The sequence below is a fragment of the Aethalodelphis obliquidens genome, unplaced genomic scaffold, assembly GCF_003676395.1.
Source record: "Aethalodelphis obliquidens isolate GAN/ISIS:26980383/991018 unplaced genomic scaffold, ASM367639v1 scaffold2, whole genome shotgun sequence".
Taxonomy (NCBI): domain Eukaryota; kingdom Metazoa; phylum Chordata; class Mammalia; order Artiodactyla; family Delphinidae; genus Aethalodelphis; species Aethalodelphis obliquidens.
Genome location: NW_020837946.1, coordinates 8,148,967 through 8,435,902, shown reverse-complemented (window position 1 = coordinate 8,435,902; position 286,936 = coordinate 8,148,967). Strand labels below are relative to the sequence as shown.

Here is a 286,936-nt window from a genome sequence, read left to right as displayed (position 1 = left end):
GAAGGGGAGAAAATACGTATTACTAGAATCCAGATACTTGTTTTTACTTATTTCATCCTTCGAAGAAAGCATGTTTCTGCAACAAATATTTTCCAAATTTATCACTTTATGTTTATCACTTTATGCCAAATTTGAACCAGTTCTTTTTTGGTTTTAAGTAGTAATTTTTTTCTTAACCTTCCCAGTTTCCGAGGGAAGGAGGGGAAGCTGAGAGGAAGATTAAATCATTTATTCATAAAATCTACAAATCCCACGTTAAAAATCTCCCCTTTAACATTTGTAAATTTTTCATTTTGGTTTTTTTAACCACTGAATAGAAATAAAAGATTATGGTAGCAGAGTTTGTGAAGAAAGTAAAAAAGAAAACTCTTTAGATCAACTCTATATTTATTTGTTAAATACTTACCTCTTGCTTGCTCTTTACTCTCCCAAGCATGTCATCTTATCTGCTCAGTAGACCAGATGCTGCTGTGACTGAAGTCCTCCTCGCATTGACTTATTCTGAGCCTCCAGCACTGGTGCTTGAAAGCAATGAAACAAATGTGTTGTATAGCTGTAAGCGTGCCAAGGAGGTTATTTCATCTTTGATACATTCATTTTTAGAGAGTAGCAGCATTCATTATAACTCATAAAATCACTAGTTAAGTATGTTAAACCAGTTCGTGACCCTTATTCAAGTTATATTCTTAAGAGCTCTCTTTAATATTGGGGGGACTGTAATAAACTCTGTCATTTTAGCTTAACGTAGTTCTGTTTTAGATTAACCCTAGGCTGTTTTTCCCATTTGAGAAAGAATAAGATACAATCTAGAGATACTAGAGCATTAATTCCGTGAAGGTTCTGCCCAGTGAACCTTAGAGTGATTTCCAGAGCTCTAATTTCTACCAGTGAAACAAGATTCTTATCCAGCTTTTATGCCTTTGTTGTGGAACACAATTAATTTGCTCTGGTTACAACCTTATATAGAAGAACACAGAAAGGTTTGAATTCTACATGCTTACATAAGTTTTAGAAGAGACTTTTTCATTGCTTGCTTTTAAAAAGATGGCCTCTGGATTTGGGAGTTGGTTCATTGGCAGTTTTTTTTTTTCACAGATACATTGGGGAAAGTATGTGATACATAATGAAAATACATTTCTGCCTTATTTCAGAAAATTAGTGTAAAAGTCTTATCAGCTATTCTATCTGAGTTTTCCTTAAACTGTAAGACTAGCTTAGTACTAGAACTTCAGCATTCTCAAGGTTTCCTTTTAAAAGGTCATCATAGGGGACTTCCCTGGCGGTCCAGTGGTTAAGACTCTGTGCTTCCATTGCAGGGGGGCACGTGTTCGATCCCTAGTCAGGGAACTAGAGCCCGCATGCCATGTGGCAAAAAATAAATAAAGATCATCATAGATTGCTCATAGTTTAAAATTATTTAATTACTTCTACATTGGCAACAGCATTTATGCCCTGTTTCAAATTTATATTCCTTCCCTTGTGTGAAAGTTATTGGAAAATATTTTGTTCATTTCAGTTCTACTGAGCACTTCAGATTTTATTCAATATTTGTTTTATTTTAACTCAAAATTCAATATTTTACAAAAAATATTTACTAAGAATTTTGGGTGAAAACGAATAAAATAATCCTCAAGAACAATCAGATGGATTTTAATGTGCCAGAATTTCTCTTCAGGACTATGAAAATATCTTAAAATAACTGCTTTATTCTGAACCACAATTTGACCCCTGTGCTCATGCAGGCAGATAGGTATCTGCAAAACAAGTAATGTCAGATTGAAAATAGCATCATTATATTTAATGAAAAGACTTGTATGAAAGAAACCTTCATTGATTTGTGTTTACAGATAAATTTATTAAAATATTCATTGAGTATATTATAAAAATACCAAACATTATTATTTTATAATACTGTGCCAATGCCGACCCTTCTCACCCACATTCACTCACTTTCTTTTTTTTTTAATATTTATTTATTTATTTTATTTTTGGCTGAATAGGGTCTTAGTTGCAGCACGCAGGATCTTGGTTGCAGCATGTGGGTTCTTTTCGTTGTGGCACGCAGGCTCCAGAGCACGCGGGCTCTCTAGTTGTGGCTCGCATGCTCAGTAGTTGAGGCTCATGGGCTTAGTTTCCCCACGGCATATGGGATCTTAGTTCCCCTGCCAGGGGTCAAACCTGTGTCCCCTGCATTGGAAGGTAGATTCTTAACCACTGGACCACAGGGAAGTCCCTCACTTTTTTTTTTTAAACCTTAACTAAAAGTAGTTAAAATTGGTTCTTGGAATGTTTTTATTTTATTTTTGTATTTTTGATTAGTTTAATGGCTAAAGGACATAACTAGCTAGAACAACTACTTATTTGGCAACCTTGAGTTATTAGAAGCATAGCTGATAATCGGAGAGAAAGCAAAATAATAATAATAAAAGGGTAGATGAATCTCTCAGTTGGCAAATAACTAAACCTGTGTTCTAAAACCTCATGCACATTAGGCAGAAGGCTGTCTATAAGTCCCCACTCCAAATCTTTTTGCTCTAAACACACTCACAAAAACTTCTGTCCCCCATCTTTAATGAAAACAAACATTTGCACATGGTGGTAAATCTAAATAGTACAAAAGAATATCCATTGATAAATTCACTCTTCAGACGGTTTTTTTTGTTGTTATTGTTTTAATATTTGAGACAGTTTTAACAAACACGTTTCCCTCCCTTCTCCAGAGTAGAGTAACAGATTAAGACGTGGACAAGCACTTTGGTAATAGCAAAGGGGGCCAATTAAAAAACAGGAATTAACAAGTGTAGGCGTGTAGGTCTACTCACAATAGAGACTTGTAGCTCTCATAACTCAGCCCTCCACAACTCTGTGGTGTAATTGATACCATAGTGTTGACTACCATATATTTAATAAAGGTTAAATCATCTTTATTCAGCTCTGTTTTGGATGACAGGAATACGTGAAATGCATTTTTTTTAATTTTCATCCAAAATGACAAAAAAAATATAAAAGTATGATTCTAAATGGTAGAATGAGATTTCAAATATCTGGAAACTTTATTTGTGTAGAATATCTCATTTACCAAGAACTCCAGATAAATTAATTCTTACTAAAGTAGCTTAAAGGTCAAACTCAAACTCTAATCTGACCATAACCAAAACACCTAATTGGTACTTTTTTTTCTAAAATACTTATTTTTATCCCTGATGCCTTTTAATTTATTGAACAGATTCTGTCTTCTACTTAAAGGGACAGTCTAATATCTTGACAACTTAAATATCAGTCAAAGATATTTTTTATCTCTCAGTCATAGTATCTTTCAAACACTAACACACTAAGGAATTTTTGACAATATGTGGATTGTGTCCACTACATATTCATTCATTTGCGAAGTATTCATTGAGTTCCGTTAGCTTGTGGAGATACAGTGATGAACAAGATAAACATTTTCTGCCTTTATATCAATATAATTTATAATTTCATGAGGGGTGCAAACGCATATACTGATAATTATAGATATGGTACAGCTAAGACTAACTCACTTCAACAGGGCCCTCAGTGCAGCTCAAATATTTCTTGGCTTTTTTTTTTTTTAAATTCCTTTCTTGTTCACTCTCTTTGACGAGATCAGTGAAAGAGCTAAAACTTCGCTCATTCTTCCCTGGTGACTGAATTTACCTCTTATTATTATTTTTTAATTAATTTATTTACTTTTGGCTGTGTTGGGTCTTGGTTGCTGCGCACGGGCTTTTTCTAGTTGCAGCGAGTGGGGTCTACTCTTCCTTGTGGTGCCCAGACTTCTCATTATGGTGGCTTCTCTTGTTGCAGAGCACGGTCTTTAGGTGCTCAGACTTCAGTACTTATGGCACTCAGGCTTCAATAGTTATGGCACGTGGGCTTAGTTGCTCCACGGCATGTGGGATCTTCCCAGACCAGGGCTTGAACCCATGTCCCCTGCATTGGCAGGCAGATTCTTAACCACTGCACCACCAGGGAAGTCTCTTACATCTTATTTTAATGAAAGACTTAGACCCATCTGAAAGCTCTGTCACCTTTCAACTTCTTAAAATGTCTTTCTTTTCATCCATCCTATCGTTTGGGATCATGTTGTCATTCCTCTTTACCATAACTAACTTCTACTTAAATCCTTAGTCCCAACTCTTTATGGTAATTCTTTGCAATCTTGCTGAATAAAGTATCTTCTTTTTCCCACATAGAATCTATGCCTTGAATATTCATTTCCTCAGCTTTAAGTTCTTTCTTGCAGACATGCTCAGGTTTACAGTTAATGAAAAATAAAAACCTTTCCTTATCCCTTAAGTCTCTTTCCTTCATCATTTGACTTCTTTAGAGAATTGCCTATCCTTTTTCCTTCTTACTACCCACTCAATCTATAACCCTTGTAATCAGATTTTTATCCCCAACATTCTATTAAAATAACTCTTAGAAAGTCACTAATTAACACCAATTGTTGATTTTGTGCAGTATTCATCACTATTGACTGAGCATTTCTCTTTAAAACTTGTATCTTTTTTTTACTTCAAAGACACCTTATCTGAGGGGCGGGGCCGTCAGCGCGAGGGCCGCTGGTCGGGGCTGGGTTTGGGTCGCGTTCTGGCACTTTGGACCGTGGGATTCCGGGACCTCGAGACCCCGGAACCTCTGCACCCCGGAACCATGGCACCCGGCACCCCAGTGCAGCTCCGGGCTCTGGGTGCCCGGGAGCCGTTAGAAACGACCTGTCACCGCTGGGCCTCAGCCCATCGCCCCAGTTCTAGGTTCTGTTCCATCAACACAGTCCGCTCCGCCGCCTGCAGGTCCCGTGTTCAGTGCGGCCTGAATATACTACACAAGACTGCGGTCGTGGGCTGGATCCGTGTCCTGCAGTTTGCAAGGAACAGCTGCAGCTGTCAGAAGTTCTTTTTTAAAGCTCCCATTTCATTTTGCACCCAACGTAGGCAGTACCTGCTGCTTTAAAAAATCTTATTCAATCCCCACCATAATCACAGACTATCAGTATCTTGTTTTACAGATAAGGCAGCATGCTCAGAGAGGGAAGGTCAATTTCTAGTAATTCTGAGAGGTGTGTTTGCCACAGTATTTCCACCCTGCAGACTGCGTGGGGAACAGGGCGGTCCTCTGCGCAGTGTGATAAATGCTGTTACAGCCTAAAACAGGAGGAATACTTCGGGAGGGACAGGTGCCTAAAGATGAGCCCAGAGGGTGTCAGACCAAGGGGTGGGAGGGGATGGCCTAGGCGAAGGTCCTGAAGGCAGCACGAAGGCCTGCTTCCTGTGGCTTCCATGCACCTCAGGGGAAACCTGCTGTTGGGCAACAGAGTAGAGAATGGACTGGGGGGCCGTGGGGTGGGTGGGTGGAGAGAAGGGGCTGGTCCAGGAGAGGGAGGGAGGTTCCTACACACACACACACAAAAACCAAAGACACCTTATCCTGCCTGCGTTCTTTGTCTTTCTTACAGAATCTTTTCTAAGTCTTATTCTACCCTCTTAATATGTAGATTTTCAGAGGTTCCTATCCTGTTGACTTTTCTCCTTCTTCATTTTCTCCTTCCATTCAGTCTTACGGTTTTCCATTAACTTGTTGAAAAAAACTCCTAAAACTCTATTTCCAGCCCAATGACTGTGATCTTGTGGTCATGAGATGAGACAAGCAGCATACTTAAGGGTTAGGAGCTCAGACAAACCAATTTCTCTGAGCTTTAATGTCTACATTTGTAAAAAGGAGGTGATGTAACCTGCTCTGCCTACTTCACAGCAGCATTTGACCCAGTTGATCATTTCCCCTTCCCCTTCCCCTTCCTTAAAATAGTTTCTTTGCTTAGCTTCCACTAGACCACACTGTTGGATTTTCTCCTACCTCATTACTACTCCTGTGTAGTCTCCTTTACTTGTTCTCTTTCATCTCAACCTGTTTAATATTGGGGCTCCTCTGGGACTCATTTCTGGATCTCCTCTCCCTTCACACTTGGTGATCTCAGACACAGTTAAGGCTTTGAATACTACCTATATACTAAAACTCCCAAATTTGTATCTCTAGCCTAGGCCTTTCCTTCAAACTCCAGACTGTTACATTCAATTACCTACTCAGTATTTCCCTTAGATGTCTAAAAACATCTCAAACTCAAAATGTCCAAAATTGAACTTTTGCCCTTTCCCTCCAAATCTGTTCTATCTATTGGTTTCTTTGTCTCAGTTAAAGGCCGTTGCATTCTTCCAGTCTCTTTTTTTTCACGTCTTACCATCAGGAAATCTTGTTTATTCTACTTCAATATATGTACCAAATTTCAAACTTTTTCCCCCATGTTCATGACTACCACCGAGTCACAGTTATATCTTAACCAGATTTGTGAGATAGCCTCTTAACTCATCTTCTTTCTTCTACCTTTGCCCTCTGGTCTCAGTAGAGCAGCCAAAATTACCATTTTTAAACAAGTCAGATCATATCATTCCTTTGCGTAGAATCCTGACTGCCCTTCACTTCACTCATAGTAAAAACCAAGTTTCCTATAGTCTGGCCCTGTGTTCAACTACTCTTCCCCTCTTCACTACACTCGAACTATTGGCCTCTTTGCCACTCCTCAAACATGCTGGGCGTCATTCCCCCACAGGGCCCTTGCTTGAGCTGTTTCCTCTACCTAATATACTCCTTCTCTGGATAGCCACTTGGCTCACTTCTTCACTGCCTTCTTTTCTTTGCTTAAATATCACCTATCATTGAAGCATGCCTTGACTACTCTAATGAATACTGCAAAATGCCCCCTTCTCTTGGCTCTTCCAATACGCCTTACCTTGATTTACTTTTTTGATTCTCCTTAGAACTTCACCTTTTTACTTACTTTATCATTTATTGTTTATTGTCTTTCTCCTACTAGAATGTAGTCTTTGTCTTTTTTGTTCACTGTTCTCTTTGAGTTTATCCTGCTTGGAGTTTGTTAAGTTTCTAGTCTCTCATCAAAATTTGGGAAGTTTTTGGCTATTATTTCTTCAAGAGTTCTTTCAGCCTTCTCTTTCTCTTCTCCCATTGGGACTCCCATTATGCGTATGTTGGTGTGTTTTGTGTCACCCACAGGTCTCTTAGGCTCTGTTCATTTTGCTTCATTCTTTTTCTGCTCCTCAGATTGGATAATCTCAACTAACCTAACTTCAATTCTCAATTAACCTAACTTAATATTATCAGTTAACCTTATTTGATTCTTTTTTCTGCCTGCTCAATTCTGCTGTTGAACCCCCTCTAGAGAATTTTTCATTTCTTAGTTTGATGATTTGAAGGGCAGGGGGAAACATGCTGATAATTCTGTAACTTTTCGAATGTTACACATTTCTCTAGGTTCAGGAATGCAATCTGAGATTTTTAAGAGCCATGTTTCTTATGGTGAAGTAGCAATTTCTTTATATAAATCTTTTCAGTCTACTTTCTTCTCACCTATTTGAGATATTTTCACTCCATTTTGGCAGCACCTGAAGGAAATTAATCTGTTTGGAAACTTACCAAAAGCTTGTCTAAAACTATAATTATTTTTAGTTTTCTGAAGTCCAATAAGATGTTAAAAAAGAAACATTAAAGATTGCACTAAATTTGTAAGGTTTGGGGCAAGATCTGTGTGGTTTTGTTTTCCTTGTGGTACTTTACATGTAGTAGATAGATAATTCAGTAAATACTAAATTGATGGTAAAAAAAAAACTCATAAAAACGGTAGTAAAAAACTACAAATAGCAGTAGCTTAGGATACAGAGTTTCATAGGACAGAAGTGTTTTTGGGAAATGAAACTGTTTTCTTCTTTTTCAGTTATTTTTGTGATAATATTTTATGTATGTTTTATGTTGTGATGAAAACAAAATTCAAAATGTTAAATATCTCCCCTCTTTTAATGGTATTCACTTTTTAAATTTTTATAAACTAGCCAAGAAATAAAGAGAGCAAGAAATGTTGCTAGAATTCCCACAACATGTAGCTCCATTGTTGAGAACAAATGCAGCTAGCAAATTTGTAATTGTCTGAGTAAATATACTTTTAAATTTAATATATCAAAATGTAAATATGAGGAAAAGCTAAGTCATAGGTAACACATTTTGTGCTAATCAAAGTGTTGAATTCCTTGCTCTCTAACTATCCCCAGCCAATATAACAAAATCCACTATTTTTCCTGTGACTTGAACATTTCTAGACATTTATTTTTCTAAATATGTTCACAGAGACATAGAGATGAACTTGTATTGCTGATCAGGGATTAGTCATTTAAATACTTAGTTTTAAATGTTGATCCAAAGCCATTAAAACAAACTACAGGAATTATTTTGTGACATTATCTTAAAGAGATAAATGTTTACATAGAAAAGCTAACATTCAAGGAGAGTCAGAATTATCTAAAATAACTGAAAAAAAGCCTTATGAATTGTTATTAAAGAGTTAGTGTATTTTCTATTAATTTGTGGGTTCTTTCTCCTTCCCTTGCCTTGCCCCCCTCTTTCTCAGTTGCATCCCTGTGTGTAATATAATGTTTTTTGGTCTTCTATATTTCCTGTAAATTGATAGTTAGATCTAGAGGCTTGGTCACATTCTGGTTCAATTTTTCACTCTTTCTCTTCTCCTTCTCCTCCTTCCTCCCTCTCCTCCTCCTCCTTTTTTATTAAGAAGGGGCTGGCAGTGCACATAAGGTGTAAGGTCTAGTTGTTTCTCTTTTCATGATGTTAGCGTCTTTGATAATGATGCTGTTGCCCATTAATTCATTACCAGTTTCAAGATGGTGATGATATAATTTTATCATTTATTAGCTTAGTTTTAAAAATTAGACATATATACCAACATGTATTATGTATTTGGATAAAGATTAATGTAAGTTTTGCTTTCAGTGAATGTTTGCATTGCGATCATTGCTTAGAAAAATTCTTTTGTCCTTTTAGAGCTGCCTGTTGAAAAATTAAAATAAACCTAGAATATTATGATTTTATTGTACTCTTGAAGAGGTTGAATGTCTAAGCTAATTGAAGAATTTGTCGTTCCTTGTCTTAACAAATTTTCTGAAGAAGGTGTCAGAGTTGGAACTATTATTAGACTGAGAAACATAAAAGAATTTTTTATGTGCTTTTGAGTTTATAGCCCTCACAACCTATATCAGTCTTTTATGGTAATCAACTAGGTAAAGCTCTTTGCGTTAGGCTCCCAGGCAAAGCTCTGTATTTATGTTCGCAGGCAAAATTTTTTTCTAAACCTCATGAAATTGTTAATGCCCTATTCTAAGTATAATACTTTTAACAAGTGGGAGATCATAAAATAAATGAAGTTTTAAGATACGTTTAGGATAAGCTCTTTGTGAGTCACTTTTCCCTGGAATGTCCTGTCCTTGCTGCAGCTGAGGGGCAAGGTAGGTAAAGTGTTCTCTGTGCCATTAGCTCCCTAAAAAGTTGGTGAGGAAATCTGGAGGTCAGAACCCTGTATATAACCAGTTTTCTAGGTTTAATATCCAACTTGTTTTACATTGTTTTGAATGAACTTTTGGGTATGAGTTGCCTTACCTTTCTTAAAAAATAAGAGCCCAAACTACAGCATACTAGTAACCAAATTCCTGGTTCTGGCCCAAAGGCAATTTCTGGTTATGCATTAAGATTTTAGTAATTATAGTATAGTATTCTACTCTACCACACCACTAACTCCCCAGCATAAATAAGGTGGAGCAGATATCATTTTATGCATGAAGCAGTTAAGTCTCAGAGAGACTTAATGATTGCCATTCTATTAATAAATGGCTGCACTAGAATTGGAATCCAGGTTTTTCAAATTCCAAGCCCACGTTCTCTCTACCACAGCATGTTGAAAACGAAAGGGAGAGGAGGAAGAGAGAGATCGTTTAAGGAATCACTGTATTATTTCAAGTGAGAGATGATCAGGGTCTAAAACAAGCAGTGCAAACAGAAACAAGATTTAAAGGTTTCACTTGATTGGGCAGATTAGATGTGGGGAATGAGAGAATAGAATGATTGAAAATGTGAGTTTTCTTGGTGTATAGATGAATAGTCATGACGGAAAGAGAAGCAGTTTAGGGGAGGGGTGCCCTTTATTCCTCTTTCTGTACAGAATTCTGTGTATTGACTGAGGTATTTGTGGACTATTTAGTTAAAGACGTTCAACGGGCACTTCAAAATTCAGGATGCTGCTCAGATTATTTGGAGTCTGTTGGTAGGGAGTACAAGGGACTTAAACAGAGGGAATACTCTTAATTCCTGTGTCATTATGGTAATCCTGTGGCACCTACCTAATGAAAATATAAATTCATAACTCTGCCAAGGGACTACCGTGAGGTTTATGTCCTCACCAAATTCCCGCTGCGATGGACCAAACCCACGTGCTTAGAACAGTGTTTCTGCCTGTATACGTATAGTGCTATATTTTTTCCTTTTCTAGGGAAGATAGATTAGAAAAGACACATATTCTTGAAAGCATTTTGATTAATACAATTTAATATTGAGGTTGTACAAAATATTCAATAAACAGTAGTTAATAGCCAGTATGTTTTTAAAAAAAGGAATTCATATGTGCACTTTATGGTTGGATAATATGGTAGTGACTTGTGCATATGCCCTTGCACAATTCCTGCTCTCTGGAAGGTTGTACAAATAGTAAGTTGGTAAGATGACTGTTAGCTACAAGCCAAGAAATTTTATTGAAACAACAAATCAGAACTTAGTTACCTGTTTCAGTGTTTTACTTTTTAAAGTAGGCCTTCCCTAGCCCTTTATGTGGTCTCCCTACTGGGAACTTCAAAGCACATAAAATTAAAAGACACACAATTAGCCCTTATGAAGTAACTCAGAGGTACTTGTTAACTCTCTCATTTTTGATTATCTAGCTGAGTTAAAAACTTAAGTGAGGAGGGGAACAAGGAAGGGCCTGATATTTTTCCCAGTGATTAACCCTTAGGATTTGAACCTAGTAGGAAATACTTGTTGGTCAAGTCTCTAAATATATATTTAGTTTGGCTCCCTTTGTCTTTTATTAAGTAATAAAAATTATTTTATCTTTAGTACCTAGCACTGTGCCACTAATTTATGGGAAAAAGTACAGAAGACACAGTCTCCATCCTTGCCCCTTGAGACATGTGCAGTCTTGAGTGGTTTTATTTATAATTTGTTATGTGATAAGATGTTTGAGTTTGTCAGAGGATTTGAGTATCAAAGTATGGACAGAACTGGGCTTCCCTGGTGGCCCAGTGGTTATGAATCCACCTGCCAATGCAGGGGACACGTGTTCGAGCCCTGGTCCGGGAAGATCCCACACGCCTCGGCGCAACTAAGCCCATGCACCACAACTACTGAGCCTACGCTCTAGAGCCCGCGAGCCGCAGCTACTGAAGCCTGCACACCAAGAGCCCGTGCTCCGCAACAAGAGAAGCCACCACAATGAGAAGCCCGCGCACCGCAACAAAGAGGTAGCCCCTGCTCGCCGCAACTAGAGAAAGCCCGTGCGCCGTAACTAGAGAAAGCCCGCGTGCAGCAACAAAGACCCAACACAGCCAAAAATAAAATAAATAATAAAAATAAATACATTTAAAAAAAAATTATGGACAGAACTTTTAAGTTCTTAGCCCAATGCAAGTGAAAAATAAAAGTTAAATAATGATGGGACTTAACCTTATGGTGCAGTGGTTAAGAATCTGCCTGCCAATGCAGGGGACACAGGTTTGAGCTCTGGTCCAGGAAGATCCCACATGCTGCGGAGCAACTAAGCCCGTGCACCACAACTGCTGAGCCTGCGCACCTAGAGCCCGTGAGCCACAGCTACTAAGCCTGCACGCCTAGAGCCCATGCTCCATGACAAGAGAAGCCACCGCATTGAGAAGCCCGTGCACTGCAATAAAGAGTAGCCCCCGCTCACCACAACTAGAGAAAGCCCGCACACAGCAACGAAGACCTAATGCAGCCAAAAGTTAATTAATTATTTATTTTTAAAAAGTTAAACAATGATGCTGTCAACTACAGTAATTCTCCAGCAACCTCTTTGGTATGATATCACCTTTAAAATTTCATTTTTATTTCATAGGAATATTTCTCATTGATGAAATGTCCTGTAATAATGAACACTGATTTAAAACCTTTGATGATTGATTCATTTTTAAAAGCCATAGACTTGTAAAGTGGAACAGACCTTATGGAACTTTTAGTCCAATTCGTTCTTTTTCCGATGTGAAAAGGGACCCCAAAGTGTATGGTTAATTGAACCTTGTCTAAAATTATCCCAGCTATTTAGAGGCAAAACAGGAACTAGAACATGGGTTTTTTACTTCTTATATAACTTACTGTTATTTACCTCAGTACTCATTAACTGAAAGCATATGTGTATTTGTTCATTTGTTTTTATATTATTCCTGCATGATAGTCAAGAAATATTATCTCTAGTTACAGAAAAGAAAATTTAAGTGATTTGCCTGATGTCATGTACTGAGAAACTAACAAAACTAAGACTAGAACCCAGATCTTCTGTTTCCTAGTACATTGCTTTCTTTATACTATTCTTCTGTATTGTTGCCACTAGATTGTTTACAGATTTTTCGTACTAGGAGCTAGCTTCATCAAACTGAGAAAGAACATTTTCAAGAAAGAGTGATAGCAGAGTTCTACCTTTTTTTCTTTTTTGAGGTATGGTTGATGTATAATATATGTTTCAGATGTACAACAGTGATTCACAATTTTAAAAGATTATGTTCCATATATAGTTACCATAAAATATTGGCTGTATTTCCTGTGTTGTACAATATACCCTTGTAACTTATTTATATTATACATAATAGTTTGTACTCTTAATCGCCTACCCCTATCTTGCCTCTCCCCCAAAATTCCACCTTTATAGACAGTTTGCATAAACTTGGCTCTACTCCATTTGAAATTTGAATTTACCATTCACTGGAGTTTGAGGCTAGAGGACAATTTCAACATAGAATTATAGATTTAAATTGGTCTGTAGGTAATAACTGCTTTTATTCACAACAGGATACTTTTTTTAAAAAACGTTCTATTGGGCTTCCCTGGTGGCGCAGTGGTTGAGAGTCCGCCTGCTGATGCAGGGGACACAGGTTCGTGCCCCGGTCCGGGAAGATCCCACATGCCGCGGAGCGGCTGGGCCCGTGAGCCATGGCCGCTGAGCCTGCACGTCCGGAGCCTGTGCTCCGCAACGGGAGAGGCCACGGCAGTGAGAGGCCCGCATACCGCAAAAAAAAAGAAAAAGAAAAAAGAAAAAGCGTTCTAATGAAACGTAATATATTAATAGTCTCTTTTTAAGTTTTTATTGAAGTGTAGTATACATCTAAAAATATGAACATAATTAGCCTACAGCTTGATGAATTTTCGTAACTGAACACACCTGTGTAACCAGCACCTAGTTCAACATCAGTACCAGCCTTCCAGAAACTCCCCTTACAGTCTCTTCTAGTTACTACACCCAACCTGCTGCCCCCTCAGGAGTGACCACTATAACAGGATAGTCCTTCAAAGATGAGATCAGATACTTCATTTGTCAAGGTTGTCCTCTCTTCTGTATTTGCTGCAAATATGAAGAAGATGAGAAAAGAACAATTTCTCTATTCTTATCAACACAAAAATAATTGCTGAAGACAAAAAAAATCAGAATTTTTTCATACCAAGTCTTATTTAACAATTTAATATTCAATCAGAGTAATACTGGGAGTTTTAAATCTTTTGTGCAGCTTTGGAAACATCTTGGAGTCTCTGTAAGTGACTTTTGTCTTCTGAAACAAGACACAGAGTAAGCAGGAGTTATAAGAATGGACGTAGGGTAGTGTTCCCCGTCCCCATTACCCCACCCCCCCACCCCCCGTAGGGCTGTTCCCCACCCTGGAGAAGACAGAAGGGAATGAGTAATGCTGTGATGCAGAGCTGTGGTTGAGGGATCACTGATATGTTCCTCTTTCTTTTCATATATTCTCTGAATGTTGAAGATAGCTTTCTAATATCAATAATTAGAATTCTGTTGGAGATTTTTAATTCTGTAACTTCTGTGTTAAATATAACTCTGTTGTTTCCCATAACTTTCAAAAAATTGATTAAAATTCTTCCATCTTGATTTAAAATATGTTATCTATAACACTGTCTTCACTTTCTCTGTTTCTTATCAGGACCCCTGAACAGTGCCCCAGTGTCGTTTCATTGTTGTCAGAGAGTTACAATCCTCATGTGCGTTATGGAGCTGCAATGGCCCTGGGCATCTGCTGTGCTGGTACAGGAAACAAGGTAAAGGCCAAAGCCAATGCGGTCAGTTCTTTTCTGGCGCCAGACTGTTTTCTGCAGCCGAAAAGTTTATGTAACAGTTGTAAAAATACAAGTGTGGTGTGATCTGTAAGACTTAACTTGCCTCACAAGTTAAGCTTCCCAGAACTTCCTCACTTAACTATTCTGGATTGCTCAAAGCCGTTTAAGAACAAACCACCACATTACATGGATGGCTCTAATGAAAACAATGCTGTTGAATTTTTTATGAAAGCATTGATTTCTTTAAAAAGAAGAAATAGTATTTTTTTCTTTGAAGAGCTACTCTGGCTTTACATTGTTATTTTACATGTTTAATTTGCATAATAAGTATTGTGGAAATCAAAGTTCTTATTTGAGGCCACCACAGTCAACTCAGTTTGATTTTTTTGTGTGTTTGTTTTAAGTTTATATTTAACTGCTGTTTGCCTGTTTTCTCAAGAACATAATAGATAACCTGGTATTTGTTAAGCCCACAAAAGTGACAAAATAAAGACTTGGGTTAGGTACATTGATGATTCGAAAACAGTTTGTCATGAGAGTCATAAAGAAATGCACCAATGCTTTAGTAACAAGTATTCTTGATTCACAGCAATAACATAAATCACCACATTTTGCCTTTCATAGAGCACATGAACACACCTTGGCCAGTTCCCCAAAAGGTGCACTTTTCTTTTAATAGCACACAGGCGTGTGTGTGTGTGTGTGTGTGTGTGTGTGTGTGTGTGTGAGAGAGAGAGAGAGAGAGAGAGAGAGGGAAGAAGAACATGATTATATTCCCAGTGTCTTTACATCAGAAGGGAGCCACTTTTTAAAAATCATCTCTTGTCCGAACTAAAGTAAAGCATAATTATTAGTTTATTGATTGATTCCAGGAATTACATTTTAATTTGCTTGACTTTTTCTCTAATAAAGAGTATTAGTATTGGATACAAATAATTTTTTTCTAGTCACATAAAACATTATTAAAGCTAGGAATTAAAATAGGCATTTTCACTATATGTGGCGAGAATTGTATAAAAATTTATAGAGACATGCCCTTCCAATATTCTTATTCTGTCTCCTTACCCTGCTTTATTTTTCTTCATCACCACCTGACATTGTTTTTCTTTTTTTTTTTTTTTTTTGCGGTACGCGGGCCTCTCACTGCCGTGGCCTCTCCCGTTGCGGAGCACAGGCTCCGGACGTGCAGGCCCAGTGGCCACGGCTCACGGGCCCAGCCGCCCTGCGGCATGTGGGATCCTCCCGGACTGGGGCACGAACCCACGTCCCCTGCATCGGCAGGTGGACTCTCAGCCACTGCGCCACCAGGGAAGCCCCACCTGACATATTTTTACACCTATTTATTTATTGTCTGTCTTCTCTCCACTGAAATGTAAGGTCCCTGAGAACAGAATGTTCACTGCTAAAACCTAAAGTCAGACCTGGCACATAGTAGAGTTTCAGTAAATATTTGTCGAATGATGAAGGGAAGATCATTTTAAGGATATGATGATGAACAAGTTGGACGTGGTCTCTGTCCTCACAGTTTTGTTTTTTAAATGTTTTCATTTCTTTTGGAGGAGAATTTCTTACATGAGAATGTATCTTCAGTGTTATTAGAAAAGTCATTGTGTGTATAAAATACAGTTTATAGAAATAGGCCTTCATTTTTTTCTAGGACACATCTGTTCTATAAACAAAGGAAAAATATAGTTGGATGTTTTACTAAGTATTTTCTCCCTCCGGTATTTAGTAGACATTTATGTCAGACCTCATAAGTTAAATGTAAATTAGATTTTTTTCTTTCCAGATTATTCTAAACTTAATATGCTATCTAGGAGCAAATGTTCTTTGAGACACAGTATCTGACAATTTAATTCAATGAATATTCTTCATTACTCATACTAAACAAGTCTGCTTTATTTCTAGATAGTTTGTATGATCTACGTATCAATACCTATCTGTCTGAAACTTGGCACGTTAATTTTGTTTCTTAAAAGCCTATTTAGTCTAAAATGTATCTTTGAGGTCATATCACATACCTCAAAGGCCAAGTTAGTGTCTTTTAACTTATAAGTTGGAAATTTTCTTATATTTTTATCATGAATACTTCATAAACAATATTGACAATATGAGTAACATTTGCAAAACTTTCTCTTCTAAACAACGGCACTACATTTTTCAGGGAAGTGAGGAAAAGGAATACATTTATATGGTATTTGTATTATTTATTAATCGCTCTGATTTTTCTCTTTTGAATTTTATTTTATTTTTTTATACAGCAGGTTCTTATTAGTTATCTATTTTATACATATTGGTGTATATATGTCAATCCCAATCTCCCAATTCATCACACCACCACCATCCCTCCGCCACTTTCCCCCCTTAGTGTCCATACGTTTCTTCTCTACTTCTATGTCTCTATTTCTGCCCTACAAACCGGTTCATCTGTACCGTTTTTCTAGGTTCCACATATATGTGTTAATATACGATATTTGTTTTTCTTTCTGACTTCACTCTCTATGACAGTCTCTAGGTCCATCCACAAATGACCCAAGTTTTTTCCTTTTTATGGCTGAGTAATATTCCATTGTATATATGTACCACATCTTCTTTATCCATTCGTCTGTTGATGGGCATTTAGGTGGCTTCCATTACCTGGCTATTGTAAATAGTGCTGCAGTGAACATTGGGGTGCATGTGTCTTTTTGAATTATAGTTTTCTCTGGGTAAATGCCCAGTAGTGGGATTGCTGGGTCATATGGTAATTCTATTTTTAGTTTTTTAAGGAACCTCCATACTGTTCTCCATAGTGGCTGTATCAGTTTACATTCCCACCAACAGTGCAAGAGGGTTCCCTTTTCTCCACACCCTCTCCAGCATTTGTCGTTTCTAGATTTTCTGATGATTCCATTCTAACTGGTGTGAGGTGATACCTCATTGTAGTTTTGATTTGCATTTGCCTAATAATTAGTGATGTTGAGCAGCTTTTCATGTGCTTCTTGGCCATCTGTATGTCTTCTTTGGAGAAATGTCTGTTTAGGTCTTCTGCCCATTTTTGGATTGGGTTGTTTGTGTTTTTAATATTGAGCTGCATGAGCTGTTTATATATTTTGGAGATTAATCCTTTGTCCATTGATTCATTTGCAAATATTTTCTCCCATTCTGAGGGTTGTCTTTTCGTCGTGTTTGTAGTTTCCTTTGCTTTGCAAAAGCTTTTAAATTTCATTAGGTCCCATTTGTTTATTTTTGTTTTTATTTCCATTACTCTAAGAGGTAGATCAAAATATCTCTTGCTGTGATTTATGTCAAAGAGTGTTCTTCTATGTTTTCCTCTAAGAATTTTATGGTGTCTTTCCTTAGATTTAGGTCTCTAATCCATTTTGAGTTTATTTTTGTGTATGGAGTTAGGGAGTGTTCTAATTTCATTCTTTTACATGTAACTGTCCAGTTTCCCCAGCACCACTTACTGAAGAGACTATCTTTTCTCCATTGTGTATCCTTGCCTCCTTTGTCATAGATTAGTTGACCCTAGGTGTGTGGGTTTATCTCTGGGCTTTCTATCCTGTTCCATTGATCTATATTTCTGGTTTTCTATCAGTACCATATTGTCTTGGTTACTGTAGCTCTGTAGTATAGTCTGAAGTCACAGAGTCTGATTCCTCCAGCTCCATTTTTTTCCCTCAAGACTGCTTTGGCTATTTGGGGTCTTCTCTGTCTCCATACAGATTTTTAGACTTTTTTGTTCTAGTTCTGTAAAAAACGCCATTGGTAATTTGATAGGGATTGCATTGAATCTGTAGATTGCTTTAGGTAGTATAGTCATTTTCACAATATTGATTCCTCTGATCCAAGAACATGGTATATCTCTCCATCTGTTTGTATCATCTTTAATTTCTTTCATCAGTGTCTTAATAGTTTTCTGTATACAGGTCTTTTGTCTCCCTAGGTAGGTTTACTCCTAGGTATTTTATTCTTTTTTTACAGTGGTAAATGGGAGTGTTTCCTAATTTCTCTTTCAGATTTTTCATCATTAGTGTATAGGAATGCAAGAGATTACTGTGCGTTAATTTTGTATCCTTCAGCTTTACCATATTCATTGATTAGCTCTAGTAGTTTTCTGGTAGCATCTTTAGGATCCTCTATATATAGTATCATGTTATCTGCAAACAGTGACAGTTATACTTCTTCTTTTCCAATTTGTATTCCTTTTATTTCTTTTTCTTCTCTGATTGCTGTGGCTAGGACTTCCAAAACTATGTCGAATAATAGTGGCGAGAGTGGACATCCTTGTCTTGTTCCCGATCTTAGAGGAAATGCTTTCAGTTTTTCACCATTAAGAATGATGTTTGCTGTAGGTTTGTCATATATGGTCTTTATTATGTTGAGGTAGGTTCTCTCTATGCCCACTTTCTGGAGAGTTTTTACCATAAATGGGTGTTGAATTTTGTCATAAGCTTTTTCTGCATCTATTGAGATGATCATATGGTTTTTCTTCTTCAGTTTGTTAATATGGTGTATCACATTGATTCATTTGTGTATATTGAAGAATCTTTGCATCTCCGGAATAAACCCCACTTGATCATGGTGTATGATCCTTTTAATGTGTTGTTGGATTCTGTTTGCTAGTATTTTGTTGAGGATTTTTGCATCTATATTCATCAGTGATATTGGTCTGTAATTTTCTTTTTTTGTTGTATCTTTGTCTGGTTTTGGTATCAGGGTGATGGTGGCCTCATAGAATGAGCTTGGGAGTGTTCTTTGCAATTTTCTGGAAGAGTTTGAGAAGGATGGGTGTTAGCTCTTCTCTACATGTTTGATAGAATTCACCTGTGAAGCGATCTGGTCCTGGACTTTTGTTTGTTGGAAGATTTTTACTCACAGTTTCAATTTCATTACTTGTGATTTGTCTGTTCATATTTTCTGTTTCTTCCTGGTTCAGTCTTGGAAGGTTATACCTTTCTACAAATTTTTCCATTTCTTTCAGGTTGTCCATTTTGTTGGCATAGAGTTGCTTGTAGTAGTCTCTCAGGATGCTTTGTATTTCTGCGGTGTCTTTTGTAACTTCTTCTTTTTCATTTCTAATTTTATTGATTTGAGTCCTCTCCCTCCTTTTCTTGATGAGTCTGGCTAATGGTTTATCAATTTTGTTTATCTTCTCAAAGAACCAGCTTTTAGTTTTATTGATCTTTTCTGTTGTTTTCTTTGTTTCTATTTCATTTATTTCTGCTCTGATCTTTATGATTTCTTTCCTTCTGCTAACTTTGCATTTCGTTTGTTCTTCTTTCTCTAGTTCCTTCAGGTGTAAGGTTAGACTGTTTATTTGAGACTTTTCCTGTTTCTTGAGGTAGGCTTGTATAGCTATAAACTTCCCTCTTAGAACTGCTTTTGCTGCATCCCATAGGTTTTGGATTGTCATATTTGTCTCTAGGTATGTTTTGATTTCCTCTTTGATTTCTTCAGTGATCTCTTGGTAATTTAGTAACGTATTGTTTAGCCTCCATGTGTTTGTGTTTTTTAGGTTTTTTTCCCTGTAATTGATTTCTAATCTCATAGTGTTGAGGTCAGAAAAGTTGCTTGATATGATTTCAGTTTTCTTAAATTTACTGAGGCTTGTTTTGTGACCCAAGATGTGATCTATCCTGGAGAATGTTCTGTGTGCACTTGAGAAGAAAGTGTAATCTGCTGTTTTTGGATGGAATATCATATAAATATCAATTAAATCTATCTGGTCTATTGTGTCATTTAAAGCTTATGTTTCCTTATTAATTTTCTGTCTGGATGATCTGTCCATTGGTGTAAGTGAGGTGTTAAATTCCCCCACTATTATTGTGTTACTGTTGATTTCCTCTTTTATAGCTGTTAGCAGTTGCCTTATGTATTGAGGTGCTCCTGTGTTGGGTGCATATATATTTATAATGGTTATATCTTCTTCTTGGATTGATCCCTTGATAATTATGTAGTGTCCTTCCTTGTCTCTTGTAACACTGTTTATTTTAGAGTCTATTTTCTCTGATATGAATATTGCTACTCCAGCTTTCTTTTGATTTCCATTTGCATGGAATATCTTTTTCCATCCCCTCACTTTCAGTCTGTATGTGTCCCTAGGTCTGAAGTGGGTCTCTTGTAGACAGCATATATATGGGTCTTGTTTTTGTATCCATTCAGAGAGCCTGTATCTTTTGGTTGGAGCTTTTAATCTATTCATGTTTAAGGTAATTATCGATATGTATGTTCCTATTACCATTTTCTCAATTGTTTTGGGTTTGTTTTTGTAGGTCCTTTTCTTCTCTTGTGTTTCTCACTTAAAGAAGTTCCTTTAGCGTTTGTTGTAGAGCTGGTTTGGTGCTGCTGTATTCTTTTAGCTTCTGCTTGTCTTTAAACTGTTGATTTCTCCATTGAATCTGAATGAGATCCTTGCTGGGTAAAGTAATCTTGGTTGTAGGTTCTTCCCTTTCATCACTTGAAATATATCATGCCACTCCCTTCTGGCCTGTAGAGTTTCTGCTGAGAAATCAGCTGTTAGCCTTATGGGAGTTCCCTTGTATGTTATTTGTCATTTTTTCCCTTGTTGCTTTCAGTAATTTTTCTGTCTTTAATTTTTGCCAATTTGATTACTATGTGTCTTGCCATGTTTCTCCTTGGGTTTATTGTGCCTGGGACTCTCTGTGCTTCCTGGGCTTGGGTGGCTATTTCCTTTCCCATGTCAGGGAAGTTTTTGACTATAATCTCTTCGAATATTTTCTCGGGTCCTTTCTCTCTCTCTTCTCCTTCTGGGACCCCTATAATGTGAATGTTGTTGCGTTTAATGTTGTCCCAGAGGTCTCTTAGGCTGTCTTCATTTCGTTTCATTCTTTTTTCTTTATTCTGTTCCACAGCAGTGAATTCCACCATTCTGTCTTCCAAGTCACTTATCCGTTCTTCTGCCTCAGTTATTCTGCTATTGATTCCTTCTAGTGTAGTTTTCATTTCAGTTATTGTATTGTTCATCTCTGTTTGTTCTTTAGTTCTTCTAGGTCTTTGTTAAACATTTCTTGCATCTTCTCGATCTTTGCCTTCATTGTTTTTCTGAGGTCCTGGATCATCTTCACTATCATTATTCTGAGTTCTTTTTCTGGAAGGTTTCCTATCTCCACTTCATTTAGTTGTTTTTCTGGGGTTTTATCTTGTTTTTTTATCTAGTACATAGCCCTCTGCCTTTTCATCTTGTCTCTCTTTCCGTGAATGTGTTTTTTGTTCCACAGGCTTCAGGATTGTAGTTCTTGCTTCTGCTGTCTGCCCTCTGGTGGATGAGGCTGTGTAAGAGGCTTGTGCAAGTTTCCTGAGGGGAGGGACTGGTGGTGGGCAGAGCTCAGTAAAACTTTAATCAGCTTGTCTGCTGATGGAGGGGTTGGGTTCCCTCCCTGTTGGTTGTTTGGCCTGAGGCGACCCAACACTGGATCCTACCTGACTCTTTGGTGGGGCTAATGGCAGACTGGGAGGGCTCACGCCAAGGAGTACTTCCCAGAACTTCTGCTGCCAGTGTCCTTGTCCTTAGGGCGAGACACAGCCACCCCCTGCCTCTGCAGGAGACCCTCCAACACAAGCAGTAGGTCTGGTTCAGTCTCCTATGGGGTCACTGCTCCTTCCCCTGGGTCCCAGTGCGCACACTACTTTTTGTGTGCCCTCCAAGAGTGGAGTCTCTGTTTCCCCCAGTACTGTTGAAGTCCTGCAACCAAATCCCACTAGCCTTCAAAGTCTGATTCTCTAGGAATTCCTCCTCCCGTTGCCAGACCCCCAGGTTGGGAAGCCTGACGTGGGGCTCAGAACCTTCACTCCAGTGGGTGGACTTCTGTGGTATAAGTGTTCTCCAGTTTGTGAGTCACCCACCCAGCAGTTATGGGATTTGATTTTACTGTGATTGCCCCCCTCCTGCCATCTCATTGTGGTTTCTCCTTTGTCTTTGGATGTGGGGTACCTTTTTTGGTGAGTTCCAGTGTCTTCCTGTCAGTGATCGTTCAGCAGTTAGTTGTGATTCCAGTGCTCTCTCAAGAGGAAGTGAGCGCACATCCTTCTACTCCGCTATCTTGAACCAGTCTCTTGCTCTGATATTTCTTAAGTAAATAAATCAACGTGAAAGGAAATCTGAAGTCATTCCCCCACGCCCCCCAAAAAAGGATTCAATTTATTCTTCCTTTACTTGGCTTTGGAACAAAGGACATTTGAGAAATGACATACTGTATTAAATTAAGTTTGATAATCATATAAAATAATTGCTTTGTTCCTCCAAATTTATACCTACCTAAGGATCTTATAAGGGGCACTGAACAAAGGTCCTGCAGGGTGTGTAATAGAAATTATATGGAGCAAAAGAGTTCTTGGTCAAATACAATGAACAGATGCTGGGCTATGCAAAGGTCTAGTAGTTTCTTTAATAAGGTTTCTTGAACCTTTTGTTATGACATGTACACTCCTGGAGCCCTTGGTGTGCTAGATACGTTTTTGAATCGCAAGAGGGGGTGATATACAGTATGCAGGAGCTCCCAAACTTATTTAATCAAGGAATCCTGTTTTCATAGAACTGGTATTCTGAAGAATATGATATTGGGGATATCCTGGTAAACATTTTGGAAAATCCCACCATGTGTGGGAAGTGTAACCATGGAATCATTTCTAGTCCTATTTGACTTAATTTGTGTTGCCATTCTCCTAGCAGGTAAAATCTTTTTTGTTTTGGGAGTTTTGTTTCTCTTTGTTTTTTGTTTGTTTCAATTTACATTCGATTTATTTAATTTTTTAAATTAGATTTTGTAAAATCATCTTAAGATATTATCTTACTCTAGTATTTGAAGGAAGTTGGATACTTAGAGTCAGACTGGCCTGAGTTTGCTACACTTATGTGATTTTTGGCAATTTACTTTACCTAACTCTGTTTCTTTGTTTTTAAAGATTGTTTTGTATTGCTGTTATTGTTGTTTTAGGATGAAGAGGATTAAATGGATAATATATATAAAATACCTCCCACTGCACCTGGAAAATAATAGGTGTTTATCAAACATTAATCTCATTTTTTCTACTTTCTTTTTTATCTCTTTTACCCCAAGACAGGAGCACTTGTGTTGTAAGCTTCCTTTTCACTTACCATCAATTATATTGAAACTTAAAGCATACTCAGTTTTGACTGTTGCATCCAAGTTGTCTTAAATTAACTTGTGATTACAATGTTAGATGAAAATATTGACTTAGAAAGACAGTAACTAATCTGAAAATTTAGCTATATAAACTTTATTAAAAGTTTTTTTTGTTTATGCTTTCAGGAAGCAATTAATTTGCTAGAACCAATGACAAATGACCCTGTGAACTATGTGAGGCAAGGAGCTCTCATAGCTTCGGCTCTCATCATGATCCAGCAGACTGAAATCACTTGTCCCAAGGTGAGCAAACAAAAAAATTCTCTAGAAGAGACCTGGTTCAGGCTTTTCTTTGGTAGCTTATCTTCTTTTGAGGACACTTCTACCTCAAATATGGTGTACACTGAACTCACAGAAAGTAAAGAGGTAGGAGAATAGGAGAACTTTAAGTATATAATACTCTTTGATTGCATTTTTTATAAATTTATGGTCACTTTGTTAATTTAGTTATATAGCCATACTTGAAAAATTAGAACTCATGGGTTGACAAAATCATAAAAATCAACTTGAATTTTTGCCTCCTGCTGTGCTTTTAAAATTTATTCAGTAGGATAACTTGTTCCTGTGATACAAGATGCAAACTAAGTGGTCTGTGATTTTTTTTGATCCATCCTTCTGAGGTAATAAAAACTTTATATAATATATACAATCTCAGTTTAGAAATGAGTACATCCAGATTCTCTGTTAGAATGTCATTGCCCTCATTGGAGATCCCTTGGGCAGGGTTTCAAATGGCTCCAGGAAGGCTTGCTTTCTTCTTTGACCCACATCTGTCCACAGAAACACTATTGCATTTTTTGCCCTTCTTGTAGGTAGGAGTATAATAGGCTCTCAGTGCAGCTTTGCCTGCCTCTCCCTCTCTCTCCCCCTCTCTCATTGCTTGTGCCTCAGTCAGTAGCTAATGCCTCATAACTCATGTGTCAGATGTCAGTGCACAATGACCACTGATCATACTAGGCTCACCACATGCTCACCACATGGTCTCTCTGAAGCCCATCTCTAGGCTTAGTGTTAGTGGGAAAGACTTAAAGCCCAGTTTTCCCCGTAGAGAAATCCTTTTCACATATCCTTCTATTGATACAATCAAGTCCTCATACATACCGTGTGGATGACCCCCTAACAGATTTTGAGGCATCTGTTTTAAAATTTCCTCATGTTAGTCTCTCAGACCTCATTTCAGACTTCGGTAACTAATGTATCTTGGCACCTCACCCAGAACTTCTCATTTTGTTGAGAAACAGAAAGTGCATAAATCTTATTACATATACTAAAAATTACCATGTGTGACATGTTTAATAGATGTATATAGCTTATGCAGTAATTTCAGATCTTTAATTCTTAATTTAAAGTTAGGGCATTTAACAACCTTGTATAATTCTGCTCCTATATAAGAAACAGTCAAAGAAATTGACAACAGAAAAAGCCACTGGTATACTGTCTTCTGCCTCATTAAGCAGATTCATTTTTAGCAAAGTATCAATAGATAGACTGGGGAGGAGGAGAAAAAAAATTTCAGAACTCATTGATTATTCTGTGGAGCTTTAATAGATTTCCTTTTCTGAGCAGTTGCTATCATTTTTGTTGTTGTCCTTTTTTTTTTTTTTTTTTTCCTCCATTCCTCCCTTCTCCTAAAATCACTTTTAAGACTTATAAAAATTGGATTATTGCAAAAATAGAATCAAACTTCTCATCCTCTTTTAATAATACATTATTTAATATATTGTATCTTCTAGAATATAAACATCTTTTCAAGCAGACCACATTTCTTTTTGGTTTTTGTTTTTAAATAGAGCAGTTATGAGTAGCTTTTGCATCTTTTATTTCTACTTTTGATCTTCTGTTGAGCTTTATCAGCTGGAGGTTATCCAACTGAGTAATGTCATTAAAGAGGGAAGTTTGACCATGGAATGCACGTCCCCTAACAGTAATATATAGATATTTATTCACTTTGACCTCGCATGTTGCTTTCTGTTATATGTATTGTGAACATGACCCATCCTCTGCTATAGGATTTCATTGATTTTATAACCATAAGCTCTGTACCAACAATGGCAGAGTACTTTGTAATGGGGGTGGGGTTAGGTTAGGGTAGGCTGTATAGTTTCAAAAACCTTTCAACTATTTATTCTAATAAATAAAACTTTTTCATATTTAGAAAATGTAAAAAATACAGCAGTTTAAATAATTAGTATTTTGTAATCATTCCATAAATTTTGTTGAATGAAGTCTTAGCTGATGTGAATATGTGGTGTACACTTGCGTCTTCACATTGTATCAGAATCTTGGGTATTGATAAGAATGTTAAAATGCAGTTATAGCTGGTAGGCTGTGCCATTAATATAAACTCAATGGGGAAAGTTAAATGTGTACCCCAGTGACTACAAAAGCAAAAGTGTATACAACAGATGTTCTTTCTGGAAACACTATCCCTTAGAGTAAAATTGTTACTCACTTCATGAATCCTTAAACCTTAAGTTCTGTTTCATCGTTTTCTGCTCTTAAGCATGTGATCAAGAGCTTTGTAGGCTATATATAGTTTATATCTCTCTCTTACCTGATAATTGCGAAGAAGGCAACATTGATATTCTGGGAATTCCCTGGCGGTCCAGTGGTTGGGACTTCGTACTTCCACTGCAGGGGGCATGGGTTCAGTCCCTGCTCCGGGAACTAAGATCCTGCAAGCCACGTGGCGTGGCCAAAATTGAAAAAATTGATATTCTTTTGGGGTGGTACGTGATATTGCTGAAAAGAAAAAGCTGTCAACAAGCTTGAAGAGAAGTAAGTTCTCAAGGCTACAGAGTCCTAGTCACAAGGTTACAAACCAGTCCATGAAAATGCCTTGAAATCAAAGATCAAGTGTTAATTTCATCAAGACTATAACCCCCTCCTCAAAGGAATACAGAAGGGACATTTCTCAGATATTTTGTGAGATTTTTAATGGAAATTTCCAAAGGAAATGTTTTTTATGCAGTCATGATCTACCTCACATCCTTTTACAGAATGCTGTCTAAACACTAAGCTCATTGTGGTCTTAGCTTAACTAACTCCAGTACATCTTTGCTTTTCTTCTGCCAGTTTCTTGCTCACTCACTCTCACAAACATAGACCCCAGAACATACGTACACCCTTGGGTGATTACAAACCCAATTTAGAAGGCTCTTAGACCAGAGGTTCAGAACCATTTAACTAGAATACTGTTCTTTTATAGGTCCTTGGAGTTATTTTGTCTCCAGAACCCAACTCTTTATGAAGGATCTATCTTCTGTTTTTCTTATTAAGTGAACTCCACTGTTAGCAGTTATTTGAACATGTATATAACAAGTATCATATATAGAATCAGATAAAAATATTAAAGTGTAAGAATGGGATCCTGTGCTCCTCCTTGCCTAATATCATCTAGCCTGAGGCCTATTACAAGGAAGCTTCTCCCACCACTGGCATGTACCCTTTTTGGAAGTAGGATCATATTTGGCCAAGTTTGATCAGCTTTTGCAGTTTTAAAATAAATCAGCATGAACGTTTATATTATAAGGTTTTATTTTATAGCATAACACATTTTTAAATAGTAATTTGTATTACCATACTGTTGCCTTAAGTAAGACAGGGATTTGGACCCTAAAAGCGTTGGTGATAATATAAAGAAAAGGCACAACCAACTACCATGAACAAAATAATACTAATAAGATTGAGGAGGGAGCTGAAAACATCACTTGGGATATTGATAGTGGGAAAATCATGATAGCATTGCCAGGAATCTTGAAAAAGAATAAAGATAATTTTCACATTAGGCATGTTAAGTTTGAGATTATAGCAAGTCAGTTGGATTTAAGATGAGAGCATAGGAAAAAAAACTGAACTAAAGAAAGAGATGGGAGCTAGCCCAGATAAATTATATAAGTTCATGGCCTTTATCTGCAATTCTAATTTACAGAAAGGTCTGAAAACTACGAGTTTTGTCTGTCTTTAAGGACTCGTTTGGCTGTAAAATCTGAGCCAGTATGAACTCATTTATAGCCTTTATCCCATTTAGTAAACATTCATTTTGCTGCTTCAGACATATTAATTTGGTTGATTACGGGATATTACCCCCACGCTCCACTGAGCATATTGCATAACTTATGGTGTGTTCACCATGTCACCTTTCTAAATTCTGAATTCCAAAATTCTTCGGGCCTCAGTGAGTTCATGGAAGGAATTATATACCTAGTTGAAGTCATAAGAGCTAATGTAATGTCATAGAAAGAGAAGAGGGGAAAAAAACCTCTAAAACTGATCCCTGATGTACAGCTTCATTTCTATATCCAGGAAAACAGGAAAAAAAAAAAAACAGGAAGAGACACACCTAGGTGATAAGTAACCACAGAAAAGACGTTTATGGAACTTTATGCCCTTCTCCCATCCTTTATTTTTCTCGCTGACATAGAAGTATGGGTTTTGTTTTTTTCCAACAGTATAAGGTGTACAGAGTTAAAAACATGATGAGTGTTTTAAATGCAGGATTTGGAGAAGGTAGATTTTAGATAATCAGGCACAGCAGAAGGCATGGGTCACGGCATTGTCTGAAATTTAATTGTCTTTTCTGTGAGATTATCATAATATAAAATGGGAAATTAATATGATTTTCTCCTACAAATTCTAATTTGTTTTATGTGGGGGCCATACTATTCATAGCGATGAAATTGAGTCAGAAAATCATGATCCTTAGCCATGACTGCAATTAATTGTTTGTAATCACAAGCAAGCCAGTCATTTTACCTATCTTGGTTCCATTTTTCACATCTGTAAATTAGGCAGAGTAGACCAGATGGGCTCAAAGTCGCCTTCCAAATAAGATACTATCCTAACCTAATATAATAATTCTTTATGAAGAATCGTAATAATGAAAATTAAGTTACTGCTGCATAAGTAATAAAATGTGAGGAAAAATTTTTAAGTGATGAACAAAAACTAGCTTTTTTAAAGTACTAGTCTACTTAATATTGATTGGATAAACTCGTTATGTATTTGCATTGATTTTTTTTATTCCATCTTTTAGTTTCACCAAATGTCCTGTTGTTTGGGATGTGGTTTTATATTTAAGTTCTTCCTTATAATGTACATACAGTGCTTTGTCCAACGTTTCTTTTTGTAAGTTCATGTAAACTTAGCACATAAAATTTCCATCCTATATAAGGTAATATAAGTGTTCATGTAAAATAAGTTAAGAATCAAAGGAATTTGACTTGTTGAACCAGAGTAAAATCATCAAACCTTAGGATTTTTAAAACTAGAAGGGAATTTTGTGATGATCTCATCGTGCAGGGTTTTATAGTTAGAGAAAGTAAGATGTAAAGAAGTGAGTGGATTGCTAATGGTCATATGCTGGGTAGTGGCAGAGTTAGTTCATTGTTTTCGCTATCACATTCTGTCGTTGCCTATGAATAAATAAGTGAGAACCATTTTAAGGAATATCATTTTGATAGCAGTATTTAGGTTGCAGAGAGGATAGTCATGGAGGACTGGTAGGACTCTGCTCTGATATGGTAAGACAGCCATGCTTACTGAATCATAAAATGCCTTTTGCACATTACTTTTACACATTACTTTACATATGTATTACTTCATATAGTCCTTACAGCAGCCGAAGAAACTGAGACTCAGAAAAGCCAAGTAACTTACCCAAACAGCTTATTAGAGCAGAGGTGTTTATAAGCCAGTGTTGTCTGACCCTATGTTACTCTGCGCTGTATCACAGTGTGGCCTCCCCGACCAAGATAAATGAAAAGGGTAAGAGATTCTGAAAGAATATGTAATGCAGATAAAATCATTATATTGGGAAACTCAAATTCAATATTTTCTGCCTTTGGCAGATTTGGGGAGCTCTGGTGATCATGTGCTTCTTGAACAAGCCGACTCCTTTCTGGGTGCTTACCATTTGAAAAGCACTTGGTGGGAAAATAGAGAAGTGTAAGACATGGAGGAAGCATAAAATATTTCCCTTATTGTCACCCAAAAATCAGATATTTTGATGAGAACATATATTTTATAAATATTATTTTCTAATTATAAAAGTAATATATGTTAATTTTAGAAAATACAGAAAATAATAAAGAAGCGAACAAAAATTACCAGTAATCCCTCCCTGAATGAGTCAGCATATATTCCATTTTGCTGTGTTCTTTTTTTTTAAGATTTTTTTTTCCCTTTTTGTTTTTAATTAATTTTATTTTTGGCTGCATTGGGTCTTCATTGCTGCGCGCGGGCTTTCTCTAGTTGCAGCGAGTGGGGGCTACTCTTCCTTGGCGTGCACAGGCTTCTCACTGCGGTGGCTTCTCGTTGCGGAGCACGGGCTCTAGAGTGCTGGCTCAGTAGTTGTGGCTCGCAAGCTCTAGAGCACAGGCTCAGTAGTTGAGACACACAGGCTTAGTTGCTCCACGGCATGTGGGATCTTCGTGGACCAGGGATCCAACCCGTGTCCCCTGCATTGGCAGGCGGATTCTTAACCACTGCGCCACCAGGGAAGTCCCTTGATGTATTCTTTTGGTAAGAGTAATTATTGTGATGTGTCCTCTGAAAATTGATGTGTAAGCATAATGAAAATCTTTATTGTATATGTGAATATAAATCCAAAATATGCCTCACACAGCTGCAGTGAAAGGTAGTTTGTTGTAAGGTAGAATTGAAGGACTGTGCCGATTAGGAAATCTGTAGGTTGATGGTGAGCAGAAGAGGTGTAATTCAGAGTTCACTGAAAGCCTTAGTGTTCACTTGAACTGTTTAAGCCTGCTGACTAACAGTGGTACAATATGAAATCACACTCAGCATTCCCCTGAGTCTGAATCATCCACTGTGGAATGAGGATTGAAAACAGAGCTGGTGCTCCCATACCAGAAAAGTCATGACATCCATGATTTCAACCATGGGACTGTTCTGCCTTCAAATCCGGTCCAGAACCCTCTCTTTTTTTTTTTTTTAAATAAATTTATTTATTTATTTTTGGTTGTGTTGGGTCTTCGTTTCTGTGCGAGGGCTTTCTCTAGTTGCGCAAGCGGGGGCCACTCATCATCGCGGTGTGCGGGCCTCTCACTATTGCAGCCTCTCCTGTTGTGGAGCACAGGCTCTAGGTGCGCAGGCCCAGTAGTTGTGGCTCACGTGCTTAGTTGCTCCGTGGCATGTGGGATCTTCCCAGACCAGGGCTCGAACCCGTGTCCCCTGCATTGGCAGGCAGATTCTCAAACACTGCGCCATCAGGGAAGCCCAGAACGCTCTCTTTTTGAATGTTGTGAATCAGAACTCAGGTTTCATTGCCATTTGAGCAGTCTATTCCCCGCTCGAAAATGACACAGCAAGTGAATAGAACTAGACTATAATTGTTTTTCTTGTTCCTTCAGGTGAATCAGTTCAGACAGCTGTATTCGAAAGTCATCAATGATAAACACGATGATGTCATGGCCAAGTTTGGCGCTATTCTGGCCCAGGGCATACTGGATGCAGGTAAATGTTTTTAAATCTTCCATATTAATTTGTCTGTTTAAACTAAATCTAATGAAATATATGTTCTAACTATATGACAATGTAGAAATGGAGTCTGGGACAAATTACTCCTGGAGAAAATTTGGAGCCTGTAGTTCATAGAAATAATTTAGTAGAGTTAAGACTGCAGACTATTACGGTTTGAATCCCAGTCCCTTTACAGTACTAGCTATATTTCCCCTCTTTATGTCTGTTTTCTTGTTTTGTAAGGTCTACCTCATAGTGTTGGTGGATTAAAAATACATGTAAAGCAACTAAAACAGTCCCAGTCACTTAGTAAAGTGCTCAGTGAGTGTTGGCTGATTTCTTTTCCTTTAATTTTCTTAATATATATCAGTTTTAAACAGTTTGACATTGGAATTTTTTTGAGGAAAAAATTAGGTTTTAGACAAACTCTAGCAGCTAAATCATCCTAAAATAAGATACATGGAATATTTGCCTAGTAAATGCATAGCACACTGTACCAACTGGCTCCTGACTTCACATTCTTCACCACTACACTATGGTTTATTTAGAAAGAGATGGGCTACCCTTTCAAGATAGAATGGTGGGGCTTCCCTGGTGGCGGAGTGGTTGAGAGTCCGCCTGCCGATGCAGGGGACACGGGTTCGTGCCCCGGTCCGGGAAGATCCCACATGCCGCGGAGCGGCTGGGCCCGTGAGCCATGGCCGCTGAGCCTGTGCTCCGCAATGGGAGAGGCCACAACAGTGAGAGGCCCGCGTAACGCAAAAAGAAAAAAAAAAAGATAGAATGGTGTGCTTTAGTACCTTGGACTTGGGGTTCATTCAGCCTATTCTTTAACTGTTATTACTGGTGATATCTCACTCAGTAGGGTAGAAGGGAGGAAGCATAACTATTTCATTCAAGTGTGAGATTCTTTTTCTAACTGTACCCTAGGCATGTAGAATATAATCTTTTTCATTAATCTTTGCTAATTTGGAAGGTAAAAAGATAGTATCTCAAGGTTTTCATAGTAATTCTATTACTAGATGAGCTTTTCTAAAACTTGTTGGTTATCTTAATTTCTTCTAATAAAAACACTGTTAGCCATATTTATTGCAAATATTCTTTTATTGGTCAACTAGAAATGTGTTTATATTTCTAGTGAAGGAAATCAGAGAAAGAAGCTGAAGTTTTTGATATTGTAAGTTTTTTTTGTTAACCTTGTCAGGTTTTGTACTTAGAGTATTTTTAGTCATATTAAGATTTTCAGCATCCTTATTTTTTAATTTTAGGTAATCTCCCTTATATATAAGGCTTTTTAAAAAAATCTGTCTCCTTTCTAATTTGATTATATTATCTTTTTCTTAATTAGATTTGCTAGAGATTTCTCTTTTTGTTTATATGCTATTGCTAATCTTTTTTTCCCCTAAATTCTTTATTTTTGCTTGACTCTTATTTGCTTTTTCGTTCTTAGAATGTTGGTGCTGTTTTCTAAATTTTTTTTAATTAATTAATTTATTTATTTTGGCTGAGCTGGGTCTTAGTTGCAGCACGCAGGATCTTCGTTGCAGCATGTGGGATCTTTAGTTGTGGCATGCGAACTCTTAGTTGTGGCATGCGAACTCTTAGTTGTGGCATGCATGTGGGATCTAGTTCCCTGACCAGGGATCAAACCCGGGCCCCCTGCATTGGGAGCGTGGAGTCTTAGCCACTGGACCACCAGGGAAGTCCTTGTTTTCTAAATTTTTGAGGCAAATACCCTTCTCTTTTAATCCATTTGTCTAGTAAAGTTTGTTCTGTTTTAATTTTCCAAGAAGTTGAGAGTTTTCTGCTTAAATTTTTAGTGTTTAACGTGCAATTTATATTTTTCTCTCTTTTTAATTTAAAGATAGTTCGTTGCAGCTGTATATAAATAAGGACAGTATTCTATAGATACTTTAGATGAAGTAAACCATTTCAGTTCTTGATGGTATTCTCTCCCATGTATAAATGATATAGACATTGACATGCCATAGTTTCTCCTTTCTCATTCTTTGCCACCTTCCAAAATTTTTATGTTTACATTGTCATAGCTCGTAACATTTACATACTCTTGTGAAATCATAATTCTCACAGTTTAGTCTTAGTTTCTTATTTAAAGGGATTCAGTGCTCACCACCATTTCTTTTATTGCTGTTTCTTTTTCCAAGGTATCTATACTAAGACTTAACCCTTAACTGACTGGATTTTGTCAGTCTCTAGTTTACATTCGGGTTCACTCTCTATGGGTTTTGATAGATGCGTAATGATATGTATCCACCTTTACAGTATCATACAGAATACTTTCACTGCCTTAAAAATCCTCTGTGCTCTACATTTGCATCCCTCCCTCCCTCCCCACCCCCGCACCCCCAGTCCCCGGGCAACCACTGATCTTTCTGCTGTCTCTATAGCTTTAGTTTTTCCTTTTCCAGAATGTTATATAGTTGGAATCATACAGTATGTAACCTTTTCAGATTGGCTACTTTTGGTAACTGGTTTTTAAATAGGATTTAGAAGTAACATTTTACTACTCCATAATCTTTTATGTTTTCTTTTAGCTGCTAGTTTTTGAAGTTTGTGGTTTTAGGCTTCAACCCTTTACTCATTCTTTAGTACTACTAAATTAGAGTCATTTGTTACGAAATTGGGGAGAGAATAATTCTTTGTTTTAGCTTTATTCTGCCATCTTTACTAGAAGTCCTCTCTCTGGTTTCCCCTCCTTCCTCTTTGAGCCCTTCGCTCCTTCCATCTTTTTTTGGGGGAGTGTCTGTTTGATCTGTGGTGAACCAATCAAGTTTTGATGCTTCTTTCCATTTCTCTTTTTAGTGTCATTAAGTACATGAATGTCGTGTACTGCCATATTTGCTATTAGGAGCATAAGATTATTTTCTTACCCTTTTTCACTTTGCTAATATCCTTTCTTCCTGGAAAACATTTCTGCAACTGCATTAGAAAAAATTTTAGTCCTGTAATTTCTCTCTCAGAAGTGAATGGTAGTAGAGAAAATCTGGAGAGGGCAACTTCAAAGGAGTGAGTAAAGTTTATGAGAACTCACTCAATGATTTGGTTTCTTCAAGGAGAAAAGCTGAAGATTAAGAAAGTTTATGGTGAAGTTTGTAAAACTGTGCAAACACTATCAACAGAATAAACTTGCCCTTGTTTCATATTAAATCTCAAACTATTAGAACTAAAGGCTAGTTTAGTTTCTAAGTCTGAAGAAGATAGGTTTCATTGAAATAAAAGAAAATTCAGCTTCAAAACTTAGATCAAATATCACATTCTCTAGGAAGCCTTTCCCCCCTCTTCTACTGTATTCAGCCTCCACCATGTAGGTGGGCCTAGTACCCAGTTATACCTAACATAATACTTTTGTGCCTTATTTTAATTATCTAATTATCTGTCTTCACTAGATTGGAGGCTCCTTGGAATCTTTTTCAGTATTTCAAAATTTTTAATATATTGTAAGCATTCTGTGAATGTAGGGTTTAGAATAGGGAAGAATATAAGTAGACAGTAAAAGTATAACTCATTCCTGTTGGAAAAACACAATTAAAGTATACCTGATTTATTTCTAGGTAAAATCTTAAATGAAATATCTGTAGAGGGAGTATTAAGAAAATCTAGGTTATTTGGTTGAACAGTAGAACGCTGATTCTTATAAAAAATGCTTTTTGGCTTAGTAAAGTTAGTACTCACTTCCTAACTCCAAGCAAAACATGAAGGCAGGACTTCCCTGGTGGCGCAGTGGTTAAGAATCGGCCCGCCAATGCAGGGGACACGGGTTCAAGCCCTGGTCCGGGGAAATCCCACATGCCACAGAGCAACTAAACCCGTGAGCCACAACTACTGAGCCCACGTGTGACAACTGCTGAAGCCCATGCACCTAGAGCCCGTGCTCCGCAACACGAGAAGCCACCGCAATGAGAAGCCTGCACACCACAACAAAGAGTAGCCCCCACTCACCGCAACTAGAGAAAGCCTTTGCATAGCAACAAAGACCCAACACAGCCATAAATAAATACATAAAAAACATGAAGGTGTCTGTGTGATACTGAGATGAAGAGAAGTGAAATGTGAGCAATGGAAATCCAGAATTGGAATTCATATTAGGATGGTGACTAGGCACAAACAAGCCTTATTTTTATGGGCTATATTATATAAACTAAAAGATTCGTGTCTCAAAGTTCTGGGGTCCAACACTAACACTGTTACCATAGGCCAGAGGCTGCAACACAACAGCCCATGGGCCATACCTGCCTTAAATACGTTTTTGCCTGCCTAGCAAAATTTGCAAAATTTTGTCCGAAATCCAGATTCAAGTGTACTCTTAAAAACAAAATTACATAGTGACCCTGGATCTAACACCCCTAGTAACATGTCCTCTTTAAATATGACACGAACTTTTTTTTTTTTTTTTTTTTGGCAACACACGGGCCTCTCACCGTTGTGGCCTCTTCCGTTGCAGAGCACAGGCTCCCGACGTGCAGGCTCAGCAGCCATGGCTCACGGGCCCAGCCGCTCCACGGCATGTGGGATCTTCCCAGACCGGGGCACAAACCAGTGTCCCCTGCATCGGCAGGCGGACTCTCAACCACTGCGCCACCAGGGAAGCCCGACATGAACTTTTCAGTTTGCTTCAATTCACACTGCTTTCAGTCCAACTTTTCTCATTTGTTTACCTGACCAGTTCCTAAAGACATTCAAGTTTGCAACCCCTAAAGCCTCCTAGAATCTCAGCCTTATGAGGTCCCAGTAGAGATCTTAGCTAACTGATACTTGGATCTTAGTTCTTGTTCACTAGCTTTCAAACTATGTTTCTCTGCACTCCCTCAAGGGAAAGTCTAGGGGACGTGGAAAGAGGTAGATTTACAGGTCAGATTCAAGCCCCAAATCTCTTCTGATTTAACAGAATTAGCTCTGATTTCATTGTTTTACATATTGTGCTTCCTCAAAAAATTTTTTCAGTTGAATCAAGGATTGGATATTAAAATTTTTCTTTTGTTAGTGGTAGTGCTCTAGTTCAAATGCTCAAGTTCAAACTCTCATTTTGCCAATGGGAAAAAAAACTTTTAGAGGTAAAGTGATTTGTCCAAGATCACAAGGCTAGTTAATCTTGGAGCTGCCTGCATTCAGACATGACTAAAGCAGAAAGAATAAAAATAAGCAAACAGTATTTACCTCTTGTCTCTTTGCCACTGTTTACAAATATGATATGTACTAAAATTTTACTTTTTGTTTGCACATTAAAAGCCAATGTACAATATAGATTAATATTTAATTAAGCATACACGTTCTGATATCCTTCAGGTTTAGTTTTTGAAAAATGCCTATCTATATAGAAAGAAGTTCTAAATTACCCTTAGTCCAGTATTTCCAATTTTGGACACCCTAGATAGCTCATTGGCTAACTAATTCCAGTGACTTCATATTAGATTTTAGAACTATACTCTCAAAATAATCACCAAATTTTTCCCTAGTGTAGTACTTAGAAATCTTTATTATTGCTCAACTAGATTCATGTTTATGATTTCTCTCCTTTTCTACAGGTGGACATAATGTCACAATCTCCTTGCAGTCCAGAACTGGGCACACCCATATGCCTTCTGTGGTTGGCGTCCTTGTCTTTACCCAGTTCTGGTTCTGGTTTCCTCTTTCACACTTCCTGTCATTGGCTTATACCCCTACCTGTGTCATTGGCCTTAACAAGGACTTAAAGGTATATTTGTGAGACCTCAGTTTTATATTGTATCTTCACCATATCCTATTTGCCACCCACTCACGAGGATTTTCATAAAATCTTAAAGATTAGTTGGCATCTTATTAATAAAGTATTTTCCCTTCAGACTGAATCATCACCTTATTGAGAGGAGTGTGTTGGTGGAAGTTTTGAAAATGAAGTCTTTTTACTAACTGCGTAACCTTGGGTAAATCAATTGAGAGGGATTGGTAAGAGGGGGGCAAAATATAAAAATATGCAAAGGATTTATAATCACTGATGAATTTTATTTAATATTGAAGGTCTGTGAGAGCTGTTGTAGGATTTCATGCAGATAAATGAGATTTGCATTTTAGAAACATTCTGATATCAGTGGAAATTTGTTACAATGCTATTGCAATAATCTGGGCAAGGAAGACGTAAACTAAATCTTATTAAGGAAGGAAGGTTTGAGACAGGGATATGTTTCAGTGTTATGTGATGCTAGAGCATTTGATGGAAGAGAGGATTGTTGCTAAAGGGAAAACAAGATAGGAGGATGTCCGTTTGGTAGTGGCAGAAAGCAAGACCAGCAGTGAGGAGCCAGGGACACTGACAGAAAACTAGTCACTTAAGTCAAAGACTTAAGGTGATACATTCCCTGTCATCACACTATCCTTTTTTTTTTTTTTTAAATGAGATTTTTGCTTATGTCTTTTTTCTCAGTCCTATGGCCTGATGAATCACTTTCTTGGTCTTGCATCCTCTCAGAGGCTTTTTGATCTTTAAATAACTCTTACATTTGGTCATCGCCATTGTTAAAACATTCTGTTAAGTTTTCAGAGTGGAAAAATTTTAGGCCAAAAAATGGCTGGTAAAGATTGAGTATTTCATTGAATTGATTTTTTTCAGTATAACTGTATAGCCAATTAATTATCCTCTAAGTGTTTCAGTATTAAACTACTCCCATTTGTAAATATTGAGCAGTTTTATCTCTCAGAGCAAGAATCTTTTGTTTTCCCAATCCCTAACATTTAACATTGTGGTTAAACATACTGTATAATCTTTAGGGACTTCTTCCTCTGGCACACAATTTTATGATCTCTGTTTCCATTCCTTACAGTGAAAGTGGGATGGAAAAGACAAGATTGCTTGTCCTAGTAAATGTGATGCTCATTACCATTCTCTTGGGTAAATAGAGAAAAATTCAGACTAGAGAACTTTAAACCTGGTCAATAAGTAATGCAAAGCCGACTTTTCCATTAGGCTCATGCTAGACTCTTGTAAGTTGTGATTATATGGTGTAGAAACTGTATATGGACGTGTATAGGTTGTTACTGTGGTACAAGGAAGGGACGTGGAAGTTAGGAATGCAGGTTAGATAATCAGATGACACTTTACAAAGAAGGTAACAGTTGATCTGACGCTCACACTGTGAGTGGGACTTAACGCTCTGAAGCAGGATGTGTGGTCAGTAAAAATGAAAGGGATGCCTGTTTAAAGGCACAGAGCTTGAAGAAAGTATAGGGAACCACAGTAGTTCTGTAAAGCACCTCAAAACTAATTCAGTGAAACAAGAGAGATGCCTTTAAGGGAGGAGTGGTAACATAATTGAATAACTGTGTAATTTAGCCAGGATTGAAACTTCTGGCACCCCTTGGCATCTGTATGCTTGTTAAGAGCATAGAATACTTAAATCTTGATTTTGATTATTTTAATAGAGGGGGGGAATTCTCTTATTTCTTCAGATGCCGAAAGTTCAATATAAATCAAACTGTAAACCATCAACATTTGCATATCCTGCCCCTCTGGAAGTACCAAAAGAAAAAGAAAAGGAAAAGGTAGGTTTTTTGCTACTTTGGGCACCATTTGTACCTATATAGGAGCTGCTTAGTGTTTTACTTGGGTTTGTTTTAAATATTGTTATGTTTTAAAGTAGGTATTTTTAAAGTAATACTTCTCATAGTAAAATCGAACGTTACACAGGAATAGAAAGTGAAAGCCCTTTTCTCTCCTGGTCATCCAAGTCCCATGTTGCAGGAATCACAATTTGTGAATCCCTCCAAATGTTTTTTCTGCACATAGCTATACTTTTTATACCACAAATCGAATTATTCTGTGTGCTGTTCTGCATCTTACTGTTTTCACTTTAACAGTTTTTTAAAAAAACTTTCAATGTGTATTGATCTCTTTTTCCAAAGCTGCAGAGCAATCCCTTTATGTATATATCATTGTCTTACCAGTTCTTTATCTGATAGACATTTAAGGTTATTTCTGATTTGTCACTGTTACAAATGGGACTGGAATAGAGTTTTTATACGTGTATATTTGTGCACTTGTACAAGTATATCTATAGGTTAGGATCTTAGATATGGAATTGCTTGATCAAAAGTAATGCACATTATTTATTTTTATAAGTGTCAACTAAATTTCTTTTCAAAATGGATATAACCAATTTATACTCCTCCCCACAAGCATGAAGACACTCACTGATACGTGTTAAGTTAAAGTATGGTGAAATTGAGAGCTGTGCTTGCCCCTGTAGTTTTCTCAGTAAAATTACCCTTTATGACACTTGAGGTTTAGGGAAATGATTTTTTCCCTCAAGAAAATGTTCCATATTAGCCAGTTGACTATTTGCTGTAAATGTTATAGTTAAGTAGGGATAATTATATAACTGACCAAATTTGCGGGTGGTAGGTGATGGTATCCTTTGACAACAGTATCTTGTTCATCAGCTGTGTTTCAGGGCCCCCTCCCTTTTGAGTCTAAAACAAAGGCAGCTTTACACCATTACTGCCCAGCCTTTCGAAGTACCTGTTTCACCTTTGATTTCAATGAGACCCATCAAGGAGGATAATTCTAGGTTAACGACTCACCCACTGTGGATTACCATTGTAGGGCATCTAGTCCAGTGAGAGATATTTACGACCAGGTTTGGAGAAAATTTTTGTTTTCCAGTGCTTTCCCTATGAAGTAAAAAAGGATGTGGCACCCAAATCTCTATCTTAGAAACTTATCATAGCAAATTCACATCCAAGGTATACTACAGATCAGAAAAAATTAGAGTTATATTGGACACAGGCCTCTAGGAACTAAAGATTTACCTGATGACTGTAACAGTAAGTTATCTTTATATTCCCAGATTATTTTGTTCTTTATGATACTTACTACCAGGAAACAGAATAGTACTGTAGAACTGAATTCTCATTGGGCTTGTACATTTGCGTGTAAGTAAGGGATTAAAATGATTTACCCTGTTCACTCCTCTAGGTTTCCACTGCTGTGTTATCTATAACTGCCAAGGCTAAAAAGAAGGAAAAAGAAAAGGAAAAAAAGGAAGAGGAGAAAATGGAAGTGGTAGGTATAACTTGGTGGTCATATGGGTTGATGTAGCTTTCTCTGTCATGGTCCAGATTCTTCCTTAGTTGAACATTGTTATACCTTGCTCTTGGCTTCCTTTAAATAATTATCCTGTTCCAAGCATGGAGACTCAAAATTTTAATTGGAAGAGACTTTAGAAATTATACCCATTCATGGGAAGAATAGAAGGGTACAAATCAAAAATGAGTTCTTGGAGGAAATGACAACTAAAATGAGTTTTGAAGGGCAGAGTAGGATTTTCATTAGACAGTGAGATGATGGTGGTAGAGAGAAAAGCCCTTTCAGGCAAAGGGAACATCATTTATTTTTGAATATCTGATGATAGAAAAACCTTCTCACTCTTTACAACTAAGTTAAGTATCATTCTCACCCCCAAGCAGAGTTACCATCTCTCTTGTCTGAGTCTGGTATCACTTTACTTCTACTTCCATTATGTCTAATCCTAACTACCTTTTGCACCCAATAGTTGCTCAGTAAATTTATTAAACATTATTCAGTGATGTAGAACAGAAGTGAACCTTTATGGGGCTATTTTTCCCCCGTAGGATGAGGCAGAGAAAAAGGAAGAAAAAGAGAAGAAAAAAGAACCTGAGCCAAACTTCCAGTTATTGGATAACCCAGCCCGAGTTATGCCTGCCCAGCTTAAGGTCCTAAGCATGCCAGAGACCTGCAGATACCAGCCTTTCAAACCAGTAAGTCACCAATGGCCCTTAACTATATACCAGTAGGATGTTAATCTGTAGGGCAATGGAATCTTTATAGAGAAGGATAAATCTCCAGAGTACTGGGAAAAGCTCTGTAGTGCTAATAAATCTCTTAGCAAAAGAGGACATTCCCTTGCATTCCATATAGATTTGGGGAGACTTTTCTTTGTGTGACCCTGCAAACATCCTTCATCTACCAAAGGCTTACATCATGGAAGTTTCTAATACAGCATAGTGATTTGGACTACAGACTCTGGAGCCAGACATCCTGAGTTTGAATCCTGATTCTACCACTCTCAGCCTATGAGACCTTAAGCCAAGTACTAATCCTCTCTTCCTCAGTTTTCACTACTATAAAATAAGAATTATCATCCTTAACTCATAGGAATGTGATTGAACAAGGTAATACATTTAATACATAAGCACTTAGAGTGTTCTATTTTACAATTAGAAAAGGATCTTCACGCCATTTAATTTATTCTAGGGCAGAATGTTTCATGTTAGAAACGAATGCTGATCAGAAATTTGAGCCATGATAATGTCTTTATTTTCTAGGTTCTTGTATCTCGAAAACTAGAGAACCATTAGTAGACATATTTAATACATTCAAATCCTGGACCTGTCTCAAATGTCATAGACAAGATTTCTAGATCCTTATAGAAAAGTAAACCCATTCTCATCAGCTTGAAGGTGGTCCCTGATGGTGGTGACAACTCTTAACCACAATTGTGAGTCAAGCTCTTACCTGACTAGATTATCAGCTAGAGGAGACAAGCGCAGAGGATGGAAGATATTTAGTGGAAGAGCTAGAATTGGGCGGAACTGAGTTTATATTGCAGATCTGCTGTTTCTTAGCTGTGTAACTGAGACAAGTCATTTGATTGCTTCGTCTTTCAGTTTCCTCATCTAATAATTGGGATGGTGATACTACCTACCGCCTAGGAATATTGTAAAGATTAAATAGGTTGTTATATGTGAAACACTTAAAACAACATGTGGAACATGGTAAATCCTCAGTCAGTGAATATTACTTGGTGGTGGTGACAAATCATCAGCCATCTGTGGGCAGCAGGCAGTCAGGCCGGGAAAGACGGAATAGCTTGCAGGTCTTCTCCCATCTCCTATTAATTTTGCATTACTAGGACCTAATACTGCTTGGTCTGTAGTGTCGAATGAATGAATTAATAGAACCACTAATGGACACATTAAATGTAGTCGCTATCTAATCTGCAACCCAGCTCGCTAAAGTGACATGTTTCTGGAGAATATATTCTAACAGCATCCTTTCAAAACTGCTCATGCTGGAACAGGTATATTAGTACACAACTAGTGAGTACTTTAAGCACACAAAACACCTAGTGATTTTGACAATTATGAAGAACTAAAGAGAGCAAAGTATATGCTCAGTGTCATGAGGCCATATGAGGAGACTGGTTTTCCTCAGCTGGAACTTAAATGATTGTTAAGCCTTTGCTCAAAATAAATCCGAGGAAGCTGTAACAGTTGTTCATTTACAAGCGAAAAGATTTCTTCTGTCTGTGCCTGGCTGACTATTGAAGGTGTGCCCCAATCACACACATAGCCCCTCAGCAAAGACTCGGAGACTTATTGTTCCACGTGTTTAAGGAAATCCCTGGCTAGTCATTAGCTGTCCAATCAGGTAACTGAGAGAAGACTTCAGTGATCACACACAACAGAAAACACTTTATAGAAAAGTCACAAAACAGACAACAACAGCAAACCCTGGGGAGAGGTGAGAATCTGATCTCCAGAGTTGCCACATTGTATTATTTAAGTGTCCAGTTTTCAACAGAAAATTATAAGATATACAAAGCAATAAAACATGACTCATACACAGGAAAAAAGCAATAAATAAAACTCTCTCTGAGGAAGCCTAGGTGTTGTACATAATAGGCAGACTAAATCAACTAAAATATGTTCAAAGAACTAAAGGAACTATGTCTATGGAACTAAAGGAAAGTATAAGAATGTTATCTTAACAAATCATGAATATCAGTAAAGAGATAGAAATTGTAAAAAATAATCAAATAGACATTCTGGATTTGAAAAATACAATAACTGAAATGAAAAATTTGCTAGAGGAGCTCAACAGCTGATTCAGGAAGACTTGAGCAAACTTGAAAATAGGTCATTTGAGGAACAACAAAAAAAGGGTGAAGAAAAAATGAACAGACCTGTTAAAAGCCAAGCATACCAACATACACAGAAATGGGCTAATGGGAGTCCCAAAAAGAGAGAGAAAATTATAGAAGAATATTTGAAGAAATAATGACTGAAAACTTCCATAATTTTATGAATAACATTGATCTACATATCCAGGATGCTCAGTGAATCCAAGTAAGATAAAGAGATCCACACCTAGACACATCATAATCACACTGTTGAAAGACAAAGAAGGATTCTTTTCTTCTTTTTTTTAACTGAGGTAACATTGGTTTATAACAAATGTAAGTTTTGTGTATACCACATTATAATTCACCTTCTGTATACACAGCAGTATGCTCACCACCAAAACTCTAGTTTCCATCCATCACCATACAATTGACCCCTCTTTCTCCATTTCACCCTCCCGCACCCCCCAAGAAGTTACTGTTTTCTCTATGGTTTTTTTTTTTGCTTTGTTTTGTTTTGCTTGTTCATTAATATTTTTGTTTTAGTCCATATATGAGTGAAATCGTGGTATTTGTCTTTCTCCATCTAACTTATTTCACTTAGCATAATACCCTCAAGGTGTATCCATGTTATTGCAGATGGCAAGATTTCATCCTTTTTTTATGGCTGAGTAGTAAGTATTCCATTGTGTGTGTGTGTGTGTGTGTGTGTGTGTGTGTGTGTGTGTGTGTGTGTCACATCTTTTTTATCCATTCTTCTATCGATGGGCACTTAGGTTGTGTCCATATCTTGGCTGTTATAAATAATGCTGCTATGAACAGAGGGGTACATATATCTTTTCAAATTAGTGTTTTCATATTCCCAGAAGTGGAATAGCTGGATCATTCTTTGAGGAATCTGCATACTGTTTTCCACAATGGCTACATCCATTTACATTTCGACCAACAGTGTACCAGGGTTTCCTTTTCTCCACATCCTCTCCAACCCTTGTTATTTTTTGCCTTTTTGATAATAGCTGTTCTAATGGGTATGAGGTAATATCTTGTGGTTTTGATTGATTTGCATTTACTTAATAATTAGCAATGTTGAACATCTTTTCATGTGCCTGTTGGCCACCTGTATCTTCTTTGGAAAAATATCTATTCAACTCCTTTGCGTTTTTTAAATTTAGTCATTTGTTTTTTTATTGGTCAGTTGTAAATTTCTTTATATATTTTGGATATGAACCTCTTGTATGATGGATATATGATTTGCAAATATCTTCTCCCATTTGGTAGGTTTTCTTTTCATTGATGGTTTCCTTTGCTGTGGAGAAACTTTTGGTTTGAAGTAGTCCCATTTGTTCATTTTCACTTTTGTTTCCCTTGTCTGAGGAAACATATCCAGACAGATACTGCTAAAAGCAATGTCAGAAAGCATACTGCCTGTGTTTTCTTCTAGGAGTCTTACGGTTTCAGGTCTTACATTCAAGTCTTTAATACATTTTGAGTTAATTTTTGTGTATGCTGTAAGAAAGTGGTCTGGTTTCATTCTTTTGCATTTGGCTGTCCAGTTTTCACAACACGGTTTATTGAAGAGACTTTACTTTCTCTACTGTATGCTCTTGGCTCCTTTGTCGTAAATTAGTTGTCTGTATATGTGGGTTTATTTCTGAATGTTCAGTTCTGTTCCATTGATCTGTGTGTCTGTTGTGTCTATTTTTCTGCCGATACCATGCTGCTTTGATTACTACAGGTTTGTAGTATAATTTGAAATCAGGGAGTGTGACACCTCCAGCTTGGTTCTTTTTTCTCAGGATTTCTTTGGCTATTCCAGGTCTTCTGTATTTACATTTTAAAATTTAGGATTTTTTTGGTTCTATTTCCGTAAAAACAAATGTCATTGAGATTGTGATAGGGATTGCATTGAACCTATAGATTGCTTTAGGTATATGGACATTTTAATATTGTTAATTTTTCTAATTTATGAACATGAAATGTCTTTCCATTTCTTTGTATTTTCAGTTTTGTTCAACAATGTCTTATTCAGTTATCAGTATATAGGTTTTTCTCCTCCTTGATTAAACTTACTCCTAGATATTTTATTCTTTTTGTTGCAATTGTAAACGGGATTGTTTTCTTAGTTTCTCTTTCTGCTAGTTCGTTGACTTATTTCACTGAGCATAATACCCTCCAATTCCATCCATGTTGTTGCAAATGGCACAATTTCATTCTTTTTTATGGCTGAGTAGTATTCCATTTATTCTTTTTTATTCATTCACCTGTTTATGGACGCTTACATTGCTTCCATATCTTGGCTATTGTAAACAATGTTGCTGTGAATATTTCAGTGCATATATCTTTTCAAATTAATGTTCATTTTCTTCAGATACATACCCAGGAGTAGAATTGCTAGATCATCTGGTAGTTCTAGTTTTAGTTTTTTCAGGAACCTCCATACTGTTGTCCATAGTGGCTGAACCAGTTTACATTCCCACCAACAGTGCACAAGGGTTCCCTTTTCTCCACATCCTTGCCAATATTTGTTATTTGTGGTCTTCAGTAATTCTTAAGATTATGAAGGGATCCAGAAAAATTCTTTATCAGATGAGTTGGAGTTCAGAAAATGTGGTCACAGAACTCTAGACCAGAGGGACCCCACCCTGTGGCCCGAGTCTGCTCTCACCCTGTCCCCAGGGTGGCCAGCTCACCACCCACTCCCTGGTCTTTTTTCCTCTTATCTGATTTAAAAGACAACTGTACAGTGCAATCATAAATTGGTGTTGATGTGTACACACTGTATAAAAATGTAATTTGCATTAAAATATGTCTTAGTCTGTTCTGGCTGCTATAGCAAATTGCCACCTACTGTTTAAGACTGGGTGGCTTAAACAACAAATCTTTCTTTCTCACAGTTCTGAGACTAGAAGTCCAAGAACAGGGTGCCAGCATGAGCAAGTTCTTGGTAAAGGCCATCATCCCAGCTTATAGACAGCCCTCTTCTCATTGTATCCTCACATAGCAGAGAAAGACAAAGCAAACTCTCTTCATGTTTCTTCTTATAAGGGCATGAATTTCATTCCTGAGGGCTTTGCCTTCATGACCTAATTGCATCCTAAAGACCCAACTTCTCATACCATTACACTTTGTGGGGGTGGGGTAGGATTTCAACATATGAATTGGGGGAGGGGACACAACATATAGGTATGTTTGGCACATACGTGAGCCATACAGAACCATGTCTGGCACACAGTATGTGTATACTAAAGTTGGATATTGTTATGATTCTTACTATATAGTGCAAATAAATTTCTATCTGTTTAATCAAAAAAGGGGGAAAGACTCAAATTACTAAAATCAGGAAACAAAGAGGAGACATTACTACCAGCCTTACACATTACTACCAACCTTACAGAAATAAAAGGATTATGAGAGTATACTGTGAATAACTATATGTCAACAAATTAGGTAATTTAGATGAAATTGACAAAGTCCTAGAAAGACACAAACTACTACAACTGACTCAAGAAGAAATAGTAAATCTGAATAGATATATAACAAGTAAAGAGATTGAATTAATAATCAGGAAGCTATAAAGAAAAGCCCAGGGCCAGATGGCTTCACTGGTTAATTCCATCAAATGTTTAAAGAAAAAATAGCACCAATCCTTTACAAACTGCTCTTAAAAAATACAAGAGGAGGAAACACTGCCAAACTTATTCTGTGTGGCCAATATTACTCTGTAGTAAAACCAGGCAAAGACATTACAAGGAAAAAAACTACAGAGCCAATAATTAATGTTCACAAATTGGAAAATTTAGTATTACTCAAGATGGCAGTACTCCCCAATTTGATCTATAGATTCAACACAGTCCTTATCAAAATCCCAGGTAACTTTATTTTGCAGAAATATACAAACTGATCCTAAAATTCATATGGAAATACAGGGGACCCAGAATAGCCAAAACAATCTTGAGAAAGAAGAGCAGAGTTGGAAGAATCACACTTCCCAATTTCAAAACTTACTTACAAAGCTACAGTAATCAAAACTGGTATTGGCATAAGGATAGACATCCAGATAAATGACTTTAAATTGAGAGTCCAAAAATTTATGGTCAATATGACTTTTTTTTTAATTGAAGTATAGTTGATTTACAATGTTGTATTAGTTTCAGGTATACATACAGCAAAGTGATTCAGTTATACATTTATGTATATATCTACTCTTTTTCAGATTCTTTTCCATTATAGGTTATTATAAGATGTTGGATGTAGTTCCCTGTGCTATACAGTAGGTCCTTGTTGTTTATCTCTTTTATATATAGTAGTGTGTATCTGTTAATCCCAAACTCCTAATTTATCCCCCCCAACACCCTTTCCCCTTAATTTATCCCCCCACACACACCTTTCCCCTTTGGTAACCGTAAGTTTACTTTCTACAGTATTATCTGAGTATACTTCTGTTTTGTAAATAAATTTGTACCATTTTTTTAGATTCCACAGATAAGTGATATGATATTATATTTGTCTTTGTCTATCTGACTTTCTTCACTGAGTATACGATAATCTCTTGGTCCATCCATGTTGCTGCAGATGGCATTATTTCATTCTTTTTTATGGCTGAGTAATATTCCTCTGTGTGTGTGTGTGTGTGTGTGTGTGTGTGTGTGTGTGTGTGTGTGTACACATATATATACCACATCTTTATCCATTCATCTGTCAGTGGGCATTTAGGTTGCTTCCATGTCTTGGCTATTGTAAATAGTGCTGCTATGAGCATTGGGGTGCATATATCTTTCTGAATTAGTTTTTGTCTTTTCCAGATACATGCCCAGGAGTGGGATTACAGGATTATATAGTAACTCTGTTTTTAGTTTTTTAAGGAGCCTCCATAGTGTTCTCCATAGTGGCTGCACCAATTTATATTCCCACCAACAGTGTAGGAGGGTTCCCTTTTCTCCACACTCTCTCCAGCATGTATTATTTGTAGTTTTTTTTGATGATGGCCATTCTCACCTGTGTGAGGTGATAGCTCATTGTAGTTTTGATTTACATTTCTCTAATAGTTAGTGATGCTGAGCATCTTTTCATGTGCCTGTTGGGCCATCTGTATGTCTTCTTTGGAGAAATGTCTATTTAGGTCTTCTGCCCATTTTTTGAGTGGATTGTTTGTTTTTTTGATATTGAGCTGTATAAGCTGTTTATTTTAGAAATTAATCCCTTGTCAGTCACATCATTTGCAAATATTTTCTCTTATTTTGTATGCTATCTTTTTGTTTTATAGTTTCCTTTGCTGTGCAAAAGCTTTTAAGTTTAATTAGGTCCCATTTGTGTATTTTTGCTTTTGTTTCCATTACTCTAGGAAATGGATCTAAAAAAAAATTTGCTGCGATTTCTGTCAAAGAGTGTTCTGCCTGTGTTTTCCTCTAGAAGTTTTATAGTATCCGGTCTTACGTTTAGGTCTTTAATCCATTTTATGGTCGATTGGTTTTCTTCAATGGGGAAAGAATAGTATTTTCAAGACATGGTGCTTAAGACAACTGGCTATCCATATGCAAAAGAATTAAATTGGATCCCTACCTTACAGCATATATAAAAATTAATTGAAAATGGATCAAAGACTTAAATATAAGAGCTAACACTATATAAACCCTATCTGTAAATCTTTATGATCTTGGATTAGGCAGTGTTTTCTCATATGTGACATCTAAAGCAGAAGCAACCGCAAAAAAAAGATAAATTGGACGTAATCAAGTTAAAAACTTTTGTGTTACGAAAGACACTGTCAAGAAAGTGGAAAAAAACCCCAGAGAATAGAAAATATTTTCAAATCACATACCTGATAAGAGACTTATACCCAAATCACATACCTGATAAGAGACTTATACATTTTTTAAAACTCTTAAAACTCAATGATTTTTTAAAAAACGTATATTTTAAATGGGCAAAGGATTTGAATAGACATTTCTCCAAAGAAGATTTACAAATGGCCAAAAGCACATGAAAAGATGCTCAACATCATTCATCATTAGGGAAATGGAAATCAGAACCACAAGGAGATACTTCATAATACCCTAGGATGGCTATAATCAAAAAGACAATAGGGGCTTCCCTGGTGGCACAGTGGTTGAGAGTCTGCCTGCCGATGCGGGGGATGCGGGTTCGTGCCCCGGTCCGGGAGGATCCCGCATGCCGCGGAGCCTGTGCGTCCGGAGCCTGTGCTCCACAACAAGGAGAGGCCACAGCAGTGAGAGGCCCGCGTACCGCAAAAAAAAAAAAAAAAAAAAAAAAGACAATAGGTTTGTAGGTTAAAGTTAGCAAGGATATGGAGAAATTGGAAGCCGCATATAGTACTGGTAGGAATGTAAAGTGTTGCAGCCTGTATGGAAACCAGTTTGGCAGTTCCTCGAAAAGTTAAATATAGACTTACATGACCCAGCAATTCCACTCCTTAGTATATGCCCAAGTGAATGTCCACACAAACACTTGTACACTAATGTTTATATCAGCTTTATACATAATAGCCAAAAGGTAGAAACAACTTAAATGTCCATCAAGTGGTGGATGGATAAACAAAATGTGATATGCACAATGCAATATTATTCAGCTGAAAGAAATGACATACTGATATATACTCCACCGTGTTTGAAACTTAAAAACCTTATCCTAAGTGAAAAAAGCCAGACGCAGAAGGCCACATAATGTATGGTTCTGTTTATTTGAGATGTCCAGAATAGACAAATCCATACAGACAGAAGTTGCTTTAGCGGTTGTAGGAGCTGGGAGTGGGGGATGGAGAATGACGGCTGGCAGATGCAGAGTTTCTTTTACGTTGATGAATGTGTTCTTGAATTAGATAGTGGAGGTGGCTGCACAATTTTGTGAGTATCCTAAAAAAAAAATCACTGAATTGTATACTTTAAAAGAGATCATTTATGTTATGTGAATTATATCTCAATTTTTTAAAAAAGGAAGGAAAGACTGCCTCTGTGTGTATACAGTGAAGAAAGAGGTGCCCCCTGACTCATTCCCTCCAGAACCCTCAATGGCAGGGTCATCAGATCCTTCCTCAGACATTGCATTTGAAAGAGGCAGCTTTAGGGTTGTTGTTTTTTTTTTTTTAATATTTATTTATTTCATTTTTTATTTTTTGGCTACGTTGTGTCTTGGTTGTGGCATATGGGATCTTCTTTGTGGCACGCGGGATCTTTTGTTGTGGCTTACGGGCTGTTCTCTAGTTGTGGTGCGCGGGCTCCAGAGCACACAGGCTCTTCATTGTAGTGTGTGGGCTTCTCTCTAGTTGCGGCGCGTGGGCTCTGTAGTTGTGGCATGTGGGCTCCAGAGTGCATGGGTTCTGTAGTTTGTAGCACGTGGACTCAATAGGTGCGGTGCATGGGCTTAGTTGCCCCACAGCACGTGGGATCTTAGTTCCCCGACCAGGGATCAGACCCGCGTCCCCTGCGTTGGAAGGCAGATTCTTAACCACTGGACCACCAGGGAAGTCCCAGCAGCTTTAGTTTTGAAAATGGGTGGCATTCCTACTCTGTTTCCTGTCCATCTTAAAAGATGTCTTATAGAGAGTGTGGAACATTTGGCAGCCGAAGTGCCCCATTGCCTCTGTCTTCCATTGTCACTAGCCTTCTCAGAAAACAGAATGTCATATATCTTATTCTCTGCTTAGAGAGTGTGAACTTTCTCTCTAACATATAAGGCATTAATAAATCTAAACCATGTAGCTATAAAAAGCTCTTCCCATATGTTGATTATATTGCAGGATTTGGGCTGGAGCATTCCAGTTAAGCATGAAATAGTTCCATTGTAATCTGGAGCCATGTATTTCCAAAATGCAGGAAGTCCTTTGGTGAACATGGGTATTTTCTGTTGAGTAAAAGATTGATCTCCATTTGGTCCTTTAGAAGGTTCAAATAAACTTTTAGACCATGGAGTATTAGGATAGTGGCCATGTTACTCTGTTCTTGGATGAATATTGGTATTAAAGGAAGGGTCCATTCATAAAATGGCTTTTCTTCAAGGAAAGCAAGCTTTTTAAGTGAAAGGATTATAGATTAATGTGTATGAATATGTATGTATTGAGAGAAGGGAAATAGTTTAGAAATTCATGAAGGCACACCAGTTTTATAGCGTGGCAGAGCAGAGGTCTGATGAGTAAAAATTAGATTAGGTTGAACTGCAGAGATGCTTATACATATATGAATCATTTTCCTAACATGCTTGGGCTTTTTTTCCTTCCCAGTAATGTGCTTTGGTAGAAATATGTTTTTGCCAGATGTTCCCTTCACTGTTGACTGATTTAATTACAGAGAGCAGCTTTCCATTTCCTTTGACACAGGCAAGCAAATAGAATAAGATTAGCACACCAGAGAAGGGCAGACAGTTTGATTTTTGAATTTACCTTTTGCTAATATGTTTGGGAGAGGGCTTAATAGAATTGCTTCTATACTCTACTTCCCTTTTGTTTCTAGTCTAGTTTTTCACTGTCTCGCATCACAAGGATTTGTAGATTATAGTGAAAAACACTCAGATATTTGTGATACTTATATTGCTCTATCATTCTGAAATTGCTGGAGAAAAATTGGCTTTTCATTTCTAGGTTGTCTCTTGTGTCCAAAATGATGGTTTTCTCACAAATGATAAAGTATCTGTTAGACTAGTGTGCGTCTCAAACTTTAACATGCATATAAATCACCTGAGGATCTTCTTAAAATACAAATTCAGAGATCTAAAGCGGGACTAAGTTTTCTGCATTTCTAACAAGCTCTGAGGTAATGAGGATGCTACTGGTACAGGACCACACACTGAGTAACAAGGCATTAGAATACCGTCTTTGGATAGTAAACATTCTCCCTGCAGTCCGACTGAGGCTGGTGCAGTACTGAGAAATACTTCTTAAATTGGGATGCATCATCCAAACAGCAACACCACATGTTCTACCATCCAGAGCCACTGGGTTAAGTTTGCAGGTACTCCTATAGATTACAGTTATCTTTATCCTTTCTTATGCACATTGGCAATGATGTCCTCATTCAGCCCTCAGACTAACCTGAAGGAATAGATCAGGAAGATTTTATTAGCCCCTTCTTACGTTTGAACAGTTTAGTTAAGTCACTAGTGTAGCATCACACAGGCACAAATGCCCAGGTTTCCTGACTGTCATCAAGGAAAGGTAGTTCCATCCCAGTTCTTTATTTCCAAATCATTCTAGTAGCCTTGAGGTACCATTTAACAAATATGCACTCAAGATTCTGGAGCATTCTGGAAATATGAGTGGAGCTTGTGCTTCTTCATTCCTTGCTCTGTTTAATAGCTGTCCATTGGAGGCATCATCATTCTGAAGGATACCAGTGAAGACATTGAAGAGCTGGTGGAACCTGTGGCAGCCCATGGCCCGAAAATTGAGGAAGAGGAGCAAGAGCCAGAACCCCCAGAACCATTTGAGTATATTGATGACTAAGGACCAGAGGTGTGTGTGGAACAAAATTGTGTATCAAGGGAAATCTCTTAGTCAGTTCTTCACAAATGTTTTATACAGAGACATGGTCTCACTTTTTCCCTTTTGTACTTAATCCCTGTTTACCTAAACAGTATTAAAATTTACCCTTCTTTGACCTCTTCATGAATATGGAATATACCAATTCCTTTTTCCTTCTTTGACTCTCTACCCTCTAGTGTTCTACCAGTGCTATTCAAAGTGGCTGGACTGCAAACTGATTTCATAGGTCCATGACGAAGTAGGGAGCTTGCTCCAGAATGTAACTCAATGCTTCTCTCATCAAAAAAGCCTTGCTACCCACTAACCCCAAAAAAGTCAGCTGAACTGACGGCTCAGTGACGGAGGTGATTTCCATTTTGATATAAGCTCCTTGTTGTGGATCAGTTATAGTTTGTGGACGGGCACTGGTCCATAGATCACACTTTGAGTAGCACAGGTCTAAATTCCTCACTGATTCTTCTCTCTCTCCCTTTCCTTTGGCAATACTTTTGGCACTAAAAGCCTTACCATTCATTTATTTGAGAAGCTATTGAACATCTAATATGTATAAGCCATAGTGCTTATAGGTACTTTGGGGTCAGTTAGACTGTAACACAAAGCTTTGTCCAGTTGAAAAAGATTATTATTATGCTAATGTCCTAACAATGTTGAAGGGGGTTTTTAGATGCAAAAAGATTGCAATTTCACGAAATTGTCATTCTGTTTCCTCCAATTTTTTTTGAATGGTCATCACGTATCTGAAGATACATATAAACTGTATAATCAAGGTTCTCTAATTCCACCCTACTACAAGTACGTTGTCAAACAAATATGAATTTATTCTACTCTTTAAAGAAAGTAAGATCAGTACCATTTATTACATTAGGACAAAAGAAAAATACATTTGAAATGTCAAGTTGCAAATCTAACGCTGTGAGTGTTACACACTAAGTAAGCAATTAATGAAAGCTTTTATAGAAATCTCAGATAAATGTTAAGGCAGAAACCCTGCTATTAGTAGAAAAATATATTCAAGCCTCCAAGACACAGTTTGGAGATTTATAACTTGCCTTCCTGCCTTTGAAAATTGTCTTCCAGCTCTTGATGGTTTCCTAAGCTTTACCCAACCAGCACATGACAATATTAATACCCTGAGCTCTCAGTCTGGGTGCAGAACTGAACTCACATTAGCCCTCTTCAGCCTTTCACAATACCTTACTGAAAACCCCCTGATTAAGTCTTTCAAGACAGCTAACTACAAAATAGCTTAGAAGTTTTCAGTTGGAAATTAGATTCTCGTTAGGTTTTTTTTCATATTTATTTATTTATCTATTTACTTTTGTATTTAGTTATTTAGTCTGCGCCAGGTCTTAGTTGCGGCACACGGGATTTTAGTTGCAGCACGCAGATTTTAGTTGCAGCATGCAGGATCTTTTAGTTGCAGCATGCGGACTTCTTAGTTGCAGCATGCGGACTCTTAGTTGCAGTATGCATGCAGGATCTAGTCCCCGACCAGGGATCGAACCCTGGCCCCCTGCATTGGGAGCGTGGAGTCTTACCCACTGGACCACCAGGGAAGTTCCCCTTGTTAGTTTTTAAAAGGGTAAAATATCCAGTCAAATGAGAATTTGGAAACTATAGTCTGTCTTAGCACGAACTGTCGTATTAGGACTGCATCAGCAGAGTTAGGGGCTATTTTGGTTTTGTTTGTTTGTTTGTTTGTTGTTTTGGTTTTTTATTTTGCGTGTTTTTTTGTTTTTTCTTTTTTTGCCACACTGTGCAACATGTGGGATTCTAGTTCTCCAACCAGGGATTGAACCCATTACCCCTGCAGTGGAAGCGTGGAGTCTTAACCACTGGACCACCAGGGAAGTCTATAGGCTAGTTTTAGACTTCAACATCTAGTAGTTTGTTTTGGGTTTTTTCAATGTTTTTAAAATAAAGAATAACCCTAGCTTCTCTCTCTCCCCGCTTCCCCAGGATTTTATTACTCACCTGAAGAAGATTGTCCAAGCTCATATTGGAAACGCCTGTGAGGAAGTTCATGCTGAGACCTGCTATTCACTGCATGTATCATTGCCTCTGTGCGGACCTTGTGTCCAAGTCTTTGGTTGAAGAGATGGTATATGACTATTTAGTGTTCTCTTTCACACAACTTGGTTTTCAAATAAATATATTAAGATCTTCAGATGGACAAGGACTTCTTGTTTGTTTTTCAGCCTGGATTTTAAATAAATGGATCTAGTACTCTTTCCTCCCACCATGAAACGCCTAAACCCAAAGAGCTAAATCTTTGATTGCTGGGATAAGTATGCATGACTTTAATATTGGTGAAAGAGTTAAACTATTTTATAGATTATTTGCAAAATAATGGAAAAAATAAGAGAGAAAAACAACCACCCTTGTTTATTACTCCAAGAATTCTCTGCATTTTTATTAATGGGATTCAAGGTGTAGGGTGGCGTCACTTATTGAGGTGGAAGTCCCTTTAATGGTCCAAGGGAAATGTAGTCTGTTTAGGCAGCTCAGAAGCTTTTTTTTTTTTTAAATAAGCTTTGCTTATTGTTTCCTGCTTTTGATCCTGTTAAGGACAATAGGTATAAATTATTTCAGTTTATTTAGCCACAAGATTTAATAATGTACCCTTTTTTTCTCCTTTTCTGACATTTTTTTCATGTTTTTTTTTATTGAGGTATAATTTAAAGGTAATAAAAAATGCAGACATTTGGTTATGTAGGGCCTTTTGTGCCTTGGCCTTCAACTATTAAAGTAAAAGTAGGTAGTTTCCAACATTTATACACGAATAACTCTTTATTCCAACCTTGATTCTTTCACTTCTTAATTTAAGATATAGCCTTCTGAGTCTGGAAAAGAAAAAAAAAACCTGTTTTTAGAGGAAACAAACTCCTGGGTAGATCAGCTCTATCCGTTCATCTACCACAGCTTTGTTGTTAGGTCCAGGTCTAAAGGTTACTGATCCCAAAGGATGGCTCCACTCGTTGATTAATTTCATTGTATCCCCTCCTTTGTAAATTCCTTGTTTCCTCAATATCAGATGATTCTCTAAAAGAGATTATCTCATTTCCTAGCCTCTCATTAGCTATGTCCTTCCTGTTCAACCTCTTAACATTGCTTGCATTTCAGACACAGTTATCTCTAACATTTCCCTTAATATATGAAATGTTTAAAAAACAGAAGTCTGTAGATGATGTCACTGTCCAAAATTGAGTAGTCTGGGAGAAGTGGTACATTCATGGGTCTCTGGCCAAAGTTAATAAATTCTTTCTAAAAAAGTGGATTGAACTTCAGGGAGCAGTCAGCACTAGTTCCCAGTAAGAAGTGCAATTTAGAATTTGTATCTTGGTCTTAAATCTTAAGGTTATAGCTTTTAAAAATGCAAGCTATGGGGCTTCCCTGGTGGCGCAGTGGTTGAGAGTCCACCTGCCGATGCAGGGGACACAGATTCGTGCCCCGGGCCGGGAAGATCCCACATGCCGCCGAGCTCCGCAACGGGAGAGGCCACAACAGTGAGAGGCCCGCGTAACGAAAAAAAAAAAAAATGCAAGCTATTAAAGTAAAATGGCCTCTTGGGTCAGATTATGATGAGATCGTATCTCTTTTCCTGATTTTTTTTTTCCTAGAAGATTTCCTAAGATACGCACAGCACCGAGATAACTAAGGTGCAAAGAAATCTAAAGTGATATATGAAATAAAGTCACGTATGAAAACAGGACAGGAGCTAGAATTGACACATTCTATAGAAGAAACGGGAAAATGGCAGCAATTACTGCCAGTGTTGTCATTGGGGCACACTGTTTCAGAGTTGAAGGCAAGGGGGGTGCACATCCAACCACTCCCTGGGCATCCCTATTTGGGCTGCCTCACAGGCACTTAAAACCATATAAGCAAAGCACGTCCAGCCTCTTCTGCTCCCGCTTGAGGCTAATTACAACCCCTCGATCTGGTGATCCAACCAGAAATCTAGAAAGGCTTCACCCTTGATTCAGTTTAGCCTCTCAAGTATCTCTCCAGTTCGTCCACCCTCCTTCCCCACTGTTCACTATCCCTAGTTTAAGTACTTAACTGTTTGTCTGCCTCTAGACTTGGCCCACTCTACTCCATTCTCCAAACTGATCTTTCTAAATTGCAAACCATATTAGTCTCCTGCTTAAAATCTCTCAGTGGTTCTTTGTTGAATAATGTGCAAATCCTTTTCTATGTGTACAAAGTTATGCAAGGTGTTAGCTGCTACTCACCTCTCCAACCTCCCATCTCTTCACTCTTCTCCCACCTCACACTTAGAACCACTTTCACTTCCTTCAAAGATCCATTGAAGGGATTTGTTGTGGAAAGCCGAAGTGTTGTCTCATTTATGATGAGGATAATAAGGAGGCTGGGGAGAGGACTGAGACAAAGCCACCAAAGCTTCTTTGCCCAAGCTCAGCTTCTCATCATCTCATGCCAGTTAGAGATAACTGGCTTTTGCACGTACTATTCCTTCTGCCTGAAATACCCTTCTCTCTTTATTCCCGCCTCTCCCTCAAGGTCTGGTGAATCTACTAGTTGCTTCTTTTTTTTTTTTCTTTTTTTATTGGAACATAATTGCTTTACAGTGTTGTGTTAGTTTCTGCTGTACAGTGAAGTGAATTCGCTATATGTATACATTCTACTAGTTAGTTCTTTAGGTCTCAATTTAAAAAGACTTTTTCTAAGAAACCCTCCCCAATTCCCCCCACCAGAGCTGGACGAGGTCCTCTCTGCTTCCCCAGCACCCAGTATTGCCCCCGTGGTCCTTATCACACCATATTATTATTCATTGCCCAGTTGACTTGCCTATATCTTCCCCCACTTTTGTCTTGCTCACCATTATAACCCTAGCGCGCAATGTATGATCATATATTCTTGGACTCTGTACTGTTGAGAATGGTGAGAGCCACAACTGAGCACTAACAGAACAACTGGGACAGAATCCATGAGGACATATGAGGGGATTAATTCAAATGTCTTCTTATTTATCTCCTGCCGTGATTAAACAATCCTTCTAAGGACTGTTTTTCAGTGGGTTTTACTCTTGGAGAACCTTGGCTTTTCTTTGTGTATGTATATGTGCAAGATGGTGTGTCTGAAATCTCTCACTGGCATGAGATGATGAGAAGCAGCTGAGCTTGGGCAAAGAAGCTGTGGTGGCTTTGTCTCAGTCCTCTCCCCAGCCTCCTTATTTTCTTTGTCATAAATGAGACAACACTTCGGCTTTGCACGGCAAATCCCTTAGAAGTTGCTTAGCTTGATTGTTTCTAGAGCTCAAGTTCCTTTTCTACCCTTTCATTTTTTACAATTAAGAACTGGAAGGGAGGGCCCTTCCAAACCGAACTGCATAATGGGAAGGTCGTAGACTCTGGCTTCAGACTTTGGTTCAGATCCTGATCTTGTCCCTTAGTGGTTTCCTCATTTGTACAGAGGAAATAATGTTTATCTCAAGGTTGGGGGATTAAATGATAATGGCTAATTATTACATGCTTACTACATGCTAGATACTAAGAATCACATGTATTATTCCTCACGACAACCCTGTGAACTAGACGCTGTTATCTTGAGATAATCTATCTAGGTTAAAGAACCTAGCACTAACGTATTCCCTAAATTTTAATTGAATCAGAACGGTATGGTCTAACCCCTCATTTTACACATGAAGGCACTTATAATAGTGAAGTGACTGGTTGACATTAAGCACCACTTTTACAGTTGTGTTTCCAGTTCGTCTTTCCACAGAGCTGGTCCCTGGCCTATTAGTTTTCTGGGCATGTTTGATCCAAAGGGCAACAGACCTCCAAATAGCCATTTTTCTGGCTATTCTACTTCCATACTCTGCTCCAAGTTTGTGTCTTCTTCCTCCATACTCTTAAGCCAGTACGCCTTTTCAAAAAGGGATTGTCAATAAAAGCATTATTTCCAAACACCCGTTGCCTCTACAACACAGCCCATTGCTGATGGGCATTTCCCATCTGTTCGCTGGGATCTGGGCAGTTCCTTTGGTGCATGCACTCAGTGATTGCCAAATCAGTGAGTTATTTATTTATAATAAAATTGCATCCGGCAGACAATTACCTTCAGAGATCTTGGGCATTACACAGAGCTGGGACTTGGCAAATAGTTGGACAGATAAAGAGTTTCCCATCAAGTTGTATTCCCACGACCTGGTGTGAGCAGCCTCTGACTCGTGCCATGATCTTTTCTCAGAAGCCCTGATTCATGTTCTAATGATTTAAGAGGTTTATAAGCATACAAGGCTTTCTGCTTATGCTGGGTATGAACTAGCCTCTCCAAAATAAGGAGTAAGCATATCCCTTCCTTTGTTCCTGGATTAGAAGCCTGGTGGGGGTATTCAATCAATCTTTCCTCTGAGCAGCTCCCAGGCGTGTATGATACATGGTTGGCAGGTGATTCGTTGTTCTCCAGTGATTTCCTGTGTGTATGGGATTTTTATCGCCCAGCCAGCTCCTTAAGAGCAAGTCCCAACATATCCCCCAAAGTCCCTGTCACAGTGTTTGAGACATAATGCCTGTTGGCTCCAGGTTAAATAACTGGGGAGTCTGGTGATACACTTGATCCTGATTTATTTCTCTCCATGGCACTTAGAACCACCTTGCCTATCATATGTTTCTTTATTGTCTGTATCCCCCGCTTAGTGTGTAAACTTCCTGGGGACAAGGAGTTTGTTTTTGATGACTGATGTATTCCTAGTGCCTGGAGCAGTTCCTGGCTCATCGTAGGCTCCCAGTAAGTATTAGATGGACAGATGGACAGGTAGATGGACAGACAGACGGTCAGACAGATGGCTGGACCGATGATGGTGCCAAAGGTGTATTCAGCTTCTGTGAGCTAGGCACTGTTCAGCACTTCATTCACATTTTACCATTTTCAATCCTCGCAATTCTGTCGTGAGCTAAATATTACTAGCCCATGTTACGCAAAATGGGACTTAGAGAGGATGAGGGCGCACGGTAAGTTATGAGACAAATTCAAGCCCAGGTCTGACTACAAAACCCGATTCGTTTGCTTCTGCTTATTTAGCCACCATGGCAGTGACTTGACAGAGCTGGAGTCCAACTCAGAAATCAGCCAGTTTAGCTGGCACTCAGGTGATCCTGATGGAGATGATCCTGAGACCACACTGAGAAACACGGTCCTACACAAAGCTGCCTCCAGACTTGGGTCCCCTTGGCGTTTAGACGGGGTGTGGATACGGGGGCAGTGAGGACCCCAGAACCCCTCCAACAGCACAGCCATCAGCAAAAGCCCTCTGTAGAAGACAGATGTCTCCAGCAGCAATGCAGGACATACCTGGAGGCAGAATTATTCCCCAAAGGAAGGGTCCCCAGAAACCAGGTCAGTGGACCAAGTGGCAGGAAGTGAGAATGCTGTCCTGCTGGGGCCCCTTGGGCAGGTCTCGCCTGTGGTACATGTGATACATGGCATCAGGCCCGCTGGCTTCCCTAACTCCAGGCTCGCCTGCACTCACTGTGGCTCTTGCTGCTCACCAGCAAAAAGGACTTCGGGTTTGTCGAACTCTGGTAACAGCCCGTTTAATGAGATGCTTCGCTCTCTTCCCCAGAGCCCTGCGGTGGGCATACTGAGGAGCAGGGGCGGCCACGACGCACTGCTTCCCCTGGGAAGTGCCCCACCGGAGCCCCCAGCCTGAGACCTTCTGCGGCTTGCAGTGACCAGGGAGATGCAAGCACATCGCCTTGCCCGAGCAGACAGTGCCTGTGAGCGGATGCCAAACAGTCAGTCCTCGCCCTGGAAACTCCAGGCCCCAAGCCAGCCCCACAGAGGCCTAGACACAGGTGCCTCAGCCTTTCTTCTCGTCAGGGTTCTCAGGGGGGCTGTGTTCACGCAGTCCGGTACCTCCTCAGCCGGCAGCAGGCTCAGGCGGGGCTGGCAGGGCTAAATTGCCCATCAGCGGGCAGAAGTGCATGCTGGAGCCAGCAGGGTAGAAGCCCAGGAAAAAATAATTTCATTTTTCTTAAAATAATTTGATCAACATATATTTGCAATTAAAATAGTCTTTATGGGGAAAATGAATACGCTGTTAGACCTCCTTACATTTATTCTGTGGCTTAGAAATATTTTTATTTTTAATGGGGCCAACGGGGCGTGGGGGAGGCACCATAATCTTTTCAGTGCTTAGAGTCTTTAAAGGTCCTAATCCATCCTGAACAGGGACATGTAATCTATGCTTAGTCCCTCAACATTCTCAAGCCACTGACTGGTCCAAGACAAAGTCACACTCTGGCAGTGGAGCTGATACTAATAAGGAATATGGAAAAGCATCCCATCTGAGGGGAAAGCCAGTGCGACCAAACCAAACTGTGGGAATTAAATCCATAGACGACTGGCCTTAGCTCGCATTTCTGTACCACGTTAGAGAAGGTCTAGGGAGCTCATGCACTCGTGTATTCACCCATTCTCCAGTGAGCTTCTATAACGTTTGCAAACCAGCCGCCATTTGCATCCCTTCTGGGAACGGATGTCTGTGCCTTCCCTGAGGGAACCGCTGACCTCCTAGCTCAGCCCAGCTGCCGGTCAGCACACTCCACCCGCAGGCCTCGGTGACAGGTTCAGGGAAGAGCACACAGCCCATCAGGCCAATCTGAGAAAACAAGACCAATTCTGGGACCTCTGTTCCAACTACTGGGAACCACTCTCTCTTCTACTTTTGACACACCCTAAAGCTGAGCCTTGCTCTGCAAAGAGCCTGAACATGATGCCAACCCAGAGGAACCCGAGCTCAGAGGCGGATCCAAAGAGCATCACACAAGCTCCGGATCCAGCTGTGTCTCTACCTCCAGACTATGAAGTTCCATGAGTGACAAGCTCTCCTCTTTTTTAAAGCAAAACACAAGGCACTTAGAGTTGAATTTCTGGCATTTGATACCAAAAGACTACTTCAAGAAGAACCATTAAAGAGGGGTGCGATGGGCTAAACTGTGTCCCCTCAAAGTTCGTATAGTGAAGTCCTAACCTCCAGTACCTCAGAATATGACTGTATATGGAGATAGGGCCTGTCAAGAGGTAGTTAAGATGAAATCATATGGGTGGGCCCTAATCCTATGACTAGTGTCCTTACAAGACAGACAACACACAGACCAAGGGGCAACCATGGAAGGAGAGAGCAAGAGGGAGGCCATCTGCAAGCTGCAGAGAGAGGCCTCAGAAGAAACCAAACCTGCCAACACTTGATCTTGGGTTTCCAGCCTCCAGAACTGTAATAAAGTAAAATTCTGCTGTTTAAGCCACCCGGTGTCTAGTATTTTGTATGGCAGCCCTAGCAAATCAACACAGAGGGTGTACTAGGGGACAGATGAGGTGATTGAATTGGTGGCGGGGGGTGGGGGGAGTCAGAGGAAACCACTGCAGTCTTCCACCAGGGAGATGAGGCTTGAGCGAAGCAGGAGGCAGAAGCAATAAAGAGAAGAACATGAATCTGAGAGAAATTTTAGGCCAAATTGAACAACTTGGTCACTGACGATGACGAAGTGAGGGTAGGGATATCAAGCTTTTTGCTGGAGCCTGATGGTGCCATGTCCTCCAGGAGAGGGAGCGAAGTCAGAGACACCAAGTGGTGACCGTGAATTATACCTGTGTTTGTCCTCACTGTGTCCCTTACCTCTCCCCACACGGGGTTATTAGCTCCTGGGTCTGGGCTTGGTGGATTCACGTTCATCTCCCCTCCACCCTCACAGCCTGAAGCTGCAGTTCTCAGGAGTGAGGCATAACTGCCCCTGGAAGGGAGGCATTTCCCACATCGGTAGGGTGGAGGCATTTTTAGTTCCCACAATGACTGGGGAACCCAACGGGTGTTCCTGGTGGGAGCCCACCATGCTGGACATCTTGCCGCGCGTGGCTCGGTCTGGTCCAGAACTTTACTAAGAGCTGCTCATCCTTTTGAACTACCCAGTCGCCACCATCACACCCCTGCGCCAGTCTGCAGGGGCAACTGCCTGAGGCCACGTGCATCAGACTGCTTTCTTCTTCCCGTGTAGTCGGCCCAAGCGCTCACATATGGAAAAATACATTGTTTTTTAATAAATTGCATTATCATGATTATTTTAAAATCAGGTGGGTGAGGGGGTTATATTAGCTGGGAATTTCATTTTAGGATAGGAAAGAGGATATTACAAAGCATGTGATGGAAGGGGGAGCCTGAGAAGGTGGAGACTCAACACCCAGGGCGACGGCGCAGCCTCCATGGAGAGCGACCCTGAGGCCCCCCGCCTGCTCTTCCCAGCGGGCCAGGCCTCTGCGCAGCCTCTACCCTATAAGGCCATGTGAGGGCTGAGCAGGCAGAGGAAATAAATGGGCTCTCCTCTGGCAGGGGCCTGTAGCTCTCACAGCTTCCTGGAGGGGAGGGGGCTCCCAGAGCCCCCCACCACCCCCCGAGAGGTCTTGGGCTGCCCCATGCCCCCTGCCCCCGAGACCTCCGATCAGAGGATCTGGACTGAGCCAGACTTTCAAGGGCAAGTAAAGAATGTTACCTGTCTACAGCCCCTGTTACTTCCTCCAGACAGGTACACACACATTTCCATAGGACAGATGGTTCTAGAAAATGGGAGGCAGGCATACCAGGGTCCTGAGGGCTCTTGGGTGCAGGATGATAGAAAACTGTCCCTTGTCTTGGCTCCTTGCCTACACCTGTGTTCTGGGTTCGGCACTGCTGGGGGGAACAGCAAAAGGCCTGCCTGCACGATTGTGTGGCCACAGCTGGCCTGGCCCGAGACCTGGCTTTCCAAAGGCCTGGATAGGTTAGACGCAAGGGTTTTGGGGTTCAAAGCAAGGCCTGGACGCTGGGGAACAGGGCCACCATGGTGCACCACCATCAAGGGTGACCCCTGGAGGCAGCGGTGGGTTAGCCAGCACCCCGGGGCTAGCACCCAGCCCCCTTGGAAGGCAGAGCACTGAGACCTTGGGTTCTCATCTGCTCCTCACCCACCCTTACCCCAAAGGACTTATCCAAATATTTCTTCCAAACAAATCCAGTGCTCAGCCTACGAGAAAATCTGGAGAAAGAAATTTCCTTCATCTGCATACAAACGGCACCCATCACCCTCCCAGCCTGGCCTTGATTTTTGGGCTTCACCACTCACAGCCCAGCTAGGAAACCTTCAGAGCGTCTCCTCCTCTGTCCCCACTGGCCAACAGGCCCAGGGCAAAGGTGCTGCTACCTCTAAGTGGCTCTGGCTTCCCAGCCCGGGAGCTCAAAGGGGTGGATGGAGGCTCACCTTACAGCGGAGGTCCCCCTCCCATGGACTTCTCTCACTCTCCAGTTTTCTCATGTGATCCCTATGGTCCTATATGGCCTATGGTCACTGCAGTCCCAAAGATCTGTGACTCTGAGATGGGATGCTGCTGCTAAGAGCTGGCCAGCTGGCCAAGCCTCAGATTGTTGCAGAGTTTGATGATACTGCCCCTCCCGTTCCTTCCTGGATGTGCTCAGCTCCTGCAGGCTGACCTCTAACCCTGCAGGTTGACCTCCATCAGGACTATCACAGGTTCTCAGCTGGACCATATTTGCCTGAACCCTAGGGATGGACAGAGTTCATATCATTTTTCCTGGACAGCTTCTCAGCCCCTCCTCAAAGCAAATACTCAGGGCGGGGGGCGGGGGTTGCCTTAGCTCCATTTACCAGAAACTTCTGAGCCTGGACAAGATGCCGCCACACTGTAGCTGCTCCAACATCTCTGCCCACTTTAGCACCTCCCCCAGGGATCTTGGCAGGCCCTCCTGGGACCCATACAGAGGAGGATGAGGCCACTCCCCTGTCCCAGCGGGAGGGAGGAGGAGGTCACCGAGCTGGCCGCTGAGGCAGTGTCTGTGTCCCCTCTTCCCTCCTCCATGCTAGGGAGCTCCGCCCCACGCCCACCGGCAGGGAGGCTGGGAGGCAGCCAGCCCTGCCCAGGGAGCCTGTGGGAGTCCAGACTCTTCCTTGTGGGTCATCAACTCGAACATGCTCAGCACAGAAGCAGCCTTCATCTTATACACACAAAGCCATTTTAAAGAGTCAAGGACAGGGTGCAGCCAGGCCTCAGGAGAGAGGGGAACCAGACACCAGGGAGAGCGCTCCCACAGGGCTTCGCTCGTCCTCCCTGCCTCTCTGCCCAGGCCGCCGCTCGCTGCTCCCGGGCCCAGGTCACAGGTCCCGCCACGGGGAGAGCTGGCTTCCGGTCCCCGCCCCACACAGAGCCCCTGGCAGAGCCCAGAGGAGAGAGACAGAAGCCGAGAACTGAAAGCACTGCTGGGATCCTCCTTCCCGCTCTGCCTGAGGGAGGCGGGCTGCGCCTGACTTCCCTGTGATGGGAGCCAGGAAAAGTCGCTTTTGGCTGAAGCTGTTTCAAGACAGGTTACTGTCACTGGACGTGAAGGAGTCCTCTGCGTCCCTGGCGCGACTCTGTAAGGAGTTGAGGCCGGGAGGAAAAGGGACAGGGCCAGAGAGCTTGTAATGAGGGAAGGCGGGGTTGGCCTGCGCTGCTGTGCCCCAGGCCGCTCCAGTGTCTTTGCCCCGACTTCCCTCCCAGGGTCAGGGCTGGGGGCCGGTCGCGGGAGGAAAACAGTGATGCCCGGGCCGCTCGGGTGGGGACTGTCTCCGCTCCAGAGCGCCTGTGATTTCTGGGAACCGCTCTGCACTCTGACCGCCGGGCTGGCACAGCCCGAGTCCAGGTTCCTGGAAATGACCGCGGGAGGAGGCGCGGGTGCGCCTGGGGCCCGGCAGGAGCCGAACTTCCACCTGGGCGGAGCCCAGGTCAGGTCCGACGGCTGCTGTCTTAAGTTCTACCCAGGCCCCGCGCTGACCCCATCCTTCCCAGGCCCGAGGTCACTGCAGTGACGCCCCCACCCCCACCCCCACTGGGTGAAAACTCCGTGGGCGTCTTGCTTGCTTCCTCTCGGGGCGGAGCGGCTGCGTTGGTGATCGCGGCTCCACCTGGTCCCCGCGCCAGCCAGCCAGACGCGCGGGCGGGCGGCGTCTGTGCGGCTTCCAGGGCAGGGCGGGCGGTGGGCGCAGATCCGGCCTCGCAGAGCCCAGCTCCCCGCGCCGCGCCGGCGCCCGGGGGATGCTCGCTTCCGCTCCCGCCCAGAGCCCGCGCAACCCGAGACCTTCAAGTCCAGCGGCTCCCACACTTGGGGCGCCCATCAGTCCCAATCGCCTAGACTGCTGGGCCCCACCCAGAGTTTCTGATTCGGCAGGTCTGGGTGGGGCCTGAGAATGTGCATTTCTAACAAGCTCCCAGATGCTGCTGCGGCAGCTGATCTGGGGACCACACATGGGAAAGCCAGTGGGTCATCCTCCCAAATTCTCTCCTCACCGGCCATAGTTTCACTTTTGGCTTCAGATGTCTATTAGCAGTAAAAGGCTTCATCCAGGGGCAGCAAGGAGTTCTATGTCTTACCCTTGACCTCAGGTTCAACTGAGCTCATGGGACATTAAATATAGGTGGGGAGAAGGGTGAAAAGGGAGATTCAGCGTTACTATGTGCATCTTCTATCATCAGGAATTATTCTTTTCACTGTCATGATTAACCAACTATTTAGTAGCCCAGTTGTCCCTGTCTCACCCACACCCTCTCAAGTCCATATGTAGGTCTCACCGTGAAAGCAGTAGTCATAATGTAAAGTTGGTTTGGGGCAAGTGGATCGGTGCTTAGGCTGAGACAACAATGAGGCCAGGAAATGCTTAGTGACAGGGTTGGCGGTACAGCTAAAGAGGTTCCTTGTGAGCCATGCCTTGCTGGTCCTCAAGATGTGTCAATCTGCGAGAAAAACACCAAATTCGGTCACTGTAGCATCTACTCTTCAGTTCAAACCAACATACTGCCCTCTGTGCTTGCCCTTTGGGAAGGCCATTTGAAGGTCTGGATCTTTTTGCCAACCTCACCCAGGCCACAGAACTACTGGGTGCTGTGATGTGACTCACATCCCTGGAAATAAACTTAAATTGTTTAACAAGAAACAAATTTTTAAGCCATTTTCAGTTGATATAACATATAGAAATTACATCTGTAATAGTCAGACTTCTTTTGGTTGCAATTTGAACCAGTTTAAATGAAAATGATGGTTGATTGGAAGAATGCTGGGGTTGGGGGGGAGCAGTGCTTATGCAATGGATGGAGTGAGGGCTGCTCCAGGGAACTCAGGAGTCTGGGACCAAGGATCTGATGTCCCCAACATGCTCTGTTTGCATCTCTCTAGGTAACAGCTTCATTTTCTCAGGCCTTCCCATGAGATGAAGAACACGGCAGTAGGCTGCTCTGGAGTCTCATTTTACAATGAACTGACCACATTTCAACAGAAAAATCCCAGGGAAGGACTTCCATTAGATCAGCTTGGGTCACATGCCTATCCTGAACCAATCACTTGTCAGAAGGATGGGGCAATATTGGTCCAGATTGGGCTGTAATGCCCATCCCTGTGGTCATGGGATGGGATGCTGGGCAAATCCTGCTCATCAGGCAAATGCACTTGTAAGAGAAAGTAAAGCAGGAGTGTTTTTTTTGTTTGTTTTTGTCTTTTTCTTTGGCAGTGTTGCGCAGCATGCGGGATCTTAGTTCCCTGACCAGGGATTGAAACCCGTGTCCCCTGCAGTGGAAGGGCAGATTCCTAACCACTAGACCACCAGGGAATTCCCTGGAGTGGTTTTTATTGTAGTTAAGAGCCTAGGGTTCAAAGGCACAAGGTCTTGTGTTCAGTTCTGGTTCTACCACTCCCTAGCTATGTGAATTTGGAGGAATTTCTTAACCTCTTTATGTTATTCATCTTGTCAAAGACAAAACCTGGACAAGCAGGTTGATTTTATTCAGGCTATTTCAATAGGTAGAGCGAACCAGGTCAGACATCAGAGTGCCTCCACAGGGTGGTTCTACCTTGGACTCGTAGAGGGAGGGCTAGACAGGTTACAAGTAGGATGATTTACAGTTGGGTTGATTTTGCCATCAGGGGAAATCTCAGTCAATTAGCTGAACAGGACATGCTTATCTCTGTATCTAACTAGTTTCAGGGGGGGCACAAAAGATTAGTTCTTATCTCAGCTAATCAACCACGAGACAAAGAACAGGAATTTGGAAGGTCCGTGTCTGGCCTGGTGAGCAGGTTCAAGCAAAAGGGGAAAGGTCTATGTTTGGCCTTGTCACAGGTAAACAAGAGCATCGTCCATGAACCTTACAGGAGTCACGAAGAAGAGTGGATGATGAGCCTTATCTAAGTCACGAGAGGAAAGGGAGTTCTTTTTGGTAAGCCCCTTCCCAGAACACAAAAGGGTGGGGGGATTTCTTAACCATCACTGTTTCCCAGGAGCAGAGGGCTCAGGTAAGGTACAACATCGTTAATCTGTAAACCCCTGAAAATATTACCCATCTCATAGATGTGGTGTGAGGATTACATACAAGTGGGCACTCATAGGGTTGCCATATTTGTCAAATAAAAATACAGGAAATATAATGTCCTATATGCACAATAAGGCAATATTTGGGATATACTTAACTAAAAACTCATCTGAAATTAAAACTTAATTGGTTGTCCTGTATTTTGTCTGGCAATCCCTGGCACACAGTGAGTTGACAATAGATGTGAACTTTTGTCATTATGAATGGCGAGGTTTATTTTCAATTCATATTACCTGGACAATGTGTCTCTTCCTGCTAAATACAACCTTTCTTTGAAAACACTCTCAGATCTCAAAAGAGCACTGGCAGGCCTGGGGCCTGGGGAGGTGGCCACAGACCATCTTAGGGCTTCTTCAAAGGCAAGCATATCTACCTTCTCCATGCCCTCTTCCCTGTCTCTGGCCTTGGTGGTCTCCACCTTCTTGGAAGCATGGAGATGGAAACATGGAGATCTGGTCCTCAATGCCGGGTAGGGAGAGATTTTCTCCATCATCTAGCCAACTCCCCAGCCTCCAGCCCAGAGTTGGGCGACTTGCAGGTGCCCTTTCAGTGCTGGTGAACTTCAGTTCAAAAGCACCACACGCAAGGACAGGGATGATTTGTGCTCCTGTTTCACTTTTAAAAACTCACATTTCACGTGGGGAAAAAAAAGTTTCTCTAAAATCCCTGGAAACTGCTACAGTGGGGTGGAACCTGGTGCCTGGAGCTTTAAGGCAGATCTTGGGCTACCTTGTTGGTTCTAAATTGACCCTGGGTCGCTCCTGCAAAATGGGAATAACGACGCCTATCTTTTTCCGCGCACACCACACTGTAATCTCTTGATGGTTTTGTTTCCAGCCTGGTTGGGCTCATCCCTAGAGCCAGGCACAACGCCAGGCGCAATTTTTATTTTTTATTTTGCGGTACGCGGGCCTCTCACTGTTGCGGCCTCTCCCGTTGCGGAGCACAGGCTCCGGACGCGCAGGCTCAGCGGCCATGGCTCACGGGCCCAGCCGCTCCGCGGCATGGGGGATCTTCCCGGACCGGGGCACGAACCCGTGTCCCCTGCATCGGCAGGCGGACTCTCAAGCACTGCGCCACCAGGGAAGCCCGAGGCGCAATATTTGTGGAAAAGAACCAATGAGAAGTTGTGGAGAGGAGGGCGGGTGACGCCACCCAGCATCTTGTAACCCGCAGCGGACTCTGAACCGCGAGCCGCGACTTCACTTCCGCCGCCTGGAAGCCCCGAGACTTAGCCCGCTAGGCTCCGCCGTTTGTCCCAGGATGCTCCGCGTAGGTCGCGTCCGGTGATTGGCTGCGCTGCTCCACGTGGTGCCAGGCAGGCGGCGGCGGTTGCCGGGGCGACGGCTGGACGAGGGGCGACCGGGCAGGGTAGGTGCATGTTCCCGCGTCAGAGCAGCAGGTAAGCTCGTCCCCCGACGCGGCCGGGCCACCCCCGAGCCCGCCATCCCCGGGCGGGGAGGAGTGGTGATGGGCCAGAGGGCCGAGGCTCTGCTGAGCCCTCTCCCCAGAGGAAAACCCCGACGCGCCAACTCAGCAGCCGCTGCCGGACGACCCCACTTTTCGACTGCTGTCCTGGACTTTGTGGGCCTGAGGCGGCTGCCTGGATATCCCGAGGACAGGTCCAGCTGCTTCCCACAAGTAGTCCCTGATCTTTGCTTCAGTGAGCCAAGCTTGAAAGGGGCTCCATGTCGTCCAGCTGGGGAGTGGCGGCACGAGAGGGTGGCCTGGGGCTTTTAGATCCATCCCTTCCGTTATCTCCCATCAGCTAACCGCTCTCCCCAGGCACCCAGGTTGAGTCCAGACTTCATCCAATCTAAGCAAAACCAGGATGCTTCCTATTCAAATTCGTCTTCCAGACAAATCCCATAGTCTTCCCCTTATTCAACCAGCTCGTAGGCCCTAAATCCCTATTATATAGAAATCAGAAGCTGCCACTGCAGTCCTCAAGAGTGATTGAAGTTTTCTCTAGTTTTTGCATAAAGTAAAGCCGTGGTTCTCAAACCTGAAAGTGCATAAAAGTCATCGGGAGAGATTGTGTAAAACAATTTCTGGGCATTGTGTTCAGTAAGTTCAGAGTGATGCTAGGAATTTTCATTTCACAAGCATCCCAGGTGATTCTGATTGAGGTGGTCCAAACTTCGGGGTAATACTGTGTAGTGGTTAATATCAGTCTGGATTTAAATTCCCACTTTGTTACTTACTAGTTGAGTTATTGGGAGCACCTTAACGTCCCTGAGCCTCAGCTGCCTCATCTGTAAAAGGAGAATATACATCATATTCATCATTCAGGTTTATTGTGAAAATTAAATGCGAAGCGTTTTGCATGGCATACAATAAGCGCTCAATAAGTGAACTTATTATGATATAAAAGTGTACAGAAAATTCTGTAATTTTTAAGAATGTCAGAGTAATAGAATACCCAATGATGGCTCACATTCACTGACGGATGATCATAGCAGAATCTTATTCAAAAGATGGTCATGAAGAACTTCTCTGACGAAGTGATGTTTATAAGCACAGGGCTTAGCCAGGTGAAAAAAGAAAGGGGAAGAGTGTTGCTGGCAGAGAGAACAATATGTGCAAAGGCCCTGAGGTAGGAAGGAGCTTGAGTTCTTAAAACAACAAAGTTTTCTTGTTCCAGGGCCTTCAAAATGCTTTTCCGTCTGCTTGGGCTTCATTTATTTATCACATGTCTTGGGTGCCTACCAGGCACTCTGCTAGGTTCTAGAGATACAAAATTTAAATACAGCTGCCTGCCTTTTTAAATAGGGTAATAAGTATAACAGTAGAAGTAAATGTAGGATATAGAGGTACCCCAGAGGAGAGAGAATTGCCTTGATGGGGAAGGAAGGAGAGGGGTTCCTGGAAGACTTCGTAAAGGAGGTCAAGCCCTTGACTCAGTATGATGTGTCAAGTTTGCCCACGAGGTGAAGAAGAGTACATCCAAAGGCTTAGAATCATGAAAGAGCATTTTGTAAGGAGGAATGGCCTGGAGTTCAGTGTTACTGGGGCCTCACATGGGGAAGTAAGAATGGAGCCGGGACAGGAACAGGGACAGGGGTTGGTGGTTGGTCCAGAGGAAGGCTGGAGAGGTGGGTGGTCCTCAGACAGACACAGAGGTGTCTTTCTCCTCACACCTTGTGTAACTGGCAGGCAGGGGGTCCTGCTTGCTCCTCATTGCTACTTCCCAATCACCCCCTACCCCCCCACCTTTGAAGTCCATGCCGTGGCTTTACCACCGTTGTTTCCCTTGAAGACTGCAGCGCCTGGCTCACTGTCTACGTCTCCACCTCCTCTGCTTCATTTTGAGGGGTTTCAGAATCCTGGCTGCACAAGTTTCTTCGTCCTCCTTACTTATAGGCATCTTTTTCCTCCATCCTCCTCATTTGCCCACTTCTGCGGCCATGAGCTTTTTATTACTGCACCACCTTCAAAATCTTGATTTGAACTATTCATCCTGCTCTCTGAGCACCACCTTCTGTCTTTCAAGCTCACTTTGATGTGCCTCTGACCCCATTACTTTTTCACTGCCTTTCAACCCCCTTATGCACCTTCCCTCCCCCCATCTTTAACGTAGCTTAACTCCAATGCTCCATCGCTGTTATGCTTGTTTTCTCTTTCCCCTGTCCTGCAAAAGCCGCACCCTGTTAACCTAACTCAGACAGCTGCAAGTGGCTGGAGAAAAGTGCAAAATGGTGCAGACTGGTTCTGTTTGGGATTCAAGTCCATGTATTTTTTTTTAATATTATTTATCTATCTATTTGGCTGTGTCGGGTCTTAGTTGCGGCACACAGGATCTTTGTTGCGGCATGGGTGAGGGGGGTCCTTCGCTGTGGCATGCAGGCTGCAGAGCATGCGGGCTCAGTAGTTGCGGCACACGTGCTCTCTAGTTGTGGCGTGCGGGCTCCAGAGTGAGCAGGCTCAGTAGTTGCGGCACATGCACTCTCTAGTTGTGGCGTGCGGGCTCCAGAGTGCGTGGGCTCAGTAGTTGCGGCGCATGTACTCTCTAGTTGTGGCGTGCGGGCTCCAGAGTGCGCAGGCTCAGTAGTTGCAGAGCGCGGGCTTAGTTGTCCCACGGCAGGTCCCCAACCTTTTTGGCACCAGGGACCATGTCCGTGGAAGACAATTTTTCCATGGACGGTGTGGGGGATGGTTCAGGCGGTAATGCACGCGATGGGGAGCGGTGGGAAACAGCAGATGAAGCTTCGCTCACTCGCCTGCCGCTCACCTGTTGCTGTGCAGCCCGATTCCTAACAGGACACGGACTGGTACTGGTCTGAGTCCTGGGGGTTGGGGACCCCTGCCCCACAGCATGTGGGATCTTAGTTCCCCGACCAGGGATCAAACCCATGTCCCTGCATTGGAAGGTAGATTCTTAACTACTGGACCACCAAGGAAGTCCCTCGAGTCTATGTATCTTAAGCAGACTCTCAATACTGGAAATCCTGCCGTGTTTCCATAGTTGATTTGGTTCCCACCTTCCCTTCTCTTCAAACTACCAACTTGCTTCTTGCTCTCAGCTGATGACCTTGTTTCTTGTTTTGCTTCTCATCACTAAATCTGCCCATTTCTTTGGTCACTACCCATATCCTCTGCCATCCCTCTGTGTCAGGAGATGTCCTGTCCCCATGCCTGTGTGAGGCCCGGCCCTCATTGGACACTGGCCGCATCAAGGACATTGCTTCCTTAACCATCTCCTCTCTCTCCCGCCTCATCCACTTTTCCTTCTCTAACTGGGTCACTCCTATCAACATACAAACACGCTGCTTACAACATCTTCCTTCTTAAAAAAAAACCTCCCATCTCTTTCCAGCCGCCTTGCCATCTCTCCTGTCCTTTTTGTCTCTCCTTCCTTACTTCCCTTTCTCTCTTTAACCCTTTCCAGTCAGGCACATGTCCTCACTGCTCTTATCAAGGTCACAGCCAGACTCCATTTTGCCAAATCCAGGGATTAGTTCTCCTGTCCTCATCGCCCTTGACCACGCGCAGGCGCAGCTGACGTGGGAAGCACCTTCACTGGGCTTCCAGAGTGGCACAGTGTCCTGGTCGTGTCTCCCAGCAAGTCTCTGTTCTTGCTTAGTCTGCCGTCTCGCTGACCCCGCAGTACCGAGGACCCCAGGGCTCAGCCTGGGCCTGTCCTCCTCTCCAGCTGCACTTTCTGCCCGGGGCGGGGGTCACATCAGTCACCGCGCTCATCTGCCGAACCGCCATCTTTGCGCGGCCGACTTCCGGACGCTCCTCCCCGGCTCCCGCTGCTGCCTTCACTCCATCAGCCTTCTCAGCGCCCCCGCTTGAATGCCGGCTCTGCATCTCAGATTTAGGGCCGGAACGGAACTCTTGATTTAGCTCTCAGACCGTCCCTCCCCAATTTCCCCAGATCAGCGAGTGGCTTACTCTTCACCCAACTGCGCAGGCCCCAGGTGTCGCCCTTCACCTTGTCGCCGCACATGCTGCATCCAGCCCAGCAGCAGCCGGCCACCTCTGCCTTTACACCTGGAACCAGAACACTTCACAGGTTCCTACCGCTCGTCCGAACTCCCTTTATCACTCGTTTCCTCTCATGGGGCCCTGCAGTCTCTTCTTGGCCCGGCAGACATGGCGCTCCTTACAAGACGTGAGCCAGGTTGGGTCAGCCCCCTCCCGGCCTCCCGTTGTGCCCGGCTAACGGCCTGGCCAGTCCCCTACACGAGTCCTACTGGACTGGGCCCTGGCACCTCATTGCCTCCACAGCCTGCCTGCTCTTCTGCCCTAGCGGCACCCCTGCCCCAGCACCTGCAGCCTTAGCACTTGCAAATCCGTCTGCACAGGTCTGGGAAGTGCCTGCTCTCTCACATCTCTGCTCACCACTCCTGTTCCCAGGGAGGCCTCCTCTGACCACCCTTTCTTTTTTTTTCTTTTCATATTTTGGCTGCATTGGGGCTTCGTTGCTGCACGCGGGCTTTCTCAAGTTGCGGTTAGCAGGGGCTACTCCTCGTTGCGGTGCGTGGGCTTCTCATTGCGGTGCCTTCTCTTGTTGCGGAGCACGGGCTCTAGGCACACGATCTTCAGTAGTTGCAGCACGTGGACTTCAGTAGTTGTGGCACACAGGCTCAGTAGTTGTGGCTCGCTGGCTCTAGAGCGCAAGCTCGGCAGTTGTGGCGCAGGGCTTAGTTGCTCTGCGGCATGTGGGATCTTCCCTGACCAGGGATCGAACCCACCTCCCCTGCATTGTTAGGCAGATTCTTTACCACTGAACCACCAGGGAAGTCCCCCGACCACCCTTTCTAAAATGTCCCCAGACTCCTCTCCTCCGTGCTCTGTCTCCTTCCTTGCCGTATTTTCTTCATATCTGAAATTCTTTCCATTCGCTCAATAAGTAATTTTGAGCACCCACAGTGTGCCAGGCACTGGTCCAGTCACTGGGGATGCCAAGTGAACGCGTGTCTTCCTCGTGGAATCTGTACCCCGGGGTGGGAGCGACAGTGAGCAGATATGTTAATGGAAGGATGTTCCTGTCAGGGGGTGCTTAGTGCTGCTGAGAAACGTAAAGCAGCAGAAAGGGTAGGAAGTGACCGAGGGCTGGCTCCTTAGAGAGGGTGGTCAGGGCAAGGCTCTGAGGGGGTGACTTTGAAGCAGAGACTTGAGTGGGATGTGGATGCCTGGAGGAGGGCCCACGAGGCAGAGGGGGCAGTGAAAGCAGAGCCCTCAGGGAGGGCAGGCATGTGCAGGGCGGGTCCAGCGGGTGTGCGCTGGAACCCGCACGGTGGCCCACGTGGCTCAAGCCTATGGAGCAAAAGGAAGAGTGTTAGAGGCCAAGTGGTGTAGACTTTGAGATGAGAGTTGGGCCGAAGGAGCCTGGCCTTCATCTAGAGGTGGAACCACGGGAGGGTCGAGAACAGGAGGGGAAAGATCCCTTGTTGTAGCTTAGACATTGGAGTGAGGTGGAGAGGGAGGTGATGGGAGGTGGTGTGGAGGGACCTTGGGAGAGACAAAGGCACGAGACAGCGATGGGGAGACAGAGAGAATGAAAAGGGGGAGATTTCTAAATTTCGTCTTCCGGACTTGTGTTCAAATATTTCAAACTGAATGCACTGTTATGGGCAGAAAAATGTAAGGTTACAGAATCACGCATTCTTTTTTTTTTTTTTAATATTTATTTATTTATTTGGTTGTACTGGCTCTTAGTTGCGGCTCAAGGGCTCCTTAGTTGTGGCACGTGAACTCTTAGTCTCTTAGTTGCAGCATGCACATGGGATCTAGTTCCCTGACCAGGGATCGAACCTGGGCCCCCTGCATTGGGAGCGTGGAGTCTTAACCACTGGACCCCCAGGGAAGTCCCAAATCATGCATTCTTAGAACTAGAAGAGATCTGATAAATTCTCCATTTTATTTTACAGATAGAAACAGGTTCCAGTGATGTGCCCCAGATCAGGTGCCAGTGAATGGCAGAGTTAGCATTAGAGCCCAGGCTTTGTAATTCCTCTGAGGTTATGGGCAACCAGCCGCGGGGAGGAGACTGGGAGTGGGATCCAGGGAATGGCTGCTTTGGGTACACCTTGGGGAGGGGTGGCAGGAAGAGAAGAAAGAATTACTTTTAAAAAGTTCATGACGTTTTATTTATTTAAGTGTTTTGAAAATATAAAAGATGTTGGACATTCTTGCACTTAATTTTTAAAAAACTGACCTAATAAATTCTCTGGTGTATGAACCTTGTGTTAACAGTTGTGTAAATGCACACCACCTCCTCTTCCGGTAGTGTAAGGCCGAATGACTGTGGACTTCGGGTGACATTAAAGGTTTCTTCTGGGGCTTCCCTGGTGGCGCAGTGGTTGAGAGTCCGCCTGCCGATGCAGGGGACACGAGTTCGTGCCCTGGTCCGGGAGGATCCCGCGTGCCATGGCCACTGAGCCTGCGCGTCCGGAACCTGTGCTCCGCAACGGGAGAGGCAGCAACAGTGAGAGGCCTACGTACCACAAAAAAAAAAAAAAAAAAAAAAAGATTTCTTTTAAGTAGTACCTGATATCTTTTTGTGACTGTTTAATTTTTTTTTTGCATTTTTTAGAAACTTTTTATTTTGTATTTTTTTATTGGAGTATAGTTGATTTACAGTGTGTTAGTTTCAGTTTCATACAGCAAAGTGAATCAGTTATACATATGCATGTATCCACTCTTTTTTAAGATTCTTTTCCCATATAAGTCATTACAGAGTATTGAGTAGAGTTCCCTGTGCTATTCAGTAGATCCTTATTAGTTATATATTTTACATATAGTATTGTGTATATATCAATCCCAATCTTCCAGTTTATCCGTCCCCCCACTTTCCCTCCTGGTAACCATAAGTTTGTTTTCTACATCTGTGACTCTATTTCTGGGTTTAATGTTTTTTACTTGGAAGCAGAGCGAGGGATTAGTGACTCTGTGTTTTTTCCATGAGACTAATTCTAGTGCGTATCCTTTCTTAAAGTAAACGAATTGACCTTGTCATTACACTCTATTTTGTTCCAAGTACACTTTATGCTCTTGACTGTTTGAATTACACATACCACGTGATAGCACTTTAGAAAACTCTAAATAAGGAAAATAATCTTCCTGCCTCTCACCAGCAATCCTTGACTGTCTCATTTATACCACCCTCCAGTCCTTGATCACGTTCATTTTAAGTAGTTGTCATAGAAGAGAGAATTACTTTTGACTTTAGCCACTGTATTTCCTAGTGCTACTGTAATAAATTACCATAAATTTAGTGGCTTAAAACAACACAGATTTATCGTCTTACAGTTCTGGAGGTCAGAAGGCTGAAATGGGTCTCACAGGACTAAACTCAAGGTGTTGGCAGGGCTTGTTCCTCTCTGGATGCTCCAGAGGAGAGTCAGTTGACTACCTTTCGCAGGTTCTAGAAGCCGCCCGCATTCCTTGGCTCCCGGCCCTTCCTCCATCTTCAAGGCCAGCAACGGCGGGTTGAGTCTTTCTCCCACTGCGTCACTCTGACGCTAACCTTCCTGCTTCCCTCTTTCCCTGATGAGGACCCCTGTGGTTATGTTGGGTCCCCCAGATAATCCAGGCTACTCTCCCTATTTTAAGGTCAGCTGATCAGCAACGTTAATTCCATCTGTAGCCTTAATCCACCCCTTCTATGCAACCTAATATTTTCACAGGTTCTGGGATTAGGACATGGGGGCCATTATTCTGCCCACTACAGCTATCTTTCTGTTATTTTACAGATAGTTGGAATGATAGCCTTTGTCTTATGTTTTTGCCTTGTAGAGACTTTTGCTGTGAGAATTAACAGTAACGGTTCAATATGGGGGACATTCTGGCTCATGAATCAGAATTACTTGGACTAGTGAAAGAGGTATGTTTTACAAAACACAGGTCACAGAAAAAGATCTTGAAAACTTGTAAAACTTGTATTTTACAATGCAGGAAATTCTGTAATGCCTTGTAATGTTTCTATCATTACATTACAGTTATCTGTTTTCCTTTTTATAATTTTCCATGTATTTATATTTTGTTTTCATAACTAAACTGAAATTGTAAAGCTGCTTTTTAGAATTCCTTTAAAGAAAGTTATAAAGGCAGCCCATGCTCATGGTAACAGATTCAAACAGTATAGAAGTATAAACAGTGAATTTCCCTCCTGCAGTGACCACTGTTAATGGCTTAGTATATCACCTTTCCAGACTTTTTTCTATGAGTATTCAAAATGTATTCACGCGACTATAGTTTGTTTTACAAAATGTGATGATACCACACACATCGTTCTGCAGCTTGCCTTTCACCTGTCAACAGTAGTACAGTATGAACCTCTTCCCGTGATCTGCCTCATACTTCTGAATGCCGTAGACTATTTCACTGAGTGGCTGCATCATCATCTATTTAACTTGTTGCCTATTAATGGACATTTAGGTGTCCTACGCTGAAAGCTTTTGAAGGATAAGACCCACACCTTATGCTTTTTGGTATTCTCTGCTGCCTGTAGTAGGGGCTGGCGTGGAGTTGGTGCTAAAGAAGTGGTTGCTACTGTTTTACTGTGTGGTTGAACTGTCCAGTAGGCGTTGAGAGACATGGCCGTGGAGCAAGGATACGGCATCCACCCTGGGAATGCAGCTTTGGAATTTGCTGTGATCATGAATAAATTTTCAAAGCTGTCACAGCAGAGGATTGTGGATAGGGCCTGGAGAAATAGCCACAGTTAGAGGAGGTGGAAACAGAAAGTTACGACTGACACAAACTGAGAAGTGTGGAGAGCAGCAGTAGAAGTAATGCATGTCACTAACACAAGGCAGAGGGGCGTTTCAAGACGGGGTGGGGTGGGGATCATTAGTGCTTGAAGGTGGCTGATGACTTTGCCCATCTTTTAATGACTTACCTTTTGTTCTTAGGGGCAAGCATTACCTCTAATCCCTCTGTTTCAAGTAACAAATTCCCAGAGACCTACTAGACCCAAAGCCATCAGGTCCTTTGATCACTTTTGCCTTTTTCAGGCTGCTGCACATATCATCTTATTTTCTATTAATAATTATAATAAGGGAATTCCCTGGTGGCCCAGTGGTTAAGACTCTGCACTTTCACTGCCGAGGGCATGGTTTCGATCCCTGGTTGGGGAACTGAGATCCCGCAAGCCATGCGACGGGGCCAAAATTAAAAACTAAATTATAATGCAGCTCACATTTTCCTTCTAAAAACAAATTTATTTTCTGTAAATAAATGTTTTCTATGATACTGTCTTTCTAGTTTTTTAGTGTGTGTATCAGTAAGTAAATTCTAAGCTGGATCCCAAATTACTTCTCCCAAAGATGACAGTTCATTAACCCCATTATAAATTTTGTGATAATATTGAGCTGGTACAATTACATCAAAGATGGTTACTTTGTTGATGTTAAAACAGAGAAATATGTATACATTTATGCGCTTTTTAAAATAGTATTTAGATTTTGCCGAATTTGAAGACACCTTGAAAACATTTTCAAAAGAATGCAAAATAAAAGGAAAACCGTTATCTAAACCAGCATGTGGCTCTTTAAGGGACTCCAAATCATCGATAATCCAGGTAACATTTTACTTTTTTTGATTTCTGTAGATAATCAAGGTGCTCCAAATTTGTAAGAAATGCTGCCACTAGAGAATGTTGGAGTATTTCTGGGGACCTGGGCACAGTGACTCTTGGACTGTGCAGATGTTTATGGATAAATGAGTAATGTCATTTTCAAATCTCTGTATCCTAGGAAATGGGTGGCAACATAAGATCTTTTACATACATTTCTTGGCAAGAAGAAACCGTGCAATGCTTAGAAACTAAGACTAATGTGGTCCCCATTCTGAGGAGTTTTAGGTTATGAATTCCAGGTACTGGAGACACAGCAACGAACAAAACAAAACAAAATCTCTGCCCTCATGGTGCTTGCCTTCTAGGTTGGGGAGGTCGGAGGGGACAGGGAGCGAGAGCCATATGCAAGGCAGCATCCTTTCAAAGCAAGGCCTGGGTAGCGGTGAGCCTGTGGCAGTGGGCTGCAAAGGGCACATATTACATGGTCCTCAACTCTCAGGGTTAGACAGGATCTTAAAAGTCCTCATTTCAACCATTATTTGATGCTCCATCCCATTCGTAACATCCTAGGTAAGTGATTGATTCACCGTGAATACATCCAGTGACAAGAGAACATACCGTTTCCTGAGGCAGCGTATTTCAGCTTTGCATGATTTTATTATTTTAATAATTTTATTTGTTTCAATATACATACTTCTAAGAAAAATATGAGACTGTTTGAGAGTCCCACTGAGTAGCTGGAGGTCAGGCCACAGCCCGACTCCGCATTGGCTGGCACGGGGTGCCATTGAGCGGGGGCACCATCGCAGTGGCCCCCAGCGCAGTGCCCCTCCAGTCCCCACGCACCTGGATTCTGAGCTACCGCCACTTCAGACACAGGCTCTTCTGTCAGTGATGCACCGGGCAGCCTGATGATACCGCCAGCCCTGGAGCAAACTTTTCAGAACGTGAAACAAGAATCTAGTCATTACTAGACATGGAAACAGAGGCTGTACTTAACTTGAAAGACCTTGAAACTTTCTGATTGTGAGAAGCCTGTCTTTTCTGCTCATTCAATAAACAGCTGTGTCCTGCCATTACAGATTTCCCAAACAAAAATACCTGGAGCAGTGACTTAGGGACATTTGTGAAGTTGGCACTCAGCAAAGGGAGAGTTTCCCTAAGCACAGTTCTGTAAGAATGTGTGAGTGTGTGTGTGTGTGTGTGTGTGTGTGTGTGTGTGTGTGTGTGTTTATAGGTGATTATTGGTGGTGTGTAAATTTTCTGATCTTCATAATGCTGGCTGTGATCATGGTTTATATTTGAGAAGTTAATATTTTGTGACCCTATGAGTTGTAACACTGGATTGCTTTATGTGTAGATATTACTTTCAACGCAGGGACCATTTCCAGGTACAGAATATGATTCATAAACTGGGAGTATAGTGGCACGGCAAAGGTTTGTAGTCCCAGGTCTACAAAGGTAGAGTTTAGAATAAAGTGTAGATGGGCCATTGGGCACATAGACCTCCTTTGCCAACCATGTTAAGAAAGTACCTTGACTCCAGGCTTTAAAATACCCACGAGAGTCTGCGGTCACCTCATTCACACAGTCCCTGGACCTCTCGCAGGACAGTCCTCCGCAGAGTGGCTCGCGGGGTTCGCTCAGAGCTCAGCCGAGGTGAGCCTGGGGCGGGGCCGGGCCCCAGCAGCACACCCTTGGGAGGCTCCCCTCCACCTTTGCATCAGTTAGTGACGAGAAAAGGGGAGCCTCTGGCCAGGTTCCCCCAGGTTCTTCCAGAGGTGGCGGTGCTTAGCTGCCTCTGCTTTACTTTGCTACCCGCCCTGCCTGCAGTTGCTGACCAGCTGTCCTTCGCTGTTTCCAGGGCTGAGAGACAGAAAGGCCAGTTTTGAAGAGGTAGAATTTCACTCTAGGGCTTATTTTGAAACATTCTGAGTTTCTTTCAAATGTATGCCAATCCCTTCCAGACTAAGGTAATATTCAGAGACAGTTGTTCTCGGTCACGTGACATAGAGAACATTTTTGTAAGATTCACAGTGGAAGATTCCTTATCAGTGAATGTCTTTGGCTTAAGGATGACCAAACAATGTAACATTGTTCTCTGTACATTTCTATTTTATAATGTTAAAAAGTTTGATTATAAACAAATAGAATGTGTAACCTTAAAAAAAAAGACAGTTTTACAGAAAAAATGTAAAACCATTAAAAAAAGTATAAAAGAACAATGACCAAATAATGGTGGTAAATAGTGGTGGTGATGGGTTGGGGAACTGGTGATTCTATAGAAAATGCACTCCAAGAAAAGCTTTTGCAGTTGAGCACAAAATGTAGGTCTGAGGATCTTGGGCATTTGATACAAAAAGGAAAACAATATGAGTCACAGGAAGTTCTTGTGATTCCGCCTTATACCTAAATCTGCAGAATTGCGCAGCAGCTATTTGTGATGTATCAGTTGTCATTTTTCCTGTGAGACAGGTGACATGGGAACTGCCACCACCTTTCTCCAGAATTCTCTGTTTCAGCTACTGCATGGCGAGTTGGGAAGCTGTCTCTGCCCCACATAGTCAGACTGGCACAGCTCCGAAGTCGGGTTGGTGCCAGGCCTGTGCGCCCTCCTCCATCTCCAGCCCAGGCTTCCTTGTTCCTGGAACGGGAGGGCCCGGGCAGTCACTACCTGCATGTGTTGGGCTCTGTGGTTGCTTCCCACACTGCCCTCTCCGCCAGACATGCTTCTAGCAACAGCAGGCACGTGACAGCACCCACCTCCCAGGCCTGGGACCGACTGTTCCGTGTGGCTGAGCTCCCAGGCGCTCAGGGACTTGGCAGTTGTGGTGTCAGCAACTTGCCATAGGTATGAGGTTGTTCCACTGAGGTCTGGCTGGGCTCTGGGTCTGGCCTGTTCTCATCAGTTGCGTGCAGTGGGTCAGCAAGTCCAAAGGGCGACCTCAATGTATTCACTTGCCTGTGAGTCTCTGGGCTCAATCTTTGGCCTATGCCTGATTCCTTCCATCTCAGAGACCTTAAATGTTGTGTCTGTTCTTTAGAATGGTCAGATTTGACGTTGCAGAGCAGTGGAAATCCAGGTCGGTCTGTAGCCTAGGCAGTTTGAAGCCCTCTGGGTCTCTATTTTCCTATCCCTTACCTCTGAAAAGGAGATTTAATTTTGCTCACACTGAAACGATGGAGTATACCGGTATCCAAGGTAGTGGGAGGGTGTGAGGATTCGGGGTGTGGAGAGAAGGGGCACCCCTATGACCAGGCTTCACTCTGATGTCTTCTCCACAGAAGGACCTCCTTGCTGCGTTTGACAGTGGAGACCAGAAGGTGTTCTTCGATTTGTGGGAGGGGCACATTCCCAGTTCCATCCGGGCTGGCGACTCCCTCGCCCAGAAGTTGGAATTCTACCTACACATCCATTTTGCCATCTATCTTCTGAAACACTCCACAGGGAGACCTGTAGGTTCACCTTATGGCGTGGGTTGGTCCAAATGGTGTGTTAAAGGAGAATGTGTTATGTTTTGCAAATGAGGATTAATTTAGTTTTGTGGCCATTTTATCATATTGCTTCTAAGGAGTAGGCGTCTTACATCCTGATGAATGATTTTCTGTCTCATTCCCAGCAGTTTATTTTCTAATTTGCATGGAAAGTTAATCACTTCTGTTATGAAAGCTACATCATTTTCCTGAATACCTCGACATGTATGTCTAAGAAAATACGTGTTTAGACCACATTTTCGACCATATATTAGAAGATAAATTTAAGCTTAAACAGTGGAAAAATGGTATGCCCGTCTGTGAAAGTTCATTTGAGTGATAAGTCGAATTTAGCTTCTGCAGTCTTTTCCTGCAAGTGTGGGACTGGAGCTATGAAGGGGAGAGGGGAGCAGCTGCAAACTTCTCTGCAGGTGAACCTTGGGGCACGGAGAGAATGACAGAAGGGGAGCAGGCCAGGCTGACATCGGACCACGCACATTTGTTTCGTGGCTTCTCCATGCCTTGGCTACTGCCCCCGGGACCTGTGTTAACTTATTAAATGTCAGGGGGCCACAGGAAGGCTCAGTGGTCGAGGAGCAGCTTTACAGCACATTGTGGTAGCCATTCTTGGAAGGCTGTTCCTTAAGATAGGACTCCTGTGGGTGACGTTGTGGGAGACTTCTCATTTTCTTTGTATTTATTTTTATTTTCTAATTTTTCCATTTTTCTGTAAGATAAAAAGATCAATAAATTTTTTAAGTCCAGTGGGCTTCACGGTGTAGGTGAAGTGAGATGCACTGATGAGAAAAATTGGCCTGTGTATGAGGCTGTGAGGGACGTAACAGGCGAGGCCAGGGTGGACCTTCTCGTTGAGGCCCAGGAGAAAATGGAAACCCTGGCGGGGGACCCGACTTACCTGGGATTACACCTGGAAGCAGCGAAGCAGGCAGGATCACTTCTTAGTTAGCCTAATAAAGGAAAGGAATGATGATACGGAAAACTTCCGTTTCAAAAAACTATTCACCTTTAAGTGCTCTCTTCGGCAGCACATATACTAAAAAAAAAAAAATTGGAACGACGCAGAGAAGATTAGCATGGCCCTGCGCAAGGATGACATGCACATTCGTGAAGCGTTCCATGTTAAAAACAGTAACTGTTCACCCTTAAAAACCTCTCGTAAGGAAATCACAGCAATGCAGACAAATAGTTATTTCTGATATCTGAGCTATGAAAACAATGTGCATATCTAATAATGGGGGAATTGGCTAAATAAATTATGATAGACCCACGAGATGAGGTTTTGTCCTGCCATTAAGAATGATGTTTATGAAGAATTTTAAGGATATGAGAAAATGGTAACGATAGATTGAAAAGGCAGCATTTGAACTGTGTGTATCATATATCTAGTTCTCTGATATTCCTGACAGTTTCACGAAGGGGCGAAATAGGGGTGATGTTAGGATGACTGGTGACGGCACGCAGGCTGGGCAAGACAGGGAGGATGCCAGCGACGTGGCTGGAACTGAAGGAACCTCGGAGAGAGGACAGGTGAACACGTGAGCTGGCGTCAAGCAGGAGATCTCAAACGAGCATCCTCCCTTCCTCGCAGGACAAAGAGGAACTGGATGAAAGGATTTCTTATTTCAAAACCTACCTGGAGACCAAAGGGGCAGCGCTGAGCCAGACCACGGAGTTCCTCCCTTTCTATGCCCTGCCTTTTGTTCCCAATCCCATGGTCCACCCCTCATTTAAAGAGCTTTTCCAGGTAAGTGACCACCTCCGAACCTTGTCCCAGATCCTGGGCAGCATGGCAGTCTCACCTTGTATACATTGGTGCTTTCTGAATGATGCTGTAAAAAGGCTAAAATTTGCTTATGTTTTGTTGTATTTGAAAAGAATGTACAGGTAATTTGCTTTAACCAACTTTTCTTGTGCTATAAAGTGTGCTTTTTTGTTGTTGCACCAAGACTTGTTAGCCCAGAACTGACAAAATATTTTAAAACATACTAACCTCTTAAATCATTCTGTGTATACTTCTGCGGTATTGAAACAATAACTTATTCAATTACGATGAAAATTAGTAGCCTGAAAAAAAACTAGGCTGCTTTACACAATCACTGGCTATGAATATTTTGATTTGTGTTAAAATTCTCACTTACTTGGTATATATTTGGTTACCTGATTGTGTACTATATTACCATCAGACTATTTGCCCCTTGCAGTGGGAGTGTGGAGTCTTAACCACTGGACTGCCAGGAAGTCCTGACAGTTGTTTTCTTTTTTTTTTTTCTTTTTAACATCTGTATTGGAACCGACAGTTACTTTCTTTTGGGACATTGAAGGTATTTTTATTTCATCTCCTGGCTCCCACTGTTGCAATTTTGAAGTTGGCCGTCAGTCTAATTGCTGTTCCTTTGTACGTGGTCTGTCTTTTTTCTTTGGCCTTTAAGATTGTATAATTTCACTGCAGTGTGTCTAGGGATACCCAAATATTTTATTTTGTTTTGTTTTTTAAGACGTCTTCGTTTATGTTGGCCAATCTAGCAGTCCTTTCCTGAGATTCTTTTCTATATGGTTGAGCACAGAGAGCCTTGAGCTGGAGCACGCTATTAGTTTCCTGCAGCTGCTATAACAAAGGACCACAGACCGGGTGGTTTAGAACAGAAATTTATTGTCCCACAGTTTAGGAGGCCAGAAGTCTGAAATCAGGGTATCGGCAGGGGCGTGCTCTCTCCGAGGCTTCTAGGGGAAGATGCTTCTTTGCCTTTTCCAGCTTCCAGTAGCCTCAGGTGTCTATTGGCTTGTGGTTGAATAATTCCAGATCTCTGCTCTGTCTTTACGTGGCCATCTTCTCTCTGTGTCTGTGTCTAAATTCCCTTCTTCTTATAAGGACAGCAGTCATATTGGATTAAGAGCTTACACTAATAGCTAATTCCATCTGCAATGTCCCCGTTTCCCTGGCCTCACATTATGAGGAGATTAGGGCTTCAACATGTCCTTTTAGGGGGCACAATTCAACCCACAACACACACATGAGAAATGAAGTCATCATGCTGTGTCGGGGAATTACAAAATCTTTTTAAAATATCAGACTTTTCTGCTTTTCTGGCAGTGTTTTTTCAGAGGGTCAGACAACGCACTGGATGGACTGATGGGGTGGGGTGGGAGGCATGGATGAGGATTAGAGCTGGGCGGAGAAATGGGGAAGGATGGGCAGATCTGGGGGAGATGGGGCAGGATCTCAGAGGTAAGTGGACCTGAGCTTTTAGTGACAGAGCTTCTTTCTAGTGGAACTTCTTGGTTTAGGTGGTCGATATTTTTGTCTGAAGACTCAGAAAAATTGTCCTGAGAAAGATCGTTGCTTGTGACACTTGTTCTTTTACTTCGTGAGTCATTACTTTTTCCTTCTCAATGAGCATTATTTGAGATAAATAATTTATTTTTAAGGAGCAGATCAAACTAGATGTACGTCATAATGCTGGACATGATGGAGTATTTGAGGCAGATAACAGCTTCTTTCTGCTTTTCTTGTCTGGATGAGGTTTATGGAAATGAGTCTCCTTCTTCTGGAGACTCTCAGTAGCGTAGCGATAATTGTATATTCCTGCCAGTGCCACGTATGCCTAAACCATACTGCATTATTTTGGGTATTCAACGTAATAAGCTTACTTATCAGGCTTGTGTTTAAATCACATGAAAAATTCAAATCATGTACAGGGTTATTTTTTCTCTGTATATGAAAGTACTCTCTTCTTTCCTCCTGCTGTGGGCTCTCGAATCTTCTATAAGTGAATTGGTGAAATGTCCTAAAACCTGGTTTTTACAGCATCACACCACTGGCAAGACATCTTGCTTCTGATTTCAGTAACTGTGGTGGAGTTATTTAACCCTAAAGGCCACAACCTGACAATGTTTGTTGGCATTTAATGATCTAGTGCTTTTCTTTTTTTTCCTTGTTTTTTTTTTTTTTCCTTTCCTTCAGGATCCTTGGACTCCAGAATTAAAGTTGAAGTTGGAAAGGTTTCTGGGTTTAATTTTTAAAGCCAGTAACACGCCGAAGCTTTTAACATTATATGTATCCTTTTGAAGCATATGGAGGCCACCTATGGTGTTAGAGCAGCTCACTGGCCTAGATGTCCTCAAATAGGGATAGTTGTGGTCGTGCTGCTTTCATACTTAAGAGCGAATTAAGCGTTAATGGGGGCGCGTGCCAACCAGTCCGCGGCCTGTTAGGAACCGGGCTGCACAGCAGGAGGTGAGCGGCGGGCGAGTGAGGGAAGCTTCATCGCCGCTCCCCATCGCTCGCATCACCACCCACGCCATCGCCCTCACCATCCGTGGAAAAATTGTCTTCCACGAAACCGTCCCTGCTGCCAAAACGGTTGGGGACCACTGCTGTAAAGGATTGACTTCTATGGCGTTGGGTCTCTGAGACGCGGCGAGGGTCCTATTTTCATGTCGTGTGATGAGAAGCTGTCTGAGTAGGAAAAAAAAAATGTCTGTCTTCTTGAAAAATAACTCTTTGGAAGAATTGTCCTTCGCAGAAGATCAGCTAGTCACTTTTAAGGCCTTGAGGCCGTGGCGTATGGACAAGTCATATATAACTTGTCACTCAAATTAGGACTTTTTCCCGTTGTGGAGCACAGGATCTGGACACGCAGGCTCAGCGGCCATGGCTCACGGGCCCAGCCGCTCGGCGGCATGTGGGATCTAACCGGACCGGGGCACGAACCCATGTGTCCTGCATCGGTAGGCGGACTCTCAACCACTGCGCCACCAGGGAAGCCTCAAATTAGGACTTTTATAAAACAACTTTGTTGGGACTTCCTTGGTGGTCCAGTGGTTAAGACTCTGTGCTCCCAATATAGGGGGCCCGGGTTCGATCCCTGGTCAGGGAACTAGATCCCACATGCCGCAACTAAAAATCCCAAGTGCCACAACTAAGACCCGGCACAGCCAAATAAATAAATAAATATGTTAAAAATAAATAAATAAAAAACAACTTTACTGAGGTATAATTTACACACTATGAAATTTACCCATGGTAAGTGCATTATTTAATGATTTTTAGCAAATGGATAGAGTTGTGCAGCCATCACCACAATCCAATTTAAATAGGGACACTTTTGAGAGTAAAAAGGGAACACTGCCCGGACAGAGGACCAGGCAGCAGGTGTAAATGGAGCTTGTCCGGGGAAGAATGTCACGGATCGCCCGGCCCGTGGGAGGCTGATTTCCCAAAGCTCATGGGTCTCTAAGGACGTTCATCTCCTTTTATTCTGAACAAGAATGTATCAAAAGTTATTTCATAACAAGAATATAGCATTTTGAATTGTAAGGTTGGTGTTTGTTTTGTTTATTTTAATAAAACATTTAGGCCGCTGTGCTGCATAATAGCTTCTGCTTCCGTTCTAACTCCAAAGCACTGGACTCTCTTTTCCTAATTGAACTCTTTGAATTGAAATCCCTGGGATTTCATGGCATGTCTCTCCTGCTTCAGCTTCCTAAGCCTCCAGTGGCTCCCTGTGGCCTGTACTCAAGTCCTCAGCCTCGCCTTGAGACCGCCCACCATCGGGCTGAGTACAGCTCTCCTGTCTGCTTTCATATCCTTTAAGGTTTTGTTCCAATACTACCCTCTGCCCACATACCATTATGTTTGCATACCCAATTCTTTTCCCTCTTAGAGTTCCGTATAAAAGGACAGTTTTCAGTGAAATGAGGACTTTTCCACCTTGGTTTATGATTACTTTAATACACTTTTAAAAAGCGTTTCTCCTTAAAAAGGTAATGGGAATTATGTAAAGATTCTAAAAGAAATTTTTTACGTAGTAAATCATATTAGTTATATTAATAATAGCACCCATTTCACTGGAATAACATGATTGAGTTAATACATGAAAAACTTGCTTAAAACAGCCCAACACATGGAAGCGCTTGTGTTACTGACTGTTAGCTGTTAGTATTATAGTTTGCAAATAGTTGTTACCTTTTATCCTGTTCAACATGCTTTGAAGCAAATACACTGAAGTCTAGCAGGTAACTATAGACATTATTCCTTTCTTTTCCTTGTTATGTGGAAATATTTGGAGTTCAGTTCAACGCATATATTAGGTTGAATATTGTGCTAGGAATTAGGGACACAAAAAAAAGGCCAAGATATAGTTGTCTCAGGCAAGTTGGAGTTTTGAACAGTAAAATGGGAGTCTGTGAGGCAGACAGAATGAGGGACAGGAGTTCCAGGTAGAGGGAACAGCTCGTGCAAAAGCACTGAGCCTGTATGTTTGGGAAACTATGAAGCGTTCAGTATTCCTGGAGCAGAAGAGTTGAGAGAGAGAGTCAGAGATTAGGCAGACCCAGGGCACGAAGGTTCCTATGAGGTCCCGTAAGTAATGAGGAGTCTTTGAACCATTTTAAGAAGAAGAATAGCATGGTTATGTTTACATTTCTAAACAAACAAACAAAAAAACACTCTTTTTATTCCTGATTATAAAATTGATCATATTCCTTATAGAAAATTTGGAAAGCACAGAAATGCATTTGTGTACATACATGCACCCCAAAGTATGTAATGTTTACAATAAATGAGGATATGCAGCTATATGTATGTGTATTTTTAAATATTTTTTTTAATCAAATGAAGAGAGAATTTCCTCATATCATTAAATATTCTTCAAAACTAGGTTGTCTTCTCAAAGTTTAAACATAGAAATTACCTACGTCCCAGCAGTTCCACCCCTAGCTGTATACTCAAGAGAAATGAAAACATATGTCTACACAGCAACTTGTACGTGAACGTTCACAGCAGCATTGTTTGAAATAGCTGAGAAGTGCCAACAACCCAGATGTCTATCGACTGATGAACGGATAAACCAAACGTGGTCTGTCCATATAACGGAATATTACGTGGCAGTAAAAGTGAGTGAATGACTGATCTGTGCTACAACATGGATGAATCTTGAAAGCGTGATGCCAAATGAAAGAAGCCAGACCCAGAAGGCTGCATATTGTATGATTCCATTTGTATGAAGGGGCCAGAGGGGGCAAATCTACAGAGAGTAGACAGTGGTTGCCTAGGGCTGGGGAGGGTGGTGACTGCTGACGGGCACAGGGTTTCCTTTTTGGAGGATGAAAATGTTCCACAGCCGATTGTAGTGATGGTTGCACAACTCAGTGAATGTACTGAAAACCATTGAAATGTACACTTTGAATGGGTGAAGTATATAATATGTGAATTACATCTCAATAAAGCTGTTACCAGAAAAATTAGGAAAACCCAGGGACTTCCCTCATGGCGCAGTGGTTAAGAATCCGTCTGCCAATGCAGGTGACACAGGTTCGAGCCCTGGTCCGGGAAGATCCCACATGCCGCGGAGCAACTAATCCCGTGTGCCACAACTACTGAGCCTGTGCTCTAGAGCCCGCGAGCCACAACTATTGAAGCCCACGTGCCACAGCTACTGAAGCCCGCACACCTAGAGCCCGAGCTCCGCAACAAGAGAAGCCACTGCAATGAGAAGCCCGTGCACCGCAACCAAGTAGCCCCCGCTCGCCGCAACTAGAGAAAGCCAGCGCGCAGCAACAAAGACCCAGCGCAGCCAAAAATAAATAAATAAATATATATATTTTTTAAATTAAGAAAACCCAAATAAAACAGGTAAATACCTTGCCATCAGACATGCAGCCAGATGTGTGGAAGCTGAGATTTAAACCCAGGAGGCAGTCTGGTGCCAGAGTCTGTGGTTGTAGTCACCGCGCCATGCTCTCTTCATCCCATTCTCAATTTCCTTAGGCTAACGTTTTAGCACTGAAGTTACAGCGTTAAAGGGTATGAATTCAGATTTGCACTTTTAGTCAAACATTTTGGTAGCTGTGGGGAAGGCTTTTGAAGGGGGAAGGAGGCCAGTTAGGGGCTGTTGGACTCACAGAGTGGTTCTTGAGGTGCATAGAGGAGGATTTATCTGTGAGTCACGAGTCACCAAAAATCGAGAAGTCGGTAACTGTCTTAGTTATTTATAGCAGCATTAAGAGGCGCCCTTCCCTGTCCTGAGATTTCTTCTTTACCACGCTGGGGCCCTTTCTCAGACTGGCCAACACAATGTGAGATACCCTGAGTTCTGCCTCCTGAATGCCTGTTTTCCTGAACTTCTTTCATCCCAGAAGGAGAATGGACAAAGCAACAAAGGTAAATCATCTAGATGAAAAATTTTAAATCACAACTTTGCCAACTCGAGTTTTAAGTAATGAAATGGAGAGAATTCCGCGGACTTGGCAAACGAGGGCTTTAAAAATCTAAATATTTATGAAATGCTTTGTAGTCCTTTTTAATCTGCGTTCCTTGAGACCCACTTTTCAGGGTGGCTGGTATTGTTAGCTTTGTCTTGCATGTCAGATAACTAAGACGCGGAGAAACAACGAGAATCCGAGCAAGTGCCAGAGGGACCCAAGTGCAGCAGCACAGTTAGAAGACACAGTGCAGCATGGGTAGGGAAAGAGTTACTTCAGTATCTTTCACTTTTACCTTAAACTACTTTAACAGGGTCTTATCTCCGCAGCAATATGGAGTTCTCGTTCTTACAAAGCATTTCCATTTTTTGCATTCAAAGTAGGAATTCCAGTCTTACACTTTTAGCATAAAATGATGGTTTTCCAAGATTAGTAATTTTTACCAGACCTGTTCATTTTCCAGAAAGGTGAGAAAAATTTTAGTTAACATGAAATTGGTGGCCACAGTTGGGATTCTTTGCCGGAGTTTTGTCTTTGATACAACATTATGAAAACTGCTTAAATTCTTCTGTTGCAAAGGGTTATATGATGTGCTTCGTGCCTTTGGTAAGTATCGAGGGCATAATCCTCAATTCCCAGCAGGTGGAGTTTTACTACGTGAAATAACACATCTGCCTTTTTCACAGCAGTCATGTTAGAGAGGATTGCAAAGCTTCCTGCCATTGTTTTTCTGTTTCCTTTTAGAGAGTTAAAGGTTTCTAAAGAAAAGAAGCATTAGTAAATTATTTAGCTCTTGGTGTGCCAGGCAACTGAATGATGAGCGGGGCTGCAGATCTGATTCCCACGCGTGCTTCAGTAGCTTCAGGTGGGAAGCGCTTCGGTGTTTCTTCTCGCCCTCGGTGGCCTCGTGGGCCTCCAGCTCAGCGGTTCTAATTGCGCCGCTGGTTCTGCAGCTGGCCCTCCCCTCCCGAAACTCAGAGGGACCTGCGTGGAGGAGCGGCAGGACTCATGCCCTCGGTCCGGGCCTGAACACAGAGGAGCAATGGGGACCGCTCCGAGGGTCACAGGCTGCAGCCTCGAGCTCCCGGAGGTGGCGTTGCCCCCAGCATGGTTATGCGGAGGACTCGTACCTGGGGTCTCTCTCTGCGGCTGCCCAGGCCTGCTCCCTACTGGGTTAGTGCGGCTCCGGGCCTTGGCCAGGGCGGGTCCAGGCCGGTTGTCTCCCGTTCAGCACAGCTGGAGCTCCTCAGTTGGGACAGGCGCTCGGGGCTCGACCTGCAACCCCCAGAAATGCTCCTTTGCCTCACTACTTCTCTTCCTCTTGCTGCCCAGCAAGCTGTCTCAGACTCAGTGGCATAAAACAACCATGTCCATTTATTCTTATTGCTATCATCTTGCGTGGTCTGGGAGTTGTGGGCTCAGTCAGTTCTCCCTCGGGGTGTCTCCCGGGTGTAGACGGAGCTGGGTAGAGCCGTCTCCAAGGCTTCCGCGTGCACAGGTCTGGTGGCTGATGCTGGCTCTCGGCTGGGCTCTCAGCAGAGGCCCTGGACTAGAATGCCCACGTGGACGCTTCCTCAGGGCCTGTTGGCCGGGTTCCCACCCAGGGTGAATGTCCCCAGAGGGGGCTGGATGGAAGCTGTGTCACCTTTTCTAACCCAGTCTCTGAAGTAACTCAGTGTTGTTTCTGGTGTGTTCTATTCATTAGAAGCAAATTCCTAAAGCCAGCCCACATTCAAAGGAAGGAGACTTACATTCCACCTCTTGATGGGAAGGAACTGTCAAAGACCCTGCAGTCATATTTTAAAACCACCACCCAACCTGCGTCCTTTGGGTCCCAGAGAACTTGCCTTAATTCTTCTTTTTTCTCTTTTTTAAATTAATTTATTTATTTTTGGCTGCGTTAGGTCTTCGTTGCTGTGCGTGGGCTTTCTCTAGTTGTGGCGAGCGGGGGCTACTCTTCATTGTGGTGCGCGGGCTTCTCATTGCGGTGGATTCTCTTGTTGCGGAGCACGGGCTCTAGTCTCGCGGGCTTCAGTAGTTGTGGCGTGCGGGCTTCGTTGCTCCGTGGCATGTGGGATCTTCCCGGACCAGAGCTCAAACCCTTGTCCCCTGCATTGGCAGGCAGATTCTTAACCACTGCGCCACCAGGGAAGCCCAATTCTTGGCTGAGTCCGTTTAGTCCTTGTTCAGAGTAGGTCTTTGGACTCCTAGGCATTGGGGACAGGAAGGTGGTGAGAAACTTCTCCTGGATTTCTGAGTTTCTGCCACCTCCTGTCACCCAGCATGCCCTGCAGTTTGGGGGGATAGCTTCTTGCCGGCAACCAGTTATGTCTCTGATAAGTGGCCCAGTTTTGCAGACGAAATAAACATGGGAGGGGGAGTGCAAGTAGAAGAGGCTGTATTTTTCTACAGACCTTTCATTTGGTATTTCAGCAAGGAGACCAGGTTTTTCGAGCCTTCTTTAAGTTTGATTTTAATTGCGTTTTCTGAGGATAGCTAAGCAGGATGTCTGTGGAATTGAGTCTGGCAGGCACAGTGTATGTCTGTGGCAGAAAAACCCCAAATGCAATATTGCCACGGAGATGAGAGATTAGCACCGCAGGGCACTTGTACCAGGGGCTCCAGCCCAGGCCCAGTGTCACCATAGCTAATTGTCACCACTGTGTCTTCTGTGCCTTGTGGTCATTGCTAAGGCTGCAGTGACCACAAGGCACAGACAAGCCCCCAATTCAATTCTAGTCCCAGGTGTTGTTTTTTATTTTTATTTCTTTTTTTAAAAATTTATCTATTTTTAAAAAAAAAAAAAAAAAAAAAAAAAATTTATCTATTTTTGGCTGCGTTGGGTCTTTGTTGCTGCACGTGGGCTTTCTCTAGTTGCGGCGAGCAGGGGCTCCTCTTCGTTGCGGTGCGCGGGCTTCTCATTGCGGTGGCTTCTCGTGTTGTGGAGCACGGGCTGTAGGCACGCAGGCTTCAATAGTTGTGGCTCACGGGCTCTAGAGCGCAGGCTCAGCAGTTGTAGTGCATGGGCTTAATTGCTCCCTGGCATGTGGGATCTTCTGACCAGGGCTCGAACCCGTGTCCCCTGCACTGGCAGGCGGATTCTTAACCACTGCTCCACCAGGGAAGCCCAGGTGTTGTTTTTTAAATGGAATGGTTGGATAATATCATTATGTGTCTTCAGACCTACTAGAGAATGGACTTGAGGATATGGAGGGGGGGAAGGGTAAGCTGTGACAAAGCGAGAGAGTGGCATGGACATATATACACTACCAAACGTAAGGTAGATAGCTAGTGGGAAGCAGCCGCATAGCACAGGGAGATCAGCTCGGTGGTTTGTGACCACCTAGAGGTGTGGGATAGAGAGGGTGGGAGGGAGGGAGACACAGAGAGAAGAGATATGGAAACATATGTATATGTATAACTGATTCACTTTCTTATAAAGCAGAAACTAACACACCATTGTAAAGCAATTATACTCCAATAAAGATTAAAAAAATTTTGATAAAGCAAAATTATATATATATCATTATGTGTCTTGATAGGAAGGTTTCATGGGCAGAGTGAGATTTCCAGAAGCTTTTGAAGAAGGTGAGAAAAGTGCTTGGAGTGGAAAAGTCTCTCAAAAGGAATTATATTAAAAATGGCATTAAGAATAAAAACTTAGGTTGGCAAGATACCATATTGGATTATTATTTTCACCTAGCCATCTAAAAAGGATACAGAAATAGTATCTTTTAGCATTTCTGGCATTATGCATTTGGCCCCTTCAGACAATGGGCAACTGATCATTTTCCTAGGGTTCAGAGCTGTAAATATTATTTTTGAAAATGATGACCTATATTCCCAGTTATAAGCCTTAACTTTCTTCCTCCGGTATTTGTGGATTAGCAGAATAGCAAAGAGCCGATTTATATCTAAATACCAAAAAAAATTTGTTTGATATTATAAAAATAGAGTGATTGATTTGTTTTTTATATTAGGTTAGAAAAAAATCCATATTTTAAAATGTATCATCTTGAGCAGCCAAGATGTCTCTAAAATCAAATCTCATCTACTCTTTTTTTTTTTTAAATTAATTAATTAATTTATTTATTTATTTTTGGCTGCGTTGGGTCTTTGTTGCTGTGCGCAGGCTTTCTCTAGTTGCGGCGAGCGGGGGCTACTCTTCATTGCGGTGCGCAGGCTTCTCACTGCGGTGGCTTCTCTTGTTGTGGAGCACGGGCTCTAGGCGCACGGGCTTCAGCAGTTGTAGCTCGCAGGCTCTAGAGTGTAGGCTCAGTAGTTGGGGCGCACGGGCTTAGCTGCTCCGCGGCATGTGGAATCTTCCCGGACCAGGGCTCAAACCCGTGTCTCCTGCATTGGCAGGTGGATTCTTAACCACTGCTCCACCACGGAAGCCCCTCATCTACTCTTAAAAAAAAAAAAACACAACAATGCATCTAAATGAAGTAGAAATGTCAACAAGGGAAAACTTGACTGCTTTACTGTAGGATCACTTTTGTTATTGATTCATTTCATGCTCGAATTATAGGAAATATAGGAAATTATATAATACAGGAAATTATACGAAATATAAGGTCACTCTTTGTGACCTTAACTGGCATTCTTTTGGTTGTATATATCTTTTGTTTAAAGCTTGGGATGCAGTTCTTTGGACTTTTGCACAAATTATGTCAGTGGCTTTGAAACATAAAGTCTCAATAAATTTCGCTGGCATGATTACGACAGTTTCACTCAGATAACGTGGACCGAGACATCTCCATTGAAAGTTGAGATCTTGCATGGCAAGGCATCTTAGCTTAGTTGTCCTCGTCTCATAAAACTTTTTGTTACTGAGTCCAAGCTCGCTTTGCTCGCCGCATGACAGGCCAATGCATCGGAGACAAGGTCTTGAGGCAAGGAATACGACTTTATTCGGAAAGCCGGCAGACCGGTGTCTGTGGAAAACCATCTTATCTGGGTCTGGATGCCAGTTTCTTTGACAGAATCAGAGAGGGAGAGGTGGTGAGGAAGTAAAGTAAAAGGGCCATCAGTCTTGCAAAGCATCTTCTGGAATGACCAGACTTGGCGAGGGGCTGTGTTAGTTTCTTCTTTCTTGCAGCCATCCACAGGTGGGCAGGGTTCCCTGAGGCAGGCAATTAGGTATGTTTATAATAACAAAAGCAACGAAAAGCAAAGGTTAAAGTCTAAGAAACGGATCGGAACATGGAGTCTGATGTAGCTCTTCCCTGTCACAATTTGACAGGGAAAAAAAGAGTCAAAGTTCTGTTTAATGCTCAAAAATAAAGTTGATATTTTGAGCTGTAACCCAAATAGCTTACAGTAATGGTCAGGTCCTGTGTGTAGCCAGTTAAGGTGTCTGCAAGGTGATATCTCTGGATAGCAGGCTCTTTTTGCTAAATGGTGTATTTGAAAGGGTTATGAACGTTTCAGCCCAGTTGCCTACTTCTCTCTTTCCTATAGGCTGCTGGCAGTGAAGGCTCTTTTGCCTCTGGTTACCATACTTTGAAACTGTCATAAATTCCAATTCTGGGTTCCCAAGGCAAAAGTTCCACAAATAGTCCCTAACATTTAGTTAATTGTAAAATGAGTTTATGCGGGGAAGAGTTTTTTGCTACGGTCCCCTTTGGAGAGGGACTACTTCGATGACATTAACACTGATAATTTGGGAAGTCATTTGACCCAGCTAGTGGGTTTTGGTATTTCATTCGTCTGCCACTTGGTACACGTTGAGAAAAATGTCACAGATACTCTTTAATATTTATTCCCATAAAATGAGACTATGAATAATCTAAAATTTTCATCCTTGGAAGTTCTTGTTTATGTAATTTTGAGTTTTGGATGTATGAAAAAGCTTAAATGATACTTAGTGTAGGAGGAAGGTAGTGACTCCTTCCCAATATTATATTAGGAGAAGATTGATAAATGATTTCTAGGAATGTTCTCCAGAGGTTCCAGTACTGGATGTAAATTTGTGTCAGATGACTTTTTAAAGTTATCTTTCAATACTGAGATTTGATGGGCGTTAAATAATAATAATTCATTATGTGATATTTTGGGTTTTAGTAGTTAAAATATTTTACTTCTGCACATCAACAATTGTGACACATAAAAGTTTTTGAAATACAGTTTGAACGTGGGTGATCCTCATAGCTGTTTAGGACACAAATTAGGAGGAAAACATAATTTAGGACAGTGTTTCTCAAACTTGTGGCCTGTGTCAGAGCCGGGAGTTTGTTGACAGCATAGATACTTAGCCCCTACCCAATATCCACAAAATCAGAGTCTCTGAAGGTAAAGCTTGATCATCTTTATTTTCGGGTGATTCTGATATATTTCAAAATTTGCATTACCACTGCTTTAGGACGTAACCTTTCTGCCGCTTTTTCAAGTTATCTACTTGCATAGAAATATATTTCAAAAATCTTTGACCCCTTTCCGTGAAAGGCAATAATAATAATAGCTGGCGTGTATGGCAGCTGCTGTGGGCCAGCCGTGTGCTGGGCACTTTGAGTACATGTGTTCTTTAATCCTCACAATAACCCTTCAAGATCATTATCATCTTCCCCATTTTATAGGTTAAGAAATGAGAAGCAGAGACATTAAGTGTCTTGCCCCAGGTTACCCAGCAAGAAATTGGTAGGGTAGAGATTTGAACCCAGGTCTTTAACTGAATTAGAGTTGATTTACAATATTATATTAGTTTCAGGTATACAACATAAGTGGTTCAATATTTTTATAGATTATACTCCATTAAAGTTATTATAAAATAATGGCTATATTTGGTCTTTATAATTGTAAAGGCTCTCTCTGTATACATGAAATGTGTTCTAAAATGAAGGCTTTAAGTATTATGCAGTGCCTGGATCGGGACAATATTGAGTTAACGTGGGTTTCGGGGCAGCAACACGTCCTCCCATCCGAAACATAGCTTTCCAGGAAAGGGAAAAAGTAGGATAGGGCCAAGGAGTACTGACACCGAAGAAGATTTGTATAGTCCAACTGTGCCCAGGGTGGCGTGGCCGTCAAGCGCTGCCATGGGGTACGGGGCCAGGGTGGGGGGGATTCCAAGGAGACAACCCTAGGACCTTCCAAGGCTGCCGCTCTAAGACTTATGCTTCATCGAACTGGCAGAATGAACACCTGGAATCTTACCTAATCCTGGATTTGAGTTTTCTCAGCACCTGTCAAGCAGCCCCAACCTTCACTTAAAATGAAGAACTCTCTTGCGGTTATGAGTTATCCCCCAGACAACCTCACGGGGCACAAACAGAGAAAAACTCAGTTTTGGTTCAACCATTTTGTGAGCTGATTCTAGAAAGAAACATTGAGTTTGTTTCTTGTACATAGAGAGAGGAACTAAAAGAAGTTGCATGGGGTTCGGCCAAGGAAATAGATTTTGTTAGGAAAGCAAGTGATGACTCAGTTGAACTACCGGGGATAAGAAATGAAAACATCAGTGATTACAAAGCACTTTGTAATTAAAAGTGGCATGAGACAGAAGAAGTGTGAAACACAAATACGGAGCGTCAAGTTCATTGTTATGGTAAGATAGTCTGACAGTAGGCATGGTACTCCCTTGACAAGAATATAATTATTTTTTATTTTGTAGGGGTCTTTTAAATTGTTGCTTTTTTGTTTTGTTTTAATATAAATATATATTGTCTTCCTAGAAGTGTTGCAGCAACTCCACCAGCAGCTGGTAGAAGCTGAGCGTAGGTCAATGACGTACTTGAAACGGTACAATAAGATCCAGGCGGACTACCACAATCTCATCGGAGTCACGGCAGAGCTGGTGGATTCTCTGGAGGCCACAGTCAGTGGCAAGATGGTAAGGAAGGTCCCCCATTGTTCATGTGTCTTTTTTGAGATAAAGATGTGTCATGACACATCTGTTGACAAAAAAGAAGAAAAAGAAGGCATGTACATAGAAAATTCAGGGACTTCCCTGGCGGTCCGGTGATTAAGACACCGCTCTTCCACTGCAGGGGGCACGGGTTCGATCCCTGGTCAGGGAACTAAGATCCCGCATGCCGCACAGCAAGGCCAAAAGATAGAAAAAAGAAAGAAAATTCAAACAGTACAGAAATAAATAAAGTGTGTGTTTTCCTTTTGCCTTCTCTCCTCTTAAAACGTGACTGCCATCATCCTGGTGTGCTTCCTACAGCCAGGTCGACGCGACGCCAGGTGTGGCCACAGATGGGCACATGAGCTCTTACAACTGGAGCGTGCAAGCAGAGGCCTGAGACCACCAGGCAGGGGTTGGAAGGGCCTCCACTATCGAAACAGGGAGAGATGAGGTTGGGGGGAACACTGGAATCTTAACTAGCTTGTTCTTCATGTAAAAGAAATACGTGCTCTTGGTAAAAGACTGAAACAACTCAGAGGAGTATATAGTTAGGAGCAAAAGGCCCCTTCCACACACAATTCCTAAGTCTCGTTTTCTTACTGACATTCAAGATTAACACTTCCTTGTGTATTATTTCAGAACACTTCTGTGCATGTGCATGTGTGTGCACGTGTGTGCGTGTGCATATGGTATGCCATACTTACTTGGGATCCTGTGACCCATTACTCTTCCCAAGCTTGCTATTTCACTTTCAATATATCTTGGAGATCTTTCCACATGACCACACACCTACTTCATTCTTTTTGATGCTTGTACATTATTATTCCACTGCAAGGGTGAACCATAATTCATCAGATCTCTGATGAGGAACATTTAGATTTTTTTGTTTGCTATAACAAAAACTGTTATGATGAGCATCCTTGTATATACTGTAGACCTTTGAATATAGGTAAGATAAGAGCCTAAGAATGGAATTGCTAGGTCAAAGGTTATGGGCATTAAAACTTTGAGAGATGTTTTGCCAAATTATTTCTCCAAAGATTTCAACGATGTCTACCCACCCCCCACCCCCAGTAGCGTATCAGAGCATCTATTTCTCCACACACTTGCCAACACTGGACATGATTATACGTTGAAATTTTTGCCAGTTTGCTAAGTAAAACTTGGTATTCTGAATGTTTCAATTTACATTTCTTTAGTCATGTATGAGGCTGAATATATTTTCATATGTTTTTTGGCCATTTATATATTTGTCTTTTAGTCAACTGTTTATTCATGTCCTTTTCTCACTCACTTTTTTTAAGCAAGAGAGTGACAGAATCAGATTTCCTTGTTAAAGGGCTGGGTCTGGTATCAGTTGCGGTATCAGCCAAAAGAGGAAACAGTTTCAGGAGCAAGGGGTTGATCCAAAGTCTCAAAAATCACAGAAAACTGTAGAAGTCCAGAACGGAAAAGTGTCCAGTGTTTCTGACACTTAGAAGGCCTTTGCCATGAGCTCCCTTGGGGTGATTCAGATGGGGGCTCGACTGTGGTGTGTTGAAAGGTAAAGTGAAGGGGAGGCGGCAAACGTTGGCTATTCTTTCAAGGACCTTGGCTGTGAAGGAAGAACACTGAGAGGGTGGTTGATAGATGAGGGCCTAGGGAGGAGAAAAGGGAAGGTATTTTTAAAATATTAAATGTATTTGGACATGTTTCTAGGTTGTAGGGAAGGAACAGGTTTACAAGGAAAGGTTAATTGTACAGGATGAAAAATGAATGATTAAATTTTGATACTGTGGGAATTCAGAGGAAATGGGCTCAGGATAATGTAGGAGGTACAGCCTTGAGATGGGGCCCTTATTTGTCTGAGTCACTTATAGCTGAGTGTCGAGGGATGACCAGAGACATCTGGCACAGAGGGGCAGTCTTTCTGGTGGCCGAATCAGACCAGATGTTTCAAGGGGACAGACAGGAGGACCACAGGGAGACAAAAGGGTCTAGCCCAGTGTTCTGGCTCTTTCCAACTCACCAGCCAGTTGAGTTGTCTTCCTCTTGTAGGGACGAATGAGTGAGGGGTAGGAAGAGAGCCAGTTACATTACCATATGGAAGTTCAGCACATGGAATCGTGAGGCTGGGGAAAAGGAGCTTCCCTCTCACAATCAGGCACAGGAAAAAGTCTGGAAGGGGGTAAAATTGTTAAGAGTAGTTACCTCCAGGGATTGGCTTGTGGGGTGGGGCTGGGGAGAGGTTGTGTTACCTTTTAAATGAGCACATGTTACCCCTATAAAAAGAAAAGACGTAAGATGAAAACGTTTCAGAGATGACCACCTTAGATGCTGGATGTCCATCCTGAATCACGGTACCTAATGAGAGAGGTATGAGAGGTGCTGAAGGAAGAGGCCATGATGCAGTGGCATTGATGCAGCAGTAACCCAGCCTCCTGTTGTCTAGTGCTGGATAGTGTATAAAGTGTCTCCATCACTCATTCAGTAAGCGTTTACTGAGCCATCTGTCATGTGCTAGGCTCTCCCTTGATCTCATTTACCCCCCTCCCCGTGACGCAGAGCCGTGGCCTCATTCATTTCATCCGACAGGTCAGGAAAGCAGGAGGCAGAGCTGCTGATTTTCTCGAATCCGCTGCTTGACCCCAGATCTTCAGATCTTCAGTCCGGCTTTCTTTCCATCACATTATGGCCACCCAGTGACTTTGTTGCTTGCATTAACAAAAAATGGTTTAAAATCGGTTTATTTGATGGGAAATCCCTGGCGGTCCAGTGGTTAGGACTCTGCAGTTTCACTGCTGAGTGCACAGGTTCAATCCCTGGTCAGGGAACTGAGATCCCCCAAGCCGCCCTGTGCAGCCAAAAGAAAAAAGAGAAATCGGTTTATTCTACATGACAGCAGGAGTACGTTAAGTGGGGTTCTGTGACTTAAAGTGTGCTATCCCGTGACCACACCAGTAGTGTGTTAGTTTCTGCGTCAGGCGCAGCGCTTCAGCTCCCTGGGGCTGCGATGGTAAAGCAAAAGCTCACCTTTGTGCCCTCGGAGAGGCCGTTGAGAGTCAGCTCCGACGCTGGCTAGGGTGCCTCTCACGGCCCCGGGGATGTCTCACCCCTTTCACCCGCCGTCCATCCTCTGTCCTCCGACAGATCACCCCCGAGTACCTGCAGAGCGTCTGCGTCCGCCTCTTCAGCAACCAGATGCGGCAGAGCCTGGCGCGCAGCGTGGACTTCACGAGGCCCGGCACGGTGAGGCTCTGCGCCCGGGTCTGCGCCCAGGTGTCAAAATCCCGTAACTTTAAAAAATGGGAGAACAGGAGGAAATAACACATCCGGAGTCTGCATCTCAGCGGGCTTTGGAGGTCTGTGCGTTCCCAGAAGGAAGAGTGGGTTTGGGCCGCTGGGAGGCGGCCTCCTGGGGGCGGGGGCGGGGGAGGCGCGTTTGTCTCTTCCAGGCGGAGCTGCTTGTTGGGTCCCAGGGCCGCTAATGGCAGCAAGGCAGTAGGAAACGAAGGAAACCTCGTCCTGTTTGAAAAATTACTGCCGTGTTGGGGTTGTGTGGTGGCAGACGGGCTTTCCTTTTATCTTCTTAAACTTTATACTTAGAATCATTGCAAACGTACAGAAAAGCTGCAGAAACTGCCCGAAGGACACTTGTATACCCTTTACCCATTTTCACCACCTGCCAGCGTTTTGCTCATTTGTTTGTTTACTTTCTCTCCACACACGCCCATACACACACAGTATGTTTTCTGAACCATCTGAGGATAAATTACATATGTTTATGGCCCTTTGCTCCTAAATACTGGAGTGCTGTGTGCATTTCTTAACAGCAATGTTCTCTTCTATAACCGTGTGATTGTCAACTTCAGTAAATTTAATATCGAGGCAGTATTTTTACCTGACTAACCTACTGTGCATGTCCTAGTTTTGCCAGCGGAGCCATTAACGTCCTCTACAGCAGCCCCTTCCCCGTGCCCGGAGTGTGGGCTCAGGTGTTACGTTGATTTGTCGTGTCTCTTTAGCCTCCTTTCAGCTTCAACACTCCCCCACCCCCACCCCCACCCCCGTCTTTCTTTCTTTGACTTTCATGACATTGACATTTTAAAAGAAGACAGTCCTTCCCCTTCTTTAAAAATAGGACATTTCTCCTTCTGTGGTTGATGTTTCCTTGTGGTCAGATTCAGGTTGGCATTACAGGCCAAGACATTACGTAGGTGATGTGTCCTTCCTAGGAGAGCTCACATCTGGAGGCACGTGGAGCTGAGTCGGGTTCTTAACCAGGGGCACGAGTACAGCTGTGTCTCCAGAGGAAGTTTTCAGAGTTCCTGAACCCATGTCCCGGGAGCGCACACCAACCTGCCCCCTGGTCCAGAGGCTGTGTGTGTGGAGCCGGGCAATTAGGAAGGAAGCACCGGGTGATCCTGAGGCAACCCCGAGGGTCAGAGCCCCAGCTTTTAATTGTTTGCACGTTAATACTAGGGTCTTCATAAACAAGGCCTTTTTCAGCATTAAAATAACCTACCTGATTCTCAAGTAGATTTGAAGCAGCTTATTATGAGAAAACACAAATATGAGAAATGAAAAGATAGAAAATAAAAATAAAGAAATTTTGGTTAGAATTCATAGAAACTGAAAGTAGATTGGTGGTCGCCAGGGAGTGGGGGAGATGAGGGGATGTTGGTCAAAGGGTACAGACATCTGGCTTTAAAATGAATAGGTCTGGGGATGTAATGTGCAGCATGAGGACTACAGTTAACAATACTGTATTGTGAACTTGAAGGTTTCTAAGAGAGTAGATCTTAAATGTTCTCACAACGGCAAAAGGTAACTATGAGAGGTGACAGCTGTGTTAACTGACCTTATCGTGGTAATCATTTCACAATATATACATTTATTAGATTATCACATTGTATGCCTGAAACTCACACAATGTTGTACGTCAGTTATATCTCAGTAATGCTGGGGGAAAAAAGAAATTGTGCTTAAAGGAAGATGAGGGTAGGAAGAATAAAAGTAAGCCCGGGCTCAGGCTAGGATAAAAAAATGCATGTCCTAAGTTACTGTACCCCTGGGAGCGAGGCTCAGATTTGGCTGTGGGCTTCCCAGTAGCCTGTGCAAAAAACAGTTACATGACTTATTTCTAAAGGAAGAGAGGGTGATATTCACTGCATCTAAAACGGCATTTGTGCTACGCATGTAGCCTGTGAAGCACAGCAGTAAAATGAACGCCTACGAGCCCATCACATGTGCCCACAATAGACCATTTCAATGCCACCAACGTCCCCTATGTGCCCTTTAGACCGTGAACTTTTTCCAAGTAGGTATATTACTCTTACAATTTAAAAACAAGTCTAAGTACCTTTCTTTTTGAGGACTGGAAGGTCAAAAAACTGCTGCACAGGATTTTTCTGGTGCTAAGACCTGCGGAGAGTTCCTCTCGTGGATCTTGGTAGAAAGGACATGGTAACGTGGTGAAGAGCCAGCGTCCTTGACTATGTCCTCGGGGTGCACGTGGAAGTGCACTGCCAGGCTTTCGCTGCGTCGGCTGTGCCACACATGGACAGGAGCTGCGGAGTCCATGCTTTAGGATGTGGGTGGAGTGATGTCAGCATACAGGAATCTTAGCGAATCGACTATTTTTAAAATGTCAGTAAAGCACACACAGACATCCGAGTTTCGAAAAAGTAACTCCCTCGTGGGCCCTCTAGGATGAGGGGCTTCAAGCCACATCCCTGTGGCCTGGCTGAGTTGACCCTCTGTGTCCAGTGTATGCTTAACTGTAAGTCATCAACCTAAGGTAACATTAAGGATAGAGTGTGTTCACCAAAAATGATGGCTTTCTAGCAGTAATTAGCATAGCAGGATCTGTGTCTAATAAGGCCACTTATTCCCCCCACCCCTTCCATTTATGTATTAATTCAGTAAATACTTAGTGTTCTTCAGGTTTGTTTATAAAACCCCACCCTGTCTTGCATATACAAGAATCCTGTCTGTTGGCGGAGTGCTGCATCCAGCATATTTAAAACTGATGTTGGGACTTCCCTGGCAGTCCAGTGGTTAAGACTCCGCGCTTCCACTGCAGGGGGCACGGGTTCAGTCCCCGGTCAGGGAACTAAGATCCCACGGGCCACGTGAACAAAACTGATGTCATGTTTAAAAGGAGCGATATAAAAGGGGATGGGGGAACAACGTATCTGCTGTTTCATCCCGTTAGAAGTTACCTTCATTTGTCAAGAGGCTGGTCCTACCATCCTTCCCTGTTATGGTGGCTCTAAGGTACAGAGTGTGAGCCTCAGAAACCGCGGGAGAGAGGATGTGCTCTGTTTGCCTTAACTCGCAACCACTTTTTTTCCCCACTTGAGTCATTCACTTAATAACAGGCCATAAAAACTGCAAACAATTTTTTATTGTTCCTAGTATATTTTTCTTATAAGGTGATAAAAAGTGGGTAAGGGTTCATTATGGAAGTGTAAAAGAATATTGTAGTTGACTAGGCATGCCTAATGTCAATGTATGATATCAGATTTATAACGCATGAAGAGGAAATTAGGGTACAATTTAGATCGGATGTCTGGTGACTGAGCCAATCGGATCTAGGACTTGGAAGAAGATTGCTTTTTTATTTGTTTAAGGGAATATAGTCTACCCGAAGTCCAAACAGGATGCCATCAGTTTCAAGATAAATAGGTAGGCACGGACCAGCCTTCCTTCTAGCCTGGTCCTCGATCAGCTTCTCCTCGGGCTTGAGCGTTTCAATTCACTGTACTGACAGGAGCCTGGCTGAAGCCCATCAGAAAACGGCTGGTGCTACGAAGTTTAGTGCCTTTGATACTGGTTTTAAAATCTGGCTGTTAAGAATCTGGCCCTCTGCAACCTCGTTCACTGTTGAAAGTTCAGAAGGGCTCAGTAAATAAGACCCTTCTTCCCCCTGAGTTCCGAACCAATCGAAAAATACAACAATAGAATGAAGGGAAAAGGAGCTGGAGATGTTGCCACTGATTCTGACAAAGCTTATGTTGGAGAATGTGGATTTTTTTTTTGGTAGGCAGGTGGGTAACCTACTGTTGAGCCCTGGAATTAAAGAAACAATCCCCCCCACCCCACCCACCCCACCCCCCGTCATGGACAGCTGTGGCCCAGCCCCTGCTCTCCACCCGCTCCACCCCTACCACTGGGGCTGTGCTCTCTGCGCAGCCTCACTGCCCAGAGGAGGCGGGTGCGGGGCGGTGCAAATCCAGTAAGTCACCCCCTCTGGGGGGTATATGTGAAGACTGTGTATGTGTGGAGGCCGAGGACCCCACTGAGGAGACAAGAAGTGTGTTTCCACCCTACCTCCTTCCCACCCAGGTAACTGTGTCCGGAAGTCTGATGCAGTATCAGAGCTGGGCGTCAAATGCACATGCTCCCAGGGTTGATAATGATGGATTAACTCTTGAGAAGAGAGCTCTCCTGGGTGGCCTCTTCCAGCGTGACTGCTTGTCACCACCCTAACCCCAGGTTTGTCATGCCGCGGTCCTTACCAAGTCAGGCTCCAAACCCTGGGGCCCATTATTTGCTGGGATTTGAGATGAATCTGATTTTGTATTATCAGGAATCTAGTGATAAGTAGTAAAAGGAGAAACTTCTTCCTCAGAGCACAAGAGGGAGGTTTTTTGTGTGTTCTAAGGTTATACAAGGGATACAAGAATACGTTAGCTGGACAATACACAACAATTTAGCAGTAAATGGAGCAAAGCAGAAACCCCTTCCCTCCCTCACACGCACCCCATCCCGCCTTCCTCCACAGATAAGTGTTGACTGTGTTTCACATACATCCTCCAGACCTTTAAACATTGTATATAATTGCGATTTTATTGCACATATCATTCTGCAGCTGTCTCCTTTCACTTAACTACATTTTTGAAAGTCTTTCTTGTCCCTTTAGCATACTTGTATTTCCCTTATCTTTCAGAATTTTAGTTGGAGAACAATATGGTGCATTTAGCCATTCCTCTGGCAGACATTGTCGGTTTTTTGCTCTTTCTAATGATGCAGCGTCCATCTTTGTGTGCTGCAAATAGCATTTAAAAGTGCTTTGGTATGTCTTTCTCTCCTTAGCCCCCTGTTTGCAGTGGGCAAGCATGAATGCAGAGACACTCTCGAGGTGGAAAACTGAGCACAGCCCCCGGTTGAGTCCCAAGTCCCGCCCTGTGGCGCCTCTAGGTTTGTGATTCATCGGATGGGAAAGTTTCCATTTAAACCCATCCTTATTGGGAAAATGGCTCTTTGGGGAGTTAACCCTCCCTTTCTTCCACGACTCCAGGTAGGCCGCGCTGGAAGTACAAGTTACAGTACTTCCCAGTGTGATAGCATGAAATATCTTAAAGGCGCAGGACGTGTGAATCCTAGGAGGCATCTGCTTCCAGAATCAACCACTTTGTTAGCAGTGAAAACCTGCAGGGGCGGGGCTGGCGGGGGTGGCGGGGGTGGCGGTGACCCTTCGGGGAGGTGGCCGCGTGCCGATGTTCAGGAAGCCTTGCTGTGGCACTGCTCTGCTAAGGAGGGTACTTCCCGAAGCTTCCTGCTGTGTGGACTGTGGCTCTGCAAATGAAGCCCAGCCTCTTCAGCCTTGGCGTTCTCCCTCAGGCGGCTTGCTTAAGTCTTGGCAGGACGCCTGCCCTTTCCCCATGTTGCCACTGCATTTCGAGGCAGCCTTTCTGGGCCCAGTGCTCTGTGTATCGAGGACGGGGAGTTGCACACCTGGTTCCCCTCTCCCTACCACACCTCATACACCAGTGCCTGTCACGTACCTGAACTGACCCTGCTGATGTGAGGATTGAATACCTTTGGTCTCATCAGTCGGTAGGACCGTGATCGGCAGAGGGGAACTGTGCCATTAGCTCGGACCTTTTCCCTGACCTCCAAACCCAGACTTACCGGCCTTCTCCCCGTGAATGTCTGACAGGCACGTCACACTTTCCGTGTCCCAACCCAGGCTCATCTTTTCCTCCACACGGGTGATTTCCCTCCTGTGTTTCTGTCTCAGCAAATGGCACTCCAGGGAGCCCCGGGGGTCACCCGAGGCTCTTCCCTTTCCTCTGCCCTGTGCTCAGGTGGCCGTGGGGATCTGGGCGGGCTTCCTCCCTCCTGCCCTGCCTCTGTTGCTTTATGTCTGTTCAGGCTCTCCCTCTTTCTGTCCTGGCTTAAAGCAACATTTCCTGCCTGGTCTCAGTCTCAAAACTCTTAGATTTCTGATGGCTCATTCACACGGGAGCTGGAGTGACCTTTCTGGTTGTGTCTTATTTATTTACTTATGCCCACAGGCTTCAGGAAGGATTCAGGTACATACAGGAATCCCATCTGGTTACTCCCTTGCTTAATACCTGTCATTGCTTCCCGTCCGACGTGCTCAGCATGGAGTCCCCAGCCCTCCATGATCTCATGCGCATCTGTCTCTCTAGGCCTGACTCGGGTCTCAGAAACCCCAAGAAGCCCCAGCGCCCCAGCCCCTGGCACCTTCCCAGGTGTGCGCATTGCTGTGCACCTTGCCCGGCCCCAGGCTCTCAGCCGCCTTCAGGCTGTGGGTGGTGAGGCAAGGCCAAGGGTTCAGACACTGGGCACTCCCACACCACGCGCACACATAGCGCCGCTTCCAGATCGCATTTGCACAGTTTTCCATTCCAGCGCTCCCCTTCTGCGGTCACAACCCTGCGTTTTCGAGTTGTGTCCGTACCCCTTCCTGTTACAGAGCTGGCCACAGCAGCCTCCCTTGTCCATGTGGCGGGGATGTCCCTCTGGGTCCCCGGCTCCTGTTGCCTCTCTGTCGCGTGGCCGACACACATTTCCTCAGGTTTCCCGCAGTGGTGACTTAACCTCTCCTGGTGACCATTCCCCGTGAGGTCGCCTGACAAGGGTCCTGCCTTTGTCCTGCACCGCACAGGCGGCACCTGGGTTCAGCGTTAGTCCCACGTGAGCGGGGCCGGGGAAGAAGGGCTGGCAGTGGACCAGCCTGGTCCGAGGAGGTTTCTGGCTCCAGGCGGGGCCTTCCTGTCGCCCTGGGGCTCGCAGCCACTGCTGGTGTCGGCGAGGCTCCTTCTTTCTGACCCTCCCTGGGCTGCGCACACCCGCTGCTCCTGTGGAGCAGCAGTTCCCGAAGTGTGTGCATTGAAGCCAGTCCCATGGGATGTCCCCGTCCCCAAGCAAACTGTTGATGTCACAAGTTTGAGACACGCTGGGTACTGAGATTCACGACCCTTAGCCGTACACCAAACTCCCTGGAGAAGTCCCACAGTGACAGGCCCCTGCCAACCCAGTCCACCTCCAGTCGCTCATGACCCAGGGACACTCTCGCCACATCACACCTCCTCCCGGTTTCTCTAAGCACGCTTCCTGACGTCATGCGTCATTAGCAAAGCCCCTCATCCTGCTGTTGTCACCAAGAGTGGTCCCAGGCTCGTGTGGCCCCAGTAACGCCCTCGCCCACACCATGACCCCGAGGGCCGGGCTCCGCTTCCTTGCCTGCAGCTGGGAAGGGGTGGGGCCGTAGTTCTGCGTGTTCACTCTCGGCTGAGGTAGCAGGTCAGTTCTCCCACGTCCAAGCTTGCAGAGAGCCCTGCCCTGAGCCCGGCACGGCACAGGCGCTCAGTGACTAACTGACAGGTGCATACGTTCCTCGTTCCACTGGCCTCTACCTGTGCCCGGAAAGGGCTGCCACACGTTCACACTGTGCTTGCCCAGTGGAAAGCGCCACCCCTCTGCGCCCACGTCCGCCGTGGCCGGGGCGCCGGCCTCCTCCTGGTGCCCCAGGCCTTGGGGGCCTTACTCTGAGTGCCAGCGTAGAATCCCGGAACTCACACAGCGCCCACTGGGGCTGCGGTCAGGGCCTCCTTAGCGAGGGGATGCTCCCTGGGCTTGTCGTCCATACTCAAAATCCAGAGTTACCTTGAGAGGGAAATTATTCCAGCTGATGATGATTCTGGGGCCTCTCCCAGCTTTCTCTTCCTGGGGCTTTTCTTCCTTAGCCAGACTGTCGTAGCTGTGTCCACCCCGCCTACGCGCAGAGCAGCGCCCGCAGCTGGTGGCAGTGACCTTTAGGAATCCAATCCAAGGTAAAGGTTAGTCAACAGATCAGAGCAGCCCCCTCAGTGTTCGAGTATTCTTATTAACGCCTCCACCTAAGAAGGAAGTGGTAGCCGTCACCCACTGTGAGTTCTCCATTCCATGGGCAAATTTATACTTGGGTGTCAATGTTAAGGTCAACTTCTTCATAACTTACGCCCAGTACCTCTCAGCTCTAGCATCCCTGTCAGCACTGGGAGCTCAGCGTGGACAGGCAGAAAAGAGGGGAAGCTACGCTGACTTCCGTGCGCCCTCGTTGGCATCTGCACCCACTGGCATAGCATTGCCACCATCTTGCAGGCGAGGCACGGAGATTTATTTGATCATTGATTCTGCCCACTGGATTGCAAGCTCTCTGAGAAGAGGGCTTTTGCCTTGCCCACCGATTTCAGCGGTGCCTAGCAGAGGCCTGTTAGATTGTGGGCAGCCAGTACTTACTGAATGAAATACCACACCTTCCTCCCCGTTAGGAGCAGGCTGGGCCATTCTCCCCTCGGCTCATTGCCCGCTTTAAAAGAGAAATTTTATTTACTTGATTGAATAGTAAAGTCTCAATACTGTTTAACATACTGGCTCTTCTCATGAAAGGGTCAGTTATTACTGCTTTTCAATTACTTTCTTCACAGGGCAAATAGAATGATATAGAATTTAGCAAAAGAGAAAAAAATCAGTGTTTTAAAAGATAGAGAACACTTTCTTTTCTTTTCTTTTTTTTTTTTTTTTTTTGCGGTACGCGGACCTCTCACTGTTGTGGCCTCTCCCGCTGCGGAGCACAGGCTCCGTACGTGCAGGCTCAGCGGCCACGGCTCACGGGCCCAGCCGTTCCGCAGCACGTGGGATCTTCCCAGACCGGGGCACGAACCCGTGTCCCCTGCATCGGCAGGCGGACTCTCAACCACTGCGCCACCAGGGAAGCCCGAGAACATTTTCTTAATTATGATAAAAGGGGGTTGTATGTAAATGAATTTTATTTGTGGAAATATGAAGTAGCCAATATCACTAACTTTAAAATATTTTTCTCTTGTGTATATATTATGCGAGTGTTTTACTATGGCTGTGTCCTTCATTGACCACATTACTGGCTCCTTGATCCCCTTAATGCGTTAGACAAGTCATTTAGATGACATTTCAAACAATGTTCTGAGCTCCTTGCTGTTTAAGCCAATAACAGGAATAACAAGTAATTAATTTTTAAAAAGTCAAGGGTTTTAAAAAAAAAAAAAAAGGAAAGGGAATTCCCTGGCAGTCCAGTGGTTAGGACGCCGAGCTCTGACTGCCGAGGGCGTGGGTTCAGTCCCTCGTCGGGGAACTAAGATCCCACAAGTTGCACAGTGTGGCCAAAAAAGAAAAGGAAAAGTCAAAGGTTAAAAGTTACAAGATCAAAAAAAAAAAAAAAAAAAGTTACAATATCACACCTGGTCATGAACCATTTAAAAGCAGGGTTTTCGGTCTTCAAGGTGAGAATACGGGGATCTGTAAATACTGCGAAGGGAAGCAGTTGAGAACGTGGCCGATTTATTACATTTAGTAAATCAGTCAAGTATTCTGGAGTGCCCACTTTTGGAAGTCAGTCTTCATTCATGCATTCAACAAATAAATGTTGATTGAGTGCCTCTGTGGTCCAGGTACTGTGCCAGGTGCTGGGGACATGCAGGTGCTATATCTCCAGCCCTTGTGAAACTCCGTGTCTGCTAAAGGAGAAAGAGACAGAAATGGCTGCAAAATGATCACAGCTCAATATGATCAGCGTGGATAATGTTCCGTTCGAGGGTTGTGGTGACATAGAGGGAACTGAGCGCTACTGCCTGCCCCTTCGGGAAGGGCTCCACAGACGGCTGAGACTTCCTCTCTTCACCTCTACTTCCTTTTGTCCCCTAGAGTTCTTTTAGACAAATTCCAAACATTCTATCATTTTACCTATAAATAATTCAATATACATCTCTAACAGATAAGGGCTTCAAAAAACGAAAACGTAACCACAGTGCCAAACATAATTAATACTAATTCCTTAGTATCATGTAATACCAGTGCAGTCCATTTTCACATTTCCCGTGTTTTCTCAAAATGTCTTTTACGGTTGGTTTGAGTCCATCCAAACAAGTGTCCTTCACAGCATTTGGTGGTTTCTCTATTTCAGTACATGCTTAATACCACGTTGCTGTAGTAGCAAAAACAAAACAATAAATGGGACGTGCCCATAAAGTAGGCAGTGATTTGGCCTATAGGCAGGATTAGAAGGGAGTAGGGTGGGAGGGGGATCGTGAATTTTTTCCATAAACACCTCTAGAGCGACTTGGTGCTAAGTGCATGTGTTATTTGTATACTCAAAGATAAAATCTTAATAAAGAAGAAAACCAGGATAATAAACTGATTTTCATTGCTTTTGTTCCTTATGATGTCTTTGACTAGGCAGCTTTAAGTTCCTCTGGGAGCTTGGTCAGGGCAAACCCACCCGTTTTCTTATAGACTGCTGCTTGGAGTGGAGTAGCAACAAGCCAGAGGTGGGTGGCTTGGGAAATGCATCAGTAGGGTATTACTAAACTTGGACTTGGGCTAATTTTTAAATCATATACGATTATGGTTGGAGAATCCTGGTGGATGAAACACTTTGCAAATCCGTTGGTTCTGTGCCGTTACAGTGATTTGGGATTAATGCATTGCTGTCAATGTCTAACACGATCTCTTTCCTTCTCTCCCCCTCCCCCCTCAGGCTTCAACCATGTTAAGAGCCTCCTTGGCACCCGTGTAAGTAACTACTCTTAGGAATTGTTATTAAGGAGAATAGCTATGGGTAAAACTGAAATTCAAAACAGTTTTAATAAAAGCTCTTAACCGCCTCGCTTAGACGAATTCCTTTGATTAAGCTGGAGCTACATGTGGGTATTAAAGGAAATACCAGTAATCATAAGTAATACTTATAAAATACTTACAAAAGTATCTTTTAAAGTCAATTCTATTTACGTTGGTGAGGTAGCATCGAATGGAAGAAATTGTTGAATTGTTCCTATAATAGTCTATAGAAATCAGTTTAATCTACTGTCGTACGGCAGTCCACAGAACGTGGCAATGTCTAGATTTTATGTTCTCTCCTGAGTCACATTGTGACCAGGGCCACAGGATAGCTCTGTGTGTGCTGGGGCGTTCCTATCCAAGTCAGTTAGGCTGTCCCCCGTGGGGGTGTCTGAGGCACGGGGGCTTCACCAGGCATATGTGTTGCACTAGCAGGGAAGTTGAGAACCTTTGGCATGGACACGAGGACTAGGGTGGGTTCTGGTGACCCTCCGAGCCAGCCTTGGGTGGTGGTGGGGATTGGAGGGTGCTATGATATTACCAAGACACCTGCGGTCGATACAACATTCCTCCTTCCCTCGGTCTTGCCCGAGTCTGACATTAACCCTGCACTCTGTTCACTTCAGATGGTGGCTGTGGAATGCAGTGCTTATGAGCACGGACTGCCAGGGTTCAAACCCCCCTCTGCCACCGGCTCTGTGACCTTGGACCACTTTTATAACCTGTCTGTACCTCAGTTTCCTCATGGACTGTGGGAGAGTGGCGGGACCACAGAAATGGGGGATAGCCGAGCAACCTAGTAATATTGCCATTATTGGCAAGTAAATATGGCCCAAACATATATGACCGTTTTTCCTCCTTTGAGTAGAAGCTGCCCAGCTATAGAACATTATCAAACTTGGCTTTACAAATGGAACTTTTTTTGTCTAGAGAAAGAGCCTGTTTGCATTTTAAATGAAAACTTTTTTTCATTTTGAAATAATTTCAGAGTTGCAAAAATAGAACAAAGAATTCCCACATACCCTCCACCCAGATTCCCCAGTGTTAATATTTTACACAAGCCCAGTGCAGTTATCAAAATCAGAAAATTAATGCTGAAAAAGTCCTGTCCTCTAGTCTGCAGGGCTTATTCACATTCTATCCGTTGTTCTATCATGTCCTTTCTCTGGTCTGAGGTTCAGTCCAGGATCACACGTTAGTCTTGTCATGTCTTAGTTTCCTTTAATTTGAAATCATTCTTCAGTCTTTGTCTTTCGAGGCCTTGACACGTTTGAAGAATACTGACCAGTTATTTATAATTGGAATTTTTTGAAGTATTTGTATTCATTTTTAAACTCACAATAGTATCTGCCTCTGGAAAAAAAAATCAAAATAATCAGTGTACCATGTACAGAGGTTTACTATTTGCCATATGAAATAGAAGACTCTGACGCTCCTCCCCAGGAGTGTTAACTGAGACCCCATTCGATGCCCTCTTTTCTGGCTTTTTCTTCCAGGCCCTATAAGAGGATCTCATTTTTTCTTTTAAAAACTAACCTTAAGGGAACACCCTGGCGGTCCAGTGGTTAGGACTGTGTGCTTTCACTGCTGAGGGCACGGGTTCGATCCATGGTCTCGGGGAGCTAAGATCCTGCAAGCTGCGTGGCGTGGCCAAAAAAAAAACTAGCATGTAATTTTTTCCTATAATGTAAGTAATACATGCTCATTATAGAAAATTTGAGTCTATAGAAACATGAAGAAGAAAATTTAGAGAGCCCCAAATCCTACCTCCCAGAGGTATTAGCTCAGTTTTTCCTCCACCCTTAAAAACAAATGAAACCCTACAGCTTTAGTCTTTGCACTCAATTCTTCATGAATTCTCATTTAATATTAATATTCTCTGCACAGTATTAGAAGAATCATATTTTGTTTTGTTCTTAGTTTTTTTATTTTGAAATGATTATAGCTTCATAGGAAGCTGAGTCCCTCAGTGTCTCAGATAAGGTGATGACATCTTATCTGACTGTAGTACAACAGCAAAACGAGGAAATTGACGTGGAGACAGTGCAGACCTCATTCAGTTTTCCATTTTTCTATACACTCCAATCTTCTTCTATTCAACAAAACGGAATGTGAAGATACTTGTTTTAGTGACAAGGCATCTGAGGTGGTCCCTTTTGTTTCTGGCCAGCCAGATGCAGATGTTGGGTCATCTGCACCGTGTGGATCTCTGAACAGCGGTCTCTCTTAGTTGAAACCTGCCTTCGCCTGAGGTCTGACTCGGAGTCCTCCTGAGGAGGGTTTGCAAATTGCCCTACTTACTACCTGTCTCACTGGCACGTCCCCACTGCTGCTTCCTGGCCACACCCTCCTACCTCCTGGATGGTCAGCTGTGTGCCTCCTCTTCACAGTTGTTTTCTGATCCCTGTTCTGTCCTTCACATCTCCCCAAGCCAGTCCGTCAGGCTTGAGAGGGACAGTGGCTTCAGGTTTTTAGGGAGGACCCTAGGGTAGCCTGCTGAAACTAATAGGCTTTGGACTTTGCTCAGGATTCTAACTAGAACTCAGGATTCTATGATGCCTCCAAGGTGACTTCATCCCCGTGGTGCGGAGCCCTGGCCTATTGTGAATGTGGTGGTATCTAACCCCATTAGGCCGAGACTCCTTGTTTTAGGAAAAGTGTTATATAGACCCTGGTACATGCAACAGAAGAGACAGAGCTGAGCCCGTGGAAGCTGGGGTGGGGGGCCTGGAACCCAGCCCTCTTGGTGGAGGCCTGGAGTTAACGCAAGGAGCACAGAGAGCAAGTGGGCCACTGCCCGTCCAGAGTGTCAGAGCAGCTCTAGATGAGACTGTCGTGATACTCAGGGCGTGTGATGAACACGCCCTTTTGCTCTGTTCTTTCTCTTTGAACTTGTGTTGCTGAGTAGGAAACTGAAGGATGTCCCCTTACTGCCCTCCTTGGATTATGAGAAACTGAAGAAGGATTTGATTTTGGGGAGTGACCGCTTGAAAGCCTTTTTGTTGCAGGCTCTGCGCTGGGTAAGTACCTTTTTCTTGAAGTTAAAAAAAAAAAGGGGGCTTCCCTGGTGGCGCAGTGGTTGAGAGTCCGCCTGCCGATGCAGGGGACGTGGCTTCGTGCCCCGGTCCGGGAAGATCCCACATGCCACGGAGAGGCTGGGCCCGTGAGCCATGGCCGCTGAGCCTGCGCGTCCGGAGCCTGTGCTCCGCAACGGGAGAGGCCACAACACTGAGAGGCCCAGGTACCGAGAAAAAAAAAAAAAAAAAAAAAGACCATGCTGGTTTTCTTGGCTGGCTGCCTTGCCTGTATCTTTTAACCCATCTTCTCAAAATCTTTCTTCATGCTTCCTGCTGACACCAAGAGCGAAAATGAAAAGCAGCTTCTGAATATCACTGTGGTCTCTTTTAAAAAACCCCTATGTTGACGTCACAGCTGCCGTTGCCTTCACTCGATGATTTGATACATGATGATTTGGTACATGTAGTTTCAAGGCCCCGGAGACGTCCTGGCATCTGGCCCTTCCCTGGTCCTGAGCCAGACTCACAGCTGGTGGCGTCGGTGTTTTAGAGCACGAGTCCCGCTCACACTGACCCCCGCAGACACCTCTGGATTTAGGTATTCCCGCGCAGCCACACGAGCAGGCATCAAGGGTGGAAACTTATTACCAAGTCTTTAAGGAAAATAGAGTGTAATCTAAATAGTTACTTTTCTGGAAATTCCCTGGTGGTCCAGTGGTTAGGACGCCACGCTTCCCCTGCAGGGGGCACAGGTTTGATCCCTGGTCAGGGAACTAAGATCCTGCAAGCCACGCGGCACAGCCAAAAAAAAGAAAAAAAGCCTTCGTTTAAATAAATAAATGGTTGCTTTGCTCGCCAGTTTTCAGATTGATCACAGTTAAGGCAGTGGTTCTCAAGCTTTCTGGTCCCAGACCTCTTGACACTGTCAAAAATTACTGAGGAACCCAAAGAGCTTTGTTTATGTGAATTTTATCTACCAAAATTTCACAGTATTAGAAGTTAAAGCTGAGAAAACGTAAACTATATATTTATTAATTCATTTAAGATGAACAGTAATAAACTGAGGACATAACATAACATATTTTTTATGAAAAATAACTATTTTCCAAACTAAAAAAAAAATTAGTGAGAAGACTGACATTGTTTTCCACTTTTATAAATTTCTTTCATGTCTGGCTTACTGGGGGGCAGCTGGATTCTCATCTCTGCTTCTACATTCAGTTTGTCACAGTATCTATCACGCTTCATATGACCTCTGAGAGGTTGATCATTAAAAAGGCAAAACATGCCTTAGTATTATTATGAAAATAATTGTGACCTTCTAGACTACCCTGAAGGGACTCTCCAAGTGTAGTATGGGGAACCCTTCTAGATCCCCAGGGTTCCCCAGACTACATTTTGAGAACTGCTGGCCTAAGTCAACACTGGTTCACTCTTTTTTTAAAATTTTTATTGGAGTACAGTTTATTCATTTATTGGGCTCTCTCTAGTTGTGGCGAGCGGGGGCTACCCTTCGCTGCGGTGCGTGGGCTTCCCATGGCGGTGGCTTCTCTTGCTGCAGAGCACGGGCTCTAGGCGCGCAGGCTTCAGTAGTTGTGGCATGCAGCTCTAGAGCGCAGGCTCAGTAGTTGTGGCACACAGGCTCAGTAGTTGTGGCACACGGGCTTAGTTGCTCTGCGACATGTGGGATCTTCCCGGACCAGGGCTCGAACCCGTGTCCCCTGCATCAGCAGGCGGATTCTTAACCCCTGGGCCACCATGAAAGTCCCTGGTTCACTCTTTAACTGAACAATCTATTCTAATTCACCTTGAAATAGCATCAAACCCCTTCATGGATCCCCAAATTTCAGGTTATCTTGACGTCCAAATGCCTCTGAGTGATTTCCCCATCTCCCTGGGAAGCACTTGCACTCTGACGGTTGGCAGTGCTTCCGGGAATGTGGTCTGGAGGAGCGCTCTGAGGACGCTCCAGGATCAGCAGGGAGAGTCCTGGGGCCAGTGTGTCTGCTCTGGTTCTGTTGACTAGAGTGGGTGGGGTGGCGTGAGTAACCGCTAGCGGCTGTCCCTGCCCGGAGGTTTGCCGCTGCTCCAGTTACCAGCCTCCTTTTGGTTCTTCTATTATCCGCCGGGCACTTGCTATCGGTCCATGCTATTAAGCCTCTTGGCGAGACAGGATGTTCCTTTACTGAATGAATGTCATAGAAAGAGCAGGAAAAATAAAGAGATCCTTGTAATTCTGTCTGAGACCCCTCCAGCCCCTCACCCCTCCACCCCAGCCCAGCAGTAGCCTCCGAACTCACCAGAAGGGCGGCAGCCCCTGTGACCGTGTAAAGCCCATGGGTGAGAAGGCGGGAAGAGCAGCAGACTGTCCGGAACCCAAAGGTGGAGGTCCTGAGAGGCCGGTGTCCCGGAGAGGTGGGACCCACTGCGGCCAAGGAGGGAGGCCCTGGGGGAAGAGAGGACCGTATGCAAGGAGGGCGGTGCCAGGGGTGCCACACACGCGCACGCACATGCACACACAGTATCCGCAGTGCTGCTGTGCCGGCCCCTGTGGGATGGGTCTGCTCTGTGCGCCTGGCGCTCATTCACGGGCCCCCCGTCGGGCACCACGCAAAGGCACCCTGTGTTTTCACACCCCCCTCAGCTGGACCACACGTCCCCAGCCCCCACTGCGCTCACATCCCCCCGTGCTGCCCAATAGTCTGCTCGTCCTTCGGGTACCAACTCTTGAGCCACTTACGGCAAAAAAAAAAAAGCCCTCTCCAGGCATCGGTGTGCTGTCTCTTATCTGCTCCCTTACAGTCCAGTCCAATACAATCCTTCACTGCTCTGGAGGTTACATGTGTAAGTTGACTCCTGCATCGCCCATTCAGAAGTACGTTGTAATTTTTTGTTAACTGACTTGTTGGCCACCCGGCTGGGTATTACTCATCTTGTTTGGTGAAATGCATAGTTACTGGTGCTGCCAGCTGCGGGAACAGTTTCCTCCACATCGACACTTGGGTCCTGTTGCCCTTGTTTTTCTTCATTCTAGCGCTTGACCACATCGCACCCTGGAGAGCAGAGGGAGACCGTTCTGCAGGCCTACATCAGCAACGACCTCTTGGACTGTCACAGCCATAGCCAGGTGGGTGAGAGAGGGGCCAGCGCCCAGCCACGGCCTGCATTTCTGGGAAGGATCTTAGAAGGAGGAGGCTTTCATTTCTATGCATATCTTCATCGTAGTGACTGTATGTCAGCCTGGGGCTTCTGTTAGCTTCCGAAATCTGCTGTCCACCCTGGACACTGGCCCACTTTTCACTTCCAATGCAGAGTCCTAAACAAGTTAGTACTGCTGGATTCAACTCTGCAGCCCTTTTCTGCCATTTTTCCTTTTCTCAAATTCCCCGCTCTTTCTCTCACCCCACTGCTTATCATGAGTCCTGAAAACTCAGCATGACTTACAAGGGGCAAGGCAGGTAAGCAGATTCAAATTGTTTTCATCTGGGCCTGACTTAAAAAGTGTCTTGGGCTTCCCTAGTGGCGCAGTGGTTGAGAGTCTGCCTGCCGATCCAGGGGACATGGGTTTGTGCCCCAGTCCGGGAAGATCCCACGTGCCGTGGAGCGGCTGGGCCCGTGAGCCATGGCCGCTGAGCCTGCGCATCCGGAGCCTGTGCTCTGCAACGGGAGAGGCCACAGCAATGAGAGGCCTGCGTACTGAAAAAAAAAAAAGTGTCTTCAACACTCTTTGTATATAGCTTTGGACCAGATAGGTCTAATGGTGCAGTGGGAAGAGTATGGGGTTTAGAGGGAGATAAACTGGTTTCAAATCTCTGCCCCACCGACTATTGGCCAGACACCCTTAAGCAAATTTCTCAGTCTCAGGGAGATTTCCACCACCAAGAAGGGGCCATCACCTGCCTCGTGAGGTTGTTGGGATGGCTGCATGTGGTCACGCGTGGGGAGAACTTAACCCAGGGCCCAGCTCGGAGGAGTCCTCCTCCCGCCTCCGCATCCCTCTTCCCCAGGGTTCTCAGCACCTGGCCTCCTACCGAAGGAGGATCGACAGCTTGAACATGCCCTATGCAGAGAAGATACTGCATCTCATTATTTCAGTTTCATCCAAAATACTCTAAAAACTTCATCTCCCTACTGTTAGGCTTCACAGTGTGTGCCCTGAGTGCAGTATCAATACCTCTTAGGATCGCTGATGAAACAGCCCCGGAGAAAGCTTGTTGCGCGTAATCTGTTGTGTGCACAGGCGACAACATTTAAGGGTTTTGAGTTTCTTCTTTGTACATAATCGTATTGTTCCCATGAAACAGTTAAGTATGAAAAATAGTCCCTCAAATTCTTATTTTCTTTTCCTTTTTTTTTCTGTTGGTATTTGTAATGGCACGGAAACCAGCCTATAAGACACGAAGCAGCTGAAGAATATACTGTCATGACTTAATGAACTCAAATTCAAAGAGTGAATTCAATACTGATTCTTTCTGAACTGTGATATTTCATTGAATCTAAGATGTAATTTCTCCCCCCATTTTAGCATTTCCGAAACTGGAGTGTATCTAATAGCCGATGGCCTGTTACAGTTTACCTTGCAGTGCTTTTTTCTTTCTTGGTTATATATAAAAAAAATAATATGTCCTCCCATGAAAGGTGTCTTAGGTTTTGTGATATATGATATTTGTCAAAATGCCGAAATCTTTATAGCCACTGAAGATGTCATATCTTCCTCAGGTCATTATTTTTAATTGCTATCGCTTATTTATTTTTTTTAATAAGGAATGAGCTGGAGTTACCTTAAGATGTCAGAGAATCTGCAGAGCAGGAGAACTCCTTGGGAAACATGGGTGCCATGTCACCATGACACCAAAATAAATTGGGAGATATATATAGAGATATATATAGAGATATATATATATATATCCCACGTTTTGTTTATCCATTGATCAACAGACACTTGAGTTACCTCTACCGTTTGGCTGTTGTAAATAATGCTGCATTGAACATGAGTGTGCACACCCTCACTTTGTCTCAGTCAGTTCCTTGCTTTTCTTTGTAGTGTCCTCATTTGCATGTGTACCCTGAATAATATAGTGTTTGATTTGGGGTTTGCTGAGTGGCAAGCACAGACCTTGCTCTGCAAGGAAAGGGTACTGTTCCCATGTTAGATGAAGGCACCTAGGGGAAGATGACATGAATAAAATTGCTGGATTATAATCAGGCGTAGCTTCCCTGGGCTCTTAATGGTCCCCTCTGGGGACATTGGTAATCAAAGTCAGGACAGAGTCCCAGGAAGCACAGGGCCTCTGGCAGGGCTGAAAGGTAGGCCAGGTGCTGGTTATCCAGCAGCAATATGTATGGCCAAGGGGAATGGTGAGCCGCTCTGTAATCTGGGTTTTTAAGCTTGCCTCGTCTACTTCTAGTTCTCAGGAGCTGATCACATGCGAACACTTCTGTGGGGATGAAAAGACTTTCCACAGCTGATCCACACAGCAGGGTGTGAATGGGGGAGCTGGAGCTTCATCAGAACAAGGGCAGGGGTATCCAAGTGTGGATGACTCTGGGCTCACCTTACCCAGGTAGTTTGCACTCTATTTGAAAATATGTTACATGGTGCACTACTTTGGATCTCTGGCCGTATTTGCTAAAACCGCATAGTCTGTGTCCTAGCAGAACCACTCCTAAGTATAACCCCAACAGAAATGTGTCCATACGTTCAACTAAAAGATGTGTAAGAATGCTCATAGCAGCACTATTTATAAGAATCAAAACACTGGCTATAACCCAAATGTCTCATCAAGGGTAGAATGGATAACTCAACTGGGATATATTTGTAAAATGAGATGTCTAGAGCAATGGGAAGGAGCACACAGCATACAACACGGATGACTCTCACAGACATAATACTGAATGAAAGAGTCAGACATAAAAGAATACATACTGCATGACTTTACTTATTAAAACATTTAAAAATGGACAGAACTAACCTACGATATAAGAAGCCAGGAGAGATATTGCCCTTGATTTGGAAAGGGACCCCGGAAGGGCGTCTGGGGCTTTGGTAATGTTCTGTTTCTTTCTTTTTTTTTTTTTTTTTTTTTGCGGTACGCGGGCCTCTCACTGCTGTGGCCTCTCCCGTTGCGGAGCACAGGCTCTGGACGCGCAGGCTCAGCGGCCATGGCTCACGGGCCCATCCTCCCGGACTGGGGCACGAACCCGTGTCCCCTGCATCGGCAGGCAGACTCTCAACCACTCCGCCACCAGGGAAGCCCAGTGTTCTGTTTCTTGATTTGACTACCGGTTACCCACGTGTCATCAAGCTGCACACTCATGGTCTGGGCAATATTCTGTATGGATGTTATATTTCAATAAAAATTTTACCTAAATGAATATGGTACAGTGGCAATAGGCATCTTGGGGATGACAGCCTTTGGTATGTTACTCTCTTGAGTCAGTCATTCAGGTGGCCCTCCACATCTGGGGCACAGCTGCCTTCCAGAAATCTCTTTTCACCAAACGTATGTTGATTCCTTGCAGCCCTTTCCTGAATTAGATCTCTGTTTCCAATATTCCGTATTGTCTTCTTGGTGAGGCCTTTAGTTAATAGCTTCTAGAAAAAGGATGGATGGGGAGTATATTTTTCAAGACTGTGTATGTCTGAAAATATCGTTATTCTTTGTATAGAACTCTGGGTTGTAAATAATTATCCTTCAGAATTTTGAAGATATTGCTTCATTGTCTTTTAGGTTCCAGTGTTGCTGTTGAAAAGTCCCAAGCCATTCTAATTCCTGACCCTTTGTATGTGACCTGTTTTTTTCTCTCTAGAAACGTGTTGAATCTTTTCTTTTTCACCAGTGTTAATGAATTTCCCATTGATGCCTTTCATGATGTGTATTTGATTCACTGTTTTGGGCACTTTGTGACCCCTTTCAATCTGACAACTTTAGTTCTGGGAACTTTTCTTGAGTTGTTTTGTTGATGATTTCCTCTCTTGTTTTCTCTATTCATTCTTTCTGAATGTTGGGCCTCTTGAACTGGTTCTCTATCTTTTTTCTCATATTTTCCATGTTTTTCATTTTGTTCCACTTTCTGGGAGATTTCCTCATCTTTATTTTCCAACCCTCCTGTAGAGTTTTTCATTTCCCTTTTTTGTGTTTTTTTTGTAGCATTCTGTTGTTTCATGGATACAGTTATATCTCTGAGGATATTAATGACAAATTTTTGTCTATTTTTAGTTTTCTTCTCCCTGCACAGTCTCATTTCCTCCAAGTTGCTTCTCTCCCCTGCCCTATTTGTTTTGGCCTTATTTTCCACATTAGAAACTTTCCTTGAGTTCCTGGTAGACCTTGGTTATCTCCTGATGTTTAGAGTGGAGGGACTGAAAAGCTGACTGGTGGTTCTGAAGGTGAGGGTCAGGCCTGTAGGCATAGAGCTCCACTGAGGGTGACCCTGGTGGGCCATCTATTGGGAACCTCTGATTTCAGAAACTTTAGTTCTTTCCCTGTTTCCAGGGCTGGTCATTCTCCTCCAGGAAGTGTCTTCTAATCTGCCTAGAAGGTAACAGTCTGGTTGGCAGTGTTCCGAGAGCCAGGTAGGGGAAGAGGACGGAGGTGGCTCTCTGTCAAGCATTTATCCTGCTTTTAGGCACCACCCCTGCTCCATTTTGGTGTGGCAGCCCTGCTCACCTGTGCCTGCTGTCCTCCGTCCAGAGACCTTTTGTGTTGCCCTCAAAAGAGAGCACTCCCAGATGTGTGATGGGAGGTGAACGGGAGGACGGCTGTGCAGGAGCAGCGTGGGGGGGATCTAGCTGCTGCCTCCACAGCTTTCATTCCTTCTTCTTGACTTCCCCCCAGTTCTCGAGACTTCTGAGGGTTACGTGATGTAAGCTGGTGATTCCTCATTGCCCGCTTGGCGTTCTCGGGTCTGCTAAGCTTGTTACCATCCTGCATTCCTGATTCCAAGATTGTGTTGTTATAGTTTCTTGTGCTGTCCTCTCTGTCCTTGAGGATTTGTCTCCTTAAAAACTCCATTTAGTTTTATGGTGGTTTATGGTGCTGTCCTCTCTGTCCTTGAGGATTTGTCTCCTTAAAAACTCCATTTAGTTTTATGGTGGTTTTGGAGGGAGCGAAGTTAGACGAGTGTTGGATCAATTGTTCTACCTGGAAGGACATCAGCAACAGTAATAGCAAGTAGTGTTGCTTACTCGGTGTCAGTCACCATTCTAAGTGCTTCGAATAATTAATTCTTCTAAATTTGGAAGTCTGAAAAACATATTTTTTTGCCAACTCTCAGAAAAAAATCAGTTGGAAATCAAGACTGAATCACCTCTAATAAGTTCACTCAGAGGAAGAGAACAGCAGACCTGCAGAGGAGACATATGCTTCTCTCTCACTTTTCTTTCACTTCATTGCTTTTCCTCTTTTGATTGATATATATATATTTTTTTAATTATTTTTTTATTTTTTTCTCCCACAGAGGAGTGTGCTGCAGCTGCTGCACTCGAAGAGCGAGGTGGTACGGCAGTACATGGCCAGGCTCGTCAACGCTTTTGCATCCCTGGCAGAAGGTGAGACGGCAGCTCTCCTTGCCGACTGAGGGAAAAAAATGAAAAGCTGAGAATTATGTTTTATTTGGTGGACAAAACTGAAGACTTAAGCCCGGATGCAGCATCTTACATAGCTCAGAGGGACTGCTCCGAAGAGGCAAGGGGGGAGCCAGGGTATAAAAGAGTTTTTGCAGCAAAGATGAGGTAGACAGAGCATCAAAAGCTTACTGTTAAAGAAAACCAGACATCTCAAGTTAAGGAATTCAGCACTTTTCTGTGTACGGGAAGATGCAAGAGTCTGGGCTCACTGAAATCATTCCTTTGACAGGCACCTCAGCGATCTAGGGCCATAGCCTGTGCTTTCCCATCCTGAACCTCTTCAGGATGCACCGCTGGGGGTGGCTGCAGGGGCTGAGGGCTTGGCAGTGGGCAGCCTGTTGGTCTCCATCCTGAGTTCCCTCAGGGCTCACCGTCCAGAGTGGCTGCAAGTGGCTTGATGTCTGCAACATCCTTTGCTTACTGATACGGCAGGCAACATTTTTTTTTTTTCATTGATACCTTCAAAGAGAAGAGCTAGGTCTTGTGGTTGTGTCTTTCCCTGTGAAAACATATTCTTCCCCAAGTTTCTTAGCAATGGCATGTGATTCCTCAGTTTATTACTGTTTAATGCATCTAAGGTCTTTTGAAAAACTTAGTTGTTGTCATATTACTGTAACTTATGTCAGAGCAAATTTTGATGGTTTGGGAGTTTATTTTGTTAGCCTTTGGTTTTATTTTGTAAACTTTCTGGTATTGTAACGTAGTACTTTTTAGATTGCTCTCAAGATAGCAGGTAATGCATTTTTTATCATTTTCTACTTAAGACCAAATAAGGTTGGTGAAATAAAGTGATCCCAATAAGCACTATACCATGTCTTTCAAAACACTAATCCTTTTAAATCAGGAGGATTTGAAAATTCCCCAAATAACATGCCACCATAATTTAATTCAAAATGATTTTACAAAATGCCATTACCTCCCATAAATTCTAATTTGTTTGAGCTCTTTTTAACACGAATAATGGGAGTTTTAAATTGTGACTGTATGACACTCCAAAAGTTTTTTCATTCGTTTGTTTGTTGTTCCAGCCATTTAACAAACATTTTATGATAAGCCAGGGTATGTGCCAAGGACCATTCATATAATATGGTTGAACTTTATGTCTGAAATTAATGTCATCTGTATCAAGATACAAGTTCACAACAGGCTAGTGATAGGGTCCCAGGTATGATTCCTAACTTCTTCTCCAGGCCATGGGTGTGTCCAGAAAGCACAATGGGCTGCCTCTGTTGTTAAGACTAAGGGGTTCATAACACACAGATTCATCACCCCCTTTTCCTTGTGATATGACTTTTGGGTTCAAGATTTTGGGTAGGGACTTCCCTGGCGGTCCAGTGGTTGGAACTTTGCCTTCCAGTGCAGGGGGTGTGGGTTCAATCCCTGGTCGGGGAGCTAAGATCCCACATGCCTCACGACCAAAAAACTAAAACATAGAACAGAAGCAGTATAGTAACAAATTCAATAAAGACTTTAAAAACAAAAAATGGTCCACATCAAAAAAAATCTTAAAAAAAAAAAAAAAAAGATTTTGGGTAAATAAAAGACAGTGCTCCGCACAAGAACACAGTGATGAATCATGTTTAGATGACAGGAAAAGTGGTTTCCATTCATTAGATAGTTGATTGAGTAAAACCAACTTGCAGTTGAAATATGCTTTAATAAGTTTTCTAGAACATAAAATTACCCAAACTCTACGTGCGTTATATGCAAAGTTTTCACAGAAAGTGGTTTTGGAGCATGAACTTAACACAAGATAAATTCTCTCCCTTGTTCATCTCTGGTTATATTATTAGGTCGCCGCTACCTTGCCCAGAACACAAAGGTGCTGCGGATGCTGGAAGAAAGGCTGAAGGAGGAAGACAAGGACGTCATCACTCGGGAGAACGTTCTCGGGGCCTTGCAGAAGTTCAGCCTCAGGTGCTGACCGTGCAGTAGGTCATGGTGGCGCCTGTGAAATCAACTTGGGGGTTTCTTAGCCACTGTTTTGTGCTTATTTGGTCCCAGTGACAATCCAAGATGCAGGTGATATTTTTCAGTGAATGCTTAGAAGAGGTTGGGTGACTTTCTGAAGAAGAGCTGGAAAGCGTACCTCGGATCCCCTAAACCATCCTGCTCCTACACTTTAAAGCACTGGTCTGTTCTCCTAATGACCATTATCTCGTGCTGACCAGGTGCTAGATGCTAGATTGTGTCTCAGGCCACGTGCAAGGTTTGGAGATAAGCACATGAATGCACCCCGAGAGAGCCTCCACCTGCAAGAGCCCACAGTTCACTGTGGGGGAGGCACGTGTAGAGGCGCGGTCACAGTCGGGGGGGAAGGTCGCTCTGTGGAAGTCAGGGGTGGAGCCTCCCGGTTCCTGGTCACCCATCTCGGCCGCCTGCGCTGTCGTCTCAGCCTGGACCTGGTCGTGACTTGGGAGTGCTCCACATTCGAGATTTAAAACTCAGACACCTCTTCTTGAAGCAGATCTGACGTCCTCCCAGAGCCTTTTTTTTTTCTAAATTGGCAGCATTATTAAGGTGTATTTTACATACCACAAAATTTACCCGTTTTAAGTGTACAATTCAATGATTTTTGGTAAATTCACCAAAAGTTGTACAACCATCACCACAGTCTAATTTTAGAACACTTCCATCACCACAGAAAGAAACTTCATGCCTACCTGTAGCCACTTTTCATGCTTACCCCTTCGCCCCAGGTAACCACCACTCTGGTTTCTGTAGATTTACCTGTACTGGTGTGGTCTTTTGTGACTGGCTTCTTTCACTTGTTTTTGAGGTTCATACAAGTAGCAGGTACCAGTGCTTTGTTCCTTTGTGTTGCCGAATAACATTCCATTACGTGGACAGACCACATTTTGTGCATTCATTCATCAGTTGATGATATCTTGGTGGTTTCCACTTTTTGGCTATTACGCATAATGCTGCTATGAGTATCTGCATACACGTCTTTGTGTAGACCCATGTTTTCTTTTCTCCTGGGCAGGTATCTAGGAGTGGAATTGCTGGGTCATATGCTAATTCTTCCAGAATCCATATTCCCTGATGACCACCTGACTTTTTCGTTGACTACTAAGAATTTTAGTACCTTGAGTCCCTAACTTTTTCTTCCCACCAGATGTGGTTAACATCTGACTGACTCTCACTAATAAACTAAAACCTGAAAAGGGACATATTCTAAGTGTGTATATGTTTTGTGGGAGGAAAGCTGTAGGTATGTAGTTCCTACTATTTGCCATGTCCCTGCTGATGAAAATTGCTCGTTCTACCTATATGAATTGAAAGAACTATAAATGATCTCCAGAGTTATTACTTCCTCAGATCATAGGAACATGTTTCTGTTTGTTTATAAAGATGATTTAGCTTGATGTTGACTGTATTTGAAAAACTTTTAGAAATTTAATAACTTTAGTTATGATAGTGCTTAGTCCCGTCAATTCTTAAGGTTGACATGATAACATCCACTGTAACACATTATGATGGGGCATTGAATTTTGTAAGATTTTACACCTGGACCTTGGGTAGAAAATAATTCCATATAAATTGTATTACCCAGGTTACTAAACTAGCCTTACTCTATAGAGATCTGAATCAAAATGGTATTGAGCTGGTTTTATATGAGCTGGTCTTCTTTTTTGTGTTTCTTTACTTTTACATAGCTCAGAGTGCCTAAACTACATTATATAGACTAGACTTCAGGTAAAAATCTGTTTGTCAGTGAACCATTTCTATGACTCTGTTTCCTGGGTTAAGTAGACCAAAAGCTATCAATAAATATTTATTAAGTATCTGAAGTACTACGCTGCTAATTCTAAATATTGAAAAGGAAACTTTCAGAGTAGGAAGTCTCCTTACTGCCTTATTTTTCTTTAAACCTTTAATAACATCCCTGAAAGGTAAAGAATTTATTGTTGTAGTTTCCGTTGTACAGGTCTAACAGTAAGATATTCGCCAGGGTCCGTGACTTCCGTGAAGTTTCTTTTCTAATAGGCATTCACACTACTATGTACTGTCACATGAAAGGTTTCCTGCTGACTCCCTGCAGGCTGTTTCATCCTAGGCGCCCACTGCAGACAGCGATGATTCAAGATGGCCTCATCTTCTGGCTGATTGACGTCTTGGAGGAGCCTGACTGCCTGTCAGACTACACGCTCGAGTACTCGGTGGCCCTGCTCATGAACCTCTGCCTCCGGAGCACAGGTCTCACTGTTGCCGTCCCCCTGCCCCCAGGCTCTGGAGTACCCACGAGCCTGATGTGATCTGCCTTCCGTTTCCCTCCCAGAAAACTCAAAACAGAAAAAGAGTGTGAAGCATGTCCAGCTAGGTATAAAGCTATTGAATCCCTAAAGCCAAAATACCACTCTGGCCTTGGAAAGAATAATTTATACATATATGTATGTGTATGTATATATATACTGCATATATATGCAGTACCCACATCAAGAGGAGATTGAATTACATTATGTTTTTCTTCATTTTCATTGCATTATTCAAAGGTAGGAAGTGAAGAATTATGATCTGTTTTACCTGAAGACAGAGAAGTATGTTCCCAAGATTCCACAGGATTAAGTTGATGACAGAGCAGTGACATTAAACCAGGCTTCCTGCTCTTAATCACAGTCGCCTTCCCCACTCCACCTCGTACAGACAGCGATTCCCATGTGACATCTTAGGTCATTTATGTCTTGATCAACAAAGGGAGTGATTTTAGCTTTCCTGCAGGTTCCATCCCACTTAAATGATCTGTTCCCTGGGATGGAAGAAGCTTCCTTGGAGAGGTGCCATGTCCGGCCCACGGCTGACCTCTGTCTGAGAAGGTGTTGAGAAGGTGTTGGGAGGTTACCTGGATAAATAGCTCAGGGTATTTGTTAGAAGCTCCTTCACCCTCAGACGCCTTGGAATCTGAACCACCTAACTGTGTGTTGTTGACTGACTAAATGACTAATCTTCTCTTTTAAAAACATAGCGTATGCAAATTTCCTAGCTTCAAAACATTTATCAGATTATAATCGACTTTTCTTTATTATCATCAGTTCATTTGCAATGATTGTCATGATGATGTTTGGAATTCCTGAAATAGCTGGAGCATTTTTAAGTGATGGCCTGTGCACTTGGGAGGAGAGCATGGCCCTTTGACTCATCGTGCTTTCAGTGTAGTGAACAGCTCTGACCTCCTGAATAATAAGAACCGCCGCCACTTACTGAGCACTGGGAGTGTGCCGCCCTATACTGAGCTGCCGGGACTTCCCTGGCGGTCCAGTGTTTAAGACTCCGCGCTTCCAATGCAGGGGGCGCAGGTTTGATCCCTGGTCGGGGAACTAAGGTCCCACGTGCCGTGGCGCTTGGCCAAAAAAACACAAAAAACTGATGCTCTCTTTCTGTCTCATGGTCCTGTCTCCTTTTCTCATGTTGCTTTGGGAAACTTTAGTGCTCACATCCTGAGATATACTGAGCTACTTAATTCTACATTGCCCTTTGAGGTGGACATTATAATCCCCAAGGGACCCCAGAGGAAGAAATCGGGCCGCAAGTCGGTGAAGTGACTCACCCAAGGTCACACAGCTCACAGGCAGAGGAGCCAAGGTTCATATTCAAGTCTGCCTGACCTGAAACTGTGCCTCTGAGTTTAGACATGTCCTGTTTTGTTTCTCTCTTTTTCTCCTAAAGGGAAGAACATGTGTGCCAAGGTGGCGGGCCTCGTGCTGAAAGTTCTTTCGGATTTGCTCGGCCATGAAAACCGCGAGGTACCCAGTCAGCGCCGTAAACCCCGGGCTTGGGGGAGGGTGGCCGGGGGTACTTGCTGCACTTGCCCTCTTCCAAGTATTTGTATAAGCTACGTCAGAGCTTTCATCATTTTTAAATTCTGGAACCCAGAGCAGGAGGCTGTTCCCTGGCTTCCCGTTTGTGAGCACAACTGCCGTTCGCTGGCCTGTACTGCTCCCTCCCGGGGGTTATTTTTTCCTCCTGGTCATCTCCCCCTGCTTCACTCCTCCCCCCATGTTGACACTCCTCTGTTGGGTTTAATATATGTCCATGGACACGTATGTAACATGAAAATATATTTAATATTATGGGTGTGCTCAATTTGTATAAATAACATTGCCCTCTAGATCTCATCCTTTTCTTCCATTTTCACTGTGTCTTTAGGACCTTTCTCTGTTGCTTTCTGTACGCCTAGGTCCTTAATTCTCACTGCTGTACAGCAGCCCCTTGTTGGCAGCCCTGCCGTTTCACTTATCCAGTCCCCCAGGGGTGCCCTGTTTGCTTGCCTTCACCTCTCTGTGCCACAGCCATCCTCAGTGGACGTGGCTGCACTTCCCCCTCAAGGGCCCGAGCCGGAGCTTCCCTGGGGCATAGACACTCGTCACTGCTGGCCCCCCCCATATGTCAGTCTTGGGTCAGAGTCCTGCAGAACTGTCCGCAGGATGGCCGTCCTGGCTTCTGCTCTCATCCGTGTGGTGTTCTAGCCAATGGGAGGCAAGCCCTTTTTAAATAAAATAGAGGTCTGGATCAGCTAACACACGCTATGATTATTCTCTCCCCCGCTTTCTACAAATGCCTTTGTGGAAACCATGACATCACTTTGCACCTGAAGCCAAAACCTCCACAAAGATCTGCCCTCTTTAGCCGGCTCTTGATATACGTTAAGAGTCAAACAGAGAAAAAGCCAACAGGAGAAAAAGGACAAAGCGTATAAATGGACAGTTTACAGAACAGTAAATCTTGATGGTCTGTAAATATGAAAAGATCTTCAATTTTGCTAGTAGTCAGGGAAACGAAAATAAACACAACTATAGGATGTCTTCTCTTACCCATTAGATTAGCAGAAATGAAAAGTGGTAATAAATCCAGTTCTGGAAAAGGGTGGTGGGAAATGAGACCTCCCCCATTGCTGCGGAGAGTGTGTGTAGCATGCAGTCCACCCGAAAGGGAAAACCCGTTTATCAGGCGGCTGCCATGTACCATGTCCTGTCTGGCTTGATGTTAGGGTTACTTATGTGAGTAAAACATGGGTCCTGGCCCTGAAGAGCTCATGGAGAGACATAAGTATAAGTTTAAAAATATACCAAATCCTGGGAGTTAGCTGGTGGCCTAGGGGTTAGGATTCTGGGCTTTCACTGCCGTGGCCCAGGTTTAATCCCTGGTCAGGGAACTGAGATCCTGCAAGCCGCGCAGTGCAGCAGATAAATAAATAAATACTGAATCCAGCGCAGAAGCGGAGGGAGGTATGTACAGGGAGCAGAGCAGCCTGTCTGGGGGCTTAGGAAAGGCTTCCTCTGAGGCACGTCTGAGCTGAGTTTTATTTTTTTATTTTTTTATTTTTTTGCGGTACGCGGGCCTCTCACCACTGTGGCCTCTCCCATTGCGGAGCACAGGCTCCGGACGCGCAGGCTCAGCGGCCATGGCTCACGGGCCCAGCCGCTCCGCGGCATGTGGGATCTTCCCGGACCGGGGCATGAACCCGTGTCCCCTGCATCGGCAGGCGGACTCTCAACCACTGCGCCACCAGGGAAGCCCCTGAGTTTTATTTTTTAATTATTTATGTATTTATTTATTCTTGGCCACACTGTGCGGCCTGTGGGATCTTAGTTCCCTGACCAGGGATTGAACCCGCACCCCTTGCATTGGAAACATGGAGTCTTAACCGCTGGACTGCCAGGGAAGCCCCTGAGCTGAGTTTTAAAGGATGAACCATAGGTTTCCAGATAGACATATATGGGAAGAGCATTCCCAGCAAGATGAGCTGCTAGAACCAGGCCAGGGCATGTCACAGCGTGCCGTCGGGGGGGCAGGGGGCAGTCCCTTAAGTGGAATCTGTGTAGTGTGAATTTCAAGTGGCCGGAAGGAAGGAGCAGAGGAAGATGATATAGAGGCCAAACCTTGAAGGGCCCTGTGTCCTACAATAAGGAGTTAGGACTTTCCAGGTAGTTTCTACAGAAGGTTCCCGAGGTCGGGGGAGGGATGATTTGGCCCATGCTGTAGAATCTTGGCAATGATATGGGTTAAAGGGTGAACATAGAAGGCAGAGAGACCCTTTTGGAGGTCTCATGTAGCCTACGTCATGGCCGATGATGTCTGAACAAGGACTGTAGCGGCACCTATGGAAAAGATGGGTTCCCACTAAAGATGGCTTGGAGACCCAACATTGGAGGGTAAGAAGAGAGAGGAATCAGTGATGCCTCCAAAGGTTCTAGCCTGAGTCATCAGGATGACATTAATTTAGCAATGACATGTAACGGGAGTAAACTTTGGGAGAGAATGATGCCCTTGGTTTTGAACTCTTAGTTTTAGCTGTTGCCCTGGGCTGTGCCAGTGGAGATGTCTGTCATTTGGAGACCTGCATCCTGGAGCTCAGGGAGCTGTGAAGGTGGCAGTGCTCGCCAGCCAGGCTGTTCTCAAGGGTAGTGTGTGATGTCTGAGTTGTATGGTATTTGAGAACCTGAAAATGACTGTTTTTTCTCCCCTTAAAGATACAGCCATATGTGAATGGAGCTCTGTACAGCATCCTTTCTATTCCATCCATTCGTGAAGAAGCAAGAGCAATGGTAAGAAAACGTGCTGTGGATTGGTCAGCTTCTGTCAGGGCCACGTTCAGAGGCTATTAGAATAAGGGGTTCCTGATGGGGCCCCAGGGAAGGGCTTCAGATAGCTTCTGAACTCCCTGAAATTGTATCCCAAATACATATTTGCAGTTTTCTGGGGAGAGAGTTTGTGGTTTTTATCAGATTCTCAAGGGATCCCAGCCGACAGGATTAAGAACCACAGCGTCGGAAGTTCCTAGAAGGTTTATTTTTTGGAAAGTTGTAGACATTTTTAAAAATTTAAGTGACTCATTTTAACTGGGGGCTTTGGGAATGCTTGTGGATTTCATAGTAGGAGAAACTTAGCAAGAAAATGATGAAACGGAGAAAATCATCACCCAAATTCACCTCCAGGCTTCCTGGAGGAATTGTAGCCGTGAGACCTGGGGCAATCAAAGCACTCCTCTAATCTGCAGGCATTCTGATAGCAACCAGCTGGAACAGATAAAACTGATAAAACTGTCTGGTTGGAAAAGAGTTAACTGAATATTTAATGTGTTTACTTTAGTGTTTATATTGGAAGCATAAAACAAACCTCAGGTGATTAGCATCTTTTGAGATGACCAACGTTTCTAGATCTAATCAAAACTATTGGAGTTTTGTCCTTTTTCCTTACGACATGTGAAACCGTGTGTGCGTATTAAATGCTTAGAATGAAGGGATTAAATATATTTCCATCATCAAAACACAGGCTAAATTCAGTTTGAGACCAATGAAGCATGTTCTTCCACTTGGCTTTGCTTACTTAGAAGAATTACTAAATCTTCTAATGGGTCATCTACAGTTACATCAGCAGTTATGCCAGAGACAAAAACTTATTTAAGATCCATTCTGTGTGGTCACGGTAAACAATGAAACTTAATTGCCTACTGCTTTTTTTTTTTTTTTTTTTGCCGTACGCGGGCCTCTCACTGTTGTGGCCTCTCCCGTTGCGGAGCACAGGCTCCGGATGCGCAGGCTCAGCGGCCATGGCTCATGGGCCCAGCCGCTCCGCGGCGTGTGGGATGTGGGATCTTCCCGGACCAGGGCATGAACCCGTGTCCCCTGCATCGGCAGGCGGACTCTCAACCACTGCGCCACCAGGGAAGCCCTGCCTACTGCTTTTAAAGAGAAAAAGAAATCTGCTTTTTCAATACAGAATAGGGGAAGATAAACTTGATTAAATTCTGCATTATGGTCATTCAGGTCAAAGAGAGGAATTGTCAACCAAGGCAGAGAACAAGGCAGAAAACATGTAGGTTGAAGAAAAAGAAAGAACAGAGGTGATGTGGAGTCCAGAAGCAAGAATGGCAGACATCCAGGGCACAGGGGTGGAGAAGGCGGACTTAAGGGCAGGAAGGGGACAGGCACCAAGTGGCGAAAAGAGACTCACTGTTGTCGGACACGAGGGGGGCGGCCCTTAGAGATCATCCAGGCCAGAGCGAAAAGAGATGGAAGAATGGGACAGCCTCAGAGCCCTGTGCAGCAGTATCCTGAGGTCTCACACGCCTGTCATTGGAGCCCCAGAAGGAGAGGGGAGAGAGGGAATGGGCAGAAAAGGGTTGAATCAATAATGATGGAAAACATAAACATAATAATGAGGCATCTAGGAAATCCGCAAAGGTTTGGAAATTAAGCAGCACAGTTGAATTCGTTTTCTATTGCTGCATAAAAAATTACCCCAAAGTTTAATGGCTTATAAAAAAAAACTGCCTCAAAAAAAAAAAAATGACTGCCTCACAGTTTCTATAGGACAGATGTTGGGGAGCAGATTAGCTGCGTGGTGCTGGCCAAGAGTCTCTCCTGTGATTTTAGTGAAGACTTCAGCCGGGGAGCCGAGGGCACAAGGATCCGCTTCCAAGCTCGCTCTCGTGCTGGCTGTTGTCTGGGGACCTCGTTTCCTTGCCAGGGGACTGCTGCATAGGGCTTCTCTCCACATGGCAGCTGGCTTCTCCCTGAGGGATCCTAGAGAGTCAGAGAGTGAGCAAGACAGCAGCCACAGTCTCCTCTATGACCCAATCTGAGAAGTGGTCACGGGACCGGCTCGGGTGCGGTGTGGGAGGGACGGCCCGGGCGGGGGGTTCGTCCATGGAGCCTGGCTGCCACTCGCTTCTAAGTTGCCTCTGGATCAAAGAAGTCGCAAGGGAAATTAGGGCTATTAATCTTTTGACATATATCACAAATGTTTCCCCAATTTTTCATTGGTGTTTTACTTATGGGGCTTTGGTTATATGACAGCTTTAATTATAGTTAAATCCATTAATATCTTCCTTTATAGTTTCTGACATAAGTTTCTAGACAGCCTCTGAATTACCGACTTTGAAAAGAAAACGTAGACCACTTAGATAGAGGTGTAAGTGGCATACGCTTCCCTCTGGCATTTTAACAGGGATCAAAGTCGTAAGCAAATGGAGGAAGCTTCTGGACACTTCACCTAAGTAGTTACCTACTTATCTGTAAGAGACGCCTCTAAAGGAGGATATGGCTTCAACAGAGTCTTTCTAAAACCCTGAGATTTCCTCTCATTTCACTCTTATCCTTGAAGAGGTTTTTAGATTGATGGAGGGTATTACATCCTTTTCCTTCGTTATATAACAGTAATAAAGGAAACCAGACAGTGAGGAGAACATTATCCATAATCTCACCGCCCTAACATCTGCTCACACGCAAAGCCAGGGAGGAGGTGACGGAACTGACGTTGAGACCGTGCCGGGTGTGTGTCAGCACAGTCCTTTTGGAAGGAAGTTCAGCAGTGTATGTGATAAATTATGGAAACCTCCATATTTTGGATTCATTCATTTTCCTCTGGTCACTGATGCAGAGGAGAGCTCTGGGCATGACAGGGCTCAGTTCAATATCTTTATAATAGTGAAAAACCAGAACATAGATGTCTGGTAATAGAGGAATTGCTAATGAAATTGTGGTGCTTTTGCTCACAGTATTAGTAGCTATTGAGGATGATAATTAAGAAAAGCAGTATGAGACAGTATGGGAACTTCATTGTGTAATGAGGGATAAAAGCAGAATATGACATTATAATAACTCTGTTTGCAACTGTGTAAAAAACATTTGTGTGCTTGTGGAAAATGAGAGAGAATACATAAAAATTAGATTAGTACCAAATGCCACTATAGTGGTCTTAAAGTAATACCAACAATAAAAAAAAAAAAAAAAAGGAGAAAAAGATACATGCGTGCCCTGAGGCCCATTTGAACTTTAAGAGACCACCAAGGTCTGGGGCCGGAGAGCAGATGCGATCAAGAGGGCCACCCTACTGCTACCCCAAGGCCTCCTGCACCCAGGGCTGGAGTAATTGTCGGCCAGGAGCTCTTCCCTGGGATCGAAACCCCAGCCAAACATTGCGCCCTGGGCTGGAGCAGACCAGATGCTCTGTCAAGGCTCTCGGAGTCTCTGGGAGAACCAGGGAACCGGGCTCAGAAGCCACAGAGCCAGGAGAAATGCCCACACGCTCCACGGGGCTGCTCCAGTGATATCCCCACTGTGCCTTGCACCAATGCCCTGGGCCCAGGCTCACACCGCAATGCCAGAAACTCTGCTCTGCTGTCCCTGAAGGGCGGGATGCCGCCTGCCCAACCGTCACAAAGATGTGTGTTCCCCGTGTGCCTGATTCTTCACATTGCCCACTTCGGAATCAGTCTCACATGGGTGCATTTGATTGGCAGGACCTAGGTCATCTGCCTGCACCCTGGCTGAAGGGGGCCTGGGAATGCTAACATGCTGGCTGCGGCCTTGGGAAATGAACACGTTGTAGAGAAGCTCTTTTAAAAGTGTTCATCAGCTACAAGTGTAACGGTTGTCCATTACAGTTGGTAAGCCTGTCTGCTGTATTCCATGGCATCCCATCATGTGTGGGCCTTTCAAAATTAATGTGGAGGGCTTCCCTGGTGGCGCAGTGGTTAAGAATCCACCTGCCAATTCAGGGGGACATGGGTTCGAGCCCTGGTCCAGGAAGATCCCACGTGCCGCGGAGCACCTAGGGCCGTGTGCCACAACTACTGAGCCTGCGCTCTAGAGCCCGTGCTCTGTAACAAGAGAAGCCTCCACAGTGAGAAGCCCGTGCACCGCAACGAAGAGTAGCCCCCCGCTCAGCGCAACTAGAGAAAGACTGCACGCAGTAACAAAGACCCAACGCAGCCAGAAATAAATAAATAAATAAATTTATTGAAAAAAAAAATTAGTGTGGAAATCTTACTGAGAGGATAAATTGATACGGCATTTTTAGAAAGCAATTTGACAATATGTATAACAGTCCTCAAAAACATTAATATTCTTTGCCCAGTAATTCCACTTCTGAAGCTCCATACAAAAACGTGAACAAAGATTCATGTATGAAAATAGTCATCACAGCATTACTGATCATAGCGGAAAACAGGAGACACCTAAAGGTTCTCCAAGGTTCTGTCCTAACCCTCTTCTCTTCTCACTCTGGGGCCACCGGGAACCTTGTTTGCTCCCTTGCTTCAGCTACCAGCTCTCTCTTCTGAGCCAGAAACCCCTACCAGACACAGCAAGCACAGTCTCAGCCATTTATTAAGCATCTCCTGTGTGCCAGTCGTCAGACTAGATGCTTTTTCTTGCTTTTTTTTAGGTATAATTATGAACAGTGAAATGCACAAGCCTTACATATACAGTTCAACGCATTTTGACAAATATACATATTTACATAACCAACACCCAGTTATATCCTTTAAAGATCTCGTGTCCACTTGAGTTGCCATCCTTATTTTATAGTTGAGGAAAAAGGCTGGGAAGAGTTAAGTAATTTGACCAAGGTCACATAGCTAGTTTATGGGGAAACGAGAACTACAATCCAGATTTTACCTTTCTAGAAGGTAATGCTCTGCTTTAGGTGATGGGGACTCACCGTGTTCAAACGTGCACTGGGCGCTTCTGCTTTGATTCAGTTAGAGCTGTTGATTCCAAGCTGCCCTACCTAAACAGGAGCTCACTGGCTCCGGTAACTGAAAAGTCCAGGCAGAAGCTTCCGGCGCAAGCCTCAGGCACAGCTCGAGCAGGATTCGCGTGTCACTTGATCTGTTTCTCTACCAGCACCTCTGTACTCTGCTCCCTCTGCTTTGGGTTCAACATCAGATACACTTTCCCCTCGTGGGGGTAAGAAGGCCTCATCAGCTCCAACCATACATTCAAGTCCCACAGAAAAGAGGAAGGAGGAGAAACAGACATTTATGGTCAAGTCAGCATCTTACCTCTACATGTCCCTGGAATTCTGTTAGTCAGAACTGAAAATGCTGATGTCAGTGTTTTGTAGTAAATAATACACACTGTAATGACTTTATAATTATTTTGATAGAAAAAGAACGATGGCTGTTTAAAAAGAGGTTCTATTTGTTCTTTGACTTCTCTGAACATGTGGTTTTACTTTCCAAAGACCATTTTTGGCCCTAAAATCCAGTAGGCAGTGTATAACTACAGGGAAAACATGGGAGCGAAACCACCTCCCCAAACAACATACTGCCAAAGCTCAAAGGAGGACTTACACAGTAAAATTTTACGATAGCTTTTTTAAAAATAAATGTGTTATGATTAGGTCAGATAGTCAACCAAGAATAAAGTAATTTCCTTGTGAATTGTAAAAACAACAAAAAGAATGTTTAGAACTGAGCAGAGGATTTTTATTGTGCATACATCCCTTCCTCCTGAAAAACAAGTTTTTTGGTTTTTGGTTCTTTTTGTTTGTTTAAATTAATTAATTTATTTACTTTTGGCTGCATTGGGTCTTCGTTGGGTTGTGCGGGCTTCTCATTGCAGTGGCTTCTCTTGTTGTGGAGCACGGGCTCTAGGCTCGAGGGCTTTAGTAGTTGTGGCTCTCAGGCTCTAGAGCGCAGGCTCAGTGGTTGTAGCACACAGGCTTAGTTGCTCCCCGGCATGTAGGATCTTCCCGGACCAGGGCTCGAACCCGTGTCCCCTGCATTTGCAGGCGGATTCTTAACCACTGCGCCACCTGGGAAGCCCTGGTGTTTTTTTTTGATTAGGTGAAACTACTCCATTGAAAAGTAGTTTCCCCCCAAAACTGAAATGTTAACTCTTACTCTCTCCAATGCTTCTAGGGAATGGAAGACATCCTTTGCTGCTTCATCAAAGAAGGCAATGCTGAAATGATCCGCCAGATTGAATTTATCATCAAGCAGCTTCATTCAGGTCTGTTTAAGGCAAGAATCTATTATGTATCCTTTGAATCTTTCACATATGCTAGAAGGACATGTGGGCTTTCTTAGAGGGGCTTGTCATGTCTTAGAATTCATTCAAGAGGCCTTAAGGGAGGTGGGGAGACCCAAGTGAACCCACAAATGGAAGTTCAGCCAGGTAGCCAAGGCCACTTTGTCCCATGATCGATAGTCTCTCATCACACTTTTGGCTTATAGTCAACAAGAAGAGCTCAAAAGCTGTTGCAGAAACCCTTCCTTAACTGGAAGTTCTCTTTATGTGGGCCTCCCCCTCCTAATTATTTCCCCCAGACCACTAGGGCGGCCGTCCCAGGGTCCGAGGGTCAGATAATGAAAACAGATGCCAATCTTTACGGCACCACCGTGGAAAAGGCCCTCGTCCTCCCACGTTCATTCGCTCCAGAAGAATTCATGTTGCCAACCAGCAACGTGGGAGGATGTGATCCCCTTCCTTCCATTACTGTGACCACCCACATCCCATAATAAGCAGGAAAGGAAGGTAAAGGAAGCCTCGGATGGGACCGGGTGGTGGGGACGCCCTTAGCTCTTTCTGTGGCCCCCTGATGCCTTGATCCTGACTTGTGCACAAGCCAGAGGCGCCTGGCACTGCCAGCATCCAGGGTCAAGCTCGTCACTTACGTCTTTCTGCACGCCCTTGTCCACATCACTGAAAGTCCAAGTGCACAGATTTTGTTCCTCACACGAACGCAGGTAAAAAATGAATCTCCTGATCTCTGATCCCAAGGCAGCAGCTTGACCAAGGCCGAGCAAAAGGGAAATGCCTGAAGCCCTTCACTGGAGGAAGCCCACAGGTGGCTCTCCCAGCTCCTGGCTCACAGCTAGGGCTGCACAGGGCAGTCACCTGGGGAGATTAGAAAACCCCCAAGGTAGCACCCCATGCCAATTAGATCAGAATCTCTGGAGGAGCCCCAGGTACGAATAGTGTTTAAAACTCCCAGGTGATTCCAGTGTGCAGCCCTGCCTCGGAGGGACACAGAAATGGAGAGGCAGAAGGAGGGGGTTAGAGGGCTCCCCATCAACAGGAGGCGGCCAGGAGAGCAGCCGGTGAGGTTAAACCTTGGCTGCCTTCAGGCTGGGGGCCCATTTCCACTTGAATGTCCTCCCCTTTGGTTTTTATGGAGCAAGTATAATTCATCCCGGATTCAGGTGGGGAAGGAACAGATGTGTATTTTCTGCAGCTACTGCATTTCTGACTTTGCACTTCCATTCTGCTAGGCGGGCATATTGAAAAAAATAACAAAAGGAAATAAAACCTAACCTTAGTCCTGACCAAGGTTACTCCCTAACCTTCTCTATGTAGGCCACAGTTTGGGAAGGCAGGGGAATGCTGGGAAAAGTTGTTGCCTATCTGCTCTGAGGTCACTAGCTATGCCGAGACCTCCCTCCCAGGCCAGGAGTCCTCCGCAGCGTCAGGGTCAGGTTTGGGTTGGGAACCTTCAAGGCTGACTCTGTTTCAGTCGGTCTATCAAGACACACTCACCTCTATTTCCTTGTCAGTCTTCCCTCCTCCCAGGCAGCCAGAAAGCAGTGTGTCTTGTCTCTCTGGCCAAGAAAACATCTCTTCCTCTTACATAAAGCTGGCCCTTGGACCGGCACGCTAACGAATGTGAGGACGAGGGGTCAGTCTACGTTTCTGTAAGGGATGTGCTTTAGCAAGAAGTTGTCCTGCGCGGAGCCAAGGCCTTACAACCTTGTGTGTTCAGGACAGACGTGGGGTCTACCTGCTCAGCTCCGGAAGGTCCAGTTTCAATGGAGTGCCTACAGTGGTTCTTCTTCATTTCAAGCACAGAAGCTGTTCTGTATTCATAGGACAGTGGCAGGACTCCAGAGACGATTACCCAGGAGTCTGCTACTTTGAAGCAAAATTAGAAAGTCATTGAATATTTGGGTGGAGGACCAGATACATACACATAAATACCTTAGGACACCTGTCAACAGCTATCAAGGCAAAATGAATCTACAAGCATCATGCTTAAACCTAGAGGAGGGAGAGCTGGAGAGTTTCCATCCAGTCCAGTCTTCCTCCTCAAGGGGGAGTTGATAGCCGAGTGGGAGTTGTGAGACATTTACTGGTTTAAGATAGGTGAATCTTAAACTAGTAAATCTAGTTCTAGATTTAACAATCTTTTTTTTAAAGTATCGACTTTCTTGTTTTATTTTAGTGAACATGAAAACATGTACATGGGTTATCTTAATTCAAGTCCATCTCAATCCTCTAGCACTCGTTTTCTAGTGGAGTTTAAGGTCCTCAAGGACAAAAATTCCCATGTATTTTAGAACTTTAACCCCACAGGAGGGGAAGGACTGCTCTGGAGAAGCCTAAGGGGAACTCCCGGCCTGGTGACGTGACAAGTGGAAGTGAATGGCCAGCAGCAGCAGGGAGTTTTGTCCGTGACTCCAGCGCTCAGCAAGGGGGACCGGCAGATACCAGCTGGTCGCCAAAGAGAGGGCAGGGCGACCTGACTGGTCACTGGGCAGAGCAAGGCGGAGCTGGCTTTCCCGGAGGGCCCTCAGGAAAGAAGGGATGCTGGTAACTCAAGTGCCCTGTTGTTGGGCCCACAGCCCAGGGAGCAGTGTGGGAAGCAGGGCTCGTGTCCCCGTCCTCCCGGAGAGGAGGAGCTGAGGCTCGTAAGGGACTTGAGTTCACAGGACTGCACATTGTTCCGAAAGTAGGTTGAGTCTGAGCCCACAGGCTCAGGGGAGGGGGCAGTGTGGCTGGACTAGCCTGTGGCCTCATGAAATAGCTGAGATTCAAAAAAAAAAAAAAAGGCCTTTCCATATTTGAAGAAGAAAGGTTTAATTTACAATTGGTAAATATAGCAACCTCCTCACTGTGAAAGCCACTTACCAAAGGTGGGAAGGAGCAGTGCTGTTCAGGGGCTGGGAGGGCATAGAAGTTGGGTAATTAAGCTTCAGCCCAGATGCAGGTGACACAACATCCTCCAGTATGCAAAGTAGCTTCCACGACAACGGCACAGCCCACGGTAGGCCCGCGAGCCCTGTGAGTGACCTGCTGGCTTCGGTCCAGCCGGGTCAGTGGAGTCCTTCCCTTCAGAATGAGGGCTGCGTCGAGGACAACGGGAGTCCTGGCGTTTCTACAGATTCCCTTCTAGGAAATGGTTTTGGGGTTTGGTTAAGTCTAGGTGCATCTGCCGCCTTCCTAAGTGTGCTGGACAGTGTCTTCAGCGCCTTTGTTTCCTTCTGTCCTCCTATTTCCTGTTTGATCTCCTTTCCTCTTCTCTCCGGCTTTCTTTACTTTCATGTCGTCTGTTCAAGCAATGAGTGATAATAAGGAAGGTGCTGAGCAGGTCAGGTGCTCTGGCCCCGGGGGCTCACAGGCTGCGTTTACCTGTCTCTGCAGCAGCTGAAGGAGTTTGTTGACCAAGGCTCCCAACTGTGGTTGCAGTTATTCATTGATTTTTTTCTTTGTAGAAGAGCTACTGGACGGTGTTCTTGAATCTGATGATGACGAAGACGAAGATGATGAAGTAAGTTAGAGGCTCTTGACACCACATAGAAAACTCCGGCCAACTATTCTGAGTCTCTTCCTCGCCTTGGAAAGTTAGTCCAGAAACGGAGCTTTCAGTCCCTGCTACGTTACTTCTCACAATTGTGTGGGTCAGCTAGAGCTCAGCTGGGTGGTTTTCTGCTGGTCTCTCTTGGGGTGTCAGTGGCTCTTCTCCACGTCTGAGCTGGCATCGCGGCTGCCACAGCCCCTCTCCACGTGGCCTGTAATCACTTAGTGGTCCATCCCGGGACTGCCTTATTGGTTGGGGGCCGGTCTCCAAGGGGAAAGAAGGGAAAGCTTCCAGTCCTTGTGTGGGCTCAGCAGCCTCAGAACATCACTTACGCTGCGTTCTGCTCGGGGCATGTGCCAAGACCAGACCAGTCGGGGGTGGGGGTGGGGGTGGCAGTTAGACTCCACCCACACGCGGCTGCAGGGTGGGAGGACTTGCGGGTGGCGTGTCTGGAGACTGTGGCCGCACCTTGGTGGGCTCGTTGCAGCCAGCATGGAGAGGCCACACTCTGTGGCACTTGGGTTGATGGGAGGCTGAAAGATGACCGGTCTTGCGCTGAGTCTTTTGCCCTGAAGGGGGCGTGAACCTCCCCTGTCTTCCTCGTGGGTGTGAGCGTTGGGCCTGGAAGCTCCCCGGGAGAATCTCCAGGGTGGGAGTCCGGGGCTTGGTTCAGAGCTGGCAGAACCTACCACTTTACCCTGTCATTTGCATTCCTGTGGTGTGGGTTACCTCAGCTGTGAAAAAAATCGGCTTACCTGGTTTTTTAGAGCGTGAAGGTTCAGAACAAGGGCGTCTGAGTGAGTCCTGTGAGGTGGTGTAGAGAATGGTGACTCATGGGCTGTAGGTGGATTTTCACATGACAAGCTATTTCATTATTTTTCCTTCAGACCTAAAAAACCCATACATGGCTGTCCTCTCTTGTTCTCTGTGGTAATAAGTGATTTGCATTCCCTCTATGTTGTGGGGAGCATTTATTCCCGAAGTGAACGCTGGAAGATGAGTTGTTCTTTGGAGTTGTGGTCTGTCCATGTAAAAGGTGTGTAGAAGCCAGGTTTTTGTTCATTGATGGCATCAGTTAGGGGAGACAGTTCATTTAAGAGCCCTCCACCAACAAGGACGGCTCCACCAATGAGGACAGATCTGTGAGCTATGGTCCCTCTGCAGCCAGCCTCCTGCCTGCCATTTTCCTAATGGGCTGTAGGCGGCAGCAGCGGGCACCCCTGCTCCCTGCAGTTCTGGACTTCCAGAACTAGCCAGCACCTTGTCCAGGCCCCTTCCTTTACAAAGGTGGATCCAGAGAAGGGAGGAGGCCAGCCTAAGGTCACACACAGCTGACGGCAGTAAAATCTGGTTTACAACAGGGGTCAGCAGACTTCTTCTCTAAAGAGGAAGCTAGTAAATATTTTAGGCTTTGCAGGCCGCACTGTCAGTTTCATCCACCCAGATCCACCCATTGTAACACAAGGTAGCCGTGGACAATACATGAATGGTTGAACGTGGCTGTGTTCCCATAAACCTTTTTTTTTTAATGTGTCCTGAAGTTTGAATTTCATATGATTTTTATGTGTCATTAAAAATTTTTTTCAAACATTTAAAAATGTGAAAATCCTTCTTAGTTTACTGGCCTAACGACCACAGGCCATTGTTTGCCGACCCTGGAGAGAACCCAGCTCCCTGACTCACTGGCCTTCTCAGGACCGTGAAGAGACACCACCTGTGTGTCTCGCCCTTCAGCACTCTTTTATATTATACTTTGAGTTAATATCTTTTTTTTTTTTTTTTTTTTTTTGCTGTACGCGGACCTCTCGCTGCTGTGGATTCTCCCGCCGCGGAGCACAGGCTCCGGATGCACAGGCCCAGTGGCCATGGCCCACAGGCCCAGCCGCTCCGCGGCATGCGGGATCCCCCCCGAACTGGGGCACAAACCCGTGTCCCCTGCACCGACAGGCAGACTCCTAACCACTGTGCCACCAGGGAAGCCCCGAGTTAATATCTTAATTATTTAATTCCAATAACTTTTTGTCCAAAAAAAGCTCCCCTCAAGATCTGTTTTTCCCCTCTATCTGTTATCACTGTGGGGTGGTTTTATTTTATTGCTATTAACCCCTTTGTTTTTGTACTGCAAGGGAAAATTCATTTGGTTCAGCTGTTAATGATGGGAATTCAACTTTTGGAAATTTCCCTGTGGAAGTTATAGTCGACTGTAACTACAGTTATATAGTCTATGGTAAAGAAGGAATATAGACATCTTTTAATTTTCTGGACTTTTTGCTACTCTATGCATATTTTTATTTTAAGAAGCCAGTGTTTGAAAATATTTGTTGTGATAACTAGAATTTTCAGAAGATTCTTGAAAGGGTTTAGCTGGAAAATTATAAGGAAAGGACCTGTCATTTGGGGCCAAAACTTGACTCTCTGTGATGAGCTCAGGTCGGCAGGTTCTGGGCTCTCCCTCTGTCATGGTCCCGACGCGTACTGTGGAGGACTAGCCAGGACGACCTGGGAAGGAGCCAGCAGGTCTCTGCTTTACTCAGCTTTCCCCAAGGCCAGGTGTTACTTTTTAAACTGGGGGCAGGGGTGGGGGAGGTATGGGTGTGGGGAGAAAGTGAAAGATGCTTAAACTACAGGAAACTCTCCAAAAATCAGTCGTGCAAGTCACACTGTTGTTGGAATGTGGCTGTCACATCCCGAGGTGACAACTTTGAAGGAGACAGCAAAATTATTTAAACCCAAAACGCAGATAACGAAGCCACTGTTTGCAGTTAGCTGCTTAGTGCCTCTAAAGGTAAAATGGCTCTAGGAGGGGCCGGAGGCCGGGGTAAATTATGGCTGCCTTGCCTGACACTGAGCTGAAAGCTGTGCCCTTGCAACTTCGGCCACTGGTCCTGCTCCGCTGGAGACTCTCAAGGATCCCCAGATGCAAAATCTGATTTTTCCCTCTAATTTCTAAAAATGTAACGACTTGTCCTAATGTATTAACACTTACTTAGTTATGCCTGAATATATATACATACACATACCAACATAAAAAGTTAACTAGAGTTAGTTTTTTTCTGACTTGTAGACTGTCTAGGATATAACGTCAAATGGAAAAAGGAAATTGCAAAGTAACATGAGCAGTATGAGTCAATTTCAAAAAACAAACTTATAAACACACATCCTGATGAATTATATACCTGCTTATATATACATAGCGGAAAGGTGTGGAAAGTTACACCCTCTTAGTTGACACGGGAAATTCCCTGAGTGAGGTCTGGGGGATAAGGAAGTGTGGCTGAGAGGTGAAGAAAGGCCCGGATCAGCAGGGCCCAGGGCTACAGACTCACCACGTGAGGCGAGAAGTAGGAAGGGCACGCTGGATTTAGTGGACGGAGGTTGGCTGCTGAGCATTTTTGAAGACTAATGAGGCAAAAGCCAAACTGAGCAGTTGAGGAGCAGGTGGGAAGTAAGAGAATGGAGCTAATAAGTACATACAGCTCTTCCCACAGATTTGGCTATGAGCAGGGGAAGAGAGTTGGATGGTGGCTAAACGGGGCATTTTTGTTTTGTTTTCATTTGGGAGATACCTAAGCATGTTAAAATGCTGTTTGGGAAGGATCCAGTTGAGAGGGAAAGGTTGAACATTCAAAGCAGGAGGAGAGAGAGAGGATGGCATCAGAAGGACAGGTGTTTTCATTATTTTCTAAATTGCTTCTTATACTCTTCTTGGACCATTTAAAGCTCCAGAGGAAAAAAAACTATCACTAGATAAGCTTGGACAGTACCTAGGAGAGAATGGACAAATGACAACAACAATTTAAGGGTTCCAACGCATCTCACCTAGTGCTTTGAAGAAATGTGTTATTATCTAATACAGTTTATTTTTATATTAAACGTAGATAATATGTTCCCAAAGGGTCGATGGTGAATCACAAGGAGTCCTGATTCCAGTATTCTCACCACAAACGGCTCACATTTTCTTACAGTTTGAGGCGAGTTCCTTGTGTCTAGCTCATAAGTGGCTTTGTAAGTGGAGATGAAAGGCCTTTCTGTGCTATTCCAGAAGATTGATTTTAAGACAAATATTCTCCCCTCTTAAGAAAATAGGTTTAAAGGCTGGGTTAGATCAGCCATGGACATTTACTTACTGGTTGCCATGAAAGTGACAGTCATGTGCTCAGCAGTTCCTTTCTCTATAGACTTCTGAAATCTAAGAGCCATTCACTTGCTTATTCAACAAATATTTGAGGACCTTAAAATAACATTATTCTAGGAAGTAATGGGGAAGGGATCCAAAAGAAATTTAAGAGTATCTATGGTTTAATATGACTCTAAGAGTTTAAAATCTAGATAGGTGAGGTAATAAAGACCCTGATAATAGCTTGTGTAGCATCACCAAGTGCCAGGCACTGTTCTAGGCACCTTACACTTACTATTTACCCATTTATTCCTCACAAGAACCTGGTGATAGGTGCCGTTATTGTTCCATTTCACAGACAGGGAAACAGAGAAAATATGTCACTTGCCAAGTTCACACAGCTGATAATTAAGTGACGCAGCCAGGAATCAAACCCAGGTGGTCTGACTTGTCCACACTGTTAACCACTACATGATTTTGTCTCTTGCGAGACACATATAAAGTTAGCAAATAATAGAAAATAAATACGCGCTCAGAGGTCCGTGAATGTGATAGAAACAAGAAGTGCTGCAGAAATTCCGAGTCCTCAGAGAAGACTGGAAAGTGGCTGTTTTGACAGCACTTCGCCTCACCGAGGGTGAAAGGTGAGCGGAATGGATTGCTGAAGAGAAGGATGTGGTCAGGAAGGCAGGAAAGGCATCTTCTAGAGGAGGCAGCATGAGCTTTGTCCTTTGCTTCTCCCCGACCCACAGTGATGCCCCCACAAAACCCGTATTAACAACCTAGTATGTGTATGTGCTTTCATACTTTTCTTACAAGGTACACAAAGAAAGTACACAAACGTATGTACCATAGTCCTGGATGTTTTTGTCAGTATTTGTTTTACAAAATGAGATAACACACAGATGCAAACACACACACACCCTCAGTGTTGCCTTTTTCCCCTCTTAATATCTTCTGGAAATCTCTCTGAGTCAACCAGCAAGGCAGCTGGGATTCCTTTTAATGCTGTGCATGTGCGGTTTTCCCGATCTTTGCTACTTCAGACAGTGCTGCAGTAAACATCTTTGCAAATATATCCTTATTTAGTGGTGCTTTTATTTACGTGGGCTTCTGTTGCTGCGTTGAAGTGTATGTGTGTTTTAATGGTAATGCATTTTTCTAGATTGCTTTTTAGAAAGGCTGTAACAGTTCAGATTTCACTAGCAGAGCAGGAGAGGAGCCTTTCCCTCCATCTCCACCAGCAATAGGTGTCATTACTCTTTTTATTTTTGCCAATCTAATGGTGGTAAAGTGGATCTCATTGTCATTTTAATTTTGCATCTCCATTGAGTAGTGAGTTTGAATGTCTTTATGTTTATTTGATTGGATATTTGGATTTGCTGTGCTGTAATTTCACATTCCTATCCTTTCTCTATTTTTAAAATTGTGTTTGTCTTTCCGTGTCGGTTCATGTGAATTCTCTATATATTATAGATATTGATCCTTTTTCACCTTAATTGCAGCTATTTTAAAGATGTATCTTTTATTTACTGACATATTTTTATAACTTCTTTTGTCATAAATCTTTAAAAAAAATTTTAAAGACAAATATCTTTGCTTTTCTTTTATACCCTTTGGGTTTTCTATCCTGATTAAGGTTTCCCTTAACCCTAAATTTTACATGTAGTCTCACCTAGATTTTCTTCTAAGATTTCATTTTTTCATCTAAAATTTGATTATTAAATATTTTATACATGTAAAAGAAATATATAATGTTTATGTAGGTTTGAAGTAACTGTCCTCAAATTTTTGGTTGTGGAACACTTTTATACTCTTAAAATTATTGAATATTGCAAAGAGCTTTTGCTTATGTGTATTTTGCCTGTCAGTGTTTGCTAAATTAGAATATAAAACTGATAAAATGTACTTATTAATTTTAAAATGACAATAATAGGGGATTCCCTGGTGGTCCAGTGGTTAGGACTTGGCACTTTCAGTGCCAGAGCCCGGGTTCAATCCGTGGTCAGGGAACTAAGATCCCACAAGCCTCAAGGTGCAGCCAGAAAAATAAAAATAAAATAAAATGACAATAATAAACCCATTTCATGTCAATGTAAATAAAATATTTTTTTAAAGAATTATTTTCCAAAACAAAAAAAACTATTAAGAAGAGTAGCATTGTATTTTATTTTTAGGAATCTCTTTAATATCTGGATTAGAAAAGAGTTGGGTTCTCAAATCCGCCTGTCGGTTCTACCTGTTGCAATATGTTGTTTTGATTGAAGGATATAAAGAAAATCTAGCCTCATACATTTATGTAGTTGAAATTGTTGGAGTATTTTAATAGCCTTTTGGGATAGAAATATTTTTCTTTGATACTACTTCAAAACTGGACAAGTGATAGTTTATTAAAGGTTAGCTGCAATGTGGAATCAGAAACTATATCAATAAACCTTTTTTATTCTGTTAATTAAAATCTATTCATCTATTTTTCATTTTGTTTATCTTATTTTCTGATTGCTCAGTGCTAGTGTATAGAAATACAATTGACTTTAGTATTTTGATCTTGTTGTATCCTATAACCTTACTGAACTCATTTATTAGCTCTAAAAGTTTTTGTTTCTTTGTTTTGTTTTGTGATGGATTCCTTCGGATTTTCTGTATACACCACCATGTCATCTGCGAATAGAGATATTTTCACTTCTTCCTTTCCAATCTAGACGTCTTTTATATCCTTTTCTTGTTTAATTGCCCTGGCTAAAAGTTCCAGTACAGTGTTGAATAGAATTGGTGAGAGTGGACCCTTTGTCTTTTCCTGATCTTAGGGGGAATGTTTGTCTTTCACTGTCCAGTATGATGTTAGCTGTGGGTTCTTCATAGATGCTCATTATCAGTTTGAGAAAGTTCCCTTCTTTTCCAGCTTTGTTAAGTGTTGAATTTTGTCAAATGCCTTTTCTACATCAATTAAGATGATCATGTGTGTGTGTGTGGGGGGGGTGTCTTTCATTCTATTAATATGGTGTATTACACTGACTGGTTTTCATATGGTAAACCACCCTTGAACTTCTGAGATAAATCCTGCTTCTCCATGATTTGTAATCCCTTTCATATGTTGCTGGATTTGGTTTGCTAGTATCTCTTTGAGGATTTATGTATCTATATTCATAATAGATAGCAGTCTGTCGTTTGACTTCTCTTGTGATATCCTTGTCTAGTTTTGATATCAGGGTAATACTGGCCTCATAATATGCGTTGGGAAGTGTTCCCACCTCTTCCATCTTTGGAAGAGTTTGTGAAGGGTTGTTAATTCTTCTTTAAACATTTGGTAGAACTTTACCAGTGCTGCCTTCTGCACCTGGGCTTTTCTTTGTGGGAAGTTTTGTTTTTGTTTTTACTAATTTGATCTTTTTACTTATTGTATGTCTGTCTATTCATATTTTTTATTTCTTCTTGAGCCAGTTTTTGTAATTTGTGTCCTTCTAGGAATTTGTCCATTTCATCTAAGACATTGATTTGTTGGTGTACAGTTATTCATAGTATTTTCTTATGGTTTCATTTCTGTAAGGGCAGTAGTATTCCACCTTTCATTCCTGATTTTACTAATCTGAGTCTTATCTCTTTTTCTTAGTCAGTGCTATGGACTGAACTGTGTTCTCTCAAATTCATATGTTGAAGCCCTAACCCTCGGTGTGGCTATATTTGGAGATAGGGCCTACAAGGAGGTAAATAAGGTTAAATGAAATCATAAGTGTGGGACCCTGATCTGATAGAATTAGTATACTTAGAAGAAGGGACACTACAGAGCACTCTGTCTCTCTCACCACCATGTGAGGACACAGAGAAAGCGGCTGTCTGCAAGCCAAGAGGAGAGCCCTCATCAGGAAGTGAATCAGCCTGCGCCTTGATCTTGGACTTCTCAGCCTCCAGAACTATGAGAAATAAATTTCTCTTGGTTAAGCCTCTCAGTCTGTGGTATTTTATGATGGCGGCCCAAGCTGACTAATACGGTCAGTCTAGCTAAAGTTTTGTCAGTTTTGTTGATCTCTACAAGAACCAACTTTTGTTTTTGTTGATTTTTCTCTATTGTTTCTCTATTTCATTTATCTCTAATTTCATTATTTCCTTCCTCCTGCTCTTCTTTTTCTGGTTTCTTAAGGTATAAAGTTAGCTTCTTGATTTGAGATCTTTCTTCTTTTTTAATGTAGGCATTAAATACATTAAATATATACAGCTATAAATTTCCCTCTGAGTACTGCTTTTACTACACCTCATAAGTTTTGGAAGGTTGTGTCTTCATTTTCATTCATCTCACACTCACACTCTTATTTAAGAGTGTGTTTTCAACAAAGCCTATGAGTTGACCCCAAGTGAACTAGTGGGTTAAATAAAGACAAATTCTATCTATGAGGGGGTTTTCCAGGAAATTGCCAGACAGGTCAAAACATGACAGTTTTCTGAGAGTGAGGCCTTTGGGGTGCTTCAAACCTGTCTGCTCACTCCAGTGACTGCTTGGATGCTGGTTTTCACTTGGATTGCAGAGCTGGTGGTTTTCAGGGACCTGGGGAGAGAGGGAGAGGAACAGGGCAAGTTTAAATGCCACAACATTTGCTGTTCTTACTGAGAGCCAGTTTTCTTCTTGAATAAACACTCCTCAGATTGTTGCAGCCTTTGGTTAATTTTCAAAGTCCTGAAGAAATTGATTTTGACAATTTTTGCCAGTGTTCTTGCTTTTACGGAGAATGGATTTTCAAAAGTGCTTACTTCACAATTCCTGCTGGCATCCTGCCTGTTTTGCACTTTCAATTGCTCTTTCACCCACATGTGATTTTGTATTTTCATGCATTGATAGTTGGGGAAATAATGGTTCTGCACTTTTGCAGTTCTTCCAGTTGTTGCTGTATTTTATTATAAAACACCCTTCCAAATTGCGTTTGTTAATATCACCACTGATCTCATCAGAAAAGTCTTTAGGTGTTGGGAAGCTACCAAGCTCACAGTAGTAGGTACAAGTTTTTTAAAATTCTTGTTTTCTCTTGAGAGTTCAAATTTTATTATTGATAACAAATACTATCAGTTGTTTTCCTTGAAGTGACAGGCTCACCTCATCAGTTTTTGAGAAAATGTCTGCCAGATACCCAAGTCTGCATAACATAGTTCTTATGTCATTCTTTTGAGTAAAAGAGATGCTCCTCGAAAAAAAGTGCCTAATTCAGCTTGCAAATCAAATAACCACACAAATGCTTTCTTCAAGATGACTATCATGTACATCCTCTTTACACAGAATGCTAAAAAGACAGACCACGAGAATCAAGATTTAATAAAATTAATTCCTGCTGCTTCACTGAGGACTTCTTAAATGAAACTCTATCATCTTTCATCTATCTATCTATCTATCTATCTATCTACCTATCATTTTTCTATTATTCATCTATAAGTCTGTCTATCTAGCCAGCTAGCTATCTGTGGTGGTAATGGAGAATACGGTGACTACTAGAGCTTGTTAGCAATGCCCTGACTGATGCCATGGAACTAGTAGTTTTACCCTCCTTTGCTTTTGCACCATAAGTTCAGATATCAGGTTAAACCATGAAAGTCAATAAAGGTATTCAATGAGGTATTTCAGTTAGTGTCACTTGTGTTTTGCTGCCAAGTATTTACATAAAAGGTCTTTAATGACTCGTTACTATTGATACTGGATGAATACAAGCCAAACAGCAGGTCCAGGCATAGCTCTGCAGGTGAGATACTAACTCAGCGTTCATGTTTGCAGCTTAATCTTTAATTCAACAAGCTACTGTTTCATTGAGAAGTAGCATGCTGTGATTTCTTTTGCTAACTTTCCATCCAGCCGGCATTCAGTAGTATTGGCTCTACAAGGCTGTTGCGTATTTTTCTTGGACCAATGCAATATAATAACGTACACTTTAAGGTCTTCAGTGTCTTTGTTTTTTAAATAATTGGGCTTGGGCGTGGGGATAATTTTAGATTTACCGAAAAAGAAAAAGAATACACAGTTCCTGTATGCCCATAACGCAGCTTCAGTGGCTTTTTAACTTCTAGTCTGAAAAGATATAACAAACAAATTTTCAGTTTTTGACTTTTAAAGAACTCAGTCACATCTATGTTTAAAATATTTAATTTCTTTTTCTTTGGACTCTGAATGATTGGTCTCAAAATTATACCTTAACTGGCTTTATGTGCTCCGCAGCGGGAGAGGCCACAACAGTGAGAGGCCTGCGTACCGCAAAAACAAACAAACAAATGTTTACATAAGGTAAATTATTGACATCTATAAAACTGAGGGAAAGATAACTTCCATCATAATTTTGGTTTTTATTTGCGGTTTTGCCCAGCTTTTCTGGAACAGATTCCTCCCTTCCACGAGTCAGAGACCTTTCTGATAAGTCGGTTTCATTTTTTTCAGCATTTTTTCATATAAATGGTGCAGCTGTGGGTTGAGAAATTGAGTCCTCTGATCATTCTGTGTGTTTGTGTGTGTGTGTGTGTGTGTGTGTGTGTGTGTGTGTGTTTTGTTTTTTTTAACATCTTTATTGGAGCATAATTGCTTTACAGTGGTGTGTTAGTTTCTGCTTTATAACAAATGATCATTCTTTTTTTAAGCCAATGATCCATCCTTAAAAGTATAAGAAAAAGACTTTATAAACAAATTTTCTTTTATCTTAAAATAAATGATTCTTAAATTTTAACAGTTTTAGAGAGAAATTTTTAAATTAGAAAAGCTTTTCTATAATTTTTCATTATAAAAATAACTGTTGCAACATAAAACAATAAGCGTACTGCTAGTCTGTTACTGCGTAGGAGCAAGGAAAATCTCATGATTTCAAAATAAAGATTATTGGTTGATAATGAAGTTATATAAGTTATAGTAGATGTAACCAAAGATTGCTAGTAAAAGCACAGTAGAAGTACTGAGAACAAACTTAGTTATGAAAATGTACATATCTATACCCCAAACCTTAGAAATTTCTAGAAAACACAAGAATAAATAAAACATACATTTATTAACTATCAGAGTGATATCATCATGTGTCATGTAGCCTCCAGAAAACTTCACTGTATCATAGGAGAATGAGAGTGAAAAAGACAAATATTATTACTATTAAAATAATTTGTATTGTTTTACATTTTATAAATGATAATAAATATATAAGTATATTTTATGTGATATATAATAATATTATATTATGAACATAGTATAGACTTTATAAACCTCCTGAAAGGATCTTGGCCTCTGAAGCTTCCCCAGAACACACTTTGAGAACCACTGGTTTACAGTTTAGTTTTGTACATCTTTATGAGTTTGGTTATTAAAATTTACTCTGGCTTCATAAAATAGATCAGGAGGATTTTTATCTTGTCCTGGGGGCTGGAATTAGTTTTGTTTTTGTTTTTTTTAATTTTGTCTTACCATTTCTTTTGCCCACCCCCGCCCCAATCCCACCGGGCCCATGGTGTACGCACATATTCTCCTGAGGAAGTGAAACCGGTCAGTCTGGTACAGGAAGTAGGGGGCGGGGCTCCGAGGTTAACCGCCCCCCAGGCTGCTGTTGTAAACTCAGACCCAGTGACCATCTCGTGTGGTTGATATGACGTGGGAAGCCCTAGGCTTTTTCTTTTCATTTTCTTTTTTAATCATATTTCTTAAAGCATCGAAGTAGAAAGCAGAAAACTAGGTCTTATTCCTTAAAAAAAAATTTTTATGTCACTAATTTTTCAAGTGATACTCTCTTTAGATGCATTTTACCAAATACAAGGCCCTGGGTAGAAACATCGGTATCCAAAGAAAGGCCGGGCTCAGGCAGTAGAGCTGAATCAGTGGCTTTTATAAAATCCCAGTATGTTCTGACGTCACTAAGGAATCACATCAAAAGCACTTGTCAGGGCTTCCCTGGTGGCGCAGTGGTTGAGGGTCCGCCTGCCGATGCAGGGGACACGGGTTCGTGCCCCGGTCCGGGAAGATCCCACATGCCGCGGAGCGGCTGGGCCCGTGAGCCATGGCCGCTGAGCCTGCGCGTCCGGAGCCTGTGCTCCGCAACGGGAGAGGCCATAACAGTGAGGGGCCCACGTACCGCCAAAAAAAAAAAAGCACTTGGCACAGTTCCTGGGACACCGTAAGCCCCTGGTGAATGTCGGTTCCCATGGTGATGATGGTCATGGTTATGATCCTCAGTATCACCACTGTCGTCAACTTCAGGCACACCACACCTGGCTGTGGAGAACATATTACGTACTGCTGTTTCTGCACCTGGTGTCCCATTGCACTCTGGCTCTGGTGGAAGCATGGGTGCCGTAGAGGAGCCTTAGATAAGGATATGGCCTCAGGTGTTTTAAAATATAGTGTATTAATAGAAGATGTGAGCTTCAGTTAGGCTAACAGATCAGAAAAAATAGTTGCACCCAGTTCGCAAGAGGTTGGGGCACATCACACTCAGTGGGGTACATGTCAGGGGAGAGGAGGCACCGAGGTCAGGAGGCTGAGGGAGAGAAAGGAAATGTGGCCAAGAGCCTTTGTTGTGGTTTCTGAGGAAAGAATGGTCGGGGCAAGGTAAGATTCGCTGGTTTGAATAATTTCACGGGGCTTTGTGGTCTAGGGGCTGTCCTGAGTTGTCTGGTACCTGGCCAGACAGGTGATTAGGACCGGTGGATAATGGCCCAGAGTATGAGGACCCAATACAGGAGGTGATTGGGGCGTGGGCTCTGGATTGGTTGGTTTGCATTTGAAAGGTGTGCTCCCAAGTGAGTTGTTTAATATCTCCAGGAACTGGCTACTTCTAGGAGAGGCAGTCCTTCCATGGTCAGCAAGACCCCAGATGTCAAACCATCAGAAAAGAGAAAATAAAAGGCATGGTTAATACACGAGGCTTCCACAGCCTGGCCCCACCGGACTTTCTAGCCTTATCTCCCTCCTCTCCCTGACACTGACTCTTGAAGTAAGCAGGAGCTCTAGGGACCCTGCATGGTCTCAAACCTTCCCTGCTTTATCCCACTGTTGCTGCTGCCTGGGTTCCGGGGCTGGGACAATTACCGCCGTCATCATATCTGGTAATCTGGTCATAAGAGTCACATTGATCCCTTAAGTATTCACTCCAAAGACCAAAGTCTTTCAAATGGAACTTTTATTTATTTAAAAACTAGAGGAAGAGGGACTTCCCTGGTGGTGCAGTGGTTAAGAATCCGCCTGCCAATGCAGGAGACATGGGTTCGAGCCCTGGTCCTGGAAGGTCCCACATGCCGTGGAGCAACTAAGCCTGTGCGCCACAACTACTGAGCTTGTGCTCTAGAGCCCGCGAGCCACAACTACTGAGCCCGTGTGCCACAACAACTGAAGCCTGCACACCTAGAGCCCGTGCTCCACAACAAGAGAAGCCACTGCAGTGAGAAGCCCGCGCACCGCAACGAAGAGTAGACCCTGCTCGCCGCAACTAGAGAAAGCCCATGTGTAGCAACGAAGACCCAATGCAGCCAAAAATTAAATAAATTAATTAATTACGTTTAAAAAAAAAAACGAAAACTAGAGGAAGAAAGCGAGTAAAAGAGGTGTTACAGCTGTTAGATTCAAATCAGCTTCAGAGAAGGTGGGCATCCAGGCTGAGGAATGGCATGAGTCGAGAGCATAGGCTGGACACCAGTCAAGGATGGTTCACTTTGGCCTCAGCTTGGAGTATGCGAAGGGGAAGGGAGGGAGACAAAGCTGGAAAGGCGGTTTGGAGCCAGGCTACAGAAAATGGAATATCTGTGAAGCCCTGAATATTTATGTGTGAGCCTGGGAGGGATGTGAACAAAGCTGTGCTATAGGATGGTTGATCTGGTGTCAGTGTTCAAATTAACAAGAGATCAAGAAAGCTTAGAATTACTGAGGAGCCAGCATCTTCTGAATGCTTACTGTGTGCAGGCCAAGAGCTTAACGACCTTTCTTCTATTTATTCCTTGCACCCCCTCTGTCAAATGGGTACTGTTATTAGCCCTGTTTCTTGGATGAGAAAGCCAGAGTTTAGAGAGGTTCAGAAACTTGCTCAAGGTTACATGGGCAGTAATTGGTGGAACTGAGATTTAAACCCAGGCTGGTGTGAGAGTCTCTGTGCCCGCCCTCCCTCTGCTGCATGCTTCAGTGGGGATGATGCTGAACTTGGCCGCCAGCTGGGAGATATTCTGCAGGGGGTGCTCCTGGAGGTGGAAGTGGCAGGAGCTGGTCACTAACAGGGCATGTCATTAGGAACTGAAGGCCGGGAACCTTGACCCCAGATAGCAGGGAGGGTGGTGATGCCTTTAACAAAAATGGGCAACACAGGCTTGGGGGTGGGGGAAGCCTATCGTGTATTAGGGGGAACTTGATTTTATGTGGGAGTCACATACCATTATCTGGCTAGAACAGAAAGTGGGTGGGGCCTAGATCCAGTCAGTTTCCTGCCCGACTGGGCTTCCTTCAAGCGACCTTGCGTTCCACAGACAGAGGGGTGTTGAGCGCTTGGGCCACGACCTCCTTTCTCTTTGGCCACCTGTATACACAACCTGTGAGATGGGGGATCCACCTGAAACTGCTTCAGAGTACACGTCCAAAGAACCAGCTGCTCTCTGCGAATCACCTCTGATGGGTCGCCTCCTGTGGTCTGCTTCCCTGGCACCGTGCGGATATGAGTTTAATTCCCTGTTACCTAATTAGCAAAGAAACGTCTGTTTATGTCTGTGTTACTTGCAGGGCCTTTCCATTATTTAATCAAGTCAATGAAGAAACCCAGTGTTTCCCAATTACGATTTTTGCTTTTTTCTGGTTCTAAACTCGCTTATTTCTATAACACAGCTCCTATGCTCTCATACCTTGGCGGGGACAAACCACGCAACAGGCTGACTCATGGCTACTGCCCTCGTTTCCACTCTGGTTTCTATGGAAATAGACAGCAGATGGCTCAAAACAAGGTGAGGGCTCGGAGACACCTCCAGATTCTGAGGCATTTACAAACCCTATTTGTCCAACATCTGTTTCCATGGAAACAGATGCAGAAAAGGTCAACCAGTACTCTACAATAAACTTTTTTTTCTCTTATCTAATTTTTTACAAATACCACAGCAGTGCATTGCTTTTTCCTGTTATCATAGATTTTTGGAATAATAGTACTTTTTATGTAGTGAGACATGTATATTTCTAATTTTGACCTATTTGATAAATCCTTATACTTAAGTGCATTCTGCATTATTTTAAAATTTTTATTAAATAACCTTGTTTCTACTTACCTAATCAAATCACTATCACTTGGCATTCAGAGATGAAACACTTAGTGTCTTAGGCCTGGGAATGTGAGTGGAGAAAAAATAGTGTATGACCTGCCATCCCTTCCAACTTAAAAATTCAAGACATTGGCGCTCCAGGTAGTAACTAAGGCCCTTGCTTGTATCACTGTCATTTGGCTGTAAGGGCTCAGGGTCTGTTTGACTCAAATTGAGCCAGTTTGTGTCTAAATTCTGTGTGCCACGTGTGTTATATAAAATATTGAATATGTCTGTTATATAAAATATAGAAATAGAAGCAGTTTTCTGTTAGTAGTGAGCAAAATGAGCAATGCACCGTATTCAATTTTGCAGAATGACAAGAACAACGAAATGGACAGATACTCATTAAGCTGTTGTGAGGCGTGATGTATTCAACTTAAACCAAGATCTGCTGCTAAGAGTAGACAGATGTAAGTCAGATCTTTAAAGGGAAAAGCAGAGCAAGCTCACTTGAAAGAGAGAAGACCAGAAGCGAAGTGAAAGTTAACGTTGCTATGTGGTATGCGGGAGAAACACTACAGGGAATGCAACTCATAGTCATGCAACTCATGTTGCTGCAAATTGTGTGCTACTCTTGGGCATTTATTTTGATATTACCCTTCATGATGGATTCATCTTTTTTTAGATGCTATTTATTTGCACTGCCTTTTATTCTCCACTAGTGAACTGTAAGTGCCACTAGGGTGGGGACAGCGTCAGCTTCGTTCTCCAGAGCACCCCCAGCACCTAGCACGGCACGTGGCACACACTGGTTGTTGGGTAGGTATACTGGTTGGGTAGATGCTCACAGGAGCTCTGATGGTTTCTCTCTGCAGAGAATTCCCCCAGAAAAGTGGAGGCAGGCAGATTCACCTGATCCAAATGCACACACCTGTGTAACCACCATCCGAATCATTAGCGTCTGCATCTCAGAAGCCCCACCTTGAGTTCTCACTCTGTTGTTGACATTTACGTAAATGGAATCCTACAGCATGATGCACTCTCTGAGTTTGGCTCGTTTGCTCAATGTTTTATTTGTGACAGTACCAAGTAGCCTTTGCTAACTGATAAAACCACCCCAAATCTTAGTGGCTTAAAAAAAGCAACAGTCTTTTCCTCCCGATTCTGTGGGTTGACTGGGCAGGGCCTGCCCTCCCCCTCCAGTGAATTTGCTGGGCCTCTTCACAACATGGTCGTTGCCAGGCTCTCAGAAGGCAAAGGCCAAAGCCACTAGGCCTCTTGTGAAGGAGTGTGCTTGCTGGCATGGGAGGAGTTGCTGTCTGTGCAACAGTCCACCATAGTGAGATTCATCTCAGAATAAACCATTTTAGGACTTCCCTGGTGGCGCAATGGTTAAGAATCTGCCTGCCAATGCAGGAGACACGAGCCCTGCAATGTTCGAGCCCTGGTCCGGGAAGATCCCACATGCTGCGGAGCAACTAAGCCCGTGCGCCACAGCTACTGAGCCTGCGCTCTAGAGCCCGTGAGCCACAACTACTGAAGCCCGCGGGTCTAGAGCCCGTGCTCCACAACAAGAGAAGCCATCGCAGTAAGAAGCCCACACACCGCAACGAAGAGGAGCCCCCGCTCGCGGCAACTAGAGAAAGGCCGCACAGCAACAAAGACCCAATGCAGTCAAAAATAAATAAATAATGTTAAAAAAAAACATTTTAAGGGGCTTCCCTGGTGGCACAGTGGTTGAGAGTCCACCTGCCGATGCAGGGGACACGGGCTTGTGCCCCGGACCGGGAAGATCCCACATGCTGCGGAGCGGCTGGGCCCGTGAGCCATGGCCGCTGCGCCTGCAGGTCCGGAGCCTGTGCTCCGCAACGGAAGAGGCCACAACAGTCAGGGGCCAGCGTACCGCAAAACAAACAAACAAACAAAAAAAACAAAAAAACAAAACTGACTTAGTGAGAATTCATCTGGTTAACAGGTATTTATCAAGCACCTGTTTTATGCCAGGGACAAGTCTATGTCCTTACTGATTTTTCTGTCTACTTGTTGTTCTAACAGTTACTGAGAGAGGAATATAGAAATCTCCGATTTTAATTGTAGACTTGCCTATTTTTCATTTCAGTTCTGTCAGTTTTGCTTCATCTATTTTGGAGTTCTTTTGTTTGAATCATATATATTTGTAATTGTTGTAATATATCATCCCAGTGTTGACCCCTTTAATCATTATGAAACGTCCTCTTTGTCTCTAGTAACATGCCCAGTATGTTTTGTCTGTCTGTTGTTGTTTTTTTTTTTTTTTTTTTTTTGCGGTACACAGGCCTCTCACTGTTGTGGCCTCTCCCGTTGCGGAGCACAGGCTCCGGATGCGCAGGCTCAGCAGCCATGGCTCACGGGCCCAGCCGCTCCACGACATGTGGGATCTTCCCAGACCAGGGCACAAACCCGTGTCCCCTGCATCGGCAGGCGGACTCTCAACCACTGCGCCACCAGGGAAGCCCTGGTTTTTGGGTTTTTTAAATATTTATTTATTTATTTTATTTTGGCCGCGCCGGGTTTTAGTTGCGGGATGTGGACTTCTTAGTTGCGGCATGCATGCAGGATCTAATTCCCCAACCAGAGATTGAACCCGGGCCCCCTGCATTGGGAGCACGTAGTCCTTCCCACTGGACCACCAGGGAAGTCTTCTGTCTGTCTGATATTAATACAGCCATTCCAGCTCTCTTGTGCTTACTGTTCACATGGTATATCTTTTTCCATTCCTTTACTTTCAACCTATCTGTGTCTTGGAATTTAAAGTGCTTCTCTTGTAGGCAGGATATAGCTAGGTTCTGCTTTTTTTTTTTTTTTTTTTTTTTTTTTTTTTTTCTGGCTGTGTTGGGTCTTTGTTTCTGTGTGCAGGCTTTCTCTAGTTGCCACGAGTGGCGGCTACTCTTCATTGCGGTGTGCGGGCTTCTCTTGTTGCGGAGCACGGGCTGTAGGCATGCAGGCTTCAGTAGTTGTGGCACGTGGGGTCAGTAGTTGTGGCTTGCGGGCTCTAGAGCACAGGCTCAGTAGTTGTGGCACACGGGCTTGGTTGCTCCACGGCATGTGGGATCTTCCCAGGCCAGGGCTCGAACCCATGTCCCTTGCATTGGCAGGCAGATTCTTAACCACTGCGCCACCAGGGAAGCCCTAGGTTCTGCTTTTTTATCCAGTCTGACAATCTCTGCCTTTGATTGGAGTGTTTATTTAGGGCATTCTTTTCTTTTTTTTTTTTTTTTTTTTTTTTGCGGTACGTGGGCCTCTCACTGCTGTGGCCTCTCCTGCTGTGGAGCACAGGCTCCGGACGCGCAGGCTCAGCAGCCATGGCTCACGGGCCCAGCCGCTCCGCGGCATGTGGGATCTTCCCGGACGGGGGCACGAACCCGTGTCCCCTGCATTGGCAGGCGGACTCTCAACCACTGCGCCACCAGGGAAGCCCTAGGGCATTCATATTTTTAAACAGTTTTATCGAGGTGTAATTTACATACCATGAACTTCATCTGTTTTAAGCGTACAATTTAATGATTTTTAGCAAATTTACAGAGTTGCACTACTGTCCCAATTCAATTTTAGAACATTTGCATCACCCCAAAAAGATCCCTTAGGCCCTTTTGTAGTCAATCCCTGTCCACTGTCCCCCTCCCCCACAAGCCCCAAGCAACTAGTAATCTGCTTTCTGTTTCTGTAGATTTGCCTTTTCTGGACATTTCACATAGTATGTAGTCTTTTGCATATGATGGGTTTCATTTAGTATGATAATTTTGAGGTTTAACCATATAGGATATAGCAATAGTTCATTTCTTTTTGTTTCTGAATAGTATTCCGTCGTATGGATAGACCACTTGTTTATCCATTCGCTGGCTGATAGACATTTGCATTGTTCTCATTTTTCTGGCTATTATAGATAAGGCTGCTGTGAACATTTGTGTATAAGTCTTTGTGTGGTCATATGTTCTCATTTCTCTTGGGTAGTTACCCAGGAGTGGAATTCCTGGGTTGTATGACAAATTTATGTTTAACTTTTAAAGGAATGGACGAAGTGTTTTCCAAAGCAGCTGTACCCATTTTTACATTCCCATCAGCCAAGGTATAAGGGCTCCAGTTTCTCCACATCCTCACCAATGTTTGTTATTTGTGTGTTGTTTTAATTATAGCCATCCTAGTGGGTGTGAAGTGATATTACGCTGTGCTTTTAATTTGTATTCCCCTAATTACTAATGATGTTGAGCATCTTTTTATGTGCTTGCTAGATGCATTAGTTTCCTAGGGCTGCTGTAACAAAGTACTACAAACTGGCTGGCTTAAAACAACAGAAATGTATTGTGTCACAGTTCTGGAAGCTGGGTGTCAGCAGGGCCACACTCTCTCCAGGTTCTGGGGGAGAATCTGTTCCACGCCTTCTTCTTAGCTCCCGGTGTTGCTGGAGGTCCTTTGCGTTCCTTGGCTTGCAGGTGCACTTCTCACCTGTGTGTCTTCGCATCATCTTCTTGTAAGGACACCAGTCACATTGGACTAAGGGCCCACCCTACTCCAGTATGACCTCATCTTAACTAATTACATCTGCAACAACCCTATTTCCAATTAAGGTCACATTCTGAGGCATTGGGGGTAGGATTTCAACATATCTTTTGGGGATACACAGTTCAACCCTAGCCATTTGCTTGTCTTCTTTGGTGAAATATCTATTCAGATAGTTTTCCCATTTTAAAAATTGGGTTGTTTGTCTTTTTATTATTGAGTTGTGAGAGTTCTTTATGTATTCTGGATAGAAGTCCTTTCTCTGATATGTGACTTGCAAATATATTCTCCTGGTGTGTGGCTTGTCTTTTCATTTTCTTAATGGCGTCTTTTGAAGTACAAAAATTTTTTGTTTTTTCTTTCATGGTTTGTGCTTCTGTTGTTGTACCTAAGAACTCTTTGCCCAACCCACCGTTTATCAGCCTTGGGCGCTGTTGACATTTGGGGCCAGATCATTCTTTGTTGTGGGGACTGTTCCACATGTTGTGGGATGTTTAACAGCATTTCCGACCTCTACTCATGGGTGCCAGGATTATTCACCCCACTCCAAAGCTGTGACAACCGAAAATGTTTGCTGACATTGCTAAATGTCCTCTAGGAGGCAAAAGCACCTCCACTTGAAAACCATTGGCCTAAACCAATATTGCAAAGATCTTCTGGAACTTCCCTGGAGGTCCAGTGATTAAGACTCCACACTTCCAATGCAGGGGACATGGGTTCGATTCCTGGTTGGGGAACTAAGGTCCCACATGCCATGATGTGGGCAAAAAAAAGCAGATTTTCTATATTTATTATCAACCCAGTATTGTAAATCTTTGCTTTAAATCATCATAAATCTTTTAAAGAAATCCGGGGAAAGTGTATGTCTATGTATCCACCCACGTATTAATCATTTTCAGTGCCCTTCATGCCTTCCTGTGAGGTTACCATCGGACACCATTGCCCTCTCGTTTGAAGCACTGCCTTTAGCATTTCTAGTAATTCAGGTCTGTTAACAACAAATTCTCTCCGTTTTTTAAATCTGGAATTGTCTTTAAATATTTATTTATTTATGTATTTATTTAGCTGCACCAGGTCTTAGTTGCAGCACGCAGGATCTTCGTTTCAGCGTGCAGACTCTTAGTTGCGGCATGCAGGATCTAGTCCCCTGACCAGGGATGGAACCCGGGCCCCCTGAATTGGGAGTGCGGAGTCTTAACCACTGGACCACCGGGAGAGTCCCTGGAATTGTCCTTATTTCACCTTCATTTTTGAAGGACAGTTACACTGGGTATAGACCTCTTGATCAACAGGTTTTTCTCTCTCACTTTGAATATGTCACTGTCTCCTGGCTTCCATTGTTTCTGATGAGAAGCCTGCTATTAATTTTATCTTTTATCATCCTTTCCCTGGATGTGGTGAGTTGTTTTGCCCTTGCTGCTACTTAAGATTTTTATGTTCAATTTTGGTTCTCGGCAATTTGATTATGATGTGTTTGAGTGTAGTTTTCTTTGTATGCATCCTTTTTAGGATTCACTGAGTTTCTTGGGTCTATAAGTTACAGTTTTCCACCAAATTTGGGAAGTGTTCAGCCATTATTTATTCAAGTATATATTCTGCCCTTTCTTCTCTCCTCTCCTCCTAGAAATCCAATTACACATAAGTTAGAACACTTGATCTTCTCTGACAGATCTCTGAGGCTTTCTTCATTTTCTTCAGTGTTTTTTCTCTCTGTTCTTTAAGCCAGATACTTTGCGTTGATCCATCTTCCAATTGACTGATACTTCTGCCAGTTCATATATATCTGCTATTGAGCCCATCCACTGAATTTTTCATTTCAGTTATTAATCCTTTTCAGCTCTAGAATTCCCATCTGGTTCCTTTTTATAGTGTCCATTTCCCTGTCAAGATTTCCTGTTTTTCACTCATTTTTAGTATATTTTTCTTTAACTCTTGAGCACGTTTTCCTTCAGTTCTTTAAACATTTTCATAATAGCTGTTTTGACGTGTGTGTCCACTAAACCCAACATCTGGGCCCACTCAAAGCGAGTTCTTGATATTTCCTGAGCGCAGGTCACATTTTTCTGTTTCTTGGGCCACGTCTAGTAATGCCTTTGTTTGAAAACTAGGCGTTGCAGATAATATGTTGCAATGATTCTGGATTACGTTTTGTTCTCCTGAGTATTGTTTAGTAAGCTGTTAACTTGCCTGGTCTCTAACTGTGAACTTTCTCCCCCAGTGGTGTCTCTGCTTATTACTTCCCCTGCATATTTTTACGGTCAGTCAGAGATTTGGGCAAAGGTTATGTTGACACATCTCAAGTGACCATCTTCTGCCACTTGAATTATGTGTAGGTTGAGGAATGCATTTAAAAGCACAGAAAATTTGCAAGTTTCCCCAAGCTTTTAAATTTCTCTGAGCTCCCTGGGGTTTTCTGTGTGTGTCTGTAGTTTAGCAGTCGGTCGGGGATGCTTGGAGATTTTATTACCCCAGTCCTTCTATGGCTCCCTTGCTTCCGGGTATCCCCCTTCAACTAGCTGCTCTGCTACTTGCCCTCTACCAAGGCCACACCTTCAGCTGATAAAGCTGTGGGTTTTCACTGCCTGAAATAGACAGGAACTCCCCCAGCCATTGCACCATTCTTGCCCCAAGTGCAGTAGCACTTCCCCAGCGAGCAGTTGTGGCCTGCAACTGGTCATTTTCCAGTGTCCTGAAATGATTGTTTTTAATACATTTGTCACATTTTGTGCTTGATCTGTGTAAAGGGGAATTGCCTGACCTCATATTCCATTACCAGAAGCTACCAGGGCATGGCAGTAAGCGAAACAGATACTCTGTCGGGAGAAAAGCAGACCTTAAACAAATAAGAAAATAGAAATGTGATATGTCAAACGGTGGTAGGTGCCTTACAGAACAATAAAAGTAGGAAGGGCTTGAGGGAGAAGCCCCGTGGTGGACACTGGGAATAGCAAATGTCAAGGCCCTGAGGTAGAAACCTATTTGGGGAGCCACAAGAAATGGGGAGGGAATAGGATACGGGGTCACAGAAGGTAGCTAAGGTCAGATCACCTGGAGCCTTGAGAAAGACATTAGCTCTTATTCTGAGAGAGGAGGGAAGCTGCTGGAAGGTATTAAGTGAAAAGTGACATTATCGCTCGTCTTGCCTCAAGGGCTCACTCAGAATGCCCACTGACCGCCTCACAATGAGTACAGCTGCCAATGAATTCAGAAAGTCATTGTCAGGGCTTGGCATCCCTGTCCTTGAACCGAGCCTTGAGGCGCTGGGACCAGGGAGCCTGTGGACCTCGTGAGTTTCTAGGCTGAAGAGGCATCTGGGCTTAGCCGAACATCATTCATCTTAGAATCAGGGACCCTTGTTGGGGTCCTGACTCTGCCATGTACAAGACTCCGTTTCTCTAAATGAGCCAACTATCGAGTGTCTAACACATGTGATATATAGTCAGTAATTGGCTCTAACTCAAATGTGGACGTTAACAGAAACTGAGGTTCCTAAACTGCCTGCTTGTCCAGGCCCCGCTACTCCTTCAACAGCGCAGTGACCTGGGGCTGTTCCTTCCCCCTTGTACTTTGTCATCATCCTCCAGACGCAGTGGTTCATCGTTCTGAAAGTCACTTTCATCTACCCCTTCATTTCCTTTTCTGTTCCACATCCTGGCTTAAGCCTCCGTCTCTTCCCTTCCCAGCCTGTCCTGCATGTGGCCACCAGACCATCTTTCTAAAGCAGGGCTTGGATCAATCATGCGGGGACATGATCTCATCATTTTTAAATTGGGGGACATTTTAAACTTTCTAGAAAGTCCAGAAAATAACATGACAGCAGTGGATCTATCCCTTCATCCCTCTCCTCTCCCACCTTCCCCGGAATTAACCACCATCCTGAAGCTGGTGTATAAAATTCCATGAGCATTCTGTGCTTCTATAGTATCTTTATGTTTCCATTAACAATATACAATATTGTTTTATGGTTTTTAAATTTACATGAATGGCATAATACTCTATGAATCATTTACCAGCTTTTTCCATTCAACATTACGTGTTAGAGATTTATTGACACCAACACGTGCTGCCCTAGTTCATCCTCTTAACTGCGGTACAAAAGTCTCATCTTTATTAGATACTGCCAAATTGCTCTTCAAAGTGGCCGAATCCATTTACACTTTCACTTGATTCTGTCTTAAAAACATTCCCATGCCCCCTATCATCTAATAAAATTAAGTTGCTAATGGTGGTATTCAAAGGCGCACTCTGTTGAGACCCCAGTCTGCTTTTATATTTTCTTTCACATTACTTGCTTTGTTTCTTCATCTATAAAGATAAAGATAATTACTACCAAATTGTTGTGAGATCAGTGAGTTAATCTGTGGCACATAATGGACACACAAAAAAATGATAGTTTCTGTTCCTTCCTTTGTATCTATATAGTACACACTTGCTCCTTCTGGAGCTATGTGGAAAGAGTCTAATCCAGAAAAGTTGGGGGGTGAGCAGGGGGACATGTTAAAGCCAAGACTAGGACACTCTCTTGATCTCCTGATATCTTATTGTTGCAGCTCACTGGGGTCTTGGGTCACATTCTTGTCTCCTCTCATGGGCGCATTTGATCATGTGTACTATCCGTGTCCTCATTCCAAGTCCAAGGTGACAGGGGCCAAGCACAGAAGCCTCTCTGTACCCCCGAACAGACCCTGAAAATGACAAATACATGCTGAATGTTAAAACAGCGAGTGTTTGAATCTAAATACAGAGAAAGTGGTTCTGTAATCAGACTGCCTGGGTCTGAGTCCTGCCCCATCTCTTACCAGCCATGTGGCCTGGGGCAAGTTGGTTAGCCACACCAGGCCTCAGTGTTCTCATCTGTAAAGTGCAACTATAAATACCCATTTCTTCAGGTGGTTGTGAGGATCGAATGAAATCATCCCCATAAAGTGCTAGCACAGACGCAGTGCATGTTAGCCAGTTTTGACATTACTGTATCATCATGATCTACAGGCAGACTAGACTGATGCAGATGAAGGTCTGCTAGAGTGGAGGTTCCTCGTGTGGTACCCGGCCAGAGCTGGAGCCAGGGTTGGTGGGTGGCCAGGATGGAGCTGGGGGTGGAGAGCGGGGGAAGGGGGCCACTGGACGCCCTCAGTGGGTAAAAGGAGGGGAGGGAGGTTGTTCCCAGCACAAACTTCTGGTAACAGCGTGCTTGTGAGGTGTTTCCTAAAAAAACAAATTCAGATTCCTGATCAATCCCCGCAAACACATTTTCCCCACCGCAGGGAGCTTGAGAAAACACTGACAAATCCTTACTTTTCAAATCTCCTTCATCTAGATTCTTTGAGGACTTTGAAGTTCATCTAAACATTTTTTCAGAACTTACGTGATTTATTGAATAATAATTTTTCCTTATGACATTCTTGCTGATGTGTAAGCATATACCCTCATTGTGTCAGGGGCATTTCCAGGTGTGGGGTGGTGGTTTCTGGCTTGTCAGCTAGCCGCCCCCCTCACTCCGGCCTTGGGGTCTTTTGTTTCCCGGCAGTGCCGCGCTGCCCGCCCCTCTCATCTCTTGAGCACGCTCAGTGACTCTTATTCAGAAGGAACCACCTCGCGGGTTACCCGAGTCGTCCTGTCTGCATCCCGCACAGTGTCTGGACACTGCTATGATGTCGTCTTCCTCCCTCTGTCCCACCAAAGCTTTCTACTGTCTTTCACTTCCAGTCCTGTTCAGCCTCCAAGTCTCCTCTGATTCTGTGTGTTCCATATTTTAATACGCTCGGCTTCTCTTAGAGCAACGCTGCCGTCGTCTCCATGTGTCTTGCTATTTTCACTTAGACTTCAGGTGAAGTTGAAGCGAGCACACTGAGCAGCGAAAGCAATGGCTTAGAGGAATCAGGGAAGTGAAGGGTGTTGGGCTTTGTCTAGTTTCTATTCGGGGGTTAGTTAATGAACTGAGCTGGTTGTTAAGCCAGCTGTCATTACCCCCAGGAATGTCATTTTGTGGGTAGGGAAGTTGCTGTCTAGAGCAACGCAGCATCGCGACAAGTCCTCCAGGATTCAGAACCTGTTTCCATCCGTAGTCCTGGCACACACTCAAAGAAATCTGCAAAAATGGAAAAGGTCCATTCCGCTAGGGGAAATATGTTGATTACACTGCCTGCCTGGTCACCTTGGTCCACCCTTTCTCTCCCATGTGGAGTGTTTTTTCCTTATTTTTACAAAGAGTGAGATTTCCAATTCAGTGTTCTGAGAAGGTGTCTCAAATTTAAACTGCTGGTAGAAGTCTTATAATTATTTCAAGTGGAAAACACACTCGATACTTTCACTTGTCATATGTAAAACCACTTGAATACATTCTGCTCTCTGCATTATATCTGTAAGAATCTGAGTTTTCAAATGCATTTAGTGGTCAACCTTAGTTTTGTTTTCAGGCCAATTGCTTAGAATCTGGTTTGTCTGGAGTATTATGTATCGAAAGCCTCCAGTTAAGAATCTTGTAGTGTCATAAGATCACCGAGCCGCTATGGGGAAGCTTCGTATTAGAACATCTAAATTCATCTCAGCTCAAGTGCCTTTTTTATGAGGCATTCTTAATTTCTTGAAGTAATCAGTTATCCCTGGGCTCTCCCTTCAGTAATCTGATGCATTCTGCCGAAGTACATAAAGACCAGTAATTTTAGTAAAATTCCTCCCAGCAATGGTATTTAAAACCCACCCTAATGAGACATTTATTCTTGAAGCATTTCCTTATCCATCACCTGCTTACTTCACAGAGTAGATTGCAAAGTATGTTTCATCTGGAATTCCCAGGCAGCTCGGAAAAGCTGGCAATGCGGCTGCTGCTGTTTTTACACGGTGTGTTCTGCACCCGGGTGCTGCCGCGTTCAGCTGCTGACACACACTTAAGTGAGGCAAGGGAAATTCTTCCCACTTAAATTGGGGGAAAGTAGTGGAAGTAGTCTCCTCTCTCCCAGAGAGAAGGCTGAAGCTGTAAACTTATCACTGAATGTCTCCTAGGTTTGTCCATTTCAGAAAGTTCTGACACATCCTCAGTCGTTTGCACCCACTTGGCCCCAACTGAAGAAGTGGACCCAGTGCCCTGCTATCAGCAGGCATCAGTTTTACAGCCGCTCTCCTTTCGTTTCCCACCACACCTAGTGGTTTCCTCTGCCTTCCCGAAGCTCCCTCTGCGTCTAGTTTCCCAAGTGTTGCTGGAAACAGATTGAATAGTATTGAATTAAGCTCTTGCTTCTCTTTGCTAAGCTGCACTTTCCAGCTCATCGAGTGCAGCCCATTTTCCTTCTGCTCTTTACATTTCAGGGGTCCTAACGATGCCTCCGTTTCCTTTTTGCTGATATCAGTGTTTCTTAGAAAAACCATGACAGTGACTTGTTTGTGTCTGTACAGTATATGGCTTTTCAAAATCAGAGAACTTAAGAAATTTCCTTAATCAGTAAGGCATGATTTTAAAAGGGACAGGATTTTAAACGATCTCATTCGCCGGATGGAGAAACTCAGGCATTGACAAGAATCACGTCTAATCAGAGCCTCATTACAAACTTTCTTAACCAGGAACTATCAATTTAATAATGATTTTCACATCCATTTGCTTACATGTATGCATCTTACATCAACGTAATATTCTTGAAAGCACCAAGAGTATTTGCCTGCGTGTTGGCAGTAGAGAAACTGTGGCAGAGGAAGCAAATTCTCCAGGTGGCGAGCAGATCGGCTGAGATGCCCTGGTTCTGCCTCTGGCCCTACACTTGCATATGACACTGTGACTTACGTTGACTTTTATTACAGGGTCGTATATATTAGGGACCAAATGTAGAAACTGGCCTGTGTTTTATGAAGGTTATCAATTACCAATGAATTCAGCTATGAAGTATTTTTAATAAAAAACAGCTTCAACTTGCTTTAAATTTTTAAAAGTTTGAATAATATTTCAGTGAATCTCTTACTAACTTATCTTTGAACGAGTCAGTAAATCAAGCTTTAACTTATGGTGGAGAATACGTTCGCTGGTTTGTATATTTGCAAGTGAATGCCTTACATATGTACTCGTTGTCGAGAGTAAAGAAGTACTTTTGTGAGCGTTGACTAAGGTTAGCCATTGACCTTTTATTTTTCATTGAAATGGAATGTGGGCATTTGTTTTGTTTCTTAAGGTTTCATATCTCATCCTGGCAGGGAAGTGGTGTATGACCAATACCTCTGTGAAACTGTGATCCATGTGCCCATTTCCAGCTGGAGCCTCCAAAGCTTGGTTCCCTAGGAAAGAGGTGAAATACTACCCCACGGCCCAGAGCGCTTGGCCACTCACGCTGACCACACAGCCCAATGCTTTCGTCCACAAAGAGCAGTCATTTTCCTAAAATAATCATATAATGTACACACTATTTGATCACTAAGATGCTGGTATTGTAGTAAGCTAAACTCTAAGCCAAGGCAGCAGCGTAAATCTTACCTGGCTGTCCCAGACCTGACCTCAGGTAGGGCCTCATATAGCATTACCTTTAAGGAACCCCGAGTGAAATTTCAGGATGGCGTGTTCACACGCGCTCGACAGAGCTGCCAACCCAGGTGAAGCAGCAGGAGAAGGCAGCAGCCCTTGCATGGAGAATGAGTCAGGACTAGAGGCTGCACGACCATGAACCTGGTGTTCCAGGTAGGACAAGAGCGGATTCTCCGTCGGTGATTAGATGGGACAGGAAGAGAGAGGACAAGACAGGGGGGTCCGGAACGGTGCCGCGGCCCTCCTCTCCCCTCTCTCTGCCCCATTGAGCTCAATCTCCACCGGGCACTGAGGACCCTCGGGCCTCAGAGGACCCGGTCAGTCCAGCCTGTGCCTCCTCAGAGACCGGCTTCCCTGAGGGGCCCCAGGTGGCTGAGTCAGAAAGATCTGGGCAGAAGGGGACTGGCCCAAGGTTAAAGTCCAGACTCCTGCCTCCAGGCCGGGCTCTCACTGTGGACCTGTCACTTCTCTCCAGCTCAGATTCCACGTCAGACAAAGTAGGTGTAATCAAAGGAACCCACACGGAGTCACTGTGAGAATTCAGGTGAAGTGCTGTGGAAATGTAAGGTGGATTCCTCCATGGTTCTATGGTCACAGAGCATCAGTGAAGTGCTCGAATGTAAGCTGGAGGGAGCAGTGTCTCCGCAGCAGCCCCTGCCGCGGGTAAGACAGCGCGGAGGGTTAGGAAAAGCTACGGGTTGGACTGGAACATGCCTCTCAGTCTGCTGGTTCTGGTCTGCTCCGGGGGCCACCTAGAATAAGTCGAATCCCCTTTCCCTAAGAAAGCCCACCCTGGGGTGACAGCGTCTAGTGGTGGCAGGTGGCACCGACTGGGTGGTGGAGAACGCCCGGGAGACAGGGCTGCGCCCTGGAACGGCCCTACCCAGAGGCAGTCCTCACGGGAATTTGGGCCTCCGCGTCCCTTGGAAACTGACTCAGATAAACCAAATTCACAAAAGACTGGGGCAGCCAAAATGGCTGGAAGTTTGTTTGAAAACAAGGACAGGTACTTGACGTTTGCTTTCTCTTCCTGTTGGCAAGTTTAGAGGAAGCAAGTCACATGTGGTTGAGTGGGTGAGGAATCAGGAGAAGGATTGGTTAGATAATCTCAGGGACGCTTGTCACCCAGGCGTGCAGCCCTGGGGCACCCCCTCCGCCCTGAGACTGGACGGGCACTGGACGGGCATCTCCTCCAGGGCCCCTCCTTCCTGCCATCTCACTTCACAGCAGGCCAGCTCCCTTCACGCGGACACATTCTTTCCTTAGTTTCTACCTCAGTCAGGTGACGGCCTGGTCTGTTTTTTATTGATCTTTATAACTTAACCTGCAAAGGACAGTGTAATCTCCGAAGCACTAGCAGGGAGCGGGAAAGAGGACCGCAGCTTCCCCGGCACCATGTACGTCGTTCAGCTGGAGTTTGATTGGACACAGACCCGAGTCAGCTCATATATGCTATCATCTTGTTTGTAACTCCTCTCTTTTTGTGTATTTTAAAACTTTTTATTTTGAGATAATTATAGATTGACATAATGATAGAGAAAAATCTTGTGTACCCTTTACCCAATTCCACCCACCGGTAGCATCTTGCAAAGCTACAGCATAACAACAACCAGGGTGTTAACACTGATGCATTCGAGAGCCAGAAGATTTCCATTACCACAGAGTCCCGTTACAGCCACAACTCCCATGTCCTCCTTAAAATCGGCAACCACTAACCTGTTCTCCATTTCCATAGTTTTAGCGTTTCAAGAACGTCGTATAAGTGGAATGATATAGTATGTAACCACTGAGGATTGGCTTTTTTCACACAGCGTATTTCACTGGAGATTCATCCAGGCCCCTGTGTGTCAATAGTTCATGGTGTGGGGCTTCCCTGGTGGCGCAGTGGTTAAGAATCCGCCTGCCAGTGCAGGGGACATGGGTTCGAGCCCTGGTCCGGGAAGATCCCACATGCCGCGGGGCAACTAAGCCCGTGCGCCACAACTACTGAGCCTGCTCTCAGAGCCCACGAGCCACAACTGCTGAGCCCGTGTGCCACAACTACTGAAGCCCGAGCACCTAGAGCCCGTGTTCCTCAACAAGAGGAGTCACCGCAACGAGAAGCCCACGCACCACAGGGAAGAGTAGCCCCCGCTCGCCACAACTAGAGAAAGCCTGAGCGCAGCAGCAAAGACCCAACGCAGCTAAAAATAAATAAATTAAAAAAAAAATAGTTCGTGGTGTGGCTGGACCACAGTTTGTTTAACATTCTCCTGTGGAAGGACATCTATCGTTCCCAGTTTTTGGTTATTACAAATAAAGCTGCTATGAACATTCATGTACAGGTTTTTGTGTGACAGTAAGTTTCCACTTCTCTGGGATAAATGCCTAAGAGCATAATTGTTGGGTCACATGTAGCTCCATGTCTAGCTTTTTGAGAAGCTGCCGTGCTGTTTGCCGGAGCGGCCGCTCCAGTTCTGTGTTCCCACCAGCAGCGTATGTGTGATGTGCTTTCTCTGCATCCTCACCAGCATTTGATGTTATCACTGTTTTTAACTTAGCCATTCTGATAGGTGTGGAGTGACTCACTGTGGTTTTAATTTGCATTTTCCTAATGGGTAGTGATGTTGAACATTTTAATGTGTCATCCGCGTGTCCTCGTTAGTGAAATGTCTCTTCATATTTTTGCCCATTTTCTAACTGGATTGTTTGGGGGTTTTACTGTTGAGTTTTGAGTATTCTTTCTATATTTTATATATTTAGATACTAGTCCTTTGTCAGGTATGTGGTTTCCGAATGTTTTCTGCCAGTCTATAGCTTTTCTTTTTGTCCTCTTAACAGGGTCTTTCACACAGCAAAGTTTTAAAATTTTCAATAAAAATCCGATTTATCAAATTTTCCTTTTTATGGACTGTACTCCTGGTATCAAGTATAAGAACGCTTTGCCTCGCCATGGGTCCTGAAGATTTTCTCCTCTTCTAACAATTTGACAGCTTTACATTTAAGTCCATGGTCCATTCTGAGTTAATGTTTATATAAGGTGTGAGAATTAAAGTAAGGTTCTTTTTTTTTCCCCATGCATGTCCAGTTGCTCCAGCACCACTTGTTTTTGTTTGTTTGTTTGTTTTAATAACAATGGTTGGCATTTATTAGTCATTTACAGTGTATCTGGCACTTTTCTAATGTACAGTTTTCAGAAGTGTCCTATGAGTTAGATTCTATTATTACCATGATTTTACAGATAAGGAAACTGAAAGGTAGATGGAATAAACCGTACAAAGCCCAATGGCAGATGACCATCAGAGCCCATGTTTCTAGCCTATGTGCTCTACTATCTGCCGTATAGAATATTTTCCCTTCTCTAGTATTAAGATATTTTATGATAATTTTAGATTTTAAAAGTTTCCCCAGTGATAATTTACTTTTTCTCACCACGAGATCTGTTCCAGTTTGCAGCAATCTAGTCAATAATTCCAAATTTTCATTATTGAATCTCGGGGCAGCACCACTTGTTGAAAAGACTGTCCTTCCTCTGTTGAAATGCTTTTTGCACCTTTGTCAAAAATCAGTTGGGCGTATTTGTGTAGGTCTGTTTGAGGTTCTCTGTTTTGTTCAGTTGATCTATATCTCTCTCCCTCTGCCAATACCACATAGTCTTGATTCTGGTAGCTATATAATGTCAACTGGGAAAAAAGTGCACAACCTAGAAGTTGAGAGTTATGTTTTATTCAGGGGCTTTACTGAGGACTGTAGCCTGGGAGACAGCCTCTCAGACAGCTCTGAGGGACTGTTCCAAAGAGATAAGGGAGGCACTGGATATAATAGGAGCTTTTGCTGGGGAGGAGAATGTAGTTGAACATCAAAAGATTACTACTAATCACAAAAAAACACAAAAAAACGGACATCTCAAGTTAATGATTTTAGTGCTTTTCAGTGTATGGGAAGATGCAAGAGCCTGGGCTCATTGAAATTACCGTTTTGATATTCATCTTAACTATCTAGGGCCAGTACCTTGTTTTTTTCCATCCTGAGTTCCCCTCAGGGTGCACCAGCAGGGGTGGCTGCAGTGGCTGATGACTTTATGGCCACAGCATCCTTTGTTTGCTGAAATGGCAGACGACAGTCTTTGCCTACAATAAGAAGTCTTGAAATCAGGTGGACTGATTCCTCCCACTTTATTCTTCTTTTTCAAAATTGTCTTAGCTATTCTAGTTCCTTTGCCCCTTCCATACAAATTTTAGAGTAGTCCTGTACCCATCTACAGAAAAATCTTGCTGGGATTTTTATAGAAATTACATTAAACTTGTAAATCAACTTGGGAAGAATTGACATTTGAACTATGTTGAGTTTCTAATTCATGAACAAGTTAATGTCTTTCCATTTATTTAGGCCTCCTTTGATTTCTTTCTTTAGCGTTTTGTAGTTCTCAGCATACAAGTCCTATACATGTTTTGTTAGATTTACACCTAAGTATTTCTTATTTTATTTTTTGTGTGTGTGTATAAGCAATTGTAAATTATATTGTATTTTTAATCAGAGTCTTAATTTAAGACTAGTATGTAGAAATTGATTTCTGTATGTTTATCTTATATCCTGTGACCTTGCTGAACCCACTTATTAGTTCTTTGAGTTTGGGGAGGTCAATTCCTTAGGATTTTCTACATAGACAATCATGTCATCTGCAAATAAAGACAATTCTATTTCTTCCTTTCTGATCTGTACGCTTCCTATTTCCTTTTTTGCCTTCTTGCTCTGTCTAGAACTTATAACACTAAGAATGGTGAGAGTAGAAATCCTTCCCTTGTTCCCAGTCTTAGGGGGAAGGCATCCAGTCTTTCACCATTAAGTATAATGCTAAATACAGGTTTTCTATAGATGTTCTTTATCAAGTACCCCCCATTCCTATTCTTCTGAGTTTTGGGTCATGAATGGATATTGAATTTTGCCATGCTTTTTCTTCATCCATTAATATAATCATGTGATTTCTTTTTCTTCATAAGCCTGTTAATCTTGTGGATTACAATGATTAAATTTTAAATACTGAACCAGACTTGCATCACTAGAACAAACCCCACTTGGTCATTGTATATAATTTTTTTTAGCATATTGATCTATTGGTCTATTCTATTTGCCTATATTTTGTTAAGGATTTTTTTTCATTTTCCTTTAACTCGGTTGTTAAGGACTTTTGCATCTTTATTTATGATGGATATTTGTCTGTACTCTTTTTATAAAAGTACTGTCATTGTCTGGTTTCGGTACCAGGGTAATACCAGCTTCATAAAATGAATTAGGAATTATTTCTTCCTCTTCCGTTTTTGGAGAACATTGTGTAGAATTGGTGTTAACTTTTTAAAAAGTTTGGTAGAATTCTCCAGTGAAACCATGTGGGCCTGGAGAAGTCTTTGGGGGAATTTTTAAATTAGGAATTCAATTTTCTTAATAATTATAGGATTATTCAAGTCATCTGAGAGGCTTTGTGTTTTTTATCTAAGTTGTCAACTTTATGTACGGTTGCTCATAGTAATCCCTATTATCCTTTTTTTTTTTTTCATTTTTTAAAAATCTTTTATTTATATAAGTGTGAACTCTACCTCTGTGGATTTCTACCTGATAATCCATTAATATCCACATTTATTTTCATGCTCACATTGTCCCCATTTGGCCAGTGGAAGTCCCACCAAGTTACCTCTCGTGCATTATATAATTTAATTGTACATTATTTGTTACAAAAAAATTGAACTAATATATCTTTTCAAACAGTGAAAAAGAACAAAAAGTGACAAGGGCCTAAGAGAAGACAGTGGCAAGTAGAAAAGAAATTTAGAAGTATATAGGTGGCGAAAGTGTGATGATTAACTTGGTATGGGCCTATTATCCTTTTGATGTCTGCAGGTCTGTAGTGATAGCTCCTGTTTCATTCCTGATATCAGTCATTTGTGTCTTCTTTTTCTTTGTCAGTCTTGCTACAGGTTTGACAATTTCATTAATCTTTTCAAAGAATCAGCTTTTAGTTTTACCAGTTTTCTCTGTTGTTTTCCTTTTCATCGATATCTGCTCTTCTCTTTCTTACTGCCTTCCTTTTGTTGGCTTTATGTTTACTTTTCTATGTTCTTGAGACTTCCTGTTTTTTTAATTTGTTTCAAGAATGTTTGTGATTGTTCACTGAAGCCATTTTATGATGGTCGCTTTAAAACTTTTTCAGACAATTCTAGCATCTCTGTATCTTGATGTTGGCATCTCTTGATTGTCTCTTAATTCAGTTTGAGAGCACGCTGGTGCCTGGTATGATGAATGATTTTTTATTTAAACCCAGATATTTTGGATACTATGTTATGAAACTTCTGTCTTACTTTAAACCTTCTCTTTTACCCCTGCTGTGGCAGAGGAGCAGGGGCTTCTCCTCATTACTGTTAGGTGTGGGTAGATGTCCAGGTTCTGCAGTTGGCCTCTGTTGACACCCCGGGAAGCGGGGGAGGAGACTCCTTGTTACTGCAGGACAGGGGTGAGAGTTCTCCGTCCCTGCTAGGCCGCCAGTAACACCTCCCTGACTGGAAGAGGTGGTAGGAATGCCTTGTTACTGGCCCCCACGTGGCCTCCCCGACACCGCAGGAACATGGTGAAACGTGGCAGTGGTGAACGTCTTGAGTCTCCACCAGGCCTCCTCTGACACCGTCCCTGGTTGCGGGGCAGGGACATCTCATTACTGCAGAGCGGGGGTGGAAGTCCAGGCTCTCCACCTGGTCTCTACTCTCCCCTCCGGGTAGGGGGGCTTCATTACCACCCAGCAAGGACAAAACTCCCCCTCCCTACTTGTCCCTCTCTGATGTCACCCCGGTGGGGGTTACTGGGGTGCCTTGTCACAGCCTGGTAAGGGCAGAAGTCTCAGCGCCCTGACGCCCTTGCTGGTGTGGTTGTGGGTGGGATGACAGTGTTTGCTCCGGTGTTTGGTTAGTGTCTAAAAGTTCCATCGTGCTGGACTCCCTGTTTCCTGGTTCTTTGGCTAGGTGGAGTAGGCTTTGGGGGACTTTTTTTGTCTTCACCATGCTCGTTTCCGGATTGCTGGCTTCTTCAGCGCCAAGTCGGGAATCTCTAAGGCAAAAAGTAAACCCAGGGGACTCACCACCTTTTATTCCTTGTGTTTCAGGATACCCAGCCAGTCTGCCCCCTCCTCTCCACCTCTCAGGGTCTCATATTTATTTTGTACGTAATGTCCAGTGTTTTTGGTTGTACTTAGTGGGAGGAACAGGGAAAAATATGTCCACTCCATCTTCCCAGAAGCAAAACAGTTTTTCTCTTTTTGCTGAGTCTTCTTATTGACCATAAACTGCGGAAGAAGAGCAAGCCTACAATACACAGTTTTGTATCCTCTGTAAGGCCTGCGCACGTGGTGGTGCTTAGTAGTTATTTGTAGACTGGCTGATTTGGCTGTTCACATGGCACCTTGACCTCACAGAGAAAAACATTCTGAGAACTGTAACTAGGAGAGACCATTCAACAGCATCTTGGGTGAACCTCTTCCCACCTGTGGCCGTGGAAGTGTTCATTAGGTGCCCAGCTTCCTAAAGAGGTGGGTTGGCGTTTTCCCTTTCATCTTCACGGAGGTTGTGAGCAGAGGGCAGACGGCCCTGGAGAACCTTTGAAATGCAAACCCATGAGCCGCTGCTGTTGGGCTAAGGTCTTCCCATTTCATGAGGTGCCCCCTTGGGGAGCCGCCCTCTGGGAACTTGCAGCGAGGGAGGGGTCCAGAGCACTCACCCCGTGTCTCCTTTGAAACAGGAGGACCATGACACTATGGAAGCCGATCTGGACAAAGATGAACTGATCCAGCCCCAGCTTGGAGAGCTCTCAGGCGAGAAGCTGCTGACCACGGAGTACTTGGGAGTAAGTACCGTGTGAAGGGGGCGGGGACCCCGAAATAGAAAGGAGAGATGGACCATTGATGGACTTAGCATTTGCAGTAACACATAAGGGTTTGGTTTGGTCTGTTATGATACTATGTTTATTAGAAGATATGTGTCAGCCAGCTTGCTTCCAGCGGCCCTGAAGTGCACAGCGGCCCTAGTTACTATCCTAAACAGATCCGCTGCTGGACAGAAGGCGGTTAGAGTATAACTAAAAGGCACACTCCAGAGCCTTCGTAACATCCGAGGGTAAGCCCGTCCTTAGTAGTAAATCGTCTGCCCGTCCAGCGTCTTGGTTTTCTCGTGCCTCATCCGTGAGAAGGGAAGACTGCTGTAGCTTTGTCAGTCGTCAGCACACAGGTGATGGCCGAAGCCATCCGAGCAGGTGAGGTCGCCCAATTAGGGAGGCGGAGGGTGGAGAGGGAGGGAGGGTGGAGAGGGAGGGAGGGCGGGGCCAAGGGCAGGGGCGGAGCCAGCATGTCAGGCGCAGGAGAAGGAAGACGGGCCCCTGAGAAGGACAGAAAGTGAACAGTCAGAGAGGCTTGAGGAGGGGTGCTTCCGGGTGGGCTGAGTGGTCAGTCAAAGCACCAAGAGGCCTGTGGAGTCACACATCTGTGAGGGACCATAATCTGAACTCCCCGACGACTCCCTTGCTACCACCCACCAGCTAGATAGGGAAGGGTGTGAGCCAGGGGAGCTGCGCACTGGCTGGGAGAGGACAGCGGCGTCGAGGGCCCAGGTGTCTCGTGGAGCCTTGATCAGAGAACACGTGGGTGAGCAGGTGGGATGCCGCAGGGTAAGGGGTCTGAAGGGAGCAGCAACGGCACAGGATGAGGCCAGTTCCGACTGAAGCCCCGTGACAGATGGCTGGCACGTAGGAGTGAAGGCCGTTGGTATTAAAAGGAGCTCCTGGAATTTTGAAGCTGGTGGTTGACTGGGTCGGTTACATGGACCCTGAAATCTCCTCAGATTGGGCAGGTCAGTGTTGGAGCTGGGATGCTGAACAATTGAAGCGAGGACAGTGACTTGGGAAGGAAAAAGGTGGTGGGTGCCAGTGGCGTGAGCCTTTCCAGGGGCAGGTGGAAGCAGAAAGCACCTGTCCATTCCCATTACTGCCCCGCCCAGGCCCTCATCACCTCACCCTGGGCACTGGTCTCCCTGGTCACCTGGGCCTGGTCTTCCTCATTGTTCAAGGAGTTTCCAGGGGCCCCAGGCTGGAGTCAGTATATGCTGGCAGAACTTGAAGTTGGAGGACAGCCAAGGGCCCAGGCATGGGGACATTGTCGGCGAGGGTTTTGGAGTTTACTCTGCGTGAGCTGGGAAGCTGTTGGAGGGCGCAGAGCAGGGCAGTGCTCAGTCTGACTTACGTTTTACTATATTAACTTCTATTTTCACTCTGGCTGCTTTGTGGAGAATAGACCACATGGGGCAAGAGTTAAAGAAAGGGGGTGATTTAGGAGGCTGGGTGACCACCGGCCCCCAGTCATGGACAAGTGCCTATAGCCCGCCACTGTCCCTAGAAACAGCTCAGGGATCAAAGGAACCTAACTGACTGCGGAGGCTCCATTACGTTAAGTCAAGTGGGGAGGTAGGTGCTTGAGAAGGGACGGAAGTGAGGCCATCCGGGTTCCAAACTGCTGATGGAAGTCTTGAGCCCTGACTAGGCCTTTGCTTCCCTTTGGAAGAACACTGGCTTTGTCAGGGAAGGCCTGAGCTCCATTTGACAGGACGTGTATTTTTTTTTCAATTTATTTATTTTTCATTTTATTTATTTTTGTCTGTGTTGGGTCTTCGTTGCTGCGCGAGGGCTTTCTCTAGTTGTGGCGAGCGGGGGCAACTCTTCGTTGTGGTGCGTGGGCTTCTCACCACGGTGGCTTCTCTTGTTGCAGAGCATGGGCTCTAGGCGTGCAGGCTTCAGTAGTCGTGGCACACGGGCTCAGTAGTTGTGGCTCACGGGCTCTAGAGCGCAGGCTCAGTAGTTGTGGCGCACGGGCTTAGTTGCTCTGCGGCGTGTGGGATCTTCCTGGACCAGGGCTCGAACCCGTGTCCCCTGCACTGGCAGGCGGATTCTTAACCACTGCGCCACCAGCGAAGCCCTGGACGTGCATTTTTAAAAGCAAGATTCTCATGCTTCATGGGCAGGTGGTGAGGAAAACAGAAGGCAAGTTGGTGGGGCTTCTCTGGAGGATGGTGGCGAAGCTGTCGAGAACTCAGCCCTGAGATGCTGGGACTTCCCCACAGACACCACTGCACAAGCACGCGAGGGTCAGCAAGGATGTTCAGACAGAAACCCCAGTACAGCCCCTCCGCTAAATAGCTTTTAGCACCTCTGCACAGTGGAATGCCGCGGGTGAGATCTTATGTTGATGTGGTGAAGATTTTTAACAGCAACAACGAAAACAAGACACCGAACATGCTGGAACTACCAGTTTAATCTTGCAGTTTGGTGAGGCACAAAGTGACAGAGCTTTCAAATCAACCAATAATCCAGCTTAATGGCATCCAGAAATGGTGTCATTTTACCATAGCCTGCAGTTCTAACTCTCCTTAATGCATAGGTACTGTTCTTTTACCAGAAGGAAACATTTAGAAAAGTTCTGCACATGCTTGTTTATCTCATTGGTGTCAGTTACTTGTCGGTGGCAATGTGAGTGGTAAGAATGAAGTACAGAAAGAATTCGTTATAGGGACGTGAAGACCAAGGCTATTAGCTTCCTAGGGCCGCAGTAACAAATGACCATAAACTGGATGGCTTAAAACCACAGAAATGTATTCTCCCACCATTCTGGAGGCCAGCAGTCCACAATCAAGTTATCAGCACAACCACACTCCCTCTGAAGGCTCTAGGGGAGAAGCTTTCTTGGTCTTGCACCTTCTGGCAGCTCCAGACCCTCCTTGGCTTGTGGCTGTGGAACTCCAGACTCTGCCTCCTTTCCTCTTCTCTCTGTGTTCTCTTGTCTCTTATGACACTCTTCACTGGATTTAGGATAATCTAGGATGATCTCTTCATGTTAGGATCCCTAATGTAACTACATCTGCAAAGATGTATCCAAATCCGGCCCTGTTCACAGGTTCCCGGGGTTCGTACATGGACAGATCTGTTGGGGGCCACCATTCGACCCACTAGGCCAGGTCACCATAGGATCTCATGTGGAAACACTTTAAAGTTTTATTAGAAAACTTACTGTTGAGCAGTAATCGCTGAGGTTATAGGAACACTGCCCGTTTTGCTGTCTTTGTTCGTTAGATCCTCAGCCGCCCTCAGCCACCCAGTGTTGATTTGAAATTGACAGCCGGCCGGCGCTGTGAGCTCACCTCACCTGCCCACCTTTGGCTCTGGTGGTTCACGCGGGGGTTGTGCACTCATACCTGCTAACTGCTTGTGTCAGACGAGGGAACCTGCCAGAGACAGAAGGCATTGCATTTCACTAGGGAATGTGCACCCCAAAAGTCACAATTCACGCCTCCCATTCTGGTGTACTAGGTAGACTAGATTTTTCAAGATCAGTGGAAAGCTGTTGACTTTTAGAAACTTGTATTCAAAAATTTTTCATTGAACCTGTGCCATTTGCCTAACACACAACAGAATGCTGGCAAAGTTTCTCAAGCTGTTATCTTCCAGAAGTTTACAGAAGATGACACAGAGCAGATAAAAGTGTGCTGTTGATGAGGGATGGGGGGTCGGGGGTTGACAGGTATCGTCCTGTGATGTCAGAGCTGGCCGTCGAAGGTACGTTAAAATAGAGTCTAGGGGCTTCCCTGGTGGCGCAGTGGTTGAGAGTCCGCCTGCCGATGCAGGGGACACGGGTTTGTGCCCCCGTCCGGGAAGATGCCGCGGAGCGGCTGGGCCCGTGAGCCATGGCCGCTGAGCCTGCGCGTCCGGAGCCTGTGCTCCACAATGGGAGAGGCCGCAACAGTGAGAGGCCCACGTACCACAAAAAAAATAAAAATAAAAAAAAAGAGTGTAGGTCCCAGCCCAGACCTCCTTACCATAATCCCAGGAGTGGTAATTGTACACACCAGTGATTTTAAAACTATAATACTAGTTAGGGCGTGAGCGGGGAGGTACAGTGAGGGCAGCCTGCCAGGGTGTCGAGGGGATGGAAGGGAGCCCTTCCCAGGATGCCTGGACCCATGGCTCCCCGCTTGCTGGGCATTGATGGCCACCCCGTGCCCTGCAAGGCCACACTCGCCGCCTGTCCTCACCCCCCCAAGTTCAAGCAGATAGCGCCTGTGCACTGCAGAGCCCGGGCCATGAAGAAGCTGGCAACCACAGGGAACTCAGGGAAAGCTCGGGCAGAACAAGCCCCTTTTCCTGGGCTTGCCTGAGCGTGGTGGTGGCCACATCACATGTATCCGTTCATTCATAATTCTGGTGAAAACAGCACCCTTCTGTGTTTCTTCTTCAGGCCGTGATGAGCAGCAGATCAAGATTGATGACTTGCCAACTTCTCCTTGCTTGGTTATTTCTAAATCTTTCAGAATCATCCACATTATGCCGAATAATCGCTTAGTTCTTCCTAAAAAGAGTGCCCTGCTTTAAATATCTTCAGTACCCTGGGTAAAGGAGTGTAGATATTCATCATAGGATCTCAGTTGTCTTGTTTTTATTTTGAAGTTTAAACTTATTGTTCAGTTACCTTTAACCACAGTCATAGGCATGCCTTAAATTAGCTGGGCTCACGTCCTGGGCCAAGTCCTGTGCTGAGTGCCTCACACATCTGATTCCATTTATTTAATCTCCTCCCAACAAAGGATGGGGTAAATTCTGCTCGTGTTGCGTGTCATAGATGAGGCAGCTAAGGCTGAGAGCGTTGAGGAGCATTCTCAGGTGTTATCTGAGCCTGTTTGCTCTTTACCACTAAGCTCTGCTGCCTTCCGGGAGAACCGCTGATTTTCCAGTGAATTCTGTTCCGTATTTGAAAGTTTAGAGTCTCCAACTGTGTGAAATATTCAGAATTACTCTATGGTCCAATTTTTGAGCATAGACTCAGTTTGGAGGGGGAATGCCTGGTGTCAATGCTAATCTCTCCCTTCCCACACTTCCTTTTCTGCCAAGTTGGTTTGGAGATCTCCTAAAGGGCTGGTTAAAGCAGGGGTCCTAGCCCAGCCTCCGGACAGTCTGAGTGTGAGGACCTGGCCCCAGGAATCTGCATCTTTATTACACCCCTCAGTGGTTCTAAAGCCAGCATCTGGGCCATGGAAACATTGCCACGTGGGCAGACCTCAAGGTTAACGGGGCCTCAGCAGGGGAAGTGAGTGCATCTGGCCAGGGGGCAGGGCCAGCCCGCCGGAGACAGGGAAGAAGCTTGGGCGCCTGCAGCTGGCCCTGTTTTACTCGCAGTGAAAACCAAAACCGGAGAAGGAAGGGCCTCAGTTTCCAATTTTTCCTTTTTTCTTTCAAATTTGTCTCCACTTTGGGGTTTTTTTCTAATCACTTTTCAACCAATTTTTCCTGCTCTGCCTGACTCTGATGATTGAAAAGTCACTTGGAACTAACTAAAAAGTCCATATTCCTATGTGTGAAAACACAACCGAACAAGCAGGGGGAAGAATCCCCAACCCCCAAAGATTCCAAATCCTTTTCTTTTTCAGTTTGTTTCTGGGATTCTTTTTTCTGATTGCAAAAGAAATACATGCTTATTACTGAAAAGTCAAAAGTAAGCACAGCATAAACAACCACCATAATAATTCTGTCCACCCAGAGATAACCACTGTTCCCTCTATTTTCCTTTCATTTATCTCTGTATCTCATCTTTCCTTTGTCAGTTGGTTTTGAGCTCATCTGCAAGTAGCAGGGAATCCAGCCTTATCAGACCCCAGGCTCGTCTCCCGTCAGAAGGGAAGATCCAGGTTTTGTGGGCCCTCCAGTTTACAGGGTTTTGCAGGCCTTCTTTAAAACAACGGAATACAAAGTTTAGGTATAAAAGTGAATACTTAGAATGAGACTAAGAAAAATAAATCACAGTCAAATTCAAATTTTAAGAACTGACAGATTGATAACCAATAAGGACCTACTGTATAACACAGGGAACTATACTCAATATCTTGTAATAACCTATAATGGAAAAGAATCTAAAAGAGAATAGACATATGTATAACTGAATCACTTTGCTGTACACCTGAAACTAACACAACATGGTAAATCAACTATAGTTCAATTTTTTTTTTTTTAAAGTAGGTAAAGGGAAAAAAAGAAAGAACCGACAGGTATCACAAACAGAAAAATAATGTTTTATTAACTAGCTGCTTGCCACGTGCTTCATGGTTTTCTTTCTGTATATTTTTTGTTTTATACTCTTTGATTGCCTCTACATATGTTGCAACGAGTTTGTAATATTTTCTACAGAGAAAGAAAAGAAAATTAGTCCTTCCTGTAATGTATTTGATCAGCTTTGTTTCTTTCTTTTTTTTTTTTTTTTTTGGCGGGACGCGGGCCTCTCACTGTTGTGGCCTCTCCCATTGCGGTGCGCAGGCTCCGGACACGCAGCCTCAGCGGCCATGGCTCACGGGCCCAGCCGCTCCGCGGCATGTAGGATCTTCCCGCACCGGGGCATGAACCCACGTCCCCTGCATCGGCAGGCAGACTCTCAACCACTGCGCCACCAGGGAAGCCCCAGCTTTGTTTCTTATTACTGATAGATTTGAACATTTTCTTTTGGCTTCACATTTAGTTTTATGGTAATGCTGTGTAAATTTTTAGGATTGTTGTTAAATTTGAGAAAACCATCCTCAAACTTCTTTCATAAAGAAACTGGAAGATTTGGGGGCATTTCAAGTTTTCCTGTGCACTGACTCTTCATAAATTCTCTGATGGTGTGTGGAATTCTAGAAGCCACTTCCACACCAGGACAGCTAGCGATGTTTGGCTATGCACAGAAGTGACTGGGAATCATATTTCCCACTAAACTCAAATTAAAGGTCATCCGGATTCACCGTCCTTTTGGCTAAGTTCTAAATTGCCTTTGGCCATTCCAACACCATGAGGGGGAGTATGGCAAGGGAAGTGAGAGTAGAAAGAAACAGCAGTTTTAAGTGACTGCAACCAAAACATGCTACTTCTGCAAATTTTACAAAAACCATATGAGCACAATGCCAGGGCTCTTTCCTGGGCTGTGAAGCTTTGGTTTCATTAGCTCCATGGGCGCTCTGCCTGGTGCATTGGCCCTTCATTCACATGCTTGTTGCCTCTTGGTCATAAGACGATGGATGCAGCTCCTGGCACAAAACATGATAAAGTCAGGAGGAAGTCAAGCGTGCAGGCCAGCCAAATCCACCCCCTCTACAGTGCTTTTCCCAAAGCTACTTCTGGTGTCCCCCACTTACTTCTTTTTTTTTTTTTTTTTATTGGAGTATAATTGCTTTACAATGGTGTGTTCGTTTCTGCTTTATAACAAAGTGACTCAGCTATACATATACGTATATCACCATATCTCCTCCCTCTTGCGTCTCCCTCCCAACCTCCCCCCCCCACTTACTTCTTACTGGTCAGAACTGGGCCACATGGCCCCTAGCTGCAAGGGAGTCTGGAAAGGTGTTTTTAAGTAGACGCATTTCTGGGCCCACAAAATCAGAGGGCTGTTGGTCAAGAAAGAGGGAATGAGTATTAGGTGGCCAGCTAGCAGTGTCTCCTTCAGCTTCCAGGTTGTTTTCCATGTGTATAGATGGACATATTGTGTGCCTGTATTTTCTTACAAAAATTCATACTGCTCTATAGCATGTCATAATTGCTTTAAGTGATTCACCAATACTCAAAAACTAGTAAATGGGAAATTTTTTACCTAAATTGACATGTTGACCATCTTTTACTACAGAATAAATTATGTTCAGCTAAATCACATGCTGCATTTTTTTCTAATTGTGGTTAAACATGCTGTATTTTTTTAGTATCAGAACCTTTTTTCAAACAGCATCTCCATCCGTAACACAGATGGAAGCTGAGTTCCTTTGGTGAGTAGGGTGGTTGTCAGGAACCCTTTCTCTTCTCTCCCAACAACCCCTGAAGCATTTCTGTGGAAATAGCACATTGTTGGTAGACACACTTTAAGACCTTTCCAGCCCAAAAAGGCTCCTTTGCAAACTGAGGTGCCCAGAGAGTGCCCTGGAGCCCTTGTAGGCCCCTCCGTGGCTCCCCACATGCACAGTGGCTTGTGAGGTGAACAGGAAACAAGCCCTCTGGAAAGAGCTGCTCTGAGACACCGAGCGCCTAACACAGTCGTTCTGGGCCCTCACACCAACCCTGTTCACCAGAGACCTTTCCTCAGGCCTTCTGACGACACACCGTATGGTTCTGCCCACAGGCCTGACCCAGTTTCCTCATCCACTGGAGAGGACAAATACCACCCGCCTTAGATTGTTTCTTAGGCCTGTGAAGTTTTAGGGAGATGGTGTGGCTGACGGGGTTTTCCGAAGGCTGAAACACTCTCAAATATGTGCTGTGTTCTCTCTCCTCTAGGAAGGAGTTGGGAGGGGTGAGCTGGGAGGGACAATGGAACAGGGAGGAGGCAGGGGGCATGGGGGGCTGGCAGCCCACACACTCACTGTCTCCCTCTCCAGTGCCTAAGACTGAGCCTTCCTATCCTAGCCCTCTGTGGAAGGACCCGGGTGTCTGACTGGCATAATGGAGGGGGAAAGAGAAGCCCCGGGTGGTCCTAAGGTACTGTTGAATATTGGCCTGAAGGAACCTGCTCTGGTGATGGGGGCGGACATGTGAATTTGACCCTAGGTACTAGACGGGGACAGCGGGACAGAAGGGAAGTCGGAGGAGAAGCAGACAGCAGTGTTGAGTGACGGCAGTTAAAATAGGCTTCTTTTGCAAATTTCACAAGAGATATTAAGAGAGATGAAGCTGCATATTAGTTCTTATTTGGGAAGCTTAATTACGTTCCTTTTCCTCCAAGAGGGTAGGGGCCTCCCCACCCCTCTCACCTGCCTTTCTCCCCTTCACACCCCCTTCCCTCTCCCCCCACCCGCTGACCAACCCCTCCAGCTGGTAGCTGTCCCCCACAGCACAGGTGAGGCCTAGTGATGCTCTCCCAGAGGCAGTGGGCCTTTTTTTTCTTCTTCCTGCCTCAAATACTAGATAAACCCAAATAACTTTTAAGTAAAATCAGGAAATCAAAGATGTAATTCCAATTAAAAATTTTTCTTTAACTTTTTATTTGGAAATAATTCCAGATTCACGGGAAGTTGAAAAAGTAGTACAGAGAGGTCCCGTGCACCCTTCACCTGGCGTCCTCAGTGGTGGCTGTAGCATGTATTGAACCAGGAGGTTGATGTTGGTACAGTCCACAGACTTCATCCACATTTCATCAATTTTACAGTGATTTCTTTTTTAAACAGTTTTTCTTAATTATTAACATAATATAACCATATTACAGAAAACTCGGAAAATAGAAAAAAATGATTCTTGGTTCACTGTCCTATGTAGCCACTATAATCATTTTAGTGTTCATTTCCTTCCAGTCTTTTTGTGTACTTAGCATAATGAAAAGCATCATTTATGTACAATATTATAACCTGACTTAACAATGTTTTAAATAAACATTTTTCTTCATAACCTAGTCTTTATCATTGTACATGGCCGTGTAATATTTCCAATGAATATGCCATATTTTACTTAATTATTCCCCTATTACTAGACAGTTAGATGGTTCCAGTTTTACTGTGTAATGATTTTGTAACATACAGCTTTATTTAACATCTTCCACATTGTGGATCCTCTCTTTAGGGTTTAACACCCAAGGATATGAACAATTTAATGACTCTTGATATAAAATGCCAAATTACTTTCCAAAAGAGCTGTCTCAAATTTCCATGCCACTGACATTTTAAACTATTGTCAGAAGTGGATGGGGTCATTTCTTTAATTGTCACTCACTTAATAATTGGAGAATGATACACTTTTTGTAAAGTTGTAGTTTCTAGTTACTTATAAAGTTGATCATTTTTTCTTCTCTTTACTGGTGATACTTTTTATTTTGTGACTTGGCTGTTGGACTTCTTTGCCCAGTCATCTACTTAGTGTTTTACTTACTGATTTGTAAGAACTCTTTATCTAATGAAAATCTTAAGCTTTCATCTATTATACGTGCTGCAAATATTTCTTCCCAGTTCGTTGTTTACCTGTTAATTTGGTTTATCATTAAATTACTGTGTATGTGGAAATGTTGATTTTTTATGAAACCAAAGCTGTCTTTTTTCCCTTCTTACTTTCAAAAGTCAGTCCTCTCCAGGGATGTGATAAGTTACCATATCCAGTTGTTTTCTTCTCCTTTTTCCGTGGTTTGATTTTGTTTTTTTAATTTATACTGCTGAATGGTATAATGTGAAAACCTAAGCAGATTTTCCCCGAAATTTTCTGTTCAGCTGAATGATCCGTGTCATGCTCCTTCCTCACTTATTTGCAAATCCTCTTATTACTATAGATTATTAAATGTAGTGAGTTAGAATGTCTAGGTCAGCTCTCAACTAGATGATTTCTACAGCTCTGTTTCCTTTTTGCTTCCACCAGATCATGACCAACACGGGGAAGGTGAGGCGGAAGGGGGCGGCCGGCGTGCAGTGGGGCGGCCCTGAGCCCCTGTGCCGGCCCATCACTCCCGGCGGCCACAGGACCGGGTACCCAGCGTAAGTCTGGGTCCTAAAGGAGGCGGGGATTTACTTTCTTAAGCTTTGTTTTGATCAACTGCAGTGTAAGATGTACGTATTTTTAAAATTCAAAATAAAATTTCATATCAAAAAGCATTTATCTCTTTATTATTTATCTTTTGGGGATTTTTTGGAAGGAAAGAGGTTGAGTCTCCCTCTTCCCCCCATGTCTCTCAGGGTCTCCAAGCCACTTACAGCCTTTAACCAGGAGAAGGCTGGTGTTGGCCAATGTGATTCTGAAGGAAAGGACCAAAAGGACTAGTGGGTCTACCCAGAAAGGACTCCTGTTCTTTTCTGCAGCCTCTCACCGTAGCACCAGGCCCTTTGTTGGGATGGAGTGTCACAGTTTAAGATGCCGTCAGCTTATTTCTACATGACTCTATAAAGCACCGATATGCATTTTTGGCTGCCAAGCCTTATTCATTCTTCATAGCCTTGCTCCTACCCTGTTTATATAAACAAAACTAGTCTGGTTATCCAGAGCCTCTGGTCTCCCTGGGGACCTGAGGACCTGATCCCTGGGGACTCTTGGGGAGCCCCAGGCCAGGCAGTCCAGCTTGGTCAGGGCGAGTCTCTTCCGTGGTCTGGGTGGCCTCTTCTGTCTGGAGAGAACGCTGGAGAGAAACAGGTGCAAATAAGGGGATTATAGAGAGCAGGGGGAAAACCTACATTTATTCATACAACAGTGGCCATAAGATATTTCAAATGAATGTGACATACTTTACTTAGTTATCCCCTACAGCTGGGCGGTTTGCTTATTTCCAGGTTTGCTCTATAGTAATCTGTAATGAACAACTCGGCTCGGGGGATACAGCAACAAACAAAACCTCACTGCTGTGACTCCTGTCTCCCTTAGGGACCAAATCTAATCAAACGCTGGCCAACCAGGTCCTTCTTAATTGACACCCCCCAACCTCAGCCCTCGAAGCCCCACGTTCCCCAGGACACTGTGTGCCCCCAGCCTGCATTTTGAGCGCGCTAAATCTCTGTAGCAAAGCAGCGCACATATATGCTTTTTTTTTTTTTTTTTTTTTTTCCTTTTGCTCCATGTCCTGCCCTGCCCGTTCATGGCTTGCTACCTCTGCCGGGAAATGTTCCATCTTCGGGCCCCTGACAAACCCCAGCTCAGAGCTCAAGACCGGCTGAGTCTGTCTGTCTGCCTCTCTCTTACACACATGCACACACACACAGAGGCTTTTCTGCCCCGCACGGCAGTTAGGTGTCTGCTTGTCTTTGCTGCTGGAACTGACATTCAAGAACAGCCGTTTCATGGGGCGCAACCCTAGACAGAGGGGGGACAAGCCTGCCGTGCTGGAGCAGGTGGCTGCTAGCTCCTCGTTGAAGGGGAGTGAGTGCTGTGCTGCTCTGCGCACACTGCAGAACCTTCCTGGGGATCTGCCGTGAAGGCTGCCGGGAGATGCCACCCCACATCCTACTTACCTCCCTGTGCTGTGCTTGCCCAGGCCCCCTGTCTCTCGCAGGCGCCCACTGCATGTCTGCTGGGTGAATGAGTCTCCATCGACCCAGGTGCCAGCGGTAGGCACTGCGCACACCATTGATAGTGTTCCAGAGAACAAGCTCTTCCCCAGTCCCGTTCCGGCCTAACTCTTGTTGTCATGGCTGACCTATGTCACGTCTTTTCTGATGGAATTCATCCCTTTGCTAATCTGCTTCATCCTTGGAAGAAAGCCCAGAAGATTGATACTTTAAATTGTTTGGTTGAAATGTCATGCTCCCGTGTCACCCAAAGCCAAAAGATCCAATTGTGTGTTAGAAAAATAATAGCCATGTTTCACTGTAAATTTATAAGAGCTAACAAGAGTGAGGTAAGGGTACTTCCTCTTTCTTAAAGAGATTCAATATCTGCTAATATCAGTTTAACAAAAGACTTTCAGGTACTTCCACTTCCTGCAATTTTGTGATGCTACACAGTAGTGACCAGTCAAATATCTCCTATCTGTATTTATTGCTGTTTTTCTTTTTTTCCTCAAGGCTGGAAGACCATCCCATCTCTCCCCAGATGGCCAAACATGCCAGAAACAGCTGCCTCCCGTCTCTGCCAAATGCCCACCGTCCAGTCTGCAAGGGGGTCATGCCTGGTCCTGAGCCTTGCACTTCCTCCTCATGTAAGCATACTGGCAGCATGTGGGGGGCAGCTTTGGGCCTGGGGGCAGCTCTGGGCCTGGGGGCAGCTCTGGGCCTGGGGGCAGCACTGGGACTGGGGGCAGCTCTGGGCCTGGGGGGCAGCTCTGGGACTGGGGACAGCTCTGGGACTGGGGGCAGCACTGGGCCTGGGGGCAGCTCTGGGCCTGGGGGCAGCACTGGGACTGGGGGGCAGCACTGGGACTGGGGGCAGCACTGGGCCTGGGGGCAGCTCTGAGACTGGGGGGCAGTACTGGGACTGGGGGCAGCTCTGGGACTGGGGGCAGCACTGGGCCTGGGGGCAGCTCTGGGACTGGTGGCAGCTCTGGGCCTGGGGGCAACACTGGGCCTGGGGGCAGCTCTGGGACTGGGGGCAGCACTGGGACTGGGGGCAGCTCTGGGACTGGTGATGCCCGGAATCTTATGAAGCAGCTGCAGTTACAGACCCAGAAAGGCCTTGGCCTCCCACCTGCTCCTGAGAAGCCCTCTGTTCTCAGCCACTGCTCCGTGTCGTAGAGGCCCACAGGCTTGCGACCACACAGCCAGACCTGACCGTGGGCTTTTCCTCTAGACCCCCTTCTCTCAGAGCACTGTGTCCAGTGCTCACATGTGCAAGCTATCTGAGCAACATTTCTGACTGGGGAAGCTGTGTTTAATGTGAGATTTTTAAGTAGGAATCTCAAAACGATGTAGATCTTCGACCAAAACTTTGGTGCCCCGAACTCTGGTGCTGAGGTGGTCAGCCACGTGTTAGAAGGCTGAATTGAGTCGGAAATGTTGGCTAGGAGCAAAAACTACTGTGGGATCCAAACACATTTTGAAGTATCCAGTTGAGTTCATCAGAGACTGATGGGGGATAAATGTAGTTTTTAGATGCCAGAAAAAAATATATGTGCTTTGAATTAGAAATGTACAAAGTTTTTTTTTTTTTTAATTTTCAAGAGGAAATTAAAAAGATATGAACAGATCAGATAAGACTCTAATATCCATTCAAATAGAAAAACAACAGAGGAGCAGGTCAGATTCCAGTATGAGAAACATCTGCGAGCTTTTATAATCTGCTCACAGTTGGATTCAAATGCTTCTCATCCCCAATTCAGAGCAATAGACCTGTCACGGCGCCAGAAGAAAGCCAGGTTATTTGGTTACCCCAGGAGAGGATCTCTTGACTATAAGCAGTGTTAGAGGTTTTGCCAGCTTTGATCATCTGTTATTTTACATGGGTTTTGTTAGAGCTGCAGACATTAATATGCCTTCTCTAAAAGACGACTAGCTCAATAATTTATCCAGAGGTCTCTGCTGCCGGGGTGGAGGTTTTAGGTTGTCTAACAATTTTTGCCAGTTTGACCTAATACCACTGAGTTTAAAATGATTTCAAGTTCTATAGGCCTGGACTTCCAAACAGTTGCATTTAGGCTAAACTTATTTAGCAGTAACATCCTTGTTTGACCCAAATGACCACCAGGGTGACCCTCTGTCTTGCACGGATTATAAGTGTGGTCCTATCTTTTGGAACGATTTCTCATGGTATTATTACCTGTAGGGTGGACGCACTTGAGGCTGTCAGGGTCAGAGGTGGCTGAGGGTCAGCGGGTCATGTAGACGTTCTTGTTAGTTTCAAGCACAACTGCTTTTGGCCCTGGCAGGGTCTGGTTCCTTGCAGGAAAACAATGGGCACCCATCCCTGGGATCGTCAGCCGTTCCCAGTGCCTCTCCCTGCAGAGGCAGCAGCTGCTCACCAGCCCCTCCAGACGGGCCCAGTCACGCTGTCGGGTGCACCCATGAGCCTGCTGTGAACACTGAGGCCGTATTTTTCGGGTCCCATCTTCCACCTGCTCCTGTTCGCTCAGGTCTGGCTGGGAGCCCATCTACTGCCCTCCTGCCTTGGTGGACTCCACTACACTGACCCCCAGTCCGCCCTCACTCCCCCTGCAGACACCAGGCATATTAGTCTCTCCCCACACCCCCAGGCCGTGTCTCCACCTCAGGCCAGCACCCGTAGTTCTCCGTTACAATCCTTTTCCTTGACAAAAGTTCTCCCCTTGGAGAAGCCAAGCGTCCGGGTCATCGGCATCCCGGGGTCATTTAATGAGCGTGGATTCCGTCTCCGGTGTAGATTCTGTGCTTCCTTCCTTTTGCCCAGCTGCAGCCACCCCGGCCCTCGCCTCATCCGTGGACCAGTGCCAGCTCCCCACCCTGTCTCGCCACCGCCATCTCTTCCTCTTCTCAGCCTCCACGTGAGGTTGCGTGCAAACAGGCTTCAGCCAGTGTGCTTGGAATGCTGCCTTGAGACTGGTTCTGAGGCTGCATCTGGGACTGAGTGCCACGGTTGAGGGAAGGAGGGGACAGCGGTGGGCAGCGGGCCGTCCTGACCCTCACCGGCTCCGGTTTCACTCCTTCCCCGACAAGAGCTGATCTGACTTCCTCTTGACCCTACCGTCCTTCCGGTCCTGCCCCCCCAGCCCTTTCTTGCCCGTCTCTTCTGCTCACCTTGTCCCCCCGCATCCCATGCTGGCCTCGCCTGGCCACTCCCCACAGCTCCCCTCACACATGACTTGCTACTGAGTCTGGCTACCCTCATGCTGGGAATTAACACCTTAAGACCCGTGGGAACCCAGCACCGCGGCCCACACGTCGGGTTTGTTCAGGACACCCCGTCACACCTGTGCATTCAGTCAACACTGAAGGCAGGACTCGTGATGAGGAACCTGCGGGATCCTCAAACGGCTTGATCAGTTGAATGCAGGCCCAGAAAGTACATTATTTTTAAGCAAAGGACTCAGCCCCACGGAGCCGAAAGGAAATAGTTCCCAAGAAAAAGAAGCTAAGAATGTGACTTAGAGTGTTGCACGATATTGGCCCGAGGCAAGTTATTCTCATTTCCCCACCAACCAAAACGGGGGTATCAAGATCACATGCCTTGTCAGTGGACCGTGGAGGGACAATGCCAGCCCTGTCTGAAATGGATTAACAGGTGGGAAAGCAGTGGTTGTCCCAGGAAGCCTCAGGTGCACGCACGCACTGCCCTTCTCCTCCCAGGTCCCAGCTCTTTCAGTGGAGCGGGTTTTTTGGGGGGGGGGGTGCCGCGGCGGGTGCTCTGAAAGTCTGCAGTGTGGCCTAAGCAGAGGGAATAGGCAAGGACGGAGGGGTGGCTGCTGCTTGGTGACTGAACCGAGAAGACCTCAGAGGGTCTCCGGAGACCCCAGCTTGGCGCCTCCTCCCTCCTGCCAGAGGGCTTTGCCAGCTGTCTCCCCCCACCAGCGGCCGGGGAAAGGTCCTGATCCTGGAGGGCTGCCTCCCCGTGGGCACCATCTTGTAACACCATTAACTCTCATGGGATTTTCTGTGTGTAGCTCAGCACTCATGGGTGGTTCCACTCAACTATTATTTCATACACCCAAATCTGGTCCCCTGGACTTTATTAAACAGTTAAGTCTCCTACATAGGAACGAGTTCCGTTCTGAGATCACGTTCGTGAGTCCGATTTGTTCATAAATCCAACGAAGCTAGCCTAGGTACCCAGCTAACTAATATGATACTAATAACTAATATAACTAATTATAACTAATATAATCAGCTACATAGTACTGTGCTGTAATAGGTTTATAATACTTTTTGCACAAATAATACATAAAAAACAAACACACAAAATAAAGAAAACATCTTTAATCTTACAGTACGGTATCTTGAAAAGTGCGGTAGTACAGTACAACAGCTGGCATATAAGGGCTGGCATGGAGTGAACAGGCAAGAAGAGTTACTGACTGGAGGAGGGAGAGGAGGTGGGAGATGGTAGAGCTGAAGGGTCGTCAGCTATAGGAGACGGAGGGCAAGCTGCAATTTCACTCACACCTGACATGGATGGCACAGGTTCTGGTTCCTTGCTGGATTCAATTCTGTCTACCCTCTTGAAAAAACGATCCAGTGACGTCTGGGTAGTAGCTCTTTTTTCTCATCATAGATGACCCGGTAGCACCGGATTGCATTCTGAGTGGCTGCTGCAACCATTTGTAGGGGATGCACACACATGGCAATGAACGCCAGAGACGTGAACTAACTTACGTGACTGGACGTGCAAATGCACGTTCACGTCTTTGAAAGTTCACAACTTGAAGGTTTGTATGTAGGGGACTTACTGTAAGACCATTGAGCAGAGAGCACAGACAAGCAGGCCAGTTGTCCATCGAAGAGCAGATCAGAGAAGGCTGAAATTCTAGTTCCAGTCCCAGTTCTGGGTGGAGACTGTCCACTGTGGACTGTAAATAAAGCCACCCATTGGGTTCCATACCAGAAACAGAGTCCTTGTTTGGGTCAAAAGAGAGTTATCTGGAAGTCAAAGCTGCGCCCCCTGGCTATGGATTTGAGGAAACCTGCAGGGAAGATTTTTTTTTAATTGAAGTCTAGTTGATTTACAATGTTGCATTAATTTCTGCTCTACAGCAAAGTGATTTAGTTACACATATATATATACATTCTTTTTTATATTCTTTTCCATTATGGTTTATCACAGGATATTGAATATCGTTCCCTGTGCTATACAATAGGACCTTGTTTACCCATTCTATATATACTAGTTTGCACCTCCCGACCCCAAACTCCCACTCCATCCCGTCCCCACCCCCCGCCCCCTTGGCCACCACAAGTCTGTTCTCTATGTCTGGGAGTCTGCTTCTGTTTCATAGATAAGTTCATTTGTGTCATATTTTAGATTCCACGTATAAGTGAGTATGTGTTTTTGTACCATATAAGTATGGTGTTTGTCTTTCTCTTTCTGACTTACTTCACCTAGTATGATAATCTCTAGGTCCATCCATGCTGCTGCAAATGGCATTATCTCATTCTTTTTTAAGGCTGAGTTGTATTCCATGGTATATATGTACCACGTCTTCTTTATCCATTCATCTGTCAGTGGACATTTAGTGTCTTGGCTATTGTGAATAGTGCTGCTGTGAACATAGGGGCGCGTGTATCTTTTTGAATTATAGTTTTGTCTGGATATACGCCCAGGAGTGGAATTGCTAGTCATATGGCAACTCTATTTGTAGTTTTTCTGAGGAAACTCCATTCGTTTTCCATAGTGGCTGCACCAACTTACGTTCCCACCAACAGTGTAGGAGGGTTGCCTTTTCTCCACACCCTCTCCAGCATTTGTTAGAGACTGACCGGTGTGAAGTGGTATATCATTGTAGTTTTAATTTGCATTTGTCTAATAATTAGCGATGTTTAGCGTCTTTCATGTGCCTGTTGGCCATCTGTACATCTTCTTTGGAGACATGTCTGTTTATGTAGGGAAGACTCTTTATATTTTAGATAAAGCAGAGGCCACGTTGCAAAGGTGCTAGAGGGACTTTTTTTTTTTTTTTTAATGAAAGAGCTGAAAAGAGCTTGGATTAAGGAAGCAGTGAATCCAGACTGTCACAGTGTTGCTCTGATGGTGACACGGACCCCTTTGGCTGTAGAACAAGAAGAGGAGAAGCAGGGCTGGAGAAAGAGGGGTCCATGTCATTTGAAATACAGAACAGGCCCGTCCCCAGACTCTTGGGAGGCATCTGCGGCAGTGTCATCTGGGACTTCTCCCATCACTCCCCGTGATCTTGGGGTGACCTAGGTGGCCTTGTCCTTGCTAGGTGGAATTATGGAGGTTCCTGCCCCTGGGGGAAGACAGGGATTCAGGCCTGAAGGATCCTGGGGCAGCACAGGGCGAAGAGAGCCCCACCTCTGGGGTTGCCAGATTTGGCAAATAAAAATACAGGACACCCAGGTGAACTTGAATTTCAAATAAACACGAAGAGTTTTTCAGGGTGCCTCTGGGCCGCTGTGCATCAGCGCCAAGCAGGGGCCCAGGAGACAATTCTGGCTTTTGTTGGCTTTTCCCTGAGAGGCAGTGGGAGTGTGGGAGGCGACAGGACCGCTGGTCTGTCCTTCTCTGCGCTTCGTGTGCTCCAGCCAGAGCATGCCTGTTGCACCCTCAGGTTATAAGTACATCAAGTGGCCATCTGGAAAGGCCCCGAGCTGCACGAGTAAACAAGTCCCCATCCACAGGCGCCGGGGAGCCGTGAGGGACTGGCCCGGGGTGTGTGCTTTTCTCGACTTCAGGGTGCAGCCCAGCAAAGAGCATCCTCAAAGAGCTTCCAGAGCAGAAGTCAACTGAGCTCTCTCCTCTTCCCCAGCCACCATCGATGCCAAGTCGGGAGAGCGGTTGCCAGCAGGATGTCAGGGAGAGCCTCACCTGCCCCCAGCGGGGGGCCTGAGCCAGCCTAGGGAGGTGCCCTGTGCCCTGGACAGTGGCGAGACCACCAGGTAGGGATGGGGAGGTATCCTGGGGAGGCTCCTCTGAGGCCCAGTGTCTGACGATGGAAGCAAAGGAGCGTTTCGCTGGGCCCTGAAGCGCGGTTCTGAGATCCTCGGGGGACTGTGGTCACCGCGCGTGATAACCTCAGAGCCCAAGGGGAGGGACCTGCCTCAGGAGAGGTATCAGCTGTCAGACCGGAAGGAGAGAAAAACTTACAAACATGCCCAAGAGACTAGTTTTAAGAACTGATAGGTAAACATGTTGGAGAGGGTTTGTGATTAGAAGTAATTTGAGGTCGGTGTCCTATCTTAGCAGTTGGCTTTGGAGGGGAGAAAGATGAACGAGATCAGTAAAATGGTTTGGCTCCAATGTCAGCTTCCTGAAACCGAAACTGGGTCTCCAAGAAGAAAATAAAAGTTCTTTTCTCTCCCTCTTTCCCAACGAGCACAAACTGCTGCTTGACGGGTTACTAGGGGTTCTTTAGAACCTAGAAAGCACTGTTTTTCTTAATCTCTCACAGGCTCCCTCTTTCAGCTCGGAGGAAGCCTGCTCAGGGGGAGGGGCCCGGCTCTGGACTCAGACCCAGCCTGTCTCCCAACCGCCGCCCACCACTTCCTCCTGGTCACAGAACGCCCTGCCGGCTGAGCGAGTCACCATAGACAAGCCAACCTCCTGCACTAAAACACTGGGCTAGAGTCATGGTGAACATGACTACGCCTTGCAGTCTCGGAAGTAGAGGGATCTTGCCACAGTGACTGTCCAGGCCTCCCGCGCCCCACCTTCCCGTAGAACAGGGAAGGACTTCCCTTGCTGTGTCCGCAGGGTCACCCTAACCTCAGTTGTGGTCACGGTCTGGCGGCAGCAGCAGCGGCGCCTCGGGGAGCTGGGTGAGGCAGTGGGAGGGCCCGCATTCCAGGCTCCAGAGAGGCCTGAAGCCACCCACCGCCTGCAGGAGTGGCCAGGGAGTCCGAGATGACCTGCAGAAGCCCTAGCAGAGCCGGCACCCACTGGGGCAGGCAGCGACCCTGCACCTTTCTTTCCTGCTGTGTGGGGATGAGCCGGAAGGACTTTGGAACCTGCACAGGGCAGGGGGGCAGTCCTGGATGTCTCTCCCGGGCCGAGGGCGTAAAAGATGGTGAGCCCGAGGCCCACTGTGGTCACGTGCTCCGTGACTGTCTCCCGCGCTCCTCAAAGACAGAGGCCGTGAGCAGGGTGTTTGTCCCTGTGTTCCCACACCTGGCCCAGGGCAGGAGCTCAAAACAGGCGATGGATGGATCCTCAGGAGAAAGGAAGAGAGAGTGGCTCTCTCTCTGGCTTGACAACTCCTCTCTCTCTGTCTGTAGGGGGGAGGGCAGCCCCTGGCGCTGGAGGAAGATGAGTCGGCTGGGTGGGCCCTCGTTTGCGGCAGAAGGAAGGCCCTGGAGCTCTGGGCGTGGGTCATTGGTAGACGGAATGATAGCCCTAGCCCTCGTTGCTTAGCCCCAACTTTGAGGTGGTGTAAAGATGATTGCAGCCTCGTGGCTTCCAGCAGCTGGTCTTGCTGTGCAATTGCCTTCCTAGAAAAGCCAGGAGTAAAAATGTTCGGACCCCACCATCGCACACCTCCCCACAGCCAAGTTCTCCTTTTCTTTTTTCTATCCGCTTAGCTTTGAGTAACTGTTAACCAGGCTATGAAAATGCATTTTTCTAAAAAAAGCATTTATCCCAAGAAGAGCCAAGGCCCTCTCCCGGGAAATCTGTCGGTCCAGACCTGGAGGGCCTGACCTGCACCTTGGAACGTGCAGCGTTGCTTTCCAGCCGTCACCTCCGGGAAGGTGAGGGGCCTTGCTGCCCAGACTGTCCCGTGGCCTTGCCAACCCATCGGCCGCCAGCCATCTTCGGATTATGACTCAGCAACATTCCAAACACAAGTAGAGATTAAATATCTCCAGAAGCCTTTTATTGCTACTCCCTTCCAACACAATGTTCCTATTGATAAGGGAGATAATATAAGCAGGCCAGTCTTCTTTAATAAGTAATCGCCTACCTTTCAGGCTGCCTCCCAATTTACCAATATATTGAAGTTTACCTCTTACTAGGACCCAGCACCATGTGTTCCTGCGGCAGATTACGTTTTTCTAAATCGTAGGCACCTGCCATCCATGTGCTTTTTCTGCTCTGCCCTCATCCGGCCCCATCTCCTGCCAGACCGTCGCCCGTTCCTGGCTCTGGCTCCTAGCTGCCCAGACTGCTGAGCTCAACATTCTGGGGCATTAGGGGGCTAGGGGCCACTCAGAGGCCAAGCTGACCCTTACCGCCAGACGCCCATCCCCGCCTCCTACAGAGTCCTTTCCAGGGGGTCCTGATGCCATCATCCCTGCAGAGTTCAGTGACAGTGGCCAGCGCCCTCAGTCCACACCACCGCTTCCTGCAGCCCCCCAGGTGGTTTGGGGAACCTCATGGGATGGGGGGCACCTGCCAAGCCGAAGGGCGGCCCCCCCGGTGTCTGCCAAAGGCCACTTTCTCCAATGCCAACGGGGGGAGCCAGCCGAGGGAGCCTCTGCCTGAGGGTGCTCTTCCCCCAGCAGCAACGCTGCCCTGGCCAAAGGTCACGTCCCATGGCAGAGAGGAGGCTGCCTTTTAAGGTGTATTAGTTAGGATTCTCCAGAGAAAGAGAACCAACAGGAAGTGTGTCTATACAGAGATTTCTTTTAAGGAACCGGCTCCCATAGTAGCAGAGGCCTGACAAATCCAAAATCCAAAAGTGATCAGATGAGACCCACCCACATTCTGGAGGGCAGTCTGCTTTACCCAAAGGCCACTTATGAGGAGTTCCCTGGCGGTCCAGTGGTTAGGACTCCGCATTCTCACTGCCAAGGGCTCGGGTTCAATCCGTGGTCGGGAAACTAAGATCCCACAAGCCGCACAGCACGGCCAAAAAAAAAGTCCACCTATTGAAATGTTCATCTCATCCAAAAAACACTTGCACAGAAATATCCAGACAATATTTGATCAAATACCTGGGTGCCATGGCCCAGCAATGTTGACCCATAAAATTAACCTGCACGTAAGGGTGTTCACACGCATTGCCAACTTGCTCTCCAAAAAGGATGGGACCCTTTCCTGGTTGCCCTGGGTTGGGAGGTCAGAGATTCCCAGCCCTGCTGCCCAGACTTTTTTCTCCCTTCACTTCTTGCCAACTCATCTCGGCTGCCTCTGACCCTGCAACTTGACCTTGCTGCCCACTGGCTCTAAGGCCCCACGGGGTGAAGTGGGCCAGCCGTCCTGGGCCTGCACGTCTAGCTCCTCCAAATCTGGCCACCCTGTTCCATGACCGTGTGATGGGACATCCCCAGGTAACCCAGGGCTGACCCTGTGCCGTTACCATTGCTGGGAATAGACCCAGTGCTCACCTGAGTAGTTTTTACTAGTGTCTCTCAAGTATTCCTTCTTAAAGTGTAATGGGGCTACATTTAAAGATGGTCAAGATTTTTATGTTCTGTATATTTTACTGCAATAACAATGATAAAAAATATCAAAATTAGGGAGTTCCCTGGTGGTCTGGGATTCCGGGCTTTCACTGACATGGCCCGGGTTCAATCCCTGGTCAGGGAACTGAGATCCCACAAGCCACAGGCCAAAAAAAGAAAAAAAAAAAAAATCTGTATATCAAAATTAGAACAGCAAAATAGGAGAAAACATCTGAACTAAATAATATGAAAGGAAAACCACCTCATTAGCCCGTATAAGAAGCTTCTTTGTATGTGGAAGAAGTGTCAGCAGTGCATGCCTGCTTTCACACAATTGCAGTCAGACTTACATGCTACTCTGTATTGCTCTGTTTTCAGCCTTATTCCATTCTCTCTCATACGCCTGAGTAGCCCCCATCTTCATTATTTTTAATGATTGTGTGCTCTTTCATCTGATCTATATACCGGACTTTATGACGCCTTTGCCCTAAGGTTTTGCTTTTCTTTCATTCACTGGTAATGCATGTGGTGCTCAGAAACCGTGCTGGACACTGGGGCTCAAAGGTCAACTAGACCAAATTGCTGCTCTTAGGGAGTTCACCTGGAGGGACAATATTATGAGTGACATAAAAATAAATTTTGCTTTTTGAAGAAAAAAAATTAAAATTTAAAAAAACGTAATAGGGCTAAATCTCCTCTATCCTTTTCAACCTGGTATGAAAGATTTCTTGTCTAAAGTATGGGCGGTTTTTATGCCAGCCTCTTTTTTTTTGCTTTATTGGAATATAGTTGATTTACAATGTTGTATTAGTTCCTGCTGTACAGCAAAGTGAATCAGTTATACGTATACATATATCCACTCCTTTTTAGATTCTTTTCCCATAGAGGCCATTACAGAGTACTGAGTAGAGTCCCCTGTGCTCTACAGTAGGTCCTTATTAGTTATCTATTTTATATATAGTGGTGTATGCCGGTCTTTTCCTAAATTTGAATTTGGAGACTTTTCAGATATTTAAGTTTTATTTTTCTGATTATTAAAGTAATAGATTCTCAATATAAAAAAAAAAAAGGAGGCATATAGAAATGAATCCAAAAATTATGCAGTTTCCTCCCAAGTCTCACTCCCCAGAGCCGTAACCCCCATTTAGGGGGCACTTTACCACAGCTGGGCCCGGAGCACAGCCACCCTACCTTCAGAGCTGTCCTATAGAAAACATTTTACAGGTGAGGAAACTGAGGCTCCCAAAACGTCAGCAGACTTGCTCACTCTCGTCACCAGCTAGAGAGCAGCACAGCGGGACTGAGAGTCCAGGTCCTTCCAGTGAGCGCACCCTCTGGGCCCCCCACCCTCCTTCCCGGCCACTGGATCCCGCACTTCCCACAGACCTCAGTTTCAACCCCCAGCACACACCACACACGCACACGCACATGCACACACACATACTCCTCACTGCCCACTGGGAAGCCCTGCAGCCGGTCAGCATCTCCCTGTCCCAGGGGATGCAATGGGGGGACCCCCTCACTCGCCAAGCTCACAGTACCTGCCGTGCGCCCACTGTGTGCAGCCCGCAGATGGAGACACCCACTTATTGAAGGGAAGCTGGACTATAGGAGTACCTGCTGCCTGCCGGGAGCGGAGCTGGCGCTGACATCAGCTCATTCAATGGTGACAACAACCCTGGGTGACAACCCGGGACTCCAGTCTTCAGAGTTATTGTCCGGAAAATGGGCGCATAGATAGCAAAGGCCCCAGAAGTCGAGGTGGGAAGAAGAATTGAGCATGTATATAGCTCAATGACAGCCAGAGAGCAAAGGGCTGGGCCGGGAAGTCACATCACCAACCCCAGCTGCGGTGGCTGCAGGTGCCGGAGGAAAGCTGGCTCCTGTCTCTGTGAAGCTGGTCCATTGGGATGGGGTCCTGAGGGCGTCTGCAGGATGGCTGGCTATAAGATCCCACTGGGTTCAGAGCTTGGCCTTACTAACTGCTTGTTATGTGTGTGACCTTGGGAAAGTTTATGAACTTAGAGCCTCAGTTTTAACGTCTGAAAAATGGGGTAGTAATGCCTGCCTCACAGGATTGTTTGGGGGCTAAAAGTCACCTTCTCACTGAGGCCTTCTCGGGCTACCCCATCTAAAATCACTTTCCAATTGCTATGATAAATTAGCACACATTTAGTTACCTGAACAAACACAAATTTATTATCTTACAGTTCCCTAGGTTAGAAGTCCTACACAGGTCTCAGTGGGCTGGAATCAAGGTGTCCACTGGACAGGTTACATTCCGGAGGTCTAGGGAAGAATCTCTTTTCTGTCTTTTCTGGCTTCTAGAGGCCTCATGCCCTCCTTGGCTCGTGGCCCCTTCCACTATCCTTCAAGCCAGCAGCGTGGCGTCTCTGTGCCTTTTTTCCGTGGCCATACCTGTTCCTCTGACTCTCTTCTTCTGTCTCTCTCCCACTCTTAAGGACCCTTGTGATTACCTTGGGCCCACCCCAGTAATCTAGGATAATCTCACACCTGCAGCCTTAATTCCCTTTTGTCATGTAAGGTCCCAGGGAGTAGGACATGGACCTAACTGGGTACCATTACTCTGCCAGCCACAGCTTTCCTCGCCATTGGATCTCACAATTTAATACTCTCCCAAGTTCCCTATTCCCTTCCTTGCTTCCTCTCCTCCTTAGCATTGATTCCTCTTTCATCGTCTCCCTCCTGCCCTAAAACGTGAGCTCCATGGGACAGGGACTTATGGCTCTGGGTGCCCTGCTCTCCCTCACCCCCACCACGTGCCCAGGACAGTGCATGCCTGGCATCTATTAGTGCTTGGAAAGGGGGATCCTTCCTTCCTCCTGTGACTTCAGATTGCACATTTTGTTCCAGGGAGTTTACACCAGGCTTCGCCTACAAGCCCCGGGCCCCCTGCAGCCCGGAGATCCTGGACCTGAACCCACCCAAGGCCAAGGCATCGGCTCTGGCCCCTCATTTCTCCTCGTGTGGCCCACAGCAGGCCAGCCGCCCCGGCTCCACGGCGTCCGCCACAAGGAGCCTGCAAAGTAAGTTAGCCTGCAGGGAAGGGCGCTGGCCTTCTGCATCTGACTGGTGCCCCTTCCGTGCCCACCGGACCAAGGCCCGCTTCCCCTCCCCGCAGGACCAGGGCCCTAGCCGGTCGCTTCCTCTGCCCCAGGGACCGGTTCTTCACTCATCTTTCTGTTTATGAAATTGCCCTTGGCCTCAGCGGCTCATACACAGACAGGTGGAATGACACCTTCCAGGCAGTGCCACTCGGAGACAAGATCCCCCTGCGTGGGGCTTGCAGGTCAACCCTGAAATCCGAACCGGCCTTCTGGTGGGAAGCAGCCAGCAGCAGCTCAGGGCGGCCTCGAAATCAGACAGAAGCAGGTGCTTCCTCGCAGGCTGGGCGGAGGGGTCGCCCGAGGGACCGAGTGGGGTGTCCAAGGGCCCCCCTCTGTCCCTGGGGTCCCCCTCCCGCCCTTTTACTAGCGGTAAAGACCGCTTCTCTGTCCCCTGCCCGTCGGCTACTTGACCACACCCCTCCACTCCCCAGCTGAGCCCGTAACTTTCTAAAGGGTTTACTAAAAATAAGGGAAAACAAAAGAGAAACCGAACAAAAGAACGTCCAGCGGCACAGAATCAGTCACTCTCAGGATGTATGCAGGCCTGCGGCCGGCCCCTTCCCTTCCTGGCGCGGCCCTGGGCGCTCTGGCCAGCCGGGGAGCCGTTGGGCTGGGAGCGTGTAAATGGGCCGAGGCTGGGAAGCCCGCGGGGCCCTCCCCCTTCTTGCAGCGCCCCTCTGCTGGGAAACACACGCGGGGCCCCAGCCCGGCCTCCCCACCGCGGTGCTTCCGCACACAGGTCCGGAGGAAATGCCGGCGAGTACGGGGGGGCGGGGTGGGGGGCGGCCAGGAGAGGGGCAGGCAGGCCGCCCATCCCTGCCCGGCCTCCGGGCTGCAGCAGGCCGGGCGCCCCTGCTCTCGTAACCACGGTGGCAGCACCCGGCCGCGGACGGGCTGGCTGGCGCATGGGGTGGGTAGCAGCAGATACGCGTCCCACGGCCTCAACAGACACAGGCGCGCGGCCGGCGGAGCTCACTGAGTCCCCGCACCGGGCAGCCTGCTTCCTGTAAGGAACGAGCGTGGCCGCCCGACTCAGGCCCTGGCCGCAGAGCAGGTGACCCGGGAGGGAAGGTTCTCCTGTTGAAAGGAGGGCTTGTGTGGGACAGACGGGGCTCTGTGCTGAGACCGGCCTGGCGCTGGCAGCTTGCCTAGATTTTCTTCTCCAGGCGGCCAGTCTTCCAGGAAGTGAGGCTGGGTTCTTCCCCGGTGTCACCATCCCGTTGCCCAGTGACCAGCCAACTTCCTGCCCTCAGCCAGCCAGCAGCTGCAGGTGACAGATGTGAAGAGACAGTTGTCAGTGAGCCGCCAGGTGGCTTCAGGGGCTGAGGGGGACAGCCCTCCAGGCATCCAGGACCAGGCCCACCACAGCCCATGCCCCAGGGTCCTGCCACCGCCCTTCCTGCCCGCCCTCCCCCTGGCACCCAGCTGGGGGGGCAGCACAGCCAAATCCATGAGCCTGTCCATCTCGTCCATCTCGGGAGCTTCTGCGGAGGAGCCGGAGCCAGACATCTCGGCCGGAGACAGGACCCTGGCCTCGGCGGAAACTGGCCCCCCTCACCCAGACCGAGTATGAGGAAACAGAAGGGACTGAGAGTAACAGAAACTCATTCTCAAGCCCGCTGCCTGAGCAGCAGACTTCGTATTTTCTTCCTCTTTTAAAATCTGGTAAGAATGTGGTGTGTTCCCCTCTCTGGCTGGGAATATGGCTATTCCAAGGCAGCCCCGTGCTTCTGCACGTGTGTTTTAAGGACTCAGAGCGCTGACCAGTTTAAAGCCATTTCCCTCCCTCCATTAAGACCATAAGCACAAATAGTGCCGCAGGCAGTGTGACTGTCCCCCGCTGGTGGAGGCCTGTACTCGCTTCTTGCCGAGGGTGCCCTCAGGGCCCACGTCTGAGGACCGAGGAAGAAACTTCACTGCAGAGCCAGGAATATTACTCAAGCTAGTCGCAGGGTCTGCCCTCTCCGAAAACACAAATATTGAAATAAAATTATCAGTATTTAGATGGTACGTGTGTGTGTGTGTGTGTGAATAAAATCACATGCTGCCCCCCAGGCAGTCCGTCTGCCCTGGCCATGCCCATTAGTGGAGACATTACTGTGGTCCCACTGGACATAAATAAAGGATAAGCACTGTGTTTTTCAACGGCCTTCTGACTCCTCAGGAGAGCGGGCAGAGAGGTAAACGGGAGAATGTTGGAGCAGGCAAGAGGCCAGGTTGCCCCTGTGATGACTGTAAACACATCATGGGCCGGGACCCTGGGTTAATCTCGCAAGGTCTTGGCAGTGGTGCCAGGCTGGGCACATTAGAACTCTGTGGTCGTGTCACTGGCCCATCTTGATTCTCTGGAAATGCATGAGCCCCTCTCTGTTCCTGGGGAAGGAGGCTGTGTGGAACACTGCCCTGCCTTCTTGGGAATGTCAGCCTCTAGGTCCTCTGAACTCCTGGCTTGACCTCTGAAGGAATAAAGAGAAAACACGAACACTTCTCTCAGTGTTGTTGATACGGACAAACAGGAGGAGGAGAGACTGGGTCCCTGAAATGGAAGCGCTCCGCGGTGAAACGTTGAAAAGGCAGAGAGTGTTTGCTGATGAACAGCAGAGGAGCATCATGGAAAAATCTCTCCCATTCTCTCCAGCACTGTCCACTCCCTTCAGATTCCTCAGATGCCACCAACTGGCACAGCCGTGCCCTGCCTTGGCGTGGGAGAAGCCCTATCTCCAGAATCCAGAGGGAGTGGGCGGCTCATCTGTTACCACCCATAGCCTCCCTGATGCAAGGGGAACTTCTCTTTCTCCTCAAGCCTGCGGATGAGCTCAAGTGTGATTTGTAAATGTCTGGCCATTTGGGATAAAAAAACAATGTGGGCAAACTACACTGAGGTCACCAGCAGTGGTCTGGGCGGTTCCCTGGGGACTAAACATGGCCTCGGCCTCTGGGAGGGCCCTCTTGCAGACACACACTTCCACATCCCAAGGCTGATGGCACAAAAGAGACTTTGTAAAATACCAATGATTTATGCGTAAATATTCTAGCTCTCTGCTGCCCTAATGGGAGGTGGATATAAACACTGTCTACGGGGTGGGGTGCAGGGGGGAAATCAAATATACAAAACCGAAACCAGAACGTTTTCACAGGTCATCTGGAAACCAAATCATGCAGCTCTGAGGATTTGCCCATGAAACCTACTCAGGGAAGACGTGGAGAGGAGTCCATGGAACTTTGGAGAAATGGGCCTTCAGGAAGAGTCCTTCTGCCCCTGAAAGCTGATCCCAGCTCCCTGGTTACTGGCCCCTTAATTTCTCCTGAGTAGGACTTGATCTCATTTGCTTCATTCACAACAAGTGTAAAAGTCCAGCAACAGCTTAAATTATGACCCTTGGTGGGAATATAATAGGCAGGTAGAGGTTTGAGATCTAGTCAGATACCAGGGCTCACGCGGTAGGCTGGAAAGTATTTGGCCCAAATCAAAGGAGCTAAAAAAAAAAAAAGCACAAGTAAATAAGATTAACACAAAAAAATCCATGACAAAGTATCAAACTTATAATAAAAACAGAATCTGGGGCTTCCCTGTTGGCACAGTAGTTAAGAATCTGTCTGCCAATTTAAGGGACAGGAGTTTGAGCCCTGGTCCAGGAAGAGCCCACATGCCGTGGAGCAACGAAGCCCGTGCGCCACAACTACTGAGCCTGCGCTCTAGAGCCCACAAGCCACAACAACTGAGCCCACGTGCCATAACTACTGAAACCTGCGTGCCTAGAGCCCGCGCACAGCTACGAAGAGAAGCCCCCACTCACCGCAACTAGAGAAAGCCCACGCACAGCACTGAAGATCCAACACAGCCAAAAATAAATAAATTTATTTAAAAAAAACAAACAGGATCTGACCACATGCTTCTGTGGCCCTACCTTGCTTGCAGAACCTTAATCCCGGCCCCGATTCCGATAAAGCTTTATTTACAAAAATAGGCAGCCAGCCCACGAGCCATAGTTTGCTGAATTGCATTAAAATACCATGTATCTTGAATCCGAGGGCACCGCTTACATTTTGTGTGCGAGGTGGATGCCTCACTGGCCTCGCCTGGGATCTGGGGAGATCCTCCTGGGGCCTCCCAGGGTGTTAATAGTACGGCCTCGTGGCCGAGGGACTGGGCCTGCCTGCCTGACCATCTTCAGCTCTCCAGACCCTGTGGGGAGTTGTTCTAAGGAGTGATGCAGTTCACTTTTGCACATAACAAACTACCCCAAAACTTAATGGCATAAAACAACAATTTATTAGCTTCACAACTGTGTGGATCAGCAATGGAGGCTGGACCCAGAGGGGCAGCTCTCTCGGGCTTGGATGGACCCAGCTGATCAGAGGGCAGTCAAGGGCCTCACTCATGTCTGGCAGTTGGCTGCGGGCTGGGTCCTGGGTTTATCCTCCAGCAAGTTAGCTCAGGCTCGTTCACATGGTGGTCTCAGGGCAACAATTGCAGCGAGAGAGCTCAAACCCACGTGCTGTTCAGGTTTCTACCTGCATCACATTTGCTGCTCTCCCATTGGCCAACACAGATTACATGGCCAAGGCCAAGTCTGTGCAAGAGGGACCGACAAGGACCCAGAAACAAACCCGACAGGTCTGCGACAATCTACCATAGAGAGGGTGTTCAGAACTTACCTCACGCCTCAGAACCAAATCTTTCAGGATGGTTTTTCTACCGTGGCATAAACTTCCCATTTTAATTCAGTTCAACAAACGTATCCTGTGGGGCTGCTCTGCACTGGGTTGCGGAGTGTTGTGATTTTGTTAAATTAACGTTGCTTAGGTGGAGCCCCGGTGAAGGGAAAGTGCAACAGAGAAGTACCTCCGGGGGAGGTACACGGCTCTCCTGGGGTCGGGGACGGGACACACGGGGAGGTCCTGGGAGGTGGGGGAGACTATATATCACTAGGCCCTTGGGGAAGTCCTATCGGGAACTTACTCTTACCTCTGAGCTGCAGGCTGTTCCTGGGCCACGCACTAGCGAGAGGGCTGGGGTCAGTTCAAAGCCTCTGCGGCCTCACTGAGCCACACGGCAGATGCTGCAGCAACATCGCAGAGTAGCTTGGCTAAACTCGCAGCAGGAGACAAGCTTCCACTGGCCTGTGAGTTGCTATCCATCTTCTAGGAAGAAGTCCTGGCCTTTGCAGACAGCCACAGTTCAGGGCAGGGCGCCAGCACCAGACTGAAGTGATGGGCAGATTTCTAGGAGGAGCTTGTAGAATTCGCAGAAAGTCAGGCCTAGAGAGACCTACACAGAGTCGCCTCTTTAAGGTGTCAGTTGAAGCCTGGGAATGGATGGGATCTCAGAGGAGGGAACTGGAGAAATAAGAAAACTAGGGCAGAACCAGGGGTGAGAGAAAGAAGAGTGGCTGGTGCAGGAGACAGTCTCCAGGGAGGAACCAGGCTGGGAGCACATGCTCCAGAACCCGGGGAGGAAAGCAGTGCGTGGAAGGTGCTCACCACAGTCAGAGCTGGAGGAGGGCTGGGCTGCCTGAGGAAAGCAGTGCGTGGAAGGTGCTCACCACAGTCAGAGCTGGAGGAGGGCTGGGCTGCCTGAGGACACCTTCCAGAGAGCGGTGCTGGGCCAGAGGTCAGCCTGGCCCCGGGAAAAAGCTGAGCCAACGAGTTGGATGCTAGAGGCTTTGAGGTCAGTGGGGTCACCTGGAGAAGGACGAGGGGCCAAGGTGATGGCGTGAGCTCTAAGAGGGGCAGCTGGAGCACAGGCCACGGAGCAGTGATCTTGAGGAGTGCTGGGTCCAGGCCCTGGGCCAGGTCCCACCTGGGCAGGAGGCAGTGGTGTCCTGTGGTCAGTTTGTGCCCACTCACTAAATGTTCAGGATTTCTATGAGCTGGTGTTAGCACAGTCATTTTCAAAGCTTAAATTTTATAAACTTAAAATTAAATAATTTCTATTAAAAACAAAAGTAATAAATACTCAAAACTCATCCCTTCCTAGTTTTACTGTTTATATTGTCTACATCCTGGAGGATACATACACCTGTTGTATTTGTAGGAGAGAGGTACACTATAATACCGCCTACTATGCACCCCTTCACAAGTCTGGGTTCAGTGACATCACTTTGGTAGCTTGAAACTGGCTGTGATGGGGACACTTACACCACAGAAAGCGACAAACGCTACAAACCAGGCTTCCTCCGGCCCCCCAGCAGCAGAGCCGGTTGTTAAGGCGTGTGCAAGGTGCAGCCTGGGGCAGAAGGTTGGGTGGGTCAGGGGCAAGTTGGAAGGATCAGGGCAGTGTGTGCACCCTAGAACGGCAAGGGGGACATGTGGCGGGGACAGGTGGTGGCTACACCACTTCACTTCCAGACCTTTGCCCTGCAGGAGCTGACATGGAGCCTTGCTCCTGGGTCACGTGATAACTGAGGGTGATATCTGGTCACTGGGGGTGCCCTTGAACACTTTCCCTCTTGACACACTGCTGCTGATTGCACTTGCGTTATCTCTGTGCCACCTAGAAACACAGCCACCATGTGTGCTTAGGGGTACGGCACTGCTGCTGCCTCCCAGTCACGGTGGCGGGCCACCCTCCCAGAGAGTCAGGAGGGCTCCCCAGATACACTCCTAGGGCTTTGTGTTCTGATTTTGAAACACCCAGGTGGGAGCACTGACAGGGCTGAGGGGGAGATAAGTGTGGATGCCTTCCTCACGTCAGCGGGTTCCCGGGCTGCACTCAGGCCAGGCTTGAACCCAGGCAACAGCATCTTCAAGGGGGAAGCCAGGCTGAGGGTCCCAGTGACTTACAAGTGCAGAGGGGCAGGGTCTGGGCGTACTGGGGACCTGGCTGCACCGGCAGAAGGCAGGCATAGAGCCTGGATAAATTGCCGAAGCCAGAAGCAAGAAGAGTGCAGGCGGAAGTGGCTGGGACGTGAACTGGGGGACACTAGCGCCAGGCCAAAGGCCAGTCTTCCAGGGCCGCCCTGGAGGGCTTGGGGCCTCCTGGGCGCCCCGTGGCCCCGGGGCTTGAGGGTCGATTAATGTTTTGGTGTGGGGTTCCCAGCTGGGCCATCTTCAGGGGGACCCAGTTTCTGAGCCCAAAGCCCTACAGATGAGGCCCCAGTTGCCCAGGGCAGAGGGGCCCAGAGACGGGGAGGGGAGCGTTGGGCGTGGGCTCCCGGGCAGGGATACAGTGATCAGGACTTTCCATCCACAAAGGGCATGGAGTAGGGGGCAAGTGGAAAAACACAAAAATCAGGCAAAAGAGAAGGATTTCTGAGCTTTTGGGGGCCCCCGGGGGGGACACCTGGAAATAGGGAGGTGGGAACCTGGCTATCACTGGACCACCTTGGAACCCCAAGGAGACCGACTCCCCCATCACCAGAAAGGGGGCCAAGCCAGGCCTGGCCAGTCCTTCCTCTGAGCAACCAGGGAGCCTGCACCCTTGTTGTCCCGGCGACTGCAGAGCGTAGGGAAGAATGGAGTGACATTTCCATTACAATGACTTCAAGGAGGATCAGGTACTAAGAAAGGTGCAGGGGGGCAGCTGGCAAGGGACAGCCTTGACCGAGAGGCTGCAGAGGCACCACCAAAGCTGAGGTGTAGGGTGGCGTCTCCCAACAGCGACATGGCTTTAAGGCGTCGTGACTGCCGCACCATCCGTGGGGCCGTCCCACCTGTGTCTGGTATTCCTTGGTGATCAGAAGCTCGGGTGCTGCCACGGGATGCCTGAGCAGACCTCCCTCCAAGTAGGGGCCTCTCCTCACCCCGCCCTCACCACATGGTCCAAATGGAGATCCCATTCTCTGCCTTGACCCTGGCCCCCCTGGAGTCATGCGGGGGGGAGGTGGACTTGAGCCACGCCAGTCAGACCTGGGGGCCCCTTTCCCTCTGGATGGCGAAGCTGAGATGCCGGCCGCGTTCACTCCTGCAGGAGGAGAGAAGGAGGCGCCACTGAGGAGGAAACAGAGGTGAGATCCCTGGACAGAGTCCCGCTTGCAGCCGTCTCCAGCAACACCCTGATCCTTCCTGCTCATCTGGGCCAATAAATCACCGATAACTCCCTGCCTTTTTGATTGTGTGTTTAATGATTCCTCGTGTTGGGTGTCACTTACCATCAAGCCTACGACTTGAAGCAGTGACCTACCCGCTTAGACTCGGGCTGCTGGCGGGTTCTGCCGGCCACATCGCTCCCAGCCTTCCTTCAAAACCCACCTTCTCTTAGCGGCTGGGGAAAAGCGTCGCTAGCTCTGCTTCTGATTATTTTCATAGGCAACTGCCCTCCCACCCACCCACGTGCTCCCCGCTCTGGGCCACAGGAAGTGTGGCCCGATGCTGTGGCTCGTCCCCTTCCGCCTCAGGTCTCTTCAAGGAAACGTCGTTTGGCTGGGTCCCTTGTGATTCTTGAGAGAACAATTTTCCACCTGCACTGTTTTTTCCAAATGGTGAGGGTCCCCTCTGTGATGTGTGTAAATGTAAGACAAGGAGGGGACAAGAGAGGTGACCATGAGGCCGGGTGCGGGGAATCAGCAAAGGGACCAAGGGTGATGCTGCAGTGCTAAGCTCGCGGTCTGCTGGGGACTAGACTCCCTCCACAGCCTCGGTCGTAAGGGTCAGGGGTCCTGCAAGGATTCGGAGGTCATCATAAGGCAGGAGCAGCAGCAGGCCAAACAAACTGGACCAAAAAGTCAAGGTCATAGTTGTGGTTAAATACATCTTCTCAGAAACTCAGTCTGGCTCAGGGATAAAACACACTGCCATCTTTTTCCTGCACGGTGGTGTGGCTAACAAAAAAAGTTTCTGCCAGAAGGTAAGGTACCATGACTACTGCCTGGGGGGGTCAGACAGGCACTGAAATGCCTTCACTGCTGTTTCTGGCCCCCTGGAATGGCTCTGGCCTTTTCCCCTCTCTCTGTGCCCTGGAGCAGACCTCCCAGCGCTGGGCTCCTGGCTCAGACCCCCCACGCCCTCACTCACGCCTCCATTGGTCAGCTTCTGCTGTTACAGCATCAGATCCAGGCTGGGTTTTCTTTTCTCCTTTGTTGGTTCTCCAACATCTATAATCAGTGGCTCCCCCGTACCTGCAGTGACCCTCCCATGTTAAGGGAAGATCTTGGGTCCCACTTTCCAGAATCATGGGGCCCCCGGTTCTGAAAATACTTTTATCCACTCCTGTCCCTCACCCCACCCCTCACAGACCCGCTTCCTCCCAGCGCTTCTCAGGTCTCATCTTTCTGGGGCTCCTGCGAATCTTCCAGCCCCTGCTCCAGCCAGATGACAGTTCAGGAAGATGGGAGGGCACCAGGGACTTCACCCAGCGACAAGAGGGTCTAAGCAGAAAGGCGCGGAGGGAACCTCCCCTCTGTCCTGGCGCCTCTGGCTCCATAAACTGAGAATCGAGATGGTATCCTGTGTCTAAGGTGAGCCTCAAACCAAGACCAAACCGATCCAGAACTGTGGTCCACGCACGACTGGGCCAACATGGCTTGAACCACAAATCCCAGAGAGAGGAAACTTCCAGTCAGAGAAGAAATGATTCTGCCAGGGTCTCCCCTCCCCGTTTTGATGGGGAGAGCAGGATGGGGTGGGGAATGGGAAAAGAGCTGCCACTCAGAAGTGGGGGCTGGGAGGACCCCTGAAGACAAGGCCTCCCTTGGCCCCCTGGCTTCTCTGGAAGTGGATCAGCTCAGTCTTCCATGGCCAAAGGCCTTGCTCTCCTGCAGGGAGCCCGAGGCTGTTGAGAGGCATATCCGTCCGTGGGAAATAGGGTAGGAAGGGGCGTTAAGCCCAGCTCTCCCGGTCCTGCTGGAAGATTCCTTGGTCAAGCAGGACTGGGTGTGAGGTTTCACCTTCCCAAAGCAGCCTTAGCTGAAAGGGAACGGGAAAAGTCAGCACGAAGGCGAGCCTCGCGGTTTCATTCCTTCCATGTCCGAAGCCCGAGGGGGACGCCGCATAGGCGGCAGCTGCCTACAGTCCAGACACCTATGGCACGCAATGTCACTGTGTCTCTGCCAACCCTGGACAGAATCACATCGTCCCCTTATCCCTGGCTGAGGGATGCTCTCCCACAGTGCCCGGAGCAGGCTGGGGTCTCCACTGGGGCAGGGGTCCAGGCCCCTGAAATGTGTATCACACCGCGTCTGTGTTATCACTTTCTAGGCAGAGTCCGGCTTCCTGAGCCCCTGCCCTGCTCTGGGGGGAGGGTAGCAGGACCAGCAGCCAGGCGATGGAGGGGCTGAGCGGATCGCCGGCCCAGGCTGGGGTCAAGGGGCCCACACCCTGGAGAAGGACGGCCCCGCGGGCTCCCAGGGAGCGGTTAGCCCCCAGGAGACACAGGCTGCTCCTTCCTCCCTGTCCCTGGCCGACAGCCCACGTGTGCCTGCCCTTCCCCACACACCCCCATTCCTCCTTGGGCCTCTGCTGGGACACCAGCTCCCAGGAGGCCTTTCTTACCCCTCCCCCTCCCCCCCCACCCCGTCACAGCACAGACATCCTGGAGGTTTTTGCCGGGAGCTCTGGGAGGGCAGGGAGGGCCTCTTCCCAGTGTCCTGTGGGGTGGGCACAGCACACCTGAAGGTGCAGGATTCACCGGCGCAGGGCCAGTGGCCTGGAGTCAGCATCCCGAGAGCACCAGGGCCCTGGCTCTCGGTCCAGGGCTCCCCCGCTGGAGCTACTCCTGGCTGGGCCTCAACTCTCCTCCCCGCAAACCACAAACCCCCTCAGGGAGCCCGTATCTAGTACTGCTGCTGCTGCTTTTTAACGGTTTTACTGAGGTGTCATCAACATACAATCAACTGTAAATTGTCTAACGTACAATGTGATCAATTCGGATGCGTGTAAACACCCATGAAACCACGCCACAAGCAGCAGAGTGAAGAGACCCATCACCCCCTAAGGCTTCCTCTGGCCTCTTGGAACCTCTCCCGTCTCCTCCCCCCACCTCTAGGCGACTGATTTTTCTGTCATTAAAGGCAGGCTTGTATTTTCCCAACTTCTACGTACACACTAGAATCATACAACAGGTATTCTTTCTGGTCTGGCTTCTTTCACTCAACATAATTATTTTGAGATCTATCCCTGTTGTGGTGTGTATCAGGAATTTAGTCCTTTTTATTACTGAGCAGTGGTCCATTTTATAATACCACCATTGGTTTATTTAGCTACTAAAAATAAAGATGCCGTGAGCATTCAGGTACAAGTGTTTGTAGGGACTGAGGATCGTTTCTCTTTGATAAATACTTAGGAGTGGAATGGCTAGGTCATGTGATAAGTATATGTTTAACTTATTAAGGAACCATCGAACTGTTTTCTGAAGGTGTTGCAACAATTGACATTCCCACCGCCAGTGGACGAGAGTTCCAGGGGCCCCGCATCCTCAGGAATACTCGATGTGCTCAGACTTGGTAATTCAGACCTTCTAATACACTGTAAAAGGATCCCCCCATCTAGTTAATTAACAGCCATCACTTCACAGAGTTATTTATTTATTTATTTGGTGAGAACATTTAAGTTCCACTCTCAGCAAGTCACAAGTATACAATACAGTGTTATCAACTCTAGTCACCATGTTTCACCTCAGATCTTTAGACCTTATTTATCTTTTGTTTTTTGCTGCTGCACTGCACAGCTTGCAGGATTTTAGTTCCCTGACCAGGGATCGAACTCAGGCCCACAGCAGTGGAAAGGCGGAGTTCTAACCACTGGATCACCAGGGAATTCCCCTTATCTATCTTATAGCTGAAAGTCTGTACCCTTTTATCAACCTCTGCCTATTTCCCCCACCCCCAGCCCCTGGCAACCAATTTTCTGTTTTTATGTGTTTGACTTTTTTCTTAGATTCCACATATAAGTGATAACATGCAGTATTTATCTTTCTCTGTCTGGCTTTTTCACTTAGCATAATGCACTCAAGGTCCATCCATGTTGTCAAAAATGGCAAGATTTGGGCTTCCCTGGTGGCGCAGTGGTTGAGAGTCCGCCTGCCGATGCAGGGGACACAGGTTTGTGCCCCGGTCCAGGAAGATCCCACGTGCCATGGAGCAGCTGGGCCCGTGAGCCATGGCCGCTGAGCCTGCATGTTCGGAGCCTGTGCTCCACAACGGGGGAGGCCACAACAGTGAGAGGCCCGCGTACAGCAAAAAAATAAAAAAGAAATAAAAATGGCAAGATTTCCTTCATGGCTGAATAATATTCGTGTGTATGTGTGGTGTGTGTGTGTGTGTGTGTGTGTGTGTGTGTGTGTGTGTGTGTGTGTGTGTGTGTATCTCACATCTTCTTTATCCATTCATCCATTGACAGCCGCTTAGGTTGTTTCCATATCTTGGCTATTGTGAATAATGTTGCAGTAGACATGGGTGTGCAAATATCTCTCTGAAACACTTTTTTCATTCCCTTTGGATATATACCTAGAAATGGGGTTGATGGATCATATGGTAGCTCCTTTTTTAATTTTTTGGAGGAACCTCCATATTATTTTCCATAGTAGCTACACCAATTTACATTCCCACCAAAAGCACACAAGGGTTCCCTTTTCCCCACATTCTCACCAACACTTGTTATCTTTTCCTCTGTCCTATAAGAGCCATCCTAACAGGTATGAGGTGATATCTCATTGCGGTTTTGACTTGCATTTCCCTGATGATTAGCGATGTTGAGTACATTTTCATGTACCTGTTGACAATTTGGATGTCTTCTTTGAGAAAATGGCCATTTTAAAATCAGATTGTTTGTTTTTTTTTGCTGTTGAGTTGTTTGAGTTCGTTATATATTTTGGATATTAACCCCTTATCAGATATATGATTTGCAAATATTTTCTTCCATTCCGCAGGTTGCCATTTCATTTTGTTGATGGTTCCTCTTCTGTGCAGAAACTTCTTAGTTTCATGTAGTTCCACTTGTTAATTTTGCTTTTGTTGCCTTTCCTTTGGTATCAAATCCAAAACAATCCCCAAAGTTGCCAAAACTCATGTCAAGGAGATTACCCCCTATGTCTTTTTCTAGGAGCTTTATGGTTTCAGGTCGTAATCCATACAAGTCTTTAATCCATTTTGAGTTGATTTGGGGTGTGGTATAAGAGAGGGGTCCAGTTTCACTCTTTTGCATGTTGCTAACCAGTTTTCCCAACACCATTTATTGAAGAGACCATACTTTCCCCACTGTATATTCTTGGCCTTGGCTCTTTTGCTGTAAGTTAATTGACTACATATACATAAATTTACTTCTGGGCTCATTATTTGGTTCCATTGATCTTTTGTCTGTTTTTGTGCCAATACCATACTGTTTTGATTACTATAGCTTTGTAATATAATTTGAAACCACAAGTGTAATTCCTCCAACTTTGTTTATCTTTCTCAAGATTGCTTTGGTTATTTGAGGCCTTTTGTGGTTCCATACAAGTTGTAGGGTTGTTTTTTCTATTTCTGTGAAAAATACCTTTGGAATTTTGATAGTAGAGCCCTGGGAGTATAGCCAGTTAAGAACTGTTTGTTTGTTTGTTTGGTATAGTCTGGCTTTCAGGGCTAGGTGTTTGGGGGACTCTTCCCTCGGGTGGAAGTTTTAGAATTTGGCACACTAGACTGGGGTCCAAACCCTCCACCCCTGAGAGAGAAGCTGGGAATTGTGAGTCCCCTCCTGGTACATGTCACTCTACCAGGGGTGGAGTATATGGCAAGAGTGTGTCTCAGCCTTTCCTATCCTTTCAATGTAGGTTTTTTCCCCTATTTTCTCGATGTGTAGTTGTCACTCAGCTAGTTTCTGGGTTTCTTTCAGAAAGAACTGCTCCATGTGTCGACATAGATTTGGTGTGTTCCTGGGAGGAAGTGGGCTCAGGCACGTCCTATGTTGCCACCTTGGACCACAACTCCCTATGTCTATTGACCCTGCCAACCTTCACAAGTATTGACTAAGTCACCATAGAAAATTCTCAGATAAGTCACTCATCCCTGTCTCTCAGGCGCTGGACCTCTCCCCAGTGACATCAGCCCTGCTGGGTGAGGAAGGGGCAAAGCTGGGCCACCTGAGCTTCTGGGCAAAGTCCAGAGTCTTTGCTTGTGGGTGGGTGACAAAAACCACCAACAAAAAATTATTGGCCCCTGTAACCAAATCAGGGGAGGCAGGGTGGCACTAGTTCTCAGGCCCTATTTTATCTTCCTAATACTACAGTAACCAATTACCACAAATTTAGCAGCTCAAAATTTATTCTCTCACACGTCAGTAGGTCAGAAGCCCAGGGTGGCTCAGCTAGTTTCTCTGCTCAGAATTTTACAAGGTCAAAATCAAGGTGTTGGGGCTTCCCTGGTGGCTCAGTGGTTGAGCATCCGCCTGCCGATGCAGGGGACGTGGGTTCGTGCCCCGGTCCGGGAAGATCACACACGCCGCGGAGCGGCTGGGCCCGTGAGCCATGGCTGCTGAGCCTGCGCGTCCGGAGCCTGTGCTCCACAACGGGAGAGGCCACAACAGTTAGAGGCCCGCGTACCGCAAAAAAAAAAAAAAAAAAAAAAAAAAAATCAAGGTGTTGGTGGGCTCTTATTGGGAGGCTCTGGGAAGAATATGCTTCTAAGCTCATTCACACTGTGGGCAGAATCCAGTTCCTTTTGGCTGCAGGATCGAGGTTCCCGAATCCTTGCTGGCTGTTAACTGGGGGCCACCTGCAGCTCCCAGGGGCCTCTCTGGTCTCTAGGCTCCAAGTGGATCCCTATATTTCACAACCAGTAAAGGCACGTCAAATGCCTCTCACACCTGGAGTCTCTCTGATGCTCCCGTCTGCTTCCAGCCAGAGAAGGGTCTCTGCTTTCAAGGCCTCTCATGATTAGATTGGGCCCACCTGGATAATCCAGGCTAAACACCCTATTTCCAGGTCTAGAACCTTAATTACATCTGGATCCTTTTTGCCTGTTTCCTAATATGGTAACAGGTTCTGAGGGTCAGGGCAGGGACAGCTTTGTGGGAGGGGCAATACTTTGCCAACCACAGGGCCTCTAGATCCAGGATTCCGGCCCTGTTTCTCTGTTTGCTGTGCGTGTTGTTTGTTGTTGTTTGTGAGTGGGGCACGGGGTGCGTGAGCACAACACTTCCCCAATATGTTCAGAGCCACACTCTCAAAAGCCTGGTGACCAGAGAGGAAAGGGGTGTCCCTCCCCAGGTTCCACTCCCCAGGGCAGAGCCCTGACTGGCCCAGTTTAGGTCACAGGCCCACCCCCTTGGACCAAGCATGCTGTCAGGGCAGGAGGGGGCATAAGAGACTGACTGGCCCAGCCTGGTTGAGAGCCCACCCTGAGACCAGAGGGAGGAGGTCTGTTACCAAAAGGGAGGGGTGCTGGGTACAAAGCCCAAAACAGATTTTGTGACCATTGTCACATGAAGCCCACTCTTGGACCCCTTCTCCAAGGCTCCTGGCTCAGCCCTTTACCGTGCTCACTGCAGTTCTGCAAGGCCCATCGTGTTATTAACCAGTCTTTTCCGAGACCCGGTCCCAGCTCTGCCATTCACCAGCAGGCTGACTTTTCTCTGGGCCTCAGTTGTTCCTTAGGTAAAATGGGAATAATGAAACTCCATTTCTGGCCAAGCTCTCCAGGGCTGCTAGGGAAGCAGGTGGGAGGGTATGTGTGTGAAGAAGAGTCTTTGTCAATGTGGAGAGGCCTTTGACCAGAGCCTAGGAGGGACTTTTGGGGCTCTGAGTCTCGGCTAGAGTCTCAGTGGTCCCTCTGGCTCTGGCCCCTCGGTGGTAGCAGCACCAGGCCAACAGCTACCCGGCGGGCTGTGGTAGGAGCAGGGCTGCCCAGAATGCACCTGGCCAGGCTCTGGGCCATGAAAAGGCAGCCATTCAGGGCTTGGACAGGGGCCGGGTGACGAGAGACAGGGAGCCCTGTGCTTCGGAGAGGAGGGAGGCCTCCCGGTGGGGCTGAGCTGCCAGGCCGGGGAGGGCAGGCCGGCTCACAGCCGAGGGGGAGGCGCCGGGAAGGAAGACTAAGCTAGTGTGTTTGAGGCCGAGGGGCTGAAAGGAGGCTGTGTGTGCCCAAGCCGGCCGCCTGGCGGGCGGGGATGTGAGTCATTGATGGCCTGGGGGGAGGGGGCACCCAGCTGTCCAGGATGAGAGGGCACAATGCCCACCCTCGTGTGAATGCGTGTCAGTGTGAATTTGAACGTGTGTGCTGGGGGTGGGGCGGGAGCCCTGCAGATCTGTCTGGACCTCCCAAGGCTCCCTGGGGTGGGTACACCCCGTCATCCTCTGAATACAGCTGTGGCGAGACTGGCCTCATCTGTGCCAGGGTCTCCTCGAGGCAGCCAATGCTGGTAATTCACGCCCTCTGTTATTCAGCCAACGGCATCTGTGCCTCCCCCACCCCGTGCCGCCAGGAGAACAGAAAGGCCTGCCCCTGCTCTTGGTTGTGGTGGGACAGGTGGAGGGGGGACAGACAGACAGACATGATGCCAGCCAAGAGAGGGAGCACCTACTCCAAGGAAGGGGACATTTGGGGTGGGTTTTGAAAGATGAGCAGAAGTTCACTCGATGCAGCAGGGGGGAGCACATTTGAGCAGAAGGAAGCTGGAGTCTTGGTGAAGGAGAGAGGAAGGCCAGGGCAGCTGGGGTAGGGATGGGAGGTAGACTCGGGTGGTGCAAAGGGCCTGTGGTCAGTAGCTGGAGGTTTCTGGAGGTATGGGTGGGCATAGGCTTGAGGACCTGCAGGAGATCAGAAGAGGCCACTCAAGGATGCAGTAGGGATCCGATGCCGAGCCAATGGTGCCGAGCCCATTCTCAAAGGCCTGCCAAGCAGGGTTTCACTGGTAGCAGATGAGCTGGTTGGGGGAAGCCCCTCCCACCTGGACTTGTGTGTGTGTGTGAAGGTGTGTGTGCATGTGTGATGAGTATCTGGGTGTGTCTATGGGTGAGTCTAGGTGTGTGTATGTGCCTCTCTCTGTGGAAGTGTGTGTCTCTGTAGGTGTATAAGTGTGTCTGCGTGTATTTCTTACCAGGTGTGCATGTATCTCGAGTGTGTATGACTATGACTGTCATGCCAAACATGCATGCTTCTGTGTGTGAATGTGTCTGTGTCTGAGTGCTGTGTGTCTCTAAATACGTCCGTGTGTTCTTGCCTGTCTCTGGGTGTGTGTGTGTGTGTGTCTGGGTCTGTCGCTTGCTTGCCTGTGTGGCTCTGTGTGTGTCTGCTGTGAGTGCCCACCACACCCTGCCCACAGCAGCCTGGGGCTCAGCCCAGCTGGCCTGTGTCCAGGGCAGCATCCGGGGAGTGTGCCTCTCGTTCCCGCCCAACTTCTTCACAGGCCGCCCTGACCCTGCTCCTGGGCCTGTTTCAATTGTGGCTTCTCTCTCGTCTGACCAGCTCCACCCACATGTGACTGGCTCCCACCCCTACAAAGGCCAGGGTGGCTTCGGCTGCCCCCAGGCCAGCCAGTGGGGGCCCAGGCACAGGAAAGGGGAGGCCAGCCCCGCAAGGGGGCTGTGCCCATCCCCCCAGTGGCCAGCCTGGAGAGAAGGACTTGTCAGGAAAACATTTACAGACACTTCCCACACAGACACCACCCTTCTTCTTCCTTCTGGGGCCCTCAGGCTTAGGGCTTGTTTCTCAGGGCAGTTTGAGAGTTCAAGGGGGCGTCAGCGGGAGGACTGGCCCGGGCAGCTCTTCCCTTGCCTTCTTGAGAATAGCAGCTTCCTTTAAGGGCTCTGCCCCCTCACAGTTGTTCCGACTACAGCAGCGGACACGTGACCCAGGCCCGGCCGATCGGGGCACCCAAACCCCCCAGACACAATCACTGGCCCATCAAACAAGCTTGAGCTACTTGGATTTGGGTGTCTGTCACTTGCAGCCAGAGGGGCCCCGGACAATCCTTGCCTCAGTCGCAGGTCTGAGTCTCCAGGGCGCACGGGACCACCCTTGCCTGGCGCTTACCACGCCTCTGTCCCTCCCTGGCTTTCTCAGATCCCATACAAGGGCTGTGGCCACCCTCCCCCCGTCTTCTCAAGCCACTGACTCCGCGGCCGCTTCCTCAACTGCCTCCTGCTTCGATGGGAAAAGCGAACTCCTCAGCTCTTCCATCTTGGCCTGATTTCCTCCACACCTGCCTCCCACTAGGTCTTTCCTGTCCCCAGGCTCCCAGGAGGAACTGTCCCTGTGCTGGCCCTTGCCCACGGCTGACCAAAAGAGCTGGAATTGGAGGGCTCAACACCAGTGGCTCCCAAACCTTCCTGTGCATCAGAATCATCTAGGAAAGTGGGAAAATACAATTTCCCAGGTTCCATCAGATTCTCTGCAGGCAGGCCCTGGAATCATGATTTGAAAGCAGCTTCACCGGTTATGGCAATATCACCTTCTTAGTTGTTGAGTCAGTCTTGGCTCCATCAGGATTTGGCCCTAGAAGGGCATCTCGGGCTTCCCTGGAAGCAATGGGGTTGCCCGTTGTGTTGCTCATATGGGGACCCTGCAAGGAGCCCCTTTTACCTTCCTCCCATCTTCTCTCAAGCCCCTGTGATCTGGGCTTCTCTTTGGCCCAGTCTTCCTTTGGGTGAGGTGACCTCTCAGACTCCAAGCCAGACCACCCATGCTTCAAAACCCTGTCCCTCCTCCCTGCCCCCTCCCCGAGCCCCCCTTTCTTCCCCATCCCCCCACCTCTCTGCTCACTCCTTTTGGACCGCCTCCTGCTCCTCCCACTCTTTAAAGGGAGGGCCAACCCACAGGAAACACGTTCCCCTGGAAGACTGCAGGGGGGACAGAGTTTGCCTGCGGGGGGCTCCTCCAGTGCCAGTGTGTGCACTGCCCCCCTTGACCAGGAAGCCCCTCCCAGCATGCCCTGCAGGGTTGGTCAGGTTTCTGCTGGGGATATGGTGGCCTCTGAGGACCAGAGGTAGGTGAGGACAGTGGGCCTCACCCCACACCTCCTGGACAGGTGGTGTGTGACAGTGCAATCAGTGCTGCCCCACTTAAAGCACCTATTGCGGAGAAGCACAAAAGCAGACCTCCTACCCCTGCCCGGGAGCCCGAGGGAGAACCACTTTCCATCCCAGGGCAAATTCAAGGACATGCTCATGCTGACCAAGGACTGGCTAACCCTCCAGTCTGATCACTGTAGGTGGGGGGGCACCCAAGACCAATTACAGAAAGTTCTGGGCCCAGGGCACTGCTCTGCTGGGTTATGGGGCTCATTCAGGCTCGAACAGAGGGGCCTGCGCAGTTTCTTGCCAGGCACACACCTTCACCAAAGAGCGATGGCTTCTGACACTCCAGTGTGAATGAACAGACCCCATGGTGCAAGTGTAGATGGCCACCCTCGGAGCACTGGCCGTGGCTGCCCCTGGAGCGTAGACTCCTACTTGGGGAGGATGTGAATTCACACGCTCACACATGCTGCACCTAAGGGACCACAGCCAGGGCCACTCTCCACCCTGCAGCCTTTGCCCAGCTCTGAACTCCATCCCCTCTCTCCCAAGTGCCCAGAGCTCCTCACACCTTGGCCAGAGGCTGGCCCAGTGCATCCTCTGGTCCTGCAGAGGGCCCTCCACATCTGAGGGCTCAGCAGGCTCTGGGCCCCGGGCTTTCATCCCAGGGGAAACCAGCAGGGTCAGGATCCCAACCAGTTCTGGAGGGTTGGTGGGGCTGATGTGAAAGAAAGTGGGGAGGGGGAGGGGGAAGGGGGAGGGGGAGGGGGCTCTTGGCGATCTCCCAGGCAGGGCTCACTGAGCTCCCTCTTTCAGGGCAGAGCGTCAACCTGAGGGGAGCAGAGGATGACCATGTGACAGGGACAGCTGACCCACTTCCACCATGCTTGGGACCCACGCCAGCCCCGCCTAACCGGTTGCTTCCTTTCCCCCACCCTCCCTCCAGGGCCCCCTCCACCTCCCGGATCAGTTTCTGCAGCTTCCCTCTGTCTTCAGCCACGGCTGTGGGGCAGGTGACAGATTCCATCTGCAGACTGACCTCTGCCTCCTCAGGGGCCTCACTCGACCACCCCCGTCAAGGCTTGAGACGTCAGCAGGAATCTGCTGCTGGGACTCTGCCCGAAGGGCAGGGGCTGGGACAGGTGGAGTGGGCCAGACTGGGTGAGCTCTGGCACTCCTGAGAGGGACAGGCCCAAGCAGCCCCAGGGGAGCCTGTCAGACTGACGGTGCAGGCTGACCAGGGGCTGGCCTGGCTCCCACCCCAGAGTCGAGCACCGAGTATTTAACTGTCATCCATTTCCCAGGCTGAGTCCGACCGAGGCACAGATCAAATGAATCCATGATGACAAATTGTTCCTCTCAATGGACCAGGTTCCACTGGCAAACACTCTGCTGCCTTTGGCGGCGGTCTTCCCATTGTCACCTTTGAACCCTCCTGGGTTCTGGGGCCTATGGATTGGCTCGCCACGTCGCAGGAGGCACTGATCAAGCTTCACATGCGTCATCTCTGTAATTCCGTGCTGCCAGGAAACAGGTCTCAGGGCGATAAGCCACCTGCCCCCGGTGACATGCAGGAAGTGCAGACCCACGGACCCGACACTGCCGCTCCAGTCCCTAACCCTGGGCTCAAATTCCCTTCCCAGAGATCACTGTGTCCACCCCTTATTAGGCTCCTAAAAAGACCCCGCAGCTTCCAGGTGAGAGGTCAGTGCTGAGGCAGGGCGGACTCTCCTCAGCCAGGCCAGCACTAGCCCTCCCTCAAGGCCATGCTTGCAGGACAAAGCAAGAGAACACAGAAGCCTGGGCAGTGAACTACCTGGTGCCCTGCAGGATGGGTGGTCAGTGGGACTGTGGGTGGCCCTCAAGAGCAGGCTGACAGGCCAAGGGGGGCTTTGGGCTGCAGACCAGACCTTCTTCCTGCTCTGGTACTTGGGAGGGGCTGTTACTAAGGCGCTGGTCCCAGGGTTCTCCTCTGGAATTCTGCCTGAAAGGCCCTTCACAGTCCCTCCCTGAGGCTTGCAACATCCAGGAAAAATGCTATTGAGTGCTGGCTTTCTCCTACCCCCCCAATGGGCCCTCGAGCCTTAAAGAAAGGGCTCCTCACCGGAGTCTCAGGGGCCTGGGGTCCAGCTGGGGTCCTTAGGCTTCCTACTACCTGCCTCTGACTGTACCTGAAGGCCTCCTGGCCTCCTGGCCTCCCTGGGTGCCCCTTGGCAGGAAGTTGCTCCCTGTCACTGCTTTCCCTGAGTGAAGGGCAAAAGGGCCTGCCTCCGGAGCCAGGCAGGCTTCCTGGGTTTGCCTACTATGAGACCTGACCCACTGGAGGCAGCACCTCCATTTCCTCCTTTGTAAAGTGGTAATAATAGCAGCCTGTAGGACTCAGTCATTTCACGCAGGGGCCTAGACCGTGCTTTGCATATTGCACTGCTTGATGAATGTTAGCTGTTATTTACTGGACTGTGAAATGCTTCTGTTTCACTACTGTGGGCCTTTTTTTTTTTTTTTTTGCGGTACGCAGGCCTCTCACTGCTGTGGCCTCTCCCGTTGCAGAGCACAGGCTCCAGACATGCAGGCTCAGCGGCCATGGCTCACGGGCCCAGCCGCTCCGCGGCATGTGGGATCCTCCTGGACCGGGGCACGGACCTGTGTCCCCTGCATCGGCAGGTGGACTCTCAACCACTGCTCCACCAGGGAAGCCCTACTGTGGGCCTTTTTGAGGCCCTACTGTAAGCTCAGTGATGGGACCTCACCATGGAACAAGGCTAGGACAGACATTACCTGTTAGAGGATTCTGGAAGTCACCTGGATGGAACGCCCACCACCCCAGACCCACCCGGGCCAAGAACGCCCCTGTGAGTTCTCTGTCTTTGTGCAGCCCACTCCCTAGGAGTCCCTGGGTGTGTCGTACACAAACAGATTAATAAAGGCTTAGGGACAAAAAAGGTTTCGAGTGAAATACTTGTTGATGGATGAAAAGGAAGTTTGGGCCGGCAGAGAGGCCTTTCCTTGGTGGTGAGGAGGGGCTTCCAGAGGCAAGAAGGACCCCAGAGATGGAGAGGGTTATTGTCCGGGGACACAGAGAAGGTTTCAGGGCTGAGCTGCGGCCTGGGCTGGGGTCCCCACTCAGGCAGCCCCGCTTCCCCCTGACCTCTGCGCGGGCTTCTGCTCTCCCAGCCCCAGTCCCTCTCCTCGGTAGACCCAGCCTTAGGTAGCTAGGTGCGGGGGTGGGGGGCGGGGGGTGTTAGGGGAGAGGGCAGAGGGAAACAGAGGGGGGAAAGGAAGCCCTGTCTGCCTCTGCCTCCCCCACCCAGAAAAAGTCCGGACGGGGCCGGAGGGAAATGGCTGGGCCCCGCGCGCCTGGGGAGGTTGGAGGTGGGTGGGGTCCCGGTCCGCAAGAGTCCAGAGGGGCCGGCGACCCCAGGGAAGCCCCGCGGGGGAAACCGCGTCCCTGGGGGCGTGAGTGACCCTCGTGGGCTCCGAAGTCCTGACTCAGCCACTCACGCTCGGGCCGAGTGATCCTGGGCGGCTCCGGGCGCTCCCGGGGCTCGGGCGCCACCCCCGGGAAATGGGTAATTGCCGCCCTGCGCGGGGCTGAGGGCTCGGCGCGCGGCCGCGGGGATGGAGGGCCGGGGGCGCCGAAGGGGTTAAGGTACCTGGGCCAACGCCTACCCTCCCGGCCCCTCCTCCGGCCGCGGGGAAGAGGAAAGCCTCGGCGGGGGCGCGTCCCGGCCTCCGCCCATGCCCGCCCCCGCCCGCCCCCGTCCCGGTGCCCATCCCGGTCCAGGTCCCCGCCCGCCGTCCCCGAGCCGCGGTGCCCAGAGCTGCGATCCGCGCGCCCGGCTCCGCCGCCGCCCTGGACCGGGCCGCCATGTCTCTGTGGTGAGTGGGGCCGTCGGGCCGGGGGACCCGGGCTGGGGGCGCGGGGAGGCATGCCCCGCTGGGTGTCCCGGGCTGGCCTCACTTTCCCGGGCACAGATGGGCTGGCACAGCGGTGGCCGGAGATGCCCGGCTGTGCGCGACGCCTGCACCGGCCGGTCGGCGACCGGGGACCGCGGGGCCCGTGCGCTCAGCCCTCCCCGGCGGCGCCTCTGCTCCCTTACGCCCGGGCACCGAGGCACGCACATCCACTCCCGCACCCGGGGAGTTAGCGACGCAAGGTCTCGCCGGCAGCTGGGTCCCGTCCTCCATTCCGAGGGCCTCCTGCGTCCTGGGCGACACCCGTCCTCTACCCTCAACCCCCGAGTGGCTCTCCTTCCTCCCGGGGAGCTCGTGCCTCCCGCCTGCCCACCTATCCCATTCTCCTCTCCTCCCGTTGGGGGCTTTTTTCCCACAAATGAAGTGGGGTGGTGCAAGTGGAACCAGCCTGGAGTGGAGGAGGATGACCCCCTCTGTACTTCCTCCAGTCCGGCCTCCCGACCTGGGGTGTGGACGGCTTTGCCGAAACCCCCAGGGCGGGAAAGCCAGCCCGGAGCACTCCGCTCCCACCCCCTGGGAGGATCCGGTCTTGGGTCACATCCCTGTCCCAGCACCTGAGAGGATCCAGTCTTCCTCCAGGAAATCTTGGGACCCCATGGAAAATTGCCGTCCATGGGGCTCAGCCTTCACTCGCCCCGGGTGCCTGCCGCCTAATCAGCCGGTCCTGAGGCCACTCCAGGCTGCTCTACCTGGTTCCTGTCTCACCACTTTACAGTCTGTCTCTCCTATATCTCCCCTCTTGGCACTCAGGGCCATCTCCCTGCTGGGCTGGCCCTGTGAGGCTACACTTTTCTGGCCTGCCCCGCCCCCCGCCACCGGAGTCCCCAGCTCCTATGTCTCCATAGGAGAGTACATGGCAGGGGGACTGGCCACCCCCAGAGTGTGAGCTGAGGAGAGAGGGTCCTGGGGTCCAAGGGCTCAGGGTCCAGGGATTTCTGCTTCCGAAAGGGGTGTGGTGAGGCTAACTTGTTATGAGGGACCCTGGAGAGTGGGAATACAGCTGCGAGCTGGGGGACTTCACCTCTCCTAGTGGGCGTGTGGGGGCAGTGGGCATGCTGGGAGATGCTCGCCCCACTTTCAGGCCTCTGTCGACCGTGAGAGCTGTTCTTTTTTGCTGGGTCACATGGACGCAGGGGGACGGGGGAGGGACAGGCTTCTTCAGGTCCCAAGTTAGAGCCGGCTCCCCAATGTCCCCCACACTTTTTGAGCAGGTGTACTCTCTGATGGTTCACCAGGCTTGCACAAAGCAAAGGGGGTGCCTGGGGGAGAGGTGGGGAGCAGGGCAGAGGTCATCCTCGGGGAATCACAGCATTCCCCCGACTCCATATCCACTGTGTGCCCGGCACTGCAGCTAGCGCTCCAATTGCATGCTATCCTCATTTCGGAAAAGAAGAAATCATGGCTCAGAGAGGTTAAGGGAGACCCACTGGACCTCTCCATTCAGCTTGTAATTAGCAGGACCAAAATCTGAATCCTAGCAGCCTGACTCCACAGTGTTTGTACTTAAGCTCTGTGCTGTGTGGCTCCCCTGGTCCTGGAGGAAGGAGGTCAGGATGAGAGAGGAAGCAGGACCCTCCTCTGACCGCTCAGGGGCCCAGGGACTTGAGTCTGTGTCCAGGGTCCACTTGCCCATCTGGGACTGCACCTCTGTACAAGGGGACTGACTCATCCTTTCTTCTCTGTACCATCCTCTCCCCACCTCACTACCCGCGCCCCCCCCCCCCAGGAAGAGAACCATCTACAAGAGTGTGTGCCTGTCGCTGGCCCTGCTTGTGGCTGTAACAGTATTCCAGCGCAGTCTGACCCCCAGCCAGTTTCTGCAGGAGCCCCTGCTACCCACCCTCGGGTTACAGAAGGCCCAGAAACCAAGCGGACACCTGGTGAACCCTGACAGGTTCTGGAAGAACCCGAAGGATGCGGTCACCCTCACACCCATGGTTTCACGGGGGCCCCAGGCCTGGGATGTGACTACCACTAACTGCTCAGCCAATGTAAACTTGACCCACCAGCCCTGGTTCCAGGGCCTGGAGCCACACTTCCAGCAGTTTCTGTTCTATCGCCACTGCCGATACTTCCCCATGCTGCTGAACCATCCAGAGAAGTGCAGCGGCGACGTCTATCTCCTGGTGGTTGTCAAGTCCGTCATCACACAGCACGACCGCCGCGAGGCCATCCGCCAGACCTGGGGCCGCGAGCAGGAGTCAGCGGGCCAGGGCCGCGGCGCCGTGCACACCCTCTTCCTGCTGGGTACAGCCTCCAAGCAGGAGGAGAGGGCCCACTACCAGCAGCTGCTGGCCTACGAGGACCGCATCTATGGGGACATCCTGCAGTGGGACTTTCTTGACAGCTTCTTCAACCTGACCCTCAAGGAGATCCACTTCCTCAAGTGGCTTGACATCTACTGCCCCGACGTACGCTTCATCTTCAAGGGCGACGATGACGTCTTCGTCAACCCCACCAACCTGCTGGAATTTCTGGCTGACCGGCGGCCCCAGGAAGACCTGTTTGTGGGTGACGTCCTTCAGCACGCTCGGCCCATCCGCAGGAAGGATAACAAATACTACATCCCCGGGGCCCTGTACAGCCAGGCCAGCTACCCGCCGTATGCAGGCGGAGGGGGCTTCCTTATGGCCGGGGGCCTGGCCCGGCGCCTGCACCACGCTTGCGACACCCTGGAGCTTTACCCCATCGACGACGTCTTCCTGGGCATGTGCCTGGAGGTGCTGGGTGTGCGGCCCACGGCCCACGAGGGCTTCAAGACGTTTGGCATCTCGCGGAACCGCAACAGCCGCATGAACAAGGAGCCCTGCTTCTTCCGCTCCATGCTCGTCGTGCACAAGCTGCTGCCCACCGAGCTGCTTGCCATGTGGGGTCTGGTGCACGGCAACCTCACTTGCTCCCGCAAGCTCCAGGTGCTCTGACACCGGGCGGGCCGCCAGGGTAGGCTAGGGCGTGTGCCCTCGAGCCCCGGAAGACATGGGGCTGCAAGTGTGAGGCCAGGGCACAGCCTTTGGTCTCCGCGGGGAGGCGGAGGGGTGGGCCTTACGTGTCCCCAGGTGTGGTGGGGTGCAGGTAGCCAGAGCTGAGGCCCGGGAACATTTGGAACTGCCCGGACTGGAGACAGTCCTCTGGGGAGCGAGGCCACTGGCCCCTGGCAGCCCTCCTAACCTGGGTCTGTGGCCTGGCTCCCTCTGACCCGGTGGGAGGCCCTGGTGGCCTCTGGAGGAACCCTGTGCTCAGGTACCTGGGCTGGACCTGCCCCTGGATGGGTCTGCGGCTGCCCTCTCACCTTCACGGAGAAGATTCTCCTTCTCCTGTGAAATGCCTCAGTCTCCCCACGGGCCCAGGCAGCCCTTTCAGGAGAAGCTGAGCCCTGTGCAGGCACACAGGCCCTCTCACGCCCCTGGGTCTCCTGGAGACTGAGCCGCAGAAGGCCCTCAGCACACCCCCGCCCCCTGACCTACCTGGGGTTTGGCTGCCCAGTCTACTCCCAGTCGGCTTCACTCCTAGCTGCGTCCTGTGATGCTCCCTCCGGCTCCCGTCTGTCTGGAAGCATGACCGGCCACTCTGACTACCTCAGCGATTCTCAGAACCTCTGGATGGGCTGCAGCCCCACCTCACCCCCTGACGCAGGGCCAAAGAGCAGTGCTCCGGCCCCAGCAGTCACGGTGCTGCCCACCCAGCCCAAGCCGAGGGCCCTCCTGCAGCCCCGTGAGGCCTGGCTCCCCAGCCGGAAACCAGCCGGTTTGACCCTGGAAGTGGACATTCCTTTACTAATGTGAAGTTTTATTTATGAAGAATTTGGAGGGAGAAGGGGCCAGGCCTCGGGAGAAGGTGGTGTTCTTCCCTCCACTTCCCTCATTTCAGCAAGACACGACCTGCCTCGGCCACTCTTCCACCCACAGCCACAACCCTGCCCCGGCACCCCCATGCCCGTCCCAGCCCCGCTCCAGAACCCTGCCCGACCTGCACGCCTACTTCTGCAGGGCCTAAGCAGACCAGCATTCGCCCCTGTGAAGGGACGGCGTGGCCCTCGTGAGCCGCCCCACTCAGGTTCAGGGGTCCCTGGGGATGGCTGCAGAAGGATGCCACCTCGTATCAGGATCGAATCACCTGGGAAAAGACTGAGGGGGCGACTCTATTTTCTCAATAAAAGGGGACTGATTTTCTTTCTGGTGTGAAAGTTCCTGTCGCCATCTCCGTCGGAGGGCCTGTCTGGGGCCAAGGTTGCTGGAGATTTCTGAAGACACAGCTCGTTCCTTGTTCTTGGCTGGTGGGTACACAAGGACCCTTTGAAGGACCTGAGAGGGAGCTGAGTGCCAGGATGAAAGCAGAGTCAAGAAAGACGCCCCCTGGGTGGGGAGCGGGGTGCAAGAGAGACCTGCCACCCGCAGAGTGTTCCCAGCGAGCGCCAGGCCGGAGCCGCCCCGAGGCCGGCGCTGCAGCGAGTGGGGTTGGGTCGGGGGCGTGCAGGGCCTGGTGGGCTTCCTGACGTTCCTTCAGCCAGCCTGGAGCCTTGGTAAGGTTGACAAGCGGCACTGAAACAGTGCCTGTGTGGGGTCTGGTGTGAGCGGGACCGCACTGTGCAGGGAGCCTCGGCCTAAACTGCGTACTTCCAGGCTGGCGAGGGCAGCCACCAGCAGGAGAAGGGGCACTGGGGCTGTAGTGGGCAAGACAGCAGCTCCCTGCCTGCGCCCAGTGGGTCACATGCCCCGAGAGGGTCACTTACTTATTAATGCCCACGCTAGGACTCTCCTCCAGGTGAGTGAGAGGAATGGCTAGATCCTAACGTAATGTGCTGTCTTAGAATGTTAAGAATTTCACGACGGCACAGCAGAGTTAAACTGGGCACAGGGCCCTTCTGAGGCGGAGCCTTGTGACTGTACAGGTCGCTAGCCCTGTTTGTCCATCCCTCACCCTCTGAAGCCAGGGGCTGCAGAAAGCAGGGAGGGGCTCTGGGGTCTCTGCCTACCCAGGGCTCAGTCCAGCGAAGCCAAGAGCCATGGAGGGACATCCAGGAGACGGAGGTGGAAGGGCCACTGGACCCAAGGCCCAGGTGGGGGTCCAGAGGCAGCCTTTGTGTTCAGCTGCCACCTGAAGGATGCTGGGCAGGTGGAGGGGAGACAGGTGGGTGCATGCCGAAGCAGATAGGAGCCCCTCTGCCATGCGGGGGGCTGCGGTGGGTGAGGCTGCAGGTGCTGGAACAGGGCTGTGAGAGGGGAAGGCTGCTGGGGATCTCAGGCCTTCTGGGTTGCAGGAGGGTGTTCAGACTCGATCCTGAGAGAGAGGTACGAGGAGCGGGGCGGAGGCCCCTGGCGGCACACCCCTTCTTCTGGGCTCGCTCTTTCTCCAGCTGAGCCGCACGCACAGGGACATCTCAGTGGGAGCAGCAAGTTCCCAGCATGGGAACTTCCTCAGGCTCTGCCCCATGGGGACCCTTGTTCCTGACCCCATTTCAAACCTCAGGGGCCCAGGCTGGGCTGGCAGAGAGGGCTGGGAAAGGGGTGGGGCGCCCGCGTTAGCACCGCAGAAGGAAGGGAGGAAGTGCGGGGAGCCCACCTGAAGGGGCTGGTGTAACAGGACCCCCAGCACAGGGCGGGGAGCACCTGCATCTTGAAGGAGGAGTGGGCGCTCGCCTGTGGTGGAAGGGGAAGGAAGGACAGTCCAGGCTGGGAACACGTGCAGCAGCCCAGAAGTGCAGAAAAGTGGGGCATCGGGTGGGCAGTGCTGGAGATGGGAGGAGCTGGGCGGGGTGTCCTGGTGTTGCACCCCACAATATCTTTCTTCAGTCTTTAGCCGAAAATGGTATTGAAGGTGGTGGCTTGGGCCATTTCGGAGAGTTTTCCTGGGTATCCTCCGTGCATATAAGAGGTATGCATGTTATTTAACTTCTGTTTGTTTTTCTCCTGTTAATGTGTCTTTTATTATAGGGAGGAGTCTCCACCCACAACCTAGAAGGGTAGAGGGAAAATTCTCTTTCCTCCCTACAAAATGCTACCTCTCCCTTTTGGAGCCCACCCACTCCTAAATCGTCTGGACCCTCAAGGACATCCTTAGTCCAAAGTGTGTTCCCTGGAAAGTCTGAGCCGCCTTCTTCAGCTGCTGCCTCTCCCCCAACACGGTGACACGGTGGAACACGGTCCCCCGCACCCCAGTCCTGTGCACTCTCAGGCGTTATCTTCCTGGCAGAGGCTGTAGCGGGGCGCACACTTCAGACACAGAGTGATTCTCTTAATCACCCTCGCTGGCGCTGCCATACTTCCCCAAAGAGGAGAAGCAGCAAGCTAGGGGTGCTGGGTCCCGAGACTCCCAGTCGGCTACACAGTCTCCTGGGGAGCCCCACAAACGCACTCAGGTTCTCTTTGTCCCTGGGAAGCGACTTTCCAAGCCTTCCCTGACAGTAAATTTTAGTCACTCCTCAATCAGATCCTGGGGAACAGGTAGGGGTGGGGGGAGGTGGGTCTCAAACCCTTTCCTCCCCAAGGGCCCTGAGCTTCAAATGCAAGACACTTCCCCTCCTCCCCAGCCACCAGCCCTGCATTCCTAGGGGCCTTGGGAAGACGGAGCTTTGTCAGGCCACAGAAGGTCCGGGCAGTGGGTGCTCTCTTTGCCACATTTACATAACTAAAGAGACCACTCAAAGAAACCTCCCCTTAACAAAGAAAGCCTGTTCTGAGGTGACTTACTCTGTCCACCTAAGCTAAGAAGCAGGGAGGGAAGCTTCTGGAACCCTGTTATATACGACGGTCAAGTGAAGCAATGGAGGCTCCCAAGAGTAGGGTCCCACAGGTATCATGTGACAAGGCACTACTTGAACTCGGGTCTCTGCACCTAACCCCTCACCCACTAACTTCCATGTGTATTTGTGGGGTTTTGCCCAAAAGCCCCAAAAGTAGAAAAATGTGATGTCCCATGAGTGATTGGAAATTGGGTATTTTGGGTTTCGGGGAGCCCAGCAGTATTAGCACTGTAAGAAAGTCTTTTTTCCAGGTAGTTTTTTCAAATATTGTGAAGAAAAACTTTTCTGTTTCAGCGAAACACTATGCACTGTTTAAAGCACAGCCCCCAAGCTGTCTGCTTCTAGCCCAGTTCATGATCTTGGAGCTATTCTGCACCTTTTTTAAAACTCACAGGAAGTGGGGGAGGGATAAATTGGGAGTTTGGGATTAACATACACACACTACTATATATAAAACAGATAAACAACAAGGACAGCACAGGGAAGTATATTCAATTTCTTGTAATAACCTATAATGGAAAAGAATCTGAAAAAGAATATATCTATATATAGACACACACACAAAACTAAATCACTTTGCTGGACACCTGAAACTAACACAACTTTGTAAATCAACTATACTTCAATTTTAGATCTTTTTAATAAAAAATTTTAAGAAATACATTGTAAATATAATAATAAAAAAATCGCAGGAAGCGAGAGCTTCCATCAACTTCGCTCCCCCCTATGGAAAAACCAGTTTTGCCTCCGTTTGCAATTCAATTCCTTCTCTCCATATAAATTTGTACTTTTTGACAAGTCTCCTGTGAACCAGTTACAGCATCCACTTGTCCTCTTATGAATAAAATAAATCTTTACCTCGCGTTCATTTTTATACCTGTAGGAGTTAGGAGTTTCTTTTTCTGAAAAGTATCTTTTACATTTGCTTCTATATTAAAACGAATACAGACACATTATGGAGTAGAATGCAATTTTTGCGTATATTTCTGATACAAAACTTGCATCTCGGAATAAATGTTACACCTTCCAGGTGAGCCTGGAGCTCAGTCCTTTCCGGAGGGCCTCAGCCCCGCTGCTCATCTGAAAAGCAACCTCCCCCCGCCCTCCCCGCCCCCGGGAACTTTGGAAAAACGCTTGCGTCCAGGGCCCAACCCAGGCCGGTTACATCCGAAGCTCGGGGGCGGGCGCTAGTCTAGGTGTTTTAAACAGTTGGCCAGGTGACTCCGGCGGGCGCCCCGGCGGGGATTACCTGACCCTGCAGAGCCGCAGGTGACCGCTCAGGAATCTCCTCGCGCTTTGCTTTTCTCTGGTGCCGAATCTAACAGGAATGCCCGGAATTCCTGCTCCCGCCCCAGGCTGGACAAAGGGTGCGGGCGTCGGAGGGCGGTCAGCCCAACCCGCGACCCAGAGGCCATCGCTGAACCACCTGGGCTTTAGTGGGGACAATCGCGCTTTGCCGTCGGAGGTGGGGGAGGCAGAGGTGGGTGGTGGCGGAATCCACCAGATCCCGGGGACCTGGTTAGGAGGTGAGGAGCGCGGCATCTTCCGGTGAGACCTACCTGCTGGCCCGTGACGCGGCCGTAGAGGGGCGAGGGGCGCACGGCTGCAGGCAGACCCCTCTGCGCCGGCTCCGCAGCAGCGGGCCGTGGGCGGGGCCCTGCGAAGATCCAGGGCGCGGGGCGGGGCCGGAGGGCTGGAGGCGTCCGCGGGGCCAGAGCGATGCCAGGAGAGGGCGGGGAGCGCCCCCAGCCGACCACGTTGGACATCGTGACAATGAGGGGAGGGACGATTAGCTGTTCCGTGAAATCTGTAACTTGGAATACTTGTAGCCCAAGTTATCCGCGGTACCTAAGGCCATGCGTGCCTCAAAAATGCCAGAAATCTCCACGCCAGACTGTACAATAGGAATTGTTTCCTTGTAGTGGGATTCCAGGGGGGTTATCCTTTTCTTTTAGCTTATCTGTATAAAGAAGGCTTTCTACCCTGAGCGTTTATCACTTAGTTGAGGGGTAAAGTTTAGGAGATACACGTAGGCCAATATTCGGACAGACACGGTGCCCTTGGAGGGAGGGAGATGGCTTTGAGGCCCTCAGGGCCACCTCGAGGAATGATTCTTGTTTTACCCACCAAGCATGAGTGCAGCCTCTTGACAGAAATGGCCTTGGCCCGCCCACCCTCAGAGGCCTCCTGAGGTCAGAAGGAAGGCCTTAGATACCTGGCAACAGTTTGCTGTCCTTGTAATTGTTTACTACCTAAGCTCGCCTAGACAATACAATAATCCGCATGCTATAAAAGCTGACGTATAGCCAGCCTTGCAAAGGACATAAAATTCAGCTCAAGCTGGTTGAAACTTCATTTTTTTTTTTTTTTTTTAATTTATTTATTTGGCTGCGTCGGGTCTTGGTTTGTGGCATGCGGGATCCTCATTGCTGCGTGTGGGACCTTCCTTGTGGCATGTGGGATCTTTTCAGTTGCGGCACGCATATGGGATCTAGTTCCCTGACCAGGGGTCGAACCCAGGCCCCCTGCATTGTGAGTGTGGAGGCTTAGCCACCGGACCACCAGGGAAGTCTCACGCTGGTTGAAACTTTAAAAGCAATTTGCTGGCTCACATGAGTGAAAGGCCAAGGGCAGCCACCTTCAGGGTTGGTCTGATGCAGCTGCTCATCCAGGATAAAGGCACAGGGCAGCCTCCCCACTTGCCAGATCTGCACTCAGGTTGCAAAAGCTGCATGTTGACCACCATACTGAACCCATGCAAATGGTCTGCAAAACTTTGAGGCAGGTCTGGAAACAGCTGACCATACACCATTGCCACCTGCAGTTAGCTGAAACCAGCTGCTGGTTGAAAGGTCAGACTCAAATCAGGCAGCCCAGCACATCCAGACCTAGTCAAACATTTCTTACTAGATTTGTTTTATGTAATTTGAACCTATGTTCTTTGGCACTTAAAAAAATAGAGAGTTACTGATAAAAATGTGTCTTTTATAATGAAGACTTATGAGCCATTGTGAATCACAGTACACTCAGCATCCCCCAGTGATGTCCTACCTGCTCCCAGGAACCTTCATATTTGATGAGGTTTCACTCTTATAACTACAGTGCACTGTATGTCACAGTTGACCTTAAAATAGGGAGATTATCTGGGTGAGCCCAATCTAATCCCATGAGCCCTTAGAAGCAGAGAACTTTCTCTTGCCAGCAGGAGAAATTGGAGAGATTCAAAGCAGGAAAAGGATTCCACATACAATAGCTGACTTGGAGATGGAGGTGGCCAAGTGACAAAGTGTGAGGGCAGCTTCTAGAAGCTGAGAGCAGGCCTTGGTTGGCAGCCAGCAAGGAAGTGGGACTGAATCAAAGATTCATATCAAAATCTGTACCATGCTCAGCACGTACGTCCTTTCTGCACAAGAAAATTTTACCACAGAAATTACCCACAAAAGTAAACCAAATGACAAGAACAATGACAACAATCCTAGCCTCTTTCTTAAATAACTGTGTGCCAAAGAGAAAATGAAAACTATAAAGGCAGATTGTTTTGAAATCAGGGCTACCACATACTTATGTTTGTGAAGATAACACCAATTTATGTCATTATGACTTCAAAGGTGTTAGGCCTTGACCCTAAAGCAGTTGAACATTGTGAAATTTAATAACTTTAAATGCATTCATTATCTACGAAAAAAAATAATACAAATAATTGAACTAATATTTCAACTCAAAATTTCAGGGAAAGAACTTTAAAACAGACTAAAGCTGGAGTTCCCTGGTGGCCTGTTGGTTAGAATTCGGAGCTCTCACTGCTGTGGCCCGGGTTCAATCCCTGGTGGGGAACATCCCACAAGCCACATGGTGTGGCCAAAAAATATTTTTTTAATGAAAAATAAATAAACAGACTAAAGCAAAGCCAGAAAAAGGAAACAATAGAGACATAATAAAAATGAAAGTTGGGCTTCCCTGGTGGCGCAGTGGTTGAGAGTCCGCCTGCCAATGCAGGGGACACGGGTTCGTGCCCCGGTCCGGGAAGATCCCACATGCCGCGGAGCGGCTGGGCCCGTGAGCCATGGCCGCTGAGCCTGCGCGTCCGGAGCCTGTGCTCTGCAACGGGAGAGGCCACAACAGTGAAAGGCCCGCGTACCGCAAAAAAAGTAAATAAATAAATAAAGTTGAATTTAATGAATTTGAAAGCAGTAGAATTGATTAAATAAATCCAAAAGTTGTTCCTTAAGAAAAAAAATTGACGAATCAAGACCACCATGAGATATCACCTCTCACCTGTCAGAATGGCTGTTACCAAAAAAACAACAAATAGCAAGTGTTGGCGAGGAGGTAGAGAAGAGGCAGCACTTGTGCACTGCTGGTGGGAATGTAAACTGATGCAGCCACCATGAAGAACAGTATGGAGGTTCCTCAAAAATTAAAAATAGAACTACCATATGTCCAGCAATCCCACTTGTGGGTATGGAGACCATTTCTCTGTTCCTCAGAAACCATTTGATCCAACAAATTTACTTCTAGGAATACACCGAACAGAATTCAAAGCAGGGACTCAAACAGATATTTGTTCATCAGTGTTCATAGCAGCATTATTCACAATAGCCAAAAGGTGGCGAGAGCCCAGATGTCCATCAAGATGAATGGATAAACAAAATGTGGTATATGTCCAATGGAATAATATTCAGCCATAAAAAGGAATGAACTTGCAGGACTTCCCTGGCGGTCCAGTGGTTAAGACTCCATGCTTCCATTGCAGGGAGCACGGGTTTGATCCCTGGTTGGGGAACTAAGATCCCACATGCTGCACAGCATGGCCAAAAACAAAAAACAAAAAAAGGAATGAACTTGCTACAGAATAGTACATGCTACAACATGGACGAAACTTGAAGACATTATGCTGGGTGAAATAAATCAGACACAGAAAAGACAAATATTGTATGAGTCCACTTATATGAGGTCCCTAGACTAGTCAAACTCATAGAGACAGCAGAATAGAGGTTACCAGGGGATGCGGGGAGGGAAGAGTTTGTGTTTAATGGGCGCAGAATTTGTGTGTTGGGGATGATGAAAAAGTCCTGGAGGTGGATAGTGATGATAGTTGCACAACATTGTCTTTGTACTTAGTGCCGGTAAAGTGTACACTTTAAAAAGGTTGAAATGGTACATTTTACCACAATAATAGATGAAAAGTAGATAATTTTTTTTTTTTTTTTTGGCTACTTTGGGTCTTCTTTGCTGCGCGCAGGCTTTCTCTAGTTACGGCGAGCGGGGGCTACTCTTCGTTGCAGGGCACGGACTTCTCATTGCGGTGGCTTCTCTTGTTGCGGAGCATGGCCTCTAGGCGCGCGGGCTTCAGTGGTTGCAGCGCGTGGACTTCAGTAGTTGTGGCACGCAGGCTCAGTAGTTGTGGCTCTCTGGCTCTAGAGCGCAGTCTCGGCAGCTGTGGTGCACGGGTTTAGTTGCTCCATGGCATGTGGGATCATCGTAACATAACATCATCTCTATCCCCTTGTATATCTCCTCTGAATTTCCAGAATCCCTTTCCAGTATGTTCTAGGCTGAATTCTGCCCATGAGGGGCACCCTCACCAGATTCAGAAGGCTGAAGGAAGTAGAAGCCATTCCTCTTGAGAAGCAGCTATGGGTAAGCAGCAAAAATCATCGCTGGTGTCTTTCCTTAGCTTCTGGGGTCCCCCTTGCAAGACCCCCACTTCAGTGCTGTGGGCAGCTGAGACCCTTAGTGAAAGCTTCCAGCAGCTCCAGGTGTCCTCCTGGGGAACCCCTGCTTTGGTCCTACTAGCACCTGGGATCATTGGTGACACGTTCCCTGCCATCCCCTCACTTCCAGCGGCTTCCTGTCCTTTCCTCCCCCAACCCCTCCAATGCTTCTGCAAGTCTCCATTTCCCTGTATTAATCTCTCTCTACTTGAAATACCTGGAGTGGCTTCTGTTTTCCTGATTAAACCTTGACTGATACAAACAGTACAGCTTGCATATCCTTGTTTGTGCTCATGAACCCATGGGCCACTCTAACTGTAGCATAAATTCCTGCAAGTGAAATTTCCAGGTCAATTTAAATTTTGATAGTGTATTATTCAGCTAGTGTTGCCATAACAAAGTACCACATGGGACTTCCCTGGTGGTCCAGTGGTAAAGAATCCACCTTCCAGTGCAGGGGACGCAGGTTCGATCCCTGGTCAGGGAACTAAGATCCCACATTCCGCAGGGCAACTGAGCCCATGCACTCTAGACCCTGCGTGCCTCAGCTAGAGAGCCCGCGTGCTGCAACAAAAGATCCTGTATGCTACAGGGAAGATCCCAAGTGCCGCAGCTAAGACCCGACGCAGCCACATTAATTAATTAATTAATTAATTAACTTTAAAAAAAAAAAGTGAAGTACCACAGACTGAGTGACCTGAACAACAGAAATTTATTTCCTCACAGTCTGGAGGCCCATAGTCTGAGATCACGGTGTCAGCAGGGCTGGTTGCTTCCAAGGCTTCACAGGTGTGTCCAAATTTCCTCTTCTTATAAGGACACCAGTCATAGTGGAGTAGAGCCCACCCTAATGACCTCATTTTAATTTTATTACTTCCGTAAAGACCCCATCTTCAAATACATTCATGTTCTAAAGTACTAGGAGTTATGATTTCAACATAAGAACTGGGGCAGGGGACAACTCGGCCCATAACAGATAGCGGCTACCAACTAGCTCTCTCCCCAGAGATTTACCCAACTACATTCCCTACAGCAACGCACAAGTGAGCCCCGTCCCCGCACACCTGCTGACAGAATGTTAGCAAACTTGGTGATCTTTGCCAATCTAATAGGTAGGAAAGGTACAGAGTGTTGTTTTAACTTGCATTTCTCTTACTCTAAGCGAGGTTAACAGCTGTTTCCTGAGTTTATGACTCATTTGTGTTTCCTTTTCTGAGAATGGTTTGTTCTCAGACTTTGTCCATCTTCCTATTGGTGTATTTGTCTTTCTCTTATTGATTTGTAGAAGGGCTTCATTAAAGCCATTTATCCAATATGCTGTGCAAATATTTATCTTTCAATTTTGTTCATAATTTTTCTGCAATGCAATGATATTTTATTTTTATGTAAATTACCCATCTTTTCTTTTATGGCTTCTGGGTTCTATGCCATTCTCAGAAAGTCCTTTCCAACTTTGAAGTTATGAAACAAATTTTCCCATAGTACTTTATTTCATTTTATTTTTTAATTTTTGGCCACACGGTATGCAGGATAGTTCCCTGACCAGGGATCCAACCTGTGCCCCCTGCCGTGGAAGCGCAGTCTTAACCACTGGACCGCCAGGGAAGTCCCTCTTCTAGTTCTTTACTATTTCACTTTTCACATCAATACTTTGATCCACCTGGAACTTATTTTAACGTAAGCCACGAGGAACAGTGTTTTCTCTCGGCAGGTATTTATCCAGCTGCCCCGACATCAGTCTGCCTTTCCTGCACCAACCTGAAGTGCTCTATTTATTATCTACGGAGTTCTCCCGTGCACTTGGGTCCCTGCCTTTTAGTCCACAAGGAAATACAAGGACTCATGGGGGAGCACCTCCTGCTTAAAATGGAAGGCCCACCCTCCCTCCTTAAAAATCATCATTGGTGTCTTTCCTTAGCTTCTGGGGTCCCTCTTGCAAGAGGGTGCAGCCCCTGCACCCCTCTGAGAGCCCACCTTCCCAAGCCCCTCAGGAACACTCTCTTCTGTGGTCAACGTCTAAGTATTGCTTCCCTACCCCCTCTCAGTGGTCGTCCAAATGGACTCAAGTCTCTCACACATTAAAAACAACTAAAAACAAAAACCCTCCTTCAAGTCTGTGATCCTCTTCAGCTACTGCTGTCTTTACTCTGGCCCTCAGACCCCAGGTCTCTGAGAGCATCAGCCACTTACCGTCTCTCATTCCCATCTCCTGTTCACTCCTCAATCCACTGAATCAGCTTCCACCCCCGTCAGCATAGCGTCAGGGGGGAAGCGAAACTCTGGGCCATGCTCGGTCCTCTGCTCTGTCCTCCCAATTCTGAACCACCACAGGCTCAGTCCACATGGAGCAGGATTCTGGCTGGACAGGACGTGGCTCAGGATATCCACGTCCACATAGAGCCCAGGACAGGGAGGCTGAGGGCAGGAGGTTTGGGAGGTAGCCACCTGTCGCCCTTTCACAAGTGACCAGTCGGCAGTCTGGGTCTCTCCACAGGTGCTGCAGTTTGCTTGAAGCTCCTGAAGAACCAGTGGGGTCTGCAGGGGAAGTGCCCGGTGGTTGCTGGGAGGGTGGCATACAGCACCTCCCATCAGTGGACCGGGCCCTGGGTCCAGCCACCTGCATCAGCATTTTCCCCATTGCCAGTTTGCAGCCTGGAGAAGACTTGCGGGGTCGCTTACAAAGCGGAATGTGCTTATGAAGTCAGAATTGGGATGATCGCCCAACTGAGGGACAGAGGGCTGAGGTCAGGAGCTGTGTACTAAGGAATTGCGCCTCCCCAAAGAGAAAGATCTGGCCTTGGTCCCTTTGTCCTGGCTCCTGGGAGGGAACTTCCAAGCCCTTGGAATCTCCCCAGTAACAGGAGATTATTTGTTATTCATGGTGGACCCCTGGACCACACCAGATATTTTATTCTAAGAAAGTGACTTATCATGTGATATAAGCTCATTCTCCAGGGATGGGAGGTGGGTTGGAGACTATGTGGGCCCTGATTCATTCCCACGTAACGAAACCCCCATCCAAATGGAATGGAAACCGGACCTTGTGGTCCTTGCCCCCCATGTCCTCTGCGTGCCTTTTGCCTGTGGAAAAACTTTAGCCAAAGAACAAGTTTAATCAGAGAAGTGAGAACATGCAGAAACAAAGGAAAACAGTCAAAGGAGACCAAATAATAATAGTTTGGTCATTAAACAAAGTCAAGGACGTTTAGTTCCTCCTCAGGGGCTATAGATACTATTCTGAGCCGTATCCTGCGAGCTGTGTTATAGATACTGAAAGCCCCACCAGGTGGAAGAAGTTAACTACGTGATGACCAGACTGTAGCCATGACATAAGCTGCCACAATTCCAAGAACAGGCCTCAAGGCGATGGGAACAGACCAACCCTGGAACTGAAGATTAACTGTACTTAAAACAATCAAGATGACGCTTATCAGACCACCGATGGCCAATTTCAAGATGACTGTCAGAGCTGACTGTGCTGTTTCTGCATGTAGCCCCCAGCCTCCGTCTATAAAAGCTCTTGCCCCCTGATTGTCAGTGGGGGAGTCGGCCTTTGGACGGGAGTCCGCCCTCCCCTCCAGTTGCCGACATCCAAAAGAAAGCAAAATTTCTTTTCCACCAACCTGGCCTCTGTATTGGCTTTTGAGCAGCGAGCAGCCGGGCCCCACTTTCGGTTACACAAACGCTGGCCACGGAAGCTGAGTGAGCTTTCCAGGCTGGCAAGCCTCAGTGTGCATTCTCACGCACCACGGCTGGGAGGGGTGAGGCCACGCATGGCTCCACAGGGACAGGATGGGCAAAGCTCACGTTTGGACGCCCCCCAGACTCCACCTATGCTTCTCTCCCTATGACTGGTTCTAATTTGTATGCCTCCCTGTAATAAATGTGGCTGTGAGTATAATAGTTTTCAGCGAGTTCTGCGAGTCATTCCAGCAAATGATCAAACCTGAGGGTGGTTGCGAGGACCCTGAAATTTGTAGCCCCCAGATCTAAAGTAAAGGCGGTCCTGAGACCCCTGAACTTGCAGCTGGTGCCTGCAGTCAGGGCAGTCTTGTGGGGACTGTTCCTTCAGATAGTCCGGTTGGCCGAACTTGTTGCAGCTAGTGTGAGAAGTCTTGGGCAGACGTGGCAGTCTGGAGGGCTCTGCCCTAACCTAGCAGCTTGGCTACCTCCCAGGCAGGGCTGTTCCGTTCCTACATTTTCCCAGTGGGGCCGCTACAAGTGGCCAACACGCTATCTGACCTTCTCTGTGGCCAGGACCCTGCCCCTAGACTCACAATCCCTGTTGTCTTAGAGCAGTTGTAAGTGTAGGGCTGGAATCTTTTACTTTTTGTCTTCGCTTTGCCTGATCAAGTGAGCTTGACACAGGGGAGGAGACTGAGGGAAAGACTCGGGGTCAGGGGTTCCTGAGCCCCTTGAAGTTGCTTGCAAGATTCTGTGGTTATGGACCTACCGTATAGCACAGGGAACTCTGCTCAATATTCTGTAATGACCTAAATGGGAAAAGAATTTGAAAAAGAATGGATACATGTATACGTATAACTGATCACTTTGCTGTACACTTGAAACTAACATAACATTGTTAATCAACAATATAAAAAAATCCAATATAAAATTTCAAAAAAGATTCTACGTGTATGGGTCTGGATTTTTCTGGAGAGGATCCACGGCTTTCTTCAGATTCTCAAAGCAACACTGCAGGTGCCAAGACATGAAGCGCATACAGATCCATCTGAGATTCACCCTGGGCTCGTGGGCAGGTGTCAAGATGCTAACAAAACACCAAGAGGCTCCAGGAAAGAGACCAGAGGAGGCCTCTGAAGACAAATATGTCCGCTTGGGGTAAAGTCATATCCAAAGATTTCATCTGATAATTCCTGAGCCATGTGTCTTGGGATGTGCATAGTTGCGATGTTGGAAAGAGTGTGAACATGCAGTCTCACGCAGGGGGAAGGGCAGAGTTGATCCCAGTTGGGTGACAGCTTTTCCCCAGGCTGGAGCCGGAGATGGAACAATGGGTTCTAGGGAAAATGTGCGGATCTCCCACCTCACACCGGGGACTGGGGGCTGATCGTTCAGGAATGGAACGTCACAGAGCCAGGGCCAAAAGCAGGGCCGCATCCTAACCCAAGAGTGGTGGTGTTGAGACAAAGCTTCTGGCAAAGCTGAAATCTGAGAGTGGGCAAGGTAAGGTGGGGTCAGCTCAGCCTGGAAAAAGCATTGTGCAGGTCAGTCTAGTTACCCTGCGAAGCTCAGTTACAAAATGGGCACGAGACCTACAATAGAGGGCGCTATCGTGGGGTCCATGGAGCCGTGCGTAAGGGAGTGCCAGCCACTGGAGGTGAATTCAGGCCCAGCCAAGAAGGACCAAGGTCCAGCCCCACAGCCTGAAGATGCCAGAAGCAAGTCCTCGTGTCCCCAGGACCTTAAGCTGAAGGGCACGGTGGCCTGGACAGGATGCATTACCAGCCCCGCTTTGTAAGGAGCCTGGCCAGGCAGACCGATCTCACTTTCTAGGATGGTAGAGTGGGCCTGTGTGCACAGACAGGCAGCCAAAGGATCCTCCCAGGTCCGATGAACCAGGGCTTATTGGTTAATTTAACAAAAAGACAAAAGGTGAGCTTGTCCAGACAGAAGGAGGTTTAAAGCCACAGATAGAACAACAGATGAGTCAAGACAAATGGCGTCTGGGGATTCCCTGGCGGTCCAGTGGTTAGGACTCTGTGTTCCCATTGCAGGGGGGCACGGGTTCGATCCCTGGTGGGGGAACTAAGGTCCTGCAAGCCGCGCAGTGCAGCCAAATAAATAAATAAATAAAACGAAATAAAGCCAAATGGTGCACGACCCCTGGGGACACCAGCTTTATCTTCTCTTTTCTTCCCCCCTCCCCCCTCTAAACTAGACCGCATCCTGAATTCTAGTTTTCTCCAGTATTTGGCTACCACTCTTCCAACTCACGTTTCCAATTTTTCTCCCACTTTTGACTGGGCATCATCAAGAAAGAGAGCTGCCCTTTTCCTGAAGCCCCACCAAGTCAACCTGAGAAATCTGACATCCACCTCAGACAGCTGACAATTGCCCCCTCGTTAGGCCATCCTCATCCTCATGCCTGTTGCTGTGGAAACCACTCAGAAAGTTAACCTGAACGCAGCATCAGAGACATTTCAAACTGCCCAAGATGCTTTGACCCTGACATCTAGAAATCCTCCCGAGTGGCAGCACTCAGGACTCAGACCCCAGGTTGATCATGTGCTCCAACCATGAACATTTGTTTATTTTTTTATTTTTTATTTTTTTTTATTTTTTTGCGGTATATGGGCCTCTCATTGTTGTGGCCTCTCCCGTTGCGGAGCACAGGCTCAGCGGCCATGGCTCACAGGCCCAGCCGCTCCGCGGCACGTGGGATCTTCCCGGACCGGGGCACGAACCCGTGTCCCTTGCATCGGCAGGCGGACTCTCAACCACTGCACCACCAGGGAAGCCCAACCATGAACCTTTGTTTTGCTTTAAGGAGAGACTGGTTTCATGAGATGGAGCCATCTACCAATTCAGCTTCTGGGCCTTGAAACTTCGTACAAGGAGTTTTAAAGGCGGGACTGTAGAGGAACAAAATTTGCCACCCCAAAATGTCTCTTGAGCATGCGGATTATTTCGCATCAAAACCATCAAGATGCCGTTGTATCTTCTGAGGGAGGGACCTTGGAACTGCTCCAGCCAAACTCCCCTCCTTGCAGGCCCCTCCTCCTCAGCACTGGAGGTAACCAGTGTTTTCCGGATGCGATGGCCCAGCCTTGGGGACAACCACCCCTTGAAGAAGAACTGCAGGCGACATGCTGGGTGGGGCCGAAGCAGCAAAGCACTCAGGACTCCTCCTCTGGCCTCTTTAGCGTCTGTGGGACCCTCTCTGCCTTCGGCCCACAGCACCTGACTGCCACGGTCGTGTGGTCCTTCTCCGTGAGCCTCAGTTCAGATGTGGCCTTAACCTGGGGGCCATAAGTTCAGGGGAGCCATAAACTGGGATGGGAACAAAACCTGCATCTTCATTTTCACTGAGCCTTAAGTTTCCTTTAATTGTAAAAGTGGGCGACAAACCACAGTTATCTTAGCGGTTCTGTGACTGTCACTATCAGTGAGGGTTTTAAGCAGAGAAACAATCAGTAGAAGGTACAGTTAATTCTCATTCTTTGCGGTAGTTATGTTCTATAAAATCGCTGCAAACACTGAATTAGTAAACACTGAAACATTGCTCCTGGGGGAAATTTCATCAACCGATCAATATACAACCTTGCTTATGTGTGTTTCTGTTTAAAGACCCTAATTTCATATATATGTTGATTCGTTAACATTGAACTCAGAGCCAACATCGCTATAACTCAGCTGTGAACGAAGCTCGTGTAACACACATATTTTCTCCTTTAGGTTCATGATACACAGCTTAGGACACTAGACAGCCCTTCAGCGCTATGCAGGGGGGCCATTTCAAACAGCAAAATCACCAACCAGAAGGACAAAAATGCTAAAACCATGGCACTAAATGTACTGTCAAAGGACCCTTGCTTGCAGTGTGAGAGCTGAACCAAGAAGGCAGGTCGCCTCACTCGACTTCCGCTAGGAACACGCATGCTGGATGCCTCACAATTTTTGTCTCTCTGTACGTGTCCTGGAACAGGACAACCTGTGGGAACAACCTCGTATGGCCACAAAAGCACCATGAGTATGGATTTGGGGGTCACAAATAAACTTCAGTGAGTGGCTGAATTTGCAAATACAAAATCCAAAAATAATGAGGATCACCTGTATATATTAAGAGATTTTTATTGTATTGTGAGGAATTGGCTTTCAGGATTATGGGGGTAGGCTCATCTGAAATCCACAGGGCAGGCTGTCGGGAAGGGCAGACTGCAGCTCTCGGACAGGAGCAGACATACACGAGCAGGAATTCTTTGGGGAATCTTCCACTCTGCTCTTAAAGTCTTTCAACTGTCTGAATTAGGCCCATCCAAATTATCTAGGATAATCTCCTTTACTTAAAGTCAACTGCCTATGGTCTTTCAGCCCATCTACAAAGTATCTTCCCTGCAACACCCAGTTTAGTGTTTGACTGAAGAACCAGGGACGGTAGCCTAGGCAGGCTGACACATCAGAAGACCATCAAAGTCACCGAAAGAAGTCACATTACAGGAGTGATACTGAAGTATGATAAAGACAATGTATTATCCGGTTTCGCTTTTAATAGCGAGCATGACAGAACACAAAAGCCACAGTGTTTTCTGTACTGAAAAATTCTTGTGAATGGAAGGATGAACCAGCAAAATGGAAATGCCATTGGACGTCTATCCCTTCTGAAAATGCATTTAAAGATGTTGGGGTGGGGGGTAAGGGTGTTGTGTAAGGAAAGCTCAATTCAAAGAATCTGGAACCAGGGAGAGCAGCTGGGTGCTGTGTGACCACCTAGAGGGGTGGGATAGGGAGGGTGGGAGGGAGACGCAAGAGGGAGGGGATATGGGGATGTATGTATATCTATAGCTGATTCGCTTTGTTATACAGCAGAAACTAAAAAAAAAAAAAAGCTGGAACACTTCCAGCACTTGGATTTGCTATTTCACAATAAGCTTTTATTGGCACATCCTCCAAAATTGCTCACCAGTCGCCCAGAGAAAAGTCTCCCACGCTGTCGGGGGGACATGTTACAGTGCCCTGGCACATGCACAGAGATTATCCAGCTGCTTTTTGGATTGGACCAGAAGAAAACACTGGAAGCAGGTTCCTTGTCACATGGTGTGATATGTTCTAGAATAGATGACATTTCTTTTAACATTTTGAAGCAGGTCGCTGGGGAAACAGCAGCTTCACTCTCCTCACTGTGGGCGTGCTGGTGCTACCAAAGAATTCTTACTTTCCGAGTGGCTTTTGCAAACTACAAAGGCTGTGGACATTTTGAAAGCAGTAAAAAGTGTCTTTGCCAAATAAAACTTTGCCTGGGAAGAAAAGCTTCATTCTCTACCCAGCTGGACCTCCTGCAAATCTGATTTTGCAAACTTGGTGATAAAACTCTCCACGTTGTCATCACTCAACACACGGGCAATAAAGACTTTTGTGACATCTCTGAAAGATGTTTTGTCAACTTTCATAAAAGTCATCAACTTCATCAGAAGCAGGTCTCTCAATGACTGCATTTGCAAACAGCTTGTCAGGAAATGGGAACACAGTCCGTGAAGTGCTTCTCACTGGCTTTCAAAGGACAAGTGCTCTGTTCAGACTAACAGCAGAAGTCTTATTATTTTCTGAAAGAAAAAGAAAGGCCACGTCTGGAAACACTTTGAAGGAAAAGATTTTATCCTCGGATTGGCTTACTTGACAGGTATTTTTAACTGTATGAATGAGGTGTCTTCCTCTTCGAGGTCCCGGAGTCACCATTTATGCTGCTCCTAAAAAATTTACAAACTGGGACAATAAGAAAGGAGAATATAGTACCAATGACATCTTTGCAAATGATCCCAGGCTGGGGACGTGCTCTCTTAGGACAGAGAGCAGACACAAAATGCTCTAATAATCTCTTTGCAAAGAGAAATCTGCCAACACCTGGCAACATTTCATAACTCTTTCAAAAGTTATTTCAGTCTTTAGGGAATCAAAATTGAACCATGAATCCACAATTCTTTTCTTCCTGAGATAATGTGTTCCTGAATTTTGACCTAGCTAAAGATGAACTCATTTTTCTTAGGACAAAAATACTTATGACGAGTAGAGCTTAACTAAAAAAGCCTTGAAGAATTCTGGTATTCTTTGAGAAAAGCCTGTCTTCTCCTAGTAAAGCCAGCCCTAGAAGCTTAGATATAGATCTTTGCAAGTCAAGATTTTCAGGACTTATAACATTGAAAAGGAAAACGAATCAACCAGATGTACAAGCACCTGCTGCTTCACCTTGCACTTCTATGTTACGGAGAGGGCATCATTCCTTAAACCTCACGAACCAACCTCTGCTAGCTTTCATACTTTTCTTTCGCAGCTACCTCACCTCCCTCAGCCTTCATAGAATTGAAGAGAGTTGGGGCCTTGACCTGGATTAGGCTTTGGTTTAAGGGAATGTTGTGGTTGGTTTGGTCTTCTATCCAGACCACTGAAACTTTCTCCACATCAGCAATAAGGCTGTTTCACTTTCTTATCATTCATGTGTTGATGAGTAGCACTTTTAGTATCCTTCATGAACTTTCCTTCTACATTCACAAGTGGTGCTGGAGGCCTACCTTTCAGCCTGCCTCAGCCTTCGATGTGTCTTTCTTGCTGAGCTTAATCATTTCTAGCTTTTGATTTAAATTAAGGGACATGTGACTCTTCCTTTCACTTGAACACTTAGATGTCATTGTAGGGTTATTAATTGGCCTAATTTCAATATTGTGTCTCAGGGAATAGGGAGGCCCAAGGAGAGGGAGAGAGACGGAGGAACGGCCGGTAGGGGGAGCAGGCAGAACACACACCTTTATTGATGAAGTTTTCAGTCCTATGTGGGTATGGTTCGTTGTGCCTCAAAACAATTACAGTAGTAGCATCAAAGATCACTGATCACAGGAAATTCCCTGGTGGTGCAGTGGTTAGGACTCCTCGCTTCCGCTGCAGGGGGCTCGGGTTCCATCTCTGGTTGGGGAACTAAGATCCCGCATGCCGCACGGTGTGGCCGAAAAAATAAAAAAGGCAAAGATCACTGATCACAGATCACAGATAACCACCACAAAAATAATCATCATGAGAAAGTTGGAAATATTGCTAGAATTACCACTGAAAAGTTTGAAATATTTCAAGAATATGACACAGAGACACGAAGTAAGCAAATGCTGTTGGAAAAATGACGTGAATAGACTTGCTTGACACAGGTTGCCACAAAACTTCAATTTATAAAAGATGCAACATCTGCAAAGCACAAGTCAAAGCACAGTAAAATAAGGTGTCCCTAGGGAGTTCCCTGGTGGCCTAGTGGTTAGGATTCCGGGCTTTCACTGCCGTGGCCCGGGTTCCATCCCTGGTTGGGAAACTGAGATCCCGCAAGCCAGGTGGCATGGCCCCCAAAAAACAAAAAGGAAACAAGATGTGCCTATACCATTTACATTCTACCAGCAATAGATGAGCTCTAGCTCTATATCCTTGACCACACTTGGCATTGTCAGTAGTTTTAACTTCAGCCACGGTGGTGGGTATGTAGTAGTATCTCAGAGCAGTTTTTTTTTTTTCATTGCAGTTTTAATTTGTATTTCTCTGATGACGAATCATGTTGAGCACGTTTTTATGTGCTTTTTTCCTAACCAGATATCTTCCTTTTTAAAGTGTCTGTTCAAGACTTTAGTCTCTTTATTGGGTTGTCTTTTATTATGGATCTTTAATCCTTTATTATTTTGAAAATACATATGTATTGTGAAGTACATATGTATCAGAAATACATATGTATTGTGAATATTATCAGAAATACATATATATTGTGGATATTTTCTCCTAATCTATGGCTTGTCTTTTCATTTTCTTAACAGTGTCTTCTGATGAGCAGACATTTTAATTTTGATGAAGTCCAATTTATCATTTTTTCCCCATTTATGGTAAATACAATTTGTGTCCTAAGAAATCATTCCCTACCCTTAAGTCATAAAGACATTCTCCTTTGTTTTCTTCTAGAAGCTTTATAGTTTTAGGTCTTGTATTTAGGCCTGTGATCCATTGTGAATTATTTTCATATATAGGGTGAAGTAAAGTCAAGGTTCATTTTCTAAAATATGAATACCTAGTTTTTTAAACCCCACTTGTGAAAAAGGCTATCTTCTCCCCATTAAATGTCTTAGTACCTTTATCAAAAATCAACTGACTGTGTATATGAGGAATTATTTCTGGACTTTCTAGACTGTCTCATTTTCTATATATTTATCCTTAAAATAGTAACACAGTGCCTTGATTACTGTAGCTTTATAATAAATTCTGAAATTATTTAGTATAAGTCCTCTGGCTTTCTTTTATTTTTCAAGACCGTTTGGCTATTCTAGTCCCTTGCATTTCCAGAAAAGTTTTAAAATGATCTTGTTGGGACTTCCTTGGAGGTCCAGTGGTTAAGACTCCGAAATTCCACTGCAGGGGGCACAGGTTCAATCCCTGGTCAGGAAACTAAGATCCCGTATGCCATGCGGCACGGCCCCCTCCAAAAAAAATTATGCTGTCAATTTCTGTAAAAAAGTTTGCTGAGATTATGATGATTGGGTTGAATCTATAAATGTGGAGAAGATCGACATCTTAACAATATTGAGTCTTCCAATCCACAAACATGGTGTATCTCTCCAGTTATTTATTTAATTTCTTTTCACAATGTCCTGCTCATCTTTCATTGAATTTACTTAAGTATTTTGTTTTTATTAATGCAATTATAAATTGTAGTTAAAATGTTTTATATTTTCCAATTGCTTAATGATTTGTACATAAATACAACTGGTTTTTATATGTTGATCCTTGTTATATAAATCCTTGTAAACTTGATAAAAATTTTTCTTTTTAGTGATAGTATTTTGGACGATTCCTTGTTATTTTGCTACATAGACAATCATATCATGTGTGAATAAAGAACTTTAGTTCTTGCTACCCAATATTTTTCTTTTTTTTTTTTTGGCCACGCCACGGGCGGCCTGTGGGATCTTAGTTCCCCCACCAGGGATTGAACCCAGGTCCTGGCAGCGAAAGCACCAAGTCCTAACCACTGGACCGCCAGTGAATTCCCTCTTGCTTCCTAATCTTTATGCCTTTTTATTTATTTTCCTTGCCTAATTGCACTGGACTTCCAATACAATATTAAGTAGAAATAATGAGAGCAGACATCCTTGCCTTGTTCATTATCTTAGGGAAAAAATATTCGACATTTCACTATGTAACATGATGTTAGTGGTAGGTTTTTCATAGATGTTCATCAGTTTGTTAAAGTTTGTCAAGCTTTGTTTATTATGAATGTTGATTATTGAATGTTGATAAATTTCTTTTTACTTTTATTTGGACAATTGTATTTTCTCATTTATCCTATAATGTGGTGAATTACATTGATTTTCAAATCTTAATCAACTTTGAATTAAGGATACACCCCACTTGATCATAATGTATTATCATTTAAATATATTTCTACATTTAACTTGCTAATATTAAAAGGATTTTATGTTTATGTTCATGAAGGATATTGGGGTATTTTTCTTGTAATGTCCTTCTCATACTTTGGTATCAGCACTCATAAAACAGATTGGAAATTCTTCCTTCCTGTATTTTCTGAAATAGGTTAGGATTGGTGTTGTTTCTTCTTTAAACATTTGATAGAATTTATTTACAAAGCCATGTGGGCCTGGGATTTTCTTTGTGGGAAGGTTTTGAATGATGAGTTCAATGTTTTCAGTAGATGTAGGGATTAGCTATTCAGATGTTCCATTTCTTTTTGTGTCAGTCTTGGAAAGTTGTGTTTTCAAAGAATTTGCTCATTTTGTCTAAGTTGTTAAATTTATTGGCTATTTGTCTTTTCATTTCTTTTTTCTTATCAGTCTTGCTATCAATTACACTAATCCTTTTCATCCTTCCAGTGAACCAACTTTTGCCTTGATTTTCCTATATCATTTTCATTCTTATTTTTATTATTCCCTTTTTGTGCTTATTTTGAGATTAATTTTCTTAATTAATTTTTTTGTAGTATCATCTAATTTTTCTTTTGATTTCTACTTTGACCCATTCAGAAGGGTTTTTCAGAAGTGCACTTAATGTCCAAATATTTAGGGATTTTCTAGTTGTCTTGTTGTTATCAATTTCTAATTTATTTCTATTGCGCCAGAGAATATGCTACGTATGTTTTTCAGTCTGAAATTTCTTGAGCTTTGTTTGGTGGCCTAGAATATTCTGGTGAATGTTCAATGTGCACTTGAATGTGTATCCTCACGTTGTTAGGTCTAATTGGCTAAATAGCGTTCAATTCTTCCATCACTACTGATACTTGTCTACTTACTTTATCTATTACTAAGTGAGAAGTGTTAAAATCTGCAACTGTGATTTGCAAATTTGTCTATTTTTCCTTTTAGCTCTGTCCATTTTTGCTTCACATATTGTAAGACTGTTATTAATATACATTTAGGATCGCTATACATTTCTGATAAATTGACCTTTTTTTCATTATGAAACGATGCTCTCTCTTTATCTTTGGTTATCCTCCTCGGTTTTTCGTTTTGTTTTGTTTTTTTTTGCGGTACGTGGGCCTCTCACTGTTGTGGCCTCTCCCGTTGCGGAGCACAGGCTCCAGACACGCAGGCTCAGCGGCCATGGCTCACGGGCGCAGCCGCTCCGCGGCATGTGGGATCTTCCCAGACCGGGGCACGAACCCGTGTCCCCTGCATCGGCAGGCGGACTCTCAACCACTGCGCCACCAGGGAAGCCCACATTTCACATCTTTGGAATTAATATTCCATATTCTCTATTGGCTTGTATTATTTAATGTTTGCTCTAGGGATTACAATACTCATCTTTAACTTATCACTGCTTACCTTAAATTAACATTATACTAGCTTAAGTGTAATGCTAGAATCTTAAAATCATATAACTTCATTGACCTACTTCCCTTAGTTTCTGCTATTTTTGTCATGTACTTTACTTTTACATATATTATAAACCCCAGAATATATGTGTATGTTTTTTGCCTTAGACAAAGACTACCTTTCACAGGATAAATTATTTACCATTTCCAGTGCTCTTTATTTCTTCTGGAAGATGCAGTTTACCAGCTGATATCATTCCCCTTCAGCATGAAAACCTTTCTTTAGCATTTTTTGAAATGCAAGTGTACTTACTGGTGATGAGTTCTCCCAGCTTCATTTGTTTGAAAATGACTTATTTCTCCTTTATTTTTGAAGAACACCTTGTAGATTTAGAATTCTAGATTGATATTTTTCCTTTAGCACTTTAAAGATATCATCCATTGTCTTATAATTTTCCTGATGAGACTTAGCCATCATTCCTATAGATGTTCCTTTGCACATAATGGGTCTTTCTTGTCTGGCTTTATCTTTGTTGTTCAGCAATTCAGTTATGATGTGCTGAGGTGTGTATGACTTTCTTCTTGGGTCTGTAGGTTGTTTTTCGTCAATTTAGATATTTTTAAGCCATTACTTTTCTAAGAGATTTATTTCTGCCCACTCATTCTTTCCTCTCCTTCTTGGGATCAATTAAACATGATGGACAGTTTGGTATTGTCATTGAGGTTCTGTTCATTTTTCTCCCAATCTTTTTCCTTTGAGCTTCAGTTTGGATCATGTAGGGGAGGAAAAATATCTTTTCCCTCTACCCTTCTAAGTTCTTGGCTGGAGCCCTGTAACAAAAGACAGATTAAAAAGAGAGAAGCATACAAATTTATTTAATATAAGTCTTACATGATGTGGGAGCCTTCATAAGGAAATGAAAACCTGAAGAAGTGGTTAAACCTTAGTATTTTTATGTTAGATTTGATGAAGGGTGGAGAGTTGTGGAAAAATATGATAGAACCCCCCAAAAAAGGGTATGAACTGAGTGTAGTAAACTGGGGGAAACAGCAAGGCCTGTTCCTTCAAATTCCCTCTTGGTGTCCCTCTGTCTTCAGAGATAAGGGTGATCCTTTCCTCCGGGTATAAGGAGGGCACCTCTCATATGAGGGTTCTATGACTTGCTTCAGGGGAAGCTCTGTAAGTCCTTCCTGCACCTGCTGTTTCTCAAATTCCTTCAGCTTGAAATATTTAATATGCTATGATATCATATTTTGGGGTAGCATGCTTTGACCTCTATATTACTATTGGTCTATCTTCTAGTTTACTGATACTTTCTCCTGCTGCTAAGCCTTTCTAGTGAATTTTTTAATATATTGTTTTCAGTTCTAGGATTTCCATTTGGTTCTCAGTCTCCATCTCTCTCCAGAAATTCCCCATTTCTTCATTTATCTTTTCCTGTAAATTCTTTAACATATTTACAACGATTAAAGTCCTTGCTTACAAATTTCAACATGAGTTGTTTGCTTTTTGCTCGATTGTGGACATTTTCATACTTCATTGCACGTATAGTTACCTTTCTCTTACTGGACATTATGTATGACATATTGCAGAGTTTGGATTGTCACCGTCCCCTGAACACTGTTGGATTTTGTTCTAGTAGGCAATTAAATTCCCAACAGATTCCCCCACTGATTACGTGGGGGCTTAGTTTTAGGCTTTAGGTTTTGTTAGGGTTAGTCTCTCTTAGTTTTGCATTTTGCCCTTAGTCCTAGGGTTTAATCCATGGGCCTGGAATGTGCTGTTACTTCTGAAGTATGATTCTTCTGAGTTTCAAAGAAAAGCTTAAGTGTTTATCAAACACCTCTAACTGGGCAGAACTTGAACTTCAAACTTCTCTCCAGCACCAGGTATGTGCTGGAACCTGTAGCCAGCGATTTCACCTTTCCCTTGTTTTCCCCTGTGCTCGAGACTCTTGCTCTGCTCATCAATTTAGGACTCGGCCAAGAATTTGAAGGCAACTTGTATGCATATTTTATGGCTTTCTTCTCTGTCTCCCTCATCTTCAGGAAAGTTTCCAGACTCAAACTCCAACCTGACTTCTCAGTTTAGTAAGACTCCCTTTCTGCTTAAACTCTATGCCCAAAGGTTCATGCTAATCAGGGTGCAGGGTTGGGTACCCTTGAGGGGAAAGATATTTAAACATGTATCTCCTCCCGTGTCCTTACCTTCTTTCAAGGATGGTTTCTGCTCCAGTTTCTATCTGGTATTGTTTGGTCTTCAACACCTTCAGAAGTTGATTCTTATATTTTGTCAAGTTTATAATTATCAACAGGAGGGTTAGTCTGTTACAAGCCACTCCATCATTACCAGAACCAAAATCCCTAACTGTATTTTAAATGTAAATACATCTTGTGGAGGGGGAGGTCCAAGAGGGAGGGGATATATGTATACATATAGCTGATTCACTTCATTGTACAATTGTAAAGCAACTACAAATTTAAAAAATGTAAATACATCTTACCTAATGTATTAGTGAACATATACACAATTCTATCACAAATGATGTACTTTAATATTTTAAAAACTTTTTTCTGGGCTTCCCTGGTGGCACAGTGGTTGAGAGTCCGCCTGCCGATGCAGGGGACACGGGTTCGTACCCCAGTCCGGGAGGATCCCACGTGCCGCGGAGTGGCTGGGCCCGTGAGCCATGGCCGCTGAGCCTGCGCGTCTGGAGCCTGTGCTCCGCAGCGGGAGAGGCCAGGGCAGTGAGAGGCTCGCGTACCGCAAAAAAAAAAAAAATTTTTTCAATATACTTGATTTCCCTTATAATGCTTTAAAAAAAAAAGTATTTGAAAACATTATTCTGAAAAGGTTTCAAAAGCTTTGCCAGACTCCCAAAAGAACTCCCAACACAAAAATGTTAAGAACTTGAAAAACGTACGTTAAGAACTCCTGGCCTTAGAGAGTCCCTCCTGCTGCTGCCATAGGTTTCCTGCAGTTGAGGGAAGGAGTTTCTCCAGGATTCCTTCATTACCTACTGAATACCTACTACGTGTCAGGGACTGTCCTAGGCCCATGAGACAGAACAGTAAATAAAACCCAAGTCCCTCCACTCAGAGGTTGGCAGGAACACGAGTGTTCTTTTCACATTTCCATGTCGAAGGACCAGCAGTAAAGTCTTTCTCCTCCAATGACAGGGTTACCTGATGTGGAGGAACAGCCACTGGCTCATATATATTAATTGGATAAAATCCTGTTGGGAGGCTCTACTCCCAGGTTTATTTGTTCTCATCCCTCTTCATCCTACTGTCACAGAGCCTCCACCCTTTTCCTAACCATGAGAGAAAAGGACGTTGCAGGTTGGCAGGAGGAATGTCAGGTGCTGCAGGGAAGCCATAAACTAGGGGAGGACCAACCACTGGATTTGCAGCCTTTGGTCACTGGCACCCTTAACGAACTCAGTGCTGAGGTGGGGACAGAAGCCACACTACTGGAGGCAAAGTGGGAGGCAGGAGTGTGGTCCTTCTCGAAGTCTGGCAATAAAGGCTAGAGGGAATGGCTAGGCAGGGAGGTAGGCTCAGGAGACAAGCTCTCTTGGGATGAGAAAAGCTTTGGCACTTTTTACTTTTTTTTTTTTTTTTTGGGTGTGCGGGCCTCTCACTTGTCGCGGCCTCTCCCACTGCGGAGCCCGCTCCGGACGCACAGGCCCAGCGGTCATGGCTCACGGGTCCAGCCGCTTCGCAGCATGTGGGATCCTCCCGGACCGGGGCACGAACCCGTGTCCCCTGCATCGGCAGGCGGACTCTCAACCACTGCACCACCAGGGAAGTAGCTTTGGCACTTTTTAAGGCTGAGGTCAGACAAAGATTGGGTTATAATGAAGTAATTAGTGGGCCAAGTATGGGTAAATGGGACAACTCTGAGATAAGAGCACAGGACAAGCATTCAACAAACTATAGTTCTTGTACCCAACTGGAATCCACTTTTTTGGCGAAGATTCCACACCATCTCTGTGTGCTGAGTGCACTTCCTGCAGATTCCCAGACCCTATCACTACATAGATTGAGTTTGGAGTTGAAGACCCATTGGCCTGAGACAATCTTCAGCTTCCTTCTCGACGCCTGTCAGGTGCCCACATCCTTGTGGATGTGCTGCCACCTGCTGGAAGGATGGTGGAAGTGGCGACAACCATTTGCCGTAGGGAACTGCTTTCCTAAAATGGCTGCAAAACCCTCACCCAACCCAAACCAGAAACCAGAGGAAGCAGGCAGGCCTAGGATTAAGTCTGCAGGACTCCCTCCGTGCAAGTCCTACAGCTCTTCTGCCATCGCAAAGGGTAACCACCCTCCATCCTCATCTTCCTTTCACTGGAAGTCGGCATAATACCCCTGGCTGGAATGACTAGTAAGACACAGGGCTGGATTGTTTCCTTCACTTCAAAGAAAAACAGCAGTTAGGAAGAAAGAATCCTATTTTTCTGCTCGTGTCTTGCCCCACAGCCGGTTACAGAGAGGCTGAGGTAAACGCCTGGCACACTACCAGCACCATTGACTGCCAGTGGGTTAGCAAGGTGGGTTCAGACTTATCTCAATGCAGGCCCTACCCTAGGAGCCAAGAACTCCTGCAACTGGGCTGCCAGCAGGGTCAGGTTCAGCCCCCCCTGCCAAAGGGAACCCACCCACCCCCATCACCACACGGTCTTAAAAGTTAATACAAGTACTGAATAAGCACTGGCTCTGCCAAGCTGGCAAATGCTAATTCACGTTCCTAGATGGCCGAAGAGTGCACTATGCTTTCAGGTTTAAACCCGGAAGACAGCTGCGGGTTAATGGAGAAGGCCCTGCAGACCCAAAGACCAATCTCACAGGCCCCTTCTTCAAATTCCAGTTTGGGACAGACTGAGCTGCTATGAATGACTTAACTTTTCACATGCTCAGCTAAAACTCTACTCAGCGTTGCTTTAAGACGTAACATACTTTAACTCATGAGTAGCCCTAATGGGCTCCAACTAATTAAACTTTTAATTCTAGAAAAATATAGGCTACCAAGCGTTCATTTCATTATTTTGCTTTTAATTTTTATCAGAGTATAGTTGCTTTACAATGTTGTGTTAGTTTCTACTGTACAGCAAAGTGAATCAGCTATACGTATACATATATCCCCCTTCTTGTGGATTTCCTTCCCATTTAGGTCACCACAGAGCACTGAGTAGAGTTCCCTGAGCTGTAGGCTCTCCAATGGTTCATTTTAGTTTTTAGCTTTGCCTGACGACAGGATGTCCCTCTGCTGGCTTGATTTTTCTTCCCAGCAGCACCCAAACTTCCCATCTTCCACCCCTTCAAACCAGGTTATTTGTCCTGGTCTGCGCCTTTAGTACTTACAACGGACTTGACTTGGTGAGTGGTGCGTGATATGCACAAGGTTTAGATACCCTCATCCTGCCAGCAACTCATAACCAGGCCAAAACTAAGCTAATTCAAATCCTTTAGTTTGCCCTCTAGTCTACCAGTACTGGATTTTTGAGTTGGCATTTTCATTCGGTACCATCTTGCGCACCATTTTTCAACTAAATATATCATGTTAATCGCTTGACCTAGGCCTCTCATGTGACCTTTTACTAGAAGTGGAGGGTGGGCAAGGGAATGCTTAACAAGCCAAAATGTCCACGTTCTCATCATAGCGCAAAACCAAAGGCCTTTCCTGTTGGTTTAACCTGAGGGTGCTGGGGGAATTACAAAAGATATCAGGTCCATCGGCTAGACCGGTAGCTTCCTCTCCAGCCTCACAGTCCCAAAGCCTCCGTTTTGGCCCACGCACCCAGCAGGAAGTACACTCATCAGTCGTCGCTCTCGCACCCACCTAAACAAGGCCGGACCAAAGCGCTCCTGGCCCTCTTTCCAAAGCACTTTTTCAGGACACCTGACCCCTCAGGCCTGTTTCTAAGTCGGCTAAGGCCACAGTGGACTTCCAATGAGCCTTTCACGTGACATACACAGGGCTGCAAAAACTTATGGCTGGGATACTTGAAACCAAAGCATAAGCATTTTCACAGGGGGTGGAGATCTGGAGTGGCAGAACTGATTTGCCATGCTCCACTCTCAGTGTATTCCAGGAGAAACACTCTAGGACAGGAAGTACAAGTCTGGCACCAGAGTTTAGGACTTTTAATTTGTCCCAAAGTTGCTAAAGCAAAAATCATGATAAAACATTCTGCTTTCCTTTATAACCCACCAACGCAAAAAAACAAAAACAAAACCAAAAAACTCCGTAGGAAAAAAATGGTTTTGTACATGGGAGGAAACAATATAAATTCAAAACTTACAGATAAGGGTTAGCTCTATCACTCATCTCTTTAAAAAGTTTATACGAATATCCAGTCAACACCAACAGGGTTATCTCCCTTGAAATGTTATCTATACGGATTTCCAAGTAGACCACAGGGCTGTATACTGTCTTGGAATGTCCTCAGAAGGCTCTGTCATTGAGCAGGTAACAGAGTAAAAACCTCAGAGTCCTTTCTTTCAAATGGAAGAGGGGAAGACAGGGATAGAAGAAACTATTCGAACTTCGTCTTCTTTCCTTGTGGCTTGTGGTCTCCTCCTCCTCCTCCTCTGCCTCCTCGGAAGCCTCCTCGCCCTGCAGGAAGGCAAGCCGTCACTGAAGAGTGGCTGCAAAGCTGCCAGCCATGCCCTCCCCAGCAGGACGAGTGGGGACTGGTGCAGGAACCGGGGCCTGCAGGCTCAGGTCCAGGAGTGCATTGCCACGGCTACCTGGCACACACAGCTGGGTAGCCACCGCGCCCCTTACCTCCAAAGCCTCCCCGGCCTCGGCCTCCAAATCCACCTCGGCCGCCACCTCGGCCTCCTCCTCGGCCACCGAAGCCACCTCGGCCTCCTCCTCGGCCACCGAAGCCACCTTCACCCTTAGGCTTGGCCCAGTCCAAAGTAACTTTGTTTCCATCGATTTCACCATCTTCCATGGCCTCCTTGGCAGCTTTGGCCTCTTCCTCGCTGTTGAAGTCTACAAAACCAAACCTAAAAACACCAAACGAAATCGCCCATTATAAAGCCAACATGTGGAACAAATGCCAAGTTACTCCCACATGTTGGATGGTGACGCTTAGCTGGGGCAAGACCCAGGTGAGGGCAGTTCCCTATGGAAAGCTGAAACAGAATGTCCCACAAAACAGCTGAATATACCTCTCTGAAGACAGAAGGCAACAATGCTAGCTCTGTGAATTGTCTCTTCTTCTCGTGCGAATCCTAAACTGTCACCGATCGACAGAAAGGAGCTCAATGAGAAGACGTCTTAGGTGGGAACTCTCCACCTGGTGGACGCCACACGTTCCCTGCATCTTACTTACCCCTTAGAGGATCCAGTCTCCCGGTCAGTGACTATCCTTGCACGAACAGAGCCGTCAAACGACTCCTTTAATGTCTCTTCTGTAGTATCCTCAGACAGACCTTTGACAAACAGAGTTTTGGATGGCTCTGGGAAAAGAAAAATAAAAATTGTACTTTTTATTAAAGTCACAATTTATGACAGCATGCTGGACTTGCATGTTGCAGTCTAGTATCTGACTACTGGCTAAGAATGCTCATCTTAGCAAAAGGTAGTAGCATTTCACCTCGAGTGTCTGGGTAAAAGCAACTTGGTCAACTAACGTTTAAAGCGAAGGGCTTAGACCAAATGCCATGTCAAGTTTACACTGATCACCAGAGCAGTTGAGAATCTTTTATGGAAAACAGGAGAAGCAGCGACCCAAGCAAGTGAAAGTAGTTCTAAACCAGGCAGCTACAAACACCATACAAGACAGTAAACCCCTGGCAAATGTGCTGCTCAGTGTTGACTTCGCTGGATCAGAACTTGACTATCTAGAGGACTTTTCTTGAGATTTCATCAGTTATTTCTCAGATAATCAGTCATCATATCCAGTATCATTTACTCAGCAGCAACAGAAACAAACGTTCTAGATCTGAGGACGCAACCACAAACAACATCCTGTTAATGAAGTTAACTTACGGCTTCTTGCATTAGGTTGTCCCCTGGGTCCTTGCAACTCCAGCCTGATGGCTCTGCCCTCAATTTCCCTTTTATTACATGAATTTAAAGCTTCTTTAGCATCTTCAAATGATGCAAATTCTATAAATGCATACCTGAGGATAAAGAGTCAACATTTAGAGTACGTTACCAAGCACATGGCTCCTCTGATGCCACCAAGCCTTTTTCTTCAAACACTTCAATGGTGCAGCTTCTACTAATGGCCAGAAGAACATGATTTTACCTCAAGATACTCTTAAAAGCCTGTAACTGACAACATAAAGATACTAATTATTTTACCCTTTAGATTTGCCACTTTGGTTCTGGGGCACTTTGATAAACGTTGCCTTCTCAAATACTTCCTGAAGAGTTTCTTCCGTTGCACTATAGGAGAGGTTGCTTAAAACCAGGGTTTTTGATTCACCTACAAATAAAGAGATGTCAAATTAAGACTGAAGCAGTAGTTCCCAACGTCAGTCACAGCTATACATTGTTCTTAAAGAATCTCTGTGCTTGGGAGAGTTAACACACCAATGTTGATACAAGTGGAACCCTACCTGGTACTCAACATATCACGTACCTACTATGTACTGTTACATGCTGCTTCCTTCCACTCCTACTGTTCAGATGTAAGCTGACTACAGCACTGTGTCTTCCCAGCATATTCTAATTTTTAAATGCACACGATCTAAGTCCTTTACAGTATAAAACATGCAAAGGAAGCTAGATTTATCTGTGTTCTAGTACAAAGATTTCATATAACCCTCATTCAAGACACTCAATTACAAATACAGGTATAACTTGCTGATCTACATCTCCATCCAATTTATCAGTCAACTTTATAAAGGACAAAGATGCAAAGGATTTCTTTTCCCTCCATCAATTCCAGAACCCTGTAGGAAGCCTATAAATTCTTACCAGTCCAAGTGCTATTCTTTCCACCTCTATGGTCTTGACCTTGACCTTTCTCTCCGGTATAGTACAGGGAAATGGATCGCCCATCTATCTCTGTTCCCTGCTTTTCTTCCAAGGTTTTCTCTGCATCAGCTTCTGTCTTAAATTCAATATAAGCAATCCTACAAAAGGAAAAAACATTAAGAACTCACTTGATTTTTAAAACCGTATTAATTCTCTAACACAGATGTTTTTTAATCTCAGCAATATGCCCATATTTCAGATAAGTACAATAAAAATGTCCTTTGTTTTATGGTAATTGAAATGTTCAAGGTTTCTGCCATCTTCCACTTTTCAATTTAAACTTTTCTCCCATTACAGAAAGTTTGCCAAACACTTCTAGAAAATTTGTTCACATTAAGTCCACCTCACTACAATAATCAATTATTTCCAAAACATTTACTGTAAGCGAGGCACATGTATAGTATTTTATACATCAGCTCATCTTACGATAAAATCACTTAATTTTATCACTTAATTTAAAGTACATTATCCCCACTGTACAGATGGGTGACTGACATAGGTTACAGAATAATTAATTTGCCCAAAATCACAAACACAGGAAAATTAAATCAACATTTCTTTTATAAATTAGTAAAGTTCATTAATTTTAATGAAACACTGCAGTAGACACAAAACATACCCTTTACTCTTTCCATCCTTGCTGACTAATCTGATCTCCACAGCATCTTCGAACACTTCTTTTAATTCTTCCTGAGTAACTTTATAAGGAAGATTTTTAGCCAAAAGTGTTCTCGCATCTCGTTCTAGATTAAAAAACACAAAAATGAACTGGATGGCTTAAAAGACGATTCTTCCCCCAAAGATCACCAGAGACTGACCAATGTAAAAGTTCTGTTTAAGAAATAATTTTGAGGGACTTCCCTGGCTGTCCAGTGGTTAAGACTCTGCGTTCCCAACGTAGGGGGCACGGGTTGGATCCCTGGTCAGGGAACTAAGATCCTGCGTGCCACACAGCACAGCCAGAAAAATAAAATAAAAAGGTTAAAAATTAAAAAAAAGAGTTTCTACAAGTAGGAGGCACTCTGCTACTATGGAGATATAGCAGTGGCAAAACAAACTGCTGTCACAGCTGACAACAAACTATGCACTGAATATTTAAAATACGGCTAAATATTATGTTTTATATAGAAGAGATGTTCAGTATTTTTCAATTAAAAATATCATTAAAAAACAAAAAAGTGTAGGGAATTCCCTGGCGGTCCAGTGGTTGGGACTCAGAGCTCCCACTGCAGGGGGGCACGCTTCGATCCCTGGTCGCAGAACTAGCATCCTGCAAGCTGCACGGCATGGCCAAAAAAATTTTTTTTACTTAAAAAAATTAAAAAATAAAAAGATCATAAACACACACTTAAAATGTGACAAGTGCATACAGAGAAGGGTAAAAGATGCAAAAGGAGTAGTTAGGGATCTGCTTGCTCTAGGTCCAGTGAGGAAAGGACTCCATCTTTTTTTTTTTTAGGACTCTGTATTAATTTAGGTACATCTAACCAATTATTTTTTGATTAAGTCTAGCAAGCAGTGCCAGGCACTGTTGTAAACATTTAACATTCTAATTCATTTAATTCTCACAACATTATGAGGAAGCCAAAGGAAAAAAAGTTAAACTACTTACCCTGGTTTGTCTACATTAGATTAGATACATAGTCATTAACAAGTATCATCATTACCTAAAGTTTTACATACCTTTCTTACTGTCTTTTCCCTTTGGTTTTTCTAGTTTAATTTCATTGCCAAAGACTTTTAAACCAGTGAGTTCCAAGGCTTTTTCCAGGTCTTCAGCAGATTCAAAATCCACATAGCCAAACTTCCTTTAAGGCGAAGAGGACAAAAAAAATTACAGGTGGGGGGAAAAAACAAAAAAACCCACCAAACAAGAGCCACGTAACACATATTCTGGGCAAGCAGCAACACTAATATGACGGTGCAAACAAGCATTAAAAAGCACCTATACAATTAATAAAACTGAGTCAGGCTCTTTTAAGCTGAGGCTACAGAGCAGGATCTAAGTACCAAGACCTGATGCAAGTTCACCTCTGAGATCTTCATTAGTTACACTGCGCCTTAACAACTGATAGCAGATGACCAAAAAAAACGTGTTTAAGCACTAAGATAGGAAAATCCTGTCTGATTAAAAGCATTCACTATTATGGCTTCTCAGGTCTAATAGCTACTTCTAAGATAAGCATCAAATCTCATTATTAGAAACTAGACTGTGCTATATCAAAAGTTATGGAAAATTATGGGAATTTCAATTTGGGGGTTTTACAATTTTATAGTCCAATGATTTAATTCATTAATGTCTAATCTTTGACGACTTTAACATACTCACATCAAGGATAATGGGCTAAGGTTCTAAAAGGGGAAGGAAAAAGCATTAGCAGACCCACGAGTATCGTGCAGAACTACAGCATAGCTCCCCCACACTTACCTAGACACACCAATTCTGACATCAACGACTGCAAGATCATTTTTCGCAAAAAGGTCACTGATACCCGTTTTCAATTCAGGAGCAGATTTACTGAAGTTCAGGTTTCCAACAAAGAGATTGAAAGATGTAGTTGGTTCTGTGGCTGTACAAAAAATTTACTCAACTTAGTCTATTTTCCACTATATTTGACTATTAGTCAAATTATTTCTGTACATAGCACATCAGCACATTGCAATATAACATCAGGTTTCAGTATTAAGTCCCTTTGCTGTTCATCACTTGTGCTATTAGGTGTTATTTCCCACCTCCCAATTCTCTAAGTTACCTTCCACTTTCTGTTTCTTGGCTTCGGGAGCTGCTTTTTGTTTGGCCATTTCCTTCTTTCGCTTTCCAGGTGCTTCTTTGACAAGTTCTGGTCAAGATATCAAACAATCTGTCATCCACAAGTAGCCACACATCCTCAAGCATCTCCTTTAAACAAAGCTCATGCCAATGCACTTCAGAACCTATAACTCGATTACCTTCCTCCTCCTCGTCCTCCTCCTCGTCCTCGTCCTCCTCGTCCTCGTCCTCCTCCTCGTCCTCGTCCTCCTCCTCATCCTCCTCGTCATCTTCCTCATCTTCATCTTCAGCAGTGTTCTTTGCCTTCACAGGAGCAGCTTTTGCTGGACCTTTCTTTCCTTTGGCTGCTGCAGTCTCCATAGCTTCTTCTTCTGAGTCTGAAAGAGAAGCCACCTCGTCAAAAACTCAGAATTATCCCAGTTCTATTCCTAGTCCTAGGAAAAGCCAAAGGAAAATGAATGTAATCTTGTCCATGCCACTGTGCTTAGTTGTTATGGCAAGAATTAACAAATCACTTGGAAGCAAAATTCTACATTGTGAAAAATACAGGATGAGCTGTTTGAAGCATGTTCCTCAGGAGCAGGCAATCATTCACAGGCACCACAGGTACCACTAGTGCACCACAAGCAGCCCAGAGAAACCCTGGGATGCTGCTTGTCTAACCCACCCCAGGTCATCAGGAGCACAGCATTACCACCCACGCCTCACCCCTAATGTATCTTGCAAACAGGAGCCCAAGGACTCCCAACACAATGCCTTACCATCCTCATCATCCTCGTCATCCTCATCGTCGTCTTCACCATCATCCTCGTCATCCTCATCCTCGTCATCCGAGGCAGGAGCAGCAGTTGCTTTCATCACCGCAGGCTCGAATTCATCCTCATCCTCCTCTTCATCCTCCTCCTCCTCCTCTTCACTGTCATCTTCATCTTCCTCATCACTGTCTTCCTTCTTGGCATTCTTGCCGTTCTTTGCTCCCTTGGCTGGAGCGGCTGCTCCCTTCTTACCAGGGGTTGCTACCAATGCTTTGCCTGGTGTGGCTCCCTTTTTGCCAGGTGTTGCTACTGCTTTGGCAGGTGTAACTGTCTTCTTGGCTGGCGTAGCGGCTGTCTTTTTGCCAGGGGTGACAACTGCTTTCTTTGCCGGTGTGGCAACTGCAACCTTTTTTGTTGGGGAAACCATCATCTTCTTTGCTGGAGTTGTGGTAGCCTTTTTGCCTTTTTTCTGAGGAATAACAACCTTAAGAATAAATAAAAACCAACATAGGCCTGTTTCCAAACTCAAGAGAGCCTTGGTCCCATAAATGAATGCTAAATTCTAGCACTGCCTCTAGATGAAGACCACATGCACTAGATGTTAGCAAGTTAAACTACAGGGTCAAGTAACACGTCCTTCTGTACGCTTCAAGTCACAGTTCGGCAGCACACCCTAACACGGACTCTGAAAATAGACTGGATGCCACTGCGTGGGCTTAGGCAAAGTTTTAAAACTTAATTTTAAGCCTCAATAGTTTCCCCATCTGAAAATAACTCAACTTTATACGTTGCTTTAAGGATTGAGTTGATATATGTAATTAAAAGCCTTACACATAGAAAGGACTACCTGCTAAGTGTTATTAAATTATTTGGGGCTCTCACAGTGGGTGGAGGAATAAAGTTCACTGAATGTTCATTCTTAGGACCAAAGAGAAAATGAACATCAAATAGTCAAGCTGTACAGTCAATCGTTGCAAAATTAATACAAAGAGTGAACACATTGGCTTGATAAAAAACTGTCGTTTTATCTACATTTAAGTCACACTCAAAACCACATTTTGTTGACTATTGGTTTTATCAGGTTATGTGTGTCAAAATAAAATATTAAATTCTAAATAAGAAACATGAGCAAATACAGCAATTAGGTGTCTTTGCAGCTAGCCAACAGTAGCTGGGAGTGCTAATTAAGTGCTAACACAACGGGAGGTGGCAACCCTCAATCCACACATTTTAACAGTGTTTAGTATTACCAAGCCCATACAGGATAACAAAGACCAATTAATCCTACTTAGAGACTAGAAGAATCTGTTAAGGCTAACCTCAGACCTAAATACAATGCTCAAAGCTGCCACTCGCAGGACAGTTAACTGTCCAGGCTGTTTCTCCAGTTGGTATGTGGGGCTAATGTGTTCAAAGTGGAAAACTAATAATATATTATTGCATTATATCACACCAAGCCCTGCAGAGGGCACATGAAAACTCCACACCTTTCCTCTCAAGTTCATTACTCTTATGGTATCTTGACAGGTCAATAAAAACTCTGTGAAACGCTGGACCATTACAACAGGTCATATATGAATGAATATAATCCTATTTTTTTGCAGTATTTTCAGACATCCAATACCACGTGCTTTTAACTCTCCATTTTGTAGTTTAACACAATTCTGCGTTAAACTATATACAATTACCTCTTCTCCACTGCTATCATCCTCTTCATCTTCTGACATTTCCTCATCTTCACTATCTTCTTCTACCTCCTTTGGGGGAGGAGCCATTTTCTTGGGGTCACCTTGATTTTTACCGGCCTAAAACAGACGCATTACACATTACACCTCCCACATTTCAGGCCATTCTTCAGAGTAAAACGGCAATCATCTCCCTCAGAACCCGCTCTTCATACTGTTAAGTATAATTAACGTAAAAACTACTCTTCATACCAATGGTAACACAGGTGAATTCTCAACTTCCCACATATTTCCTGTCAAGTTCTTCAAAATCCAACCTTAGGATAAAAACGCAACTTCAAGAAAACGGTCTCTCTTCTTGCTGCGTCCTTTAAGCACACCCATTTTAAAAACTATACATCCAGCCAGAATCGAACCTTGCATCGCGGCACAATGTTTCAATAGCGCCTACAATCGGACCACTGTAACAGCTAACAATCCATGGCCCTTCACCTGGGGAAAACCACCTTAAAAAAGCCTTTGGGGTAAGTTGTGGCGCCTAATCCCACCACCCTCGTCTGAATTTAAATTAGGGCAGTCTTAAAAAAAAAAACAAATCCACGTCTTAACCTTTAGTCTTCCATTAAGTTTTCCTTTCCCAGGTTATCAACCCCGCCCCTTTCATCCCCGGCAGGGCCACGTGGGGGTAAGTCGCAGGCCACCATGTGCGCGCAGCCCTGCGCAAAAAGCACGCGGCAGGGCCTCCTTCCGGAGCCCACCTGCCGCCCGCCCGGAGCTGAGACCCCGTGGGCCGCCGCTCTCCGCCCCAGGACCCCGGGCCCTCAGCAGGCGCCAGGACCCACGCGGCGCGGCCCACGTGGCGGGCCGCGAACCGGGGCACATGCGTCAGGAGGCGGGGCTCCGCTCGGGCCCGTCGCAGGAGTTTGGCCTCATCCGTCCGGGGCCCAGCGCCCCCTTCCCGCGCTCAGCCCCCAAGTCCTTCCCCGCCGCATCGACCATCCGCCGCACCTGCCGAAGCTCTTCACGTCGCTACCACACAGCCAAAAGCCGCGAGACCTCCCAGCTAATCGCGCGAGACTTCCCGCACTATGGCGCCCTCGAAGGAGCCCGGGGTGGCGCGCAGGCCCTCCTCCTGGCGGCGCCGCGCGCGCGCTCCTCGGAAAACAGGCCTTGACGTCCGTGCTCGCGCGGGCAAGGCCTCTTACCTTTGCAAGCTTTACCATGATAGCGGCTTAGGACTGCGGAGTGTGTGGCGAGCGAGTGGCGCAGATGAGCCTAGAAGAAGCGAAGCAACGTCGATGGCGGCCGCTGATCGCAGAGCTCGTACGCTTGGCTGCCAGCTAGAGCTCGAGACTGAGGCGAAAGACTGAGCCTGCCCAGTAATCGCCTCTGGAAAGGCGACGACGGCGCCCTCGTGACTCCGCCGCGACCAACCAGAGTTCGCGTCCCTCCCATAAGCCAATCGCGAGCCTCTACCTGAGAACGACGCGGGGCGGGGCACGGGCAGGAGTGGGCGGGCAGAGGAGGCCAGAGAAGGGGGGAGGGGATTCGTGGCGGCGGCCCAGGGGCGGGACTCGCTTTGTGCAAGCCCAGCGCTGATTGGGCCGTGAGCGCGCGGTTCCCGGAGTGCCTATCCACGGCCCGCGCTCGCGGCGCCTGCGCCGTGGGACGGACATTTTTGGCGCCGCGTGTTCTCTAATTCCCGGGCGGTGGGGAGTGGTGGTGGTTTTCGGCTCCCCAGTGTGTCTGGGTCTTGTCGACTGTGGAGGTCTTGAGTTTCCTGGGAGGCTTCACGCGCGACCCCGGCCCGCACTCCACGCAGAGCCTCCTGGAGGGAGGAAAGATAAGAGTTTGCCTAGTTTCCTAATTAGCCCGAGACCGTCGGGAATTTAGGGTCCACTGCGTTGAGGGACCACCTTCGTCCCGCCCGCTAACGAACCGGGAACCAGAAAGTCCCCCTGTCTGCTGGTGACTCCCCCGACCCACGTGCCTGACGCTGCCTTCTGAGAGCCGCTGATATAGACAGTTGCGTATGTTTGTGAGGTTTACTGTGAGCAGCGCACAAACATAATATTTAATCTCAAGAAACCTCATGCACTAGGTAATTTTACCAGTGGCAAACACCCTGGTGGTCACTGGATGTTACAACTGCGGAATGGGGAGAAGAACTTGGTCAGGCCAACCACAGTGCAGGGCCTTTGGCCACTCAAAAGTTCCCTCTTTGTTATTTGGGACTAAAGCAGCTATTTTAAAATGGTGGCTGCTAAATCAGTGTCACCAGATGGTCTAGGAGTCAATCAAAAGAGTCAAAGAAAAGTTACCTTGTTGGCGGAAGCACAGAAAGTTGCCCTTGCGTTGCGTTTTTGCCAATTATTCAGATGGGTCATTGTGGCAAAACTTAATTGGTGTCAAACTTAACCTAGAGCACTTTCTTCAGTTTTGAGCCTGCCCAGGTAGGATGGTTACATCCTGGGCACCTGGTGCCTGGTACAAAACCAAGATACCTTCAGCTGTGACGATATTTCCCTAACTGAACTAATGTTCAGAATCACCTCTGGAGTTTCTAATTAAAGAGGTGTGGCATTGGGCCCAGGATTTGTTGTTGTTGTTGTTGTTGTTGTTGTTGTTGCGGTACGCAGGCCTCTCACTGTTGTGGCCTCTCCCGTTGCGGAGCACAGCCTCCAGACGCGCAGGCTCAGCGGCCGTGGCTCACAGGCCCAGCCGCTCCGCGGCATGTGGGATCTTCCCGGACCGGGGCACTAACCCGTGTCCGCTGCATCGGCAGGCGGACTCTCAACCACTGTGCCACCAGGGAAGCCCCAGGATTTTGTATTTTAACAAGGGCTAGTGGGGATTCTGTGAGCAATCAAGTTATTTTGCAACTCTTCCTAGGAGGCTCCTGTGACTGAGTGAATAGGAAACTCACAGCTACCCACTGGGGCTCTCTGATCAGGAAGGAAGCTGGGGCCAGTTCTCTGGTCTGCACCCTGCTTTCTGATGATCTGTGGAGAGCACCCTGAGGAGGTTCTCATTTTAAACTCTGGGATGGGGACACTTACTGGGTGATGGGGGACGGAAAGAACAGCATAAGCCAAGGCATGGTGGAGTAAGACCCCCGTGTTTGCAAGCAGTTTGGCACAGAGCAAGCTTGGGGCACTCATGGGAAGAGGCTGGAGAGAGCAGTGCAGGATCAAGTGACGGGGATGAGTTATAGAAATACTGGCGTGGCTGGCTTGTCATTCAGATCTCAGTTTACATCACCTCTTGAGAGGCCTTTCCCCAACCCTCCAATGAAAAGTGCCGCCCAGAGGCTCCCTACCACATCACCCTAACCAAGTCCTCTGCAGGTGCTTACCACTACCTGGCATTTTTCTTGTCTGTTTACTGTCTGTTTGCTCCTTCCCCAGCCACGAGAACGCAGACTTCGTTCTTTGCTATATTCCTGGCGCCTCAAGCATTGCCTGACATAAGTAGTGGTGAAAATTATTTGTTGAATGAATGAAGTATTTAGGTAAAAGGAGCAGTGGAGAAAGCCAGTATAGCTTAGTGTTAAGTGCCTTGCTTTGGAGCCAGCCTGGGACAGAAAAACAGAAATAGCTAATATATAATACTTACGAAGTTCCAAGCACTATTCCAGTTCTTTATACATAATATATATATAAATTCATTTACTCTTAGAAAAAAATTATCTCTATTTTACAGAAACTGGGGCATAGATAAGTTAACTTGTCTAGGGTCACATAGCTAGGAACTAGGATTTAAATTGAGACCCTGCTCTGTCATCCCAGTTTCTTTATAAAATGCGTATAATAATAGTACCTGACATTTGGGTTGTTATGAGTATTAAGTGAGATGTGTAATAAGTCCTCAGTATTAGCTATTGTTATTATTGACAGACTTCGTGACTTGAATAGAGAGGGAGAACAGATCATTTATTTCCATTATCTGTTGAGTGTGTGTATGTATGTGGAGTGATACCAGCAGGGCTGCAGGTCTGGGGGGAAGCTCCTGAGTTCAATGTTGGACATGATGCATGCATAAGAAATACCCATCGCTTTAGGCCAGGTGTACCCAACCCGCAGGGGACCGATACCGGTCTGCGGCCTGTTGGGAACCGGGCCGCACAGCAGGAGGTGAGCGGTGGGTGAGTGAGCGAAGCTTCATCTGCCGCTCCCCGTCGCTCCCATCACCTCCTGAACCATCCTCTCTCCCCACCGCATCCCCCCCCGCCCGTGGAAAAACTGCCTTCCACAGCCAGTCCCTGGTGCCAAAAAGGTTGGGGACCGCTGCTTTAGGCAGCTGGCTCTATGGAGGTGGTCACACAGCTGCAGACACAGATGGCATGAGGGACCAGCCTAGCATAGCAGCCAGAGTGAGGAGAGGAGAAGGCTGGGCAGACCCAGACCCAGTGGTGGAAAACATCTAGGGTGGGAGAAGGCCCAGAGGCAGAAGCCAAGCTAGAAAAGGGGAGTTTTGGAAGCCAAGGGAAGAAAGGGTTTCAAGAAAAAAGGAAGAAAGAACAGTATCCAATGCCACAAAAAAGTCAAATAAGGTGAGGCCTGAGAGGGTCTACTGGATTTGGTATTAAAAGATGTTGGAGATTTTGGCAAGTGTGATGGGGAAGAAGCCACACTGCTGCGGATGGAAAAGTGGCAGTGCTAAGTGTACGGCCCCTGGAGGAAGCACTCCTGGGAGAGGGAGTGGTCGCAGCTCAAGCTTCCCCATAGCTTATAGCCTATGGGGAAGGACCCAGTAGAGGGAGAGTTGGAAGCTTAGAAAAGAAACAAGAGGACAAGATTGAGTGAGGATTCCCAAATGAAGGGGCTACCCCTTGGTCCACACCAATTTGAGACTAAAGGTAAGCGTACCTGTGTAACTAACACAGAAGAGTAAGCCAGAATGTAGGCTCGGGGGTGGGGGTGGGGGGGCGGAGCTTACTGCCAGGACAGCTTAGTGCCTCTTAAGTGCCCAGACAGTGCCTGGTGCATAAAAGATGCTTAGGAAATGTCCATTCAATGAATGGAGTATGGTGTGACAATTACGATAATTCCTGTCTGCTGGTGTCTTCTTTTGGAAGAATAGGGCCCCCCGTGGCCTCAACTCCCTTCTGTACATACCCCCACCTCCTGCCCCTCTGCTTGGGGTACCCTCTCTGGTTTTGGTTCCACCTCCCGGGGACGACTGTCCCCTGACAGCGCCCAAATCAGGGTCTCTGCAGAGCCTCTTTCCTCCTGGGCTCCAGGCAGCTCCCTTTGGTGTCCTATAGATCTTCAAATTCCAAGCATCACAAACTGAATTCAGCTGCTTCCTCCGCTCTGAACCGCCGTCTTTCATACCTTCTAAACGAGACACAGCAACTGGCCCTCCCAGTCCAGGGCCGGACACAGTCTTAGACCCGACCGTCCCCCTCAGCCCCCAAGGCAGGGGCTTCCCACAGCCTGGCCCTTGGGAGTCTTTGGAATCGCTCCCCTACTCTTCCCACAGCTTCCTTCTTACTTCAAGCTTCGTCATCCTGCCTAGATTAAGGCAGCAATTCTGAACTGGCCTCCCTGACACCAGTCTTGCCCCCATCTTAATTTGCGTGTAGCCACATCAGGTTTTTTTTGTTTTATTGGCTGCGCCACGCAGCTTGCAGGATCTTAGTTCCCCGACCAGGGGTTGAACCCACACCCTCGGCAATGAAAGCGCGGAGTCCTAACCACTGGACTGCCAGGGAATTCCTGCCACATCAGTTTTTTAAATCTACAGATACAAACACATTCTAATAAATGAAAGATTTCAATGACTTCTCCTACCCGGCACGGTGAACCCCCAGTGCCGCAGCCCACCAATGAAAGCCCACTTCCTGCTGCAGAGAAGGGGACTAAGGTGAGGCGAGCGAGGCATTTGTCTCAGGAACAAGATCTAAGGGGCACCAGAAACTGAGTGATCAAGATAAGTAGTATTTCAGTGCAGTATTTTTTCATTAACATGAAAAATACACAATGAACACAAAATCGAATTTTAAAAACCCTCAGGATGAGAATTACTGATATTTCTTTGGCCTCAGCCTCCACTATGGCTTACACAACACTATTACTGATCCTGTGTTCATTTAAAACTTGATATTTTGTTCATCATGAATTTCCTTGTACTACTTTTGGAAAGACTGACATTCTTAAAATATTCAGTTTTCTCTCCCGGAATATGTGTTTCATGTTTTGCATTAAAACATTGTATTGATTACTGAGTTTTTGGCCTTCAACTTTGTATCCAAGGCAACTGCCTCACTTGTCTCACCCTAGTCCTGGTTCTGTGCCCAGCTGTGACCTCCAGGCTTCAGGCAACTGAACCACTGGCCTTCCCCTAATGGGCCCTCTGGCCTCTGTCCCACCTGCACCCTCTCCTGTGCTCCTTCCCCTGACTGAGACAACCTCCCCCCACCCCTGGCCTCCTGGTTGACCTTCTGACTCAGCCACCTCTTCCTGGAGACCCCCGTTATCTGCAGACTGGGTTGGAAACTCATTTCTACTTGTAAAGCACCAGCTGTCACAGTGCCTTTGGGTGAGTATGCTTCCATGTCTGTTTTCCTACTCTGCAGTGAGTTTCTTGAGGTCCTGTGGGATTTGTACTTTTAACCCTGGGCTCTGCACAGTGTCAGCGAACAGGTGGTGCTCAATAAATGCTGATTCAGGGACTACCCTGGTGGTCCAGTAGTTAAGAATACGCCTTCCAATGCAGGGGACACGGGTTCGATCTCTGGTCAGAGAACAAAGATCCCATATGCCATGGGGCAACTAAGCCCGCACACCCTCAACTAATGAGCACTCGGGCCACAACTAGAGAGCCCACACGCCACAACGACAGAACCCACGTGCCACAACTAGAGAAAAGCCTGCATGCCACAGCAGAGGATCCTGCATGCCACAACTAAGACCCGGCGCAGACAAAAATAAAATAAAATAAATAAATATTAAAAACAAAAAGACATTTGCATTTTATAAATAAATAAATAAATGCTGATTCTGTGAGTGGTGCCCACGTGACTTACAGCTGTTGGAGAAACCCAGGATTAGCCACAGAGAGCTCAGGAATTCTGATGGGTTTCCAGAGACTGTGGAGAACAAGGCAGCCGCTTCCAGGTCCTCCAGTCTAACCCTAGCCCATGGCCACCTTGCCTGAGCTGGGACACCCTGCCTTTCGTGAATCCCCACTGTCCCCCACTGGACCTTCTTCTCTGTTCCTGTCCATCCCTCCAGTTGTCCTCCTGGGTCTAGGAGGGTCAAAGCTGGGTCTAGGGCCCTGCCTTCATGGAAGATTGAAAGAAGGTAAGATTAAAAGTAGCTGAGAGTCTGGACTTCAGCTTTGTAGATTCAGAAACCTGAACTTTTAAAAGATAATTTATACGTCACACCTATCAGGATGGCTGCTATTAAAAAAAAGCCAGGTGAGGGGCTTCCCTGGTGGCGCAGTGGTTAAGAATCCACCTGCCAGTGCAGGGGACGTGGGTTCGAGCCCTGGTCCGGGAAGATCCCACATGCTGCAGAGCACCTGGACCCGTGCGCCACAACTACGGAGCCTGCACTCTAGAGCCCACGATCCACAGCTACTGAGCCCGCGTGCCACAACTACTGAGGTCCGCGCACTTAGAGCCAGTGCTCCGCAAGAAGCCACCGCAATGAGAAGCCCGCGCACTGCAACGAAGAGTAGCCCCTGCTCACCGCAACTAGAGAAAGCCTGCGTGCAGCAACGAAGACCCAACGCAGCCCAAAAAAATAAATAAATTTATTTTTAAAAAATAAATAAATTTATTTTTTAAAAATAATATAAATAAATAAATAAAAATTGTAAAAAGCCGGATGTTGGTAAGGATGTGGAGAAATTTAGAACCCTGTGCACTGCTGGTATAAACGAAAATGGTGCAGCTATTACGGAAAACACTATAGTGGTTCCTCAAAAAATTAAAAACAGAACTACTGTGCAATCCAGAAGTAACACTTCTGAGTATATATCCAAAAGAATTGAAAGCAGGGTCTGAAAGACATCGCACGCCCTTGTTCAACAGCCGTGTTTGGCTATTACTCACAACAGCCAAAGGTCCCAGAGATCCATCAATGAGTGAATGGATAAACACGAGGAAAGGAAATTCTAACTCATGCTACGACATGGATGAACCTTGAAGATATTATGCTACGTGAAATAAGTGAGTCACAAAAAAGACACATACTGTATGATTTCACTATATGAGGCACCTAGAGTAGTCAAATTCGTAGAGACAGGAAGTAGAATGGTGGTTGCCAGGGGCTGGGAGGAGGGGCAATGCGGAGTTGTTTAATGGGTATAGAGTTTCAGTTTTGCAAGATGAAAAAGTTCTGGAGGTTGCACAACAATGTGAATATACTTAACACTACTGAGCTGTATGCTTAAAAATGTTTAATACGGTAAATTTTGTATTATGTTGCCACAATTTTCTAAAAGATTATTTCATTTTTGAATAAGAAATACATCCAAGAAACCAAAAAATATAAAAGAATATACAGTAAAAAGTCTCTCTTGCACTCCTGTCTCCCATTCTCCTGGTTCCTATTCCTCTACCTGCACAGGTAACTGCTTTTAAAAATGTGTTAACCATAAAGGACAAAAGCCATATACTGTACTGACCTCAATAGATGCAGAAAAAGCATTTCACAAACTCCAATAGCCTTTAATGATAAAACACTCAACAAGGAAATAGAAGGGTACTTCCTCAATCTGATAATGGGCATTTACAAAAAACGCACAGCTAACATCATACTCAATAGTGAAAGACTGAAAGTTTTTTCCCTTGAGAATAGGAACTAAACAAAGATGTCTGCTCTTACCACTTCTAGTCAACACTGTACTGGAGGTTATATCCAGGGTGATTTGGGGGAGAAAAAAAGTCATCCAGTTTGGAAAGAGAGGAGTAAAACTATCTCTACGTGCAGATGACATGATCTTATATATAGAAATCCAGTGGGATTCACAAAAAACTATTAGAGCTAATCAAAAGTTCAGCAAGATGGCAGGATACAAGATCCATGTGCAAAAATCAATTATATTTCAATACAATAGCAATGAACAATCAAAAATGGAATTAAGAAAACAATTATGTTAACACTAGCATCAAAAGGAATAAAACACTTAGGAACAAGTTTAACAAGAGTACAAGACTTGTACACTGAAAATTACACTGAAAGAAATCCTGTGTTCATGGATTAGAAAACTTAATTTTGTTAAGATGGCAACATTCCCCAAATTGATCTCAGATTCAACACAATCCCTATCAAAATACCAGCTGCCTGCGTTGTAGAAGTTGACAAGCTGATCCTAAAACTCATATAAAAATTCAAGAGACCCAGAATAGCCAAAACAATCTTGGAAAAGAACAAAGTTGGTAGACACACTTTTTAATTTCAAAACTTACTACAAAGCTACGGTAGTCAAGACTGTGTGGTAGTGGCATAAGAATAGACATACATATCAAAGAAATAGATCTGAAAATCCAGAAATAAACCCATACATTTATAGTCAGTTGATTTTGACAAAGGTGCCAAAATAATTCAATGGGAAAACAATCTATTCAACAAATGGTGCTGGGGCAATTGGATATCCACATGCAAAAGAATGAAACTGGATACCTATCTCCTACCATTTACAAAAATTAACTCAAAATGGATCAATGACGTAAATGTAAGAGCTAAAACTATAAAACTCTTAGAAGAAAACGTAGGTGGGGACTTCCCTGGTGGCGCAATGGTTAAGAATCTGCCTGCCACTGCAGGGGACACGGGTTTGAGCCCTGGTCAGGGAAGATCCCACATGCCGCAGAGCAACTAAGCCCGTGTGCCACAACTACTGAGCCTGCGTTCTAGAGCCCGTGAGCCACAACTACTGAGCCCACGTGCCACAACTACTGAAGCCCACGAGCCTAGAGCCTGTGCTCCACAACAAGAGAAGCCACCTCAATGAGAAGCCCGCACACCACAACGAAGAGTAGCCCCCGCTCGCCGCAGCTAGAGAAAGCCCGTTCACGGCAACGAAGACCCAACGCAGCCAAAAATGAAAGAAAAAAAAGACCATAGGCGGAAATCTTCCTGATCTTAGGGTAGACAATGGTTTCCTAGATATAACTCCACAGGCATAAGCAACAAAAGAAAAAAGAGATACACTGGACTTCAGCAAAATAAAAAAAAAAACTTTTGTGTTACAAAGTACACTATCAAGAAAGTGAAAAGATAATAATACATAATGGGAGAAAATATTTGTTAATCATATAAGGGGTTAATATCCAGAATACACAAAGAACTCGTATAGCTCAACAACAAAAACAAAACACCCAATTAAAGAATGGGCAAAGGATTTGAATAAACATTCTCCAAAGAAGATATAACAAATACTGAATGAAGAAAAGATGCTCAACATCATTAGCCAACAAGGTAAATGCAAATCAAAACCACAGCGAGATGCATCTTCACAACCCCTAGGATGGCAATAATCAAAAAGTCAGCTAATAACAAGTGTTGGTGAGGATGTGGAGAAGTTGGAAGCCTTGTGCACTACTGGTGGGAGTGTAAAATGGTGCAGCTGCTTTGGAAAATTGTCTGGCAGTTCCTCAAAGGGTTAAACATAGAGTTACCATGTAATCCAACAAATCCACTCTTAGGTATACAGCCAAGGGAAATGAGAGCGTGCGTCCATACAAAAACTCACACATGACAAAAAAAACTTGCACATGAGTGTTCACACTCGCATTATTCACAGTAGACAAAAAAGTGAAACAACCTAAATGTCTAACAAATGATGAATGGATAAACAAAATGTGGTCTCTCCAGGCAATGGAATATTATTCAGCAATAAAAGGAAAGTACTTCTCTGTGCTACAACATGGATGAACTTTGAAAATGTGTTCAGTGAAAGAAGATCCAAAATACCACATATTTTATAATTCCATTTATGTGAAGTATCCAACATTAGCAAATCTTTAGAGACAGAAAGGAGATTAGTAGTTTCCAGGGACTAGGGGAAGAGGGAAAATGGGGGATGACTGCTGATGGGCATAGGGTCTCTTTCTGAGGTCATGAAAATGTTCTAGAATTAGACAGTTGTGATAGTCGCACAACTTTGTGAAGATGCCAAAATAAAAACCACCAAAACCCCAGAATTGTACATTTAATATAGATCAATGGAACAGGATAGAAAGCCCAGAGATAAACCCACGCACATATGGTCACCTTATCTTTGACAAAGGAGGCAGGAAGGTACAGTGGAGAAAGGACAGCCTCTTCAATAAGTGGTGCTGGGGAAACTGGACAGGTACATGTAAGAGTATGAGATTAGATCACTCCCTAACACCATACACAAAAATAAGCTCAAAATGGATTAAAGACCTAAATGTAAGGCCAGAAACTATCAAACTCTTAGATGAAAACATAGGCAGGACACTCTATGACATAAATCACAGCAAGGTCCTTTTTGACCCACCTCCTAGAGAAATGGAAATAAAAACAAAAATAAACAAATGGAACCTAATGAAACTTCAAAGCTATTGCACAGCAAAGGAAACCATAAACAAGACCAAAAGACAACCCTCAGAATGGGAGAAAATATTTGCAAATGAAGCAACTGACAAAGGATTAATCTCCAAAATTTATAAGCAACTCATGCAGCTTAATAACAAAAAAACAAACAGCCCAATCCAAAGATGGGCAGAAGACCTAAATAGACATTTCTCCAAAGAAGATATACAGACTGCCAACAAACACATGAAAGAATGCTGAATATCACTAATCATTAGAGAAATGCAAATCAGAACTACAATGAGATATCATCTCACACCAGTCAGAATGGCCATGATCAAAAAATCTAGAAACAATAAATGCTGGAGAGGGTGTGGAGAAAAGGGAACCCTCTTACACTGTTGGTGGGAATGTAAATTGATACAGCCACTGTGGAGAACAGTATGGAGGTTCCTTAAAAAACTACAAATAGAACTACCATATGACCCAGCAATCCCACTACTGGGCATATACCCTGAGGAACCATAATTCAAAAAGAGTCCTGTACCAAAATGTTCATTGCAGCTCTATTTACAATAGCCCAGAGATGGAAACAACCTAAGTGTCCATCATCAGATGACTGGATAAAGAAGATGTGGCACATATATACAATGGAATATTACTCAGCCATAAAAAGAAACGAAATTGAGCTATTTGTAATGAGGTGGATGGACCTAGAGTCTGTCGTGCAGAGTGAAGTAAGTCAGAAAGAGAGAGACAAATACCGTATGCTAACACATATATATGGAATTTAAGGAAAAAAATGTCATGAAAAACCTAGGGGTGAAACAGGAATAAAGACACAGACTTACTAGAGAATGGACTTGAGGCTATGGGGAGGGGGAAGGGTAAGCTGTGACAAAGCGAGAGAGAGGCATGGACATATATACACTACCAAACGTAAGGTAGATAGCTAGTGGGAAGCAGCCGCATAGCACAGGGAGATCAGCTCGGCGCTTTGTGACCGCCTGGAGGGGTGGGATGGGGAGGGTGGGAGGGAGGGAGACGCAAGCGGGAAGAGATATGGGAACGTGTGTATATATGTGACTGATTCATTTTGTTGTGAAGCTGAAACTAACATAACATTGTAAGGCAATTATACTCCAATAAAGATGTTAAAATTTAAAAAAAAAAAAAAAGAGTATACATTATGGTATGTGAATTGTATCACAATTTTTAAATCCATACAAAAATATATTAACCTTCAGGGACAAATACAGCTCTCATTGGACCAGCACCAGCTTCTTTGCAGACCTACGATGGAAGCTGAATCAGAAGGCAGCTTGGCAAACAGGGAAGGCCAGTTGACTACCTTCACAATGTATCTAGCACCCTAACCCTCCTCACCACCTCCGTGCTCCTACGACAGGAAGTTCCACTCCCAACTCCCTGACCCTGCTTTCCAGTCTCACTGGCTTTCTTTGAAATCCCCAGGTCATCCTGCCACACTCTCACTTCCAGGCCCAGGTCTCTTCTCTTCGTCTGAGGACATGAGTGTGACCCTTTGATTCATGTTGCTGCATCTCCAGAGCTCCCCATGAGGGGCGGAGGGTGGGGTGGGGGGTAGAGGTGGGCCTGGCCTGGTGCCTGGCAGAGCAGGAGCTCAGCGAATGTTTCTGGAGCGAACCGGAATTAGGAAGAGCCAACGTTGAGGAGATGCCATCTAGGCTGAGACCATAATGGCCCATGGGATCTGTCAGCTAGATGGGGGAGGGGAGAGTGGCCTGGGCAGACGCAACAGCCTGTGCAAAGGCCCTGGAGAGAGAGGCCTGGTGCCTTTGAACACTCAAGGGAGACTGAAGGGCTTGAGGACTCGTGATCATGGCAGATGGGGCTAGAGACAGATGGAGGTTTGAGGAAATGTTGCATTAGACACCTTTCATCGCAAGCAGCTGCTCAAAACTATTTAAATACACAAGGGGATTCACTGGCCCTCAGCACTGCAAAGTGCTGGGCACCCTGACTCTCAGCTCTTCAGGGCTGGCTTGATCCAGTAGCTCAAAGATGTCATCCAGTACTTGCTTCTTTGTCTTTCTTTCCCCATTTCCCCATGTCAGTTTCACGCTCAGACCAGCTTTCATCCTGGTGGCAAAACCTCTTGCTGCAGTTCAAGCAATGACCCTCATGTCTACACACCTTAGTGTCCAGAGGGAGCTAGAAAACGTCTTTTCCAGCAGCCCCGGCCAAAAAGAAGTCCCCTCCACTGTCCTTGGGTTATGGGCCCACTCTGCGGCCAGGTAATGAGGTGATGCTGCCTCTTCCAGCCCCAGGCCCAGGTGGGTCAGCACTTGGGCTAGTGGGTACCCACAGAATCATCAGGGGAGTGCCTAGACAAGAGAAGGGTCATGGGAGGCAACCACAGTAGCCAGGGAACTCAAATTGTTAATTTCCTTTCCTCATCTCCATGGGAGTATCATCTCTACTTTGTGAGGTTGTACGCGCGACAGTTATGGCCAGTGTGACCTCGGACGGAATGCCCCTCAGGGGCTGTTTTCTCTTCAGTGAAAGGAAGGGTTGGGTCACCTGGAGATCAACGAGCCGCTTTTCCTGCTCCACCCAACGTCCTTCTCTCCGAAGGGAGGCGCAGTGGCCTGACATAGCCAGCAGGTGGCAGCCCTGAAGCATGTCCTGGTTCTGGTGAAGCCCGGGAGTCCTAGTTGCAGAGAAGGAGGCTGGGCCTCCCCAGCCAGATCCTGTGGTCTACTGTGCTTTCTTGGGAACCCAGCTCTCAGGTGGCAGCAGGGCCAGCTTCATAGGCATGCCATCCACACTTAGAAGGGCCCTGGGATTGGTTTAATGCTCTGCTGTTGCCATCTTGAAACCTTAGTAACTGTTGAACAGGAGCCCGGCATTTTCACTTTGCAGTTGGCCCTAAATTATGGTGCTGGTGGCAGGACTCACGTTGCCTCGGGGATCCCCATCACTGCTATTTCCCAGAAATGTGCTGGGCCCTTCCCTTTGCTGTGCTTTCGCTCAGCCTTCCTGGGGCTCCTGATCAGCTGTCTGCTGGGAACCCTGGAAAGGATGGGGCCCTACACAGTGAGGGGGGGAGGATGGGGACCCTATATGGGGAAGATGGGGACCCTAAATGGGGGGAAAATATCTGCTCTGGTCAAGGTCATCGGTGGCCTGGTTGTCACATCCAAGGGAAACGTTCCCCCACCAACCAACTGTTGGTGAGTAAACCTTCTAGGTCTCACCTTACTTGGCCCCTTTGGTATTTGACACTCAATTCCTCTATTCCAGAGCGTCTCAGGACTCAGCTCAAGGGCCCTCATTCTCCTCTGGACTCTCCCCTCACTGCCCCACAACAATCAGTGTCCCCTAGGCTTCCATTTTTTAAAAAAGTCACTTATTGAGGGCTTCCCTGGTGGCGCAGTGGTTGAGAGTCTGCCTGCCGATGCAGGGGACACGGGTTCGTGCCCCGGTCCGGGAAGATCCCACATGCCGTGGAGCGGCTATGCCTGTGAGGCGTGGCCGCTGAGCCTGCGCGTCCGGAGCGTGTGCTCCGCAATGGGAGAGGCCACAGCAGTGAGAGGCCCGCGTATCGCAAAAAAAAAAAAAAAAAAGTCACTTATTGAGGTGTAATTTACATACAGTAAAACTCACTACTTTTAGGTATGCAGTTCAGTGAGTTTCAGTAAACGCATGCAGTCATGATATAATCCAGAGTATTTCCACCCCTCCCAAAATTTCCCACACGCCCTTTGTAGTCAGTTCCCTCCCTCCCCCCACACCCACTCCCTACTAACCACTGATCCACTTCCTGTCTCTGGTTTTGCCTTTTCCAGAGTGTCACATAAGTGGAATCATATAGCAGGTGGGCTTCGGAGCCTGGCATCTTTCACTTAACATCACGCCACACCCTTTTTTTTCATTTTTGGCCACGAGGCATGCGGGATCTTAGTTCCCCGAGACCAGGGATCGAACCCGCACCCCCTGCGCGGAGTCTTAACCACTGGACCACGAGTGAAGTCCCCACACCCATTTTTGAATCTCATTTTTTGGCACTCCCTGCACAGCCATCATTTAAAACACCATTCAGGAATTCCCTGGCAGTCCAGTGGTTAGGACTCCGCGCTTTCACTGCTGAGGGCCGGTTCAGTCCCTGGTGGGGAAACTGGGATCTCACAAGCTACATGGTACAGCAAAAGAGAGGGAGGGAGGGAGGGAGGGAGGGAGAAAGGAAGAGCACCACCCTCTGCTGATGGCACACACCCCCTACTCCGGCCCTCTAATAAGCGCTGCCTGAAACTCAACCAGTCACTCAGGCTCCCTCAGACCAGCTCCTCTGCCTTCATTCTCTCCCTCGGTCACCAAACTAGAAATCTGGGAGGCATCTTTGCCTCTTTGTCTGCTGTCCCCCACCTCCAGATGTTGCCCTCCCCAATTAGTCCCCTTCCCTCCAGCTCCTCTGACCCCGCCTTGGTCCAGGCCGACGCCACGGCAGGCTCTCCTGGCTGGTCTCCCTGTCTCCTCACCCTGGCCTTGGCCCTGGCCTCATCCCCATCCATCCTGTACCAGTTCACTAGTGCAGCAAGCAATGGCCTTGGCCAGGATCTGACCTCTGCCTGCCTCTCCGGCCTGACTTCCCTCCACATCCCCTTCTAAGACGGGGGAAACTGTTGAAACAAACCGTCGGTTGAGTAAGCACGGCCACAACATAACAGCCCCAAATGTTTACTAATGATTTCCAAGAAATTGTGACGTGAAAAAAGCAAAGTGCAAAAGCTTTTCTAGCAGGCTACCTACCACGTAAACAAGAGGAACTAGAAAATACACACCGTGCAAAAAGAAAAACAGTGATAAATACAGATAAATACAGAGATTGCTAACTTGCCGGGAGAGGCAGGGTGTGAAGGACAGGAGGGGGTAGAAGACATAGGGGAAGTGACACTTCTCTGAGTATCTCTGTGTAGTTCCGACTTTTAGAATCATTACTGTGTTTCATAAATTTTTTAAAAATTTTAATCAACAAGGAACTGGGAAAGGGGGAGTGGAGACAACCCAAAGTGGAATATAAACAGAAACAAATGAGCCCAACTGTACTACAAATGGAGAGCGTCACGACACTGAGGATGCCGGGGGACGCTCCTCTAAGTGACTTCAGAAAAGGGTATTTGACCATCTATTCTAAGACTAAAGGGAAAAAACTGCACAGTATTGTACTCTAAGTAGTAGGTTTGTTTTTCAGAGCTGTGAGTTAGAAATTCAGAAACTGCTTATGTGTATTCTACCACTAAGCAAATAAATATATGGTGACTAATGAGAGCCAGCTTTCTCACTGTCAGAAAAAGGAGTTAGAAATAAGGAAGGGGGCGCTTCTCTGGTGGCGCAGTGGTTAAGAATCCTCCTGCTGGGGTGGGATAGGGAGGATGGGAGGGAGACACAAGAGGGAGGAGATATGCGGATATATGTATATGTACAGCAGATTCACTTTGTTATAAAGCAGAAACTAACACACCATTGTAAAGCAATTATACTCCAATAAAGATGTTAAAAAAAAGAAAAAAGGGGCTTCCCCGGTGGCACAGTGGTTGAGAGTCCGCCTGCAGATGCAGGCGACATGGGTTCGTGCCCCGGTCCGGGAAGATCCCACATGCCACGGAGCGGCTGGGCCCGTGAGCCATGGCCACTGAGCCTGCGCGTCCGGAGCCTGTGCTCCACAACGGGAGAGGCCACAACAGTGAGAGGTCCGCGTACCGCCAAAAAAAAAAGAATCTGCCTGCCAATGCAGGGGACACAGGTTCGAGCCCTGGTCCGGGAAGATCCCACATGCCATGGAGCAACTAAGCCTGTGCGCCACAACTACTGAGCCCATGTGCCACAACTACTGAAGCTTGCCCGCCTAGAGACCATGCTCCACAACGAGAGAAGCCACTGCAATGAGAAGCCCGTGCCCCGCAACAAAGAGTAGTCCCCGCTCACCGCAACTAGAGAAAGCCCGCGTGCAGCAACAAAGACCCAACACAGCCAAAATAAATAAATTTTTTTTTTAAAAAAAAAGAAAGAAGGAAGGGGGTAGGCCAAAATAAACACTGTGGTGTTGAACTGGAACTAGGGGCATCAGTGTGAGCTCATGGTTTTCAAAATACGTATCAATAGATATAGAAATAGCTTTGGATGTGCATGTGTGTGCACATACGCTTCCTAACTGTCCACTGAGAGGGCCTGAAAGTTGTAACGCCCAACACCAGTGAACTCACCCAGTTCCTGGATCTTGGTATCTAAACCCATTCTCCAATAAAGGGCACCAAGACTCCTTGGAGAAATGGCTATTTCCAGGGCTGCAGCAAGGAAAGTACGAGGTGAGCCTCCAACATTTTATGGTGTCAAAAGGGAATGAAGAGCTCAAATAGTAATGGGGACATATTGGGACATGTCAATAGATACAGGAGGCAACCTGAATGTCCCCATGCCAAACCAGGGGCAATTTGACAGACAAAATAAGTAATGACAGTAATGGATGATAGTTCATAGAATAAGAACCTATAGAATAAAATAAGAATCTGTGAGTCCGTATCAATATAAATACTTGAATGAATGAAGAAATAAAGGAGGAGGAATTCACTGGTAGTCCAGTGGTTAGGACTCTGTGCTTTCACTGCAAGGGCCCAGTTTCAATCCCTGGTTGGGGAGCTAAGATTCCCACAAGCCACACAGTGCAGTCAAATAAATAAATAAGTAAGTAAATAAATGAAGGAAGGAAGGAAGGGAAGGAGGGAGGGAGGGAGGGAGGGAGAAAGGTGAAGGGAAAAGCCCTTCTCATGGTAGAATTCTAACCCATAAATGTAAAATAAGGAAAACTGAAAACCACCACTTAGCAAATACCCCAGTAATAGCTGTGTCAGGCAAGAATTACCAGTAGATGCTAAAATGAGTGGGGATAAGTAGGATAAGAAATAGGAATATTTAGAGAGTTGCAAAGTCTCTCTACATAAGATACTTATAAACAAGTAATTTTATTTTTTTAATTTTTAAAAAATATTTATTTACTTTTGGCTGCATTGGGTCCTAGTTGCAGTGCACGGGCTCTTCGTTGCAGGGGGCAGGCTTCTCTCTAGCTGTGGCCCACGGGGTCCAGGGCACATGGGCTTTGTAGTTTGCAGCACGCGGGCTCTCTCGTTGAGGTGCACACACTCAGTAGTCACGGCACGTGGGCTTAGTTGCTCCGCGGCACACGGGATGTTAGTTCCCTGACCAGGGTTCGAACCCACATCCCCTGCATTGGAAGTCAGATTCTTAACCACTGGACCACCAGGGAAGTCCCAAAACGAGTAATTTTACAATGAAGAAACCTGACAGAAATCATCTTAACCAAATGACCAAAGTGAACA

At 45.6% G+C, this 286,936-nt stretch overlaps 5 protein-coding genes, 1 long non-coding RNA gene and 4 other non-coding genes across 19 annotated transcripts in view; 4 read left to right on the top strand and 6 right to left on the bottom strand.

Moving 5' to 3' along the window:
• The window catches only part of HTR2B (5-hydroxytryptamine receptor 2B), a 17,276-nt gene extending 15,719 nt beyond the window's left edge, over positions 1–1,557 (bottom strand). The window contains exon 1 of the mRNA XM_027118707.1: positions 1–1,557. This exon is cut by the window's left edge and continues 1,188 nt beyond it. The gene's annotated coding sequence lies outside the window, so the exon portion shown is untranslated.
• PSMD1 (proteasome 26S subunit, non-ATPase 1) overlaps positions 1–54,480 on the top strand; it is a 105,241-nt gene extending 50,761 nt beyond the window's left edge. The window contains exons 17-25 of one of the 3 annotated variants that reach the window (XM_027118680.1): positions 14,142–14,256; positions 23,550–23,666; positions 30,794–30,896; positions 36,446–36,615; positions 38,343–38,435; positions 39,868–39,954; positions 40,524–40,670; positions 52,119–52,274; positions 54,264–54,480. In XM_027118680.1, coding sequence (XP_026974481.1) covers positions 14,142–14,256; positions 23,550–23,666; positions 30,794–30,896; positions 36,446–36,615; positions 38,343–38,435; positions 39,868–39,954; positions 40,524–40,670; positions 52,119–52,265 — 979 coding nt within the window. In that variant the 3' untranslated portion in view covers positions 52,266–52,274; positions 54,264–54,480. Of the gene's footprint in view, positions 1–14,141; positions 14,257–23,549; positions 23,667–30,793; positions 30,897–36,445; positions 36,616–38,342; positions 38,436–39,867; positions 39,955–40,523; positions 40,671–41,237; positions 41,418–52,118; positions 52,275–54,263 lie in introns of those variants that run through there. The other 2 variants (XM_027118697.1, XM_027118687.1) reach the window with 2 other exon arrangements.
• Positions 54,481–68,976: 14,496 nt separating this feature from the next.
• Positions 68,977–207,652, top strand: ARMC9 (armadillo repeat containing 9). Of its 6 annotated transcripts, XM_027118635.1 has the most exons (26): positions 69,039–69,117; positions 76,588–76,650; positions 76,962–77,049; positions 78,622–78,747; positions 82,030–82,200; positions 83,828–83,983; positions 86,201–86,293; positions 90,376–90,400; positions 98,115–98,272; positions 101,420–101,518; positions 112,080–112,114; positions 115,068–115,179; positions 118,211–118,303; positions 123,637–123,727; positions 125,599–125,722; positions 127,851–128,005; positions 129,473–129,549; positions 132,277–132,351; positions 138,456–138,546; positions 142,026–142,081; positions 178,234–178,338; positions 188,872–188,987; positions 191,001–191,134; positions 197,321–197,450; positions 203,766–203,938; positions 207,157–207,652. In XM_027118635.1, the coding sequence occupies exons 3-26, from the start codon at positions 76,999–77,001 to the stop codon at positions 207,330–207,332; spliced, it is 2,622 nt and encodes an 873-aa protein (XP_026974436.1). In that variant the 5' UTR covers positions 69,039–69,117; positions 76,588–76,650; positions 76,962–76,998; the 3' UTR covers positions 207,333–207,652. The 6 variants fall into 6 exon arrangements, with proteins under 6 accessions (XP_026974447.1, XP_026974428.1, XP_026974458.1 ...); XM_027118646.1 differs by lacking the exon at positions 76,588–76,650 and having other exon boundaries at positions 68,977–69,117; positions 127,866–128,005; XM_027118627.1 differs by lacking the exon at positions 76,588–76,650 and having other exon boundaries at positions 69,005–69,117.
• On the top strand, positions 83,257–83,363 carry LOC113605514 (U6 spliceosomal RNA). Its single transcript, XR_003427258.1, has one exon. It is a non-coding gene; the product is annotated as a U6 spliceosomal RNA (small nuclear RNA).
• Positions 207,653–226,337: 18,685 nt separating the features above from the next.
• On the top strand, positions 226,338–231,028 carry B3GNT7 (UDP-GlcNAc:betaGal beta-1,3-N-acetylglucosaminyltransferase 7). Its single transcript, XM_027118613.1, has 2 exons — positions 226,338–226,763; positions 228,586–231,028. Exons 1-2 carry the CDS (start codon positions 226,753–226,755, stop codon positions 229,778–229,780), a joined length of 1,206 nt encoding a protein of 401 aa, XP_026974414.1. The 5' UTR covers positions 226,338–226,752; the 3' UTR covers positions 229,781–231,028.
• A 16,877-nt stretch (positions 231,029–247,905) lies between these two features.
• LOC113626777 (uncharacterized) lies at positions 247,906–254,657 on the bottom strand. Of its 2 annotated transcripts, XR_003435268.1 has the most exons (3): positions 254,036–254,657; positions 249,791–249,959; positions 247,906–248,756 (listed from the first exon to the last, which is right to left on the bottom strand). It is a non-coding gene; the product is annotated as an uncharacterized LOC113626777 (long non-coding RNA). The 2 variants fall into 2 exon arrangements; XR_003435267.1 differs by lacking the exon at positions 254,036–254,657 and having other exon boundaries at positions 249,791–253,561.
• A 5,302-nt stretch (positions 254,658–259,959) lies between these two features.
• Positions 259,960–269,427, bottom strand: NUCLEOLIN (nucleolin multifunctional protein). Of its 2 annotated transcripts, none has more exons than XM_027118579.1 (14): positions 269,250–269,427; positions 268,048–268,164; positions 266,366–266,843; positions 265,784–265,981; positions 265,588–265,674; positions 265,263–265,404; positions 264,518–264,642; positions 263,454–263,577; positions 262,775–262,932; positions 262,157–262,280; positions 261,839–261,972; positions 261,180–261,306; positions 260,624–260,850; positions 259,960–260,452 (listed from the first exon to the last, which is right to left on the bottom strand). In XM_027118579.1, exons 1-14 carry the CDS (start codon positions 269,265–269,267, stop codon positions 260,373–260,375), a joined length of 2,139 nt encoding a protein of 712 aa, XP_026974380.1. In that variant the 5' UTR covers positions 269,268–269,427; the 3' UTR covers positions 259,960–260,372. The 2 variants fall into 2 exon arrangements, with proteins under 2 accessions (XP_026974380.1, XP_026974390.1); XM_027118589.1 differs by having other exon boundaries at positions 266,366–266,828.
• Positions 260,988–261,121, bottom strand: LOC113605535 (small nucleolar RNA SNORA75). The gene has a single exon (XR_003427268.1). It is a non-coding gene; the product is annotated as a small nucleolar RNA SNORA75 (small nucleolar RNA).
• Positions 261,671–261,750, bottom strand: LOC113605267 (small nucleolar RNA SNORD20). The gene has a single exon (XR_003427133.1). It is a non-coding gene; the product is annotated as a small nucleolar RNA SNORD20 (small nucleolar RNA).
• On the bottom strand, positions 265,479–265,548 carry LOC113605264 (small nucleolar RNA SNORD82). The gene has a single exon (XR_003427132.1). It is a non-coding gene; the product is annotated as a small nucleolar RNA SNORD82 (small nucleolar RNA).
• Positions 269,428–286,936: the final 17,509 nt, after the last annotated feature.

Bases quoted from the DNA above. Each gene is read 5' to 3' on its own strand.
- ARMC9 (XM_027118627.1), top strand. From the start codon at position 76,999: ATGGGGGACATTCTGGCTCATGAATCAGAATTACTTGGACTAGTGAAA. The intron at 78,748-82,029 runs GTAACATTTTAC...TCTTCTCCACAG, and splicing joins CCAAATCATCGATAATCCAG to AAGGACCTCCTTGCTGCGTT. The intron at 132,352-138,455 runs GTAAGAAAACGT...CAATGCTTCTAG, and splicing joins GTGAAGAAGCAAGAGCAATG to GGAATGGAAGACATCCTTTG.
- NUCLEOLIN (XM_027118579.1), bottom strand. The intron at 265,675-265,783 runs GTAATCGAGTTA...TATCTTGACCAG, and splicing joins GGAGGACGAGGAGGAGGAAG to AACTTGTCAAAGAAGCACCT. The intron at 260,851-261,179 runs GTAAGTAAGATG...TGGTGTTTTTAG, and splicing joins GAGACTGGATCCTCTAAGGG to GTTTGGTTTTGTAGACTTCA.